This window comes from Artemia franciscana, chromosome 8, assembly GCF_032884065.1.
Source record: "Artemia franciscana chromosome 8, ASM3288406v1, whole genome shotgun sequence".
Lineage (NCBI taxonomy): Eukaryota > Metazoa > Arthropoda > Branchiopoda > Anostraca > Artemiidae > Artemia > Artemia franciscana.
In genome coordinates, this window is record NC_088870.1 from 199,862 (window position 1) to 451,950 (window position 252,089).

Below are 252,089 nucleotides of genomic sequence, written 5' to 3' on the forward strand. Positions count from 1 at the left end.
ACACACACAAGACACACACACACACACACACACACACACACACACACACACACACACACACACACACACACACACACACACACACACACACACACACACACACACACACACACACACACACACACACACACACACACACACACACACACACACACACACACACACACACACACTCCTTACACCCACCCAGGAAGTTCCTATTTTCTTTAAATCTTCATTTATGACATCGTCCCACCCTAGAATCTCGCTTGTAATTAAATGCTCAGCCCAGTTAAGATTTTATCTGTGGATCTTACTTACCTCTTTTTTTCCCCCTACTTCTAACACACACCTAAACACACACACACACACACACACAAGACACACACACACACACACACACACACACACACACACACACACACACACACACACACACACACACACACACACACACACACACACACACACACACACACACACACACACACACACACACACACACACACACACACACACACACACACACACACACACACACACACACACACACACACACACACACACACACACACACACACACACACACACACACACACACACACACACACACACACACACACACACACACACACACACACACACACACACACACACACACACACACACACACACACACACACACACACACACACACACACACACACACACACACACACACACACACACACACACACACACACACACACACACACACACACACACACACACACACACACACACACACACACACACACACACACACACACACACACACACACACACACACACACACACACACACACACACACACACACACACACACACACACACACACACACACACACACACACACACACACACACACACACACACACACACACACACACACACACACACACACACACACACACACACACACACACACACACACACACACACACACACACACACACACACACACACACACACACACACACACACACACACACACACACACACACACACACACACACACACACACACACACACACACACACACACACACACACACACACACACACACACACACACACACACACACACACACACACACACACACACACACACACACACACACACACACACACACACACACACACACACACACACACACACACACACACACACACACACACACACACACACACACACACACACACACACACACACACACACACACACACACACACACACACACACACACACACACACACACACACACACACACACACACACACACACACACACACACACACACACACACACACACACACACACACACACACACACACACACACACACACACACACACACACACACACACACACACACACACACACACACACACACACACACACACACACACACACACACACACACACACACACACACACACACACACACACACACACACACACACACACACACACACACACACACACACACACACACACACACACACACACACACACACACACACACACACACACACACACACACACACACACACACACACACACACACACACACACACACACACACACACACACACACACACACACACACACACACACACACACACACACACACACACACACACACACACACACACACACACACACACACACACACACACACACACACACACACACACACACACACACACACACACACACACACACACACACACACACACACACACACACACACACACACACACACACACACACACACACACACACACACACACACACACACACACACACACACACACACACACACACACACACACACACACACACACACACACACACACACACACACACACACACACACACACACACACACACACACACACACACACACACACACACACACACACACACACACACACACACACACACACACACACACACACACACACACACACACACACACACACACACACACACACACACACACACACACACACACACACACACACACACACACACACACACACACACACACACACACACACACACACACACACACACACACACACACACACACACACACACACACACACACACACACACACACACACACACACACACACACACACACACACACACACACACACACACACACACACACACACACACACACACACACACACACACACACACACACACACACACACACACACACACACACACACACACACACACACACACACACACACACACACACACACACACACACACACACACACACACACACACACACACACACACACACACACACACACACACACACACACACACACACACACACACACACACACACACACACACACACACACACACACACACACACACACACACACACACACACACACACACACACACACACACACACACACACACACACACACACACACACACACACACACACACACACACACACACACACACACACACACACACACACACACACACACACACACACACACACACACACACACACACACACACACACACACACACACACACACACACACACACACACACACACACACACACACACACACACACACACACACACACACACACACACACACACACACACACACACACACACACACACACACACACACACACACACACACACACACACACACACACACACACACACACACACACACACACACACACACACACACACACACACACACACACACACACACACACACACACACACACACACACACACACACACACACACACACACACACACACACACACACACACACACACACACACACACACACACACACACACACACACACACACACACACACACACACACACACACACACACACACACACACACACACACACACACACACACACACACACACACACACACACACACACACACACACACACACACACACACACACACACACACACACACACACACACACACACACACACACACACACACACACACACACACACACACACACACACACACACACACACACACACACACACACACACACACACACACACACACACACACACACACACACACACACACACACACACACACACACACACACACACACACACACACACACACACACACACACACACACACACACACACACACACACACACACACACACACACACACACACACACACACACACACACACACACACACACACACACACACACACACACACACACACACACACACACACACACACACACACACACACACACACACTCCTTACACCCACCCAGGAAGTTCCTATTTTCTTTAAATCTTCATTTATGACATCGTCCCACCCTAGAATCTCGCTTGTAATTAAATGCTCAGCCCAGTTAAGATTTTATCTGTGGATCTTACTTACCTCTTTTTTTCCCCCTACTTCTAACACACACCTAAACACACACACACACACACACACAAGACACACACACACACACACACACACACACACACACACACACACACACACACACACACACACACACACACACACACCCAGGAAGTTCCTATTTTCTTTAAATCTTCATTTATGACATCGTCCCACCCTAGAATCTCGCTTGTAATTAAATGCTCAGCCCAGTTAAGATTTTATCTGTGGATCTTACTTACCTCTTTTTTTCCCCCTACTTCTAACACACACCTAAACACACACACACACACACACACAAGACACACACACACACACACACACACACACACACACACACACACACACACACACACACACACACACACACACACACACACACATAAAAAATTCACAAAAGGTAGGCTCCTGTGACTTCCAGAATACAACAAGTATGACTTAAGGCCTACCCTTTGAACAAAAGGTCGTAGACCATTGACAATAGGTTAGATTTTTCTTTCATGACATTGCGCGCCCACATGTGATACTGCTAAACCAAGAAACCGTCTAAAAAGTTTGGACCGCTTAAAGAGGCTCTTCGCGGAAAACACTTCCGAGCCAATGAAGAAGTTAAAAATCAGGTACAAAAGTAACTTCGAGATCAATCTAAAGAATTTGATCCCGGGGACATATATAAATTAGAACAGTGAGATAAGTGCATAACTGTTGGCAGAGACTGTGTCAAAAAGCAGCCAAAGTTTTGAATTGATTAAATAAATAGTTATGAGCTACGTCGACTTGTCCCGTTATTTATTGAATTATCCTCGTAGTTGGGGATTTTTCATCATATTTATTTTGAATCTTGAATGTTTTGTTAATTACAGAGGAATGTCTATGCATAACAGATAGAACACATTAGAAACTACTCCATGAATTTATCAGCAGGCTTTCATAAATGTTAAGCAACAGTTACTGTAATATGCGGTGTATTACTATCAAAAACCCAAGTAATCTAGAGCATTCGCCTCAAACAAAAATTTTTCAACCAACAACCTCATATTCAACTGTCACGAGTTACCCCTGATCTGACCCAGCTCAATATTTTTCCAAAAAAAATGTATTCTCTTAAATTGTATACCTTGCCTATATGTTTTGAGGAGAAAAAAAAGTTAAATTCAGCAGTCATAAATAAACAATATTTATATAACTTCGAAGACCACACTGCCTTCCCAGGACGAGAGTATAACAGTTCGAAATAGGGATGAAACCTTTTTATTGACAGTAAACAGATATAAATTTTTTAACTGGATATTTAAATATACATAGAACGCTCATCATCAGCAGTAAAACTCTGATGATGTTTTACTGCTGATGATGAACACTGAAATTTTATTTCTGTTCGCTGTCGATTAAAAGGTTTCATCCCTATTTTGAACTGTTATACATTAATATTTATCAAAAAAATCTTTTAATAAATAAGTAGACAAATTCGAGAAACACAGAATAATATTAATGAAATTATTGACTCGGTAAACTCATTTTAAAATTGATTAATTTTCAAGATGACCTTCTTTACTACTACTACTACTAATAATAATAATAATAACTAATGGCAGCACCAAGCTGCCTGAGGCCAACACAGCTACGCAAGCTCCTCCTCCAACCCAATCTACTCAAGGGGTCCCTCCTTACACCCACCCAGGAAGTTCCTATTTTCTTTAAATCTTCATTTATGACATCGTCCCACCCTAGAATCTCGCTTGTAATTAAATGCTCAGCCCAGTTAAGATTTTATCTGTGGATCTTACTTACCTCTTTTTTTCCCCCTACTTCTAACACACACCTAAACACACACACACACACACACACAAGACACACACACACAAGACACACACACACACACACACACACACACACACACACACACACACACACACACACACACACACACACACACACACACACACACACACACACACACACACACACACACACACACACACACACACACACACACACACACTCCTTACACCCACCCAGGAAGTTCCTATTTTCTTTAAATCTTCATTTATGACATCGTCCCACCCTAGAATCTCGCTTGTAATTAAATGCTCAGCCCAGTTAAGATTTTATCTGTGGATCTTACTTACCTCTTTTTTTCCCCCTACTTCTAACACACACCTAAACACACACACACACACACACAAGACACACACACACACACACACACACACACACACACACACACACACACACACACACACACACACACACACACACACACACACACACACACACACACACACACACACACACACACACACACACACACACACACACACACACACACACACACACACACACACACACACACACACACACACACACACACACACACACACACACACACACACACACACACACACACACACACACACACACACACACACACACACACACACACACACACACACACACACACACACACACACACACACACACACACACACACACACACACACACACACACACACACACACACACACACACACACACACACACACACACACACACACACACACACACACACACACACACACACACACACACACACACACACACACACACACACACACACACACACACACACACACACACACACACACACACACACACACACACACACACACACACACACACACACACACACACACACACACACACACACACACACACACACACACACACACACACACACACACACACACACACACACACACACACACACACACACACACACACACACACACACACACACACACACACACACACACACACACACACACACACACACACACACACACACACACACACACACACACACACACACACACACACACACACACACACACACACACACACACACACACACACACACACACACACACACACACACACACACACACACACACACACACACACACACACACACACACACACACACACACACACACACACACACACACACACACACACACACACACACACACACACACACACACACACACACACACACACACACACACACACACACACACACACACACACACACACACACACACACACACACACACACACACACACACACACACACACACACACACACACACACACACACACACACACACACACACACACACACACACACACACACACACACACACACACACACACACACACACACACACACACACACACACACACACACACACACACACACACACACACACACACACACACACACACACACACACACACACACACACACACACACACACACACACACACACACACACACACACACTCCTTACACCCACCCAGGAAGTTCCTATTTTCTTTAAATCTTCATTTATGACATCGTCCCACCCTAGAATCTCGCTTGTAATTAAATGCTCAGCCCAGTTAAGATTTTATCTGTGGATCTTACTTACCTCTTTTTTTCCCCCTACTTCTAACACACACTTAAACACACACACACACACACACACAAGACACACACACACACACACACACACACACACACACACACACACACACACACACACACACACACACACACACACACACACACACACACACACACACACACACACACACACACACACACACACACACACACACACACACACACACACACACACACACACACACACACACACACACACACACACACACACACACACACACACACACACACACACACACACACACACACACACACACACACACACACACACACACACACACACACACACACACACACACACACACACACACACACACACACACACACACACACACACACACACACACACACACACACACACACACACACACACACACACACACACACACACACACACACACACACACACACACACACACACACACACACACACACACACACACACACACACACACACACACACACACACACACACACACACACACACACACACACACACACACACACACACACACACACACACACACACACACACACACACACACACACACACACACACACACACACACACACACACACACACACACACACACACACACACACACACACACACACACACACACACACACACACACACACACACACACACACACACACACACACACACACACACACACACACACACACACACACACACACACACACACACACACACACACACACACACACACACACACACACACACACACACACACACACACACACACACACACACACACACACACACACACACACACACACACACACACACACACACACACACACACACACACACACACACACACACACACACACACACACACACACACACACACACACACACACACACACACACACACACACACACACACACACACACACACACACACACACACACACACACACACACACACACACACACACACACACACACACACACACACACACACACACACACACACACACACACACACACACACACACACACACACACACACACACACACACACACACACACACACACACACACACACACACACACACACACACACACACACACACACACACACACACACACACACACACACACACACACACACACACACACACACACACACACACACACACACACACACACACACACACACACACACACACACACACACACACACACACACACACACACACACACACACACACACACACACACACACACACACACACACACACACACACACACACACACACACACACACACACACACACACACACACACACACACACACACACACACACACACACACACACACACACACACACACACACACACACACACACACACACACACACACACACACACACACACACACACACACACACACACACACACACACACACACACACACACACACACACACACACACACACACACACACACACACACACACACACACACACACACACACACACACACACACACACACACACACACACACACACACACACACACACACACACACACACACACACACACACACACACACACACACACACACACACACACACACACACACACACACACACACACACACACACACACACACACACACACACACACACACACACACACACACACACACACACACACACACACACACACACACACACACACACACACACAGCAATTTTAGCAATTGCTAAACAATTTGCTAAAATAGCAATTTTAGCCCTTGTATTAACAATTTGACGCAAATGACGCAATGGTTTTCGGAAGGTTTAGAGCAGCGGTTCTCTACTGATTTTGGTTTGTGCATTGTTTGAGACAGTTCTAAAATTCTGATGCCCTCTCATGATATTTAAATTTTGTCAGAGATGGACTGGGAACAAAAAGCCAAGGGGGCGTTTGGGTAAGGCGTCCCTGCCTACTACCCTCCTTATAGAAGGAATTTATTGTATTTTTTTGTGTTTAATCAGGAAGGGCGTTGAAAAATGAGTAGAAATTGTACTCTGCGTCATTCACTTCAAAATTTACACTGCCAGGCAAATTAGTACTATCACTAAGAAAGAAGTAGTCTTACAGTAGGAAGAAGACATACAGCTATCTTTTTTTGTCTAGATCTCCCCGATGTTCTGTTGCGGTGTTTCTCAGGGATCACATAAAGGGAAAGCGGAATCGTATTTTCAGCTGCATAAAATTTTAAACTTTCGTCAGACATTTGAAATCCTTTGTCACATCTTAAAACATGTCATTTATATACGCCTTTCCGGATCCACGTGCTATTTGTTTCGCTCCAGATGGTTTTATTTACAGGTGGCCCAACGGATACCCCATACTTACCTTTGTCAATTCCCGTGGGAAAATTAAATCTTTCAAAAACACTCAAATCCTAAAAAAAATCTATATCAGCGTTTTAAGGGGTTCTACTGGGTTTCTTTCGCCCCTCCCTGTAGAAAATTTTTCCTGTGGGAAATACCGGATGGTGGAAGATTTTGTTTCCAATGGGTTTCTGACGAATCCCGCTTAGAAACTTATTTTCAGCGATTTTAAAGGGTAATATTTTTCCTTCTCTATTTCCATACAAGGTTTCTGTACATTCAAACGTATACAATGTATTTAGAGAGCCTCATTGTGTAGGTTGTTATGGTGTCAGATGAGCAGAAGGTCGAAAGTCATTCACAATTCAGTCAATATGGAGATAATAACTCTCTATTTCCATCCTAAGCTTTATACGGTAAATACTATTTATATTTTATTAAACACAGCTAGGATTCATCATAAACTTGACTCAATATCAAAATTTGTCCTAAAGGAGGGTGAAAGCTGAAACAATTGCCGTTGAACTGGAATATAGGAGGGGACTTTTTACTGTTAGCAGGACTCAAACTTCTAAGCTCCGTAATATACAGAAAATTTTTCTCTTGGTTTCAAGTTCTAATGCTGCTCCTCGCTTTCATTTGTAAAAACAACTTTTCTTTTGTACTTTATCGCATGTGATTTATTCCATGTTTTATTTCAGTTTTTTGGTATTTTTCGGGGATGGGAACTCAGAAATCGTACAAGGGTAGTGAAATAGTAAAGGTATTTAACTTAATTTTGCATTGAAATGGGTTATTTGGTTCATCTTAAATTCAAATCTTTTTAAGTATAAGCATATCTGTCAATTTAAAATTTTTAATTTATTTTACTTGGAATGTAAAAAAACCAACATGTAATAAAAAAAAAGAAAAAAATTAAAACCATAGCTTTCGAATGTAGACCTACTTCAGATTGAAAATCCTTCCGATTTATGCTTAGTGGATATTTTCTCTGTTGCAAGAGTTGAAATAGTATCATATAATGAGGTTTCTATAGGGGTTTCCCGTTATGGGCAAGTTGACCCCTACCCCTCTTAAGTGTTTTTATGGAGCCAAATAAAAAAAATGGGAAGATGGAATAACTTCACATAAAAACAACAAGAAAAAAAGATCAGTCTCAGTTGGTGAAATGGAAAATGAACCACTTTCAATAGCTATATCAGCCTAATCAGTTGTTAAAAAAGACCAGCAAGACGGTAAAGTTTGTTGCCTACTCCTCCCCCAAACATTTTTTGTAGTGATTTTTATCGTTGGTGCCAGACCAAGTTTATGAAAAGAAATTACTCATATTTCTTAGTCTCAGCCTGTTATATCCGCGCACTTCTACCTTTGGGCAAGTATTTAGAGTTGCTACTAATTTTTCAATTATGTTTTTAAAATCTTCATTTGCCGTAGGCTGACAGCTCAACGGACAAAAACCTTGATTGAATGCTTGAAATATACAAATTCTGTGGCTGCTTCCTCATTTCATTATTAGACTTTTCTTAAGTTTGAAACAAATTGATTACTTTAATGAAAAGATCAGAAAAATTCCATAATATTAGGACAATCACCATAATTGTGTTTCATTTACCCTAGATACGCTGCCTTAACGTCTGAATGATCCAAAAATAACAGGCACTCCAAAATCAAAGGACCAGGTTTGGAGTAATGTAACTCGTTGACAGGGTTGCCAATGCTTAAAATACTACTTTTTTTTAATACGACTGTGCCGCAACACATTTTGTCTGGTAAAACTTTAGTTTTGTTTTTCAATTTCTTTTTAAAACACAAAAATAATATAGTTAACTAAATTGCTAGTTACTTTATCTTGCTTTTTATAGAATTATTTTTGTGTCATGTTTGCGCTTTATAAAAATTAGATAAAAAAACAAGTTGTTTTAACTGAAAGTAAGGAGCGACATTAAAACTTAAAACGAACAGAAATTACTTCGTATATGAAAGGGGCTGCTTCCTAATCAACGCCCCGCTCTTTACGCTAAAGTTTGACTCTTTCTCTCAACTCTTCTTTTTAAAACAGTAAAAAATTTTAGCGTAAAGAGCGGGGCGTTGATGAGGAAGCAGCACCTTTCATATACGAAGTAATTTCTGTTCGTTTTAAGTTTTAATGTAGCTCATTACTTTCAGTTAAAAAAACTTGTGTTTTTTATTTAATTTCTGAACGTTTTTGAATCAATGCATGTTTTGATTTTCGCTCTCCGCAGAGGAATAATTTAAACGAAATTTGTATATATTTTTTTTTTTTGGCCAAATGGCTTTCTCATAATTTTGATCGAATGATTTTGAGAAAAAAAGAGCGGGGGAGGAAGCGTAGTTGCCTTCCGATTTTCGGTTAATTAAAAAGGCAACTAGAACTTTTAATTTTTTGCGAATCTTTTTATTAGTAAAGATATACGAAACTTATAAATTAGCTTACGTAAAGAACTTTTGTATTCTCATGTTTTAATTACATATATTTAATTTTTTTTCGACTACACTGAATAAAATAACTATCTCAGAATTTTGATTCGTTGACTTTGGGAAAATAAATAGCGTGGGAGGGAGCCTAGGTGCCCTCCAATTTTTTAGGTCACTTAAAAAGGGCTCTTTTCATTTCCGTTAGAATGAGCCCTCTCGCAACATTCTAGGACAACTGAGTCGATACGATCACCCCTGGGAAAAAAACCAAAAAAATAAACACGCATCCGTGATCTGTCTTCTGGCAAAAAATACAAAATTCCACATTTTTGTAGATAGGAGCTTGAAACTTCTACATTAGGGTTCTCTGATACGCTGAATCTGATGATGTGATTTTCGTTAAGATCGTATGACTTTTAGGGGGTATTTCTCTCTATTTTCTAAAATGAGGCAAACTTCTCAGACTTGTAACTTTTGATGGGTAAGACTAATCTTGATGAAACTTATATATTTAAAATCAGCATTAAAATGCGATTCTTTTGATATAGCTATTGGTATCAAAATTTCTTGGAGTTTTGGTTACTATTGAGCCGGGTCGCTCCTTACAACAGTTCGTTACCACGAACTGTTTGATCTGATACCTTTTGCTTGGATCCCTGAAACTTAACATGGAAAATATAGTCGAAATTTTTGAGATATAGTAGCAATTTTTATTGTGCCATCAAATATCGAAATTTACCGTATTATACCTCTAAATTTTATCACAAATCGTGCCATTTCTATGTTTCGGCATCACAAATTACATTTTTTGGTTTCACCAACCGCAACCGAGTCATGCGTGTTGTTTGTGTTGTTAGTTACTGTTGACAAGGAAGTGGGACAGTTTGAGGCGCAGGAGATATTTGGATTGAAGAGGAAGTGCAGTGCCTTTATTAAGACATGCCAATAATGTTTACCTGTTTCCGTTGAATTTGCTACCATTGATTGATTTGCTGCCTTTGCGTAGAATCTGCACTTTTTATTGTCTTTAAGCTGAACCTGATATTTTCATCTGTAATTTCCTACCTTTTTACTGTTAGCAGGACTCAAACATCTCAGCTCTCTTTGGTGTCCAGTAGCTAAGTGTTATTCCCTGATTACCTGTTTCTGGGGCTAATTATCGTCGACTTTGATCTTTTTGACATTATATCTCTTTTATGGTAACTTCAGTTATCTTTTTTGATATTCTTCCTTGTCTGTGACGGTTCCTTGTCTTTGACGATTTTCTCCCTGTACTGGTTCTTACCATCCATAGCTGAATGGTGACATTTTCTTCTCGTAAACGTTTTGAAAGATTTGGAGTGAGTGTGATAAGACGCAAGTTGGTTAAACTCGGATTGGAAGAGTTCTTTGGGACAGGTGTTTTAAAGTCTAGTTTTTAGGAACTTGGGAATTTACCAGATTTTGTAATTTGGTTAAATATATCAGATAAAGGTCCAGCAATTGTGTCTGGAAAGGCTTTATTCAAGTCAGTTTGGGATGTCTAATTGGCAAGCTTTTGGATTTTATTTGTAACATCAGAGGGAGAAATTTAGTGGAAAGAGGTGGAGGGAGGAATAGTTTGATCTGAGCCAGTAAAAGGGCGAGATTTTGAACATTTGAAGCAAAGTTGCGGGTTGAGATTGTTGGCTATCTTATAAGGGGGCTCAGAAAGATGAAAATTAACTTCAACAGTGTTTTTGCCGCAAATCTCTTTAATTTTGTTGTACTATTTCTTGGGCTTGTTTTAAAACAAATCCTTAACTTTACTATTGTAATACTCAGAAGCTGCCTTTCTTAATTTCCTTTTCAGGAACTTTCTTAAATTGTTTAACTCTGTGACATGTCCTTGCTGGAACAAATGGATTTTTTTCTTTACAAGTTTTTTGAAAGTCGCAGTAGTGTAAGGTTTATCGGTAGAGCATGTTTTAATTTTTTTTACCTGGAAATGGGCTTCATAATTACTCCTCAATAAATTTTGGAGGGACAAAGCCTTGTAGTCGACATATTTTGTTCGGTACATGGGAGACAAATTTTCACTTGTGATCCAAGAACCGAAATTGTAGAGTCCTGAGTCCATTAGAGGTCTAAAGACGGTTTCAGTAATAGGAAAGGACTATTTAACTTCCCCCTCCAAACAAACGTGGTATTTCCTCGGAATGTATCTATTAACAAATTTGAGATAGCTACTCTATTCAAAATCATCCAAATATTATACAACAAGGTCTTTGGGGTTAAAACAAACCCCCAGAGCTTGGGGGCAAGAGTTGTATTTGGGTTAAAATTGGAAGTTCTAGTTCCCTTTCAGGATTCAAAAGTGACAGAGGGCAACTGCCCCCTCCCCCCTGACTACCCCTTCTTTTCACCAAACGAATCTGATTGAAATTGTGAGATAGCGATTTTGTTCAAAATAGTTCAAAGAATATATAGCAATGCCTCTAGGGTTGGACACAACCCCCCAGTGACCTGGGGTTAGGGTTGTAAGTCATGCCATGGGGGGTATTTAAGTTTTTTCTATTGAATGGGTGGCTGTATAAACTTCAGATAAGGCTCATTTGATTGGAAATTGGAAGTTATCGTGCTCTATTTAAGAGTAAAGAGTGATTTAAAAGCAACCAGCACTAGTAAGAGCAACCAGTTTTAGTCCCCGTTTTAAGATTCAAAGTGATCAGAGCGACTCCTCTCCCACACGCGTCGTGTTTTCCTAAGATGCATCCAATAGAAATTTTGAGACAATCTTTTATTCAAAATAGTCCAAATATCATATAACAATGCTTTCGGGATTGATGAACCACCGGAGCCTGGGTGCGAGGGTTGTAAGTTATGCTCCTGGGGCGTTTATGGTTCTTATGGATGAGATGATTGCATACATTTTAGTTGTGGCTCATTTGGTTGAAATTGGAAGTTCTAGTTCCCTTTAATGAGTCATAAGTGGTGAATGTCAACTCCCCCCCCCCTACCACCTCTTGTCATCAAAATCATCTGATTTAAATTTGCGATGAGCATTTCGATTAAAATAGTCCAAACAACATATAACAATGTCTAGGGTTGACACAGCCCGCCAGATCCTTGGGACAAGGGCTTTAAGTTATGCCCTGGGGACATTAAAGGTTTTCATGGTATGGATGGTCATGTAAAATTCAGATGGGTCCCATTTGATCTGAACTTAGAAGTTATAGTGCCCTCTTTAAGAGCTAAAGTGATTGAGCAAATTTTGTTCTGGCCTTGGGAAGGTATGGGCGTTTTGAGCCCCAATTGTGTTAAATTCTGCTCGTTTTGAGTTTGACTCGACTATTTATTGTAATTTCTGTTCGTTTTTGGTTCATTTCATTTATCGATGCTGATTTGTGGTAGTTTAAAGGCTTGGTAGATTATTTGATTCAATTTTTGCTCCTTTCTGGTTTGATACGTTTTTTACTTTTTTGTTGTTGTTGAAAAATTATTTTTAATTAGTTGCAAGAAAAAGGGTCTCTGAAAAACAAAAACGATCAATTGTTGATGCCCTCTTGACAAAAGGCCACCGATTGCTTACAGAGAGTGGTGGCTTCAAAGGATTCTGTGGACATCGCTTTTGCCAATTCCCTTCTAGAGAGTACCGTGAAAACGCAAGAAGATGAAAAAAGCCGGCTGCAAAGGACATACCAAAAAGGAAGTCGAACCTGATAAGCAAGTTAACCAATCTCTCAAAGAAGTCGAAGAAGCTAATGAGTTAGCTTCCAAGGTGAAGTCTTGTGGATTGTTGTAGCTTGATTCCAGTCTTGAAGCTCCTTTTCTTATTTTGTTTTAAATAAACATAAATGAAAGTTTTAACAAAAAGAAAGTAGAAAAACAAAGACACTTGACCCGTTTCCATAGAAAATGAGCTCCTCCCGAGGGTTATGAATATGATGATTCTTAGACTGACTTGACCATCGCTTCTGATGTATGAGCAAAGGAGTGTTTTGGCCATGAATGGTAATTAAAATTTCTTCTGACTTGATCCCTGTGAGCCCCTTTTTTCACCCCCCCTTAAAAGTCCCTTGACATGTCGTCAATTCCCTTTTCTAGTGAGCAGGAATCATTCCGAGCCCTTCGTGTAAGATTAATTTTTATATTTAATTTCTTTTTTTTTCCAGGGGGTTGAGTTATCATAGCAGTACAAGATAAGTGTCTGTGGGGTAATTTTTGGGTTGTAGGGGATACGCTTAGCACCCCTTTTTGGGCAACAACAATTCATATACATCAAAATGTATATGTTGGTTAGGTTATTAATATTCAATTTGTCAATCACCAAATATTTATTATAAGTATAGTAATATCATTGGGATGGAATCATCTTTTTTTTCTCATGTCTGAAAAATTTTGTAGATTCTACAAGAAGTGAAAATTTATGGACTCTCTACCAGAGCACCAAAAGCAACAATACACAGTTAGCCAAGTGCCATCAAAATGAACGTTTAAAGTCAGCTAAACTGGCAAATGATATGGTGGTATTGAAAAAACAGCTAATGGACAGTGTGACAGAATGCTCTATTTTGAAGGCACAAATATCAAAATGGGAGCAATTGAAGAAAGCCACGCAGGTATTTCTTTTTTGCAATTGGATTTTATTTAGGCTTTCCTCTACCAAAACCAAGGTTAATATTAAGGTAGATCACCCTCCCAAGACCTTTTTTTCATGTTGTAATAAGACTATCAGAGATGGGGCAATAGCCTATATTAATCCCCAAAAAGATGCTTTCTCCTTACTGTTTTCCCTCGCTTTTCAAATTTTCGTTCAGTTAATCCAAATTGGAGCCTGAAATATTTTTCTGTTTACCCTATTCTTACATAACAAGGATAGATAGTTAGTACGTACTTAGTAGAGAGAGGTTGTGTGAAATTAGATGTTGAATTTCAAAAGATAGCTCTAATTTTGCTTAGAATTCGGCCCACTCTGCAAACCACATTGCCCAGGCCTCTTGTTGTACGTTCTAACTTTCTATGCTGAAGACCTGAAGCTCATTGTACCAGCCTTGTCTTGTGAAGATCTTACCCTTCTACAAAATGATCTTGGATTGCTTGATCAATGGGCTGATGCTTGGCTTCTTAAATTCAATGTTGTCAAGTGACATGTCATTTACCTTGGCAAAATGAACCCTTGTCGATCTTATGGTCTCTCATGTCTCCTATTTTCCTCTGTAAATACTGAACAGGATCTTGGAATCACTATTGATAGTGAGTTAAATTTCAGCATTCATGCTAAAAAGACTGCTGCTGGTGCTAATTCAACCATGGGAATGATTAAGCGTACTCTTTCCATTCGTTCCCCTTAAGTTATTAGTCTTCTGTATAAGGGACTTGTGCATCCTAAGCTTAAATTTGGAATGTCTCTGGCCTCCCTTTATTAAAAAAAAGACATAAAAAGTTTTGGAAGATGTGTAGAGACGTGCCCCTAAAGTGATATCTGGCATAAAAGGAACGTTCCTACCCATCAAGACTAGCAAAGCAGAAACTACCAACTCTTGTATGCAGAAGAAATAGAGGTGATGTTATTTGAACCTATAAGATACTGAGGGCTATTACACCCCCAGCATTATTTCCAACTGTTTGTCCTAACTCAAGAACTAGAGGTCATCAGCTGAAACTCGTTAAGCAGCCTACCCTATTCAGACTCCGCCATCAATTCTTTTCTTCAAAAATCACCAACACTTGGAATAAACTCTTATGCAAAAACTGTTACAGCTGAATCTGTGGATATCATTAAACGAAGACTGGATGCTGAGTGGTCCTCCAGAGAGTGTAAACTCAACTGGGAAGCTTTGGATCAGCACAGTGCACCTGGTCACTAAAGAATCCTGAATTCAACTCAAATCGTCAACTCTGGAGCTCTACAAGTAGAAATCCTTAGATTGCTCCAAGCTACAAGTTGAGGTAATTATATTCACATAATGTTGAAACTGGTTTTTAGTTGTGCATTAAGCATAACTAAAGGGTAGTTTTCGGCTATGTTCTTGTGGAAATTTACCGAAAAGCCCTAACAACGAAATTAGACAATGCGGGATTTTCTTTTATTTTACTCTTGAATTATTTATGATTTTCAATTCATGAAATGACAAGGTAAAAATAATTTTCCAAGTATTGGGTAGCCAGTACCTTCAGAACTGTATTAGAAGCTGTTTTTAGTCTTGAGATCCAAATCTTGCTGTTTCTAGAAGTTGAGCTCTTCCCTTTAATTTTCAAGCTTGTATCTCCTTTCAATGTCACATTCTGAGTGGAGTTAAAACCGTCCAGTTTTCTCTCTGTCTTTTCTCTTTTCAAGCATCTTACCAAGCTTTTTTTCTCTTAAGTTTTTCAACAATTTTGTGTTGATATTAAAAAACAAAATAAAGAACTTGTAAACTTTTTCAGCCATTAAGAAGATTTGGGGAATTAGTTTAGTAACTGAATGTTCGATTTTTTCGTTGTCTTGAGAGGTGAATTAATGTTTAAATTCATTTTTTTGCGAGTTTAGAGACACTCCCTCCAAATCTGTTAGACAGTTTAAAAAAAATTATAACCTTTAAAATCTATTAAAGTCAAGTAAGTTCGGTTGGTAAGTATTCATTAATTTACTCTTAAAATTTATCTATTTAAAACCATGTGGCATCAATTTCACGAAGTGCGTAAGAATTGTTAAAAACTCGAATTTAAACATAAAAATGGAAGTTTTAAGGTAAATTTTCTTAATTCTGCTACAAGGGAAGAAAAAAATTTATAGGGATCACACAAGTCTTCAGAAGTCTTTCTTTGAATTATATTCATTAATGGTGGGTTTCAAAATTGAAAAATCATTAGAATTAGCGGAAAAATTTCCTATAAACGATCCTTATGACATCATTAAGGGAGATATCTCATCGTTTGCCAGAGCTTAGCAATCAATTTTGTGCTTACAATAACCCTATATGTCCAAACCATAACCTTGAACTGTTTCAAATTGATAGTGATTTTTGGGAGAAACAACTATTTTCTTTACGTGTAGTCCATCTGTTAGTCTGTGGTGTACAGTAGAAAATTAAATCCATCAGTTTCAGATGTATCTTCAGTGACTATTCGAAAAAGGCCAACCCTTTGAATGCGCGAAGTATTCAAGATAGCCATAAATGAAACAAAAAACGCAAGGACTCTAAAAGCAAGGAACATGAATTTTTATACTATTTTCTATTTCAATTTTTTATCTTTACTGAAGGTTAATCAAAACAGAGTAGCCATAACCTAGCCAGTTCCTTTAGCAGGAACTTGTGAACAGTTACAGAACTGACTACATTCAAAAATGACACGAATGACTCAGTATCATTACTGTTATTTCCTCTTTTACAATTTTCTTATTTCACTCTAAATTGACAGAACTGGCTGCTTATTCAGTAAGAGCTCCTATGCACATATATTTTTATAATTCGAAAGGTGAGTTAACTGATGCCAATTCGAAGAATTCCGTACCATATACACTAAGAGACATTAATATAGAAGGTATACTGTTAGTTTTGATTATTATTGCCACTAGAAAAATTCATTGGTATTCATGCACATAAGGCCAATTTACATGCGAGTACTGTTTCCTCTATCCCACTCTATTTAGAGCCATCACCTTGGCTACTTCCCCAAAACTATCCAAATATTACCTTCTGTTCGTTTAATGATTTTGATTGTAGGCTAATTTACTAATTATCCAATGGGAAAGGTTTTTTTTTAAAATATTTGCTGATCCTTCAAGCATGAAGGATGTGGACAAATTTATTTTATTGTAGATTTAGCGAATCCGGCCTTTTGCCTGAGGGAGAAGGAACATAGTTGCCTGTACAACATAGATAATATCAATGAAGATACAGGGTGTGTTCACAAGATGTCTTACAATGGTATTGTAATTAAATCGTAATTGTATTAGATTTAATGAAAAATGCTTTTTGTTTAAGGGGGAAGTTATTATCATGTATAGTTGATACTAATCAATATGTAGGATGTGTCCGCAAGAACCACGATGTATTACAAAGGGTTTCACTTCCTTTATCCAAAACACCATCGCATAGGTCATCTGGTTACAGTCTAGGACTTTGTCTGCCTCAACCCCCTGTCTTTTATTTGTTGTACCTTTCTAAATGTTTCAAGATGTATTTCTTTTTTTATTAGAAGAGAACTGACCATATGGAAAACAAGGCAAGAAATTTTTATCAAACAATACAATCAATGTACCTAGATTTAACAGAAGAAATCAAGTCTGTCAAAGACATTTTAGGGGAAGAAATTGTCGCATCTTCTGAAACGAGAAGTCCGAGGAACAGCGGTAATGTTTATTTTTTTTCTTGTTTCTATATAATCATAATACATAATATAATAATATATAATATAATAATATATATAATAATAATATATAATATAATAATATATATAATAATAATATATAATATAATAACATATATAATATAATATATTTATATATAATATAATGTATAATATAATAATAATAATATAATAATAATTGTCTTAATAATTCTTGTTTCCCGAAATTTTTTCCTTGTTTCCATACTACAGCTAAGTCAAATTTTCAGCTTGTGCTTTATTGATATAAATTTGAAAACAAGTCTACTGTGCACACGTGGAGAGTAGAGCATATACGACTATGTATGGAAACTTCGTGTTAGTCTCAGAAAAAGACGAAAAAGAGCCTACCTTATCTAGCGACGCTCAGAAAAACCACAAACCTAATTGAAGCCTAAATTGATTATTATCTGAATTATTTTCTATTATCTATATTGTTCTTTAAATTGGCCAAAATTGAAAAAAATGGTTCTTGCCAAAAGGATACAGTAAATGTGTTTGTATACTTTTCTTTTCTAACTAGCCTGTGCTTGAGATACTAAACTTGTCTTAATTATTTTAATTAAATGAAAAAAGGAAGTTTTTTCGGTTGAAATTAAGGAGCGACATTAAAATTTAAAATGAAGAGAAATTATTATGTACTAGCTGTTGGGGTGCCGCTTCGCGCCACCCCAACACCTAGTTGGTGGGGGCGCTTCGCGCCCCCCCCCCCCCAAGCCCCCCCGCGCGCGTAAGTCGTTACGCGCCATAATAGTTACGCGCCATTGTAGTTGTGTCCTTATGTCCCACCTGTGAATATAGATAGATATATATATATATATATATATATATATATATATATATATATATATATGGTTTTAACTACGTAAAACTTGCGAATATACAACATTCTTTGCTGTCCCATTGTCTTTACATATAAATAGATTGTCAGGTTTACCGACTCTTGAACATGCAACATATAATGGTCCATGGGAAAACAATCTGTATTCAGATCTATACCTCATGATTCTAATGATTGCCCTTGAGCTTTGTTGATGGTAATTGCTAATCGACCATTCCCTGCCCCGGTGTCTCGGTCGTCATTTATATCCCCCTGTTTCCCCCGGTATCCCCGTTGTAGTTGTGTCCCTGTGTCCCGGTCGTCATTTATATTCCCTGTGTCCCGGTCGTCATTTGTATCCCGGTGTCCCGGTCTGTATATACATTCGTTTTTTAGTTTTGTTTTTCTCCTTTATTTTTTTCCTTTTTTTTTCTTTTTTAGTTTATTTAGATTTTTAGATTTTTTAGTTTTTTTTTAGTTTTTATTTTTTTTTTCTTTTTAGTTTTTTGTAGTTTTTACCTTCTTTTTAGTTTTGTTAGTTTTTATGGCACTTGGTATTAACCAAGTGACATATAGCAGTCGCCAATTCTGTCGGTCTGTCGGTCTGTCTGTCGGTCTGTCTGTCGGTCTGTCTGTCGGTCTGTCTGTCGGTCCCGGTTTTGCTACTTTAGGCACTTCCAGGTAAGCTAGGACGATGAAATTTGGCAAGCGTATCAGGGACCGGACCAGATTAAATTAGAAATAGTCGTTTTCCCGATTTGACCATCTGGGGGGGAGTGGGGGCCCGGTTAATTCGCAAAAAATAGAAAAAATGAAGTATTTTTAACTTATCAGCGGGTATTTGGATCTTAATGAAATTTGATGTTTGGAATGATATTGTGTCTTAGAGCTCTTATTTTTAATCCCGACCGGATCTGATGACATTGGGGGGAGTTGGAGGGGGAAAACCTAAAGTCCCGGTTTTGCTACTTTAGGCACTTCCAGGTAAGCTAGGACGATGAAATTTGGCAAGCGTATCAGGGACCGGACCAGATTAAATTAGAAATAGTCGTTTTCCCGATTTGACCATCTGGGGGGGGGAGAAGGGGCCGGTTAATTCGGAAAAATAGAAAAAATGAAGTATTTTTAACTTATGAGCGGGTGATTGGATCTTAATGAAATTTGATGTTTGGAATGATATTGTGTCTCAGAGCTCTTATTTTAAATCCCGACTGGGTCTGATGACATTGGGGGGAGTTGGAGGGGGGAAACCTAAAATCTTGGAAAACACTTAGAGTAGAGGGATCGGGATGAAACTTGATGGGAAAAATAAGCGCAAGTCCCAGATACATGATTGACATAATCGGAACTTATTTGCTCTCTTTGGGGTAGTTGGGAGGGGGGGAGTAAGTCTTAAAAATTAGAAAAATGAGGTATTTTCAACTTACGAACGGGTGATCGGATCTCAATGAAATTTGATGTTTAGAAGGATATCGTGTCTTAGAGCTCTTATTTTAAATCCCGACCGGATCTGGTGATGGGGGCGGGGAGTTGGGAGGGGGAAACCTAAAACTTGGAAAACACTTAGAGTGGAGGGATCGGGATGAAACATGGTGGGAAAAATAAACACAAGTCCTAGATAGATGATTGACATAAACGGAACGGATCCGCTCTCTTTTGGGTAGTTGGGGGGGGGGGTTAATTCTGAAAAATTAGAAAAAATGAGGTATTTTTAACTTACGAATGGGTGATTGGATCTCCATGAAATTTGATTTTTAGAAGGATATCGTGGCTCAAAGCTCTTATTTTAAATCCTGACCGGATCTGGTGACATTGGGGGAAGTTTGGGGTGGGGAGACCTAAAATGATGGGAAACCCTTAGATTGGAAGGATTGGGATGAAACTTGGTTGGAAAAATAAGCAAAAGTCTTGCATACGTAATTTACATAATTGGAACGGATCCGCTCAATTGCGGGGGGGGGGGGGGTAATTCTGAAAAATAAGAAAAATAACGTATTTTTAACTTACGAAGGAGTGATCGGATCTTCATGAAACTTCATATTTAGAAGGACCTCGTAACTCTGATATCTTATTTTAAATCTCAACCGGATCAAACGTAATTGGGGGGGGGACAGTTGGGGGGACCGGAAATCTTAGAAAATACTTAAAGCGGTGAGATCAGGATGAAACTGGATGGGAAGAATAGAAACCTGTCTAAGATACGTGACTGACATAACTGGACCGGATCTGCTCTCTTTGGTGGAATTGGGAGGGGGGAGGTAATTTTGAAAATTGAGGTATTTGTAACTTACGAAAGGGTGACCAGATCTTAATGAAATTTGATATTTAGAAGGATCTTGTGCTATAAAGTTTAACTTTAGGTTCTGACCTTCTCACAAGTGCCAAATGAGCTCTCGGCTCTTCCGACCTCGTCCAAATGAGCTCTTGGCTCTTCCGACCTCGTACCATATGAGCTCTCGGCTCTTCCGACCTCGTCACAAGTGCCATATGAGCTCTTAGCTCTTGTTTTTTTACTTATGTCCTGGTCGTCATTTATACTCCCTGTGTCCCGGTGCTTTGTTGATTGCTAATCGAACATTCCTTTTGTCCTGGTCGCTTTCTCTTTGAGTGTCGTCATTTATTTTTTTCTTTTTTAGTTCTTTTAGTTTTTACCTTTTTTAGTTTTTTTTAGTTTTTTAGATGAAAATTTTTTTTAGTTTTGTCCTTTTTTTCTTTTTAGTTTTTTATTGGTTTTTACCTTTATTTTAGCTTATTTTTCAGTTTTTTCCTTTTTTTTATTTTTTTTTTATTTTTTATTTTTTTTTAGTTTTTTACCTTTTTTTAGTTTTTTTTAGTTTTTTTAGTTTTTTAGCTTTTTTACTTTTTTTATTAGTTTTTAGTTTTTTTGTAGTTTTTGCCTTTTTTTGGTTTTTTCAGTTTTTTTTTTAGTTTTTTATTGGTTTTTACCTTTATTTTAGCTTATTTTTCAGTTTTTTCCTTTTTTTTTAGTTTTTTTTAGTTTTTAGTTTTTTTAGTTTTTTACCTTTTTTTAGTTTTTTTAGTTTTTTTAGTTTTTTAGCTTTTTTATTTTTTTTATTAGTTTTTAGTTTTTTTTTGTAGTTTTTGCCTTTTTTTAGTTTATTTAGTTTTTTAGCTTTTTTATTAGTTTTTAGTTTTTTTTGTAGTTTTTGCCTTTTTTAGTTTTTTTTAGTTTTTTAGCTTTTTTATTTTTTTTATTAGTTTTTAGTTTTTTTTCAGTTAGTTTTTTTAGTTTTTTACCTTTTTTTAGTTTTTTTAGTTTTTTTAGTTTTTTAGCTTTTTTATTTTTTTTATTAGTTTTTAGTTTTTTTTGTAGTTTTTGCCTTTTTTTAGTTTTTTTAGTTTTTTAGCTTTTTTATTAGTTTTTAGTTTTTTTTGTAGTTTCTGCCTTTTTTTAGTTTTTTTAGTTTTTTAGCTTTTTTATTTTTTTTATTAGTTTTTAGTTTTTTTTGTAGTTTTTGCCTTTTTTTAGTTTTTTCAGTTTTTGACGTCACCTGATCCAGTTTTTTCAGGTGACGTCACCTGATCCACAGATCCACACACAGACAACTTATTTTTATATATATAGATATAAAGGAGTTTACCCCCTCCTCAATACCTTGCTCTTTACGCTAAAGTTATTTATTACTTTTAAAAAGCTTCTAATTATTCTAATCAAACGACTTTTGTTTCAGAAGTCGTTCTTAAAGAATTGGGACACAATTCAAACTTTAGCATACAGAGCGAGGTGTTGAGGAGGGGGCAATCCTGTTTATATACATAATAATTTCTGTTCATTTAAGTTTTAATGTTGCTCCTTATTTTCAGTTGAAAAAAATGTGTTTTTTATTTATATTCCGATTGTTTTTAAATAATGCCAGGAAATCTGGCCCACCTCCAAGAAGAAATCCTCTTCCCCACGGAAATATCCTTTAGACACTTCAATCCCGGTCAATTACGCTTAACAACTCCAAGTGTAAAACTGAGACAGAAAAGAGAAAGCATGACATATAAAAAAAAAAATTTAGGAATTCTGGCAAATTCTCTCAATGTGTGACTTCCTCGGACAAGTTCACCCCTGGAAAATTCTTCCCCGTCCCTTACCCAAAATATGCATACTTCCCAATAACAAATACTATGCGTAATCAATGGGCAAGTTTTATAGCTTAAAGATCTTTACCCTGGGGCTGTGAGGGGTTCATGTTATTCCAAAGGCATAGTTATTGGTCCTTTCAATTATTATGAACGAAATGGCTATCTCAAAATTTTAATCAAGCTAATTGGAAAAAAAGGGACTGCGAGGGGGCCTAGTTGCCCTCCAATCTTTTTGGTCGCTTAAAATGGGCACTAGACATTTTAATTTCCGTTCGAATGACCCTCCCACGATATTCTAGGACCACTGGGTTGATACGATCACCCCTGTGAGAAATAAAAACGCTTCTGTGATCTTTCTTCTGGCGAAAAATACAAAATTCCACATTTTCGCAGATAGGAGCTTGAAACTGTTGCAGCTGGGTTTTCTAATTCGTTCGATCTGATGGTATGATTGTCATTAAAATTCTCTGACTTATAGGGGGTGTTTCCCCCCTAAAATTCTCCCCCTTTTTCTATAATCAGGCAAATTTTATCAGGCTCGTAGCCTTGAATGGGTAAGACTAAACCTAATGAAACTTATATATTTGAAATCAAGCAATTCGTGGTAAAAAACTATAGCAAGGAGCGACCAGGTTCAATAGTAACCGAAACTCTAAAGAATGGAATTTTTCTACCAATAGTTATATCAAAAGAATCGTATTTTTATGTTTATTTTAGATATATAAGTTTTATCAAGTTTAGTCATGCCCATCAAAAGTTACGAGCCTTAAAAAATTTGCCTTATTTTAGAAAATAGGGAAAATACCTCCTAAAAGTCATGGAATCTTAACGAAAATCACACCGTCAGATTCAGCGTATCAGAGAACCCTAACGTAGAAGTCTCAAGATCCTGTCTACAAAAATACAGAATTTTTCATTTTTTGCCAGAAGACAGATCACGGATGCGTGTTTTTTTTTCAGGGGTGATTGTATCGACCAAGTAGTCCTAGAACGTCGCAAGAGGGCTCATTCTAACGGAAACTAAAAGTTCTAGTGTCCTTTTTAAGTGACCAAAAAAATGGAGGGCACCTAGGCCCCCTCCCAAACTCATTTTTTCCCAAAGTCACCGGATCAAAATTTTTAGATAGCCATTTCGTTCAGCATAGTCGAAAAACCTAGTACTTATGTCTTTCGGGATGACTTAATCCTCAAAAATTCCCCGGGGGAGGGGCTGAGAGTTACAAATTTTTTACCATTGCTTGTATGTATACTTGGTTATTGGGAATTGTACAGACATTTTCAGGGGGACATTTTCGTTTTGGGGGGGGGGGCGGGAGGAGGTGGTTACATGCGAGGATCTTTCCATGGAGGAATTTATCATGAGGGAAGAGAATTTCCATGAAGTGGATGCAGGATTTCATAGCATTATTAAAAAAAAACATGAGAAAATAAATAAAAAAAAGTTTTTATTCAGCTGGAAGTAAGAAGCAACATTAAAACCTAATGCGAACAGAAATTATTACGTATATAAGGGGTTCGTCTCCTCCACAATACCACGCTCTTTACACTATGGTATTTTTAGTAATTTCAACTATTTATTCGACAGCCTTTGTGATTCAGGGGACATAGAATTGGAAAAAAATTCAAGCTTTAGTGCAAAGAGCAAGCTGTTGACTAGGGGGCAGACCCCCTCATATACACAATAAAAACATACAAATATAGAAGTAATAAAAGTTACGTTTATTTATTACTAATAAAAAGGTTTGTAAAAAAATAAAAAGTTCTAGTTGCCTTTCTAAGTAACCAAAAATTTGAGGGCACTAGGCCTTCTCCCCCACCCCTTTTATTTATCAAAATCGTCCGATCAAAACTATGAGAAAACCATTTAGCCACAAAAACTTAATATGCAAATTTTGTTTTAATTACTCATGTGCGGTGAGCCAAAATCAAAACATGCATTAATTCAAAATCGTTCAGAAATTAAACAAATTTTTTTTTTTTTTTAACTTCAAGTAAGGAGTGACCTTAAAACTTAAAACGAACAAATTATTCCGTATATGAAAAATTTTGTTCCCTCCTCAACGCCTCGCGCTTCATGCTAGTTTTTATTGTTTTAAAAAGTAGAATTGTTATTAAGAGTCAAACTTTAACGTAAAGAGTGAGGCGTTGAGGAGGAAACAATCCCTTTTATATTTGGAATAATTTTTGTTCGTTTTATGTTTTAATGTCGCTCTTTACTTGAAGTTAAGAAAAGTTGTTGGTTTTATTTAATCAGAATAATAAGCTGGGTCGCTCCTTACTTACAGTTCTTTACCACAAACTGTTTGATAGTCAAATGAAAGCCGGTGAAAACAAATCAATATATCTGCTCTCAGAAAGTTTTACGTTATATTCTAGTTAACATAGATCCTTAATTGAAATTAAAATTTTAATCTATTAGGCTGAGGCATATTTTGAATGGTACTTCTGCAGGTAAAGCTGAACTATCAAGTGCGCTATCAATTTATACTTAAAATTACATATTAAAACCGCACAAATTCGTCTCTTATCAGTTTCTTGTGTTCCTTGACGTTTTAGAATACGCGATACCAATGATGGGGGAAACTAATTTATTTACTGACGGATACTAGCCAATGCTCTCTTTCGCCACCTAGCAAATCATCTTGCGCCACTTGAATAAAATACATGCAGTTTTTTTTTGCTTGGTGGGTTTATAGACGCGAATAGACTACTATGCTGGTAACACATGGTGGCCCAATGTGGTTTCCGAGCCATGCATTTTGAAAGTCTTCACATTATTTCCGTTCGAACAATGTGTAACATGCCTTCCACTCTGCTAGAAAAGTAGATGTGGATTGTGGTGTTGGAGGGGCTAATGACTTGTCTTCGTTTCCCAATCATACAGATTCAAAATTCGTTTTAAAGTTCAAACAAGGTACAACACGCCTACATATCTGCTAAAAGCTAATAGGCGTTCGAAGAGCCACGGGCTTATTTTCAAATCATTAATACAGATTGAATATCATTATACGCCTCCCCTCCCCTCTAAGTTTTTCAACCAGTTGGTTAAGTACGTTTTTATAATAATTATTAGGTGGACGGACTGATGGAAGTAACATAAAATGCATGAAAGAATATATCATTGGTAAATGCAACCATTTTCTCAAATCAGTTTTAATTTATGTAGATGAACTAAAGAAAATAAATGACATAACGAAACCAGTAAAAGCTTTTGATCTAAATTCTGGTCTCCTTTGTTTTTTTTTGTTTTTTTTTTCTAATCGAGTAAAGACAATAAATAGGATCAACAAGATAACTTGATCGAAGATTTAAGTACTATCATAGCTTCTAATGAAATTTTGACCTCAGTCCGAAAATGGTTTTATTTTATCGACCCAGTTGTGCATTTGTGGTCCATCTGGGTTCAGACGAAAAGTAGATCGTCCCTAAATGATACGGGAATAGGTCATAAGGAAGTGTTGAAAAGAAATTTGGACTTCATGACAGGAAGAAAATAGCGAAGCTTTGTACAGATTGGAATGGAAGACGAGTGCGCAGCGATGTCGTCCTCAGGGGTTCAGTGCTTCAGTGAGTCGTTTGTAGTAACTGCTCTAAATCAAAACACGTAACGTGTATAATTTGAAAAGGGAATTAAATTTTCACCAATAATTTTATTTGTCGGCTTCTGAGCTTATTGATTACAGATCCAAGGCTAACATTGAAATATGCACTTTTGAAATTTAAAATACATCAATTATTTATTTTAAAAACGAGTACATGTTACAATTTGTTGGATTGTTTTTCATGCTAGGTTTTTAATTTCTGTAATTGAAGCACCCTTGGTCTTCCAACATCCTTCTTCCATCCTTGACTCGGCAAAAATAGACATGTTTTACCTCTTTCGTCTCATGGCTCTTCAGGTATTATTTAAGAAACTCATTAAATGCCTATAATTTAACAAGTTATGGAAGGATTTTCAATCTTTACGATTGGAGGACGCCAAGTGATGGTTTTGGACGCATTTTCTTCCATGAGCCTCATCTCTAAATTTTGTATATTTTATGTGAACTTCGGTCACGCAGATTAAGCTATTTTTTTTCTATATTAAAGCGAACTAAGGGTATATCTGCATACAAGGACTCGATTTTCTCCAAATCTCTTATTTTAGGGTTTCTGAGTTAATTGATTATACACTTAAAGCTACTTTTGCTGCATGGAAGTTCAAAATAGAAGTATTTACGTATTTCAGAAAAAAAAATTAATCAAAATGTGTAGTTAGGAATATCTGCGGTTTTTGATTCCAAATTAGAGCTAATATTGCAACATAAGGTCCCAAACTTGGTATTTTCAGTGGAAAAAATTGCCCCTCCCCGCTTGCGTTTAAAAATACATTTTGCTTCCCTCTCTCATCCACATTTTCGGGAATTAGTGCTGCTTACAGATTTTCGAGGTTTATTCACCCGAGAAGCCTCGTAACGCCTGACAGCTGCCATACCACAAATATTTAACTCCGACTAGAATTCACTAGCTCTAGTTCAAAGAAACTATCAAAAACTCAAAAGTGTGACTACCTGCTGAACCAGGTAGAAGTCCATATTTTCGACAGTCTGATAGTTGAATCTTTCTTGTTTCCCTCTCCCTGTGTGCAGGCATATTCGCTCGTGGTTGAAAAAGTCGAGTATTTCATATAAAAATGTCAGAGTTCCTTGTGAAGCACTCTATTACTCTTTTGAAGCAAATCTATTACTCATTCGATTTTGGATTTTATTAAGGATTGATAAAGAGTAAATCCTCCGTTTGAAAAGGCCAAGAAAACCAAATCACATTTTATCACTAGCGTTTCACGAGGCTGAAATATTAATCTACCTTTTTATTTTAGAGCTATATCCAACAAAACAACAATACCATCAAAAGACTCCAAAAGTACAAAAAATACGCCCGAGTATTGGTGAATTAAGAGATCCTGTGACACAGTTTCAGAGAATAGAAAACGCTCTTTCAACTGCCGAAACTGTTTCTAGTCCATCTGACGGTGAGGAGTCAGGTGACATGATCTTTGAAAAGGCGAGTCTTGTAAAATTTGCCAGAAGAAAAGCAAGGCGAAGGTCGACAATGGTTGGTATTTTAAGAATAATTTTGTCATATTTTTTGGCATTCTTTGATCCAAATATATGTGACTGACTGAGATGAAGATGGGCCTATTGGATGCACGCTTGAGGAAGGCAAGACTTTGCAGCGGCCGAAAAACTTTTTTTTCTATTATTATTATTCAGCATTTCTTATGTGAAATCTGAAAAAAAAGCTTTTTTATAACTCCCCTCCCCTTCGTAAAAAAAAAAAATCATGTGAACTTGCCTGCTGGGTCCTATTTTTAATAACAATTTAATTCAAAACAAGAATAAATAAATAATCAAGTCAGACTTAAAATGACCAGAATTACCACAAATAAGATTGAAGAAGATGCGAGGGGGGGGGGGGCTGTAGATATATAAGTTTCAAACAAATTGCACACATGTTTTGGTTTCATGGGGGGGGGGCATACCCCAATTTAAATTTTTTTTTAGATTAAAGTCCTATTTGCACAAGAAGTTTCAAATTCTTTTTGAACTAATAGCATTTTTCTAGCAGAATTGGGTCCTTTTTTACCCAAGGATCAAAGTATAAAGTTTCAAGTCAATTGAAAGATACCCCTCCCCTTAACTTTTTTGTTCGTTAGAGCATCCCTAAGGAATTGGCCTAAGTAGCTTTCTAACCAATCAGGGATAAGTGTCCTGGCTCATATCCTAGGCACCTAACTCACTTTCATTCTATCCTGTATTCTTCTCTAAAACTCTGTGTCACTTGATTTCTGCAAACCAGAACCTTAGTGTGAACCATTACAGCTGAGCAATCGCTGTAATAGTGCTTTCACTATCCCTAGCTTTTTAAGTCCCTGATAGAATATTGAGTTTCACGAATTCGTAAAAATTATTGTCCCCCCCCCCCTCTCAATAGAAGTTGAACTTCACTCCTAAAAATCTCTTCGAAACTGTGTAATTCAACTCACAAAAAAAATTCCAGATTAGTCCATTGTTTGAAGTTTCCTGATTTGGCCAATCAAATTCGTGTGTAGTAACATTATTATGAAACAGGTCAACAGAATTGTAAGATAATTCTCGCTTGCGCTTGTTATTTGTCGCTTTTTATTAGCCTTCTTACAAAAGTTCAGTCGTAACTTCATGATTTAGTGCTCAGCATATTGTTAAGTTTAACAACATTTTTAAACATCAATCGGTTGGCATAATCCTTGTGCAGTATTCATAATTTGCTTCCTCTTTATAAGCAGCAACTCAGATTTTGCAGTACAATCTTCTTTTTTTCTGAATCGATTTTTTTTATTATGTATCTTTATCATGCTTTCTAAGCAAATAAAAAAAAAAAACGTATGTGCGAGTTTAGGTCTGAGTGTGCTACATTTAAGAGTGAGGCACAGCTTTGAAATTTGGACAATTGAACCAAAAACATAACACGTTGTACTGGAAATTGAGAAACCTCAAGGCTTTAGGGGTTTTTGATCCTTCCTTTTTGTGTGTCCCTGAAAGTGCTGTATCCAGGATTTTTCTCAGAAGGGAGGGGGTCAAAAGGATTGTTTTTCAGGGGGGGGGGTAAAAACTAAAAAAAGCACAATTTTTTAGAATTCATTTTTATTACGTTTTTACAAATCGGAAAACATTTCTCAGGGGGGAGGGGGTCTCAAATCCTCTGGATACAACTTTGCTCCCGGATTTACTATTAATAGGCCATATCTTCAGTGTAAAAATATAAGCCATCTATAAAAGTGAGTATAGTGCCTTTTGTATTTGAAAAAAACATACGCTATGACACACACTGGGAACCTTTGTTTCATTTTATTTGTACTCACGTCATTTTACAAACTCAGAAATTCTCATTTTGTGTTTGGTTATAATTTGTCGTTTATAATGGTAAATAGTTTAATCTTCTGCTTGAACAATGTCTGCTATCTATTAAGCCTGAAAATGGGTTAAGGGTTTCTGACGAGACACATTCTGCTAAATATTTTTTACATTGTTTCCAGTTGTTGTTAAAAATAAAATTTATCAAAGCTTACATGGTAGTTAGGAACTAAGAGAAAGCGTATAAGGTGATGATGCTTTATTAGCCAAAACAGCAAACGCTAGCGTAGGTTATGTCTTGTATACAGTGGACTCAAAACTAAAGCATTCACAGGCAAATATCATACAAGTCCATATAATAAACTCTATCAAACATCAAATAACTTCTAGAGCTTTATCGTTAAAGTGCTGAGTAAAATACGACACAAATGGTTTACAATATCTCTTGGTACTGGAAGCTGGGTAAATAATTAATTGTTGACAATTCTTTTTGATTTGTGGGAGTCTGGTGTTTTCTCCTTAAGTAGAGGGGTTCTCAAGGTCAGGTAATAAACTAGGATTTTTTGGAGAGTTATGAGAATTTGATTCAAATTGATATGTCAACTCGTGTCAAAAGGGGAAAAAATATCAAGTCTCTCCTATGTAGTAGTCAATGAACTTTGATTTCAACAAAATGTTTGAAAATTCAATTTTAGGGCCTCTAAAACCTATTCTGGACCTCAATTTGTACATAGCCTTTTTGTGAAAAGCCAAAGATATGTTGACCCGCTAGTTGTTTCAAATTGTCATTGAAAAAAGATATTAGAAGGATGAAAAATTCAGTCATAGACGAATCACGAGGAGAGCTCCTTACTTTGGATGTAATCTGTCTCTACGCGCTTGTTTTGGCCCAGTTACTTTAATTATTCATTTATTACAGTGTGTACCGCGACGACCATCTAAACTTCGTATTGTGCCTTTATCGCCTGACCAAGAGCTTGAGAAACCGAAACTCCCAAATGGAAAAGACGAATCTCCCATTAAAAAGAATAAAATTGGTGAGTAATTATCAGTTTGGATATCTAGCCCTATTCTTACCCATTTAGGTTTTCCTGTAGAAATGGATGCTTATGTTTTTTTTGCAAGTTTCATGTGTTATGGCGATTCCACCTACTGCCTTGATCTATTTCGAACGGGCGATATCTTCTCTTTTATAGAAAGCGTGAGCCTTTCTAATTCTTTTTTTTTTGGGATATCAGCTCAATCCCAAACTTTTATTAACCATTTCAGTGGTTTACTTTGGTTTTAAGAGATTTGTATTTTGCAGCTTCCTTGCCCTAGTCAACGAATTCTCGTTTTACCCGGTGTTTTAAGAAACCGGAAATGTTAGGAAAATGTCAAAGTTTTCACTCAAACTTAACATTATTGGTTCCTTTGATTGAGTTTTATTATACGCAAATATTCTCTTTATTATTTTCCATCTCCTTATGTTAAATTAAGAAACTTCGACAATTACCAGAAGAGGTATTCAAATCTCAGCTGAAAGTGATAGAGACTTTGATTAATTTTCTTAATTTTTCTTTTGAGAGTTTGGACAGGTCTGGACTTATGTCGAGGGGTTTATGAATACTTGTCATTGGGATGGTTAGCAGAAAGGGTTATCGGATTTTAACAAAATGGTTCAAAATAAAAGCCCCTAATTCCGGTCATCAGGACATCTAGCTGAAGGGGTTATGATATTTCATCTCAACCTGCTGGGAAGTAACATTTAATTTCTAAGTTTCACCTCTCAGTAATACGCAGTGTTGCGACATTAAAATTTTGATTTGTACCAAACAGCTCTTAAAATATACTTTCCCGGAAAAAATGTACCAGACACAAAAAAATTACGCGTATCTTGCTTTGAACAGTACTCTCCATAAAATATGTAATCTCTTTCTTTGCTCTTCTGCTCTCTTTTCCTCTTTTTTCTTTTTTATCACTGTTATTATTGATTTATTGCTTCTAATGAAAAGCTTCTAATTATTCTAATCAAACGACTTTTGTTTCAGAAGTCGTTCTTAAAGAATTGGGACACAATTCAAACTTTAGCATACAGAGCGAGGTGTTGAGGAGGGGGCAATCCTGTTTATATACATAATAATTTCTGTTCATTTAAGTTTTAATGTTGCTCCTTATTTTCAGTTGAAAAAAATGTGTTTTTTATTTATATTCCGATTGTTTTTAAATAATGCCAGGAAATCTGGCCCACCTCCAAGAAGAAATCCTCTTCCCCACGGAAATATCCTTTAGACACTTCAATCCCGGTCAATTACGCTTAACAACTCCAAGTGTAAAACTGAGACAGAAAAGAGAAAGCATGACATATAAAAAAAAAATTGTTTAGGAATTCTGGCAAATTTTCTCAATGTGTGACTTCCTCGGACAAGTTCACCCCTGGAAAATTCTTCCCCGTCCCTTACCCAAAATATGCATACTTCCCAATAACAAATACTATGCGTAATCAATGGGCAAGTTTTATAGCTTAAAGATCTTTACCCTGGGGCTGTGAGGGGTTCATGTTATTCCAAAGGCATAGTTATTGGTCCTTTCAATTATTATGAACGAAATGGCTATCTCAAAATTTTAATCAAGCTAATTGGAAAAAAAGGGACTGCGAGGGGGCCTAGTTGCCCTCCAATCTTTTTGGTCGCTTAAAATGGGCACTAGACATTTTAATTTCCGTTCGAATGACCCTCCCACGATATTCTAGGACCACTGGGTTGATACGATCACCCCTGTGAGAAATAAAAACGCTTCTGTGATCTTTCTTCTGGCGAAAAATACAAAATTCCACATTTTCGCAGATAGGAGCTTGAAACTGTTGCAGCTGGGTTTTCTAATTCGTTCGATATGATGGTATGATTGTCATTAAAATTCTCTGACTTATAGGGGGTGTTTCCCCCCTAAAATTCTCTCCCTTTTTCTATAATCAGGCAAATTTTATCAGGCTCGTAGCCTTGAATGGGTAAGACTAAACCTAATGAAACTTATATATTTGAAATCAAGCAATTCGTGGTAAAAAACTATAGTAAGGAGCGACCAGGTTCAATAGTAACCGAAACTCTAAAGAATGGAATTTTTCTACCAATAGTTATATCAAAAGAATCGTATTTTTATGTTTATTTTAGATATATAAGTTTTATCAAGTTTAGTCATGCCCATCAAAAGTTACGAGCCTTAAAAAATTTGCCTTATTTTAGAAAATAGGGAAAATACCTCCTAAAAGTCATGGAATCTTAACGAAAATCACACCGTCAGATTCAGCGTATCAGAGAACCCTAACGTAGAAGTCTCAAGATCCTGTCTACAAAAATACAGAATTTTTCATTTTTTGCCAGAAGACAGATCACGGATGCGTGTTTTTTTTTCAGGGGTGATTGTATCGACCAAGTAGTCCTAGAACGTCGCAAGAGGGCTCATTCTAACGGAAACTAAAAGTTCTAGTGTCCTTTTTAAGTGACCAAAAAAATGGAGGGCACCTAGGCCCCCTCCCAAACTCATTTTTTCCAAAAGTCACCGGATCAAAATTTTTAGATAGCCATTTCGTTCAGCATAGTCGAAAAACCTAGTACTTATGTCTTTCGGGATGACTTAATCCTCAAAAATTCCCCGGGGGAGGGGCTGAGAGTTACAAATTTTTTACCATTGCTTGTATGTATACTTGGTTATTGGGAATTGTACAGACATTTTCAGGGGGACATTTTCGTTTTGGGGGGGGGGGCGGGAGGAGGTGGTTACATGCGAGGATCTTTCCATGGAGGAATTTATCATGAGGGAAGAGAATTTCCATGAAGTGGATGCAGGATTTCATAGCATTATTAAAAAAAAACATGAGAAAATAAATAAAAAAAAGTTTTTATTCAGCTGGAAGTAAGAAGCAACATTAAAACCTAATGCGAACAGAAATTATTACGTATATAAGGGGTTCGTCTCCTCCACAATACCACGCTCTTTACACTATGGTATTTTTAGTAATTTCAACTATTTATTCGACAGCCTTTGTGATTCAGGGGACATAGAATTGGAAAAAAATTCAAGCTTTAGTGCAAAGAGCAAGCTGTTGACTAGGGGGCAGACCCCCTCATATACACAATAAAAACATACAAATATAGAAGTAATAAAAGTTACGTTTATTTATTACTAATAAAAAGGTTTGTAAAAAAATAAAAAGTTCTAGTTGCCTTTCTAAGTAACCAAAAATTTGAGGGCACTAGGCCTTCTCCCCCACCCCTTTTATTTATCAAAATCGTCCGATCAAAACTATGAGAAAACCATTTAGCCACAAAAACTTAATATGCAAATTTTGTTTTAATTACTCATGTGCGGTGAGCCAAAATCAAAACATGCATTAATTCAAAATCGTTCAGAAATTAAACAAAATTTTTTTTTTTTTTTTTAACTTCAAGTAAGGAGTGACCTTAAAACTTAAAACGAACAAATTATTCCATATATGAAAAATTTTGTTCCCTCCTCAACGCCTCGCGCTTCATGCTAGTTTTTATTGTTTTAAAAAGTAGAATTGTTATTAAGAGTCAAACTTTAACGTAAAGAGTGAGGCGTTGAGGAGGAAACAATCCCTTTTATATTTGGAATAATTTTTGTTCGTTTTATGTTTTAATGTCGCTCTTTACTTGAAGTTAAGAAAAGTTGTTGGTTTTATTTAATCAGAATAATAAGCTGGGTCGCTCCTTACTTACAGTTCTTTACCACAAACTGTTTGATAGTCAAATGAAAGCCGGTGAAAACAAATCAATATATCTGCTCTCAGAAAGTTTTACGTTATATTCTAGTTAACATAGATCCTTAATTGAAATTAAAATTTTAATCTATTAGGCTGAGGCATATTTTGAATGGTACTTCTGAACTTTTGTAAAGCTGAACTATCAAGTGCGCTATCAATTTATACTTAAAATTACATATTAAAACCGCACAAATTCGTCTCTTATCAGTTTCTTGTGTTCCTTGACGTTTTAGAATACGCGATACCAATGATGGGGGAAACTAATTTATTTACTGACGGATACTAGCCAATGCTCTCTTTCGCCACCTAGCAAATCATCTTGCGCCGCTTGAATAAAATACATGCAGTTTTTTTTTGCTTGGTGGGTTTATAGACGCGAATAGACTACTATGCTGGTAACACATGGTGGCCCAATGTGGTTTCCGAGCCATGCATTTTGAAAGTCTTCACATTATTTCCGTTCGAACAATGTGTAACATGCCTTCCACTCTGCTAGAAAAGTAGATGTGGATTGTGGTGTTGGAGGGGCTAATGACTTGTCTTCGTTTCCCAATCATACAGATTCAAAATTCGTTTTAAAGTTCAAACAAGGTACAACACGCCTACATATCTGCTAAAAGCTAATAGGCGTTCGAAGAGCCACGGGCTTATTTTCAAATCATTAATACAGATTGAATATCATTATACGCCTCCCCTCCCCTCTAAGTTTTTCAACCAGTTGGTTAAGTACGTTTTTATAATAATTATTAGGTGGACGGACTGATGGAAGTAACATAAAATGCATGAAAGAATATATCATTGGTAAATGCAACCATTTTCTCAAATCAGTTTTAATTTATGTAGATGAACTAAAGAAAATAAATGACATAACGAAACCAGTAAAAGCTTTTGATCTAAATTCTGGTCTCCTTTGTTTTTTTTTGTTTTTTTTTCTAATCGAGTAAAGACAATAAATAGGATCAACAAGATAACTTGATCGAAGATTTAAGTACTATCATAGCTTCTAATGAAATTTTGACCTCAGTCCGAAAATGGTTTTATTTTATCGACCCAGTTGTGCATTTGTGGTCCATCTGGGTTCAGACGAAAAGTAGATCGTCCCTAAATGATACGGGAATAGGTCATAAGGAAGTGTTGAAAAGAAATTTGGACTTCATGACAGGAAGAAAATAGCGAAGCTTTGTACAGATTGGAATGGAAGACGAGTGCGCAGCGATGTCGTCCTCAGGGGTTCAGTGCTTCAGTGAGTCGTTTGTAGTAACTGCTCTAAATCAAAACACGTAACGTGTATAATTTGAAAAGGGAATTAAATTTTCACCAATAATTTTATTTGTCGGCTTCTGAGCTTATTGATTACAGATTCAAGGCTAACATTGAAATATGCACTTTTGAAATTTAAAATACATCAATTATTTATTTTAAAAACGAGGACATGTTACAATTTGTTGGATTGTTTTTCATGCTAGGTTTTTAATTTCTGTAATTGAAGCACCCTTGGTCTTCCAACATCCTTCTTCCATCCTTGACTCGGCAAAAATAGACATGTTTTACCTCTTTCGTCTCATGGCTCTTCAGGTATTATTTAAGAAACTCATTAAATGCCTATAATTTAACAAGTTATGGAAGGATTTTCAATCTTTACGATTGGAGGACGCCAAGTGATGGTTTTGGACGCATTTTCTTCCATGAGCCCCATCTCTAAATTTTGTATATTTTATGTGAACTTCGGTCACGCAGATTAAGCTATTTTTTTTTCTATATTAAAGCGAACTAAGGGTATATGTGCATACAAGGACTCGATTTTCTCCAAATCTCTTATTTTAGGGTTTCTGAGTTAATTGATTATACACTTAAAGCTACTTTTGCTGCATGGAAGTTCAAAATAGAAGTATTTACGTATTTCAGAAAAAAAAATTAATCAAAATGTGTAGTTAGGAATATCTGCGGTTTTTGATTCCAAATTAGAGCTAATATTGCAACATAAGGTCCCAAACTTGGTATTTTCAGTGGAAAAAATTGCCCCTCCCCGCTTGCGTTTAAAAATACATTTTGCTTCCCTCTCTCATCCACATTTTCGGGAATTAGTGCTGCTTACAGATGTTCGAGGTTTATTCACCTGAGAAGCCTCGTAACGCCTGACAGCTGCCATACCACAAATATTTAACTCCGACTAGAATTCACTAGCTCTAGTTCAAAGAAACTATCAAAAACTCAAAAGTGTGACTACCTGCTGAACCAGGTAGAAGTCCATATTTTCGACAGTCTGATAGTTGAATCTTTCTTGTTTCCCTCTCCCTGTGTGCAGGCATATTCGCTCGTGGTTGAAAAAGTCGAGTATTTCATATAAAAATGTCAGAGTTCCTTGTGAAGCACTCTATTACTCTTTTGAAGCAAATCTATTACTCATTCGATTTTGGATTTTATTAAGGATTGATAAAGAGTAAATCCTCCGTTTGAAAAGGCCAAGAAAACCAAATCACATTTTATCACTAGCGTTTCACGAGGCTGAAATATTAATCTACCTTTTTATTTTAGAGCTATATCCAACAAAACAACAATACCATCAAAAGACTCCAAAAGTACAAAAAATACGCCCGAGTATTGGTGAATTAAGAGATCCTGTGACACAGTTTCAGAGAATAGAAAACGCTCTTTCAACTGCCGAAACTGTTTCTAGTCCATCTGACGGTGAGGAGTCAGGTGACATGATCTTTGAAAAGGCGAGTCTTGTAAAATTTGCCAGAAGAAAAGCAAGGCGACGACAATCTAAAGTTCGTATTGTGCCTTTATCGCCTGACCAAGAGATTGAGAAACCGAAACTCCCAAATGGAAAAGACGAATCTCCCATTAAAAAGAATAAAATTGGTGAGTAATTATCAGTTTGGATATCTAGCCCTATTCTTACCCATTTAGGTTTTCCTGTAGAAATGGATGCTTATGTTTTTTTTGCAAGTTTCATGTGTTATGGCGATTCCACCTACTGCCTTGATCTATTTCGAACGGGCGATATCTTCTCTTTTATAGAAAGCGTGAGCCTTTCTAATTCTTTTTTTTGGGATATCAGCTCAATCCCAAACTTTTATTAAACATTTCAGTGGTTTACTTTGGTTTTAAGAGATTTGTATTTTGCAGCTTCCTTGCCATAGTCAACGAATTCTCGTTTTACCCGGTGTTTTAAGAAACCGGAAATGTTAGGAAAATGTCAAAGTTTTCACTCAAACTTAACATTATTGCTTCCTTTGATTGAGTTTTATTATACGCAAATATTCTCTTTATTATTTTCCATCTCCTTATGTTAAATTAAGAAACTTCGACAATTACCAGAAGAGGTATTCAAATCTCAGCTGAAAGTGATAGAGACTTTGATTAATTTTCTTAATTTTTCTTTTGAGAGTTTGGACTGGTCTGGACTTATGTCGAGGGGTTTATGAATACTTGTCATTGGGATGGTTAGCAGAAAGGGTTATCGGATTTTAACAAAATGGTTCAAAATAAAAGCCCCTAATTCCGGTCATCAGGACATCTAGCTGAAGGGGTTATGATATTTCATCTCAACCTGCTGGGAAGTAACATTTAATTTCTAAGTTTCACCTCTCAGTAATACGCAGTGTTGCGACATTAAAATTTTGACCTCTTTTTTCCTCTTTTCCTCTTTTTTCTTTTTTATCACTGTTATTATTGATTTATTTCCTTTAAAATCGAAGAGCATCTAAAAAGAAAACATTTCATCAATGTAATGCATAATGCCCTAATAATTGTTTTCTTTTCCATCATATAAGTTGTCAGACCGTCTTTATTAATAAGAACATGTTATCTAAAGCTGGGACTTCACCTAGTGGATGTGGGCTTTCTGGTCCAAAAAAAGAGGATGCCCAGATGGTCTTTTTTTTTCAGTTCTACTCTCCAGTACTTTTCAGAGCTTTGACAATCTTTTTGTTTTCACGTTTAATCAAATTAAATTTTTAATTTCTTATTCTGTGTCATCCACCTTTAAAAACATTTTTTCACCCCAAAATCTTCCTGAATCTGGAAGTCTGTTAGCTCAAATTCCCCCTTTCTTCAAATTTGCCCGGGGTACATTTGGTCTGGCTTGACGTTTAAAATCATGTGCGAACAAAAAAGTAAACCCAGAATCTGGAAGCCCGGATGTTAGAAATTCTGGGAGGTGAAGCCCCAACTTAAGTCTTTTTCTGTTGGATCGTCCAACTCCTTGATTATATATTAAAGCGCATTATTTAGGATTATATATTTTGATCAATCCCAGGCTTCATTCCACTTTGGCAATAAGGTATATAAAAGTAACTGCTGCTGTGTTCTAGTTGAAGCGATTGGAAGGAACTGATGAATAAAATATACCCTATTATTTATATATAATAAAATATAACTGATGAATAAAATAATACCCTAGGTTTTCCAAAACATCTGTAAAAATATTGCTTACATTATAATACTATGATTTATCAATCAAAGTGTTTTGAAAAGAACTTAGCATCGAATTAGTGTAGCAGTTGTTTCCAATTCCTCAAGCTAAAAGGCTGCTACAGGTAGTTTTTATATATTTCTTTTTGCTGATCTAGAACAAGCCCCTATAACCAGGAGCTGAAAGACTGAGCTACTAAGCTTAGTTTTGTTGGATAACAGATCAGAATTCCCTTAGAGACACAAAACAGATTAGTTGTTCAGAAACTAAAATTGCAAGAAAAGACTTAGGAGAATCGCATCATCATGATCTCTAAGCAAAGACTCAATTTCTTCCTCTTTAGTATCTTGTATTTTATGAAGTACCTGTTCTTCTTACATTTTCTTTTCTTTTCTGAGGATTCTTGGAGACACAAGTACCGTGGTCGTGGATATGCTCCCTTGTATGAATCATGAGTAAACGGTCTCAACTGCAAGACGGTTTCGAGACTGTTTAAACAGCTGGTACTGCACTAATAATGTGTTTTACACAAACGGATGAGTCTGGAAAGGACATGAAAGAGAACATGAATGTGCAAGGCTTTCAATATCTCGTGGAGCTAAGATTCTTTTCAAGTTCATTGAGTTTCGCCCAAAAAAGCTCAGGACTCTTAAAGTACTGAGGTGGCAAACACTTAGACTCAGCAGAGATTGAGCGCCAATGAGAGTTTAATTCTTCTAAAGATTGTCGATCGACTAAGCTAGGGAGCATGACTATTACTGGTACCAAGTATTCTTTGCCAGAGGCAGCCACAAAGGTTGACATGCAGTAGAAGCGAATATGAAGCTCCTTTACTAACTTCACGCAAAAGTTCAGACACGATTGTAAAGGCATGCACTGGTTGGGCATGAAAATTTCTTTCTATCTCATCATTTTCTACATTTGATCCAACATAGATTATTTTGAGAGGCAAAAAGTAATCAGGCTTGGACGGATCATCCCTCTGGAGATGTCTGTCCAGCAGCGCAAACTCCTCGGTATCACTATCGTGAGTGATCTGAAGTGGGAGGTCCACGGTACTAACATCGAAAAGCAAGCTAATTTGGCACCTACGCTTGAAGTTTTCTAGCCACCTTTTAAGAATTTTAAGTTCCATTCGCCCTGTTCTTGAATGTTCTTGACCAGTTTGGCATTTCGGCTTAACTATTTCCCAACCTTATTCAGTAGAGTCAGTCCTGAAGCGAGCATTAAGAATTATCTATGGTCAAGGTAAACTCCCATATCACTTTATTCTTAAGTATTTCCAGCTCACTACCCTATCAGAGAGAAAAACCCTCCTGTGTACCCGGTTTGGCTATAAAGCCATGACAAACCCTGGTTTTCAAGATTTATTCCCCCTGCCCTTTCTACCTCTAAGATCCCAACCTCAAAGACCCAACTCATAGAAAGTCCCCACCCCCTTCAATATCCCCCACGAATCCATGAAAGATACAGGAAGAGTTTCATTCCTGTATTTGTAAACATCTTTAATCAGTGAATTTGTTGTATTGACTCAATTTTTCAGTTGATCGGTTTTTTAATCTGACAAATGTCTTTCTGACACTGTGTGTCTGTGTCTATTTTTCCCTTTGTTTTGTTTTACAAGTTTTATCTTACTGTAATGCCTCACGTAAAGCGCAAATTTGGCGCCACACGCTGTGAAAGTCATTTTTGAAATAAAGTCTCAATCTCTCATACGTACCTAACGGCTTATTTTCGACTACATCAGTACGTTGGAAATTCCTGCCCACAGCCCCCATGAAAAGGGTAGTAAGTTATACCCTTGGGGCATATTGGGTTTCTACAGAAAGTGTTGTCTTAGAAACTTTTAAAAAGGCTAATTCGATTGAAAATTAAGAGGAATAGTGGCCTTTGTATTTGTCGAAAGTGATTGGAGGGCAGATGATGCCCATCATTTCCTCAACCAATTCCAATTAAAAATTTTTAGATAACCATTTTGTTCAACGTATTTGAAAGGTCCGGAAATTATGTCGTTGATGGTAACAACCCCCCCCCCCTCCAGCGTTCATGGCAAGGGCTGTAAGTTATGCCCTGGGGACATGTAAGGTTTTTAATAGAAAGCGTGGTCATATAAACTTTGGAGGGGGTTAACTGGATTGATAATCAGAAACTCTACTGCTCTTTTTAATAGTCAAAGTGATCAGAGGGCAGCTGCTCCCCCCCCACACACATTTCGTGTTGTCCCAAAATGTCTCTAATATAAATTTTGAGATAGCCATTTTATTCAAAATAGTCTAAATATCATATAAAAAGGCTTTTGGGGTGGAAATAAACCCCAAAGTCAAGGGGCAAGGGTTTAAATATAACCAGGGCATACTTAAGGTTTTTTGAAGGGGTGGTCGTATATGCTTTGGATGAGACTCATTGGATTGGTGATCAGACGTTATAGTGTCCTTTTTGAGAGTAAAAGTGGTCAGAACGCACCTAGCCCCCCCCCCCCCAAACGCACAAGCACGTCCTGTTTTCCCAAGGTCCATTCAATACATGTTTTTAGACAGTCCTTTTATTCGAAATAGTCTAAATATCATATAACAAGGCTTTTGATGTTGATCCAAACCACCAGAGCCTGAGGGTGAGGGAAGAAAGTTATGTCCCTGGGGGATTCAAGGTTCTTATGGATTGGATGTCTGTATAAACTTTATTTGTGGCTCATTTGGTTGAAATTGGTAATTCTAGTTTCTTATTAAGAGTCAATAGTGATTGATGTCAATTAGCCCCCCTCCCCCAAACTACCCCTCTTATCATCATAATCATCTGATTGAAATTGTGCGATGGCAGTTTGTTTAAAATACTCCAAAGAACATATAACAATTCCTCCAGGGAGTTGGCACAACCCCCTGGGCGAAGGGCTTTAAGTAATGCCCTTTGGGCATATTAGTTTTATATGGATGGGTGGTCATATCAAATTCAGATGGGTCTCAGTTGATTTTATATTGGAAGTTATATTGTCATTTTTAAGGGTCAAAGTGGTTTGAGAGAATCACCCCCTACCCCAAGCCCATTTTTTTCCATGACAAACATTCAAATGAAGTTTTGAGATATCAATTTTACTCAGCATTTTTGAAAGGTTCAGTAATTATGCGTGGTATAGTTGTAGTAGGAGAATGCAAATAGCACCTTTTTTTTCAACGTCCTCTGCAACAAACGATGAAATGTTTAACTTAATACTATCAACCGGTCCTAAAGCATTGCTGATACGTCCTCTTGACAACCTGTATCAGCGTACTGTATTCGATTTATTTGGGTAAAATATTGCCCAAAATGTTCGCCTGAATACCCCTAGGTATATTAGTAGTAGTAGTAGCAATATTAGTTATAGTAGTAGCAGTAGGAGTATAGTTGATAATAGTGGTCTTAGCTCTAGTAGTAGTAGTAGTAGCAGTGATAATAATAGTAGTAGCCTAGTTGTAGTAGTTTGGAGGAGTAGAAGCAGTAGAATTATTATACATATTTTGTCTTTTGATTTGTTCAAAACCCCCCGTATAAGGTGTTGTAAGTTTTAGTTTCACACGTGAAACTGTTCCTTCAGGTATTGCTGATATGCCATTTTGAAAATTTCAAATATTTTCTGAAATTTTCACCTCCATGCCTTCATAGGTTGTGGATATTGAACTAGCTAGAAGACACTGTGTGTATGAATTTAACGCTGCTTTTAAGGTTACTGTAACTAACGACAGTAAGAGCATTAAGTTGAGACCTATGGTGGATGTTTAGGGGAGGTTCAATTAAACGAAAAAACTTTATGCATACAGGTATTAAAAGGGCATATAAACAATATAGGGCATATAAGGACATTAGGCAGCGATGCTCTATCATAGCTAGTAGCATCATTGATATTTTAAAGTGGCTAATTTGATTGAAAACTAAACGTTCTTGTGCCCTCTCAAGAGTCAAAAGTGAATGGAGAGTAATTAGCCCTCCTCATTAGCTCATAATTTTCCAGACACTTCCAATCAAAATTTTAAGACAACCATTTTCTTCATCATAAGTGAACGGTCTAGTAACTATGTCTCTAGGGTTATTGGGGTGTTCAACCCCCCACAGTTTATGTAATATGTCTATTATGCTTATAATTAAATGTTGTTTTAAAATTTAATCAAAACGGACTGTGTGTATGGTGGTTGCCAAAAAGACATCTCAGCAATATACCAAGAACGACTGATGGTATTAAGCTCAAACTTTAGGGGCTACTTCTATTACTACTTTTGCTCCTAATATTTTACTAAATCAAAGGAGTGTAAGTATTTCTAGCTGTGAAAGAGCATAGATGTAATTTTTAGGGCATTGTATTAAGTTTTATCTATCAGGTCAACTAGAGGATGTATGTGACTAAATTAAACACTACCATTTGTGTTATGATTTTCAAAAGGGTTTATGTTGTTTTAAATTGCTGAAAAGGTTTTCCAGCATACAATAAGCCAAACTATAAGTTCTTGAAAAAACCAGAAAAATTCTAACTATTATTTTCTTTTTCCCTGAAAAAGACTATGTCAATATAAAACGAACACAAATTAATTAAGAAACACTTTATACCACATAGGTTTTTCAAAAAAAAGTAAAGAACTCTATTAAACCAGAAATGAACAAAAATAGAATCAAATAATCTAACAAGCATAAAACTACCTCAAATCTTCATCAATAAATAAATAAAACCCAAAACAAACAGAAATTGCAATAGATAACCGAGTCAAACTGAAAACGAGCAGAACTTAATATGAAATGGGGTTCAAAACCCTTCTGCTTTCTAAAAGCCAGAATATAATTTGTATTTTACTGAAAAAAATTCAAATGAAGGTGCATTGTCAGTTTAGTATACATATGCTGATATTTATTCCTTAAAATATCAATTAATTTTTAACTTCTTAAAGTATAAAAGTGAAAACATTTAAAAGAATTTTTTTTCAGTTGAAATGCAAATAACATTCTGGCCTTTAGAAAGCAGAAGGGTTTTGAACCCTACTCATTTTGATTTCTGCTGGTTTTGAGTTTGGCTCGGTTATTTTATTGTAAAATCTGTTTGTTTTGGGGTTCATCTATTTATTGATGCTAGTTTATGGTAGTTGTATGCTTGGTAAATTATTTGATTCTATTTATGTCCATTTTGGGTTTAACGAAGCTCTTTACTTTTTTTGAAAAACTCAATTTGGGGGAAAAGTTTTTTTTTAAATAATATACAGTAAAACTATGTTCCCTTATCAGAGATAGCTAATCTGCACCTTTAGTTATCTGCAGTTGCCAATGGGTCAGTTTTAACTATACTTCCACATACCTACCTTAACGATGAAACTAGGTGGTGGTTTTAAATTTGATGCCAATTTTCTGAAAAGAACAGTTTAAAACATACGTTCGCACATAATCCATAATCTCTTCAAAGTCACAAAGAAGAAAGTGACAAGTCGCTAGACATCACTATTTTTATAACATTGAACAGTGAGAGTCCTAATTGCGACTATCGAAAAAAAAAACACGCTGAATTTGTACCAGTTTGGCAAAATTGTGCTGAATTTTCAACTTTAAGAAAAAGTCGTACAGATGTACAGGCCAGAAGAAAATGTACTGAATCTTGTATAATTGCATCACCCATCGCAACACTGAGCACGCATCTATTTCACCCTTTGTGGAGGAAAGGGCCCCTAAATTATTGCCATCGAAACATCTACTTTCCCTTTTGGAAGCTCCCGCTGGATGTAATCTACGCTGGGAAAGATAGTCATCAAATTCTTGGCTTCCTTATATTTACAAGAGTTTTTAATCTTAACTGAGCTTCCTTGAGCAGTTCATCGTAAGGAACTGTAAGTACGGGGCGACTCGGCTCAATAGTAACCTGAACTTCAAAAAAAAAAGGAATTTTGATAATCAAAGATACAATAAAAGAATTAGCTAATTATATTATTTAAATATATATGAATCATCAGTTTAGTGGTATCCATGAAAATTTACGATTTTGAGAAAATTTGCTTGATTTTCAAAAAAAGGAGGAAACACCCAAATGGTCGAAGAATCTTTAGGAAAATCACACCCGCATATTGAGCGTATCCGAGAACCCTACTGTGGAAGTTTCAAGCTCCTATATGCAAAAATGTAGAGTTTTGCATTTTTGCCAGAAGAAAGATCACGGATATGTGTTTTTTTTTATTGATTTATTTAGAAGATCGGAAGAGGCTGTACTCGAATAAAGTTAAAAGTAACCAAAACCTTTTAAGTAACCAAAAAGATAGGAGGGCAAAGTCTGGGGACAGGCACATAAGCTTTGACACTTGCCCATTGATTACACATTGTATTTGTTATTGGGAAGTAGTCAGACTTTTTGGAGTGGGGTATTTTGCACGTTGAGCGAGTTTCCATAAGGAGAATTTTCTGTGAGGAGGGAACTTTTGAGGGAAAATTTTACTCTGGAGTAGGAAAGAATTCCTATTCGAAATTATTTTTATTTGTGTTACTTTTCTCTTTGCAACTCAATTTTGCACGTGGAGATGTTTCGAGGCTATTTTCAGTGTGTTTGGATTTATGAAAAAGAAATTCCACGGAGTTGGGGATTTACGGAGTGATGAGAAAACGATTAGAAGTTAATCTTTCAGATGAAAGTGTGCTAAGGAGATTTCTTAAGAGTAAATCCTCCGCAATAAGCTTACGGGGTGGAGTTTTTAGCGAGGAGGGAACTTCCCGGAGGGAATTCTACGGGGAGATTTTACGCAAGAGGAAATTTACACCGATGGGTTTTCTGTGAGGAGGGAGGGGTCTTATGGAGGATGAGCCATATTTACCTGCATTATTTGAAAAACGATCGTAAATTATAAAAAAATATTTAGCGGGAAGTAAGGACCTCCTCAATACCAATAATCACTATTGAGTCAATACTCAATGCTCCCCCCTCCTCAATACCTTGCTTTTTACGCTACAGTTTGACTGTTTGTCCCAATTCTTTAATATCGGCTCCTGAAATACAAGGGCTGGTTAATTAGAATACCAACCTTTTTTAGGAGTGCTAAAACTTTAGCGTGAAGAACAAGGATTGAGGAGGAAAGTAGCAATATAATTTTTGTTCGTTTTCAATTATGAAATCTCCTCCATATTATAATATACTTTATATAATATAAAGTAGAAGCCTTCCCTATCTCAACCATTATACAAAGCCGAACCGAGATGCAAGTGCTTTGGAGAACGTAGAAATACAAGCGACATTAGATTATTTTTACGTGTAGACAAGTCAGAGTTCTTTCTGGAACGCGAAACTTGGCTTCACTTTTGTAACACTAAATTTTCAAGAATCTAATTTTAATCTAATTTATTCCAATAAATATATTAAAATCGGTAGATAGTAGTGTAATGTTATTATTAGATGTTTTTAGAAATTACAAGTAGGTTTCAAAGTTTCGAATTGGTTTCAAGGACATTTTGAGAAAATTTCTGCCAAAATACATGTTCCACGGCAATATACATCGAATTGTTGATGGATGATGACGGACGAGGATATGGACGCAGCTTTTATACGCGTCAAAACTGTAGAAGCCAAATATTACTGAGTCGTGATTCTACTGTGTATTATTTATATGCAGTGATCGGAAGTAAGAACTCGTGAATTAATTGTACCTTTTTGTCACCAAATCTAGCGCCGGAAATGGGTGTCAGTTCCATGTCTGCTTTTAAGAGTCATACAACTATTCTATCACTAACGGATAGAGGGGGGGGGGTCCTCAGTTCTATCTTTATGGGAACATAAAGGTATTTGTGGAATTAGGAGTCCGTTTTCCTGCCTAATTATTTGGCGTAATGTTAAATTTACAAAGAAACCTGGTCAATAGCTCGAACCAGTATTTTGGGTATAATATGCTCGGTCGGACGTTTGTGAGGGATGATCTACATTCTTGTTTTTTATATCCGGAAGACTGGCCAGTGGTGTTAATTCATAGAAATTTAGGGAGAAGGATCAAGTCATTTTTTTGAATCGATGTATGGGTAGTCTTTTTCTAAATTTTGGCACGAAAAACACAAAAATCGTATTTTTCATTAAACATATTTCCTTAAAATTTGTTCATCAAAATTTAGAGGAAAATCTAAGAGGCGAATACTAGCCAACTCCCTCCCTAATTTGCTACCCCTAAAGAGGTTTTTTTTTAATATTAGTCAAATTTGGTCGGGGTTAGCAGTTGGGACTTTGGTTAAGCATTTTAAGAGCCCAATCAATTGTCTCTGGATTTGCTCCATAACTATGATCCATGTGTCGCAGTTGCTTAATTGGGCCTTAGAACTGAAGGTTTAACTAGATTCCCTGAAAAAGCTATTGAATATATGTGATATAAAAATGAATTTGGGATGTGTGTGGCTTTCCTTTTTGTTGAAGAATTTACATAGTGATTTTTTTTTAATACTCTGTATTGTTAATGAGCTCTCCTTTATAGTAATCAACATCATTTTTACGAATATTTTCTTCAGTTAGCGTTTTCTTTTGTAGGCTATTCATTAAGAAAAGGCATTGATGCAGTGGAAAATATTATAGATATAGAAGTAGTTGAGATGGCTCAACCTACAGACCCGCAATTCGATACAGTGTTAGAGGAAGTCAAGAATATTGCTGAAACCTTGAGTGAACCAATCTCCTCTCTACCAATGCAAGATGAGGGATCTGAGTGCACTTTAATTTTGGAGGATAATATTTCAAATCGGTTAAATTCCACATACACTGTTGATGTTCCTCTTACAGACGAGACAGCAGAGTCTAATAATGTCGATTCTGTTGCAGAAACTAATAATCTGGTAATTGTGTCAGAAGGTGATTGCAAGTCTTGGGGTGATATGGTAGCACGCCCAAATCATCTTCCAGTTACTGATCCCCTCGAGGGAAACAGCTCAATGTATATTGGGAGAAAATCCAGAGGACGTAAAAATCAACCAACTTCGATAAATGATCCTTCTAAAAAATTCTCAAAAATAATTAAGTCGGCTGATGAGAAGAGCAGGTATTCCAAAGATTTGCCCACAAGACTTACCTCATCCTGTCAGAAGAAAATGAAAAAGCGGTTTTTACTAGCTAATGATGAAAGATGTCAAATGTTGTCTCAGGATAATCAGACTGGAAATTTAGCAACTGAAGAGAAAAATAGTTACGTTCAAAAAACTGAGATTACCTCCAATGATATCGCAGAGGTATGTCTTTATGCGTTTATTTTAGTTATTGGGCTTTATTTCACTCATTATTGCATCAAACATTTTTGCACAAATTTCCGAACCGTGGGTAGAGAGAGAGAGGAGATGAACAAGTGAAAAAAGCTCATCGTGAAGCCACCATTTATTAAATATTTGTTTCCTCCTTGTCTTTCTACAGATGTAGCGTATTAAAAACTATTCAAATTTATAACATAAAATATATACTATTATTTATGTAAAAATATGACGTTTTCTTCTAAGTTAGCTTACTGTGTAGTTTTATGCTGGAGGAGGAGGTGGGGGTGGTAAATATTCAAAAAAGTTTCTTCTTTAGATCCCAAAATTCCATATCTTCTTGATGCTGCTTCAAATCTTCATGTGGGATTTCTATTATTCTTGTTTGTACAGACATGCATTATTTATGTTTAGCAAAGTAACATGTTTAAGGGATAAATTGAAACTAAAATAAATCGCTTGGAGAACACCATGGTCATTGATGCTTATTTCTGTGTAAACGGTTCGACTTTTATTTCTGTTTAAACGGTTTTTCCCTTTTCTTCTTTTACACATCTTTTTTTGTTACTCATCTTTCTTTTTTTTTCACATCTTTTGGTTGTTGGTATTTTCAGAATTAGTTGCTTCCAAACAACAATTTCTGTGTTTATGTTAAGCTATATATTGAGTGCTAGAAGGCTGAGCTTCCTTCTGTAGTTTGAAAGTGAGTGGTAAAGAGAAGTGAGTAAGATGTTCGACTCATACTACTCAGTCATACAGATTAGTCAAGGTAAAGTGTGAACGCGAATAATTAAAAGTTGCCAATTTTACAATCTTATTTATGGAAGAATTGGGCCTTACACACCCTAAAAAGAGTTTTGGTAAATCTACTGATATAGTAGTTAGAAAAACAAAGGTTTCCCCACAAGACAGAATTTTCACTCTCTGGTTTCAGTTATTGTCTTTACCATGTTGACAGCTATAGACAGCCCTTGTCTGGTAAAGATGACGGATTAAACTGTTTTGTTGCATATTTCAAGATATTCGCGGAATGAATAGTGTCTTTGAAAGCTTAGAGAATCCTGTGCTTTTGTTAACCATTTCTCGCGGACAGAATTGATTGGAAAAATTTATATTTTTGCAATATCCTTGCCCTAGTCCATGAATTCTCGTTTTAGCAGCTGTTTTGAGAATACAAACATGTTAGACCACAGTCAGAGCTCCACTTAATCTTAACATAGTTTCTGTGTGTTACTTTTTTCTTTATTTTGAATAAGTTTATTTTTTTTTTACTTTGAATGAGTTTTGTTGCATACAAATATCTTGTTCAGGGTTTTCAATCTTCTTGTATTAAAATGAGAATTTTCGACATTTACAAGATGAGTCTGTCAAGTCTTAGCCGAACTTGTGACACCACATTTGTGGTGAAACTTTCAATTCTTATCATTGTTATACTTTACCGAAAGGTTTTTGGATCATGACAAAATTGGTTAAAAATAAAAGCTAAAGTTAATTTCTTTGTGTTTCGATAAGTATTTTCGACATTTTTCGCTGGCCAGACATTTCCTACATTAAACTCAGCAATGCCGTTCTTGTACATATCACTAATTACTTTAACGTATTTATCCGGTATACCATTTAAGATTAGGACCTTCGTTGAAGGTCTTTTGTCGGCTGAATCAAATGTTTGTTTATGGTATGCAAAAATAAGGACTAAGGGGGTCTGATGACTCATGCGTTTCTCAATTATTAACCTAAGAGTGAAAATTCTATCAACGCATCGTCTCAACTTCCTGAAACAAAACTTTTCTTCTATTAAAACTTTGTCCACAGCATCTCTAAGTCTAAAAAGTATCTTCATACTAATGAATTTGCTTTCCAGAATGTAGACACTCAAACCTAGATGACTGGTACTCGTTGCTCTCAAATTCCAAGACAAAGGCAAGACTGATTGGGCTTCTATTCGGTGAGTTTGAAAACTCAGTTCACCTGCTGCAAGCAGGGTTCACTGTGTACCTCTCAGGAGGCTTTCGAGACCGGATGAGAGTGGTGATGCTCAACAGAAGTGGAAATGCTGATACAAACTTTGAAGAGCGTTTGAGCTGTACCCATGAAGAGGCCGATACAAGAGTTGTGTTACACATGTTGGACTGTTTGGAGAGGGGTTTCGATGTCGTTTTGGTCGATGCGAATGACACAGACATAGTTGTCGTCTTGCTATATCACTACAAGTTATTCCTTGGGAACCACCCAAATTGTGAAAAGCGGAAAGTTTATGTCAGGTTCCACAGCTATTTAGTGTCTATACATCGGCTTTGCAGCAATTTACCGAACGATTTTGTTCACTCCATCTGCCTTCTTCATACGCTTTCAGGGTGTGATACCGTGGGTTTCATGTTTTCTAAAGGAAAACGAGTGGTGGCCAAGGCTGTCGAGAAATGGGGATTGGAGAAACCGATTGCTTTGCTTGTCCAAGAGATACAGAAGTCAAAGCTCGACCCTGCGGTTCTAGAAAAATTCAGTGTGATTTGCAAAAAGGTCGTTGTTGCCTCATACGGAAAAGACCCAGACCACTTTACCTCTCTTAATGAATTAAGAGTGCATTTGTACCCTCGAAAGCAGGAGCTTAAGTATTTGCCACCATCTGACGCTGCCTTTGAGTGTCATGCTAAGCGCGTGTACCTGCAGTTGGACATTTTTTTGCAAGCAAATCGAGCAAAGCCACAGTTTCTGGATCCCCTGCAATTTGGCTGGATGTTTCAAGACGGTGGGGTTAGGCCAGTTGTGTCTACCCTTCAGGCATTTCCAGAAGGTGTAGTCCCCCAGTACTGCTTGTGCAAGCGCTGTACAAAAAAATGTTCATGTGCTGGAAATAGACCTTGCGATTTACTTTGTGGCTGTGGTGGGAAGTGTTTTATGGACGAGTTTGATATGCTTGATGGATAATTTGATATGCTGAGCTACTTTTTAACTTTTGTAGTAACAAGTGCCGTTCACGAAATCCGTAGCAGGTGTTAGTATAGTAATTTTTTTTTTGTTTATTCAAGCTTATTGAATAAAAATCTTGTCAAGTTTACTAATAATTCTGATTAGGAATGAAAGAGAGTTGTAATCAAGGTCATTGTTGTGTATAGTGGCAATCTTCCTGTCTGAGATAATAAAACTATCCGCTACCAGCTGAATCTAGGCGTGAAATCTTTTCCAGCGCGAATAAAAAAAAAATTAAAATTGCAAGTTTCAAGGTCATTCGCGATGGTCCCTACTGTACTCGTCACTTCTGGCATCAGTTACGAAAGATTTGGCGATCATTGTGGAAATTTTTCCGAAACGTGATTTAATAGTAAAAAACGCGAAATTTTCAATTTTCGGGGTCAAGCACCCTCCGTCCGAGTATATAACGCCCATTTTCGTGATTAGCGCTATCGATTACCCCATATTCCGTTGTCAAACCTTCTGCTGCTCACTGATCTCCTACCCGACACATTTTTGTTGAGTGGCTGATATTGATCCATTTCTTTTGTACAGCTTATTCTCTCATATATTCTTAGTCTAACGAGTACCTAAAACTATCGTAAGACACCTAATATGAAAAGTATACCTTTCTCAACATTTCGAAGTATCGACGTTTTATAGACACCCGATGACGGTCATTACCGTGGCTTCAAATATGTGCCTAGTCGAACAGTGTCTCAGTTGTTTTAGATCTTAGTAAAAATCCAATGAAGTCTCAGCCACCTCTTCACCTTCCAGATAAGTGGAACCATCCACTTGGTTGATTTTCTCACTGCCAACGTCACATCTTTCTGCTGCCTTCCAAATTTAAATGGCTTAGTCTTCTTAACTTTGATTTTTAGATCTCTTTTCGCACCTTGAATTCCTAATTCCTTCAAATTATTTATTTTGCAAATATTTTTATATAGGATACTCATCATCTGTCTAATCCTAGTGTAGGAGATTTATATCATCCCATTTTTACCATGTTATCCATAGCTTTTTCTTTGTTCCTTAAGACAAAGACCATCAAAATAATTTATATAAAGGGTTAAGACACAACCCTATGCAATTCCTGATTTCAAACCGAATCAACTAATAGTCACCCTTCTTCCCTTAGCTGCAGCAATACTGTTTTATTATAACACTAGTCACTTTAATACACTTATATGGCATGCCATTCAAGGTTAAGAATTTCACAAAAGCTTTTCTATCAGCTGAATGAAATGCCTGTTCATAATCTATAAAATATCATGATTGATATGTCTGATAGTTTGAACTCTTCTAACTTATTAGTCAAAGTGTGAAAATTCGATCAATATATCCTCTTCCATTCTTGACACACTGTTTTCCTCTTAGAATGTTGGTTACTATGGGTCATGGTTTGTTCTTTACTAGGTTGCAGCTGACGCTGCAATTTTGATAAGTATCACCGTCATGCTAGGTAATTCCCCTCATAATTAAATCAAACTAGTGTCTCTGTCATTACTACGCTCACTCACATCACCTTTCACATAAAGGGTTAATTTAGAAATCACCAGGTGAAACAAATGCCTTTGCATGGGTGTATATATATAGTACAGTTTAGTTTCATCTAATGGTGCAGGCTAGTTTAAATTACTTTCTTTAAGTAGACTTCCAGCAATTTTACTTTCCTCAAGGATATCAGTATAATCTAGCTTATCCTAGCTTGCCTCACTCCAGCCTAGTATCACTGCCAAAACACACATGCGATTAAAACGATTTATTTCATTTTGCTCTACCAAGGTGCCAACCAACTATGTTTCTTTTCTATTGAAAATTGAGGGTGGAATTACTTTTGACGATAGTAGATATTGTTCTGCGGTAAAGTTGGATCATGCCTCCCATTCAACCACCACCATAAAATCGTGCATCACTTTTTTCCATATTTACTTGAAACTTTTAGTGCGTGCAGGTCACGTACACAAGTAGGTCATGGACTTCCCAACGGGAAATCCAGTGGTTTTACATTTCTACAAGAATTTCAAATAATTCTCATAGAAATTGCCCTTCCTCGTTACTTTAAAGACATTACCTTCCTCCTCCCTAAAACTTAAAACGACTAATCTCTTCCCTTTCTCTTTTAATTAAAATCCTGAATACTTTCCTTGCTTTGGACGTGTCTAATATTTGTTTTGAACTCAGGGTTCGAATATCATAATTAAATTATTTTTTTCATCTTCGGCGTTATAAATAAAGAAATATAAACGAAGGCGTTAAATAAAAAGTTAAATTGTTTTTTACCAACTAGACCTTACAGAGAAATAAACTGTAAGACATTCTAGATTAGGTAAGGATGAGATTTTAGAAATATTTTAGTATTTTCTATTTTTCTGGGAGGTGGCTAGAGCCGAACGTAAATACGACAAGGCTAGAGAAAGAGCTTCCACTGGTGTATTTGGTGGCTTAATCAAGTATTAGTGTCTTTTTTTTATCCTTATTAAGTCGTCTGGTGTACTCTACTTTTGCCCCGAAATAAGCATCAATTTGATAGGGTGGTCGAGAATTTTATAATTTGTGCGCATCAAACCATAATTTCCCAGCTTTTCTATTCTTATGTTTCTCTCTATTTTCAAGCTGCAACATGCCCTCGTTTATTTTAACGAGATATTTTTTTTTCAATATGCCCTCGTTTAAAGATAACTGATCATTCGAGATTGGTATACAAGGAATGCCCGCTTACGCCTTTTTTAACGTCCTTTAAAAGGCATTTTCCTTGCAAATTTTTAAATAACAGGGAAATATTATTGAAGGATTTTTCCTCAGGTTTAGCCAGTAAAAAGCCTTGGAATTATTTTCATAGTTACTGATTCGTCAAAACGACAAATATGCCGCACCAAGCATATTTGCCTTTTGTAACGTCCTATATTTTTGCAATGCCAGCTTGTATAATAAACAAAAATACTGACAGGATAAATCAACCACGCTCAGGCTAAGCCCGTATCTGAATATTTGGCAACATGGAAATATTTGCGTATTTTAGGTAAATAGCTTTCGCTCTTTCGGCTGGTACTGCCAAAAAACCAATATTTCATAAATGATTGTCCTATAGCGTGCAGAACTCGAATGGTGTCTGCAAAAACACTGAGCTCTTAACTTAAGACGTTTTAGGAGACTTTTTACACGGAAGGGGATTTCATGGCATGGTTTGAAACACGGTCAGAAATTAAACAAAAAGCGAAAAAAAGTTTTTTTCGACCGAAAGTAAGGGACAACATTAAAACTTAAAACTAACGGAAATTATTCCGTATGTGAGGTGGACTACTCTTTCCTCAATCCTCGCTCTTTACGCTAAAGTTTGACTTTTTGTGACAATTTTTTAAGAAAAACTGCTAAAACTTAGGGTCCCTTGACTTTGGGTGAGAAGTATTTTTTAAAGAATACTTTAAGACTTTAGCATACGCCGAGGGGTGAGTAGTCCCTCCATATAAGGAATATTTTTTGTTTAATGTTAAATGTTTCTCCTTTCTTCCAGTGGAAAAACTCATTTTTTCATTTGATTATGGTGTAACCTCCAGGACCTTAGTTACTTAACCATATAATATGAAAAAAACTTCGTTTTCTTAAAGAGTTAAAGAGGCTGCGTCCCAAAATCGAACCTTAAAACGTACAGGAATTAGAAGAGGCAGTTGGGGGGCTGCCGCCCCCCAAACCCCCCGCTTTTAAAGACTCTTTTGTACAGGTTTTTTGTTTTTTTGCTAACCCCCCACTCTTGGCTTCGGAAAGGCCCTCTTTTAATTAAAAAATAATTGAAATGAATGAATAATGGAATAACTTCGAAAAATGTTAAACACAAGAGGACAGGAGAACCATTGCGCCAAAACTAGTAATTAGTAACAATGAAGTCCCCCCACAAAAAAACCTGTTCAAAAGAGTCTTTAAAAGTGGGGGGTTCGGGGGGCGGCAGCCCCCCAACTGCCTCTTCTAATTCCTGTACGTTTTAAGGTTCGACTTTGGGACGCAGCCTCTTTAACTCTTTAAGAAAACGAAGTTTTTTTCATATTATTTCTGTACGTATTTCTACAATCCATGGTGGATGTAATCTAATAATTCCTGTACTCCTCGTAGAGGAATTAGGAGAGGAAGTTGGGTGGCTGCCGCCCCCCAACTCCCCCGCTTTTAAATCATTGTATAAAATAGAAATTAGGACTATAAGAAGACTATTTGGAGAGGCAAACCCCCCGCTTTTAAAGACTCTTTTGTACAGGTTTAATTTTTTTCATATTAATTCTGTACGTTTTTCTACAATCCATGGTGGATGTAATTTAATAATTCCTGTACTCCTCGTACAGGAATTAGGAGAGGAACCCCCCCCCCCCCGCTTTTAAATCATTGTATAAAATAGAAAAAAAAATAGATAGAATGACCGAAATGTGTCTTTTGCTCATAAGAAGCTAATATTCTGTTATCTCTCAAATGATAAGCTGTCCAGGTGTTATCAAAATTTTTTTGATGTTGTGAAAAAAAAACCGCCCGTAAGGGACTTGAACCCTTGACCCGAGGATTAAAAGTCCCACGCTCTACCGACTGAGCTAATCAATTGCATGTGTGTAAATATAACTTCTTAATAATTTTTAAAAATTTCAAATTAACATGGGCTCTTATGGAGAGAAATGCGTTATTTAAGTAGCTAATGCGTGGTTTCTGGAAAACAGGGAAGGAGTTATCGGATCGAGCTGAAATTTCGCGGATAAGCTCCTGGGCCGTAGGGGACCTCAACTTGTGAATTTCAGCCCGATCGGACAACGTTAAAAGGGAGGGGGGGTTGGAGGGTCGAAACTTTCGGGGGGTTAAGATTTTCCTACGAAACTTTCCAGGAAAATTACTCGGAGAATTCCGCATCGAATGAGTCTTCGTACACCCAGATCCGATGTCGGATGTGACCTGTAGGCGTCTAGGAAAAAAAAAGAAAATGAATTTTAAGTGGCTATGCGTGGTTTCTGGAAAACAAGGAAGGAGTTATCGGATCGAGCTGAAGTTTTGCGGATAAGCTCCTGGGCCCTAGGGGACCTTAACTTGTGAATTTCAGCCCAATCGGACAACGTTAAAGGGGACTGGGGTTGACGGGTCGAAACTTTAGGCCAGATTTTCCCCATGAAGGAAAAGTTGGAGGGGGATGAAAGTTTGCAGGTTTCTTAATTGGAGCTCGGGCTACGAAATGCATCCCTCCCCATCCCTCTGCGACCACTGGAACCGAAGATCGCTTAAAATTGTCGTGTGTCGCCTCTTTATAGAGGCACGAGTGTGCCTCCTTGATCTTGCTAGTCTTTGCAGTTGCAAACTCTGCGGTTGCAAATTAGCTTATAATCTGTGTGATTAGCTCAGCTCATATGGCTGGCAAAAGTTTTGAAAATAAAACTGAACAGAGAAGAATTTTTGTCACTGAACGATTTTAAAATTATATTTCTCTTTTATTTCATTTTATTTTTGGTATTACTGCAAACTGTCAAATTTATATTGATAAAATTTGTTGTAAAACCTGCTCTACGCGCGTCAATCTTTTATATTCTCTAGAAAAAAACTTTCATAGAAAGAAAGAAAAATCTAAAAAGGATCGGCATTTCCTTTTATTGGCATTGCAACAAAACTGCTCTTAAGAGACTTTCTTTAAATGAAAATGGTAATGCCTTTCTTGAAATGTGAAAGTTATTAAAGGCAACTGTTTATTGTCAGGGTGAATTTTGTCATAACAATGTTTAATCCACCATTAATAACTTATGGCTGCTGTGAAAATCATGTGGAACATATAGAAAAACAACACAAATTTCAAAGCTTCAAGGGGGTGGGGTGGCTATTTTCTAGAAGCTCCTCCACTCTCACCAGCATACATGCTTGCTGAAAGTACGCCTGCTACCATAACAAAATTATAAAATTGCTAAACAAGCTTGTAATAGGTTTAATTTATCAGAAATGGGGAATCGAGGTGAAGATGAGTTCTTGTTCCCCTTTGAGACAAATGATTCTTTTATTTCCGACTTAACGAATAAACGGCTCAGTGAAAAGAATTAAATAAGTGGTATTTTGTTTGATTTTTTTTTTTTTATTTGCTTTAAGATTTCTATTGGTAGTACTAGATGACGCTGGGTTTTTCTTCGAATAGAGAAACTTTAATTTCCTCTCTTGTTAGTTTCCTGGACTCCATTCAGCCCACCGTAACTCTCCATAAACAAGAGTTCTTTGCAAAATAAGCGCGGATGTAACTAGGGATTTTTTATTAATATGGGCTAACCGTCCAGATCGTCTGGGAGGGGTAGCTTACATGTTCCCTGTTTTATGTCAGAAATTACGCTAGAACTCACTTTTCAGGAATATTCTCTGCGTGCATTATACTCTACCTCTCCCGGATATACCCTACCTCCCCCAGACTACGCCTACGGAGGTAAAAAAGTCAATGACTTTCGACTTACCTCAGCAAATGTGGTTCTAATCTTCCAACGGGTATTGAGCCAGTATTAAGTTGTACATTTCTTTCTTGAGATCGGTAAAAGGCTACTATTGCCGCCTGTGCTGCCTACCAGAGCAGCCACATTGCCATAAAGATGTTTTTATGGTAGTGATTGCTCATATCAGTTCAGAACGATGTTTTTGTCTTATATAGGCTGATTCCTTGATTCTTCGAATGATGTCTTAACTATTCCATAAAACTAGGTATTTTTGATAATTATTTGAATGCAAAAGAAAACTGTTATCGCAGCTGTGAAACACTGCCTAGTATCTTGCATTTGTTGTTTCAGGAGCAATGTTCAAAAGTAGATCCTCCTCCGTATATATCTCCACCAGCACCTACTTTGCCTGCCAGTATTCCACCTCCACCATTGCCCAGCAGTATATGTCATCCTATCCCACCACCTCCTCCACTTGTGTCATTTGGGTCAATTCATGATGGAATAAGCCAACAGCGCCTCACAATACCTTCTCCGCCTCCTCCTGGACCCAACCCCTTACCACCGCCCCCACCCGGTGTTATTGATGGCTGGAATGCGCAAACAGCAGGTACGTTTAGTTCTATATATTTGTATTAATTTGCTGCGAATGCTTGCCTTTGAATTTTTGTTTAAAGCTTAATTGTCTATCTGAAACAGCATTGCTCATTTTGTTGTTTATTTATGGTTTTTCCTACAAATTGTTTTTTCTTTTATATTCTTCTTCACACCTGCGCCAAAGGAGAGATAGGGGGACCTCTTTAGGGCATAGAAATTAACTTTTATGACGTAGCAGACTCTGTCTCCATTCGACCTTAATAATCCTTTGATGTTTAAGTCTCGGAATTGTTTGTATCCACGACCATTCTTTGATTAACTGTTTCATTTTTTGCTTATATTTCTATGTATAGTATTGCCTGAACCCTCTAATCCACCCCTCATTCTTTGAACTTATGGCTTTTTACTTCGTATTTAATTCATTTTGTTTCACTTTTTGCTTTGCCCGTATTATGCATCGTCTTTTGACCATTTTTAAAAAATTTAAACAATACAGGAGACTTCAGAAAATATCCTAGTAATTTAGTTGGTAGTGTGTTCACGAATGTATCGGCGTGTAAACCTCTTTGTTGTTAAACAAGACAAAAAAAAAAAAAGATTATTCGTGTTATTTAGTCTTTTCTGCTTTAACTTACTTAATCACCTTTAGTTGGATGTTGCTTTAAGGCCATGATTAAGTGAACTGATGGAACTCGAAAATCCCATGTTAAAAGTGAAAATTTATATTTAAAAATTACTCATATTATTCATTGGCGGAAGATACTGCTTTTAATATCAGGCCATAGCTTCTTGAAGATGCTACAAAATGTTTGCTGGGATTTTGCTCTGTTTCCTCTAATTGCTTAGAAATCTTAGAAAATGTCTCGCTTTTTTTCAAATGTACTCTGTGAAGGATATTGCTTTTAGAACAAAATTGATACTATCATGAGCAGAAGACAATAACCTGTAAGATGATTGCAACCATTTTTCGGTGTATTTTCCTGTTTTCGAACAGTCTCATAGAATATTTTCAGTTACCTGAAATTTTTACAACTTTTTTGCCAGAAAGAATCGTTTTAGATCGCCCTAGAGACCATATTGACAAGCTGGTATAACTAACCTATTTCCGCCAATGAATAAGTGCTATTTGAAGGATTATTGACAATCAACGGTCTCTAGAGAATTGAGGGACAGGAGGCTTACCCTAACTTCAATTTTGAACCTTGATGTTTTCAAGTTTACTTAATCACGGCCTTAACGAAAGTCCGAGAGGTGAAATAATCTCGGCAAAGGAAACAACGAATGGTACATTTACCAATATCCGGTAGACAACTTTGAATATTACTATTATTCTTTTTATTCAGTAAAACATCAAAAAATAGCACCATAACGACATACAGTACCATATCCATTGTATATTCGAAAAACAAGCCCATATCCGCCAACAATAAGACCTTTCTAACTACCGGAAGCGTAGATCAAGACCGTAATAGCGTCTTAGCTACCAACGTTAATACTACCCACCTACAAAATAAAATCCGCGAATAATTATCAGTATCAGGTTAAAAGCTTGAACCAGGGTTACGGCCTGTAGGTAAAAAATTACTCAACAATTCCTCCTCCTCTACCAGAACCAACCATGATTCGTAAAATATATTACAGGTAATTATTTGGTTAAAAAAAAAGGTTTACCGTAATTTTACAGACCCCTGTAAAATTGTTATTTTGTTTGTTTTACCTATTTGACAGTTTTGCTGGTATTTTATGTATTTTACCCTTATTTTATATATTTTATGACGCCTAGTTGTTATCATGGTGCAAAACTACCCACAGACGGGGAGAAACAGGTTTGGAAATGGTATTGTTATTGTGAGTTTTACTGGAGATACAGCAGGTCGAATAAAAAGTTACATAATTGTTAATTGCGTTCATTAATTTTGTTGGGAAGCGTTTATGATTGAGAGATAAATTGATATATGACTAGCCCTTCTCTTACTACATATCACCTTATTTACATTTGCTTATTCTCTGTCACTGAACAGTAAGTAATATATCCACTGTAAAATTTACAGAAAGCAATATAATTTCGCCTGTGGGTGTGTAGTAATATTACCCAGCTTAAAGCCGAAAACCGACGTAGCTTTTTTGGGCACTGATTTGGTAAATCCGTGTCGATTTGCAAAGATCACGGAGCCAATTTGAGCTTGAAATTTTTTTAGCTTTGGTGCTGACTTGCAAAAAAAACCCAGATTTCATTGTAATTATGAAAAAAAGTAATTCTTAATAGTTTTCGTCTCTTCAGCTTGAAAATCAAATGATATAGTCAAGTATTAAATAATGGAAGAATTCAAAATTTAATCCAAATTTTTCAATGAAATATATATTAGAAAATAACGTTAATTTTTATAATAAAAAATTATCATTTGACAAATAGTGTCCGTGTCCACGATTTTCAGCTTTGAAAACATGGTGCAAAGGATATTTTTTGTACTGCTATCATTTGCCTACTGAGCTGCTCAAAGGATTGCCAGTAAATGCTACGTGCGTTCTAGATTTATGGCCCGAGACAAAATTGGCGTTTTTACCGAGCTTTTTTTAAATGCTAAATATTTTGATTAGAAACGGTCCCAAACTTCAAAGAAGTTTGAGGAGTTAGGGGATTGGACCCCAACTGGCCCCTACCTTCGAGCCCAAGCAAATCAACGCCTATTTATTATAAATAAGAAAATGATTATTAATCAAATTCATGTTCCCCAAACTCAACAGTATATTAAAGTAAAGATAGTCTGATGATTTGAGCAAGAGGCAAATCTGGCATAACCTTTTTCAAAATTGTAAAAAATTGATGTCATTTCACTTGTTGATAGATTGTCTTGTCATGCGTCCATCTTGCACATTCTAGGGCAGAACTAAGGTAGATAGTCATGGAATAAGGGTATTCAAATAGCCTATGAATTTATATTAGCCATTTGAAGGCAATTGGAAATCCCAAGTAAAATGAGGCTTTCAAAGATTAATGACTATGTCCATAGGACTTTGAAGACAATTGGGTAACTAAGATTCTTCTCATTATATGAGCTATGCCTACTGGGAAGGTGTACTGGAATTGCAATACGGACGATCGAGATTTTTGGGTTGACTTATGACGGCTTATGAAAATTTTGTTGAACTCACAGGTAAACAAGTGACCTAAGCCTAAATGGTTTGCGCTCTTATAGTCTCAGGTAGACTATTGTGATTTAGGATTGACAGATGACCGACAAATCTTTTTCTTAGTTAATTAATTACTGTTAATTTACTCTAATCCAGGAGCTTATATTTCAGCGTATTTCCATGAATTTTGCTGAACGTTTCATGTTTTTGTTTGCTTTATAAAAAGTAGATTTTAAAAACGATTGAAAAAAAAATCTGCAAATGTATCCGATTTGATGTGTATTTTCAATATAGGTGTAACTTTTGCGTATTTTTTAAAACATAACTAAAGAAAAAGCAGTTGGGTTTCCAGGTGAAAATGAAAAGCCATTCCACATTCCGAACCAATTTTTGTCTCCGAAATGTGAAGATATTCCTTGTCCCACTATACCCAGAATTTCAGGACCATGTAAATTTGAAAATGAAACCCAGGAATCCGAAACTACATGTCCTGACAATGAAGGTATATCTCAAACATTTGGCTTTGTTAGAATTAAACGTATCGGATAATATTATAATGGACAAAAATAGGACAAAAAGACTTGATCTTAAGATGGAAGTTGTTTTATTTTATTCCAATGTGCAGATATTTGCCAAACCATTTTTTTAGTCTTTTATGAAAGTTTTCAAATTTTCATTTGAAAGTAGCTTTATGAAAATTGTTTTTCAAAATGCTTCACAATAACTTCTACAGCTGTAGATCTCTTTATATCCTAGTCCATAATTTTATGGACTAGCCAAAAATACCTAGTCCATAATTTTATCCATAGAATTATTTGTCTTAAATACACAGCTGGAAGAATATAACGGGTTCCGCAAATCACGAAGAAACTCAAGTTTTAGTCTGGTATAAGATTAAAGGGGGTATTCAGGAGGCATATACCCCCATGTTGTCCAGGCTCATCAAAATAACTTCGATGGAACGTTCGTGTATGAGGGGTTTTAATTAACTTGAAGAGAAGTTACATATACAAAATTCAGGAAGGAGTTAAAAGGTCCGTTTTAGGGGGTTTATGAGTCGTAGTTGCCAAAGACGTTAAAACGGATCTAGTAAAAAATATCGTGAAATTGTAGCCTCTTGAAACTTGTCCTTATTGATTGTATATATCTTGGGTTTGAGTCTCCAACATCATCTATGCCTAATAATGGTTTTGCAAGAATTCTGTTACTGTTACTACTTTTTCAAATCAATTGTGAGACTGTGTGATTTATGGCTTTCTAAATATACACTTTTTGTAACAAACACATTTTCTTAAATTTATTAAATGTGTTTCTATAATTTTTAACACGATTCTGGTCATGGTTGATCTGATCAATTGTAAGAGCTGCATAAGAAACCTTTTATTATATGTAGATTAGAGCTACATTGCCCAACAGCAACTGAACTTCTTCAAATCCTTCCGACTCTAGAAGTACTGCGAGTATTTTTGGACAAATTCTTAAATTTCTCAAAAACAATTTATAATTTTATTGCATAAAGAGCCTAAGCGGTATATTACCCTTGGTATCTCTGAGGAGTTGTGGATAAAGAAAAAAGTCCTGTCTTTCCTGATAGCTATAGCGATTTCCTTAAATGTGGTTTGCTGTAACATTCTCTTTTTAAACTGAAACAGTAAACTGCCATCATATAAGCATTCGACCTTTCTTGGCACCGTTCCCCATAGCCTTTATGTCTTGGCGAAGTCGCTCACCCTGCTATTCACTAATGTCCTTCAATTTTTGGAAAATAGTTCTAATTGCTATTTAAATGTTGAACTTTGCTGTTCTTGAGAATTAATATGATTGTCTTAGCAGAGTTGTCTGAAAGTTTTATTATATGCATCCGAGTTGAAACTCTACTTATCTATTGATCAGGTAACAAAATCAGTTCCTTGACTGTTCTTGCAGGACAAACAAGCAAATTCTCATCGGCAAACATCAGTACTGTCTCTTTTTGTGGACCATGGAACAACTCAAATGAAATGGAACAACTCACTGTAGTTAGGCTTGATGTTTGACATTGTCTTACAAATGTCGACCATTTTAGAGGATAGGACCACCTAAAAAGGACAGGGGAGAGGCTCTTTTCCCTCCAATCTCTCTTCAACATACCTTGAAAGTTACAACCTAATATACAAAGCCGTTACTTAGACTTAGCTGATGTTTCCTTATCATAAACAGCAAACACATAGTATGTTTTGATTGTTCTCGAGATCGTCCTCAGCATTTCCTTTAAATTTCTTCTTAATACTCTAAGTTTGCTGAATACCTAGGATCAAACATGCCCTCTTTTCCTACTAAAATCTTACATGTTGATAAATAGCAACTGCCATAAATTACAGTCCTTGCCCGGAAGCTATGGGAAACGGTGTCAGCTTATGAATTATAGTTATTCGACCTTTGGAAAACTCTGAACAAAGTTTGCCTTAAATTTTGAACGGATGTATTATTAGGTGTTGGGGCAAGGGAGGAGGAAGAGCTGGTTGCCCTCTTAACACTTTTTATCTTAAAAGGTGCTCTTTAACTTCCGATTTCCAGTTCAATGCGTCTCTTCCAAAGTCTGAATGACGCCTCTTCCATATAAAAATTGTATATTAGCAATAGTTAAATAGTATATCTTATAGCCCTTACCATGAGGTAAGAACTCATACCATGAGGTATGAACTTTGAACGAAGTATTTATCTATAAATTTGAATCGGAATAAGTTTTGGAAAACAGGCATGGGGTGGGGTTGATTGCCCCCCACTTGCTGTTGTCCCTTAAACAGGAACTACTTGTGCTTCCAATTTCTAATCGAAAGAGCCCCTTGTTCTCACTTTTTTGGCGGCAATCGTCCATAGCCTTTATGTCTTGGTGATATCCTTCATCTTCCTCATCGCTAATGGCAACTAAAGTTTCTGAGAAACAGTTGAAATGGTGACGTAAATGTACAACTTCACCGCTATTGTTATAAAAAAGGTTTCTAAAACGTATGAACATATTGTTTACCAGGTTGACGTATTGTTGTAAATATACGGCAAAACAAAAACCCGGCCAGTAAGACTGGTGAAAAAAGTTGAAATTGGTAAAAAAAAATTGCCTGTCTTTTTTTCAGATGTTAATGAAAATAGTTAAAGATTTTGGTTTTCCTTGGCTTAATAAGTTAATATCCCTCCTCTATCATAGGCAGCGCAATAATGCTGCCTAAGTAAAGAATGATGTTTCCTAACATCCAATCCTTAATCCAATTCTCACTTGTGTTGGAATTCTGTTCTCCCAATTATTATAATCAGAAAAAGGTAAACTAATTTTACAAAACGTTTTGGCCACTTAAGTAAGAGAATGATAGTTTTAAGTAAGAAAATTGGCTATTTAAGTAATAGAATGATATTAACGTTTGGGAAACGGACGGTAGCCATACTCTTTTTCGTAGTGAAGACATTGTTCATTAGAAGTACATAACCCCTACTCCCTGAAGACTACCTTGGCCTAGTAACCAATCCTTAATCCAATTCTCACTTGTCGTTGAATTCTGTTCTCCCAATTATTATACCTTGTAGCCACTTAAATAAGAGAATGATAATTCTTAGTAAGAGAATTGGTTATTTAAGAAAGAGAATGATACTTTTATCGTTCGGGAAACGGGCGGTAGCCCTGCTCTTGTTTGTAGTGAAGACACCTTTCATTACAAGTACATAACCCTAATTCTTTCGAAAGAATTGGAAAAAAAAACTTTCGGAAAGCTTTTTTTAATTAATTTTTGTTCGTTTTTGATAGCAAAAATGTCCATGCTTTTTAAAAACTCCTTTTAAAAAACTTGTTTCATAACTCAGAGCCATTTCCCCGGGGCCAGGGGGGAGTTAACTCATGAAGCATATTTATTTGGCCTTTGAACTATAGTGAACAAAATTGTTATATTCAGACTTTGACAGTATGCCCTTTGGGAAAGTAGGACTTGGGCTAGTTGGCTATTATCACTTTTCACTCTAAAAAAGAGCTAGAAGTTTCAATTTTCGATCAAATGAGCCCCCTCCAAAGTTAATACGAGCACCTCTTCCTCAGAACCTTATATTCTATTAATGGGCAACTTCCACAAGTTACAATCCTTGCCCCGGCATCTAGGAAAGATTTTTCTACCCCTAAGCTTTATTAATTTTATTTTTTGAAACTATTTAGAACAATATGATTACTTAAAAATTTTGATTGGATGTTTTTGGAGAAAAAAGCACAAGGGGGGAGGCTTGTTACTTTTTGATCATTTTCGATTCTTAAGTTACAACTCTTGTCCGGGTGCTATAGAGGATTTTTTAACCCCTTCTTTAAAGAAATTTGAATTTTGGACTATTTTAAACAACATGGATATCTCAAAAGATTTATTGGATTAATTTGGGAAAAAAGGTGTAGGGGGGATACATACCCTCCGATTACTTTTGTAACTTAAAAACGTAACTAGAAATTTCAACTTCCAATCAAACGAGCCATCTCTGAAGTTTATACGACCACCCTTTTATATAACCTTACATTCCCTTGGGCATAGCTTACAACACTTGCCCTCGGGCTTTGAGGGGAAGAGTCGACCCCTGAGTTTTTGTTATTTGATCTTTAAACTATTATGAACAAAATAGCTGTCTCGAAATTTCGATTGGATGCATTTTGGGAAAAGGGCCTCAGGGGGGGGGCCTAGTTTCCCTCCGATCACTTTTGACTCTTGAGAAGGGTACTAGAAATTTTCATTAACAATCAAATAAGCCACCTAAGAAGTTTATACGACCATCCATTCCATAAAAACAGTATGCGCCCCAAGGGCACATTTTTCAATACTTGCCTCCTGGTTCTTTGGGGCTATTTTATCCCTGGAGCTTTTGTTATATTTTATTAGCTTTTGTTATATATAATGACTACTTAAAAAGTCGATTGGACGCATTTGGGAAAAGAAGTTCGGGAGGAGGGGAGGCTAGTCGCCATCAGATCACATTTGGCTCTCAAAATGTGAATTAGAACTTTCAATTTCTAATCATTTGAGTCCCCTCCAAAGTTTATGCTACCATCTTTTCCGCTAAAACCTTATATGCCCCGCGGGATAAGTTACAACCTTTCTCCTGGCTCTGGTATGGGGGGGGGTATGTTGACAACGAAGTTTTGGTTATCTTATTGTTGGACTATTTCAAACAAAGTGGTTTTCTCAAAATTTTTATTTGATGCATTAGGGGAAAAGAAGGTGTATTTGTCAGGGGGAGGGGGATAGATGCCCTGTGTCAACTCTTGATTCATAGAAAGGATTAGACTATAGAAAGGATTAGATTAGACAATCCTCCTTAAATAAAAAGCTTATACACCTCTGGGGCATAATTTAAAGCATTTGCCCCCGGGCTCCAGGGGGTTGTGTCGACCAAGGAGTTGTTGTTATCTCATGTTTGAGCTATTTAGCTCAGAAAAATGACTGTCAAAATTGGTATAAGATGGATTTGGGGGGGATGGCTAGGGGATTAGGGGGGGGGGGGGGTTGTTTCCGCTCAGATCGCTTTTGACTCTTAAAAAGTGAACTAGAGCTTTCTATTCCCAATCAAATGAGCCCTTTCCAAAGTATGTATGACTTCCGTTCCATAAGAACCGCATATGCCCCCAGAGCATAATTTACAACGCTTGCCCCCCGGGACTTGGGTGGCTGGGTCGACACTGGAGTTTTTGTTATATAACCTTTAAACTATCTTCAACAAAATGACTACCTCAAAATTTTTATCGGATACATATAGGAAAAAGGACGTTGGGGGGTTAGTTGCCCTCCCATCACTTTTGACTGTAAAAAAGGGCACTAGAAGTTTCGATTTCCAATCGAATGAGCCCCGTTAGAATCACGAAAAAATGGCAAAGGGGGACTAGATGCCTTCCGTTCTCTTTTGACTCTTGAAAAGTTAATTAGAACTTTCAGTTTCCAATCAAATGAACCCTCTTTGAAGTTTTTACGAGCATCCCTTTCATAAGACCATATATGCCCCATGGATATAACTTACAACGCCTTCTTGGGGCCCTAAGAGTTGTATAACGCCGGAGTTTCGTTATCCGACCTTTGAATTGTTTAACAAAAAAAATGGCTTTCTCAAAATTTGTATGGGATGGGTTTGGGGGGGACTGGTTGCCCTTCTATCTCTTTTGACTCTTAAAAAGTGAACTAGGACTTTCAATTTCCATTGAAATGAGCCCTCTCCGAAGAATGTTCGAATATTCCTTCCATAAGAACCACATAAAAACTGAACTAGAGCTTTCAATTTCCAGTCAACTGAGCCCTTTCTGGAGTTTATACGAGCACCCTTTCCATAACAACGATATATGCCCCAGGTGCTAAATTTACGCCTGTTCTCGGGCCCTGAGGGATTGTGTTGACCTCAGAGTTTTTGTTATATAATCTCTGAACTATTTTAAAAAAAGGGCTATCTCAAAGTTCTTACCCGATGGGTTTGAGGAAAATAGGGTGTGGAAGGGGGGTCTAGTTGCCCTCTGATCTCTTTTGATCTCTTTTATAAAAAGTTAACTAGGACGCCCTCTCCTGGGCCCTTGGGGGTTGAAGCGACTCAAGAGTTTTTCTTATCTTATTTTTGAACTATTTTTAACAAAATGGCTCTATAAAAATTTTTATTGGATGGGTTTGGGGACAAAGTGCATGGGGGGGGGGGGGGCTAGCTGCCCTCGGATCTCTTAAGACTCTTAAAAAGTCCACTAGAACTTTCAGTTTCCAATCAAATTAGGCCTCTCTGAAGACTAGACGAGCATCCATTTCATAAGAACCATGTACGCCCCCCGGATATAACCTACTGCTCGTGCCCCGGGCCCTGGGTGTTTGTGTCGACACTGGAGTTGTTGTTATCTAATTTTTGAACTATTTTTTTAAAAATGGCTATGACCCCCAGATCATAACTTACAGCGCCTGTCCCCGGGCCCCGGATGTTTTGTTGACGCCAGAGTGGTTTGTTATCTAACCATTGAACTATCTTTAAAGAAAATGCCTGTCTTAAAAATTTTATCTGATGCATTAGGGGGAAAAGGGCGTGAAGGGGGGGGGCACTATTTGCCCTCCGATCTCTTTTGACTCTTAAAAAGTGAACTAGAAACTTTCACTTTACAAACAAATGAGCCCTCTCTAAAGTTTATGCCAGCACTCCTTCCACAAGAACCATATATACCCCAAAGGCATAACTTACCACGCCTGCCGCTGGGCCATGGGGGGTTTTGTTATGACTGGAAATTTTGTTATCTGACCTTTGAACTATTTTTAACAAAATGACTATTTCAAAATTTTATCTAATGTATTTGTGGGAAAAAGGATTTGGGGCGGAGGCTAGGTGCCTTCCGATCATATTTGACTCTTTAATGTGAACTTCAACTTCCAGTTTCTAATTACATGAGCCGTTTTTGAAGTTCATACGAGTATCCCTTCAATAAGAACCATGTATGCCCCCAGGGCATATATAAAACGTCTGCCCCCGGGTTCTGTAGGGTCGTGACGACGCCGAAGTTTTTGTGTTATCTGACTTTTGAGCTATTTTTAACAAAATGGCTATCTCAAAATGTTTATCTGCTGCATTTGGGAAAAAAGGCATGGGAGGGGAGGGGCTAGTTGTCCTCCGATATTTTCTGAATCTGAGAAAAAAACGAAATAGAAATTTTAATTTCCAATCAAATGAGCCCTATCTGAAGTTTATATGAGCATCCCTTCCGCAAAACTCATATTTGCCACCAGGGCTTAACTTACAACGCCCGCCCACCGGTCCGCCCACCGGTGGGTTGTGTCGACATCGGAGTCTTGTTCTCTGACCTTTGAACTATTTAAGAAAAAATGGCTGTCTCAAAATTTGTATCGCTTGGGTTTGGGGTAAAAAGGGTGTTGGGGGACTAGTTGCCCTCCCATCTCTTTTGAATCTTAAAAAGTGAAATAGAATATACAATTTCTATTCAATTGAGCTCTCTGAATTTTATTTTAGGATCCCTTCCATAAGAACTATATATGCTCCCTGGGCATAACTTACAACGCTTGCCCTCGGGCCCGGGGCAATTGTGTCGATACCGGATTATTTTTTTGTCTGGCCAAATGACTATCAATGACTATGTTAACAAAATCACTATCTTAAAATTAATACCGGATCCATTTGGGAAAGAATAGGCATGGGTGGGTCTAGTTACCCTCCGATCTCTTTTTACTCTTAAAAACTGGACGCCTGCCCCTGGGCCCTGAGGGATTGTGTTGATCCCGTATTTTTTGTTATATAATCTTTGAATTATAAGAAATGGCTATCTCAAAGCTCTTAACGGATGGGTTTGTGGTAAATAGGTCGTGGTGGAAGGGGGAGCTAGTTGCCCTCAGATATTTTTTTACTCTTAAAAATTAACTATAACTTTCACTTTACAAACAAGTGAGCCTCTCTGAAGTTTATACCAACATTACTCCCACAAGAACCATCTATACACTCCCAGGGCATAACTTACAACACCTGCCTTACAATAATAAGGTATGTATGTTTGACTACTATTTCCCCAAAATACGAAGGATTCTAGGGTGAGTCTTTCAAGGAATGTTGAATCAAATCCAAACATGTCATGTGTATATGGGTTGTCAAAAAAGTTTAACTCAGGAATGACAGAGTATATTAATTTGGAACTTTCGAGAAATTATAAGGGAGATGATCAAGTGACCAGAAAGGCAATATTTGTGCGCTACTACTACTACTACAACCGCTGCTTCTACTGCTACCACAACTACTACTACCACTAATATAACTGAAACTACTACTTCTGTAGCAGGTACTACTAAGGCTGAGGATATTGAAATAAACAAATGAATAAACGTAGAGAGGAAACGGTGAACTAATAAAAGCATCCTATATGCATACAGATTATGATGTGGGTATATCAACAGCTTTTAGAACGGATTATCGTATCAACAGGTATCATGAGTGGGATATTCACCTGACTAAAAGGAAACATGAACCTGCTGCTACTGCTATTAATACTACTGCTACTACTGCCTTACAACACCTGCCTTACAACACTTTTAAAATCGGGATACAAAATACAAGGTGATGCATTAAAAAAAAATCAACACTCACGCAAATAAAATATAGTAGTTAAAAATTAAAACCGCTAGTATAAATACAATCTAATTACTCGCCCTTATTCGTGTCATAAACAATTCAAACCCCCAAAGAACTCCTCAGAAACAGCAATAAACCGCACAATAATCTTTTGGTTTTCTGTTGTTCTGAAAAAAAAAATCAAGACTAATTAAATTAATAGGTTTTTAATTATTAGTTTTTTTAATTATTCAATTATTAATTAAATTAATTAATAGATTTTTTTTCTACTTATTCGTATGTAAAAAATTCGTGGTAAAAAAACTATAGTAAGGAGCGACCAGGTTCAATAGTAACCGAAACTCTAAAGAATGGAATTTTTCTACCAATAGTTATATCAAAAGAATCGTATTTTTATGTTTATTTTAGATATATAAGTTTTATCAAGTTTAGTCATGCCCATCAAAAGTTACGAGCCTTGAAAAATTTGCCTTATTTTAGAAAATAGGGAAAATACCTCCTAAAAGTCATGGAATCTTAACGAAAATCACACCGTCAGATTCAGCGTATCAGAGAACCCTAACATAGAAGTCTCAAGATCCTGTCTACAAAAATACGGAATTTTTCATTTTTTGCCAGAAGACAGATCACGGATGCGTGTTTTTTTTTCAGGGGTGATTGTATCGACCAAGTAGTCCTAGAACGTCGCAAGAGGGCTCATTCTAACGGAAACTAAAAGTTCTAGTGTCCTTTTTAAGTGACCAAAAAAATGGAGGGCACCTAGGCCCCCTCCCAAACTCATTTTTTCCCAAAGTCACCGGATCAAAATTTTTAGATAGCCATTTCGTTCAGCATAGTCGAAAATCCTAGTACTTATGTCTTTTGGGATGACTTAATCCTCAAAAATTCCCCGGGGGAGGGGCTGAGAGTTACAAATTTTTTACCATTGCTTGTATGTATACTTGGTTATTGGGAATTGTACAGACATTTTCAGGGGGACATTTTCGTTTTAGGGGGGGGCGGGAGGAGGTGGTTACATGCGAGGATCTTTCCATGGAGGAATTTATCATGAGGGAAGAGAATTTCCATGAAGTGGATGCAGGATTTCATAGCACTATTAAAAAAAACAATGAGAAAATAAATAAAAAAAAGTTTATATTCAGCTGGAAGTAAGAAGCAACATTAAAACCTAATGCGAACAGAAATTATTACGTATATAAGGGGTTCGTCTCCTCCACAATACCACGCTCTTTACACTATGGTATTTTTAGTAATTTCAACTATTTATTCGACAGCCTTTGTGATTCAGGGGTCATTCTTATAGAATTGGAAAAAAATTCAAGCTTTAGTGCAAAGAGCAAGCTGTTGACTAGGGGGCAGACCCCCTCATATACATAATAAAAATATACAAATATAGAAGTAATAAAAGTTACGTTTATTTATTACTAATAAAAACGTTTGTAAAAAAATAAAAAGTTCTAGTTGCCTTTCTAAGTAACCAAAAATTTGAGGGCACTAGGTCTTCTCCCCCACCCCTTTTATTTATCAAAATCGTCCGATCAAAACTATGAGAAAACCATTTAGCCACAAAAACTTAATATGCAAATTTTGTTTTAATTACTCATGTGCGGTGAGCCAAAATCAAAACATGCATTAATTCAAAATCGTTCAAAAATTAAAAAAAAAATTTTTTTTTTTTAACTTCAAGTAAGGAGTGACCTTAAAACTTAAAACGAACAAATTATTCCGTATATGAAAAATTTTGTTCCCTCCTCAACGCCTCGCGCTTCATGCTAGTTTTTATTGTTTTAAAAAGTAGAATTGTTATTAAGAGTCAAACTTTAACGTAAAGAGTGAGGCGTTGAGGAGGAAACAATCCCTTTTATATTTGGAATAATTTTTGTTCGTTTTATGTTTTAATGTGGCTCTTTACTTGAAGTTAAGAAAAGTTGTTGGTTTTATTTAATCAGAATAATAAGCTGGGTCGCTCCTTACTTACAGTTCTTTACCACAAACTGTTTAATAGTCAAATGAAAGCCGGTGAAAACAAATCAATATATCTGCTCTCAGAAAGTTTTTACGTTATATTCTAGTTAACATAGATCCTTAATTGAAATTAAAATTTTAATCTATTAGGCTGAGGCATATTTTGAATGGTACTTCTGCAGGTAAAGCTGAACTATCAAGTGCGCTAGTAGTTTATACTTAAAATTACATATTAAAACCGCACAAATTCGTCTCTTATCAGTTTCTTGTGTTCCTTGACGTTTTAGAATACGCGATACCAATGATGGGGGAAACTAATTTATTTACTGACGGATACTAGCCAATGCTCTCTTTCGCCACCTAGCAAATCATCTTGCGCCACTTGAATAAAATACATGCAGTTTATTTTTGCTTGGTGGGTTTATAGACGCGAATAGACTACTATGCTGTTAACACATGGTGGCCCAATGTGGTTTCCGAGCCATGCATTTTGAAAGTCTTCACATTATTTCCGTTCGAACAATGTGTAACATGCCTTCCACTCTGCTAGAAAAGTAGATGTGGATTGGGGTGTTGGAGGGGCTAATGACTTGTCTTCGTTTCCCAATCATACAGATTCAAAATTCGTTTTAAAGTTCAAACAAGGTACAACACGCCTACATATCTGCTAAAAGCTAATAGGCGTTCGAAGAGCCACGGGCTTATTTTCAAATCATTAATACAGATTGAATATCATTATACGCCTCCCCTCCCCTCTAAGTTTTTCAACCAGTTGGTTAAGTACGTTTTTATAATAATTATTAGGTGGACGGACTGATGGAAGTAACATAAAATGCATGAAAGAATATATCATTGGTAAATGCAACCATTTTCTCAAATCAGTTTTAATTTATGTAGATGAACTAAAGAAAATAAATGACATAACGAAACCAGTAAAAGCTTTTGATCTAAATTCTGGTCTCCTTTATTTTTTTTTGTTTTTTTTTTCTAGTCGAGTAAAGACAATAAATAGGATCAACAAGATAACTTGATCGAAGATTTAAGTACTGTCATAGCTTCTAATGAAATTTTGACCTCAGTCCGAAAATGGTTTTATTTTATCGACCCAGTTGTGCATTTGTGGTCCATCTGGGTTCAGACGAAAAGTAGATCGTCCCTAAATGATACGGGAATAGGTCATAAGGAAGTGTTGAAAAGAAATTTGGACTTTATGACAGGAAGAAAATAGCGAAGCTTTGTACAGATTGGAATGGAAGACGAGTGCGCAGCGATGTCGTCCTCAGGGGTTCAGTGCTTCAGTGAGTTGTTTGTAGTAACTGCTCTAAATCAAAACACGTAACGTGTATAATTTGAAAAGGGAATTAAATTTTCACCAATAATTTTATTTGTCGGCTTCTGAGCTTATTGATTACAGATCCAAGGCTAACATTGAAATATGCACTTTTGAAATTTAAAATACATCAATTATTTATTTTAAAAACGAGGACATGTTACAATTTGTTGGATTGTTTTTCATGCTAGGTTTTTAATTTCTGTAATTGAAGCACCCTTGGTCTTCCAACATCCTTCTTCCATCCTTGACTCGGCAAAAATAGACATGTTTTACCTCTTTCGTCTCATGGCTCTTCAGGTATTATTTAAGAAACTCATTAAATGCCTATAATTTAACAAGTTATGGAAGGATTTTCAATCTTTACGATTGGAGGACGCCAAGTGATGGTTTTGGACGCATTTTTTTCCATGAGCCCCATCTCCAAATTTTGTATATTTTATGTGAACTTCGGTCACGCAGATTAAGCTATTTTTTTTTCTATATTAAAGCGAACTAAGGGTATATCTGCATACAAGGACTCGATTTCCTCCAAATCTCTTATTTTAGGGTTTCTGAGTTAATTGATTATACACTTAAAGCTACTTTTGCTGCATGGAAGTTCAAAATAGAAGTATTTACGTATTTCAGAAAAAAAAATTAATCAAAATGTGTAGTTAGGAATATCTGCGGTTTTTGATTCCAAATTAGAGCTAATATTGCAACATAAGGTCCCAAACTTGGTATTTTCAGTGGAAAAAATTGCCCCTCCCCGCTTGCGTTTAAAAATACATTTTGCTTCCCTCTCTCATCCACATTTTCGGGAATTAGTGCTGCTTACAGATGTTCGAAACATAGAGGTTTATTCACCCGAGAAGCCTCGTAACGCCTGACAGCTGCCATACCACAAATATTTAACTCCGACTAGAATTCACTAGCTCTAGTTCAAAGAAACTATCAAAAACTCAAAAGTGCGACTACCTGCTGAACCAGGTAGAAATCCATATTTTCGACAGTCTGATAGTTGAATCTTTCTTGTTTCCCTCTCCCTGTGTGCAGGCATATTCGCTCGTGGTTGAAAAAGTCGAGTATTTCATATAAAAATGTCAGAGTTCCTTGTGAAGCACTCTATTACTCATTCGATTTTGGATTTTATTAAGGATTGATAAAGAGTAAATCCTCCGTTTGAAAAGGCCAAGAAAACCAAATCACATTATATCACTAGCGTTTCACGAGGCTGAAATATTAATCTACCTTTTTATTTTAGAGCTATATCCAACAAAACAACAAAACCATCAAAAGACTCCAAAAGTACAAAAAATACGCCCGAGTATTGGTGAATTAAGAGATCCTGTGACACAGTTTCAGAGAATAGAAAACGCTCCTTCAACTGCCGAAACTGTTTCTAGTCCATCTGACGGTGAGGAGTCAGGTGACATGATCTTTGAAAATGCGAGTCTTGTAAAATTTGCCAGAAGAAAAGCAAGGCGAAGGTCGACAATGGTTGGTATTTTAAGAATAATTTTGTCATATTTTTTGGCATTCTTTGATCCAAATATATGTGACTGACTGAGATGAAGATGGGCCTATTGGATGCACGCTTGAGGAAGGCAAGACTTTGCAGCGGCCGAAAAACTTTTTTTTCTATTATTATTATTCAGCATTTCTTATGTGAAATCTGAAAAAAAGCTTTTTTATAACTCCCCTCCCCTTCGTAAAAAAAAAAAAAATCATGTGAACTTGCCTGCTGGGTCCTATTTTTAATAACAATTTAATTCAAAACAAGAATAAATAAATAATCAAGTCAGACTTAAAATGACCAGAATTACCACAAATACGATTGAAGAAGATGCGAGGGGGGGGGGGGCTGTAGATATATAAGTTTCAAACAAATTGCACACATGTTTTGGTTTCATGGGGGGGGGCATACCCCAATTTAATTTTTTTTTTAGATTAAAGTCCTATTTGCACAAGAAGTTTCAAATTCTTTTTGAACTAATAGCATTTTTCTAGCAGAATTGGGTCCTTTTTTACCCAAGGATCAAAGTATAAAGTTTCAAGTCAATTGGAAGATACCCCTCCCCTTAACTTTTTTGTTCGTTAGAGCATCCCTAAGGAATTGGCCTAAGTAGCTTTCTAATCAATCAGGGATAAGTGTCCTGGCTCATATCCTAGGCACCTAACTCACTTTCATTCTATCCTGTATTCTTCTCTAAAACTCTGTGTCACTTGATTTCTGCAAACCAGAACCTTAGTGTGAACCATTACAGCTGAGCAATCGCTGTAATAGTGCTTTCACTATCCCTAGCTTTTTAAGTCCCTGATAGAATATTGAGTTTCACGAATTCGTAAAAATTATTGCCCCCCCCCCCCTCTCAATAGAAGTTGAACTTCACTCCTAAAAATCTCTTCGAAACTGTGTAATTCAACTCACAAAAAAAATTCCAGATTAGTCCATTGTTTGAAGTTTCCTGATTTGGCCAATCAAATTCGTATGTAGTAACATTATTATGAAACAGGTCAACAGAATTGTAAGATAATTCTCGCTTGCGCTTGTTATTTGTCGCTTTTTATTAGCCTTCTTACAAAAGTTCAGTCGTAACTTCATGATTTAGTGCTCAGCATATTGTTAAGTTTAACAACATTTTTAAACATCAATCGGTTGGCATAATCCTTGTGCAGTATTCATAATTTGCTTCCTCTTTATAAGCAGCAACTCAGATTTTGCAGTACAATCTTCTTTTTTTCTGAATCGATTTTTTTTATTATGTATCTTTATCACGCTTTCTAAGCAAATAAAAAAAAAACGTATGTGCGAGTTTAGGTCTGAGTGTGCTACATTTAAGAGTGAGGCACAGCTTTGAAATTTGGACAATTGAACCAAAAACATAACACGTTGTACTGGAAATTGAGAAACCTCAAGGCTTTAGGGGTTTTTGATCCTTCCCTTTTGTGTGTCCCTGAAAGTGCTGTATCCAGGATGTTTCTCAGAAGGGAGGGGGTCAAAAGGACTGTTTTTCAGGGGGGGGGGGTAAAAACTTAAAAAAAGCACAATTTTTTAGAATTCATTTTTATTACGTTTTTACAAATCGGAAAACATTTCTCAGGGGGGAGGGGGTCTCAAATCCTCTGGATACAACTTTGCTCCCGGATTTACTATTAATAGGCCATATCTTCAGGGTAAAAATATAAGCCATCTATAAAAGTGAGTATAGTGCCTTTTGTATTTGAAAAAAAAAAAAGGCTATGACACACACTGGGAACCTTTGTTTTATTTTATTTGTACTCGCGTCATTTTACAAACTCAGAAATTCTCATTTTGTGTTTGGTTATAATTTGTCGTTTATAATGGTAAATAGTTTAATCTTCTGCTTGAACAATGTCTGCCATCTATTAAGCCTGAAAATGGGTTAAGGGTTTCTGACGAGACACATTCTGCTAAATATTTTTTACATTGTTTCCAGTTGTTGTTAAAAATAAAATTTATCAAAGCTTACATGGTAGTTATAAACTAAGAGAAAGCGTATAAGGTGATGATGCTTTATTAGCCAAAACAGCAAACGCTAGCGTAGGTTATGTCTTGTATACAGTGGACTCAAAACTAAAGCATTCACAGGCAAATATCATACAAGTCCATATAATAAACTCTATCAAACATCAAATAACTTCTAGAGCTTTATCGTTAAAGTGCTGAGTAAAATACGACACAAATGGTTTACAATATCTCTTGGTACTGGAAGCTGGGTAAGCTTCCAATTGTTTCCAATTGTCATTGAAAAAAGATATTAGAAGGATGAAAAATTCAGTCATAGACGAATCACGAGGAGAGCTCCTTACTTTGGATGTAATCTGTCTCTACGCGCTTGTTTTGGCCCAGTTACTTTAATTATTCATTTATTACAGTGTGTACCGCGACGACCATCTAAACTTCGTATTGTGTCTTCATCGCCTGACCAAGAGCTTGAGAAAACGAAACTCCCAAATGGAAAAGACGAATCTCCCATTAAAAAGAATAAAATTGGTGAGTAATTATCAGTTTGGATATCTAGCCCTATTCCATTTCCTGTAGAAATGGATGCTTATGTTTTTTTTTGCAAGTTTCATGTGTTATGGCGATTCCACCTACTGCCTTGATCTATTTCGAACGGGCGATATCTTCTCTTTTATAGAAAGCGTGAGCCTTTCTAATTCTTTTTTTTGGGATATCAGCTCAATCCCAAACTTTTATTAACCATTTCAGTGGTTTACTTTGGTTTTAAGAGATTTGTATTTTGCAGCTTCCTTGCCCTAGTCAACGAATTCTCGTTTTACCTGGTGTTTTAAGAAACTGGAAATGTTAGGAAAATGTCAAAGTTTTCACTCAAACTTAACATTATTGCTTCCTTTGATTGAGTTTTATTATACGCAAATATTCTCTTTATTATTTTCCATCTCCTTATGTTAAATTAAGAAACTTCGACAATTACCAGAAGAGGTATTCAAATCTCAGCTGAAAGTGATAGAGACTTTGATTAATTTTCTTAATTTTGCCTTTTGAGAGTTTGGACAGGTCTGGACTTATGTCGAGGGGTTTATGAATACTTGTCATTGGGATGGTTACCAGAAAGGGTTATCGGATTTTAACAAAATGGTTCAAAATAAAAGCCCCTAATTCCGGTCATCAGGACATCTAGCTGAAGGGGTTATGATATTTCATCTCAACCTGCTGGGAAGTAACATTTAATTTCTAAGTTTCACCTCTCAGTAGTACGCAGTGTTGCGACATTAAAATTTTGATTTGTACCAAACAGCTCTTAAAATATACTTTCCCGGAAAAAATGTACCAGACACAAAAAAATTACGCGTATCTTGCTTTGAACAGTACTCTCCATAAAATATGTAATCTCTTCCTTTGCTCTTCTGCTCTCTTTTCCTCTTTTTTCTTTTTTATCACTGTTATTATTGATTTATTTCCTTTAAAATCGAAGAGCATCTAAAAAGAAAACATTTCGTCAATGTAATGCATAATGCCCTAATAATTGTTTTCTTTTCCATCATATAAGTTGTCAGACCGTCTTAATTAATAAGAACATGTTATCTAAAGCTGGGACTTCACCTAGTGGATGTGGGCTTTCTGGTCCAAAAAAAGAGGATGCCCAGATGGTCTTTTTTTTCAGTTCTACTCTCCAGTACTTTTCAGAGCTTTGACAATCTTTTTGTTTTCACGTTTAATCAAATTAAATTTTTAATTTCTTATTCTGTGTCATCCACCTTTAAAAAAATTTTTTCACCCCAAAATCTTCCTGAATCTGGAAGTCTGTTAGCTCAAATTCCCCCTTTCTTCAAATTTGCCCGGGGTACATTTGGTCTGGCTTGACGTTTAAAATCATGTGCGAACAAAAAAGTAAACCCAGAATCTGGAAGCCCGGATGTTAGAAATTCTGGGAGGTGAAGCCCCAACTTAAGTCTTTTTCTGTTGGATCGTCCAACTCCTTTAGGATTATATATTAAAGCGCATTATTTAGGATTATATATTTTGATCAATCCCAGGCTTCATTCCACTTTGGCAATAAGGTATATAAAAGTAACTGCTGCTGTGTTCTAGTTGAAGCGATTGGAAGGAACTGATGAATAAAATATACCCTATTATTTATATATAATAAAATATAACTGATGAATAAAATAATACCCTAGGTTTTCCAAAACATCTGTAAAAATATTGCTTACATTATAATACTATGATTTATCAATCAAAGTGTTTTGAAAAGAACTTAGCATCGAATTAGTGTAGCAGTTGTTTCCAATTCCTCAAGCTAAAAGGCTGCTACAGGTAGTTTTTATATATTTCTTTTTGCTGATCTAGAACAAGCCCCTATAACCAGGAGCTGAAAAACTGAGCTACTAAGCTTAGTTTTGTTGGATAACAGATCAGAATTCCCTTAGAGACACAAAACAGATTAGTTGTTCAGAAACTAAAATTGCAAGAAAAGACTTAGGAGAATCGCATCATCATGATCTCTAAGCAAAGACTCAATTTCTTCCTCTTTAGTATCTTGTATTTTATGAAGTACCTGTTCTTCTTACATTTTCTTTTCTTTTCTGAGGATTCTTGGAGACACAAGTACCGTGGTCGTGGATATGCTCCCTTGTATGAATCATGAGTAAACGGTCTCAACTGCAAGACGGTTTCGAGACTGTTTAAACAGCTGGTACTGCACTAATAATGTGTTTTACAGAAACGGATGAGTCTGGAAAGGACATGAAAGAGAACATGAATGTGCAAGGCTTTCAATATCTCGTGGAGCTAAGATTATTTTCAAGTTCATTGAGTTTCGCCCAAAAAAGCTCAGGACTCTTAAAGTTCTGAGGTGGCAAACACTTAGACTCAGCAGAGATTGAGCGCCAATGAGAGTTTAATTCTTCTAAAGATTGTCGATCGACTAAGCTAGGGAGCATGACTATTACTGGTACCAAGTATTCTTTGCCAGAGGCAGCCACAAAGGTTGACATGCAGTAGAAGCGAATATGAAGCTCCTTTACTAACTTTACGCAAAAGTTCAGACACGATTGTAAAGGCATGCACTGGTTGGTAATGAAAATTTCTTTCTATCTCATCATTTTCTACATTTGTTCCAACATAGATTATTTTGAGAGGCAAAAAGTAATCAGGCTTGGACGGATCATCCCTCTGGAGATGTCTGTCCAGCAGCGCAAACTCCTCGGTATCACTATCGTGAGTGATCTGAAGTGGGAGGTCCACGGTACTAACATCGAAAAGCAAGCTAATTTGGCACCTACGCTTGAAGTTTTCTAGCCACCTTTTAAGAATTTTAAGTTCCATTCGCCCTGTTCTTGAATGTTCTTGACCAGTTTGGCATTTCGGCTTAACTACTTCCCAACCTTATTCAGTAGAGTCAGTCCTGAAGCGAGCATTAAGAATTATCTATGGTCAAGGTAAACTCCCATATCACTTTATTCTTAAGTATTTCCAGCTCACTACCCTATCAGAGAGAAAAACCCTCCTGTGTACCCGGTTTGGCTATAAAGCCATGACAAACCCTGGTTTTCAAAATTTATTCCCCCTGCCCTTTCTACCTCTAAGATCCCAACCTCAAAGACCCAACTCATAGAAAGTCCTCCCCCCCTTCAACATCCCCCAGGAATCCATGAAAGATACAGGAAGAGTTTCATTCCTGTATTTGTAAACATCTTTAATCAGTGAATTTGTTGTATTGACTCAATTTTTCAGTTGATCGGTTTTTTAATCTGACAAATGTCTTTCTGACACTGTGTGTCTGTGTCTATTTTTCCCTTTGTTTTGTTTTACAAGTTTTATCTTACTGTAATGCCTCACGTAAAGCGCAAATTTGGCGCCACACGCTGTGAAAGTCATTTTTGAAATAAAGTCTCAATCTCTCATACGTACCTAACGGCTTATTTCCGACTACATCAGTACGTTGGAAATTCCTGCCCACAGCCCCCATGAAAAGGGTAGTAAGTTATACCCTTGGGGCATATTGGGTTTCTACAGAAAGTGTTGTCTTAGAAACTTTTAAAAAGGCTGATTCGATTGAAAATTAAGAGGAATAGTGGCCTTTGTATTCGTCGAAAGTGATTGGAGGGCAGATGATGCCCATCATTTCCTCAACCAATTCCAATGAAAAATTTTTAGATAACCATTTTGTTCAACGTATTTGAAAGGTCCGGAAATTATGTCGTTGATGGTAACAACCCCCCCCCCCCCTCCAGCTTTCATGGCAAGGGCTGTAAGTTGTGCCCTGGGGACATGTAAGGTTTTTAATAGAAAGCGTGGTCATATAAACTTTGAAGGGGGTTAACTGGATTGATAATCAGAAACTCTACTGCTCTTTTTAATAGTCAAAGTGATCAGAGGGCAGCTGCTCCCCCCCCCACACACATTTCGTGTTGTCCCAAAATGTCTCTAATATAAATTTTGAGATAGCCATTTTATTCAAAATAGTCTAAATATCATATAAAAAGGCTTTTGGGGTGGAAATAAACCCCAAAGTCAAGGGGCAAGGGTTTAAATATAACCAGGGCATATTTAAGGTTTTTTGAAGGGGTGGTCGTATATGCTTTGGATGAGACTCATTGGATTGGTAATCAGACGTTATAGTGTCCTTTTTGAGAGTAAAAGTGGTCAGAGCGCACCTAGTCCCCCCCCCACACGCACAAGCACGTCCTGTTTTCCCATGGTCCATTCAATACATGTTTTTAGACAGTCCTTTTATTCGAAATAGTCTAAATATCATATAACAAGGCTTTTGATGTTGATCCAAACCACCAGAGCCTGAGGGTGAGGGAAGAAAGTTATGTCCCTGGGGGATTCAAGGTTCTTATGGATTGGATGTCTGTATAAACTTTATTTGTGGCTCATTTGGTTGAAATTGGTAATTCTAGTTTCTTTTTAAGAGTCAATAGTGATTGATGTCAATTAGCCCTCCTCCCCCAAACTACCCCTCTTATCATCATAATCATCTGATTGAAATTGTGCGATGGCAGTTTGTTTAAAATACTTCAAAGAACATATAACAATTCCTCCAGGGAGTTGGCACAACCCCCTGGGCGAAGGACTTTAAGTAATGCCCTTTGGGCTTATTAGTTTTATATGGATGGGTGGTCATATCAAATTCAGATGGGTCTCAGTTGATTTTATATTGGAAGTTATATTGTCATTTTTAAGGGTCAAAGTGGTTTGAGAGAATCACCCCCTACCCCAAGCCCATTTTTTCCCATGACAAACATCCAAATGAAGTTTTGAGATATCAATTTTACTCAGCATTTTTGAAAGGTTCAGTAATTATGCGTGGTATAGTTGTAGTGGGAGAATGCAAATAGCACCTTTTTCTTCAACGTCCTCTGCAACAAACGATGAAATTTTTAACTTAATACTATCAACCGGTCCTAAAGCATTGCTGATACGTCCTCTTGACAACCTGTAACAGCGTACTGTATTCGATTTATTTGGGTAAAATATTGCCCAAAATGTTCGCCTGAATACCCCTAGGTATATTAGTAGTAGTAGTAGCAATATTAGTTATAGTAGTAGCAGTAGGAGTATAGTTGATAATAGTGGTCTTAGCTCTAGTAGTAGTAGTAGTAGCAGTGATAATAATGGTAGTAGTTGTAGTAGTTGTAGGAGTAGAAGCAGTAGAATTATTATACATATTTTGTCTTTTGATTTGTTCAACACCCCCCGTATAAGGTGTTGTAAGTTTTAGTTTCACACGTGAAACTGTTCCTTCAGGTATTGCTGATATGCCATTTTGAAAATTTCAAATATTTTCTGAAATTTTCACCTCCATGCCTTTATAGGTTGTGGATATTGAACTAGCTAGAAGACACTGTGTGTATGAATTTAACGCTGCTTTTAAGGTTACTGTAACTAACGACAGTAAGAGCATTAAATTGAGACCTATGGTGGATGTTTAGGGGAGTTTCAATTAAACGAAAAAACTTTATGCATACAGGTATTAAAAGGGCATATAAACAATATAGGGCATATAAGGACATTAGGCAGCGATGCTCTATCATAGCTAGTAGCATCATTGATATTTTAAAGTGGCTAATTTGATTGAAAACTAAACGTTCTTGTGCCCTCTCAAGAGTCAAAAGTGACTGGAGAGTAATTAGCCCTCCTCATTAGCTCATAATTTTCAGACACTTCCAATCAAAATTTTAAGACAACCATTTTCTTCATCATAAGTGAACGGTCTAGTAACTATGTCTCTAGGGTTATTGGGGTGTTCCAACCCCCACAGTTTATGTAATATGTCTATTATGCTTATAATTAAATGTTGTTTTAAAATTAAATCAAAACGGACTGTGTGTATGGTGGTTGCCAAAAAGACATCTCAGCAATATACCAAGAACGACTGATGGTATTAAGCTCAAACTTTCGGGGCTACTTCTATTACTACTTTTGCTCCTAATATTTTACTAAATCAAAAGAGTGTAAGTATTTCTAGCTGTGAAAGAGCATAGATGTAATTTTTAGGGCATTGTATTAAGTTTTATCTATCAGGTCAACTAGAGGATGTATGTGACTAAATTAAACACTACCATTTGTGTCATGATTTTCAAAAGGGTTTATGTTGTTTTAAATTGCTGAAAAGGTTTTCCAGCATACAATAAGCCAAACTATAAGTTCTTGAAAAAACCAGAAAAATTCTAACTATTATTTTCTTTTTCCCTGAAAAAGACTATGTCAATATAAAACGAACACAAATTAATTAAGAAACACTTTATACCACATAGGTTTTTCAAAAAAAAGTAAAGAACTCTATTAAACCAGAAATGAACAAAAATAGAATCAAATAATCTAACAAGCATAAAACTACCTCAAATCTTCATCAATAAATAAATGAAACCCAAAACAAACAGAAATTGCAATAGATAACCGAGTCAAACTGAAAACGAGCAGAATTTAATATGAAATGGGGTTCAAAACCCTTCTGCTTTCTAAAAGCCAGAATATAATTTGTATTTTACTGAAAAAAATTCAAATGAAGGTGCATTGTCAGTTTAGTATACATATGCTGATATTTATTCCTTAAAATATCAATTAATTTTTAACTTCTTAAAGTATAAAAGTGAAAACATTTAAAAGAATTTTTTTTCAGTTGAAATGCAAATAACATTCTGGCCTTTAGAAAGCAGAAGGGTTTTGAACCCTACTCATTTTGATTTCTGCTGGTTTTGAGTTTGGCTCGGTTATTTTATTGTAAAATCTGTTTGTTTTGGGGTTCATCTATTTATTGATGCTAGTTTATGGTAGTTGTATGCTTGGTAAATTATTTGATTCTATTTATGTCCATTTTGGGTTTAACGAAGCTCTTTACTTTTTTTGAAAAACTCAATTTGGGGGAAAAGTTTTTTTTTAAATAATATACAGTAAAACTATGTTCCCTTATCAGAGATAGCTAATCTGCACCTTTAGTTATATGCAGTTGCCAATGGGTCAGTTTTAACTATACTTCCACATACCTACCTTAACGATGAAACTAGGTGGTGGTTTTAAATTTGATGCCAATTTTCTGAAAAGAACAGTTTAAAACATACGTTCGCACATAATCCATAATCTCTTCAAAGTCACAAAGAAGAAAGTAACAAGTCGGTAGACATCACTATTTTTATAACATTGAACAGTGAGAGTCCTAATTGCGACTATCGAAAAAAAAACACGCTGAATTTGTACCAGTTTGGCAAAATTGTGCTGAATTTTCAACTTTAAGAAAAAGTCGTACAGATGTACAGGCCAGAAGAAAATGTACTGAATCTTGTATAATTGCATCACCCATCGCAACGCTGAGCACGCATCTATTTCACCCTTTGTGGAGGAAAGGGCCCCTAAATTATTGCCATCGAAACATCTACTTTCCCTTTTGGAAGCTCCCGCTGGATGTAATCTACGCTCTTTCTATCTCATCATTTTCTACATTTGTTCCAACATAGATTATTTTGAGAGGCAAAAAGTAATCAGGCTTGGACGGATCATCCCTCTGGAGATGTCTGTCCAGCAGCGCAAACTCCTCGGTATCACTATCGTGAGTGATCTGAAGTGGGAGGTCCACGGTCCTAACATCGAAAAGCAAGCTAATTTGGCACCTACGCTTGAAGTTTTCTATCCACCTTTTAAGAATTTTAAGTTCCATTCGCCCTGTTCTTGAATGTTCTTGACCAGTTTGGCATTTCGGCTTAACTACTTCCCAACCTTATTCAGTAGAGTCAGTCCTGAAGGAGCATTAAGAATTATCTATGGTCAAGGTAAACTCCCATATCACTTTATTCTTAAGTATTTCCAGCTCACTACCCTATCAGAGAGAAAAACCCTCCTGTGTACCCGGTTTGGCTATAAAGCCATGACAAACCCTGGTTTTCAAGATTTATTCCCCCTGCCCTTTCTACCTCTAAGATCGCAACCTCAAAGACCCAACTCATAGAAAGTCCCCCCCCCCTTCAACATCCCCCAGGAATCCATGAAAGATACAGGAAGAGTTTCATCCCCTTATCAGAGATAGCTAATCTGCACCTTTAGTTATCTGCAGTTGCCAATGGGTCAGTTTTAACTATACTTCCACATACCTACCTTAACGATGAAACTAGGTGGTGGTTTTAAATTTGATGCCAATTTTCTGAAAAGAACAGTTTAAAACATACGTTCGCACATAATCCATAATCTCTTCAAAGTCACAAAGAAGAAAGTAACAAGTCGGTAGACATCACTATTTTTATAACATTGAACAGTGAGAGTCCTAATTGCGACTATCGAAAAAAAAAACACGCTGAATTTGTACCAGTTTGGCAAAATTGTGCTGAATTTTCAACTTTAAGAAAAAGTCGTACAGATGTACAGGCCAGAAGAAAATGTACTGAATCTTGTATAATTGCATCACCCATCGCAACGCTGAGCACGCATCTATTTCACCCTTTGTGGAGGAAAGGGCCCCTAAATTATTGCCATCGAAACATCTACTTTCCCTTTTGGAAGCTCCCGCTGGATGTAATCTACGCTGGGAAAGATAGTCATCAAATTCTTGGCTTCCTTATATTTACAAGAGTTTTTAATCCTAACTGAGCTTCCTTGAGCAGTTCATCGTAAGGAACTGTAAGTACGGGGCGACTCGGCTCAATAGTAACCTGAACTTCAAAAAAAAGGAATTTTGATAATCAAAGATACAATAAAAGAATTAGCTAATTATATTATTTAAATATATATGAATCATCAAGTTTAGTGGTATCCATGAAAATTTACGATCTTGAGAAAATTTGCTTGATTTTCAAAAAAAGGAGGAAACACCCAAATGGTCGAAGAATCTTTAGGAAAATCACACCCTCATATTGAACGTATCCGAGAACCCTACTGTGGAAGTTTCAAGCTCCTATATGCAAAAATGTGGAGTTTTGCATTTTTGCCAGAAGAAAGATCACGGATATGTGTTTTTTTTATTGATTTATTTAGAAGATCGGAAGAGGGTGTACTCGAATAAAGTTAAAAGTTCTAATGCCCCTTTTAAGTAACCAAAAAGATAGGAGGGCAAAGTCTGGGGACAGGCACATAAGCTTTGACACTTGCCCATTGATTACACATTGTATTTGTTATTGGGAAGTAGTCAGACTTTTTGGAGTGGGGTATTTTGCACGTTGAGCGAGTTTCCATAAGGAGAATTTTCTGTGGGGAGGGAACTTTTGAGGGGAAATTTTACTCTGGAGGAGGAAAGAATTCCTATTTGAAATTATTTTTATTTGTGTTACTTTTCTCTTTGCAACTCAATTTTGCACGTGGAGATGTTTCGGGGCTATTTTCAGTGTGTTTGGATTTATGAAAAAGAAATTCCACGGAGTTGGGGATTTACGGAGTGATGAGAAAACGATTAGAAGTTAATTTTCAGATGAAAGTGTGCTAAGGAGATTTCTTAAGAGTAAATCCTCCGCAATAAGCTTACGGGGTGGAGTTTTTAGCGAGGAGGGAACTTCCCGGAGGGAATTCTACGGGGAGATTTTACGCAAGAGGAAATTTACACCGATGGGTTTTCTGTGAGGAGGGAGGGGTCTTATGGAGGATGAGCCATATTTACCTGCATTATTTGAAAAACGATCGTAAATTATAAAAAAATATTTAGCGGGAAGTAAGGACCTCCTCAATACCAATACTCACTATTGAGTCAATACTCAATGCTCCCCCCTCCTCAATACCTTGCTTTTTACGCTACAGTTTGACTGTTTGTCCCAATTCTTTAATATCGGCTCCTGAAATACAAGGGCTGGTTAATTAGAATACCAACCTTTTTTAGGAGTGCTAAAAGTTTAGCGTGAAGAACAAGGATTGAGGAGGAAAGTAGCAATATAATTTTTGTTCGTTTTCAATTATGAAATCTCCTCCATATTATAATATACTTTATATAATATAAAGTAGAAGCCTTCCCTATCTCAACCATTATACAAAGCCGAACCGAGATGCAAGTGCTTTGCAGAACGTAGAAATACAAGCGACATTAGATTATTTTTACGTGTAGACAAGTCAGAGTTCTTTCTGGAACGCGAAACTTGGCTTCACTTTTGTAACACTAAATTTTCAAGAATCTAATTTATTCCAATAAATATATTAAAATCGGTAGATAGTAGTGCAATGTTATTATTAGATGTTTTTAGAAATTACAAGTAGGTTTCAAAGTTTCGAATTGGTTTCAAGGACATTTTGAGAAAATTTCTGCCAAAATACATGTTCCACGGCAATATAAATCGAATTGTTGATGGATGATGACGGACAAGGATATGGACACAGCTTTTATACGCGTCAAAACTGTAGAAGCCAAATATTACTGAGTCGTGATTCTACTGTGTATTATTTATATTTAAAAGTAGATCTTTATTGTTTAATTTTTCTATGTCTGTTCAATCTAGATTTTGTATCAGAAATTGATGATACTTTACCAGGTGAAAATGAAAAGCCCTTCCACATTCCGAACCAATTTTTGTCTCCGAAATGTGAAGATATTCCTTGTCCCACTATACCCAGCATTTCAGGACCATGTAAATTTGAATATGAAACCCAGGAATCCGAAACTACATGTCCTGACAATGAAGGTATATCTCAAACATTTGGCTTTGTTAGAATTAAACGTATCGGATAATATTATAAAGGACAAAAATAGGACAAAAGGACTTGAATCGGATTTATATTGAACTTGAAAGGATTTATCTATAAATTTGAATCGGAATAACTTTTGGAAAACACGCATGGGGTGGGGTTGATTGCCCCCCACTTGCTGTTGTCACTTAAACAGGAACTACTTGTGCTTCCAATTTCTAATCGAAAGAGCCCCTTGTTCTCACTTTTTTGGCGGCAATCGTCCATAGCCTTTATGTCTTGGTGATATCCTTCATCTTCCTCATCGCTAATGGCAACTAAAGTTTCTGAGAAACAGTTGAAATGGTGACGTAAATGTACAACTTCACCGCTATTGTTATAAAAAAGGTTTCTGAAACGTATGAACATATTGTTTACCAGGTTGACGTATTGTTGTAAATATACGGCAAAACAAAAACCCGACCAGTAAGACTGGTGAAAAAAGTTGAAATTGGTAAAAAAAAAAAAATTGCCTGTCTTTTTTTCAGATGTTAATGAAAATAGTTAAGTCATACCAAAGAGCTCCCGCAAGGAAATCCTAAAGATTTTGGTTTTCCTTGGCTTAATAAGTTAATATCCCTCCTCTATCATTGGCAGCGCAATAATGCTGCCTAAGTAAAGAATGATGTTTCCTAACATCCAATCCTTAATCCAATTCTCACTTGTGTTGGAATTCTGTTCTCCCAATTATTATAATCAGAAAAAGGTAAACTAATTTTACAAAACGTTGTGGCCACTTAAGTAAGAGAATGATAGTTTTAAGTAAGAAATTTGGCTATTTAAGTAATAGAATGATATTAACGTTTGGGATACGGGCGGTAGCCATACTCTTTTTCGTAGTGAAGACATTGTTCATTAGAAGTACATAACCCCTACTCCCTGAAGACTACCTTGGCCTAGTAACTAATCCTTAATCCAATTCTCACTTGTCGTTGAATTCTGTTCTCCCAATTATTATACCTTGTAGCCACTTAAATAAGAGAATGATAATTCTTAGTAAGAGAATTGGTTATTTAAGAAAGAGAATGATACTTTTATCGTTCGGGAAACGGGCAGTAGCCCTGCTCTTGTTTGTAGTGAAGACACCTTTCATTACAAGTACATAACCCTAATTCTTTCGAAAGAATTGGGAAAAAAAACTTTCGGAAAGTTTTTTCTAATTAATTTTTGTTCGTTTTTGATAGCAAAAATGTCCATGCTTTTTAAAAACTCCTTTTAAAAAACTTGTTTCATAACATATGAGAACAAAGAAAGGGAACAAAAAATGAAAAGAGAAAAAACAAATAGGTGAAAAAACGAAGATTTTATCAGCCAGTAGCTAAATATTGAAAAACAAGCAAATATTTCGACAAGGACCTCCGCCAAGTCGTCCTCAGTGCTCAAAGAAAACAAAGAAAAAAAACAAAACAAAAAAAAACAGCAAAATCTAACCTTTTTCTAAAAGGACCTTGTAAATGAGGGGCACTTTCTTCGTGTCTTTCCATTGAATCCTAGCATTTCTTTGAGCCATTCTGAGACTAATTGAAGAGAGACAAATTAAAGCCATTTGTAAAAGGATAAAATTAGAAAAGATAAAAAGAAAGCTTATTAATGCTTTTGATTTTAAATCGCTATTCGTATATTAAAAAAAACTAACAAAATTTTCAGGTGTTTTCTTCTTGTAGTCCTCGTACTTCACACCTTGTATTTGTAAAAATTTTATTTTTCAAGGGAAGAAAAAAAATGGCGAGCGCTCCACTAGTATTTCCATAGACTTTCTTGAGATGGCAGATACAATCGGTATGAATCTGCGTTATCGACTTAACGAGAAATCATGGTGACCGGCATTACCCACTGGCCGCCATTATCCCAGTCTCCCCTAAAACTGATCTTTATGAAACATATATTTAAAATCAGCGTTAAAATGCGATTCTTTTGATGTAACTATTGGTATCAAAATTCCATTTTTTATAGTTTTGGTTACTATTGAGCCGGGTCGCTTCTTGCTACAGTTCGTTACCACGAACTGTTTAACAAAACCTTTGATGACCTTTAAAAATATGTGTGTTATAAAAGTGAAACCTTGCAAAATAGATCTTCTGTTTTCCTGATAAAAAAAAAAGTTGCCAAACTCTTATATGCTGGAAAGAAGGGATGGGAGCTATCGCCAGGATTTTGTTTTGGGATAGTTCCTGCTCACTTCGGACTGGAGGGGGGGGGGTAACGAATTACTGTGTAGGTCTTTTCTTGGCAAATCTGCAATAATTATTTAAACAGATACCCCAAGGGATATTCCATAATTACCAGCTCAGTTAGTACAAAATAAGAAAAATAATATTACTGCAAGTGGTAACATTGCACAGTGACCGTGCAAATTACTTCTACAGATACCCCAAGGGATAGTCCATAATTACCAGCTCAGTTAGTACAAAATAAGAAAAATAACATTACTGCAAGTGGTAACATTGCACAATGACCGTGCAAATTACTTCTACAGATAGCCCAAGGGATAGTCCATAATTACCAGCTCAGTTAGTACAAAATAAGAAAAATAACATTACTGCAAGTGGTAACATTGCACAGTGACCGTGCAAATTACTTCTACAGATAGCCCAAGGGATATTCCTTGATTACCAGCTTCTACAGATAGCCCAAGGGATATTCCATAATTACCAGCTCAGTTAGTACAAAATAAGAAAAATAACATTACTGCAAGTGGTAACATTGCACCTTGACCGTGCAAATTACTTCTACAGATAGCCCAAGGGATATTCCTTGATTACCAGCTTCTACAGATAGCCCAAGGGATATTCCATAATTACCAGCTCAGATAGTACAAAATAAGAAAAATAACATTACTGCAAGTGGTAACATTGCACAATGACCGTGCAAATTACTTCTACAGATAGCCCAAGGGATAGTCCATAATTACCAGCTCAGTTTGTACAAAATAAGAAAAATAACATTACTGCAAGTGGTAACATTGCAAAGTGACCGTGCAAATTACTTCTACAGATAGCCCAAGGGATATTCCTTGATTACCAGCTTCTACAGATAGCCCAAGGGATATTCCATACTTACCAGCTCAGTTAGTACAAAATAAGAAAAATAACATTACTGCAAGTGGTAACATTGCACAGTGACCGTGCAAATTACTTCTACAGATACCCCAAGGGATATTCCATAATTACCAGCTCAGTTAGTTCAAAATAAGAAAAATAATATTACTGCAAGTGGTAACATTGCACAGTGACCGTGCAAATTACTTCTACAGATAGCCCAAGGGATATTCCTTGATTACCAGCCTCTACAGATAGCCCAAGGGATATTCCATAATTACCAGCTCAGTTAGTTCAAAATAAAAAAAATAATATTACTGCAAGTGGTAACATTGCACAGTGACTGTGCAAATTACTTCAACAGATAGCCCAAGGGATATTCCATAATTACCAGCTCAGTTAGTACAAAATAAGAAAATAACAGTACTGCAAGTGGTAACATTGCACAGTGACCGTGCAAATTACTTCAACAGATAGCCCAAGGGATATTCATTAATTACCAGCTCAGTTAGTACAAAATAAGAAAATAACAGTACTGCAAGTGGTAACATTGCACAGTGACCGTGCAAATTACTTCAACAGATAGCCCAAGGGATATTCCTTAATTACCAGCTTCTACAGATAGCCCAAGGGATATTCCATACTTACCAGCTCAGTTAGTACAAAATAAGAAAAATAACATTACTGCAAGTGGTAACATTGCACAGTGACCGTGCAAATTACTTCTACAGATACCCCAAGGGATATTCCATAATTACCAGCTCAGTTAGTTCAAAATAAGAAAAATAATATTACTGCAAGTGGTAACATTGCACAGTGACCGTGCAAATTACATCTACAGTTAGCCCAAGGGATATTCCATAATTACCAGCTCAGTTAGTACAAAATAAGAAAAATAACATTACTGCAAGTGGTAACATTGCACAGTGACCGTGCAAATTACTTCTACAGATAGCCCAAGGGATAGTCCATAATTACCAGCTCAGTTAGCACAAAATAAGAAAAATAACATTACTGCAAGTGGTAACATTGCACAGTGACCGTGCAAATTACTTCTACAGATAGCCCAAGGGATATTCCTTGATTACCAGCTTCTACAGATAGCCCAAGGGATATTCCATAATTACCAGCTCAGTTAGTACAAAATAAGAAAAATAACATTACTGCAAGTGGTAACATTGCACAGTGACCGTGCAAATTACTTCTACAGATAGCCCAAGGGATATTCCTTGATTACCAGCTTCTACAGATAGCCCAAGGGATATTCCATAATTACCAGCTCAGTTAGTACAAAATAAGAAAAATAACATTACTGCAAGTGGTAACATTGCACATTGACCGTGCAAATTACTTCTACTGATAGCCCAAGGGATATTCCTTGATTACTAGCTTCTACAGATAGCCCAAGGGATATTCCATAATTACCAGCTCAGATAGTACAAAATAAGAAAAATAACATTACTGCAAGTGGTAACATTGCACATTGACCGTGCAAATTACTTCTACAGATAGCCCAAGGGATATTCCATAATTACCAGCTCAGTTAGTTCAAAATAAGAAAAATAATATTACTGCAAGTGGTAACATTGCACAGTGACCGTGCAAATTACTTCTACAGATAGCCCAAGGGATATTCCTTGATTACCAGCTTCTACAGATAGCCCAAGGGATATTCCATAATTACCAGCTCAGTTAGTTCAAAATAAGAAAAATAATATTACTGCAAGTGGTAACATTGCACAGTGACCGTGCAAATTACATCTACAGTTAGCCCAAGGGATATTCCATAATTACCAGCTCAGTTAGTACAAAATAAGAAAAATAACATTACTGCAAGTGGTAACATTGCACAGTGACCGTGCAAATTACTTCTACAGATAGCCCAAGGGATATTCCATAATTACCAGCTCAGTTAGTACAAAATAAGAAAAATAACATTACTGCAAGTGGTAACATTGCAAAGTGACCGTGCAAATTACTTCTACAGATAGCCCAAGGGATATTCCTTGATTACCAGCTTCTACAGATAGCCCAAGGGATATTCCATACTTACCAGCTCAGTTAGTACAAAATAAGAAAAATAACATTACTGCAAGTGGTAACATTGCACAGTGACCGTGCAAATTACTTCTACAGATACCCCAAGGGATATTCCATAATTACCAGCTCAGTTAGTTCAAAATAAGAAAAATAACATTACTGCAAGTGGTAACATTGCACAGTGACCGTGCAAATTACATCTACAGTTAGCCCAAGGGATATTCCATAATTACCAGCTCAGTTAGTACAAAATAAGAAAAATAACATTACTGCAAGTGGTAACATTGCACAGTGACCGTGCAAATTACTTCTACAGATAGCCCAAGGGATAGTCCATAATTACCAGCTCAGTTAGCACAAAATAAGAAAAATAACATTACTGCAAGTGGTAACATTGCACAGTGACCGTGCAAATTACTTCTACAGATAGCCCAAGGGATATTCCTTGATTACCAGCTTCTACAGATAGCCCAAGGGATATTCCATAATTACCAGCTCAGTTAGTACAAAATAAGAAAAATAACATTACTGCAAGTGGTAACATTGCACAGTGACCGTGCAAATTACTTCTACAGATAGCCCAAGGGATATTCCTTGATTACCAGCTTCTACAGATAGCCCAAGGGATATTCCATAATTACCAGCTCAGTTAGTACAAAATAAGAAAAATAACATTACTGCAAGTGGTAACATTGCACATTGACCGTGCAAATTACTTCTACTGATAGCCCAAGGGATATTCCTTGATTACCAGCTTCTACAGATAGCCCAAGGGATTTTCCATAATTACCAGCTCAGATAGTACAAAATAAGAAAAATAACATTACTGCAAGTGGTAACATTGCACATTGACCGTGCAAATTACTTCTACAGATAGCCCAAGGGATATTCCTTGATTACCAGCTTCTACAGATAGCCCAAGGGATATTCCATAATTACCAGCTCAGTTAGTACAACATAAGAAAAATAACATTACTGCAAGTGGTAACATTGCACAGTGACCGTGCAAATTACATCTACAGATAGCCCAAGGGATAGTCCATAATTACCAGCTCAGGTAGTACAAAATAAGAAAAATAACATTGCTGCAAGTGGTATCATTGCACAGTGACCGTGCAAATTACTTCTACAGATAGCCCAAGGGATAGTCCATAATTACCAGCTCAGTTAGTACAAAATAAGAAAAATAACATTGCTGCAAGTGGTATCATTGCACAGTGACCGTGCAAATTACTTCTACAGATAGCCCAAGGGATAGTCCATAATTACCAGCTCAGTTAGTACAAAATAAGAAAAATAACATTGCTGCAAGTGGTATCATTGCACAGTGACCGTGCAAATTACTTCTACAGATAGCCCAAGGGATATTCCATAATTACCAGCTCAGTTAGTACAAAATAAGAAAAATAACATTACTGCAAGTGGTAACATTGCACAGTGACCGTGCAAATTACTTCTACAGATACCCCAAGGGATATTCCATAATTACCAGCTCAGTTAGTACAACATAAGAAAAATAACATTACTGCAAGTGGTAACATTGCACAGTGACCGTGCAAATTACATCTACAGATAGCCCAAGGGATAGTCCATAATTACCAGCTCAGGTAGTACAAAATAAGAAAAATAACATTGCTGCAAGTGGTATCATTGCACAGTGACCGTGCAAATTACTTCTACAGATAGCCCAAGGGATAGTCCATAATTACCAGCTCAGTTAGTACAAAATAAGAAAAATAACATTGCTGCAAGTGGTATCATTGCACAGTGACCGTGCAAATTACTTCTACAGATAGCCCAAGGGATAGTCCATAATTACCAGCTCAGTTAGTACAAAATAAGAAAAATAACATTGCTGCAAGTGGTAACATTGCACAGTGACTGCAAATTACTTCAACAGATTAGCCCAAGGGATAGTCCATTCACAAAGGAGGCACTGAAGAACAAAAATAACAGATATGGAGGTGAAAAAGACAGATGTAAAAAAAAAACATCTGTTTAGAGTCTAATATATCCAATGCTTAGTTAACACAAAAAAATCGTTCATTCTCGAGGAAATTTTGAAGAATCAAAACCTTTTTTCAGGAAAATTTTGAGAAACCAAAAAACTGAGAGATAGTAAAAGTAATAGTTTCTGTTGTTTTTAATTGATTTTTGAATTAAACTGGAATAGTTGTGGGCATCAAGTCATGGGTAACTGTTGAAAAGGCCAAGAAAGATAGTCCAATTGAGTCAGAGGCAATTCTGGCATTAATTCCCCCTTATTAGGATTGTATAAAAATGATGTTGGTTGATTTGTTAATAGATACGCTTATCTATTATCCGTCCATGTCCATGCGTCATTCTTAGGGCAGGCTCCTAGCAATTTCTAGCATTCCTAGCAAACCACAATAATCGTCAGTAAGTAAAATTTCATAAAGATCAAATTTAATTGACTGATCATATCTTTCCACCTACTTAGTTGGAATTTTAGTGAACAACAATAAATTATGTTTTTAACAAACCATTCCCTGAATTATAGTTAATGCTAAAACACTATATTTCATGGCACATACCCTTGTCATCAACTATAGGTGAACCCCGTTGATGAAAATCAAACTCAAATTTAGGCTAAATGAAGTTGGATCAAAAAGATTCTTTAGGTAACTGTGCAAAGGCTTTTCTTTTATAAAGTACAAATGATGATTTGAAGAAATATATATATATATATATATATATATATATATATATATATATATATATATATATATATATATATATATATATATATATATATATATATATATATATATATATATATATATATATATATATATATATATATATATATATATATATATATATATATATATATATATATATATATATATATATATATATATATATATATATATATATATATATCTGCAACAACTTTTTCAATTTTTAGGGTATTTCGATTTAAGCTAAAAGTAAAATCACAACAAAGTAAGGTTTAAATGTTAGGGTTTGAAAGAAGTAATTCTGTGAACCTCATGTTATGATAATCTTTGACTGAGAGACATACATGTTTCTTTATTCGGTATATGTTTATTAAAAAAAGCCTGTAAAATAAAATGGGGGCTATCCCCCCTCAAACTTTCTCAAGGCTATAGTTCATCTTTACTGAAAACTACACCCATTTTGAACATTTTGTTTTAATTTTCTTTTAATATCATCAACAGAAGAATCATAATACTAAATAAACTCACAAAAAAACTCTTCCCTGGAATAAATATTTTCGTGATTTTTAGTTTATTTTTAATGCTAGCAATGATAGCTTTTTTTCAAAAAAATCCTCTTAATTCAATTTTGTTCAAGAAAACAGGAAATTATGACCAGAATAAAACTTTCGAAATTTCGAGCGGGAGTTGACGGAAGCTGTTATGATATATGCAATTCTTTTTCAGAAGTCCAAACTGAGATCTTATGGACTGAAGATTCCCTTTTATCCCATTGTCACCAAGATGGTCATAAAGACCCTCCTTCGTCCAATTTCATTGAATGTGATTATCATCAATCGGACCCAGTCGTGTATGGTGATCAAGGTTGGTGCCTCCTAATGCATATTTGAAAAGCTGTATTCCATTTTAGATAACACCTGACACTATGGACAACAGCTGTTATATGTGACAGCAGCTGAAATGTCAGCTGTTGTCCATGGCATTGTTTTTTACGGATACGGTTTACTGTTGTAAAAAGTGGATCCATAAATGCCTGAGTGTTTTGTACTCTTTTTTTTTACTAAGCTTCTTTAAGTGCACGACCGTTGCTCCTCTGAATCTGACTTTTTGTTTTAGGACAGCTAGGATCAGCAAAGTTGTCCATGTAGAGTTTCATCACCTGTAATACACACAAGAATTTTCTGAGTTGTTTACCAGAATAGGAAGTAGAAAAGAGATTCTTGGAAAACGTGAAAATTGAGGTATATTTATCTTACGAATGGGTGATCGGATTTTAATGAAACTTGATATACAGAAGGATCATATGTCTCTGATGCTCCATTTTCAATTCGAATCGGATCCGGGGACATAGGGGGTTGGAGGGGGATAGAGAAATCTTGGAAAACGCTTAAAGTGGAGAGATCGGGATGAAACTTGATAGGAAGAATAAGCACGAGTTATAGATACGTGATTAACATAATTGGAACGGATCTGTTCACTTTGGAGGAGCTGGGGGGTGTTGATTTGGAAAAAATAAAAAAAAATGAGGAATTTTTAACCCAAGAATGGGTGACCGGATCTTGATGAAATTTGGAAATTTGGACATTCTAGGGAGTTGGAGGGGGAAACCGGAAATCTTGGAAAACGCTTAGAGTAGAGAAATCGGGATGAAACTTGGTGGGTAGAATAAGCAAATGTCGTAGATACGTGGTTGACGTAACCGTACTGGATCCAATCTCTTTGGGGGAGTTTAAAGGTGGGGTTCATTGCTTTGGCGAGTTTGGTGCTTCTGTGCGTGCTTGGACGATGGAAATTGGTAGGAGTGTCTGGGAGCTGCAGAAATTGACTTGATAAAGTTGTTTTCCCCGTTTTGACCATCTGGAGGGCTGAAGGCAGAGGGAAAATTAGGTATTTATAACTTACAAGTGGGTGATCGGATCTTATTGAATTTTAATATTTAGAAGGACCTCGTGACTCAGAGCCTTTATTTTAAATCCCGACCGTTACTCCGCCTCCGATTTTCCTTTTAAATCAATATATTGATTCATAGATATTTGCTAGAGCTCATACCATATGAGCTCTCGGCTCTTCCGGCCTCGTCACAACTGCCATATGGGCTCTTAGCTCTTGTTAATATTTGGTATATGACGACTTTTACTTACTTACGACACGACTGCCTGTCCGTAGATTATTCTTTACGGTTGATTGTGTATGGTTATGCTGTTTGACCTATGTAATTGGATGGATGAGTAGGGATAAGGCCTCATTCAAGTACTGATCTATATTAATTACTAAAGTAGGAAAACAGTTTTCCTTTCTCCTTATGTCTTTCTTTTTTGTTTATATGGATAAAAAAAAAATTTATGGTGTGTGTTTATTTCTGTGTTTGTGCTGTTGCATTGGTGATTTTTTTTGTCATTATATATATATATATATATATATATATATATATATATATATATATATATATATATATATATATATATATATATATATATATATATATATATATATATATATATATATCTGTATTTGTAATTCTACGTATACGTCTTTATGAATGAAAGGTCTAAAGTCAAACTGGCTTGCAATGGCAAAACTAAAGAAGAAAATAGACATTTCTTTCAAGATTTTTTTCTTTGTTTTTATGTGTTTTTAGGGATCGATTCTATCCTTTGCTTTCAATCATTTTTTTTTTCCATTAGATATACGACGCATGAATATTAATAAACTGAGTAAAACCCACTACTAAACGCGTTTTGGATTTCACTAGCATAAAATTTTTTTGGGTTTGTAAAATAATTCAAAAGTTAGTCCTTTTTTTAGTAATTTGAAGAAATTTTACCTGATTATGCCCGAGCGTCATAAGGGTATAAGCCATTTGTATATAATTGCTAGTATTCTTTTAGATGTAGATGACAAGGATCCATTGTCATCTGAGGATGCTGTTGGCCAAAATGTCAAAGATTTCGTTTTGGAGTGTGGACCCAACTCTTCTGCCACAGATCGCATATCTGGTTTCAAAACTGAATTGGATGTTGTAATCCAGCAGCCTGAGGCTATGTCTGAGCAATCTTTAATGATTGGACCAAGTGTTGATGGTAACGATCTTCCTTATCATATTCTTTTTGCTCTCATTTTTAGTTTGAATTAGAAACCCAATATTAACAATAGTCAGGGTCCTAGGGCGGGATTTGTAAGTTATTTCTATTGCTAATAATTTTAAGCCACTTGTATTTATTAGAGAACGATGAAAAATAGGGAATGTATTCTCGTATTCATTCGTTAAAGTACAAGATAATGTTATTCTCTTAGTTATTTTAGTGCATAGGGTATAACGCTAAGACATTATGGTATTAAGTATTTTGAAAGAAATTGGCTATTGACATCTATTTAGGCTAATATCTGTTAAATCTAATAAATGGACAGCGAATCCTCCATGGCATAAAATCAATAAAATCACTTGTCTAGAAGTTGGTTTAACTCGTTTTCAGTTGCTTTTTTCCATATTTTGCATTAACTTGAGAGATGGAAGCTCAATAGGAAGCTTGGAAGCTGTCCTATGTCAACTTCCAAGTTGACATACCAACACCATATACCTCTTTCATAGGGTATTTCATTGAGCCTATGTTTGCCGCGCTTAGAGCACGAATCCTTAAAGCCGTCAATGGTTAGACCATTGCTCAAGTGATAGTAACCATCCGCTTCACACATACCAACAATATACTCATTCTCATTTGGGGTTCCCATCTAGCCCATGTCTAGTCGACGTTTTGTAGTCAATTACAGACAGTTGAAATTTTTGTTTCTCGCCCAAATTCCTTGGCTTATAAATGCAAGTTCACTTGCATAAGAGTCAAGGCAGATTGCAGGAGGCCCTTGTAGGCCTTGAATTGGACTCGTTATTTCCATTTGTCAATATGCTGCTTTCCCCTTTCTGCGATCGTGAATTAACCTGAGAGAGAACCTCCAACAGGTTGGAACCCAACTCACCGTGAATTAGCATGAGAGGGTTGACTCTAGTTCAGCGTTGTCGAGTGATAGCCATGAGAGGGAAAATTTTCAAGTAATTTAACCCGTAGTCAACCTGCGTGTGTTCCCCAGCGAGAACCTCCAACAGGTACAACTCTAGTTTGACATTTGTGAAGGGACACACATGCACGGAAAGGTGTAGCATAAATGGCAGACAGTAACAACGGCAATCAAACGGATAAAATTAACCCTTGACTGGGCTGCCCACTTAATTCAACAATCTGTCTTGGCTTTTTTCTACAATGGGCCATGACTTCCACTTTTCCCACAACTATTCCCTCTTTTGTTAAATTCAAAATTCGTGTTAAATTCGTCTTTTAGAACAGACCAATTTTAGACTTCTTCGAGGTAACTTCTAGCCCAGTCTTCAGGTATTTGTCCTAAAAGACGCCCAAAACTTCACTTTTTTCTACAGCTTACAACTGAGATTCAGGATACCGTCCGCGAAAGACACTGATGACAGATGTGTAGGTTCCAGTATCAAGGAAGAAGGACGTATCGTCAGCCTCTAAAACACAGATGTTCAAAAAATCAGGCAATGAAAAATATACATTGCCGGAACCTTTAAGACTGCCAAGAGGCTTTTCCCCTAAAATGAGTGGAATACATTTTTTTTCTGTTGGAAGTTTCAGGCCGATGAATGGTCATAAATTAGGATCGCTGAGTGTTCGAATGAGGTCCGAGTTCAAGCCTCGTTTGCCACTTTTAAGAAGCATTGCAAAGTTTGTAAGGGAACCAAACGGACATATAACATAATGAAAGAGCATTTGCTACTACACTAAGTGCCTCAATACTGCTAGTTCTTCGTTTGAAGCCAAATTGTCTTTAGGTGTATTGTGGCTGCAGATCATTCAAAAGGATCTCGAAAGGTTTGCTGAGAGGAGTCGGAACGGTTATGGGTCGAAAACCCTTCTAAGGAATCATAAATCGCGCTCAGTTAATCATGGTGTTCAGTTACACGGTGGTTCAGTTGCAATGGAATTGTTTTTTCCTGAGGAATTATCTACGGACTGTTTTGGGTACCCGACTGACTGGCCGTATTTCAAACAGTAAGCTGTACCAAAAAATTGGGTCTATCCACTTTCTAGAGCTACTTTCTAGGAAAAGTTTACTGAGAGGATTCGCAACGATTATGGGTCGAAAACCCTTCTAAGGAACCATTAATCATAAATTGGAGATAATTTTAAAAAAAATACATCGGAAAAATGGGTTTTTCAAAGGCAAGTAAAGAGTCCTATGAAATCCTTTGACGTGGAGAAATAAAATTCAACGATAATTCAAGGGTAAAGTAACAAAAAAAACTCTATGATTTGATGGGACATATATATATATATATATATATATATATATATATATATATATATATATATATATATATATATATATATATATATATATATATATATATATATATATATATTTCTTCAAATCATCATTTGTACTTTATAAAAGAAAAGCCTTTGCACAGTTACCTAAAGAATCTTTTTGATCCAACTTCATTTAGCCTAAATTTGAGTTTGATTTTCATCAACGGGGTTCACCTATAGTTGATGACAAGGGTATGTGCCATGAAATATAGTGTTTTAGCATTAACTATAATTCAGGGAATGGTTTGTTAAAAACATAATTTATTGTTGTTCACTAAAATTCCAACTAAGTAGGTGGAAAGATATGATCAGTCAATTAAATTTGATCTTTATGAAATTTTACTTACTGACGATTATTGTGGTTTGCTAGGAATGCTAGAAATTGCTAGGAGCCTGCCCTAAGAATGACGCATGGACATGGACGGAGACCATTTCATTCGAGTCAAATTTTATAACTTACAACAAAATGGGCTGAAGTGTGTTTTTTATTTTTATTATTGATTTGAGAAGGGTTGAGCTGAATAGGGCTTATTTGAATGGGGGTTGAGTTTTACAGAGTTGGGTTAAATGGAGGTTGAGTTGCATGACAACTGAGCTAAATGAGAGCTGAATTGCGCAAAGACTGAGTTAAACTAGGGCTGAGTTGCACAAGAACCGCCTTTAGAAGGTTTGAGTGGAGAAGGGAGAGGAAACCTGCTCCTGCTGGTAGAAGTTTTCATCGCTTCTAAGTTTAACCTAATAATTCGTCATGTTCTGTACGTCTTTCAGGTTTTACTTATTCAACTTAATCAGTAACTTTTACCCTTACGTTTGATACCGTCAAATATTTTAATTTCTGTTGATTTTGGGTCCCTAGTTTGTCCTCATGTAATTTTTTTTATGTTGCTTGAAAACTAAACTATTCCTCCCCTTCCCCTCTGAAAATCTAGAATATATCCTTTTATCTTATATATTTAGCAATAGCAAAGCTTTTCGGCCCGAACACACTTGAGTCTCATGGCACTTAGTCTACTATAGCGTAGCAATAGTTGCAACTTAGTACAGAGAAAACCACGGTCCATAGTAGTCCAAAGCTTACAAAGACGTCTAAAAGAAAAAAACTTTAAATAGGAATGATAGCTATTATTTAGATTTTTCTTAATAGTAAGAGTTTATTGCGGAAACAAACTTTATGGGAATTTTTAAAAAGAGCTTGAAATGCTGATAAGTCTTCTTTTCCCCCTTTTTTTTTCTCCAGTTATAATGGCGAACTAGAACATCGTAGAGAGCAGTTTTGCGTTATTTCAAAGCTAATATTCATATTTAGGTGTCTTTCATTATTGCGTATTGACAACGTCTTCATAAAATGACTTATGTCACCAGAATGTGATTGTAGTATGATTTGTGGTGTCTAAAGGCTCGAGACTATAAAAGATATACCACTGAAATCTCTACGATCCAAAACATTTTATTTGGTTTGTAAAATCCTTCTCTTGAATATTCCCCTTCCCAATCCCATTGTGAGGAATAAAAAAAGTTTTGAAAAAACTATCGATTGAAAAAATCCTTCAAATAGCAAACCAATTTGTTGGTAGCTCCTATTTATTTCCTTCTGAACAACAAAATTAATTACGTAATAATTTTTCGGGAATTTCGAAAAAGATATCAGGACGTTTCTTTTTTTCTTTCTTTTTTCTCCAGCACCAGCGGATCACTGGAAAATCGTAGGGGCGTTGAAACATTAACAGTAACATTAAATATACTGTTATATATGTTATAACAATAACAAAATAGAAAATATAGTATTTGCTATTGAAAAAGGTGGGACTGTTTGACCTCAAGTGTCCAAAAAGATAAAAGACATTCGGATGAATCTGAGAGAATGTTTAGAGGAATAGTCAATAGTCAATCTGAACTTATCCCAGTTAAAGATGGGAAGGAGCCACAATTAGTGATAAGGCAAAAGTTTGACAGAGATGGGTAGAACATTTTGAGAATGTTCTTAACTGTGATAGTGTGACTGGAAAACATACAGAAAAGAATCGAAAAAGTTTGTGACACTTTGGATGTGAAGGAAAGTTTACTTAGCGATGAAGGATTAGTAACAGTACTAAGGGAATTAAAAAATAATAAGGCCCCAGGTGATGATAGTGTTGTAAATGAGCTTTTTTTTAACATGGTGGTTGTGGGGTTAGACATAAGTTGCTGAAGATTATGAATATGATTTTGGAAAAAGGGGAAATACCTAGCGATTTTACGAACCCCTCCATAAGAATGTTGTTAGGAGTGAGTGTGGAAATTAAAGAGGCATTAACCTGGTTTCTGTGGGTAACAAATTACTTAGTATGATGATACTTTTTAGACTACGAGATGCTGTAGATAGAATTTAAAGTGAAAAACAGTGTGGTCTGGGAAGGGTAGCAGACCCTTCCTAGACCAAAAATAGCGAACAGTATTTTATTTTCATTTGCATCAAATAAAACTCTAGCGAAAATACATTCTTTGACATTTTAACATTTTGGATAGGTCTTTTATTTTTTGACATTTTGGATAGGTCTTTTATTTTAACCGTAAATCGGTTGCAAAATCAAAGAATGTCAATTAAGTAAGAGTAATGTAAAAGAATGTATTTTATTTTGATTTTATTTGACAGTTCTTGTACATGAAAAATAAATGACTTTTTTTTTATTTACTATAGGAGTATAAAACTGATAGAATTCTACATTTATTACCTATAGAATTGTATCAGTTTTCAAACAGTTCGTGTTAACGAACTGTAGTAAGGAGCGACCCTGCTCAATAGTAACCAAAACTCTAAAAAATGGAATTTTGATACCAATAGCTACATCAAAAGAATCGCATTTTAATGCTGATTTTAAATATATAAGTTTCATCAAGTTTAGTCTTACCCATCAAAAGTTACGAGCCTGAGAAAATTTGCGTCATTTTAGAAAATGGGGGGAAACGCCCCCTAAAAGTCATAGAATCTTAACGAAAATCACACCATCAGATTCAGCGTATCAGATAACCCTACTGTAGAAGTTTCGAGCTCCTATCTACAAAAATGTGGAATTTTGCATTTTTTGCCAGAAGGCAGATCACGGATGCGTGTTTATTTGTTTTTTTTTTTTTTTTTTTTTTCCCAGGGGTGATCGTATCGACCCAGTTGTCCTAGAATGTTGCAAGAGGGCTCATTCTAACGGAAATGAAAAGTTCTAGTGCCCTTTTTAAGTGACCAAAAAAATTGGAGGGCACCTAGGCCCCCTCCCACGCTAATTATTTTCCTAAAGTCAACGGATCGAAATTCTGAGATAGCCATTTTATTCAGCGTAGTCGAAAAACCTTATAACTATGTCTTTGGGGACGACTTACTCCCCCACAGTCCCCGTGGGAGGGGCTACAAGTTAAAAACTTTGACCTGTGCTTACATATAGTAATGGTTATTGGGAAGTATACAGGCGTTTTCAGGAGGATTGTTTTGGTTTGGGGGAGGGGTTGAGAAGAGGGGGATATGCTGGGGGAACTTTCCTTCGAGAATTTGTAATGGAAGAAGAAAAATTCCATGAAGGGAGAGCAGGATTTACTAGCATTATTAAAAAAAAAACAATTAAAAAATAAAAGTGAAAAAGCTTTTTCAGCTGGAAGTAAGGAACAGCAATAAAACTGAAAACAAACAGAAATTATTACCCATATGAGGGGCTCACCTCCTTCTAATACCTCGCTCTTTACGCTAAAGTATTTTCGGTAATTTCAACTACTTATTCTACGGCTTTTGTGATTCAGGGGGTCATTCTTAATGAATTGGGATAAAATTTAAGCTTTAGTGTAAAGAGCGAGGTACTGACGATGGGGCGAATCCCCTCATGTATGTAATAAAAACATGAGAATACAAAAGTTCTTTACGTAAGCTAATTTATAAGTTACGTAAATCTTTTACCAATAAAAAGATTCGTAAAAAATTAAAAGTTCTAGTTGCCTTTTTAATTAACCAAAAAATCGGGGGGCAACTAGGCTTCGTCCCCCGCTCTTTTTTTCTCAAAATCATTCGATCAAAATTATGAGAAAGCTATTGAGCCAAAAAAAAAATATGCAAATTTCGTTTTGATCATTCCTCTGCGGAGAGCCAAAATCAAAGCATGCAGTGATTCAAAAACGTTCAGAAATTAAATAAAAAAAACAAGTTTTTTCAACTGAAAGTAAGGAGTGACATCAAAACTTAAAACGCACAGAAATTACTTCGTATATGAAAGAGGCTGCTTCCTCATCAACGCCCCGCTCTTTACGCTAAAGTTTTTTACTGTTTTAGAAAGAAGAATTGAGAGAAAGAGTCAAACTTTAGCGTAAAGAGCGGGGCGTTGATGAGGAAGCAGCCTCTTTCATATACGAAGTAATTTCTGTGCGTTTTAAGTTTTGATGTCACTCCTTACTTTCAGTTGAAAAAACTTGTTTTTTTTATTTAATTACTATTAAGGTCGTATTGAAATTACTATTACTCAGCAGTACCCCTAGGAATCAGGGGGGGGGGGCAGCCTACGTTCCCAGAATGTTGAAACCTTCGAATTTTTTGACAACATTATGCCAGTAAATATACTCTTTGCAGTTATTTTAGCCCCTCCTCCTACTTTATACAATGGTCAGAATCATTTTAGTACAAAATCTCGGCTACATCACTCATATTGTTATTGGTACTGTGGATGTAATAAGGTTTTCATTACTAGACATTTTGAAGCAACCAGTGTTTCTTCTTACCCTTCTTTGCTAAGAATTTTATTTTATAGGTGCTGTGGCACATTTTCAACCTGGTATGGAGCCAAAACGCCAACGAACAGCATACACAAGACATCAAATTTTAGAACTAGAAAAAGAGTTTCACTTTAACAGATACTTGACACGACGGAGACGGATAGAAATTGCGCATAGTTTATGTTTGTCTGAAAGACAGATAAAAATATGGTTTCAAAACAGAAGAATGAAATGGAAGAAAAGATAATAAGCTACCAAACACAAAAAATGTGAGACGAAAAACAAATCCAGCGGGAGTGACCACAATCTTGTCCAGCTCTAATGGAGGAGCCTCAACAACAAATACTGTTTCTAGCACAACACCAAATCAAAGCACAAGGCAGGGAAGAACGATTGAAAAACGTGAATTGGACGACATTGTACCACCTATGATTCCAATAAACGCTATAAAACAAGATTATGGTTTAACCACACTGTGAATTGTTTATAAGATCAGTTTCTAGTGCAGCTATAATGAAATGATTCTCAGGGTGTAATTTATTCCTGAAAGTGCAGGTATGTTGATAATTGAACCGTTAAGTGTTGCTCTACTTTTTTGATGATATCTTAAGAATATTATTGTAGGAAATTTAGGAATTTCTTCCAAAACGTTCAGACTACTAATTATGTCTAAACTGTACAAAACTTATAGACTACAGTACTTCAGCATTGAATCTGTTTCCTCATTGTCTATTTTCTCTTTTCCCAATTATACATTTAAATTCACTAATGTATATTAGAATTGATAAAAAAAACTAATCGATGTCAACGAAAACTATCCGTATTAAAATGTCTAACTGTAGGGGTAGGGCTAATCTTTGAACCAAGAAAAAATAATTTTAATTTTTAACTTTAATTAACTTTATAAACTGAACAGTTTTCAAGGAAATTAAACTCAACTGTTGAACTAAAATGAAATTATTTAAAACCTGCCATAGTTTTGGTTCAAATTGTTCATAGATGATACTAAGCTCCACTGGAACTAAAATTATCTATATGTTCCATTTGTCATAAGCTGTCGATGAGTTACGTTACTCTTTAAATCCAAAAGATGTACCTGCTGTAAAAAGCTGTAATAAAAAAGATATTGTTAGAGCGGATTCATAACACCTTTTATTAGTCCTTTGTTTTAATCAGTTTACCGTAGTGTTCAACAAGAGCATAGGTTTTATTTTGTCGCTTAGTTGTTTGAGTGTAAAAATTAAAAATAAAAATAACCACATCTAACGGAAGATTTATCAACTACTTCACTGTCTGAGTTAATTTGGTTTATTTTATTATGTTTTTCGTCTTTAATATTTACAGCTGAGCTGTGTTTTGGCTGTTTTTATCTTTTTGTTGTTATAGGAATGTGAAAATCAAAAGTAATATTCAGTCATTTAAAAATCAAATTTATGTTGGTCAGTTTTCTTTTAGTTTCGTGTGACACTTTTTGATTTTCCAGTTTAGTAGTGTTATGCAAAACCGTGCAAGTCATGTTTTTGGTGAAGTTCGGCTGTTATCAAATTCTAAAATTCCAAGATAGATTGATTGACGCAGTCCAATTTCATTGTTAGTTACTCCAACAATATGAATCTAGTTCTAAGATTTCTTAGTTCTAAGATTTTCTAAGATAGTTCTTAGTTCTAAGATTTGGTTAAATTAAAGTTCTAAGATTTCTAAGATAGTTCTTAGTTCTAAAATTTGGTTAAATTTGAAGCTTCTGAAATGAAATTCAGTGACTTCCAAAAGAAGTAATGTCACAAAAATTTAATTAAAGATACAAAAGATTTTAAAAAAATGTATAAACAGGTGAAAAGCTACTAATTTCTGAAATCATATTCCTGATTTCTTGCTCAAGGCTAAACGCATCAGTAGTTTCAAGAAAAATTGCCTTTCTGTAAAAAATAAAATAAAAAATAAATAAGATAAAAACATGACTTAAACGGTTTCTGCGTAACGTTACAATAGTAAAATCTGTGTTGTTTTCTGTCGGCTAAATAGTCGTGATGATAATAAAAGATAGTAAATCTTGGGTTATTTACTAAATATTTTATTTTCTTCATTTCTTCAAATATTTTTTCTTTACTAGGTTTTTTTCACACACAAATTTGTATTTCCACTAGTAATGTTCAGTATTTCTTCTAATTTATTTTATTAATTTCTGTGGCTTCTTGTAAAGATAAACGATTTGATGGAAAGAAAATAAACCCTGTAAATAGAAGAGATAAAACAATGTTAAAATAAGTATAAAATTACAAACAAATCATATTTACAATGAGAAGTGCCATGGTTTGTTTATAATTGTTATTTTGATGAAAATAATTATTACCAAGAGGGAGAGCAAAACATTTTGAAACAGCTTATTTCTGGATGGGCAACAGAGCCATGAACCTTAAGAAGGGGAAGGGTTTCCTGATTTTACTTATTTTTAAAGGCATTGTTAGCACATATTGTGTGAATTTTTTTCCCTTAATGAGAGCGCCGAATTTTCGATCTTTTCTTAATTAAGGTATTGCGAAAGGGGCAAATGTATCGAATTATGTTCGATTATACAGATCCAAACCTTAATTATTCTTATTTGTTGTAAAAACATTATTTTCCTTTTTAAATTATTATTTGAATAACAGTTTTTGAATAGAGTCTCTCTTATAGCTTCCATTGCAACAGCAATTTGCAAATCTTGACTGTAGTATTTATTGTGTTTTATTTCTTTCCATTAAATAAAATTTAAATTTTTAACTTCAGTTCTGTTTTCAAATTATGAACTACTTTATTTGACTGTCAATTGTACTATCACAGTTTTCAAATTTTTACTAGTCTCATTCGCGTAGTATTATACCTTTACTTGAGTGTTTTCTATATATTCAGACAGGATACCCTTTCAGTGCTTTATTGAGAGGCATTTATTACTGGGTTAATAAACGGGGTTTTGTGATTCATGAGTCCACAGAGATTTGACAAGGAACGGCATGTCTTTACCATCGTAACCGCAAGGGGATTTTGCAATGCAAAAATTTTTCAGTTAAGCACGGGCGATTTCTTTTTTCATTTTTGTCAGTCGCTGTAAAACGTCCAGAGCATAGGGGGTAAATATATTAGGTGCGTAAAAAAAGTCGTATTTCATTCAATTTTATAATTGGTATCTTTGAACAAGCAGAAAGAAATTACAAAGAATAAAATTAAGTAAGATTTGATTTTTGTGTGCTAATACTAAATAATGAAAATCAGCCGTTTCTCTTATTTTAAACATAATTTTATTTTAAACATTAAAGAATTGAAAGTATAAATTCGGAACTAAAAAGCTCAGGATACTAAATTTTGACTTTTTCTTTTTAATATTTTTTTCAATAACAAAATTCTCTCGGAACAAACACTTACAGAACAAACATTGAACTCCATGAATACTATCCAAAGAGAGTGACTTTCACCTTGTAAGGTAACATTATTATTATTATTTGTCTGTTAAAAGCAAACAGCATTTCCTAAATTTTAGAATACCAAAACGATCACAATATTCACAAAATTTAAACAACAACAAAAAAAGATATTGAATATAACTTAGACTTTAGTGCTCAACCAAGTAAATATCCTCCATATGCAAGAGATAAATGTGTGCTCCAGGTACGTACTCGGAGGAGGAGAGAGGGTGACTTTGGTTATGTATCTAAAGCAAAATTTTTAGATTTTTGGCATGGATCTTAAAATTCTTTTCATTTTATCAATAATTCATTTGTTTTGTTTTTTTTTCATTAAAGTTATTCATCCCGTTAGAAATCCTTCACTCCCCCAAAATAATGCCATCCGCCATGCAGACTTAGATAGCCATATAGTCTACCCCTATGGTTGGCCAGCCTTTGCAAGTCTTTCTATAAATTTGCAAGTCCTTCAAAAATATTTGGCTCATAAATCACACGTGAATATGTATACGAATGTTCATATTTTTTCTGTCGTTGTTGTCATATTTTTATCCTACTTCTGGTTTTTCCTATATTTGTGGTTTTACGTGTCAGAGCAATAAACTATAAAGATTTATGTATACTGAACCATTTTTATGTATATATGATATAGGTAGCAGCAGTTTGTCATATTGCAAATCAAACAGTTCGTGGCAACGAACTGTAGTAAGGAGCGACCCGGCTCAATAGTAACCAAAACTCTAAAAAATTGAATTTTGATATCAATAGCTACATCAAAAGAATCGCATTTTAATGCTGATTTTAAATATATAAGTTTCATCAAGTTTAGTCTTACCCATCAAAAGTTACGAACCTGAGAAAATTTGCCTTATTTAAGAAAATAGAGGAAAACACCCCCTAAAAGTCGTAGAATCTTAACGAAAACTTAGCTAAAGTTTGACACTTTGCCACAATTCTACTTTTTAAAACAATTAGAAGCTTTAGCGTAAAGAGCGAGGGATTGCGGAGGGGACGACCCATTTCATATACGGAGTAATTTCTGTTCGTTTTAAGTTTTAATGTCGCTCCTTACTTTCAGCTAAAAAAATTAGTTTTTTTTTTATTTAATTATTCAACCAAGGCTTATAATCCTGACCTAAATAAGACATTATTAATTATTCATAAACGTAAATCACAATTAAAATCTGGACAGTGCCTGATTCTTGTAAAGTTTGGAACGAATTGTATTACAAACATAAATCATTGATAAATGATTTATTAATTGATTTAATGATTATTAATTAATGATTAATGATTTATTGATTTTAATTAATGATTTATTAATTGTTTATTAATTAATATATATCATTACAATTAATGATTTATTAATTGATAAATCATTAAAAAAAGCCTGTAAAATAAAATGGGGGCTATCCCCCCTCAAACTTTCTCAAGGCTATAGTTCATCTTTACTGAAAACTACACCCATTTTGAACATTTTGTTTTAATTTTCTTTTAATATCATCAACAGAAGAATCATAATACTAAATAAACTCACAAAAAAACTCTTCCCTGGAATAAATATTTTCGTGATTTTTAGTTTATTTTTAATGCTAGCAATGATAGCTTTTTTTCAAAAAAATCCTCTTAATTCAATTTTGTTCAAGAAAACAGGAAATTATGACCAGAATAAAACTTTCGAAATTTCGAGCGGCAGTTGACGGAAGCTGTTATGATATATGCAATTCTTTTTCAGAAGTCCAAACTGAGATCTTATGGACTGAAGATTCCCTTTTATCCCATTGTCACCAAGATGGTCATAAAGACCCTCCTTCGTCCAATTTCATTGAATGTGATTATCATCAATCGGACCCAGTCGTGTATGGTGATCAAGGTTGGTGCCTCCTAATGCATATTTGAAAAGCTGTATTCCATTTTAGATAACACCTGACACTATGGACAACAGCTGTTATATGTGACAGCAGCTGAAATGTCAGCTGTTGTCCATGGCATTGTTTTTTACGGATACGGTTTACTGTTGTAAAAAGTGGATCCATAAATGCCTGAGTGTTTTATACTCTTTTTTTAACTAAGCTTCTTTAAGTGCACGACCGTTGCTCCTCTGAATCTGACTTTTTGCTTTAGGACAGCTAGGGTCAGCAAAGTTGCCCATGTAGAGTTTCATCACCTATAATACACACAAGAATTTTCTGAGTTGTTTACCAGAATAGGAAGTAGAAAAGAGATTCTTGGAAAACGTGAAAATTGAGGTATATTTATCTTACGAATGGGTGATCGGATTTTAATGAAACTTGATATACAGAAGGATCATATGTCTCTGATGCTCCATTTTCAATTCGAATCGGATCCGGAGACATAGGGGGTTGGAGGGGGATAGAGAAATCTTGGAAAACGCTTAAAGTGGAGAGATCGGGATGAAACTTGATAGGAAGAATAAGCACGAGTTATAGATACGTGATTAACATAATTGGAACGGATCTGTTCACTTTGGAGGAGCTGGGGGGTGTTGATTTGGAAAAAATAAAAAAAAATGAGGAATTTTTAACCCAAGAATGGGTGACCGGATCTTGATGAAATTTGGAAATTTGGACATTCTAGGGAGTTGGAGGGGGAAACCGGAAATCTTGGAAAACGCTTAGAGTAGAGAAATCAGGATGAAACTTGGTGGGTAGAATAAGCAAATGTCGTAGATACGTGATTGACGTAACCGTACTGGATCCACTCTCTTTGGGGGAGTTTAAAGGTGGGGTTCATTGCTTTGGCGAGTCTGGTGCTTCTGGGCGTGCTTGGACGATGGAAATTGGTTTGAGTGTCTGGGAGCTGCAGAAATTGACTTGATAAAGTTGTTTTCCCCGTTTTGACCATCTGGAGGGCTGAAGGCAGAGGGAAAATTAGGTATTTATAACTTACAAGTGGGTGATCGGATCTTATTGAATTTTAATATTTAGAAGGACCTCGTGACTCAGAGCCTTTATTTTAAATCCCGACCGTTACTCCGCCTCCGATTTTCCTTTTAAATAAATATATTGATTCATAGATATTTGCTAGAGCTCATACCATATGAGCTCTCGGCTCTTCCGGCCTCGTCACAACTGCCATATGGGCTCTTAGCTCTTGTTAATATTTGGTATATGACGACTTTTACTTACTTACGACACGACTGCCTGTCCGTAGATTATTCTTTACGGTTGATTGTGTATGGTTATGCTGTTTGACCTATGTAATTGGATGGATGAGTAGGGATAAGGCCTCATTCAAGTACTGATCTATATTAATTACTAAAGTAGGAAAACAGTTTTCCTTTCTCCTTATGTCTTTCTTTTTTGTTTATATGGATAAAAAAAAAAATTTATGGTGTGTGTTTATTTCTGTGTTTGTGCTGTTGCATTGGTGATTTTTTTTGTCATTATATATATATATATATATATATATATATATATATATATATATATATATATATATATATATATCTGTATTTGTAATTCTACGTATACGTCTTTATGAATGAAAGGTCTAAAGTCAAACTGGCTTGCAATGGCAAAACTAAAGAAGAAAATAGACATTTCTTTCAAGATTTTTTTTCTTTGTTTTTATGTGTTTTTAGGGATCGATTCTATCCTTTGCTTTCAATCATTTTTTTTTTCCATTAGATATACGACGCATGAATATTAATAAACTGAGTAAAACCCACTACTAAACGCGTTTTGGATTTCACTGGCATAAAATTTGTTTGGGTTTGTAAAATAATTCAAAAGTTAGTCCTTTTTTTAGTAATTTGAAGAAATTTTACCTGATTATGCCCGAGCGTCATAAGGGTATAAGCCATTTGTATATAATTGCTAGTATTCTTTTAGATGTAGATGACAAGGATCCATTGTCATCTGAGGATGCTGTTGGCCAAAATGTCAAAGATTTCGTTTTGGAGTGTGGACCCAACTCTTCTGCCACAGATCGCATATCTGGTTTCAAAACTGAATTGGATGTTGTAATCCAGCAGCCTGAGGCTATGTCTGAGCAATCTTTAATGATTGGACCAAGTGTTGATGGTAACGATCTTCCTTATCATATTCTTTTTGCTCTCATTTTTAGTTTGAATTAGAAACCCAATATTAACAATAGTCAGGGTCCTAGGGCGGGATTTGTAAGTTATTTCTATTGCTAATAATTTTAAGCCACTTGTATTTATTAGAGAACGATGAAAAATAGGGAATGTATTCTCGTATTCATTCGTTAAAGTACAAGATAATGTTATTCTCTTAGTTATTTTAGTGCATAGGGTATAACGCTAAGACATTATGGTATTAAGTATTTTGAAAGAAATTGGCTATTGACATCTATTTAGGCTAATATCTGTTAAATCTAATAAATGGACAGCGAATCCTCCATGGCATAAAATCAATAAAATCACTTGTCTAGAAGTTGGTTTAACTCGTTTTCAGTTGCTTTTTTCCATATTTTGCATTAACTTGAGAGATAGGTTACACAAAGTCTACTATTTAGACTTTTTTAACTATTGATGTTTCTATGCAACGAATGTAGATATCAGTTATTTGTGGGTCAGGTAGTTGCGAAAAGGAGAAACAACGAACAACGAGCAGATTTTTAATTGGTCGATTTTTGTGACGATTTTCTGAAATGAACTGATATGTAAGATACTGCATTGTCAAGGCTGATTGGTAAATGATTACTAAAAGGAAATAGACATGTGATAGGAGAGATACAAGGTTCCAAAAATTGATGGTTAAGATACTCAGTAAGAGGGGACCTCGCCTGTCGTTAGTAGGATCCGATGGAATGGCCCAAATATATTAGGAGATTAGCAAGTTGACCTATTGAGCTTCCAAGTTGACGCCCAAAACTGGGAGGTGTCCTTAAAGCCATCAATGGTTGGACCATTGCTCAAGTGGTAGTAGCCATCCGCTTCACACATACCAACAATAGACTCATTCTCATATGGGGTTCCCATCTAGCCCATCTCTCGCTCTCTCGCTCGCTCTGTCTCTCTTTCGCTAATAAAAACCAGACAGTCAGACAGTCATCCCATCTAGCTAATACCCACCGCTTAAAGTACGACGGCTTAAAGCCGTTGAATGGTTAGACTGTTGTGTTTAGCGGGAATCAATTGCTAAACAGTAGATCAACAATATAGTCCTTTCCTTATGCCCATGTTTTACCGCTTAAAGAACGGATGCCTTCAAGCCGAGGCTAGTTGGACCCGTTGCTCTAGCGGTAACCCATTGCTCTAAGCACATACCAACACTATATTCCTCTTTCATGTGGGATTTCATTGAGCCCATGTTCGCCGCTTAAAGAACGAATCCTTACAGCCGTCAATGGTTTGACCAACCCATATAGTCATTTTCCTTTGGGGTTCCCATCCAGCCCATGTCCACTGTAGAGCATTCAAGCTTCTCTCTCGCTCTCTTTCGCTAATAAATATCAGACAGTCATCCCATCTAGCTTATGCCCACCGCTTATAGTACGGATGCTTAAAGCCGTTGAATGGTTAGACTGTTTCCTTAGCGGCAATCAATTGCTAAACATATACCAACAATGTAGTTCCTTTCTTTTGCCCATGTTCACCGCTTGAGGTACGGATGCCTTCAAGCCTAGGCTAGTTAGACCCGTTGTTCTAGCGCTAGGCCATTGCTATAGGCACATACCAACACCATATACCTCTTTCATAGGGTATTTCATTGAGCCTATGTTTGCCGCGCTTAGAGCACGAATCCTTAAAGCCGTCAATTTGTTAGACCATTGCTCAAGTGGTAGTAACCATCCGCTTCACACATACCAACAATATACTCATTCTCATTTGGGGTTCCCATCTAGCCCATGTCTAGTCGACGTTTTGTAGTCAATTACAGACAGTTGAAATTTTTGTTTCTCGCCCAAATTCCTTGGCTTATAAATGCAAGTTCACTTGCATAAGAGTCGAGGCAGATTGCAGGAGGCCCTTGTAGGCCTTGAATTGGACTCGTTATTTCCATTTGTCAATATGCTGCTTCCCCCTTTCTGCGATCGTGAATTAACCTGAGAGAGAACCTCCAACAGGTTGGAACCCAACTCACCGTGAATTAGCATGAGAGGGTTGACTCTAGTTTCAGCGTTGTCGAGTGATAGCCATTAGAGGGAAAATTTTCAAGTAATTTAACCCGTAGTCAACCTGCGTGTGTTCCCCAGCGAGAACCTCCAACAGGTACAACTCTAGTTTGACATTTGTGAAGGGACACACATGCACGGAAAGGTGTAGCATAAATGGCAGACAGTAACAACGGCAATCAAACGGATAAAATTAACCCTTGACTGGGCTGCCCACTTAATTCAACAATCTGTCTTGGCTTTTTTCTACAATTGGCCATGACTTCCACTTTTCCCACAACTATTCCCTCTTTTGTTAAATTCAAATTAACTATTCCTCAAATGGCAGACAGTAACAACGGCAATCAAACGGATAAAATTAACCCTTGACTGGGCTGCCCACTTAATTCAACAATCTGTCTTGGCTTTTTTCTACAATTGGCCATGACTTCCACTTTTCCCACAACTATTCCCTCTTTTGTTAAATTCAACGATATAGGAAGCTGTCCTAAAAGACGCCCAAAACTTCACTTTTTTCTACAGCTTACAACTGAGATTCAGGATACCGTCCGCGAAAGACACTGATGACAGATGTGTAGGTTCCAGTATCAAGGAAGAAGGACGTATCGTCAGCCTCTAAAACACAGATGTTCAAAAAATCAGGCAATGAAAAATATACCTTGCCGGAACCTTTAAGACTGCCATGAGGCTTTTCCCCTAAAATGAGTGGAATACATTTTTTTTCTGTTGGAAGTTTCAGGCCGATGAATGGTCATAAATTAGGATCGCTGAGTGTTCGAATGAGGTCCGAGTTCAAGCCTCGTTTGCCACTTTTAAGAAGCATTGCAAAGTTTGTAAGGGAACCAAACGGACATATAACATAATGAAAGAGCATTTGCTACTACACTAAGTGCCTCAATACTGCTAGTTCTTCGTTTGAAGCCAAATTGTCTTTAGGTGTATTGTGGCTGCAGATCATTCAAAAGGATCTCGAAAGGTTTGCTGAGAGGAGTCGGAACGGTTATGGGTCGAAAACCCTTCTAAGGAATCATAAATCGCGCTCAGTTAATCATGGTGTTCAGTTACACGGTGGTTCAGTTGCAATGGAATTGTTTTTTCCTGAGGAATTATCTACGGACTGTTTTGGGTACCCGACTGACTGGCCGTATTTCAAACAGTAAGCTGTACCAAAAAATTGGGTCTATCCACTTTCTAGAGCTACTTTCTAGGAAAAGTTTACTGAGAGGATTCGCAACGATTATGGGTCAAAAACCCTTCTAAGGAACCATTAATCATAAATTGGAGATAATTTTAAAAAAAATACATCGGAAAAATGGGTTTTTCAAAGGCAAGTAAAGAGTCCTATGAAATCCTTTGACGTGGAGAAATAAAATTCAACGATAATTCAAGGGTAAAGTAACAAAAAAAAACTCTATGATTTGATGGGACCCAAAATCAACAGAAATTAAAATATTTGACGGTATCAAACGTAAGGGTAAAAGTTACTGATTAAGTTGAATAAGTAAAACCTGAAAGACGTACAGAACATGACGAATTATTAGGTTAAACTTAGAAGCGATGAAAACTTCTACCAGCAGGAGCAGGTTTCCTCTCCCTTCCCCACTCAAACCTTCTAAAGGCGGTTCTTGTGCAACTCAGCCCTAGTTTAACTCAGTCTTTGCGCAATTCAGCTCTCATTTAGCTCAGTTGTCATGCAACTCAACCTCCATTTAACCCAACTCTGTAAAACTCAACCCCCATTCAAATAAGCCCTATTCAGCTCAACCCTTCTCAAATCAATAATAAAAATAAAAAACACACTTCAGCCCATTTTGTTGTAAGTTATAAAATTTGACTCGAATGAAATGGTCTTCATTCAATAGTTTGTCCTCATGTAATTTTTTTTATGTTGCTTGAAAACTAAACTATTCCTCCCCTTCCCCTCTGAAAATCTAGAATATATCCTTTTATCTTATATATTTAGCAATAGCAAAGCTTTTCGGCCCGAACACACTTGAGTCTCATGGCACTTAGTCTACTATAGCGTAGCAATAGTTGCAACTTAGTACAGAGAAAACCACGGTCCATAGTAGTCCAAAGCTTACAAAGACGTCTAAAAGAAAAAAACTTTAAATAGGAATGATAGCTATTATTTAGATTTTTCTTAATAGTAAGAGTTTATTGCGGAAACAAACTTTATGGGAATTTTTAAAAAGAGCTTGAAATGCTGATAAGTCTTCTTTTCCCCCTTTTTTTTTCTCCAGTTATAATGGCGAACTAGAACATCGTAGAGAGCTGTTTTGCGTTATTTCAAAGCTAATATTCATATTTAGGTGTCTTTCATTATTTCGTATTGACAACGTCTTCATAAAATGACTTATGTCACCAAAATGTGATTGTAGTATGATTTGTGGTGTCTAAAGGCTCGAGACTATAAAAGATATACCACTGAAATCTCTACGATCCAAAACATTTTATTTGGTTTGTAAAATCCTTCTCTTGAATATTCCCCTTCCCAATCCCATTGTGAGGAATAAAAAAAGTTTTGAAAAAACTATCGATTGAAAAAATCCTTCAAATAGCAAACCAATTTGTTGGTAGCTCCTATTTATTTCCTTCTGAACAACAAAATTAATTACGTAATAATTTTTCGGGAATTTCGAAAAAGATATCAGGACGTTTCTTTTTTTCTTTCTTTTTTCTCCAGCACCAGCGGATCACTGGAAAATCGTAGGGGCGTTGAAACATTAACAGTAACATTAAATATACTGTTATATATGTTATAACAATAACAAAATAGAAAATATAGTATTTGCTATTGAAAAAGGTGGGACTGTTTGACCTCAAGTGTCCAAAAAGATAAAAGACATTCGGATGAATCTGAGAGAATGTTTAGAGGAGTAGTCAATAGTCAATCTGAACTTATCCCAGTTAAAGATGGGAAGGAGCCACAATTAGTGATAAGGCAAAAGTTTGACAGAGATGGGTAGAACATTTTGAGAATGTTCTTAACTGTGATAGTGTGACTGGAAAACATACAGAAAAGAATCGAAAAAGTTTGTGACGCTTTGGATGTGAAGGAAAGTTTACTTAGCGATGAAGGATTAGTAACAGTACTAAGGGAATTAAAAAATAATAAGACCCCAGGTGATGACAGTGTTGTAAATGAGCTTTTTTAACATGGTGGTTGTGCGGTTAGACATAAGTTGCTGAAGATTATGAATATGATTTTGTAAAAAGGGGAAATACCTAGCGATTTTACGAAACCCTCGGTAAGAATCTTGTTAGGAGTGAGTGTGGTAATTAAAGAGGCATTAACCTGGTTTCTGTGGGTAACAAATTACTTAGTATGATGATACTTTTTAGACTACGAGATGCTGTAGATAGAATTTAAAGTGAAAAACAGTGTGGTCTGGGAAGGGTAGCAGACCCTTCCTAGACCAAAAATAGCGAACAGTATTTTATTTTCATTTGCATCAAATAAAACTCTAGCGAAAATACATTCTTTGACATTTTAACATTTTGGATAGGTCTTTTATTTTTTGACATTTTGGATAGGTCTTTTATTTTAACCGTAAATCGGTTGCAAAATCAAAGAATGTCAATTAAGTAAGAGTAATGTAAAAGAATGTATTTTATTTTGATTTTATTTGACAGTTCTTGTACATGAAAAATAAATGACTTTTTTTTTTATTTACTATAGGAGTATAAAACTGATAGAATTCTACATTTATTACCTATAGAATTGTATCAGTTTTTATTCAACCAAGGCTTATAATCCTGACCTAAATAAGACATTATTAATTATTCATAAACGTAAATCACAATTAAAATCTGGACAGTGCCTGATTCTTGTAAAGTTTGGAACGAATTGTATTACAAACATAAATCATTGATAAATGATTTATTAATTGATTTAATGATTATTAATTAATGATTAATGATTTATTGATTTTAATTAATGATTTATTAATTGTTTATTAATTAATATATATCATTACAATTAATGATTTAATAATTGATAAATCATTGAATTTAATTGCGATGTGAAATTCACTGTTAATAAATCAGAATCTGGAATGTATTTGTAATATTGATTTGTATTTTTAGTTTATTCAAAATAGTTCGTTTCTTGGGTTAAACTTTACCTTTCTAAGGTTTTGTTAACTGTACCGTCAAAACAATTGAAATATGTTATCTTTTTTTTCAGAAATTAATCATTGTCAACCAGTCTGCAATAATGAGGCTCCGCATGAAGACTGCTCTTCCGAAACACACATACCCGATGAACCAAATCTGAAGAGGCATTTCAGTTTTCCCAATAACGAAAAACTGAATGTATGCAAAATATGCCAAAAGAAATTTGCTAACAAGTTTAACTTGACTCGCCATATGAAAGTCCACAATGGTGAATACGAGTGTTGTGTTTGCCACAAGATATGGTTTTCCAAATCTGATTTGAGTCGCCACATGGCGATTCACAATGGGCAAAAACTATACGAATGTGACATATGCGAAAAGAGGTTTTCTCTGCAGCAAAATTTGGCTTATCATATGAGGGCTCATATTGGAAATCAGCCATATGAATGCCAAATATGTAAAAAGAAATATACTTTCAAATGCCATTTGACGCTCCATATGAAATTCCACAATGGGGAAAAACCTTACGAATGCAAAATATGTCACAAGAATTTTACTCAGAGATCTGATTTGAATAAGCATATGAGAATTCACTATCAGGAAAACCAATATCCATGTGGAAGGTGCGTAAAGCGATTTGCTCAGAAATCTAATTTGATCCGACACATGAGACAAGATCATGGTTTTGACAGGGATAACAGAGTATGTCAATGATTTTGTTACCAGATAAATGTACTTTTTTTGTATAAATTCGCCTTCCATTGCTCTTTAAATATGTTTTATCATTTATGTAAGTATCCTTTATCCTATGTAAGTGCGCTATGCAAGTTTTTATTTATGTAATAAATAATGTATTTATATAACGCTGTGCAAGTTTTCCGTCTCTGCTTAAATGTATCGATTTTTCAATTTTCAAATTTGATCCTGAAATACACTGGGTTTGCATTAATAAATTCATGATGCCAGAGCGTGTTATAAAAAGCTAGTGAATTTCTAATGTTGTTGAAGTTGACCCATTTAATTCACCCTTCCCCTGGTTGATTCGTATCACCCTGACCCACAAAAGAGGCTCATTTACCGACACTTCTAATATTTTCTTTTGGTTTTTACGAAGAGCTCTCTACTCGACAAGTTTTGCGACAAAACTCCAGTTGCTCACCAGGTTTCTATTGAATACTTCATGGCTATGGCCAATTCTACATAGGGAGAACCCACCAGAATTTAAAGAAACGCCTACAATAGCATAAGGATGATATAACCAAAGCTCTGAATTCTAATATTACTTCTGTTTCCTTTGATTCTGCTTTAAGTAGCCATATTTTAAATTAGATCTAAAAAGATATTACATAATAGAATTGTATTTGTTAATTAATATTCTCAAAATGAAATATGGTATTAAAGCTCAGGGTAATCAGAGGAGACACTGTAAAATTCTGAGAAGAAATTAAAAAAGAAAACAGTTATTTATATCATTCTTATAAGAGCTTCATTTTACTTTGAAACCATACCTCCTTAATGTGCATATATACAACCAAATTTAAGCAGGCCTATTTTGATTGAATTTTTCTATTTCTTCAATTTGTTGATGTTGCATCTACCTCAAAAAAGCCCTAAAATATTTTGTACATCATTACATGATGCTTCATATCAATTTACCCCCTAACCCTCAGTATTGTGCAAATATATAGCCAAACCCAAATGACATGTTTCTTATTCATTTTGTAGTATAAACTCTTGTTTCATCCAATACCCATAAACAACCAGCACATATAGCCTACCCATTTGTTTCAATGAGTATATGTGATGCTTTAAACAACCATTTATTTCAACCATCAACACTGAGAAATTCAACAAACACAAATTGCTTGGGAAATATATATTTTGTGCTACATGTTATCACTTTAAGATTCTGCAAAGATTTCAAATTAGGTATTTTATAAGTTTCATTTTTTTAGGTTTCTAATGTAACTTCAGGTTCATAATAACATATAGTAATTTCCAGTAAAAAAAAAGACCCAAAACCCTACCATTTCATATCACTCATGATGTTAAACCAGCTGTGCACAAAAAAAAAGAAGTATTAGAGCAAATGCAAAAGTAACCCCTCCCATGAGAATTATGAGAAATTTAAAGAAACCTAAAATTAAAGTTAGGTATCTCACAAGAAAACTTGCAATAGGTTATGAAGAGGGATTAGCATTTGATTCACCAAACTCAAGGTATTTTTGAAGCATGCTTCAGGTTGGACACCAGGGAGACACTCAGTTACAGTACTACTTGTGAATGACAATACAGTTAGTACCCCAAAAGATATAGCAGCTGAATTGGGTAGTCAATTTAAATCAGGGTTCATGCCTCCAGACGATGCCCCCTTACCAGAAGCACCAGAATATTCTATTGAGGAACCTATTCAAAAGATAAAAGTGGTTGCCTAAGCTATTTCAACTTGACCAATCTACTAGAACTATGGGGCTTAGTTGGAAGCTCTATCAGAAGAGAGCTGCCACTGGATTACACAATAACTTCTTCATTAACAGAATAGTGAGTTTGTAGAATTCACTTACCAAAGAAGCAGTCATGGTAAATATTCCACAGTTCATATAATTGACTTACCAATAAACTTTATGTTCTTTACAAATATAATAATTGCTTCTATTACAAATTCAAATTTAAGCATTTTTTGAACTCTTAAAAATGACCAAAATATGGGGTATAAAAAAGGCTTAAAACATTGGTCTCAAACTTTGAACATAGCACTTGATGCCTTTTTTCATGTTCTTTACAAATACTAATTGCTTCTATTACAAATTCAAGCACTTTTTGAGCTCTGAAAATTCCTCTTTCTTGATGCCAAATTTTCAATTAAATTATGTATTTTTGGTTGTTTTTGACAGAATAATACTATGTTTCCTCAGTGCCAAAATTATTTATAAGTTAGGATGTCAAAAAGTGCATAAATTTGAATTTGCAATAAAAGCAATTATTATATTTGTAAAGAACATAAGAGAAGACATTGAGTGGTATGTTTACTTTATTGGTAGGCTAAGTCTTGGTGTCTGTTCAAAGTTGGTGCTTGAGAAAAGGTCTTGTCACACACTCATTGGAGCTGATTTGAAAACGTACACTCGAGAAAAGGTCTTGTCACATATGTCACAATTAAATGTTTCTAACCTGTCTTCAATGCCTCTTCAAATGTGCTGCTTGAGAAAAGGTCTTATCACATACATCAGATTTAAATTGTTCCTCACCTGTGTGCAGTCTTTGATGTGTGTTTAAAGCTGCTGCTTGAGAATAGGTCTTGTCACATACATCCAATTTGTACGGTTTCTCAACAGTATGCTCTCTTTGATGTCAGTTCAAAAAATTCACTGGAAAAAAGTCCTGTCATGTAAATCACATTTAATGATTTCACCCTGTATGCAGTTTTCGGTGCCTCTTCAAATGTCCTGCTAGAGAAAAAGTATTTTCTCATAAATCACATTTAAACGGTTTCTCACCTGTATGCAATCTATGATGTGCCTTTAAAGATGCTGCTTGAGAATAGGTTTTGTCACAAACATTACACTTAAACAGTCCCTCACCAGTATGTAGTCTTTGGTGTGTGTTTAAAGCTGCTGCTTGAGAAAAGTTCTTGTCGCATATATGACATTTAAATGGTTTCTCACCCGTATGCACTCTTTGGTGCAGGTTCAAAACGTCCGCTAGAGAAAAGGATTTGTTACATACGTCACATTTAAATGGTTTCTCACCGGTATGTACTCTTTGATGTGTATCTAAGGCTACTGCTTGAGAAAATGTCTTGTCACATACATCGCACTTAAACGGTTTCTTACCTGTATGCACTCGTCGATGCGTGTTCAAACTTGCTGCGTAAGAAAAGGTTTTTTAACATATTTCACATTTATACGGTTTCTCACCTGTATGCACTCTTTGGTGCTGGTTCAAAACGTACGATCGAGAGAAGCTCTTGTCACATACATCACATTTAAACGGTTTTTCACCTGTATGCACTTCTTGGTGGCGGTTCAAAACATGCGGTAGAGAAAACATCTTGTGGCATATCTCACATTTAAATGCATTTTTCCCTGTATGCGTTCTTTGATTTCCTTCCAATTTTCTAATTTGCAGCCTACTGTTCAAACATGTTTCTTGATTTTCTAAGCCTGTTGCTTCACATTCCAATGCAGATGATTTCGTGGAGCAGCTCGTAGATGGATCCTTTGAAACAACTGGTGACGTATTCCCCTGTAAGTGCAGTCCAGACAAGTGTGGTGAAAAGTGACCTACAATTTTAAAAGTCTATAGAGTTAAATCTATCTTTCACTAGGTTATAACAACTAATTTTATTCTCGATCCCTCTTCTCTCGCTCTTGGTGATATTTATATTAGCTTTTCAAATTAGTTATTCAGATGTAAGTAAACCTCGGACAATGGTAAAAAATACATCGTGGAGTCAAAACATATGTCGAAGAGAGGCAATATAACAACAAATATGAGGAGTTTTTTTCAATTAAATTAGGAAGAAGTAAAAGAATAGACATCACTTACTGAGGTTAAAAAGTTGGTGGGAAACCGCAGACCTGCAAACTATATAACACTGGTAGACGATATTCTTGTACGTTTCAGAAATACTGGAAGTAACAATGCAAGAAGTAACATTCGAGTTCACTTATTTATCCTGCATGGCCATTTGTGTCGTGGAGTCATCGTCATCGTAATTTGTCATCATGGAGTCAAAACATACGTCGAAGAGAGGCAATATCACAACAAATATGAGGATTTTTTTTAATTAAATGAGGAAGAGGTAAAAGAATAGACATCACTTGTTGAGGTTAAAAAGTTTGTGGGAACCGCAGACCTGCAAACTATATAACACTGGTCGGCGATATTCTTGTACTTTCAGAAATCCTGGAAGTAACAATGCAAGAAGTAACATTCAAATTCCTTATTTAGCCTGCACGGCCATTTGTGTCGTGGAGTCATCGTCATCGTAATTTGTCATCATGGAGTCAAAACATATGTCGAAGAGAGGCAATATCACAACAAATATGAGGAGTTTTTTTTAATTAAATGAGGAAGAGGTAAAAGAATAGACATCACTTGTTGAGGTTAAAAAGTTTGTGGGAAACCGCAGACCTGCAAACTATACAACATTGGTCGGCGATATTCTTGTACGTTTCAGAAATCCTGGAAGTAACAATGTAAGAAGTAACATTCAAGTTCACTATTTAGCCTGCACGGCCATTTGTGTCGTGGAGTCATCGTCATTAACATTTGTCATCATGGAGTCAAAACATGTGTCGAAGAGAGGCAATATCACAACAAACATGAGGAGTTTTTTTTAATTAAATGAGGAAGAGGTAAAAGAATAGCCATCACTTGTTGAGGTTAAAAAGTTTTCGAGAAACCGCAGACCTGCAAACTATCTAACACTGGTAGGCGATATTCTTGTAAGTTTCAGAAATCCTGGAAGCAACAATGCAAGAAGTAACATTCAAGTTCATTATTTAGCCTGTATGGCCATTTGAACCATTTCCCAGAACGTTCAATTGCCTCCAGGGAAGACAAGAGGATTGCCACCAAGAAAGTTGAGACCAAACGGAAGCTCTTTCGATTCGAAAACAGAAGTTTTAGTATTTCATCACAGAAGTGTGCTGAAAACCAACCTAAATTTTTTAAGAGTCTACAGTTAAATCTGTCTTTCAATAGGCTTTAATGAATAATTTTATTTTCAATACCTCTTCTCTCACTTTTGGTTATGCTTATATTAGCTTTTAAAATTAGTTATTCTGAAGGAAAGTAAAACCTCAAATGATCAAGTAGTACACCATGGTGTAAAACCATAAGTCGAGCAGAGGCAGTATTTCAACAAATAGTGCGAGGTTTCTTAACTAAATTAAGAAGAGGTAAAGAATGAACATCATTGGTTGAAGTTAAAAAGTTTTTGGGAAACGGTAAACCTGAGTACTATATCACCCAGGTAGGCAAGATTTTTGTGCGCTTCTGAAATCCTGGTTGTAACATGAGCATTCAAGTTTACTATTTGGCCTAATTGGCCATTTAAATTATTTCTCAGAACCCTTTTTTGGGAATAAATATTGATGGAAAGGCAACCAGCACCACCACGTCCTTTTCCCCCAAACAAACTAAGTAAAAAATCTGAGATAGCAAATCTTCCCATAACCCCTCCGGGGAAACGCTCTAAGCTATGCAAGTCGCCTTCTGTTAATATCTATGGTTATAATAAAAACAAGCGGTGTATTAAATTTAAGATGGGGCTCATTGGATTGGAAATCAAAAGTTCTAGCCCCCTTTTAAGAGTAAAAAGGCAACCAATTGGAGGGCAACCATCCCACTCCACACCTTTTCCCCCAATGAATCTGACATAAACTTTGAAAGAGACATTTTGTTCAAAATAGCTCAAATATCAAATAACAAAAGCTCTGGGGTCCACCCCCTCTCCCTAAAGCACCCGGGCAAGGGATGTTAGTTATGCAATTTGCCCACTGTACATATATAAGGTTTTTTTTTTTTTTTATTAAACAAGAGCTAAGAGCTCATATTGTATGAGCTCTAACAAAATTCTAAGAATGAATCGATTGATTTAAAAGGAAAATCAGAGGTTTAATGCCGGTCGGGATCTAAAACAAGAGCTCTGATTCAAGATGTCCTTCTAAATATCAAAATTCATTAAGATCCGATCACCCACTCGTAAGTTATAAATACCTCATTTTTTCTAATTTTCCCTCTCCCTTTAGCCCCCCAGAGGGTCGAATCTGGGAAAACGACTTTATCAAGTCAATTTGTGCAGCTCCCTGACACGTCTACCAATTTTCATCGTCCTAGCACGTCCAGAATCACCAAACTAGCCAAATCACTGAACCCCTCCCCCCCCCCAACTCCCCCAAAGAGAGCGGATTCAATACGGTTACGTCAACCACGTATCAAGGACATTTGCTTATTCTATCCATCAAGCTTCATCCCGATTCCTCCACTCCAAGCGTTTCCCAACATCTCCCCCTCCAACTCCCCCCAATGTCAATAGATCTGGCCGGGATTTGAAAAGCCACTCCTGAGACATTGCACACTCCATTTTGGCAAATTTGATGCATATAATATCTTAAGATTTTCTTCAACGTGCTTCTCAATATTTCCTGAAAGTTTAAATTTAATCCACCTAGCTGTTCCAATATTGTTGTCTTAATACTCTTAGCCACTCCTGAGACATTGCACACTCCATTTGGCAAATTTGATGCATATAATATCTTAAGATTTTCTTCAACGTGCTTCTCAATATTTCCTGAAAGTTTAAATTTAATCCACCTAGCTGTTCCAATATTGTTTTGTCTTAATACTCTTAGCAACTCCTGAGACATTGCACACTCCATTTTTGCAAATTTGATGCATATAATATTTTAAGATTTTCTTCAACGTGCTTCTCAATATTTCCTGAAAGTTTAAATTTAATCCACCTAGCTGTTCCAATATTGTTTTGTCTTAATACTCTTAGCCACTCCTGAGACATTGCACACTCCATTTGGCAAATTTGATGCATATAATATCTTAAGATTTTCTTCAACGTGCTTTTCAATATTTCCTGAAAGTTTAAATTTAATCCCCCTAGCTGTTCCAATATTGTTGTTTTAATACTCTTAGCCACTCCTGAGACATTGCACACTCCATTTTGGCAAATTTGATGCATATAATATCTTAAGATTTTCTTCAACGTGCTTCTCAATATTTCCTGAAAGTTTAAATTTAATCCACCTAGCTGTCCCAATATTGTTTTGTCTTAATACTCTTAGCCACTCCTGAGACATTGCACACTCCATTTTTGCAAATTTGATGCATATAATATTTTAAGATTTTCTTCAACGTGCTTCTCAATATTTCTTGAAAGTTTAAATTTAATCCACCTAGCTGTTCCAATATTGTTTTGTCTTAATACTCTTAGCCACTCCTGAGACATTGCACACTCCATTTGGCAAATTTGATGCATATAATATCTTAAGATTTTCTTCAACGTGCTTTTCAATATTTCCTGAAAGTTTAAATTTAATCCCCCTAGCTGTTCCAATATTGTTGTTTTAATACTCTTAGCCACTCCTGAGACATTGCACACTCCATTTTGGCAAATTTGATGCATATAATATCTTAAGATTTTCTTCAACGTGCTTCTCAATATTTCCTGAAAGTTTAAATTTAATCCACCTAGCTGTTCCAATATTGTTTTGTCTTAATACTCTTAGCCACTCCTGAGACATTGCACACTCCATTTTTGCAAATTTGATGCATATAATATTTTAAGATTTTCTTCAACGTGCTTCTCAATATTTCTTGAAAGTTTAAATTTAATCCACCTAGCTGTTCCAATATTGTTTTGTCTTAATACTCTTAGCCACTCCTGAGACATTGCACACTCCATTTGGCAAATTTGATGCATATAATATCTTAAGATTTTCTTCAACGTGCTTTTCAATATTTCCTGAAAGTTTAAATTTAATCCCCCTAGCTGTTCCAATATTGTTGTTTTAATACTCTTAGCCACTCCTGAGACATTGCACACTCCATTTTGGCAAATTTGATGCATATAATATCTTAAGATTTTCTTCAACGTGCTTCTCAATATTTCCTGAAAGTTTAAATTTAATCCACCTAGCTGTTCCAATATTGTTTTGTCTTAATACTCTTAGCCACTCCTGAGACATTGCACACTCCATTTTTGCAAATTTGATGCATATAATATTTTAAGATTTTCTTCAACGTGCTTCTCAATATTTCTTGAAAGTTTAAATTTAATCCACCTAGCTGTTCCAATATTGTTTTGTCTTAATACTCTTAGCCACTCCTGAGACATTGCACACTCCATTTTGGCAAATTTGATGCATATAATATTAAGATTAGAAATTAATCTTAAAGAAGAAATTAAGATTTTCTTCAACGTGCTTCTCAATATTTCCTGAAAGTTTAATTTTAATCCACTTAGCTGTTCCAATATTGTTTTGTCTTAATACTCTTAGCCACTCCTGAGACATTGCACACTCCATTTTGGCAAATTTGATGCATATAATATCTTAAGATTTTCTTCAACGTGTTAATACTCTTAGCCACTCCTGCGACATTGTACACTCCATTTTGGCAAATTTTATGCATATAATATCTTAAGATTTTCTTCAACGTGCTTCTCAATATTTCCTGAAAGTTTAAATTTAATCCACCTAGCTGTTCCAATATTGTTTTGTCTTAATGCTCTTAGCCACTCCTGAGACATTGCACACTCCATTTTGGCAAATTTGATGCATATAATATCTTAAGATTTCCATTTTGGCAAATTTGATGCATATAATATCTTAAGATTTTTTTCAACGTGCTTTTCAATATTTCCTGAAAGTTTAAATTTAATCCACCTAGCTGTTCCAATATTGTTTTGTCTTAATACTCTTAGCCACTCCTGAGACATTGCACACTCCATTTTGGCAAATTTGATGCATATAATATTAAGATTAGAAATTAATCTTAAAGAAGAAATTAAGATTTTCTTCAACGTGCTTCTCAATATTTCCTGAAAGTTTAATTTTAATCCACTTAGCTGTTCCAATATTGTTTTGTCTTAATACTCTTAGCCACTCCTGAGACATTGCACACTCCATTTTGGCAAATTTGATGCATATAATATCTTAAGATTTTCTTCAACGTGCTTCTCAATATTTCCTGAAAGCTTAAATTTAATCCACCTAGCTGTTCCAATATAGTTTTGTCTTAATACTCTTAGCCACTCCTGAGACATTGCACACTCCATTTTGGCAAATTTGATGCATATAATATCTTAAGATTTTCTTCAACGTGCTTCTTAATATTTCCTGAAAGTTTAAATTTAATCCACCTGGCTGCTCCAATATTGTTTTGTCTTAATACTCTTAGCCACTCCTGAGACATTGCACACTCCATTTTGGCAAATTTGATGCATATAATATTTTAAGATTTTCTTCAACGTGCTTCTCAATATTTCCTGAAAGTTTAAATTTAATCCACCTAGTTGTTCCAATATTGTTTTGTCTTAATACTCTTAGCCACTCCCGAGACATTGCACGCTCCATTTTGGCAAATTTGATGCATATAATATCTTAAGATTTTCTTCAACGTGCTTCTTAATATTTGGTTGAGGATGACGTGACCCAGCCTCTGAGGATGACGTGACCCCTAATAGCCCCTAGGGGTTTACACATTATTAAGTATTCTATTGTTTACAAAAAGTATTGGTTACGGGGGAGGAGGGGGGAAATTTCCATAGGGAGAATTTTCAGTCGGGAGGAAATATTCTGGGAAGAATTTTCCAGGATCAAATTATAGAATTATTTTCATTCTACAAAAATAGAATATGTCACCACAATCACGATCTCTGTCTCTCTGTGGTCACCCAGTGTATTTTATTTGTTATACGTAATATGTTAATAAATTAAATTGAATCGAATTGAATTTACCTTTCTTCCTATTTGGACGCCCAATTTTACTAGTAGAGAGTGTTTTAAGAGAATTGCCGGGGTGAAGGATATTTTCAGCGGGCCGGAATTTTCCTGGTTAATTTTTCTGCGAGGGGAATTTTTCAGGGAGTAATTTTATGCAGGGGGGTCCGTCAGTAGATATTACCAGGCAGATTTTTGGGTCGGGGGATTTTCTGAGGGAATTTTACAGGGACGGAATACGAAGAGAAATTTTCCGAGGAAAATGACTAGCTCCCTCTCTTTCCGTCTCTTATGATCACGTCTTAATAGCGCCAGAAGTACCAGATGGTAACCACTCAGAATGGAAAAGCTGAGAAGCACAACAAGGGTACCAATACAATATGCATGGTCAAGTATCATTTGTCGAGGGAACACAATCATCCCTCTTGAAGACTCCCCCTTTCAGCTCCTTAGTAAGTGAAAACTGAAAAATGCGTTTTAAAAAAACAAATGCCTCATGAAAAAACAAATTTTTCATTCATTTTCATGAAAACACTTTTGTTTTTATGTGGAAATTCTCTAGGACATACGTGATAAAATATATTTAGACTCTTTAGCTATTTGGCAACATTGCACCAGATCTTTTGGGAAAGCTTTAAAAGGTAGGACGTAAAATCCTATATTTATTGTGGTACTTAATGATAAATCTTATTGACTTCTCTAGTTTCATCGTCTAAATCAAAATGGAAAAATTATTGTAAGGTTTATCGTGTATCTTAAAAAAAATGAGCAAAAATTATTTGATACATCAAAGTTTTCTTACGAAAGCTTATCCCACGCCCCTTCCCACGCCCCTTTTTCCAAACTAATCTAATAAAAAAATTATGAAATAGCCTTTTTGTTCAGCATAGTCAAAAGATCTAATAGCTGTGTCTTAGAGGACGACTTCATCCCACAGCCCCCAGGGGAAGGGCAGCAAGCTATGAAATTCGCCCATTGTTTTCATCCCACAGCCCAGATCCCACAGCCTGAAAGACATTCTACTGATTAACTAAATGAAGAGATGAGCACTGGAGGGCTTAACAGCATGGTGTCGTCATAGTTAAACAGGGCATAACATTCGTTCGAATGTATGATATTGCATCGACTTCATGTCGTGTTTAAGTTTTCTGCGTTTCGAAAAAAAAGCGACCAGTTAAAGTTATTTTAAAGAGACAAAAAGCTATACAAAAATGATTAAATCAACTAAAATGAATAAACTGCTGGTGACATTGGTGACCTCGTATACTAAAATTGTTTTGATACATCAAAGTTTTTTTACGAAAGTAAAGAGTAAAATTAAAACTTAACGAACAATGACTCTTGCTTCACATATTCCGCAAGATATATTACATTCCAAAAGATATATCTTCATAGCTGGCTTATAGAACTGACTTGTCATATTTATTAATATCTGCTTAATTCCAAAGAGTAGCCCTTTACTTGATACAGAGCTTAGATGAAGGTTTCTAAAGAAATTTAGTTATATACCAGAATTTATCAAGATCATAACTGGCTAAGGTCTATTAAGAGCCTTCATAATTTGAATTTCTAATTTCTGTAGAACACTTCTTGAATTTTCAACTCCTCAGAGAAAATATTTTTTCTTTTTTTTCGGTTTTTATTGTAAGTTAGGAGCTAGTTATTAGAATACTGGTAAATATCCCGAGTCAGTTTTTAAGATATTTTTTTTTTTTTATGAGTTTTACGTTACTTGAAATAATCTCATGTAAAACAATAATTTTGTTTGCATCTAGTTTCAATTTCCGCAAATGAAAATAGATATTTAGTTTTATTACCATAGGTAGAAACTCTAGCCCTCAATAAGCGTGAATGAAATGTCAATTCGAAACCCTCTGTGCCAGCAATTTCTGTAGGACCTCTTTTTTTCTTATCCCTCATTAGCAAAAAGTTTCAATTAGAAATGTTCAAAAGATTCATTTTTATGGAGTTTCAATGAATTACGATCCACTCCAGTTGAATCCCACTAAGAAGTTTTTGATTTTTATCCCCTATCTGACTGTAGGGTTAAGATGATTAGTTTTGAAAAAAAGTACTTTTCCTAATTTTGATTTTTGTTAATTAATCATAACTCTTGTAGAAAATTGACGCCAAGGCTATTGAAGTTATACCTAAAATTGACCCTTCATTTAATTAATTTCATTACTTAAGAAAATAAGACAGTTTTTGATCATGATCTCAAGTGTGATCTAATTAACTGCGTGTCATGTTTAAGTGCTTCTCTGTTTAAGTGGCACATTCTCCGCATTAAGAGACTAGACAACCAACTTTTAAGACACCAATTTTTAAAGCATCCATACCACATTTAATTTCCACTCTAAGGGCCTGGGCAGATATTTTCCGGTCTTTTAAAAGTCTCTGTTTGCAAACGATATTGGCAGGAAAAAGCATTTTCTAGGCAACAGTTGGAATTTATGGACCCTAAAAGAATTCTTAAATAATTAATTATTAATCATTACAAAGAGTTAAGTTTTTTGAACAGTGATTTAACTTTTGAAAACGTCGAAGAAGATATAAAAATTGAATAAAATCACTATAATAATCAAGATAATTGGTGTTAGCTAGCAAAAATCAACTGAACATATAGGGTTAGGGGGTTTGAACCTCCTCCCCCCCCCCCGAACTGTTTTTCAAACTCGTAAAAATATAACAAAAATGAGTATAGTTACTTTTTATGAGTTTTGAAAGTTTTGTCTAGCCCCCCCCCTTCAACAAAATCCTGGATAAGACCCTGCATGTTGAAGTATTAGTTGCTTGTAATCTCAGTAGTTTAAGGTTAAAAATTTTATTTGACGGATTTCATTTTTTTTTATATTTCTATTTTATAATTTTAGAAAAAATGTGCTCGATTTTTAGTAAAGTAAAAATGGCGTAATACTTTTTAAGGGGTTTTCAGGTGAGAAGGATCGCGATAGTCAAGATCATGTTTATAGTAAATTCTGTCCGTTTCAAGTCTAACTTTGGTTTTCATTTTAATTTCAAAGGTTAAAGCAAACTAAATCAAAGATGATTGATGCCCCCCATAAATTCCATCAAGAAAACTCCCTACGAAAATCCCCCTTCCACAGAAAGTGCCCTTCCAGATATTTCCTCTATAGTAGTATCCTCCTCTGCTTTCCACGCGACACGTAAGGGGTAAACTATTTGAGCTACTAGTTCCTCAAGAATTTATTACGCACACCTGGGTCTGACACAAAAGCGCACCTGTATAGTACAATTACGTCATAGGGAATGTTCTTGGATGTCTGTTGCATCATAGGGAAATGTTTTCTAAACAAACCACATTTAAAGAGCCTAAAGGTGTAGGAGAAAGCCTTCAAGTCCCCTATCATATCATGTTTTTATTTGGTTGTTACGGCATTGAGCTCGGGGTGTTACTTAATAGGGAATAGTAAAGTAAACTAGTCAAGATGAAAACGTTACATAATAGTTTCTTTTTTAAGAACCTACGCGATTTCCTCTAAAAAACTTTCTGTGTCCTCCCTCCCGTAACGACATGTTCCTGACATAACCGCAATATTTTCATACTTTTGCGCCATTTCGTGTCAGCAAATATCCTATTTGGAGAACCGTTAGTGAGAGGATTGATTTTACTTATGAACAAAGGCTTCCTAGTGTCCGAAAATGTCCAAGTAAACAGAATCGTTATCCACTTTTGATTTGGCCTTGAAGTGAAAAGTCAGGATCTCATACTCTACAATACAGATTGAGTCCATTCTTATTGTTTCTCTCCATATGGTCAACGAGAATTTTTCTCATCCATATTATGAACCTCCACATGGCCTTCATCCCTTGATGGCCTTGATATCCAAGTAATTTACCACCGCTAGCTGATTTATTTGCAAAATCTATTAATAAAGCTGACAGCACTTTTGTGGATACAGAACATCTATTAATAAACAAATTTAATAATATTTTTATTATTTCACTTTATTCTTTGGACACTGAAATCGTTATTATTACAGCAGCTTTTCTACCATGAAAGTTTTCTATTATTCAAGAGAGGGAAGACCGGGTAATTGCTGAGAAATCCTTTGCAGATATAGCCACGACTTCAGAATGCAAGATGCAATAGTGCATGGAATCTGCAGCTTTTTGTCGACAAATCTTGCGCTCTCTTGTGGTTTTGAACAATAAACATTTCTTTGCTTTCAATAATGGTCTTGATATGGTGGCTGTAAAATGTTGGAGTAGGACAAGAGTATCTTAAAATTCTACACATTTTTTAGTTTGAATGATTCAGGATTAGTGTTCAAGGATTTGTGTTTTGAGAATACGGATCCCTACTAAAGATATTGATTATTATATTGACATTCATAGTCCAAATCCTGAAGAACACTGTCGTCTAGGTTGATTTACCAGTATGTTTGAAATTGACTTAATGAGATTAGCGTACTGCTGTTTGTCAACGGCTTGCAAAAGAAGGACTCTAAACTTATGGCGCCTGCTCGTACAGTATCTCGATTGCTCGGAAAGTCCAATGCACCCGTTTAATGAGTTTTTAAAACATTGAATCGGTTGTACTGTTTTCGAATAGCTGCGAATCTCGATCCAGGGATTGCATGGATAATTCGCAGAGAGCTTTGTAGGATTCTACGAAGAATAGATTGTATGGTGAGATTCAATTCGCTTTACAAAAATAATTAAAAAGTGCGAATAATTGAAATTTGTATAGGGACGCTGTTCATGATCCTGCAGCACTGGCACTTTTTTTACAAAGGAAAATATAAGCCTTGAAGGGATTTCACTAATTATAAATAAGGAATCGGTGTCGCATGAACCTGTGGAAATGTGTTTGGTTAACTGTCGTATGAAGGATAACTTGAAACTTCATGGACAATCTCATTTTATTGAGTTGGGCTCTGTTCCGAGTCAAAGGTAAACGGCCTGTCTATTTGCTCTCCTATCATTTTCAATATATGAAAGCTTTCGCGCTCCCATCGATCAGTGACACCAACAGTCATGGGAACCAGTGAAATGAAATTTCCTTACTAGAACTGTCTTCCCCTCCGTTAGCTCTATTTTGTAAAACCGTAAATCTCCTGGAAGAGCTTTTGTTTCATGCACTGACCCATATGAGACAAGGATTGCAAAGTTTTATTTAATGCGAACAATAAAAATGGCATGCTTCATAGCGACCAGCGCTGACTCGTATCCCACACTGAAATATTGACGGATCTCAATATAGCAATCGCAAATTCTGTGTGGTCTGTCTGTCTGTCTGTCTGTCAGTCCCGGTTTACTTTAGGCACTTCCAGGTAAGCTAGGACGATGAAATTTGGCGGGCGTATCAGGGACCAGACCACATTAAATTAGAAATAGTCTTTTTTCCGATTTGACCATCTGGGGAGGAGTGGGGGCCGGTTAATTCGGAAGCAATAGAAAAAATGAAGTGTTTTTAACTTACGAACGGTTGATCGGATCTTAATGAAATTTAATGTTTGTAAGGATATCGTGTCTCAAAGCTCTTATTTTTAATCCCGACAGGATCTGGTGACATTGGGGGAGGAGTTGGGAGGGGGAAACCTAAAATCTTGGAAAACACTTAGAGTGGAGGGATAGGGATGAAACTTGGTGGAAAAATAAGCAAAAGTCCTAGATACATGATTGACATAACCGGAACAGATCTACTCTCTTTGGGGTAGTTGGGGGGAGGGCTAATTCTGAAAAATTAGAAAAATGACGTATTTTTAGCTTACGAACAGGTGATCGGATCTCAATGAAATTTGATATTTAGAAGGATATCGTGTCTCAAAGCTCTTATTTTAAATCCCGACCGGATCTGATGACATTGGGCGGAGTTTGGGGGGGAGCCTAAAATCACGAAAGACGCTTAGAGGGGAGGGATCGGGATGAAACTTGGTGGGAAAAATAAGCAGAAGTCTTAGATGCGTGGTTGACATAATTGGAACGGTTCCGCTCTATTTGGGGGAATTTGGGGGGGGGGTTAATTCTGAAAATTTAGAAAAAATGACATATCCATCAAAAGTTCACAAAAAGAGCTGTATATAGGGCTTTTAACTGTGAATCTTTTTAAAAGACATTTTTGAGACTAATATATTCTTAGACATTTTAAGACTTTCTGTGTAATTTTTCTAAGGCTTCTATAATACATGGCAAGCCTCGTATTTACTGAAAGGCACATGATATATTCCTGTCCTTACCCTCCCATTACCTTCCTTGGCCTTTTTGGCACCAGTGACCCCTTGGATCCCATGCCCTCCCGATTCCCCTCTGGCTCTCCATAACCCTGTATCCCCTTTGATCCTAGAGCCCTCTCAAGTTCGTTATCTCTTTGAATTTTATTCAGTTGGACTTCCTAGACTCAGCTATTGATGAATTATAGCGTAATTAAGACAATAAATCAGTTAGAACGATATTAAGTCTATTCAAGACCCATTTACCTGTTATTATAAGTATAAAGAATGTGAAATCTTACTTGATTTCGAATGTAGACAATTAGATCTCCTGAAATTCATGGAACAAATATTTGAAAAGATGTTATTTGTAACCCTGTCATTTCTGAATCTAGTTACTATAGGTAATAAACATAGAATTTATTCAAGACTGGACAAGAACATGAATTTTTGAAGGTGACGAGGCAAAAGTGTACTTGTGTGTATTTATCGCTATTGTATATCGATATTACTCTTTAATTTCTTTCGTTTGCCAACTTTTTCATTTTTCTAGAACATACTTACCCTATTTTATTTTAAATTTAGAAAAACAACATTTTTCAACTGAAAGTAAGGAGCAACATTAAAACTTAAAACAAACAGAAATTAATGCTTGTAAAATTCCTCCTTGGGAAGTTAGAATTGCGTGATATCCCCCCCTATCCCCCTCTCTGAAAACCTCTCTGATAAGTTCTTGCGGTAAGTTTTGTCTGAAAACTTCTTACTTTCAAGGAGGCACACTCGTGCCTCTATAAAGAGGCGACACACGACAATGTTAAGCGATCTTCGGTTCCAGTGGTCGCAGACGGATGGGGAGGGATGCATTTCGTAGCCCAAGCTCCAACTAAGAAACCTGCAAAATTTCATCCCCCTCCAACTTTTTCTTCATGGGGAAAATCTGGCCGAAAGTTTCGACCTGTCAACCCAAGCCCCCCTTTAACGTTGGCCGATCGGGCTGAAATTCACAAGTTAAGGTCCCCTAGGGCCCAGGAGCTTATCCGCAAAATTTCAGCTTGATCCGATAACTCCTTCCCTGTTTTCCAGAAACCACGCATAGCCACTTAAAATTCATTTACTTTTTTTTCCTAGACGCCTACAGGTCACATCCGACATCGGATCTGGGTGTACGAAGACTCATTCGATGCGGAATTCTCCGAGTAAGTGCCCATGAAAGTTTCGTAGGAAAATCTTAACCCCCCGAAAGTTTCGACCCTCCGACCCCCCCCCCCTTTTAACGTTGTCCGATCGGGCTGAAATTCACAAGTTAAGGTCCCCTACGGCCCAGGAGCTTATCCGCGAAATTTCAGCTTGATCCGATAACTCCTTCCCTGTTTTCCAGAAACCACCCATTAGCTATTTAATTAACGGATTTCTCTCCATAAGAGCCCATGTTAATTTGAAATTTTTAAAAGCTACTGAGAAGTTATATTTACACACATGCAAGTTATTAGCTCCGTTGGTAGAGCGTGAGACTTTTAATCCTCGGGTCAAGGGCTCAAGTCCCTTACGGGCGGTTTTTTTTCACAACATCAAAAAAATTTTGATAACACCTGGACAGCTTATCATTTGAGAGATAACAGAATATTAGCTTCTTATGAGCAAAAGAAACATTTCGGTCATTCTATCTATTTTTTTTTCTATTTTATACAATGATTTAAAAGCGGGGGGGGGGTTCCTCTCCTAATTCCTGTACGAGGAGTACAGGAATTATTAAATTACATCCACCATGGATTGTAGAAAAACGTACAGAATTAATATGAAAAAAATTAAACCTGTACAAAAGAGTCTTTAAAAGCGGGGGGTTTGCCTCTCCTAATAGTCTTCTTATAGTCCTAATAGTCTAATAGTCCCATGTTAATTTTTGAAATTCTTAAAAGTTACGAATATCAACATTCAAGTACATCAAAATAATCAGCTAGGCACGGCGAGAACGACTGCAAGCATCATAAAAATCCAGCTCCATTCCAGAAAAAATTTTGATAACACCTGGACAGCTTATCATTTGAGAGATAACAGAATATTAGCTTCTTATGAGCAAAAGAAACATTTCGGTCATTCTATCTATTTTTTTTCTATTTTATACAATGATTTAAAAGCGGGGGGGGCGGCAGCCACCCAAGTTCCTCTCCTAATTCCTGTACGAGGAGTACAGGAATTATTAAATTACATCCACCATGGATTGTAGAAAAACGTACAGAAATAATATGAAAAAAACTTCGTTTTCTTAAAGAGTTAAAGAGGCTGCGTCCCAAAGTCGAACCTTAAAACGTACAGGAATTAGAAAAAGCAGTTGGGGGGCTGTCACCCCCCAAACCCCCAGCTTTTAAAGACTCTTTTGTACAGGTTTTTTGTTTTTTTGCTAACCCCCCGCTCTTGGCTTCGGAAAGGCCCTCTTTTAATTAAAAAATAATTGAAATGAATGAATAATGGAATAACTTCGAAAAATGTTAAACACAAGAGGACAGGAGAACCATTGCGCCGAAACTAGTAATTAGTAACAATGAAGTCCCCCCACAAAAAAAAGTCCCCCCACAAAAAATTTTGAGGTAAAACCGGGTGTAGAAGGGAAGCTAGTAGCCTCTAGTCTTTTTGGTCACATAAATACGGCCCTAAAACATTTATTATCCGTTTGAATGAAACCTCTTCCGATTTTCTAGAATCGATCAATGCTTCGATACGACGGTTTCTTCCGATCAATATTCAATACGATCACCCTTGGGCGGGGGGGGGACAAATAAACACCGTGATCTTAACTCCTGGCAAAAAAATCAGCTTTTTACAGGTAGTAGCTAGAAACGCTTTTGGGAGTAAATCCCTCTTTTTCAAAAATCAGGGAAATTTTCTTAGGCCCATAGCTTCTGATGGGTAACACTAGACTAAATAAATCTTGTATATTTGGAATCAGTATAAAAATTCTGTTGTTTTATGAAATCAAATCATGTTTATTGATAACAAAACTATGGTTTAGTTATGATATCAGAAATATTTATATTGATGTAAAAAATCCTGTTTTTGGAGTTTTTGTTACTGTTGGGCCGAGTGGCTCCATTCTTATAGTTTGTTATTACAAACTGTTTGACTTCTAAGGGGACTGTCATAATATGTACCAGCAAATTCCATTTTTAGCCAAAAAAGGCCAAATCTTCCAAACCCTCATTTTAATGCAAATTGAAATTTTTCTTTTGTGACGGTTTTGCTCAAAATTTCCTCCAAATTTACTTTATTTTATATTTAGCTCCATAAAAAGGGAAAAAAACCTTGAAATTCTCTCTCCAAAAAAGGAGCCAAGTCTCCAAAACGCTCATTCTAATATAATAGGAAATTCTTATTTTTTTTCTTTTTAAATCATTTTTTAATTAGCCTACCTCCATATACAAGCTTAATTCTATATTTAGCACCATAAGCAGGACAAAACCTTGGAATTCTAACTTTCTAGCCAAAATAGGGGGAAATCCCCCCCCGGCCCTCATTTTAACGTAATATAAAATTCTTATTATCCTCTTTTTTATAGCATTGTAAGGGATTTAGTTTTATAAAGGCGACCGTAATCTCTTGTCGTCAAAACATATTTCAGAGGAGGTCACTGGATCTAAATCAACATTTTGGAGAAGTACAAATCTATGTCTGTGTGCTTTTTGGGAGCCATGGCCCTTTCCAGAATCCACTGGGGGTCGAGAATTTTTACGTTTAGTGAAGAAAACTTGTCACTGTTATGTTTAATTCAGAAGAGGAGATACATCATACAGCTACAAAATAAGATATGAATTTTGAGACAAAAAAAAAGACAATAGGAAGTAGGAAGAAACATAGCAATAAGTTATTACCGTATATAGGACGATTCCTACGATTATGTCTATATTCTACCTTAACTTACGGGAAGCTTAACATTTTGATGACTTTTCCTGTAGGACGATTCCTACGATTATGTCTATATTCTACCTTAACTTACGGGAAGCTTAACATTTTGATGACTTTTCCTGTATTTTGTTTTATTTTGAATGAGGAATATCTTTCCCATCTGTTTTTTTTTTTTTTACCCACGCTACTGATGAAGGACATCTTTGAAAACAAAGTTGAAATATTGATCATTCTCCTAAATCGTTATCCTTCGTTGATAGTAAAGATACTCGTATATTATCATCCTATTCAAGGATGTCTAATCAGCTCGGTCTTAGAAATGATCTTATCTCAGTGCTGTTAGTTTTGTTTTTGCTTTTGCTTGAATTTCTATGCTTCTGACCAACAAACGTATATAATCTTTTTTGTTCTTCCGGTGAGTTACCGTAGGATGGTGGTAATAGGTTTCTCCTTCACTAATGGGAGATGCAAGTTCAGGACTGTCCTCGGTAACGAACCCTCGTACAATGTTCTGTTTCTGTTTCATGTTCTTTCAATTTTTGTCCTGTGGTGGTGCAGTGGATTTGACCATAGCTTGGTAACACGGTACCCAGAGATCGAACCCGGCTGTAGCAACATACTACTGGGCGGACGTAAGGACCTTAGTAGTCAAGAAGCGTCGCTAATTCGATTTGTTACTCTGCAGGTGATTTTGAAGAATGTTCTGAACCTCCTGTTACATACATTGAAGATGATGATTCCGAGCTAGAATTTGAATCGGAGGATGAAGACCGAGAAAAAATACAAAATGTTTTTGAAATCGAAGAAAAGACAATTCAACAAATGTCGAAATGGAATAATCTTTATGTGCCGATGCCAATTATCAAGTCTTTAGCTGAGCAAAAGTTTTTTACGCCAACACCGATTCAGGTGTTGCTTTTTCCTTTTGGCTCATTTTTAACATTGTTGTACATTGTAGGCTATTAATAATGAGGTATTTATGCAAAATAAAATGGCCTTCTCAGGTATACCCGAAGGTAACCAGTCAATCCAAAGTGTAGTAGAAAGCAAGATGAACTTAGGTTTGTGGACTACTACTACTACTAATAAATCACTGCAGCACCAAGCCGCCTGAGGCCAACACAGCTACGCACGCTCCTCTTCCAACCTTATCTTTTCAAGGCCTCCCTCTTTACACCCTCCCAGGAAGTTCCCATTTCCTTTAAATCTTTATTTATGACATCCTCCCACCCCAGACGACCTGCTTTCCGTTTAGCCCCAGGTGGTTGGCCAAAAAGGACAATCTACGGCAATCTGTCATCCTTCATCCGCTGAACGTGGCCTAGCCATCTCAATCTTTCTTTCATTGTAGCCCAAGAAAGCGGGATTGAACCATATTTTTCGCACAACCTACTCTTTGAAATACGGTCAGTCAGCCGGGTACCCAAAATAATCCTTAGGCAATTTCTCTGGAAAACATGTAGTAAATTTTCATCCTCTTTTCGGAGCGCCCATGCTTCAGGTTTGTGGACGGTTTAAAATATTATCAGTGCTCTTTTTTATTCTTAAGTACGTGCCAGTTCCACTCATCCATGTTTGGGTCGCAGTTTTACCAGTTGATTGGGTCACACGAAATAAGGAGAAAATAAAAACGTTCACATACTCAAATCTGTATCAGTGGGGGAAGGGATTTTCGTCCGACCCACAAAAACGTTATAAAATGCATGTAAACAAATTTTTCATGCGTTTATTAGGTTTTCTCTAATCCCCCTCCCTTGAGCCGAAATCTTGGATCTGGCATTGGGCACACTACTTAGGTGACTTAATAAGGTGTAAATATTTCTTTTTCAATTAATTTTTCTGCTAGATACTTTTAATGTCTTAGTCTTTATCTGTCATTTGAAGTACATACCTTATGCAGATAAAATGCGACTTTCAAATTTTAGATATAAAAATAAAAAAGATCAGGGATGTAAAAATAGTTATATATTGCCTCTAACTTTCCAATTATCCTTTGATTCGACTTTTATTGAGCAAAGAATTTAAAGTACTCTTTGCTCAAAAATGCTCACGAAACTGTTGTGAGGTGTATAAAAAAAATGTACATAAAAATATGAGATATGATAATGAAGGAAGGCTTTTAGCTATCATCGAATGGTTTTTGTCTCATTTATGCAAAAGTTATTTCATACACCATTCTAGGCTTGAGATTTTATTTGTTTAATCTGGTAACCAATTGAGAATGAAGTATTTTACTTGTATGTTATATTGTTTCTTTCCTTCTTTTTTGCTTTTTTACAGTCTCTTGTTCTTCCTGCTGCAATTCGAGGTCGGAGAGACATTGTCGGTGCAGCTGAAACGGGAAGTGGAATGACGCTTGCTTTTGGCATTCCAATGCTAAGCGGAATTTTGGATGACAAAAAGTGCGACAAAGTTATAGAGGATGCTGGTGAGTTAAGTTAAGGAGAATGAAAGACTGGGAATCGCTCAGATTTCGGAAATTTTATTCTGAAAATAAGTAAAGATCTAGTGTAGGGAAGCAAACTTGCCCCACTTCCTTGTGTTTGCTTCACTTTTGAAGGGTTTTACTAGCCAAATTTTTGAAAATTTTATTTTGGAAAATGTGGTTTTGCACGTAGTTGTTTATTGACTATTAGGTAAAAAGAACAAGTTGTTTTCCTTGGAGAGTTTCATTTTGCAGATGATTTTCGTCTCCTTTTCAAATATTCAGTGTCATTGTAGATGTAGTACCATTAACCTGTGAAGAATCATGGGTGTTCCATCTTGTTTGTCGGCTTTATCATGTTGACTATATCAACATTGAAAAGAGAGGAAAGACTCATTCAATCCCATGTATAAAAAGAAGTTACGTTGCCATTCTTAGACTGACACCGATCTTCTGATCATATCCTTTACGGGTATATCTCTTACGAGGGGCATGCCAGCCCCTCTACCCTCCAGGTATTTTGGGGTGCGAAACCCCCGCCCAGATGGAATGAGTTCAAAATTTTATATATATATAGGGCGAAACCCTATATAGGCCAGTGTATTCTCCTGATGAGCCCTTATGTTGGGTGTTGCCTCTGAATTATTTGTCTATATTATTTTTTCTATTGTTCGGTAAATGACGACTTATACTTATTGACGACATGACTGCCTGTCCATGGATTATTCTTTATGGTTGATTGTGTGTGGCTATGCTGTTTGACCTATGTGATTGTATGGATGAGTAGGGTTAAGGCCTCATTCAAGTGCTGGTCTATATTAATGACTAATTTAGGAAAACAGTCTTCCTTTTCTCCTTCTGTCTCTTTTTTTTTTTTTTTTTTTTTTTTTTTTTGTGCTGTAGCATTGGTGATTTCTCTTTTCATGATATATATATATATATATATATATATATATATATATATATATATATATATATATATATATATATATATATATATATATATATATATATATATATATATATATATATATAGAAGGAATTCATGTCTAAGAGCTCTTGTTTCAAATCCCGACCAGATCTTTTGACATTGGGGGGAGTCGGAGGGGGAAATCTTGGAAAACACTTGGAGTAGAGGAATCGGGATGAAGCTTTGTGGATAGAATAATCAAATGTCCTTGAAAAGGGAGTGTGCAATGTCTCAGGAGTGGCTAAGAATATTAAGACAAAACAATATTGGAACAGCTAGGTGGATTAAATTTAAACTTTCAGGAAATACTGAGAAGCACGTTGAAGAAAATCTTAAGATATTATATGCATCAAATTTGCCAAAATGGAGTGTGCAATGTCTCCACCTAGCTGTTCCAATATTGTTTTGTCTTAATACTCTTAGCCACTCCTGAGACATTGCACACTCCATTTTGGCAAATTTGATGCATATAATATCTTAAGATTTTCTTCAACGTGCTTCTCAATATTTCCTGAAAGTTTAAATTTAATCCACCTAGCTGTTCCAATATTGTTTTGTCTTAATACTCTTAGCCACTCCTGAGACATTGCACACTCCATTTTGGCAAATTTGATGCATATAATATCTTAAGATTTTCTTCAACGTGCTTCTCAATATTTCCTGAAAGCTTAAATTTAATCCACCTAGCTGTTCCAATATAGTTTTGTCTTAATACTCTTAGCCACTCCTGAAACATTGCACACTCCATTTTGGCAAATTTGATGCATATAATATCTTAAGATTTTCTTCAACGTGCTTCTTAATATTTCCTGAAAGTTTAAATTTAATCCACCTAGCTGTTCCAATATTGTTTTGTCTTAATACTCTTAGCCACTCCTGAGACATTGCACACTCCATTTTGGCAAATTTGATGCATATAATATCTTAAGATTTTCTTCAACGTGCTTCTCAATATTTCCTGACCTACTGGTTACCGCAAGATCAAAGAGATATGTTCAATGACTCATTTAAAGCCAAGAACCTATCTCTACCGAGTGCCAGGGTTCCCCCTGGACATATTTCCCTGCCGAAAATTCCCCAAGTAAAATATATCTCCCCCAGATAACCCCCACATGGAAAATTCCCCACTTGCAAAATTGAGCAGTGACAGAGAAAGTACAAAATAATAACGCAAAGTGTAGATCAACTAACGGGTAACACAAGATGTGTCATCCTAACGGGTAACACAAGAAGTATAAATTTTCTCTAAATGTCCAATTCAATGACCATATTTCAAGCTTTTTACTATCACGAAGGAGCTGGGCACGCGAAGGGAACAGCTCTTCTTTGCGAAATATATTCTGCTCTTTTTTGGGGCTTAATGTTATTCTTTACTTTCATTATAACGAGATATGCTTGGCATGTTCCCCGAAATCAAGAGGGATTATATACCAATTTCTACCTTTATCCCCCTTCATGAAAAAATTTGGAATTTTGTAATTCATGCTAAAAAACATATTCATATTCCACATTCATATAGACGTATTTCCATAAATCAAGAGGAGTCATATACCCTTTATCACCTCTTCATCTACAAAATTTGGGATTTTGTAATTCAAGCTTAAAACATATTCATACTCAATATTCATATAGACATAGTCCAAGAAATCAAGAGGGATCATACACCACTTTCTACTTTTATCCCCCCTTCATCTGCGAAAATTTGAAATTTTGTAATTCATACTAAAAACACATTCATATAGACATATTCCCAGAGATCAAGAGGGATCATATACCAATTTCAACCTTTATCTCCCTTCATCTGCAAAAACTTTGAATCTTTCAATCTATGCGAAAACATGTTCATATTCTACATTCATACAGACATATTCCCGGAAACCAAGAGGGATCATATACCAATTTCTACCTTAATCCTCCTCCTTCATCTACAAAAATTAGGAATTTTGTAATTCATGCTAAAAAGGATCACGGATGTGTGTTGTTTTTCCCCCCTCATTTCTGATCAAGCCAAGAGTCCCAGAAGCCCAAAAAAGGGCTCCTTCAAACAAACATTGAAAGTTTTAGGGACGTTCTAAGTGACCAAACAGATTGGAGGACCTCTAGCAATCTTCCAATACCCATTCTACCCTAACACATCTTATTGAAATTTTGAGATAATCATTTGGTTGAGGATGACGTGACCCGGCCTCTGAGGATGACGTGACCCCTAATAGCCCCTAGGGGTTTACACATTATTAAGTATTCTATTGTTTACAAAAAGTATTGGTTACGGGGGAGGAGGGGGGAAATTTCCATAGGGAGAATTTTCAGTCGGGAGGAAATATTCTGGGAAGAATTTTCCAGGATCAAATTATAGAATTATTTTCATTCTACAAAAATAGAATATGTCACCACAATCACGATCTCTGTCTCTCTGTGGTCACCCAGTGTATTTTATTTGTTATACGTAATATGTTAATAAATTAAATTGAATCGAATTGAATTTACCTTTCTTCCTATTTGGACGCACAATTTTACTAGTAGAGAGTGTTTTAAGAGAATTGCCGGGGTGAAGGATATTTTCAGCGGGACGGAATTTTCCTGGTTAATTTTTCTGCGAGGGGAATTTTTCAGGGAGTAATTTTATGCAGGGGGGTCCGTCAGTAGAATTTACCAGGCAGATTTTTGGGTCGGGGGATTTTCTGAGGGAATTTTCCAGGGACGGAATACGAAGAGAAATTTTCGAGGAAAATGACTAGCTCCCTCTCTTTCCGTCTCTTATGATCACGTCTTAATAGCGCCAGAAGTGCCAGATGGTAACCACTCAGAATGGAAAAGCTGAGAAGCACAACAAGGGTACCAATACAATATGCATGGTCAAGTATCATTTGTCGAGGGAACACAATCATCCCTCTTGAAGACTCCCCCTTTCAGCTCCTTAGTAAGTGAAAACTGAAAAATGCGTTTTAAAAAAACAAATGCCTCATGAAAAAACAAATTTTTCATTCATTTTCATGAAAACACTTTTGTTTTTATGTGGAAATTCTCTAGGACATACGTGATAAAATATATTTAGACTCTTTAGCTATTTGGCAACATTGCACCAGATCTTTTGGGAAAGCTTTAAAAGGTAGGACGTAAAATCCTATATTTATTGTGGTACTTAATGATAAATCTTATTGACTTCTCTAGTTTCATCGTCTAAATCAAAATGGAAAAATTATTGCAAGGTTTATCGTGTATCTTAAAAAAAATGAGCAAAAATTATTTGATACATCAAAGTTTTCTTACGAAAGCTTATCCCACGCCCCTTCCCACGCCCCTTTTTCCAAACTAATCTAATAAAAAAATTATGAAATAGCCTTTTTGTTCAGCATAGTCAAAAGATCTAATAGCTGTGTCTTAGAGGACGACTTCATCCCACAGCCCCCAGGGGAAGGGCAGCAAGCTATGAAATTCGCCCATTGTTTTCATCCCACAGCCCACATCCCACAGCCTGAAAGACATTCTACTGATTAACTAAATGAAGAGATGAGCACTGGAGGGCTTAACAGCATGGTGTCGTCATAGTTAAACAGGGCATAACATTCGTTCGAATGTATGATATTGCATCGACTTCATGTCGTGTTTAAGTTTTCTGCGTTTCGAAAAAAAAGCGACCAGTTAAAGTTATTTTAAAGAGACAAAAAACTATACAAAAATGATTAAATCAACTAAAATGAATAAACTGCTGGTGACATTGGTGACCTCGTATACTAAAATTGTTTTGATACATCAAAGTTTTTTTACGAAAGTAAAGAGTAAAATTAAAACTTAACGAACAATGACTCTTGCTTCACATATTCCGCAAGATATATTACATTCCAAAAGATATATCTTCATAGCTGGCTTATAGAACTGACTTGTTGTATTTATTAATATCTGCTTAATTCCAAAGAGTAGCCCTTTACTTGATACAGAGCTTAGTTGAAGGTTTCTAAAGAAATTTAGTTATATACCAGAATTTATCAAGATCATAACTGGCAAAGGTCTATTAAGAGCCTTCATAATTTGAATTTCTAATTTCTGTAGAACACTTCTTGAATTTTCAACTCCTCAGAGAAAATATTTTTTCTTTTTTTTCGGTTTTTATTGTAAGTTAGGAGCTAGTTATTAGAATACTGGTAAATATCCCGAGTCAGTTTTTAAGATATTTTTTTTTTGATGAGTTTTACGTTACTTGAAATAATCTCATGTAAAACAATAATTTTGTTTGCATCTAGTTTCAATTTCCGCAAATGAAAATAGATATTTAGTTTTATTACCATAGGTAGAAACTCTAGCCCTCAATAAGCGTGAATGAAATGTCAATTCGAAACCCTCTGTGCCAGCAATTTCTGTAGGACCTCTTTTTTTCTTATCCCTCATTAGTAAAAAGTTTCAATTAGAAATGTTCAAAAGATTCATTTTTATGGAGTTTCAATGAATTACGATCCACTCCAGTTGAATCCCACTAAGAAGTTTTTGACTTTTATCCCCTATCTGACTGTAGGGTTAAGATGATTAGTTTTGAAAAAAAAGTACTTTTCCTAATTTTGATTTTTGTTAATTAATCATAACTCTTGTAGAAAATTGACGCCAAGGCTATTGAAGTTATACCTAAATTTGACCCTTCATTTAATTAATTTCATTACTTAAGAAAATAAGACAGTTTTTGATCATGATCTCAAGTGTGATCTAATTAACTGCGTGTCATGTTTAAGTGCTTCTCTGTTTAAGTGGCACATTCTCCGCATTAAGAGACTAGACAACCAACTTTTAAGACACCAATTTTTAAAGCATCCATACCACATTTAATTTCCACTCTAAGGGCCTGGGCAGATATTTTCCGGTCTTTTAAAAGTCTCTGTTTGCAAACGATATTGGCAGGAAAAAGCATTTTCTAGGCAACAGTTGGAATTTATGGACCCTAAAAGAATTCTTAAATAATTAATTATTAATCATTACAAAGAGTTAAGTTTTTTGAACAGTGATTTAACTTTTGAAAACGTCGAAGAAGATATAAAAATTGAATAAAATCACTATAATAATCAAGATAATTGGTGTTAGCTAGCAAAAATCAACTGAACATAAAGGGTTAGGGGGTTTGAACCTCCTCCCCCCCCCGAACTGTTTTTCAAACTCGTAAAAATATAACAAAAATGAGTATAGTTACTTTTTATGAGTTTTGAAAGTTTTGTCTAGCCCCCCCCCCCTTCAACAAAATCCTGGATAAGACCCTGCATGTTGAAGTATTAGTTGCTTGTAATCTCAGTAGTTTAAGGTTAAAAATTTTATTTGACGGATTTCATTTTTTTTTATATTTCTATTTTATAATTTTAGAAAAAATGTGCTCGATTTTTAGTAAAGTAAAAATGGCGTAATACTCTTTAAGGGGTTTTCAGGTGGGAAGGATCGCGATAGTCAAGATCATGTTTATAGTAAATTCTGTCCGTTTCAAGTCTAACTTTGGTTTTCATTTTAATTTCAAAGGTTAAAGCAAACTAAATCAAAGATGATTGATGCCCCCCATAAATTCCCTCAAGAAAACTCCCTACGAAAATCCCCCTTCCACAGAAAGTGCCCTTCCAGATATTTCCTCTATAGTAGTATCCTCCTCTGCTTTCCACGCGACACGTAAGGGGTAAACTATTTGAGCTACTAGTTCCTCAAGAAGTTATTACGCACACCTGGGTCTGACACAAAAGCGCACCTGTATAGTACAATTACGTCATAGGGAATGTTCTTGGATGTCTGTTGCATCATAGGGAAATGTTTTCTAAACAAACCACATTTAAAGAGCCTAAAGGTGTAGGAGAAAGCCTTCAAGTGCCCCTATCATATCATGTTTTTATTTGGTTGTTACGGCATTGAGCTCGGGGTGTTACTTAATAGGGAATATTAAAGTAAACTAGTCAAGATGAAAACGTTACATAATAGTTTCTTTTTTAAGAACCTACGCGATTTCCTCTAAAAAACTTTCTGTGTCCTCCCTCCCGTAACGACATGTTCCTGACATAACCGCAATATTTTCATACTTTTGCGCCATTTCGTGTCAGCAAATATCCTATTTGGAGAACCGTTAGTGAGAGGATTGATTTTACTTATGAACAAAGGCTTCCTAGTGTCCGAAAATGTCCAAGTAAACAGAATCGTTATCCACTTTTGAACATAACACACTTCATCCTTAAGAAATGAACAGGTAAGCCTCTGTTTCTATACCCCTCCTCCCCCGCCAGATGTTGTGCATACCCAAATTTAGCCTACTATAATTACTTATAATGGACAAGTACCTAAAATTCTCCACCATTCTGTTATTGCATGGTTCTCATAGTGATAGAATAATCTTATTTTGTCGCCAAATTCACACTATAAAGTGAATATATTACTTGTTGCCTTTTTTATGCTCTTTGTAAATATAATAATTGCTTCTACTTTAAATTGTGATTTAAGCACTTTTTTAGCTCTTAAAAATGACAAATTCTCAAAAAATTATGATAGTTCATATAACTGACTTACCAATAAAGCAAACATACCACTTGATACATTTTTTAATGTTCTTTATGAATATAATAATTGCTTCTACTACAAATTCAAATTTAAGCACTGTTTAAGTTCTTAAAAATGACAAATCTTCAATTAAAGTACATCTACTATATCAATGGTACAAACCATAGTTTTTCAGGCCGCGAGGACAAAAGGAGCTTTTTTTTTAAGGAAAATTGAAGAACTAAACTAGTTAAAAATATAATCAAATAATGTACCTAAGTATTGTTTTATTCCTGAATTAAATTTTCTGCTTTTAAACTCTATAATATAGTAAAAGGAAAGCATTTGAGTTATACAAATTTTATACAACGTCATTTTAATGTAACAGGAAAATATTCTGAAAAAAATGCCCTGGTGCTTACCTACTTTTCCCCCTTCTTTATAATTGCCAGAGACCCTCCCTCTCCATCTTCAATTGTCAACTTTATATGCATTTATTTAAGTTTAGAATAAGTTGTCACGCGAAACCTTTTCAAAGAGAAACTTTAAAAACTTAAATTCTGAGAATTTAAGTGCTTCAATTCCGGTTTAAGGGGGGAGGGGATCTCTAAAAATAATTCAATATTATTGTCAGAAAGACAAATTGTTTGCTTCTTTGTTATTACTATAATAAAAGAATATTATCTACATCTTTCATTAAATGCCTAGATAAGTTACATTTTTCCGAGAATTTTATAATAGAATCAAGGATTGTGTTTAACCATAGCACTCCCATTTGCTACTCGCATGTTATAACATAATGCTCAAACTCACCGACTAATACGAAATCTTTCATGTTCGTCTACCTGGGCAGTATCCTCACAGCGGACAATTGTCATACCTCCGACATCAAACGCCGCCTAGCTCTTGCTAGCTCCAGTTCTAAAAGGCTCACAAATATCTGGAAATGCCGAAACCTGTGGAACCAGCTGAAAGTTCAACTTTTCAACAGCCTGATTGTGCCAATTGCTATATATGGGTGTGAGACCTGGACCCTGAAGATCGAAAATGAGCACAACCTACTTGCTTTCGAGATTAGATGTCTCCGTCGCATCGCAAGAATCACCTACACTGAACATGTGACCAATGAGGAGGTGCGAAGACGGCTGAAGTTCCCTGACGCAATCCTAAATAAAATCAAACGACAACAACTGCGATGGCTCGGGCATGTCAAGAGAATGGACCACGACCGTCTACCAAAAATCTCCCTCGAAGGAACCATAGACGGATCTCGACCACGAGGAAGACCTCGCAAGAGGTGGATTGAAAACTTTGACCGAAAGCGCATCGTAGAGTTGACTCGAACTGCACACGCAAGAACAACGTACCGAGCCCTAGTTCATGCCCTGTCAAAAGAAGTAGCCCCAAAACGTCCCACGAGGATGGACGGGACTTAAGTAAGTAAGTAAGTTAAAATAACTCTTGTTTGTATGGTTTATTGGGTGTAGTTACCAAATATTAAAATAAGGAAAAATTAATTGAGAAACAAGTTTTTCTTTTGGAAGTAAAGAACTAAGTTAAACCTAAACCGAAACAATATTATTCCTTCGCAGACTGTGTAACATATATCTACAACCTTTGGTCAAATAAACTTAGTTATGATATTTTCCAATATTTATAGAATTGTAAACAATATTTGGCTAACAATGAGCTTGGCTTATATTTCTTAGAGGATTACAATTTTATGCTTAAAGAAATGGGTAGCATGGCTGATGAAAGAATAATGAAAGATTTTTAACTTAACCTTTTTTTTTGTAGGCTAGCTATGGAATTTTCAGCTCCCAAGAGATTTTCAACTCCATCTACTTTTAGGGAAGTCAGTTCTGTGTTTTCTGTAAAGTGTTAAGAATCCCATAGATATTGGCGGATGTCATGAGTCAATTTCGTTAGGATAGTTGTCTAGATACGCTTTGGGTATTCTTCGAAGCAATAGTTTTTGTGCGGTTAAACTTTCATCTTTACCCTTTAATTATGTTAGAAACGTTTTTTTCCATTGATAATATTTCCTTTTTTCATTAATCATAAATATAAAAGTGGATACCAGGTTAAATAAATATACCAGGATACATAAAGATAGTGGAGATAAAGTGGATTCCAGCATACATAAATATACCAGATTATAAAGTGGAGAAAATATATAGTGGATAAATTATAATGGACAAAATAAAGTGGAGACCAGGATACATAAATATACCAGATTAAAAGTAGATCTACAAAGATTTCTTTTTTTACTGTTACAACAATTCCAAGGAGGCGACCTGCTTATCAAAACTTAGTCTCATACACAGGCCTAACATGGCGTTCAAGGTAGAGTTGAACAATGCTAAGATCTCATCTGAAAAGAAGAAAATCACTCTTTTTGAATATTCTTAAGGCCATGGTTTCCGATGATCCTACCTCGAACTATTTAGTCTATTTTTGTAACCAGAAATGTCAATTTGCTGGTTAAAAAAAAAAAAAAAAAACTATGTTGGCGATTTCGAGGCCTGGGACTGGTGCGGCCACATGGCAGGCTTGTATATATTGATTTTGTTGTGACCACATACAATATGAGCCTTCTTCTTGATGCTGTGGCATCGCTATAGGTGTGATGCAACTACTCTGACCAAAACACATATTCTTCCTTAAAACCGTGACATATTTATATCGTTTTTGGCCAGAAATGCTTATAAGCCAGTTTGAAGAAAAAAAGGACGTGGTTGATTTTGAGCCTGGGACATGGCACAGCTACGCGGAGGGCTTGTATATATTGATTCTCATTGTAATTCGTCTTTTAGCCACAGGCAACATGAACCTCTTCTTGTTGTCATGGGCCGGGTCCAGGCACGGCAAAACGGTAGACTTGTATTTATTGATTCTCACTGTCGCTTGTCTTCTAACCGCAGACAATGTTAACCTCTTTTTCATACCATGGCGTCACTATAGGTTGGATGCAACCATACTGGAATGAATACAGATGCTTCCTTAAGGATGTGAGCAAAGTTAAAACTTGAAATGAACGAAAATAATTTTTTTCATCCGGTTTAGTAAATATCTGCAAAATTGGTATAAAAATCTTTGACTGCTGCAAAGATTTTTCTACGAACATGGAACTTTTCCCTACTTCACAAAAATAGAAACACCTGTTGAAGATAAAACTGGTATCTTCAACACGTTTCATAAACATGGTAACACAGTTATAGCTACTTGTCTGTTCACAATGACAAATTGAAAATTAAGCCTTGTAGCTAAAAGTTCAAAATGGATTTAAAAAAAATATGGACACGAACATAGAATGGATAAAAGACGAAGACTGATGGTTGAATGTGCAAGGGGATCGAAGGATATTTCCTGATATTTTGATTCAATATCCGAAAATACCCGGAAATCGAAAGGTAGGTTTTGACTAATAATAGAGCCCCTCCATCCTCAAAAATCCTTAATTTTCGATTTGTGACTCATTTTTAAAATAAACTTTTTAATTTGGTGCCCACCTCGAGTCATATCGGCGCCCTTGGTTCAGCAGCCCCCTTACCCAAGATTTTCCCCTTGAAAAAGAGAAATTAGACGATTCAGATATTAGTGATTCAGACATGAAACTACTCGTACGATTAGTTTAAGAATCATTTCGTCATAAAATTATAAGATAAACCTCGTTTTCATGAAAAATTAATCATATAATTGAACTTGCTTGCTAGATCTTTATCTTCAGAATGTGTTTTCTTTTCTTTTTTTGGCAGATTTGTTTTATTCTCTTTCTTTTGAGCCTGTCGGTTTAGGTTATGGTGTCTGGGCCTCAATGATGGGGATATGGTAAGGCAACTTACAAGATTAATTTATGTTGAGGAGTAATTTTTTTGAACTGCCCCTGTCTACTCCCCACTCAATAAAATTCTTAATTTTAGCATTGGGACTAATTTTGTGACATATTCAGATTGTGTTTTCTTTTCTTCTTTTCTGGGCAGATTTGTTTTATTCTCTTTCTTAAGAGCCCATCGATTTAGGGTACGGTTTCTGGCAGTCATTGATAGGGGTATGATAAGGATGGGTCACAGGAGGGGAGACACATTATAAAGGGGGTTTGAGAAATGTTTTGGACATTTGATTTTGTCGGGTGGGATTTGAGATAGCTAATTCACATGCCCTATCTTATTCAGCTTCCTGACTGTAGTAAGATGCAGGGTAAAATACTATATTCCAAGGACGAAATCCTTGTGGAATGTCGTCTATGTTATCCGAACATAATGCAGAAGTTAGAAACTACCCAGATTGATAAGGTCGACGTATGCTGGCTGATTCACAAGTATCAATTATCTCAAGCTCTATGGTCCCTTCAAGACAACTTGAAAGACAACTGAATTTTTTTTATTGCCTTTGTCTCCCTCCCTTTCGTCATTGACTACCCCAATATTATCCCCATATATTGTTTATTATTACCCCGAAATTATGGGGTATAAATAGATAATGACCATATCAAAAGGCACTGTAAGTATGGGTGCCAATAAGAACCTCAGGAATGTATCGAGAACGACAGGGAGATTTAATTTGAAGCTTTTTTGGCTACTATTACTTCATCTGCTCTTACAATTTAAATAAATGAAAGAGTGTAAGCGTCTCCTGGTTGTCAGTGTCAAATATTCCAGTTTGTCAAAAATTCTTTGGCAATGATAACAAAGTTTATTTTCCCCATTAATTGATTTTTTTTATCCAACTCTAAAGAGAAAAAAAATTAGTCTGTCTACTCATTCAAAAAGTCTCAATGAAGCCATAGTAATTTATTCATCAAAGAATCTGCCGGCGTCTGTTAACTGCTATAGGAAAGTATTCTACTGCTATAGGAAAATATTATTGGCTTTCAAAGAGGTTTCTTTGTCATTTTACATCAGCACCAACCAGATTCACACAAAAGAACTGGTCTGACGAAAGCGTTATCTACAACCCCACCCCCTATCATTACGCTCGAATCAGATTGGCGCCGTTGGTCCAGTACCCCCCCCCCCCCCCAAATTTTTCTCTAGATCCACCCTGAGAAACTGTGAGGTGTTTGGTTCAACATATTGGTCGCAAGACTTAAACTCTTGAGGAGTGGTAACCCTGTCACAAGTTGTAGTAGTATTACGACACATAATTAAGTTGTTATTTTTTGCGCTAATAACCAAATCTTGGACGTGGTTTGATAACTGGTTCTTCAAACAGTTTGGTCTTCAGCACACATATCCTTACCAACATCGAGGGAAGCTAAACTCACATTTCTTAGAAGACCTAACGTGGAGTGATGTCTTTAATTATGCACAGGCTCATTATAATGTATATTTTGGCATGGTAGTAGGCTGATGGCCGAACTGATTGCTAATTACTGATTACTGAATTGTGACTATGAAACTTCATTCCCCACGCATGGCTATCTTCAGAAAATCTCTAAGAGTCCCAAAGGGGATTCAAATATGGCATTCTCAAAAACTTGAGATATTCTGCTCAAGATCAGAATTTACTATGTGAAAGTCAGACATGTGCTAATTAATGCCTTGGTTTTACCTGTTTCTTCTTTTTATGAAAATAAAAAAGGAAATTAACCAAAGAATGGGCTTTTCAAAGAAAAGTAAAGAGATAAAGTATTCTTACGATGAGTAGAAATAAACACTTAAAATGACTTTAATGAAAAAGCTTAAAACGACCAGAAATTACCATAAAATGAAACCCAAAACGAATAGAAATTAAAACAAATAATCATATAAACATAAAAATAACAGAGACCGATTTAGATGAATAAGGAAATCCTAAAATGAGTAAAAATCAAATTGATTGCTCCAGTCAAACTTATCATTAGAAAAATCAATATAAACATAAGTTTGGCTACCGCCCCTCCCTTAACTTGTGTTTTATTAAAAACTGCATGTGTTTTTCAAAATAACTTTCATTTTTAAACTTTAATCTTTCGATATATCAACGAAAAATAAAATAATTCACTGTATTAATCAAGATAACTGTAAAGAACTAGTGAAAGTAACTGAATATTCAATATATAATTATATTTATTCCTGGAAATATCAACAGTTCAATATTTATTTAACTATATATTTTTTTCCAAAGTAAAAACATAAAAGATGTTCATGAACTTTTTCATTTAACTTTAAATGACATAATTGGCTTTAAAATTGTTTAACTTGTATTAGTGACATACTAGTCCAGGACTTTTAGGGTTTGACCCGGACAAAATTGCAATATAAACGAAAATGGTACCAAAATGATCAGAAAAAAATTCTGTACAACATACCAAAAGTCCCCATAAATCCGAGTGGGGCGAGTACCCGAAAAACAGGGGAAATGCGGGGGGAAATGGGAAAAATGCCGAACATGCCCAGAAAATAGTTTAAAGTGAGTTTTCTGGGGTTTTCACATACGCTGATTACGAAATTGACATCTAAAATTCAGTATAGAAAAAAATAGTACTACGGAAAACGGGGGAACAGGGGAAAGAGGGGAGAAAAGAGAAGAATACAGGGTAGGGGTAGAAAGCGGTTTGAAAGATATTTTCTGGGGTATTCCTATCTGGTGATTACGAAATTGAGAAATAAAATGATATAAAAAAATCGATTAACATAAAATGGGGGGGGGGAAGGGAAATATACAGGGTAGGGGTAGAAAGCATGTGGAAATGTGTTTTCTGGGGTTTTTCTATCTGCTGATCACGAAACTGACCCCTAAAATGAAGGAAAGAAAACGAGAACCATGAAAACCGAACAAAACTGGAGGAAACAACGGAAAAGGGGAAGGGAGGCCTGACTCCTGAGCCAGCTGCTAATGGCTAATAAGTAGGCCTATGGACAAAATAACTCGCTTAAGTATCAAACTTGTACTTTCTTGAATCACAGACATTTCTTACAACCATTTGAATTACTAAACATAAAGAAAACAACCGCTTGGCAGTTATATATAAAATGGCTGTTATATGTAAAATTTGCACTTTTGAAGGCAGTATAGTTGACTTGAAAAACACAGCATTGATATCACTAGTCGAGCTCCTCGTCTTCGACAATCTCGTTGTCCCTGTTCAAACAGTTGATACCCTGACATTCTCCGCACGCGAACGTACACGCTAATCCATTTTTCTTGCAGCTGCATCGCGAGTTCTCGCAGCCTGTCTTACAGTTACATCTCACGACACTCAAAAGAGTCTGAGGTGCGGGCAATAAATGGGTCATCACAGGTGAGTATTTATGGTCTCTGAGGACCCAACCCCAGTCAGCCGGGTCAAGGTCAGCTGGTTCCCCTTTCCAACGGGATACCTGGAGGCGCACTCGCTGGGAGTGGAATGAAGCGGCAGCTTCGGTTGGCGGAAGCCTTTCAGGCTTAACAAACGCCGTAGTATTAGACGAAGAAACTTTTTCCAAGAAAATTCGATGTCGCAGCTTAGTGAGATCTTCGTTTGGTCGTGCTTTATACAAGCTGAGGAGAAGATATTCACCCGCTTTCACAATTTCATCTTTGGACGATGATTCATCCAGAAACACTTTGCATTTTTTTCTGAACACTTCGCTCTTCTTCAAAAGAGGTAGCACAGCTTGCTTTCCAAGTCCGAAAACTCGTGAGGTCGTGTCAATTTTTTTTTTTATCTATTTGTCTATTTGATTTGGCCCGATTTTTTTTTTATTATTTTTTTTTATTATAAGTAGCAGAGCAAGTGGCAATTTTCTGAAACTGTCAAGACCTCCTGCTAGTTAGTACCTAAATGTTGTGATTATAATACCAAACATATCTTTTCACTATCATTAGTGCTCCGACAGTAACAAAATGAAAAGCACTAACACAAGGCTCTAGCGACCAGAGCCTCAGTTAACAGTTTTTTGAGCAGGACATCAATGGTTTTAATTCCCTTCGCAAAATAGAGAGATGTTTATCCGCTATTGCATTATTGCAAGCAAGTATTAGGAAAGCTGAGAAACTCAGTGGATTTCCTTTCTTTCGGGAAGGGGTTCCGGAAACTCTCAAAGGTAAAGTTGTTAGGACCCCAACTCTTGTGAGTTGTTCTCCCTATCAATATGGAGTTAGAATTTAACTTCTTGTCTATCTTCAGCTGGAGGAATATATATTGGACTATTCATGTGAGTAGGCTGTAAAATGAAATTTTATTCTTCAATTATTGTAAAGTATTTAATTGAAGTAAAAGATTATGCCTACATTATACTAACAGTAGGCTTTTAGTAAATCTGTTTATTTGATAAGATCGAATTTAGTTACTATTTATTGTTTTTGTTTTCTTACCCTGGTCCAGTAGGTCCCGGCACTTTATGATACGGGGTAAATGCCATAAATAATACTTTTCTAGTAAATTATCCTCTAAAATTTAAACTAAATAACCTGAGACTGAAGAGAAGGATTTAATCTCTGGTACTGTCAGTGGATTACCCCAATCAGTCGTGTGAATGTGACTTTCCTCAAAGGAACAGCAATTCTAAATATCCTCATAATTAATGATCATGCTTCAAAGAAAAAAGGAGGCTGCTTGATCAGATTATGTCAGGGCAGTGAGGACACAGATGAGGACAAAAAGGATGATGTTGGCATTTAAGGCTCCCTATTCAAAACTATTAAAAGGATAGTTTTTTTCAGGCTTTTTCTGTCACTTTTGAAGCTTTGTTAATGCAAAAGTTAACCTTTGGCTAGAAGCTAAGGGTGGATTAAGATGAAACCCAAATTGTGAAAATGAACTGAGGTGAAATGTAAAACAAAAATATGCAAAAGTAGAGAACAACATACGAACTTAATAATCGGCAATCAATTAACATAATAATGGGGTTGATACTTCCAACATTTTACTCTCTACGCTACTGTGATGTTGTTTCTCATTGCTTTACGATTGAATCCTCTAACTTAGGAGTAATGTAATCGAACAATTCGTAGTAACGAAATGTAGTAAGGAGTGACCCGGCTAAAAAAACAGAAAAAACGGAATTTTGATAACAATAGATACATAAAAAAAGTCGATTTCCTATTTTCATTTTAAATAAATAAATTTTATCAAGTTTAATATTACGCATCAAAAGTTACGAACCTGAGGAAATTTGCCTCATTTTGGAAAATGGGGAAAACAACCCCCAAAACTCATAGAATCTTGAAAAAAACGCACCGTCAGATTCAGCGTATCAGAGAACCTTACAATAGAAGTTTCAAGTCCTATCTACAAAAATTTGGAATTTTTTGTATTTTTGCCGAAGACAGATCACACATGCGTGTTTTTTTGGGTTTTTTCCCAGGCCTGATCTTATCATCCCACTGGTCCTAGAATATTGTGAGAGGGCTCCTTCTAACGGAAATTAAAGGTTCTAGCTCCCTTTTAAGTGACCAAGAAATTGGAGGGTACCTCGGCCCCCTCCCACGCTCATTTGTTTCCCAAAGTCACCAGATCAAAACTTTGAGATAGCCATTTTGTTCAGTATAGTCGAAAAACTTGATAACTATCTCTCTGGGGACGACTTAATTCCCCACAGTTCCCGGGGAAGGGGCTACAAGTTACAATCTTTGATCATTGTTTACATATAATAATGGTTATTGGGAAGTCTACACACGTTTTCAGGAGGACTTTTTCGTGTTGGGGAGGGGGGATTGGGCATGGAGTTAAGTGGGATGATATTTAAATGGAGTAAATTATCTTATGGGAAGGTAATATCCTTCAAGGGGCCGTTGGATTTTCTAACACTATTTAAATAAGCCATTGAGAAAATAAATAAAAAATAATTTTTTCCTACAAGGCCCAGGGCTATGCCTCTTGTGGATCATCCTTTTACTTGTCACCCAACTGGGTAATGGTAACTGAGCTCCTTCAAAGTAAGAAGCAGCATTAAAAACTTAAAACGAACAGAAATTATTACGTATAGGAGGTGGTTCGTCTCCTCCTCAATACCTCGTTCTTCACGCTAGAGTATTTTTAATAATTTAACTATTTATTTTTAGGCCTTTGTGATTCAGGGGTCATTCTTGCAGAAGTGGGACAAAATTCAAGCTTTACCGTAAAGACGAGGTATTGATGAGGGGCAAACCTCATATTTGTAACAAAAACATATAAATATAGAAGTTCGTTACGTAAGTTAATTCCTAAATTACGTATATTCATTACTAATAAACACGTTCGTAAAAAAATTAAAAGTTCTAGTTGCCTTTATAAGTAACCAAAAATTGGAGGGCAACTAGGCCTCCTCCCCCACCCCTTTTTTCAAAATCGTCCGATCAAAATTATGAGAAAGCCATTTAGCCAAAACAATTAATATGCAAATTTCTTTTTAATTATTCATGTGCAATGGGTCAAAGTCAAAACACGCCTTAATTCAAAAACGTTCGGAAATTAAATAAAAAAAATTAACTGAAAGTGAGGATTGACATTAAAACTTAAAACGAACATAAATTACTCTGTACCTCCTCACACCTAGCTCTTTACGCTAAAGTTTGACTCTTTCTCACAGCTTTAATTTTGAAATAATAAAAAACATTAACGTAAAGACCGGGGCGTTGAGTAGGGAACAGCCCCTTTTATATACAGAATAATTTCTGTTCGTATTAAGTTTTAATGTTGCTCCTTACTTTCAGTGGATTTTTTTTTGTTTATTTTAATAAAATTTTTGAAATGGAGTACATCTTAGCCCGTTAGCCAATGTTAGTTATAGTGTGGGCCGGCTCATGCTCGACAAGTTGACCTTAGAAGTTTGGTGAAGATTTTAAATGTATTTGTTCGACCAAAAGAAGAAAACATATATAAGGAAGGTTTCGAGGAATATCAGGGCTTCTCGAAACTCAATTTAAATAGGAATTAGAAGATTGTAGTGAAGAGGACATAAATAAGCGAAAGATAATCTGAAGTCTATACCGTAGCAGACAAATAAATTCAAAAATTTTTGAGGGAAATCTAAAATTCTTGCATGTGTCATTGAATAGAAGATTTCATCTAGTATTTGCCTCTCAGTAATATCTGCGTAAGACCATGTTATGAAGGCTTCGGTGCGCCTAAAGATTTTTGGCGGCGCGCCACCGGTTTTCCGTGTGGCTTCGGGACCTACTTATAGAATAAGGCACGAGAATCTGCTTCCTTTCAAATTAATCATCCTTTTCCCCTTCAAGGGGAACTGAAGAAATTTTGCTGTATTAAATTTAAACTTTCAGTTTTGTTTATAAAGCTAAAAGGTATATAAACAGTAAATATTACAGGAGTAGAAACGAATTTAATTGAAAAAAAGCAAAACAATGCTCAATTGATTTTAAGAACTTTAGGATTTACTTCCAACAATATTAAAAATATTGCAAGAATTGGGGGAATTTGCAAGAATTCCTGTACGATTTTGTTTTATTTGTCTTATTTTCTTTGTCTTATTATATTGGGGGAATTTGCAAGAATTCCTGTACGATTTTGTTTTATTTGTCTTATTTTCTCTTTTCCGATTCAATTTTACATGTGAAGATGTTGAGGATAATTTTTCGGCGTGAATTTTCACCGGGATTGAATTGCCTAGAGGATCTTTCTGTGGTGACTATTTTTCCGTAAAGGTGGAGCCAGATTTCCTGGCGTTATTGAAAAAATGATCAGAGATAAAAAAAAAAATTGACTGATAGTAAGAAGCAACATTAAAGCTTAAAACGGACAGAAATTTGTACATATTTGAGGGTGTCACACCTCCCTCAATACCTCACTATTTACGCAGAATTTTGAATTTTGTCAGACTTCTTTAAGAACGACTCCTGAGACACAAGGATCTTTTAGTTAGAACAATACGAAGCTTTCTTTAAAACTCCTTAAAGACTGAAGCGTGAAGACATATATATATATATATATATATATATATATATATATATATATATATATATATATATATATATATATATATATATATACTGTGCTCTTTTTTATTTTTAATATTTGTCCTTAATTTAAGTTGAAAAACTTGTTTTTTCTATTAAGTCAAGATGAACGCCACATCAATAACTTTATTATATTTATAATTTGGGAATTTAAATAATTACCAGCTGTGAACAGATATTTAGTTGATATAAAAGACCAGGTCTCTCAAAAGACATTGAAACACAAGAGTCGATTATCTAGAGCAATAATAAGTGTTTTTTTTTTAATCAATAAAAATCTTTAGATTGAAGACCGAGGCACTGAGGAGGCGGCAACCCCCGATATATGTAATAATTTGTGTTGGTTTTTAATTTTAATGTTGCTCCTTACTTTCAGTTGAAAAAAGTTACTCTTCTATATAATTTAAGATTAAAGCCACGCCAATAACTGGATTATATTCATAATCTTGGTAACTAAATAATTGACAGCTATGAACAGATATTTAATTGAGATAAAACACCAGGTCTCTTTAAAGACAACACTATTTGCAATATAAAGAACGGCCAATGACCGCTATTGGCTACGCTTCACGAAACATGTTGATTTTTACCACAACCGCAGGTATTTGGTTGATGTCATTCCAAAGCAGGATCATGATTAAGTGGATAGGCCTACCTTGTGTAAAAATAATTGTTCCGCCAAAGAGAAAACTAGAGAATATCTAATAAAACTTCAGCATTAAGATGGTCAATTTAATCTGATTGATTATAAATTGTGACTTTTTTTTCACAACCGAATTACGTTATTTTGTTTTTCCTTAGGGAAAAAAAAGGTAGCATCCTAGATTAGGGGCTTCACAGAAGGAAGCATCTTAATAGAATGAAACTAGTCCCATTATATTCCTTATTTTACGCTCTTTACAAATATCATATTCACCTTTTTGATATAGATCCAGATATAGACAGAAACAATGTGTTTCTTTGTTGTTTATCATCTCGTGATAACTCATGATCCCTTTGTTAAAATGGATTTGTTGTACTCCTGACCCGTGAAAGCCTACTATCTAAAGCCTACTACTGATCCCTTTGTTAATTAAATAAAAAAAAAACAATTTTTTTTAATGAAAGTAAGGAGCAACATTGAAACTTAAAACGAGCAGAAATTACTCCGTATATGAAAGGGACTTTTCCTCCTCAACGCCCCGCTCTTTACGCTAAAGTCTGACTGTTTCTCTTAACTCTATTTTTAAAACAGTAAGAAACTTTAGCGTAAAGAGCGGGGCGTTGAGGAGGAAAAGCCCCTTTCATATACGGAGTATTTCTGTTCGTTTTAAGTTTAAATGTTGCCGTATCCTTTACCTTTACCTTTACCTTACTTTCATTAAAAAAAACTTGTTTTTTTTATTTAATTTCTGGACGTTTTTGAATTAATGCATGTTTTGATCTTGGCTCTCCGCACATAAATAATTAAAACGAAATTTGCATATTAATTGCAATAAATCCGAAGATTTTGAGCAAAAATGAGCGAGGGAGGAGGCCTAGTTGCCCTCCAATTTTTTGATTACTTAAAAAAGCAACTAGAACTTTTAATTTTTTACAAACGTTTTCACTGGTAAAAAATATACGTAACTTACGAATTAACTTACGTAACGAACTTCTATATTCGTATGTTTTTATTACGTATATGAGGGGGCTCAACCCTCGTCGATACCTCGTTCTTTACATTAAAGCTTAAATTTTATCCCAATTCCTTAAGAATGACCTCTGAATCACAAAGGCCGTAGAATAAATAGTTGAAATTACTAAAAATACTTTAGCGTATAGAGTGAGGTATAATGAGGAGGTAAACCCCTCATATGCGTAATAATTTTCGTTCGTTTTAAGTTTTGATGGTGCTCCTTACTTTCTGTAGAAAAAAACTTTTCATATTTATTTTTTCATTGTCTTTTCAAATAATCCTAGAAAATCCTGCGCCCCCTTCATTGAAATTCTCTTTCCCCATGAGGAGTTTCTCCATGGAAATATTATCCCACGTAACCCCCCCTCAAATCTCCACCGAAACCAAAAACACCCCCCTGAAAACGTCTGTGCATTTCCCAGTAAGCATTACTATGTGTAAACACAGGTCAAAGTTGTAACTTGCAGCCCCTCCCACGGGGACTGCGAGGGAGTAAGTCGTCCCTAAAGACATAGTTATTAGGTTTTTCGACTATGGTGAATACAATGACTATCACAGAATTTTGATCCAGTGACCTTGGGGAAAAAACGAGCGTGGGAGGGGGCCTAGGGGCCCTCCAATTTTTTTGGTCACTTACAAAGGGCACTAGAACTTTTAATTTCCGCTAGAATGAGCTCTTTCGCGACATTCTAGGACCACTAAGTCGATACGATCACCCCTGGAAAAAAAACAACAAACAAACAAAAAAACAAATAAACGCGCATCCGTGATCTGTCTTCTGGCAAAAAATACGAAATTCCACATTTTTGTAGATATGAGCTTGAAACTTCTACAATAAGGTTCTTTGATACACTGAATCTGATGGCGTGATTTTCCTTAGGATTGTATGACTTTTAGGGGGTGTTTCCCCCTATTTTCTAAAATGAGGCAAATTTTCTCATAACTTTTGATGGGTATAACTGATCTTGATGAAACTTATATATTTAAAATCAGCATTAAAATGCGATTCTTTTGATGTAACTATTGGTACAAAAATTCCATTTTTAAGAGTTTCGGTTACTATTGAGCCGGGTCGCTCCTTACTACAGTTTGTTACCACGAACTGTTTGAAAAGGATTTGTTGTACTCCTGACCCGTGAAAGCGTAAGTGATTTCAATGGTAGCCGGCGTTTACCCGCTGCCTCCACGAACCCCCTCCCCCGGTAAATAACCTAGTACTTGTCGGTAATATAATATACACTCGAGAAGTTAAGTTATTTAATACTAAGAAAAAAAAAATATGATGAAAATATAACAGTTTAGGAACAAATTTGGGCTGTATATTTGTACATTAGGGGGTGGGATGGGGTAAAGCATAGCATATATTAAATATGTAACCTACCCAAAATATCAACTAAATAGTTAAATACAATATAGCTACATTTTTTTCCGACCAAGCCAAAGCTATTTATAAAAAAAGTTACTTGACCAGTTTAGTGTCATGTTTGCATCATTATCAACAAAAACTTTCTAGCGTGTATTATACAATCAACAAGTACAAATAACTGCTGAAAATGCCCCCCCCCCCGGTAAAAAACCTCCCAGAGAAAAAAACCTCCCAGAGAAAATACCCCCCGTGGAAAATAAGGATTTCCAAATTTGAGAATTTTATTTGAGTTTTGCTTCTTTTTTTTTTATTTTCCGTAGTGGGAAGGAATTTTGGTACTTGCATATTATACGCCACTCACTCAAGTCTACGCTGTGTAAAACTCGAGGAAAAACCAGCTTCTTCGTTCGTTTCTTTCAGTTTAGCACGAGACAAGACAAAGAAAAGTGACAAAATATATGGAAAATACGTAATTTGGGCTATATATTTGCACATAAGGGGGGGGGGAATAAAGCATTTGGACCGTTGGAAGTCAGAAAACTATTCTCACTTCATAATATGCAAAATAATTGTACTTAAACCACTTTCCATACAAATCCGCTATACTTAATCCCCTCACCCTAATGTGCAAATATATAAACAAAATTTGTTTCTAAAGTAAAGAAGAAACTAACGAAGAAACCGTTTTGTTCTCGAGCTTTACGCACCGTAAACTTGAATGAGTTCACAAGTACCGGAATTTTTCATGGAGAGGGGACCGGATTTCCCATTATTATTTAAAAACGATCAGAAGTTAAATGAAAAAACAAGTTTTTTCAACTGAAAGTAAAGAACAACATAAAAACTTAAAACAAACAGAAATTATTAAGTATATGAAAGGAATTGGCCTTTCCACAAGACCTTGCTCTTTACGCTAAGGTTTTGACTTTCTATCCTAATTCTTTAAGAACAATTCCTGAAACACAATGGGCGTTTAATTAGAACAATAAGCTCTGTTTCAAAATTCTATAAAAAAAATTAGCGTAAAGAGTGAGGTCTTGAGGAGAAGGCAACCCCTTTCATTTGCGTATTAATGGGAAACATACGGAACAAGTTTTTTAAAGAAAAGTAAAGAGCCTCATTAAACCAAAAATGAGCAAAAATAAAGTCAAATAATCTTCAAAATAAAAACTGTGGATTCTAATGGAAAAACAAACAAAAAGATATGAAATATTTTCTCTATGAAAAAGATTGTCAATAAAAAAATGAACAGAAATAATGAAAAAATTCCACAAAACAAGTTTGTCAAAGAATAGTAAAGAGCCTCATTAAACCAAAAACGAGTAGAAATAAATTCAAGTAATTTTCAAAGCGTAAAATTACCATTATTCACCATCAATAAATGAACTAAACCCGAAATGAACAAAAATTACAATAAATATTCAAGAAATAGAAATATTCAATATTCAATATTCAGAAATTCAAACTCAAAACGAGCAAAAATTAGCATGAAAGTTCTGTACAGAAAAATAATTAGCGTAAAGAGCGCGGTCTTGAGGAGGAGGTAACCCCTTTCATATGCGTAGCAAATTCTGTTCTTTTTAATTTATTGATATCTATTTTCACTCTGGCTAAGCACGCTGCATCTATTTTTCTGTAAATTCAAAGCTATAAAAAGAGCTGACACTTTTTTAGTAGCAAACATCAACAACAAGAAGAACAATAGGGAATTATTTTCGCAAGACAATGGAATTCCAATCTGAGTGAATATTTTGGCCCTGTCTCCAAGGACCGTCCTCAGCAAAGCATAAATATATAAAAGAATATAGACTTACAACAACATACGACCAATAACTAAAATAAAATTTCTTTAAAACAGTCCCAACATCCTTATTTTAGCGAAGTTCAACCAGAAAACTGCTGCTGAAGTAAGGATTCTGCGAAACGGAAATTAAAAACGGAAATTAAACGGAAATTAAAAGCTCTAGTGCCCTACCACAAATCACCATTAATAAATAAATGAAGCCCAAAACTAACAGAAATTAAAATAGATAACCTAGTCAAACTCAAAACGAGCAAAAATTAAAGGAGTATGGTTGACAACACCCATGTCATCTACAGAGTAGAATATAATTTGCACTTTACAAAACAAAAAACAAATAACCATGTATTGTCAGTTTGATATACATATTCTGATATTTATTCCACTTCTTTATTTGTTTAAGTCAAAAAAGTGAAAAAAAATTAAAATGTGTTTTGTTTTCAATGAGGTGTATGTTCTAATCTTGAGGAGGTACAGGGGTTGTCAGCCCTACTCATGCTAATGTTTGCTTGTTTTGAGTTTTAATCGGTTATTTATTGTAATTTCTATTCGTTTTGGGTTTCAGTCATTTATTGATGGTGATTAGTGGTAGTCTTACGCTTGGAAAATTATTTTAATTTATTTTTATTCATTTTTGGCTTTACGAGGCTCTTTACTATTCTTTGACAAACTTGTTTTGTAGAATTCTTTTTTAAATTAATTTCTGTCCATTTTACTGACACAGTCTTTATCATAGCAAAAATATTTCATATTATTTTTTTCTTCAAGACACCATAGTTTTTACTTTGAAAATTATTTGATTTTAATTCTGCTCATTTTGGTTTAATGAGGCTCTTTACTTTTCTTTGAAAAACTTGTTCCGTATGTCTCAAGTTAACAAATATTATCTGCAAGTAACTAAATAGATAAAAAAAAAAAAAAAAAAAGTTTGTCAACTGAAAGCAGGGAGGAACCTCAAACCTTAAACAAACAAAAATTATTATGTACATGAAAGGGGTTGCTTCCTCTTCAAGATTTCACTCTTAGCGCTATAGTTATTTTTTTTAAATAGAACTTTAGAACAAAGTTTATTGTTATAATTAAACGGCCATTGTGTTTCAGGAATCGTTCTTAGAGAATTAGGACAAAAATATGGCTTGTGGAAGGGGCAACTCCTACCATATATGCAATAATTTCTTTCCATCAAAAATTCCTCTTTCTCCATGAAAAATTCCAATACTTGTGTATTACACGCCACTCATTGAAGTTTACAATGCGTAAAACTCGAGAATAAACCGGTTTCTTCATTAGTTTCTTCGTTACTTTAGAAACAAATTTGGGCTATATAATTGCGCACTAGGGGTGGGGGAGGTAAAGTATAGCGGGTCTACATGCAAAATGTGTTAGGTATAATTATTCTGCATATTATGAAGTGAGAATTGTTTTCTGACTTCAAACTGTCCAAATAATTTACCCCTCTCCCCTTACGTGCAAATATATAGCCCATATTATATATTTCCCATCTATTCTGTCACTTGTCTTTGTCTTGTCTCGCACTAAGCTGAAAGAATCAAACGAAGAGACCGCTTTGTTCTCGAGTTTTACACACCGTAAACTTTAGTGATTTGCGTTTCACCTTTCTGCTCATTTTAGATTAACTCATTGTCTTTTTTTTTCTCTTCTATTTTTTGTTCTTTTTTGTTAGTAACACACCCTCGCAAGCAACGTTTTTGGTGTGCTACCGATTAATTTTGTCTGTGTAATTTCCTTTGGTTAATAAATTAATACTACTAAAAAATTTTACTACTTTAGTGAGTTGCGTTTCAACTTCAACTATATTAAAACCAAATTATCAACACATGAATCTGTTTTAATATCCCCACAAAAGAGTCCATGGTCTATGAACGTAGGGAAAAACATTACAACCATATCTATCAGTATTCATAATACAAGATAAGGGAAATAAGCACGGAGAGGAAAAAATACCAAAAAATAAAAACAGAAAATGCAAAAAGTTATATCAAACCTTTTTTTTTTCATTATTTCTACTCAATTGAACTGGCAAATATATATTACTATTATTACTTATATAAAAAAAGAAAAAAAGGAAAAAGGAGAATAAGAAGAAAAGTTAATCCAAATGAGTTTTCATTAATCTTTTGAAGACTCCAATGGAGTGGCAATCTCTGATATTCTTCGGCAGGGAGTTCCAAACCCTACTACATGCATATATAGGGCTAAAATCTGACCTCACGGTTGGAGTTCTAACGACCAGTAAAACTTCAGAGCTACGAGTTCCATGAAGATTTACTCTAACTCGGGGTAGTAACAATTTCGAAAAACAAGAGGGAAGTTGACCATGAAGTTATTCATGAATAAAAATAGCACAAGATAGGAAATACTGTGGAAATACTAAGGAAACAATTTGTAGACGTACTATTCGTATCTGAAATTAACCGACGGGTCTTTTCAGAATGAAGACAAAGTGGTTCTAATAGGGATGTGAAAGAATTCATCCGAACGACAGAACAATAATTTATGTAGGGCTGTATGAGAGAATTATAAAGAAGCTTTAAAATACATCCAGGAAAAATATACCTTAGCTTACGTATCATACCTAAGTTTCTTGACACTTTTAATCGGAGAAGATTAATACGGTTCCTAAATGAAAGATTCCCATCGACAAGGACTCCTAGAAACCTAACAAACCTATTTTGTGATCTAGAAATAATAGCTTTAGAGCTTGGAATAATATTCAAACTAGGAAACTGAAAACCAATTCTGGAAAAAAACAAAAATTGAGACTTGGATACATTTAGAGCGAGACAATTTGCTTCAAACCGCTCACAATCTCTGTTCATTAATATTTGAAGCTTTATTACCAAATTATTTTGACCCGCTCAACACAAAAAAAGGTGCTATTATCAACAAATATAAATAAATCAACATTTTGTTCAATATATATTGAAATAGGATACTGCAACTCATTTGGGTGACATTTATTGCAATAAATGGACCTTGCAGCATCTCTTATAGCCCAATATAAGTCATTGGCATATACAATGTAAACCGAAGGACCAAGGATAGACCCTTGTAGAATTCCAAAGTCTACTTCGGCCTTAATATCAAACCCTGGATAGAAAAATAAACCGGCCATGAAAATAAGATTACAGCCATTCTAATGCTTCTCTCCTATCAACAGAACGCGACATGGGACAAACTGTCAAAAGCTTTTCTCACATCCAAAAAAAATTGCCGCTGGCGTTTTCTTCAAGTCTGAAGCATTAAACAGTTCGTGGTAACGAACTGTAGTAGGGAGCAACCCGGCTCAATAGTAACCAAAACTCTAAAAAATGGAATTTTTATGCCAATAGTTACATCACAAGAATCATATTTTAATGTTGATTTTAAATACATAAGTTTCATCAAGATTAGTCTAACCCGTCAAAAGTTACGAGCCTGAGAACATTTGCCTCATTTTAGAAAATAGGGGGAAATACCCCCTAAAAGTCATACGATCTTAACGAAAATCACTCCATTAGATTCAGCGTATCACAGAACCTTACTGTAGAAGTTTCAAGCGCCTATCTACAAAAATGTGGAATTTAGCATTTTTTTGCCAGAAGACAAATCACGGATGCGTGTTTATTTGTTTTTTTTTCCCCAGGGGTGATCGTATCGACTCAGTGGTCCTAGAATGTCGCAAAAGGGCTCAGAAAAAAAATGTCTGCAAATTATAATGACAAATTTTCCACTATTTCTTTTATTTTATCAATTTAATAACAATAATTGACAACAAACTTAACATAAATACATACCCACCAAATTCCACATCATGATATGAAGGAGGGATAACCAAACAAAAAAAGGCAAAAAAAGAAACAAAACAAAACAAATAACTTAACAGAAGCCTCAGAACTGGTTTAAAAACAAAACACAACTATAACATCATATACCCTGCGACCACTCGCTTAATACCCCCACTCGACTCCTTCCTTAATACGCCTCAATAAAATTAAAACACTACATTTAAAGATTTAATGCGAATTTAATCTATCAACTATGCATCCTAGGATGCATACCGGTCGGATTGACGGTGATTTGGCCCAATCGAGGCCAACATTTGAAAGGGCCTCGCTTTACCATCAATATGAACAAAAAAAAAAGATTTTGAAATTCAAAGCAAATTGTTTTTGACAATGAGGGATAAGTTATAAGTTATTCAAATAATCAAAAAAATATCTATTTCAAGTTTGCATTGCTGGATGAGATTTATGAATATACTTATTATTGCATAATATATTGTTTATAATGTAGAAAACTGATAACCGTAAAAGTTAATGTCATATTTATTGAATTTAATCGGGATAGTCCTATATTAGAGAGATTTTGCACTACGTATATGAACTACTTTACGTACGTAACTTACTATGTAGGTATGTTTTATTTAAATATTTAATATATATATATATATATATATATATATATATATATATATATATATATATATATATATATATATATATATATATATATATATATATATCAATCGGGCAAGAATATAAACAGATTTTGGATCGGTTTTTTTAAGTTTTTTTTTGTAAAATTCCTCGAAAAAATTTCTTTTGTAATTCCCCCCCCCCTCACAAAAAGATTCTGGATATGACCCAGAAGGATTGTAATGAGATGCTAATTTTGGTTCTCAAAGGTGTCGATTCAAAATTAATCTCTCAAGTAAATGGAAGCTGCAGGGTATATGACCCCATTGTATTGATTAAAAGAGCCTCTTAGAAAACTTGTTAAATTTACGACTTTAATGCTTTAACCCTCCTCACAAACATCACTGCGACCACATAGCTTTCGTTAATTCTTATCATTTTACATTTCTGGCTTTTTGGGGAGAGGAGAAACAGTAAATAAACATAGAATGACCCCAATTTTTCATCTGTGTGCCCTATGTTGATTTTTCTTCGAATGAAAATTAATAAATAACAATTCCTTGGATTATTTACCTGGTAAATCTACATCACCTTATTAATTTTTCTGTGGACTAGAATTTAACAGACACCATCCCCGATTCTAGATTTCCAAGCAGGAGAGGGGCAGTTCCCCGTCGCAAGCGTCAACACTGATGACCAAACAATATTTATTTCCATATGTGAAAATTGTCAATTTCTTACGAATTATTTGAACAAAATTTGGCTTTACTTCAGTGGCATTGGAATATAATTATAAAGGTATACCGTGTCCCGCAATTCCCGTCCCACTGGGCCACCTTTCCAACGGTGTTTGTCACTTCTATCGTAGGCCTGCCAATATTCAAGAAAAGTGCTTGTTATTTTGTGTACGGAAGATAATAATGGAAGACTAATACTGTTCATTCTTCGCAGATTATAGCTGAAATTTTACAATGTCCGTAGTCACCCATTCGTCCTTTGAGCAATTCAAGAAGCTTATCAACGAGAAGTTGGACAAAATCCTAACGGCGCAAGCTCAAGTTTCTACAAAGCTAGAATCAATTTCGGTAGAAATTAAAATTCTAAAGGATGAGGCTGTGCTGCGAGACCATACAATTTCTGAGCTTGAATTAGCCTTAGATGACCAAAAGACCCAATCAGACTCGTTGGATAAGCGGCTGCTAGCCTTTGAAGTAAAAGAGAGAAAGCTTAATCTACTCATTCACGGCTTCCCAATTAAATGAAAAAAAAAAGAAGATTATAAACCTACTCTTCTTTATAAGCCAATAAGCTAATATAATCAAGGAGATCAAAACTATAATTTATTTAACTGGCTTAGAATACCGGCCAAGAAAACTTGACACTAAAAACTGAAACTAGAAATACGCTGAAAAGTTCGGCCATAAAACTTTTTATAGCGCCATGTTAGCAATTAAAATATGAATCAGGTAAACCAGAGAGTTTCATAAAACTCTCATGGCGCTATAAAACTTTATAGCGCCATGGGTTGCAATTAGCAGCCCAGAGAGTTTCGGATTTCTAGCAGCGGAAATGCAGCAATACCGTTCTAAAAAGCTCAGTTCCATTTGTGACCTAGGCTGCCAAATTGACACATTTTGTGTCAAAATGACACAATTTGATGTTACGTGACACAATGACACATTCAGTCGAAATGATGACACAATCGACGCAAATGACACATTTTTCGATAAAAAATGACACAATTGACGAACATGACACATTTTTCAAAAAAAAATGACACAGTTTTGTCATCCAAGTCTTGTTTTTTAAATGGTAATAAAAGAAAAGTAAAATTTCAGTTTTCTACCTCCAGAAAAGCTACAAATTAACGGAGGGGAATAGCACTACCTAACAGTGACAGTAGTATACAAACAGTGCGAAATACAGGACAGATGCCATCATCATATTTAAAATTTAAACCACTAGAAGAAAACAGCCATAGGTGGAAATTTCAAATCAAAATGCACGTTGAATATCTGAACTTAATTGGCTGCTTGATTGAGTATGTGATGTAGCCAACTGGTACGTACTTAATAGTAAAAAGTAAACAGCGTGCAGTTTACCAAAGCTGTATACATAAGCAGCAACTCACATTTTTAAGAGTACAGGAGGGGTATTCCACCTCGGACAAGATTAAAAATTTCCAGAGAAGTCTTTCCTTCAGAATAATCCATCTGGCTTAACAAGGCACCAACAAATATGACATAAATACTAGATTGAAGCTAGTTGAATGGCTTACACATTGAGTAAATAAATATATCTTCAAAATTTCTAACTGAACATACTTCTATTTTCAAACAAGATTACTTCATTCTATCCTTATCTTGTTTCACTTAAAAAGGATGAAAAAGGTCAACAAGATCAATTGCTTGAATTTGGAGTTCCAGAGTAGCGACACTCGCATTCACAGACTCCTTTCCAGCTCAAGGGCAACCATGAAGTCTATCATGAAGTCTTTTGTCAAAACTGACATCTTAGAGAATAATGATGCTTTTGTCATACCCATGATCTCAGGCTGTTTCAAGGAAATCTCCGAGATTTCTCTTGCTCCAAATACCGAAATATACGTGCTGAAATATAAGGATATGATACCCTCGAATAATCTCAAACAGTTTAGGTTGAACTGCCTGAACCTCCTTGTAGAAATTATCAAACAAATGAGGAAATGAATTGATCATTCTGATCCCACTTTAAAAGCTCTGGCTTGTTTAGTCCCAGTGACTGCTTTAAGTGGAAAAGTTGACACTCTAGTGGGACTGACTGGTCGGTTCAGCAGCTTACTTGGGAAACATGAAGGTGAAGTAGAAAGGTCAAGGGATGTAATAGAGACTCAGTAGATCTTGATGAGTGAGCAGGGATGAGATTATCAGAACCATGGGAACTGAAATGTCCTTTTGGAACACGTTATTGAATACGAAAGATGCTCAAGGCAAGTAACAGTTCGAAGAGCTGTCCCTTTTCATGCTAAATCTGTGTGCTGTTCCGTATTCCAGTGCACCTGCAGAACGTCAATTTTCAGTTCTATCAAATATAAAGACAAAACTCAGGAACAGTCTACTTTTCGACACGATAGACTCACTGACGCATGAAAAGCAGCCGGTCTCTCATACCACAGGAACCGTGCACGACTGGGAAATTCCGTCCGATACGCGGAAGAACTTTATGGCCTGGTACAAGGAGAAAGAAGAAGAGACCAATGAGCCCTAGATATAGCCAGGGTTGAAAATACTTGAAGTTCTGGGGAGAGGGGTTTGTGTGTGAGAGGTTACCAAGTTGTTCAGTGCTTATATATCTGGTATTCATCTGTATTTTGTAGTACAAATATGCGACTGATTTTGGCTTACATTTTTCCTCGGCCTCTAGGTCAATTAGAAGTACGATTGTAACCATTAAGACAGGAAGACGGCTTAGTAGTATTGTTGGTTCAAGTTAAGCTTCAATGAGGGCACAATGAACCACAGACAAGTTGATAAACAGATAGTTGGAGCTATTTTTTCTGGGAACTAAGTTCCGATTGCCGAGTCAAAGTGACATGCTGTACAAGAGAAGAAAAGTAGGCACAAAGCATGTTAAAACAAAAAGAAGCGTGTTCAGGCGTTATACTTCATTTTTACGAATTTCTTCTCGATTGAATCCAGGTCTCGGACAAGTTTTGCTCGCAAACTAAAAAACTCAAACGCACCTACTGTGGTCTTGTATTTTTCCATTTTCAAAGGTGTCAACTAAAGCTTAGCCGATTACGATTTCGACGTCATGCGAAAAGTCTTTAATTTACTCTCGGAATTGATTGTCACTAAAACTTTAATAAATGTAAACTTGCCTCGTTGGCCACCCAGACACAAATTCATAGTGTTTAACATTAATCTAATCGAATGTTCCTATTACTTTCATGACGCCATAAAAACGTCTCGGTCCCAAGATAATAGTTTAAGGATAAGTTTACTCCTTTTTGAACTGATTTGGAAAAGATTATGTATTCAAAACTCTAAATAAAGATTTGACACTTAAATATGATACCACTTGTAGCAAAAAAATGACACATTTTGTGACACATTATGAAATCTGAGATGACACAAAAAGCACATTTTCGGAAAAATATGACACACTCCTTAGAAAAAATTTGGCAGCCCTGTTTGTGACACCCAACTGTTTTGGCTCTAACAAAATGTAAGTTAAATTTAATTTTTGGAATTTTGTGGGATTCTAGTAATTTTCAGCTACATAGGGCTAAATTTCACAATTTAGTGAAATTTCTAAGAACTCAGTCCGGTTTTAGGTTATAGTTAAGGCAGCCCTGTTCTTACCTCTTATAAATTTGAGTCAAGTTTCAATCTTTGTAATTTCTTAGAGCTCTAGCAGCCAAATGGTAATTTATATTGTTGTTGGCGATTTTCTTTTTTCTAACTTGACGATAAAAAAAAAACAATTTTGATATCAATGCTCCAGATTCAAACAATTTTTTCTTTTCAGGAAAGCAGCTATTGCATAATTAAAAAAAAGAAACAAAAAAACATGTAATCAACTAAAAAATAGAAACATACTGAAATAATTGTTCAAATTTTTTTAGAATTACGATTGTTATCAATGAACAGTTATTTTTTCGAATTTAAATATTGTGAAAAAAGCTTTGGTATAAGATTCGCTTTTATTAGAAATACTCTTCATATCAGAAAGCACTAATAATTTATTTTTTGGAGAAAAGGTATTATACCCCCTTTTAGAGAAAAAACAAAACACAGACCTCCGTTCATCTTGGGAACATGTTAAAATATAACAAATTTGATGGAAAAAACTGATTGAAGATACTATTAACTGATTGAACAGTAGATGTGTGACGTAATACCTTTTAAATAACCCAATCAAGTTGGTTACTCAAATTTACAATATTTGGCGTCAAGTTTTGCGAAGTTGAAGGACAGGTTCTTTATTACTTAATTTTAATCTAAGTGCTAATTAAAACTTAACTTTATTGTTTTAAAACCTGTAAGAGATACAGAGAAAAGACGAACAATTAACTTAAACACTATACTCGAATATTTTAAGCATATATTTTTATCTTGAACAATGTTGTGTTTAGAATCGTGAACGGAGGAGTGAGTTTTGAGTTCGGAGGAAATCAGTTTCTATAAGTTCTGTGGCGACCTTAAAATTAGATCTTGTCCAGAATTTTGTTTTTTTTTGGGGGGGAAAGGGTATTTTTTCTTGGTTATGGATACTCATAAGCTGAAAGAAACACATAAAAAAATGTATGCTTTTTTTGCGTTTTTACGAGTGAGACAATAATTTCAGGGGAGGGAGTCAAACCCTTCCACCCTCCCTGGGTGCAGCCTGATCTTGATTTTTTTTTACTGGAAGAAAACCAGGCACAACTTACATTTGCCCTTGTCTTAGAATATGTTTGAGAGGGTTGGTTATGTAATGTGTGAGTATAAAGACATTCGTGAGTTGCAGACGGAAGTACATAGAGATTTTAGTTAAAATGAAAGGCAGCTAGCAAGTATAGCGAGCGACGGGTGTTTTGTAAGTGTTGAAAGATTAGGACGAATTCTTAGGCTTGCAATGGAACACAAGAAATAGGTTTTGTAATTTATATAGAGTCTCCATTTATACTATGCAAATTAATTAGAATGGAATTTTTCACTTTGTATTCCAACGGCACTAGAGCTGACAGAGCAATAAAAATATTGTTATTATTTTATTATATTATATATTATACTATATTGTATTAAATAATATTATACTATACATTATTTTATTAATGTTGTTATTATATATGTATCTTAATATATTTCCCCGGAATTTGCAGTTCATTAGTCCTAAAATCGGTAGAAGCAAAAGTGAAGCAATTTATTTAACGCATTGTTTCTTTTTCTCTATGCTGTGAATTGTCGATAAAGTATACTCATATTCAACCGCCAACATCGATAATCTACAATATTCAACCAACAAAATCAATTCAATCGATAGATTATTCCTTTCTTTGCAAAAGTATAGTCGATATGCCGTATTCTAAGAGAAATTTGAAAGTCTTAAGAGCAATTGAAATAATATTCGGACTGAAATTGAAATGTATTCAAAAAAGCCAGTGAATAGCTTTGCTTCTATGATCATGATATTTGGCATATTTATATGCCAAATATCTCTTAACCAAATAGTTTCTTAACCGTTCTAATAAATTGTAATTCGGTTCAGGCTCACGAAACTGATGGATTTTTTCAATATTTTTTTTTTAGTAAGGTTGAAAAAAATATAGGTGACATGAGGTGTTATGATGAAAAAAGCAATCGAACTGTGTCTTAAAACTAAATGTTTAACACGGTTACTGTAAGTGGCCATAATCAAAACTGTTTGGGGGATAGGTTGATTATACAATTCTTAAAGTGAATAGTTTGCTTATGATACATAAAAATTTAATTTTTCAAAGTGATTTTAAAAAAATCCTCCCGAGGGCGCGAGTTAATAATATAACTTAAATCCTCTTCATCATACAACACATTGGGTATAATAACGTTAACCCATTCACTCTCATGTTTTTGCAATGTATTCAAACGCAATGTTTTTAAATTGATCAAAATCACTATACCATGAGCACCATAGTACAAATTGAGCTAAAGCTATTTCATAATCAGTGTTTCAATCTAACAGATTGATCACGTTACTTGTACCTGATCAGGTATAGGGTATTGATCAGGTTACTTGTATAAGAGTGTTTGATTTCACTTTTGTTACCACTAACAAGAATCAAAACCATTTATTAGAAAAGTATTTTTTTTCATAATATTCTAATTCTGAGATGATTGTGTAAATAGTATTATAGTAATTTTTCTTATTAATTTCATTTTTGAATAATAAATCGACCAGTTAATAGCTTCATATCTCACTTCATCAAATGTATTTCCAGCTGCTCTGCTACCTGCCAAACTACATAGTTTGTTTGTTAAAGTTATCTTTAATAACTTTTAACCTTCTTCTGTAGATTTTTACGAACTGAGACTTTTTTCTAATTCACTAGATTTCACACATTTCATCTTTCTGCCTTATCTTTGATTAAATGTTCCTGATTCATCTATAGCCTTTGATAAATTAATTAATTTTTTTTAACTTCAAGTAAGGAGCGACACTAAAACTTAAAATGAACAGAAATTATTCCGTATATGAAAGGGATTTTCCCCTCCTCAGAGCCTGGCTCTTTACGCTAAAGTTTGACTCTTTCTCACAACTCTACTATTAAAAACAATAAAAAAACTTTAGTGCAAAGAGGGAGGCGTTGAGGAGGGGACAACCTTTTTCATATAAGGAATAATATTTGTTCATTTTAAGTTTTAAAGTCGCTCCTTACTTGCAATTAAAACAAATTGTCTTTTTTAATCTAATCTCTGAACGTTTTTGAATTAATGCATGTTTTGATTTTGGCTCACCGCACATGTATAAATAAAGCGAAATTTTCGTATTAATTTTTTTTGGCTAAATTGCTTTCTCATAGTTTTGATGGGACAATTTTGATAAGAAAAGGGGTGGGGGAGGAGGCCTAGTCGACCTCCAATTTTTGGTTGTTTAAAAATGAACTAGATTTGTTTTTTTACGAGTGTTTTTATTGGTAGTAAACTTACGTAACTTACGAATTAACTTATGTAACGAACTTATATATTTGTGTATTTTATTAAATATATTAGGGGGTTCACTCCCATGTCTATGGCCCGCTCTTCACAGTAAAGCTTGAATTTTGTCCCTGGTCTTTAAGAATGACCCCTGAATTACAAAAGTCATAGGATAAATAGTTGAAATACTAAAAGTACTTTAGTTTAAAGAGCGAGGTATTTAGGAAGAGGTAAACCTCTCATGTGTGTAATAATTGGTGTCCGTTTTTAGTTTTAATGCTGTTCCTTACTTTTAGTTAAAAAACTTTTTCAAATTTATGTTTTCATTGTTTTGTTTTTTTAATAATACTAGAAAATCCTGCACCCCCTTCATGGAATTTCTCTTCCCCCATGACAAATTCTTCCAAGGAAATGTCCTTCCATGTAGCTCCCTCCCTTAAGCCCCCGAACCAAAAAAATCCCCCTTAAAACGTCTGTACACTTCCAAATAACCACTACTGTATGTAAACACTAGTCAAAGTTTGTAACTTACAGCCCCTCCCCTGTGGACTCTGGGGGATTTAGTCGTCCCCTAAGACATAGTTATTAGGTTTTCGACTAAGCTTAACAGAAAGCCTATCTCCAAATATGGATCCAGTGTCTTTGGATGAAAGTTGTGCGCGGGAGGGACCTAGAGGCTCTCCAATATTTTTGATCACTTAAAAATGTCACTAAAACTTTTAATTTCCGTTAGAATAAATCCTTTTTTTGACATTTCAGGATCACTGGATTGATACGATCACCCCTGGAAAAAAACAACAAAAACAAATAAACACACATCCGTGATCTGTCTTCTGGCAAAAAATACAAAATTCCACATTGTTGTAGATAGGATCTTGAAACTTCTACTGTAGGATTCTAAGATATGCAAAATCTGATGTTGTTATTTCACATAAGATTATATGACTTTTAGGGAGTGTTTACCCCTATTTTCTAAAATAAGACAAATTTTTTCAGGCTTGTAGCTTTTGATGGGCTAGACTAAACTTGATGAAACTTATATATTTAAAATCAGCATTAAAATGCAATTCTTTTGATGAAGCTATTGGTATGAAAATTCTGTTTTTTAGAGTTTCGGTTACTATTGAGTCGCTCTTTACTACAGTTCGTTACCACAAACTGTTTGATATCGATAATCTTCTAAATAAAAACTAGGCATTTCGAAATAGAATTCCTTAGGGTCATAGTCCTAATTGATTTCTCTCAAAAGGTCTTCTTCTTTCCCAGAATCGGTATTAGCAATGAAATTCGGTTTATTCGGGGGAGGGGGAGAGATGCCTCGAAGAATACATTTCAGTTCCCAGAAATCCTAATTATCATTGAATCCTTAAAGAAATATAGCATGAGTCTTTGGGACAGGAGGGGGGAGGGTATGAATTGATATCTAACCACTCTCTACTCTTAGTCTATATATTTATTATGGACATTGGGGGGGGGGGTATCTGTGCTTTAATAGCGCCACTACCATTGTGACAATATTTTTCTATTTAGCATGAAATGTTACATTCACATGCCTAGCGGCACAGAAGTGGAGCATCATGAACGTTGCCAGGATATTTATTGAGGGGGGGGGGGTAAGTGCTGTTTTCAGCGACTTATATTGGTCATATTTCTCTTTTCCTATTTATATACAATGTTTCTAAACACAAGTATATAAATATTGTACGGATCGCAATGGCTTCTGCCACGTAGAAATTCAAAAGTCACATAGAATTTTTAATCCATGGGAACGATAATAGCCCTCTCTGTCCACCCGAAATTAGGTAGTAGACATATTATTAAGACTTTCTTAACAAAACTATTCATTGAAAATTTTGACAAAGTTTTAATCGTAATGCAACGTTATAGTTCTTAAGGAGAACAAGAGCTCATATGGTATGAGCTCTAACAAAATTTCAAGAATCAATACATTGATTTAAAAGGAAAATCAGAGACTTAATGCCGGTCAGGACTTAAGATAAGAGCTCTGAGTCACGATTTCCTTCTAAATATCAAAATTCATTAAGATCTGATCACCCACTCGTAAGTTATAAATACCTAATTGTTTCTAATTTTTCCTCTCCCCTTAGCCCCCCAGAGGGTCGAATCCGGGAAAACGACTTTATCAAGTCAATTTGTGCAGCTCCCTGACACACTTACCAATTTTCATCGTCCTAGCACTTCCAGAAGCACCAAACTCGCCAAATTACTGAGCCCGATTCTCTTCCAAACTAAGCGTTTTCCATGATTTTAGGTTCCCCCAATTTCACCAGATCCGGTCGGAATTTAAAATAAGAGCTTTGAGACACGGTATCCTACTAAATATCAAATTTTATTAAGATCCGATCACCCGTTCGTAATTTAAAAGTACCTCATTTTTCTAATTTTTCAGAATTAACCCCCCTCCAACTACCCAAAGAGAGCGGATCCGTTCGGGTTATGTCAATCATGTATCTAGGACTTGTGCTTATTTTCCCCACCAAGTTTCATCCCGATCCCTCCACTCGAAGTGTTTTCCAAGATTTTATGTTCGTAAGTAAGTTAAAAACACCTTATTTTTTCTGATTTTTCAGAATTAACCCCCCCCCATCTAGCCCAAAGAGAGCAGATCCGTTCCGGTTTTGTCAATCATGTATCTAGGACTTGTTTTATTTTTCCCACCAAGTTTCATCCCGATCCATCCACTCTAAGTGTTTTCCAAGATTTTAGGTTTCCCCCTCCCAAATACCCCCTCCAATGCTATCAGATCCTGTTGGGATTTAAAACAACAGCTCTGAGACACGATATCCTTCCAAATATCAAATTTCATTAAAATCTGATCAACCGTTCGTAAGTTAAAAATACTTCAATTTTTCTATTTTTTCCGAATTAATGGGCCCCTCAATCCCCCCTCCCAGATGGTCAAATCGGGAAAAAGACTAGTTCTAATTTAATCTGGTCTGGTCCCTGATACGTCTGCCAAATTTCATCGTCCTAGCTTACCTGGAAGTGCCTAAAGTAGCAAAACCGCGACCGACAGACCGACAGAATTTGCGATTGCTATATGTCACTTAGTTAATACCAAGTGCCATAAAAACTAAAGAAAGTGGGAAGCTATAAATTAATTTACAATTCCTAATTGGTTATATACAATTTAAAAGCAGGAAACAGGTAACAAGAATTACATCTTGATTAGGCCTGGGCACAACTTGAAAAAAATAAGAAGTTTTTCCAACTTAACGTAAGGAGCAACGTTAAAACTTATAACAAACATAAATTATTCTGTATGCAAGGCTGACTGCCTCTTCCTCAACCCCTCAGCTTTTACGCTAAGTTTCACTTTGTGTCCCAATTCTTTAAGAGTCCCAAAAAGTCATAGAATCTTACCGAAAATCACACCTTCGCATTCAGCGTACAAGAGAACCCCTTGTATCAGAGAAGTTTTAAGCTCCTATCTACAAAAATAGGGAACTTCATCTTTTTTGCCAGAAGACCGATCACGGGTGCGTAGTTTTTTTCCCAGGGATAATCGTATCGACCCAGTGGTCCTAGAATATCGCAAGAGGGCTCATTCTAACGGAAATAAAAAGTTCTTGTGCTCTCCAAAAAAATTAAGGTACCTAGGCCCCCTCCCGCGCTTATTTTTTCCCAAAGTCAACAGATCAAAATTTTGAGATAACCATTTTCCTCAGCATAGTCGAAAAACATAATAACTATGTCTTTGGGGAAGACTTACTCCCCTACAGTCCCCAGGGGAGGGGCTGCAAGTTACAAACTTTGACCAGTGTTCTCATATAATAACAGTTATTGGGAAGTGTATAGACGTTTTCAGAGGGATTTTTTGGTTGGGGGAGGGGTTTCAGGGGAAGTGGCTACGTGGGAGGATCTTTCCATGGAAGGATTTGCCATGGGGGAAGATAAATTCAATGAAAGGGGCGCTGGATTTTCTAGCATTATTATTAAAAAAAAACAATGAAAAAATAAATATGAAAAAGTTTTTTCAACTGAAAGTAAGGGGCAGCATTAAAACTTAAAACGAACAGAGATTAATACGCATATGAGGGGTTCTTCTCCTCCTAAATACCTCGCTCTTTACGCTAAAGTATTTTTAGTAATTTGAACTATTTATTCTACGGCCTTTCTGATTCAGGGGTCATTCTTAAAGAATTGGGACAAAATTTAAGCTTTTGTGTGAAGAGTGTATTAACGAGGGGACAAACCCCCTCATATACATAATAAGAATATACAAATATAGAAGTTCGTTACGTAAGTTAAATCTTAAGCTACGTATATTTTTTTACAAATAAGAACGTTCGTTAAAAACTGAAGTGCTAGTTGCCTTTTTAAGTAACCGAAATATTGTAGGGCAACTAAGCTTCCTCCTACACCCCTTTTTATCAAAATCGTCTAATCAAACCTAAGAGAAAGCCATTTAGCCAAAAAAAAAAATTAATGTGCAAATTTCATTTTAATAATTTATGTACAGAGAGCCAAAATCAAACATGCATTAAATCAAAAACATTCAGAAACTAAATAAAAAAAATGTTTTTTTTTTAACTGAAAGTAAGGAGCGACATTAAAACTTAATACGAACAGAAATTACTCCGTGTATAAAAGAGGCTGTTCCCTTATCAACGCCCCGCTCTTTACGCTAATGTTTTTTACTGTTTGATAAAGTAGAATTTTGAGAAAGAGAGATCACGGAGTAATTTCTGTTCGTTTTAAGTTTTAATGTCGCTCCTTACTTTTAGTCAAAAAAACTAATTTTTTTTTATTTAATCTAGGAGAGGACGAATCTCTTTGTTACATTTTCAACGAAAATATCTAAAGACGGCGTTTTTCAGTGAAAATGCTAAAAAAAAATTGTCTATTCTGGAATATTCTTTGATTCTCCGCAGAAATTGATAAAGGTACAAAAACTATTCTCCATTCTGCACATGATTAAGGGGGCAAGGACTCCCTGCCTGCTTTTGCTGTTATCCTAAAAATTAATTGTTCTATTTGCCCTACTTAGAGACAGTGGCAAATAGCATTTAGTAAAAAGTTTAAGCAATATAGGTTAATGATAATTAGGATGCAAAATCAAAAGAAAAACTCTCATTTCTTTCTGTACTCTTTCTTAAATTTTGGGTAGTCATTTTCCCCCTTGATTTGGGACATCAAGAACCCTATCTATATCACATACTGCCATTAGATCTTGGCTCCGAATGTTGCTCATTCAATACTTTAAAAATTAAAAGCCTATTTTGGTGAAAGGTCAACGCTTGTTGCATCTATACATGTTATGTCACATACTATAAGGTCACCTACTAAAATGTCATCTATATCACCTACTGCCATTAGATCTCGGTTTCGAATGTTGCTAATTCAATGCTTTAGAAATTAAAAGCATATTTTGGTGAAAGATAGTCTCTTGAATTTATTATTTTGTGATTGCTTGGATGTGATCTTTCCCCCCCCCCCCTGCCCAGACTAGCCCGATAATTGGTATTACTAAGCTAGTATTGTCTCAAATGGACGTCTGTGGTGGTAGGTTGGAGTGGCAAGTCAATTTTATATCTTTGATAACACAGGCAAGAATAGCTGTGTTTGTTTTAGTAATATGGTGTATCGTTTTTTGTTTTTTCTCGTTGGTATACGAGCTCTGCATCCCGCCAAGGGAAAAAATGTGTAAAATTGTGCAATTTATTGCTATAACATTAAAGAACCTTTAACTTAATAGATGAAACTATTCCAAGCAGATCAAACACAAGTTGTTTATTCAAATAAAAATATGAAAATTGAAACATACTATGAAATTCAACCAAGAAATTAAACTAAATAAACAGTGTTGCAACCCCTAATAATTAAGGTAAATACTAAGTAGAAAATACGACAAAAAAAAACACTAAAAAATTCAGTTACGAAACATGTTATAAATATTATGAGTGAAAAAGAGAGGGATAAAATCGAAACTCATAAATTTTATACCCTTATAAATCTAATACGCCCTTAGTTACTTCACAGCCGTTAGTTGTCAACTTTAACGTCTGTAGTTAATGTAAATTTACTATGATTTACTACTTTAAACAGGGATGGATACATAAATAGTGTTGAGGAAGGTGCACCAACACAACTTGAGCCCTTTTGCTAGTGTTTTTCACCCCTAGACCCCTGTCGTGAGTTAAAACTTTCGAACTTGGGATGGAAAGAAATGTGCCCCTAAAATAACCTCTTGAATCCTCCCCTAGAATGTATTTTCAATCACTTTACATGTTATATTCGTCAATTGCTTATGTCTAGATTTGGCTTAGTTCTACCCTCTTTAGTGTTTTTACTAATTTCACCCGCTTTAAAAGAAGGCAAATTTACAGGAAAAAAAATATAGTTTCAGTAATTTAATACGTAGAAAAAACTTTGAAAAGTATTTATGACTGAATCCCCTCCCCTGTAAGGAAATCCAGAGTACGGTCCTGATATTCACAAATACTTAAACAGAGAAAAAAGGCACTATATCTATCTATATATATATAAATAAGTTGTCTGTCTGTGGATCAGGTGACGTCATGTTTCTGTGTTGACTGACGTCATGAAATTAGTTGTCGTCATTTTTGCTTTGACGGTGACGTCATTCAAGATATTTAAGACATATGTTCACGTAGAAATCTATTAATGTTTAAGTTTACAATGACTGATGAACTTACCATGGCAAAAGCCGATGAAGATGCTCAAAGAGTCTATGCCAAAAAACTTGCTGCTGATAGAGAAAGTCAGAAAAGAAAGCGTGCCGAGGAACTACCAGAGCAACGCGAAAGCAGACTTGCTGCTAAAAGAGAAAGTGAAAAAAGAAGGCGTGCCGAGGAATCAAAAGAACAGCAAGGAAACAGGCTTGAGGCTGATAGAGAAAGAAAGAACAGAAAGCGTGCCGAGGAATCAAAAGAACAGCAAGGAAACAGGCTTGAGGCTGATAGAGAAAGAAAGAACAGAAAGCGTGCCGAGGAATCAGAGCAACCTGAAAGTTATCGCCTGGCATTCAGGTACAACCCAGTCGATGATTATAGCTTGAGTAGATGTGTTCAAATCGGGACAATGTCTAAAATTTGTCCCTATTGCAAGGCCTTGAAATTCAATGGTGAAACAATGGGAATGTGTTGCGCCTCAGGAAAAGTTAAACTTCCTCTATTGGCTGCACCACCAGAGCCATTGAAGACTTTCCTTACTGGAACTACGTCAGAATCTAAGCGTTTTTTGTCAAAAATCAGAAAATACAACTCATATGTCCAAATGACGTCGTTTGGAGCCCAAATCGAAAATCCAGATCAATTTATGTCTACTTTCAAAGTAAAAGGGCAAATTTATCATAGAGCAGGGTCCCTTCTACCATTCTCAGGCGAGAATCATAAATTTTTACAATTGTACTTCATCAGTGATAGAAATTCTGAATTGAATGCACGTTCCGAAATTTCTCCCAACGTTGAAAGGACAATCGTTTCCCAATTGCAACATCTTTTCCACGAAAATAATAATTTAGTGCGTCTGTTCAAAACAGCCATCGATTTGATGCCTACTGATACGCATAAAATTGTTATTTCCGCTGACAAAACGCCTCCTGGCCAACATGTGCGTAGATACAATGCTCCAACTATCGACGAAGTGGCAATCGTTATGGTCGATGATCAGTTTTTACCTCGAGATATTATTCTTCATAAGCGAAACGCTCAGTTGTTAAGAATTGCTGAAACTCATCGATGCTACGATGCCCTACAATATCCTATCATTTTTTGGGATGGAGCCGACGGCTATCACTTTCATATTAAATTGATGAATCCAGCCACTAACAAAAAAATGAATAAGAAATGCAGTGCAATGCATTATTATTCCTATAGACTAATGATTCGGCAGGATGAAGAAAATTATATTTTAAAATGCCGTGAATTGTTTCACCAATTCGTCGTTGATATGTATGCTAAAATTGAATCAGAACGTTTGCTATATATCCGCCTGAATCAGACCAAGCTGCGCTCTGAACAATACATTCATTTGCGAGATGCAGTTATAAATGACGGTAATACCACAAACGTTGGAAGATTTATTTTACCTTCGTCAAATGCTGGCAGTCCCCGTCATATGCATGATTATGCTCAAGATGCTATTGCGTATGTTCGTCTCTATGGTCGTCCAGATTTACTTATTACATTTACATGTAATCAATCTTGGGACGAGATACTGCAGCTTTTACTTCAAGGACCATCGGCGGTTCATAGGCATGACATTACGGCCCGTGTCTTCCGGCAAAAGTTGAAATCACTGATAAACTACATTGTAAAACTTGAAGTGTTTGGGTCAGTGCGATGCTGGATGTACTCAGTGGAATGGCAAAAACGAGGTTTGCCACACGCACATATACTAATCTGGCTACATAAAAAAATTACTTCGAACAAAATTGATGATGTGATTTCCGCTGAAATACCTGATAAAAATGTCGATAAGGGGTTACATGATATTATTGTAAAAAATATGATACATGGACCTTGCGATGCACTGAACGAAAATTCACCATGGATGGCCAAAGGAAGGTGCACAAAGCAATATCCTCGACTTTTAGTATCAAACACTTACTGGCAATGATGGTTACCCACAATATAGAAGAAGATCTACTGAAGATGGCAGTAAAATAGCAATAATAAAGAAGCGTAACGGTACCACCATCGAAGTAGATAACCAGTGGGTTGTTCCATATTCCCCATTATTATCAAAAACATTTAATGCACACATAAACGTTGAATACTGTAACTCCGTAAAGGCAATCAAATACATATGTAAATACGTCAACAAAGGCAGTGACATGACAGTTTTTGGCTTGCAGCCCGAAATCAAAGATTTCGATGAAATCGTAAAATATCAGGCTGGAAGATAGATAAGCAGTAATGAAGCTGTTTGGCGAATTCTTTCATTTCCGATACATGAACGTAGTCCAGCTGTTGTTCACTTAGCGGTACATTTACAGAATGGTCAACGTGTTTATTTCACGGAAACCAACGTGCAACAAAGAGTCCTGAATCCACCGGATACAGCATTAACAGCTTTTTTTCGCTTTGCAAAAATGATTCTTTTGCAAAAAAACTGCTGTATACTGAAGTGCCTTCGTATTACACGTGGAATACTAAAAATAAAGTATTTGAACGTCGAAAACAGGGTAAGTCAGTCGACGGCCAACCTACCATCTTCAAAGATACCACGATAGGAAGACTCTACACCGTTCACCCCAATCAACATGAATGCTTCTTTCTACGCCTGCTTTTGGTGAATGTACCCGGTCTGACATCCTTTCAGTATTTGAGGACTGTAAATGGTACTATACATGACACTTACCGTAGTGCATGCCAAGCTCTGAATTTATTGGAGAATGACCAACACTGGGATAACTGCATCAATGACGCGTCCGAAACGTCAACCCCAAGTCAAATTCGTGCATTGTTTGGCATCATTTTAACAACTTGCTCTCCATCAGCTCCTACAGAGTTATGGGAAAAATATAAGTCAAAAATGTCCGAAGATATACTCCATCGAAAACAGTAAGAGACGTCAGATATGACTTTTGATTTTACATCAGAAATTTATAACTACACTTTAGTTGTTATAGAAGATTTGTGCGTACGTTTGGCAAACAAACCTCTTCAGGATTTGGGAATGCCTTCACCTAACCGTATCGCTGCTGTTTCGACATGTGTAGAATTGGATCGTGAACAAAGTTACAGTACGAGTGATCTATTGTCGTATGTACAAAATAACATTTCCAAGTTAATGTCGGAACAAAAAGACATTTATGATACGATAATGCATTGTGTCGATAACACCGTTGGAGAAATTTTCTTTTTGGATGCGCCAGGAGGTACTGGTAAAACGTTTGTGATAAAACTGATTCTGGCATCAATTCGATCAAAAAATGATATAGCGTTGGCAATTGCGTCGTCCGGAATAGCCGCAACATTGCTGCCTGGTGGAAGAACTGCTCATTCCGCTTTGAAATTGCCTCTGAACTTGCATTCTACAGAAACTCCCACGTGCAATATTTCCAAATCATCTGGAATGGGTAAAGTATTGCAGCAATGCAAACTTATTATTTGGGATGAGTGCACAATGGCACACAAAAAATCGCTCGAGGCTCTGGATCAATGCTTGAAACATTTGCGAGGGAAGTCGAAACCCTTTGGCAGCACATTAATATTGCTTGCGGGAGATTTCAGGCAAACATTACCTATAATACCTAGATCAACTCCTGCAGACGAAATGAATGCTTGCCTGAAAAATTTTAATTTATAGGCACACGTAAAAACATTAAAATTAACTACAAATATGCGTGTCCGATTGCAAAACGATGACTCTGGTCAAACATTTTCAGATCAATTGCTGGCAATGGGAAACGGAAAGCTCCCAGTAGACTCAATTTCAGGACGTATACAACTACCTGCTGATTTCTGTTATTTAGTGACGTCCAAAAATGAATTGATTGAAAAAGTATTTCCGAATATTCTAAAAAATTATAAAAATAATAAATGGCTAAGTGAAAGAGCGATTCTCGCACCCAAAAATATAGACGTCCACGAAATCAACAATATTGTTTTGACCAAGATTCGAGACCAGGCAGTCCTTTACAAGTCAGTCGACACAGTTTTGGAACCAAATGAAGCGGTTAATTATCCATCTGAATTTTTAAATTCCATAGATCTTTCAGGGTTCCCACCACACGTGCTACAACTAAAAATAGGCGTACCAATAATACTTTTAAGAAATATAAACCCACCAAAGCTTTGCAATGGCACTCGACTTGCCGTAAAAAAAAAACAATTGAAAACCTAATAGAGGCCACAATCTTATCAGGGCCTTTTGAGGGTGAGGCTGTTCTTATTCCTCGCATTCCCATGATTCCAACGGATCTGCCTTTTCAATTTAAAAGATTGCAATTCCCAATTCGATTAGCATTTGCAATCACCATTAACAAAGCTCAAGGTCAATCATTAGAAAAATGTGGTATAGATCTTAATACTGATTGTTTTTCCCATGGACACTTGTACGTTGCATTTTCGAGGGTCGGTAAACCTGACAATCTATTTATATGCAGCGACAATTGGACAGCGAAGAATGTTGTATATTCGCAAGTTTTACGCAGTTAATTTGTATTTTGGAACCAAATGAAGCGGTTAATTATCCATCTGAATTTTTAAATTCCATAGATCCTTCAGGGTTTCCACCACACGTGCTACAACTAAAAATAGGCGTACCAATAATACTTTTAAGAAATATCAACCCACCAAAGCTTTGCAATGGCACGCAACTTGCCGTAAAAAAAACAATGGAAAACCTAATAGAGGCCACAATCTTGACAGGGCCTTATGAGGGTGAGGATGTTCTTATTCCTCGCATTCCCATGATTCCAACGGATCTGCTTTTTCAATTTAAAAGATTGCAATTCCCAATTCGATTAGCATTTGCAACCACCATCAACAAAGCTCAAGGGCAATCACTAGAAAAATGCGGGATAGATCTTAATACAGATTGCTTTACCAATGTACAATTGTATGTTGCATCTTTGAGGGTCGGTAAACCTGACAATCTATTTATACGCACAGACAATGGGACAGCGAAGACTGTTGTATATTCACAAGTTTTACGTAGTTAATTTGTATTGTATCTATCTATCTATCTATCTATATAAAAACGAGTTGTGTGTATGCATTTTTGTTTGTTTGTAAAAAGAGCGTTTGCATATGACGTCATTATTAGTACATACGGCTTTGTATATGGACAGACAATGGGAAAGCCAAGAATGTTGTATATTCGCAATTTTTACGTAGTTTGACACACATATATAAATCTATCTATATTCACAGGTGGGACACAGGGACACAACTACAATGGCGCGTAACTAATATGGCGCGTAACGACTTGGGCGCGCGGGGGGGGGGCTTGGGGGGGGCGCGAAGCGCCCCACCAACTAGGTGTTGGGGTGTATATTTTATAAATTACAGAGAACTTTATTGAGCAACTGTAGCAGACCCTTAATGATACCTTGTTTGATGGGACATTTCTAAGTTTTTTTTTTTTTTTAATAGAATAACAATCAGAAGACTTGAGAAAAAAATTAGAATTAAAAGCTATACAAGTAATCACAGACTCCATTTCTAGTTAAATAAGTAACTAGGTAACATTTCCAGGTAGATGAAATAGAAAATACATTCAATATCTAAACTTCAATCTCGCCCCTTATGTTCTAGCACGCACTAGTACGTTGGCCTAACTAAGGCAGGGAAGTCAGGAGGGTGTTAAACCCCTTCAACCTGTTTCAACCCACCACTAAATTTCCTTCTCAATGGGGAAATATATAAAATGAGAAGGTTAGTCCATTAAGAGGGGAATTACAGCCCAATCTAAGATTTCTCTTTACACCATCGCACACGTGGTATTCAAATTATTAAAACGTAAATAAACATATACAACATAAATAAACTCTACAATGAACAGCTTTAGGGCTACAAGATAAAAAAAACTCCTGGGCTACAAAACTTAGGGAAACAACATAAATACACTCTACAATCAAAAGTAGTTTTTCTGTTTTAGGGTTATAAGAAGAGTACAACATATCCTGACCTCTCTTTAAGAACCTTCAAGCGTACTTTAAAAATTTGTCATGCTATCTTTAATGGTATATGCTAACACTATCCGGCACTTTACTCCACAAAATGGAGTATTTCACCAGGAATTTAAAATATCTACTTTGCATATTTTACTCTTCTTCTAAAGGTTGCTGAAAGATACTTGAATATACAGTAAGTTAAGAGAAACATGTCTTTTTTCTTTAAAAAAAAGTTATTTTTTTGTTTGTTTGAAAGTTTGTTTGTTTGAAAGTATGGAAAAGTTTCATGAGATGGAAACTAAATGGACAAGGAGTGGAGAAGGAGTGTCGATTTTGAACATATTGGAAGTATTAATACGGCTACCTTCTGTTATTTTTTTTATAATGAAAAATACCAATGGAACCATTATACATAAACCTAAAATCAGTAGTAATATCCGGTTTTACTCTTCCTTTCTTGAAGGTTGTTGCTGAAAACTTTTTAGTGAAATGAAAATCATAAAAACGGAGAGATAGAACAATCTTAAAACGAAGATGATAAATTAAATTATGAAAACAAAATATGGTATGAGACGGGCCCAAGAAATGTCACATGCAGTCAAAGCCGTATCCAGGGGTGGGGTCCCGGGGTTGAACCACTACCACTCCTGAAATTTTCTTCTAACATGTATATAACTAAGAGAAATGCATATGAACAAGTATAAATGCACTCTGATTTTTTTTGCCCGCGCGAAAAAAAGATTGAACAAAATCTTGGATACGCCTTTGCGTGTAGTTGTAGAGGCGAGCAGCTACTGCTCCATATAAAAAAAAGTCAAGGCTTCAGCTACCACCCGAAGAAAAAGATGAAGGTGTGGAAGATTCTCAACAAGATTCTAAATTCGATCAAAAATAGATTTGCAGTGTGATAAGCAGTGTGGCCTTATAACCCGAGTTATCTAAAATAGTCATTTAAAGTAATTGCTGTATTTATTTTGACCATCATACCACCCATGACCTGTTAATTGAATCAATTAGGCATTCTGATTGGTTATGCATAATAGTAAATACAGCGGAAGTATGTATATCTCTTACTCGTCTTACTGCACACTATACGCCTTAGTGCCCCTTACTACACGAATGTGAACAATCCATAGATTTCGTTTTTACTTTCCAACTTTTTGTGCTCCTCAAAGTACATTTCAAGCAGCTTTCTATTCCTAGGATTCAAATTTTCAGCCAAACTTTGATAGGTTGGATAACAAATAACTTGTCCATATTTTGGAATTTAGTGTCGGAATTTGTCATTCAAGACCGAATTTAACTTGTCGACAATTCAAAAGCATTATTTAAAACGTCAGACAGATACACTACGAGTAATTTACAGAAAAAAGCCCTCTTTTATAAGTATTGTTAAAAGTTTGTGTTACGAGGCTTTAATAGGAATTTTGAACAAATTGGGAAATGCAGAGCCCATGGGGATTTAGCCATTGAAGAAGGGGATTTCTAGGGATTTTGGAAACTGGGAGGTGGAAACCCTAAAAGGGTGTAATTTTCTCAGTTAAGCTGCTGTTTCGCAAGTGTTTATGTCTTTTGATCAACCAGTGATATTTATGGTATTTTGTATCAAGGAAACAAAACCTGTGCCTTTGGAGAAACTTTTGAAGCAATTTTATGCAGAGATAAATATATTTTGTAGCCCTTTTATTTGTTACTCTGAATTTTAAAAAGCGTGAGAGGGACCACAAACAAAACGTTATTGTCAAACATTATCATGACCGGTATAAACTTTCAAAAATTTGATCAGTGAGGTTAAACAGTAAGCTTTTTAAACTCGATTTTTTCAAAATAAAACATAGATTTTTCAACAATTATTAAAACAATCTGAATCCAGAGGAGAGTTTTTTCTTCTATCGAGGCGAAATTCCTCTCCTAACCTTGCTTAACTGCATAGAAAGTTTTTGCAAAATAACGCCAAGATACTCTGTCTTGGCCATTCAGATATACTATCTTCCTCCATCGAGAAAATTCTGGGTTTTATAGGAAATCAAAGAAGCAATGACTTCTATCTAAAAAAATCATTTATTTTTTGTTATTGTCGGATTCCTTTCTTGTTAGTGTTTATTTTACCAGTGCAAGTTTTCATATACTATTTTCTGCTTTTCTACGCTTTTAACGCATCAATGGAATTCAACAATTTCCATTATTTAATAGCTGAGATACAGCTCTATCTATCTACTGAAAAAAAAAATTCAGAATCTGGTGTGCATGGTTTTTCAGATAAAAATACATTGAAGATCGATTGAAAATCATTGGAAAACAAATAGTTTTCCTAATTTTATATTAGATCCTTCTTAAAGAAATATTTAAAGTAACATCAACATTTTAATGAGACTAATCATTCAATTATACAAGTATCTTGTCCTTCTGATGCAAGTCATAGCTATGGGGTTGTTGCAAATTTGCATATTTCAGAGGGGACATATACCGTAAGATACCTTATATTTGTATTTAATTTTTACCCTCTTTCATCTCGGTCATCCAGGGATCATTTTATTTCGGAATAAGTCTAAAATTTTGGGGTGCAAAATTTCTACTGAATAATCTAACGGTTGTACTCATTTTGTAATTTTTAAAATTTTACTTGTGTTAAAATAAAGTAGAGGATATAGTAAATACATGAAAATAATTAATAAATTATTAACTTAATTAATAAAATAGAAACAAACTAAAAAGAATTAAATAGATTAAAGAAAGTTTAGTAACACTTAAACAATTTTGTTAATTAATGAGAATTTTGTTAAAATATAGCCTGAAATTTTATTAGTGACAGGGTGGGGGGATGGCAATTGATATTTTTCTCTAGGCTCAAGAGAGGCCAGAGCCGTCACTGGTGGCTTTTCCTGTTCTGGAGAGAAATCTTTCAAATCTTGAACGGGAATATACATATTTTGTAGTATAATGATAATAAATAATTTGTATCTCTGTATAAATAAGCGAAAATGGAGTAAGAAAACACAATAAAACAAAAAAGAAACAAAAATGAAAGAAAAAATACAATTAACTGGAGATGTAAAGATAATAAAAGACTATGAAATAATTCAAGCGTCGAAACACGAAACTCCAAAGATTTGTTCTAAAAAAACACAGACTAACGAGGGTTGTATTGCAGGAAGGATCAACAATTAATATGACAGAGGATGAAGATCCAAATACTGGTGTAGTCGAAAGCCCAGTTGAAGTTGTAGAAGTTGAAGTGGATAATTTGGATAAAATGCCACCGCTGATTCCTCTAATCTGTCATTTTGATAAGGATGCAACAACTAATTCTTGTACCATATCTACATTCACCTTGTGTTCTACCAGTATCCCTCCCCTTCCGCCTCCTGTGATTCCCATTAGTTCGAAATCAGTTGATGTAGCTGCTGAATCGCAGTTCACTGTCCCCGAAGGAGAAAATAGTTCTTTTCAGTCATGTATATCTGAAGATCATGAATCTGACTTATTTCAATCTGCAGAAAGAAGCTCAGTCTCTGCTTCTTTGCTAAATAATGGAATTGACCAAATTAAGGTAAAAGCTGAGCCTGGAATAAGTAACTTTACTTATCAACGTCGATCAGACCAGTTAAAACAAAAGTCGTTTTCTGAAGTCGAAGTCATCACCATTTATGATTCTGACGGAGAACTACCTACTCCTTCTTCTCTAGAAGAAGAATCTGAAAGTATTGTGTCTGTCCTACATAACTCGCTCAGTGATGTTAGTCATCAGTCTGATGAAGAACTTCAACGCTGTGAAAATGACAATTCTGATGATGAAGGTAATAAGGTTCATTATTCCACCCTTTTCTTCTTTTTGTTTAAGTTTCTCTATGAGAAAAATATATTAAGCGTCTCAAAAAATTCAAAGTCTATGTTTACCGCTTACAATTTATATGACAGCAAAACTGTTAGTGTAAATACTCACTTCAATAAGCCAATAACCACGCAATAAAATGATGATCATGCTAAGTTTTATTTTTTCAACAATTATTTATATTGGTAACTCCATATGGTAACATGTGGAATTGAGTTCAAGAGCTAAAATAGGTGATTTAAAAAAAGCAAAGCGACACCGAACATGTGAGCTGGAAAATGAGAATCATAACTTGTCAAAATTAAAAATGATAGTGATGGTGATTGAGTTTGGGATTTTGACATGGTTAAGGTCATCAATGCCTGCCATACCTTTGTTAAAAAAGAAAACAAAGGCTCGGCAGTATGTATTTCATAAATACGAAAGACAAGCCGAAGTAAATAAACCAAACAAAATGAAAATGATATCGTTGATGATTGGGTTTTGGATTTTGACATGGGTAGTCATCAATGCCTACCATGCCTTTGAAAATTAAAACCTGGACTAGATAAATCGTTGGAAGAATAAGTTAACCCGTTTTTGTCCCATCACCCGATTAATTAAAAGAAACAAACGTGGTCATCAATGTCTACCATACCTTCGAAAATCAAAACCTTGACTAGATATATTATTACAAGAAAAAGAAGTTGTATATTCATATATATATATATATATATATATATATATATATATATATATATATATATCTATATATATAAAAATAAGTTGTCTGTCTGTGTGTCTGTCTGTCTGTCAGGTGACGTCATGTTTCTGTGTTGGCTGACGTCATCAAGTTAGTTGTCGTCATTTTCGCTACGACGGTGACGTCATTCAAGATATTTAAGACATATGTTCACGTAGAAATCTATTAATGTTTATGTTTAAAATGACTGATGAACTTACAATGGCAAAAGCCGATGAAGATGCTCAAAGAGTCTATGCCAAAAAACTTGCTGCTGATAGAGAAAGTCAGAAAAGAAAGCGTGCCGAGGAATCAAAAGAACAGCAAGGAAACAGGCTTGAGGCTGATAGAGAAAGAAAGAACAGAAAGCGGGCCGAGGAATCAAAAGAACAGCAAGGAAACAGGCTTGAGGCTGATAGAGAAAGAAAGAACAGAAAGCGTGCCGAGGAATCAAAAGAACAGCAAGGAAACAGGCTTGAGGCTGATAGAGAAAGAAAGAACAGAAAGCGTGCCGAGGAACCACCAGAGCAACGCGGAAGCAGACTTGCTGCTAAAAAAGAAAGTGAAAAAAGAAGGCGTGCCAAGGAATTGATGAATCCAGCCACTAACAAAGAAATGAATAAGAAATGCAGTGCAATGCATTATTATTCCTATAGACTAATGATTCGGCAGGATGAAGAAAATTATATTTTAAAATGCCGTGAATTGTTTCACCAATTTGTCGTTGATATGTATGCTAAAATTGAATCAGAACCTTTGCTATATATCCGCCTGAATCAGACCAAGCTCCGCTCTGAACAATACATTCATTTGCGAGATGCAGTTATAAATGACGGTAATACCACAAACGTTGGAAGATTAACAATTTTACCTTCGTCATATGCTGGCAGTCCCCGTCATATGCATGAATATGCTCAAGATGCTATTGCGTATGTTCGTCTCTATGGTCGTCCAGATTTATTTATTACATTTACATGTAATCAATCTTTGGACGAGATACTGCAGCTTTTACTTCAAGGACAATCGGCGGTTCATAGGCATGACATTACGGCCCGTGTCTTCCGGCAAAAGTTGAAATCACTGATAAACTACATAGTAAAACTTGAAGTGTTTGGGTCAGTACGATGCTGGATGTACTCAGTGGAATGGCAAAAACGAGGTTTGCCACACGCACATATACTAATCTGGCTACATAAAAAAATTACTTCGAACGAAATTGATGATGTGATTTCCGCTGAAATACCTGATAAAAATGTCGATAAGGGGTTACATGATATTATTGTAAAAAATATGATACATGGACCTTGCGGTGCACTGAACGAAAATTCACCATGCATGCCCAAAGGAAGGTGCACAAAGCAATATCCTCGACTTTTAGTATCAAACATAATTACTGGCAATGATGGTTACCCACAATATAGAAGAAGATCTACTGAAGATGGCGGTAAAACAACAATAATAAAGAAGCGTAACGGTACCACCATCGAAGTAGATAACCAGTGGGTTGTTCCATATTCCCCATTATTATCAAAAACATTTAATGCACACATAAACGTTGAATACTGTAACTCCGTAAAGGCAATCAGATACATATGTAAATACGTCAACAAAGGCAGTGACATGGCAGTTTTTGGCTTGCAGCCCGAAATCAAAGGTTTCGACGAAATCGTACAATATCAGGCTAGAAGATACATAAGCAGCAATGAAGCTGTTTGACGAATTCTTTCATTTCCGATACATGAACGTAGTCCAGCTGTTGTTCACTTAGCGGTACATTTACAGAATGGTCAACGTGTTTATTTCACGGAAACCAACGTGCAACAAAGAGTCCTGAATCCACCGGATACAACATTAACAGCTTTTTTTTCGCTTTGCAAAAATGATTCTTTTGCAAAAAAACTGCTGTATACTGAAGTGCCTTCGTATTACACGTGGAATACTAAAAATAAAGTATTTGAACGTCGAAAACAGGGTAAGTCAGTCGACGGCCAACCTACCATCTTCAAAGATACCACGATAGGAAGACTCTACACCGTTCACCCCAATCAACATGAATGCTTCTTTCTACGCCTGCTTTTGGTGAATGTACCCGGTCCGACATCCTTTGAGTATTTGAGAACTGTAAACGGTACTTTACATGACACTTACCGTAGTGCATGCCAAGCTCTGAATTTATTGGAGAATGACCAACACTGGGATAACTGCATCAATGACGCGTGCAAAACGTCAACCCCAAGTCAAATTCGTGCATTGTTTGGCATCATTTTAACAACTTGCTCTCCATCAGCTCCTACAGAGTTATGGGAAAAATATAAGTCAAAAATGTCCGAAGATATACTCCATCGAAAACAGTTAGAGACGTCAGATATGACTTTTGATTTTACATCAGAAATTTATAACTACACTTTAGTTATTATAGAAGATTTGTGCGTACGTATGGCAAACAAACCTCTTCAGGATTTGGGAATGCCTTCACCTAACCGTATCGCTGCTGTTTCGACATGTGTAGAATTGGATCGTGAACAAAGTTACAGTACGAGGGATCTATTGTCGTATGTACAAAATAACATTTCCAAGTTAACGTCGGAACAAAAAGACATTTATGATACGATAATGCATTGTGTCGATAAAAACCTTGGAGAAATTTTCTTTTTGGATGCGCCAGGAGGTACTGATAAAACATTTGTGATAAAACTGATTCTGGCATCAATTCGATCAAAAAATGATATAGCGTTGGCAATTGCGTCGTCCGGAATAGCCGCAACATTGCTGCCTGGTGGAAGAACTGCTCATTCCGCTTTGAAATTGCCTCTGAATTTGCATTCTACAGAAACTCCCACGTGCAATATTTCCAAATCATCTGGGATGGGTAAAGTATTGCAGCAATGCAAACTTATTATTTGGGATGAGTGCACAATGGCACACAAAAAATCGCTCGAGGCTCTGGATCAATGCTTGAAAGATTTGAGAGGGAAGTCGAAACCCTTTGGCAGCACATTAATATTGCTTACGGGAGATTTCAGGCAAACATTACCTATAATACCTAGATCAACTCCTGCAGACGAAATGAATGCTTGCCTGAAAAATTCTAATTTATGGGCACACGTAAAAATATTAAAATTAACTACAAATATGCGTGTCCGATTGCAAAACGATGACTCTGGTCAAACATTTTCAGATCAATTGCTGGCAATTGGAAACGGAAAGCTCCCAGAGGACTCAATTTCAGGACGTATACAACTACCTGCTGATTTCTGTAATTTAGTGACGTCCAAAAATGAATTGATTGAAAAAGTATTTCCGAATATTCTAAAAAATTATAAAAATAATAAATGGCTAAGTGAAAGAGCGATTCTCGCACCCAAAAATATAGACGTCCACGAAATCAACAATATTGTTTTGACCAAGATTCGAGACCAGGCAGTCCTTTACAAGTCAGTCGACACAGTTTTGGAACCAAATGAAGCGGTTAATTATCCATCTGAATTTTTAAATTCCATAGATCTTTCAGGGTTTTCACCACACGTGCTACAACTAAAAATAGGCGTACCAATAATACTTTTAAGAAATATAAACCCACCAAAGCTTTGCAATGGCACTCGACTTGCCGTAAAAAAAAAACAATGGAAAACCTAATAGAGGCCACAATCTTGACAGGGCCTTTTGAGGGTGAGGCTGTTCTTATTCCTCGCATTCCCATGATTCCAACGGATCTCCCTTTTCAATTTAAAAGATTGCAATTCCCAATTCGATTAGCATTTGCAATCACCATTAACAAAGCTCAAGGTCAATCATTAGAAAAATGTGGTATAGATCTTAATACTGATTGTTTTTCCCATGGACAATTGTACGTTGCATGTTCGAGGGTCGGCAAACCTGACAATCTATTTATATGCAGCGACAATTGGACAGCGAAGAATGTTGTATATGTAAATCATCCAACTCGTTTGAAGCATGGTAGCCACCAGAGAGGGGCAATGACTCCCTTGGGAAACAAGAGCATATTTTCCAAAATTATCAAAAGAGAAAAATAAAAAAAATATTCTTAAATAAATCCTGGTAAGGACAAAATTTCAGTTAGTATTTGTCTGTTCCTAACAAGTTGAAAAATCCTGGGGGGGTTTGATTTAAAGGGAGAACTGCATCAAATGTTTACCGAATTTTTTCCTTTCCTTTTTTTAGAGGCATTATTGTTTGGAAAATTACCTCCTCCAATTGTGACTTATAATCCTAAATACAATGAAAAATTCATTGCCCCCTGTTATTCTCCTTTTTTGGCGTAATTAATGCAGTTTCTATAGGTCACATGTCAGAAAATGCTTCTTTTAAAATATGAATAAAAACCAAACAAAGCTATAAATTAAAAATCAATAAAAATTGTTGTTGAGAATGTGCTCCAAATTCACCTGGAAGACTAAAAAAAAGCAAGTAATGTGTAATTGGAGAAAATTGCCTTGGTCCTAAGTTTCTACTCCAATTACGGTTTATTAACCCAAATGCAATATTAAACTAATGCTCTCTATTTAAATTTTACATTTTTATGTAGAATTTATATTTTTGGTATTATTCAGTTGAAGTTTAAACATCAACACGTTTTTTGAACATTCTATTTAACAATTTTTTTAATGCTTTGCATCTGATCCACTTTTATGATTACATACATGCCAACAAACAACTTTTGCCTAGATTTAGAATAAACAGGTGTTTGGGTCCTTGTGTGGCTGACTATTTGTTTTAAAGAGGGTCAACGTTTCGACTGTAAGCTCAGTCAAAGTCGACCCAGCCAAAAATAGATACCTAAGGGAAAAAGCAAGGGAAGTTTCGAATGGTCCTAATCACGTATAGACCTCCTGGCCCAAAGCAGAGAGTCAATAAGCCAGATCCTGCGTTACTTAGACCATTGTTTATATTGCAAAAACAGTGGACCTTTTAAAAAAAAGAAAACATCACTGTGTGCAGCACTTTGTCACTGCAATTTGTGTAATAGTTTATGCTGTGATTAGTGGTTAGTCTTTAACCAAAGAGACTGTCCAATAGATTCGAAGAAAAGTGTCCTGATTTCATTAGTTCATGTTAGTGACGTATTTTCATAAGCCAATTAAATTATGATCTCAAAGCATGTCAGAAAAGGAGGTCAAATAATCCCGCATTATTAAAAACTGATCAATCGGCCCGGAAAAGGAACAAAAAGTTAAATTCTACTGGATTTGCTCTTTTTTGTGAGATTTTAAACCAATAAAAAGAACGAAGTTTTAGTCAGTAAAATAGTCTCTCTAATTATTTGTTATTCAAAAGGAAGAAGAAAAAGGCTACTTTTTCGACGCATTTTCACAAGATTATCACATGTTAAAAAGGGAAGTCAAATCCCCGTCTCTTTTTACCCGTTGTTGCTTTGTTAATTTTTGGCCAGTAAAAAGGACGAAAATTTGACGAGTTCCACATTGTTTTTACAAGTAACCAGTCCATTTCTCTTTGGTAATACTTCCTAACAAAACAAGAACTAAGAGTAAATGGGGGGTGGTGCTGAAAATATAATGTAAAAGGGGCAAAAACAGAACGAATCCTTAACTTGTTCAAAGTGTAAATTACAAGAGCAGAAACTGGTGAGGGTACTTTGTGTATTATTAAGACGAAATTGGCATACAGAGTTGAGACCAATAACGGTATAGTGGCTATGAAGTGGTTCGACAACAAGAGCGTCTGCATTGCTTAGTCATTTGTCGGTGCTGAGCCTTCAGGCAACTGCAAACACTGGGACAGTAAGTTGAAGAAGCAAATTGACGTTGTCCGTCTTCTGTACATTGCTGAGTGCAACAAGTTCATGGGTGGCGTTGACCTCAGTGACATGCTCATTGGGCTGTACAGGATAGATACCCGCAGGAAGAAATGGTATATGCGTCTCTTTTACTATTTCTTGGATGTTTCAGTCGTCAATGCATTGTTCCCTTATCAGCGTCATATGTGTCACCATGGCCGAACCCACAAAAAGTGCTTTTAGACTTCAAGAGTGAAATCGCCATCTACCTTTCCTCTATAAGTGATGCAACTCCCAAGGCCCCGTGGAAGACCCCTCAAAGACCAAGACTGTTGCACTTCAAAAAGACCAACGCTTGCCAAACCTAAGCCATATGATAGTATTCACTATGACAGCATCCAGCATTGGCCGGAGGCAGTGACTGATAAGACGCAATGCCGGCTCTGCTCCGCTTATGCTCGAATCCAGTGTTCAAAGTGCCAGATTTCATTGTGTCTGGTGCAGAAGAGAAACTGTTTCAAAATCATTCATACCCAATGACTATTTTATATTTCTTCTTCTTTGTAGTGTCAACAAAAATAAATTTCCATGTTAGATCAGCATATAGATTTTGCAGCTTGTGACAGCGGATGATACTAATTCATCATATGTGAGCATATTTAAGGTAAAAATCTGAAAATGGATTTTTTTTTTTTAGCTTTAATATAACTCAGCCCAGAAAGGGTTTATAGCTTCAAAAAAGGTGGTGGTTTAAGCGTAGTTTTCACACCTTGTAGCATCGAAGCGTTCCCTGAGAAAACCGTAAAGGTTGTAACGAAGTGTTAAAACGAACCTCTCTGGCTTTTAAACACTCCAAGCTGCTTCAGATCTTGGCCACGACTGAAACTCCTCGGATTTTTTTTTATTAATGATTTTCTTTTAGACTTTTTTTTTAATGATTTTTTTTAGACTTCATTCAATTTTTACAACTGTGTATTGTAAATATCTTCTTAGGAAACGGCATGGGTATTACTGAATTGGATTTGTAAACTTACACATTGGCTTCTCCAACGTCACAAGGAGCTGCGAGGCCATTCCTTGTAAGTTCGTTTTTTAAAAGCCAATTTGGCTGAGCCCAGCTACTCCTCTCTTTTGCAGGGTTTAAATAATGGATTTGTGCCTAAATTTGAATTTCATTAACCATTTCTGTATAAATTAGAGGGATGCGAAAGCAAATATTGTGGTTATCGCATTCGATTACTTTTTCAAGACGTCTATTTTTCTGTGTTTTTACTTACACGCAGAGGGCAAGGATGGTGTTCCCCTCCCAAAGATTCTTTCGAAAAGAAAATTCTTGCAAAAGTTGAGAAATTTCCTTCCTCGAGTCAGACTCCGTACCTGTGCTTTTGCCCAAACTAAACTGTAACGCAATTTTATCTCAGCAAAAAAAAAAGGTTAAAAGTCTAGTATTTCTCCAGAAAACGTTACACCTAACTTAAGAAATATAATTTTAATGTTTAAGGAGTTTTACCACAAATTTAAACGTTTCTTACGCAATGCAGCAGCGCTGCCTAGATAAAAAGTGAACTGGGCTTTATGTATTGTTATTTATTTTTTATTTTTTTAAGTTTTTTGTTTACCAGGCCACTTCGTACGGAAAGAGTTATCGTGGCAGCTTCAGAGCGGGGCTTATTCGATTGGAAATTCAAAGCTCTAATGCATGTTTAAAAGTCAAAGATGATTAATTCCCTCTTTTGTCGTTTTTAGATACTCTCTTCCCTGACCTTTTTAGATATCCCCTGTCCTCTACTCTGATCACAATTCTGAGATTCCCATTCTGTTCAAAATAGTCAAAATGTTCAATAATTATGTTTTGACTTGATTGTTTTGGCATATTTCGACCCATTTTAATTGATTATCCATTTTAATTTCTGCTCGTTTTGGGTTTCACTTATTTATTGTTATTGATTTCTGTTTGTTTAATAATATTCATTTACGACTTAATTTCTGCTCGTCTTTGGTCTAATGTAACCCTTTACTTTTTTATGAAAAATGTCTTATTATAGGGAAGCCTGATTTAGATTCATCTTAAGAAAATAATGCTTTTAACTTAAGAAAAATACATATCATCCAAAAAAACTTTACAGAATTTCAATGTTTCTTAATAAAAAGTTGTCTAACTTTAGAAACCGCAATATTTTCTAAGAAATTTTCATGAAAATGCCAATATCTCCCTAGAAAATTTTGTGTTCAAGATCGAAAATATGAATTTTATTGAAGAAATTTTACTAAAAATGCTAATGTGCAGAAGTACAACACACATACTCGGCTAGATGCAAGAACGTCACTAAGAAATTTTTCATTGACTAGGTTTGATGGTAATAAATGAAATAGCTTAGAACGTTTTTCAAATTTCAAATTTCAAATTGATATTTTCACTGAAATAAAAATATTACAGTTTTAAATGGATCCAGGGACAAGAAAAAGCAACTGCAATGGGCCCTTGGTATCAGAATGACATATTATATTGATTATATTACCTTATTTTCACAAAGAGGAGCCGTTGCCCCTGTTGACGCCCATACTTCCATACCTCGGCTTGGAAGTCTGTCCAGGCGTATTTAGGGATGGGAACACCCTTTTTACATTTGTAAAGCGGTGTCAATTCACAAAAATGTTGGGGGATGGGGGGCAATGCCTTTTTAGAATCAAGGGGAGTAATTATGTATTGACTTTTTTAAAAACAAAAAAAAAATAACCAAAATAACTAAAATCTATCTTATATTATAACTATAACTAAGTCTCGGTCGATGGAGTCGAATGCTTTTTCGAAGTCCACGAAAATCAGGTACATTTTTTGTCTCCGTTCATTGGACTCCTCGATCATCATTCGTAGCACATAGATGAGGTCAGTGCAGGAACGGGACGGCCGGAAGCCATGCTGTTCGTCACGCAAGTGACTATCGAGGGCTGTCTGAATGCGCCGGAGAATAATCTGTGCGAAGAGTTTACCCGGAGTCGAAATGAGACTAATGCCCCTCCAGTTGTCACATTTTGTAGCGTCAACTTTCTTAAAAAGTTTGATGAGCGTACTTTTTGTCCAATCATCAGGTACTTTCTCAGACTTCCAAATGCTAGCAAAGAGTGTCAGCCACACAGTCATACAGACGCTAAGTGATGCTTCTATCATCTCAGCTGATATCCTGTCTGTACCTGCAGCTCTACCATTTTTCAGCCTGCAGGCTGCTTGACTGATTTCTACATCGGACGGTTCTTCGGTGCTGATTTGGAGGTTCAAACAGGGGGTTACGGGGATGTCAGGCGGATCCAGAGGGCGGGGTCTGTTCAAAACCTTTTCGAAATGCAAGGCCCATAATTCGGCGATTTCCGATGGGTTTGTGACAGTTTTGCCACTTGCATCCTTGACTGGTCCGTTTACGTTTCGGCTATTCCCCACGATTTCGTTAGTAATCTTGTATACGGCTCTGGAGTCACCTCGTTTTGCCACTTCCTCCGCCATGGCAGCTTTTTCCTCCAGAAGGTTGCGCTTGTTCCCCCTTGTAATTCTTTTGACTAGTTTATCCAGATCTCTGTACAGTTGGTTCTTTAGGACTGTGTCGTTGTATTCACCACCATTAAGAAGCTGCTGTTTTAGGTTGCGTCGGTCACCATTCAGGTTCCATGTCCTCTCGGATAGCCATTGGTCTTTGGGCCTCTTGGCATACCCAACCGTAGCAGCAGCCGTTTGGCTGTAAACCTCCTTGATGTTTACATCAAAATTTTGCTTTTCAGCAAAATTGCTGAAAACTGAGTTACTAGCAGTATTTGCTATCCCAAAGAAGTTTCCTGGCGGAGCTGATGATGACCTGCCTTGCCTTTTCCACCTCTTTGCTGGTAGATATGGGAATGTAACATTTAACTGAAATTTCATCAAGACTAAGCAGTTTGTCCATTAAAATGCTCTTTTTAGAAATCTAACGCACCCTTAACCTAAGCAATTACTCGCCCCCTCTCATTATAGCTGATACACAGTTACAATCACCAACCATAGCCTAGTTTCATTTCAAATAAAGCGAATCAACTTTGTTGAATCCTATACTGCCACCGTGTGGCATTACTTCTAGTTCGGTACCCTAAAATGGCAGAAAACAAGACTTTCCCCTGACCTAATCTGTATGGTCACTCATAAGAGAGTTTTAAACTTACGTTTAAATGAGCCCCCTCCCAATTATCTTGGACCTTCGCTTCGATACAGTCACCCCTTGGAAAAAAAACAAAAAAAAAACAAATAAACATGCATCGATAATGTTTCTTCTGAAAAAAGGCGAAAATCCACACTTTGAAGATTGGAGCTTGGAACCTCTATGGTAAGGTGCTCTGATATGATTAAATTAATAAAACAAGTTTTTAACTGCAAGTTAGGAGCGACATTACAGCTTAAAACGAACAAAAATTATTCAGTATATTAAAAGGGTTGTCACCTCCTCAACGCATCGCTCTTTACGCTAAAGTTTTTAAGGTTTTAAAGAGTAGAGTTGTAAGGAAGAGCTTATCCTTACCGTACTAAAAAAAGAAAAAAAAACTAAAAAAAAACTTTAAAAAAGGAAAAAACTGAAAAAAAGAAAAACCTAAAAAAAAGAAAAAACTAAAAAAGAAAAAAAAGAAAAAAAAAACTAAAAAATAAACAAACTAAAATATGACGTCAAAAAGCATAAGAAATTAAAAAAATAAAAAAATAAAAAAAGGAAAAAACTAATAAAAGATAAAAGTCTACAAATGACGTCATATTCGCAACAAGAAGCCAGGCTTGCGGCTATTAGGGATATTAAAAAAGAAGGCATGTCGCTGTACTATAAAAGCGATGCGTGTATAAATATCCTACAGTGTCACCAAAAAGGGAACTCCTGGAAGAAACACCTGAGCAACGCAAAACCAAGCTTGCGGCTCAAAGAGAAAGGGCCAGATTAGAAATGTCCAATTTACGTCATCAATTTGATCCATAAATGGTATAGCGTTGCCAGGACCAGGAATACAAGGGAAAATGAGAATCCTTATATAAAAGCCTGCCGCGTGTTATGCTGGGACCCAACACTGCCTGCTGGGTCAATCAAGCACTGCCTGCGGTTAGAAACACAAGGGATAATGAAAATCTATATATAGAAGCCTGCCAAGTGCCATGCTGGGGCCCAGTGGCGAAGCCGCCGGGTCCCAGCTAGTATATATATATATTACATAATAAGGAAAACCTAAAAAAAAAAAACTAAAAAAAAGACAACTAAGAAAGACAAAAACTAAAGAAAAAGAACAAACGAAAAAAGCTAAAAAAAAACAAAAAGAAAAAACTAAAAAAGAAATATAAATAAAAAAAGAATAACTAAAATAAAAGACAGACAAAAACCAAAGAAAGAGAAAAAAAGAAAAAAAAAGGAAAAAACTAAGAAAAAACTAAATGAAAAGAAAGAAATATTTAAAAAACCTAAATTAGGTAAAAAACTAAACGAACTAAAACAAAAAAAAGGAAAAAACTAAAAAACTAAAAAAAAACATAAAAGAAAAAAAAAAGAAGAAACCAAAAAAAAAAGGAAAAAGAAAAAACTAAAAAAAAACAAACTAAAATATGACGTCAAAAAATTAAAAAAAAAACTAAGAAAAAGGAAAAACACTAATAAAAGATAAAAATCTATAAATGACATCTTGTTTTAACGCGAAGCCAGGCTTGTGGCTAATAGAGATATTAAAAAAGTAAGGCGTGTCGCTGAATACAAAAGCGATGCGTGTTTAATTATCCTACAATGTCACCAAAAAGGGAACACCAGAGCAACGCAAAACCAGGCTTGCGGCTCAAAGAGAAAGGGCCAGATTAGAAATGTCCAATTTACGTCATCAATTTGATCCAAAAATGATATAGCGTTGCCAGGACCCCGAACACAAGGGAAAATGAGAATCCATATATAGAAATCAAGCTGGGGCCCGACAGTGAAGCCGCCGGGGCCCAGTACTGTCTGTGGTTAGAGCACTAGGGACAAAGAGAATCCATATATAGAAACCTGCTGCGTGTCATGCTGGGGCCTGGTGGCGAAGGCGCCGGGACCCAGCTAGTATATCTATATTTTACATAATCATCAATATTTGACTCTTTGATATGTTCATTGTTATTAAGACTCTGTTTCTGTTAGTTACGGTCACTTATGAGGTTTCTGGTTATTTCTTATCTTATAAATGTTTGGCTACAATTTTAGAATTTTCAAAGGAGAAATCACTCAATTCTTGCACGGGTACGTTCCTAACAATATCGTATGATTGTTACTTAAAATTGCCCTTTTTAAGTTTAAGAAAGTTTGTTGCAAAAAAAAAAATGATTTTACATATAGTACAAGAAAGTTCCTCGCGATAGCAGGGCTCGAACCTGACCGCCTTCATACTATCGGCAGAGACGTATCCACTGCACTATTCTGAGGAACATAAATATAGGATTAATTGGAATAGTGATTTGTGTAATCAATTATAACAGCTGATGTCATTTGAAATAACAATTTATTGACAGCAGTGTATTTTACAATCAAGATAGTAGGTTTATCATTAAGTTTTTACCAAAATAAAGAAGTTTTAGCAAATAATTAATTAAAGGTAAGCCAATTAGAAAAATTTCAATAAACCTTTGTTATTATCGTAAGCTTGTATTGACTGAAGTCCTTCAATAAGGAGTTTTCTGAGAATTGACGTTTACCCCTGCCCCCCACGCCCTTGGAAAATATCCCTGTGGAAAATATTTGGTTCTTGTCTGTTAAAAAGAACATATTCAAGAATTACACTAAGGTCTGACAAAAACCGTTTTGACTCTGAAATTGGTTGTGATTTGCTTATTTTGAGAGCGAAAAACAATGATCTAAACAAATTTTAATTAAATATTTAATGTTTAGGGATGATTAGGGGCTAGGTAAAATTGGGTTAGGTATTTAATATAATAAGTGCCAGTTTTCCATTTTTTTTTTGTTGTAGTTTCCATATTTTTGTTTCTAAAGCACTATATTATCATAATATTTTGGCGATTATGATTATCAAAATATTTAAGCCATTAGGATTAACTTAATTTCACATCTTCAGTGTTTTCTATCTTACGAACAAGTACCAAATATCCCATGGAAAATCTCCCCTTCCCTGTGGAACAATACATTCCATAAGTGGCCCTCTCTTTACGCTGAAGTTCTTTACTGTTTTAAAAAGTAGAGTGCAGAAAAAAGTCAAACTTTAGCGTAAGGAGCGGGGCGTTGACGAGGGAAGACCTGCTGAGGGAACACCGTTGAGGATAAAAGATACCTTTATGGTGAACTACATAAGTGGTGAAACAGAAAGCATATAACATTTTTCAATTTTGCCATTAATTAAGTATATATATATATATATATATATATATATATATATATATATATATACAGAATATTATATATTCTGTATTAACATAAGTGCTGAAACAGAAAGCATAGAACATTTTCCAATTTTGCCATTAATTAGGTTCACATTTTTACTTGATGATATGATTTTAAAGGCATTAGCAGTGGAATAATATCAATGCAGAACTTGTTATCAAGTGTAATGTATCCAAGTTTTTCTCTTTTTCCTATGTTAAAAACGAGCGTGGATTAAATTTAAAAAGGTATCTGCACAAATTAAAGAGGAAAAATTTTACACTTAAGAAGAGCAACATTTTTAAAGCACTTTCTAAATTATACTTTTTTCCGAATTCTTAGGGGGGGGGGCAAGTGTCCCATTTCACCACAGCTGGAAGCATACATCTAGAATTCTGGATTAACAAAGTAAATAAACAAATTTTTAGTGAGCATGAATGACTAAATTACGATTGCTGAGTGTAGAGATTTTTTATTTTTGAACCTAACTAACTACTTTTATATTCGCTAAGAAATTATTACTTCCCTGTTGAATGTACAGGAATTTTGGTACTTGAATATTTTTTCTGAACTTTTAATAATAACGAAATAGAAATGGAAAGTATGTTTTCTATACCTTTCTTAGGTAGAAACAGATACAGCAATCGGGATGTGGGGTATCTTCCGCCTAGAATTTTGATGATACGTTTTTCGTATCTCTGTTTTAAAAACATAACAAATTATCCTTCTCGATTTTGGAAATGCTCTTATTTTGTATCTACATTAAAAAAATTAAAAATCTTTGTCCCTTCTGTTTCGTGTTTTGGTGCCATTGTTCTGCTTAAAATGGGATTTCTTTTTTCCAAGGAGACGCCCCGCTCTTTACGCTAAAGTTTGACTCTTTCTCTTAACTCTACATTTTAAAACAGTAAAAAACTTTAACGTAAAGAGCGGGGCGTTGAGGAGGAAAAGCCCCTTTCATATACGGAGTAATTTTTGTTTGTTTTAAGTTTTAATGTTGCTCCTTAATTTAATTTAAAAAACTCGTTTTTTTGTTTAATTTCTGGAGATTTTTAATTATTGCTTTTTTTTATCTTGGCTCTCCACGCATAAATAATTAAAATGAAATTTGCATATTAATTTTTTGGGGGGCTAAATAGCTTTTTCATAGTTTTAATCCGAAGATTTTGAAAAAAAAGGAGCGAGAGAGGAGGCTTAGTTGCCCTCTAATTTTTTGATTACTTAAAAAGGCAACTATAACTTTCAATTTTTTACGAACGTTTTCATAAGTACAAAATATACGTAACTTACGAATTAACTTACGTAGCGAACTTCTATATTCGTATGTTTTTATTGCGTATATGAGGGGGTTCACCCCTCGTCGATGCCTCGCTCTTTACACTAATGCTTAAATTTTGTCCCAATTCCTTAAGAATGACCCCTGAATCACAAAGGCCGTAGAATAAATAGTTGAAATTATTCAAAATACCTTAGCGTAAAGAGCGAGGTATTACGATGAGGTAAACCCCTCATATGCGTAATAATTTCTGTTCGTTTTAAGTTTTAATGCTGCTCCTCACTTTCAGTAGAACAAACTTTTCATATTTATTTTTTCATTGTTTTTTTTCAAATAATGCTAGAAAATCCTGTGCCCCCTCCATTGAAATTCTTTTCACAATAAAATGTTCCTCCATTGAAAGATTCTCCCACGTAACCCCCCTTCAAATCTCCCCCCAAACCAAAAAAATCCCCCTGAAAACGTCGGTACACTTCCCAGTAACCATTACTATATGAAAACACAGGTCAAAGTTTGCAACTTGCAGCCCCTCCCACGGCGACTGCGGGGGAGTAAGTCGTCCTTAAAGACATTGTTATTAAGTTATTCGACTATGGTAAATAAAATGGCTATCTCAGAATTTTGATCCGGTGACTCTGGGGAAAAAATTAGCGTGGGAGGGGGCCTAGGTGCCCTCCAATTTTTTGGTCACTTAAAGAGGCACTAGAACTTTTAATTTACGTTAGAATGAGCCCTTTTGCGACATTCTAGGACCACTGAGTCGATACGATCACCCCTGGAGCAAAAAAAAAAAAAAACAAATAAACACGCATCCGTGATTTGTCTTCTGGCAAAAATGCTAAATTCCACATTTTTGTAGATAGGGGCTTGAAACTTCTACAGTGAGGTTCTCTGATACGCTGAATCGGATCGTGTGATTTTCGTTAAGATCGTATGACTTTTAGGGGGTATTTCCCGCTATTTTCTAAAATGAGGCAAATATTCTCAGGCTCGTAACTTTTGACGGGTAAAACTAATCTTGATGAAACTTATATATTTAAAATCAGCATTAAAATGCGATTCTTTTGATTGAACTATTGGCATAAAAATTCCATTTTTTTGAGTTTTGGTTACTATTGAGCCGGGTCGCTCCTTACTACAGTTTGTTACCACGAACTGTTTGATAAGTATTGTTTCATTCAGAAAAAAAGATGCATAAAATAAGTTAACATTGATAGCAAAGTTGTTCGTGCATGACAAATATGGATTTTTCCTTTTTTATTGAATGAAGGAAGTAAAACTAAATGAAAATTTTTCTAGTTATTCTTAGGGGTAAAATCTTTGTAGAGTAAATTTTGCTTGTTGCAACAGACATTCAGCTGGAACTAACATATCAAAGTGTCGAACATCATAAAGACAGGAAAGTCTATTATCAGGAATTACTATTACATGCTAAGTGGCAGAGGCTTGTAACTTACATATAGGACTGACATTGCATACGCTTTAGCTGATGAAAAGAATCTTGAGAGCCATCGTGAGAAAACTCAAAAATAAAAAGGATTTACAAGGATGGTATTTCAATTATATGATGTAAATAAAACTGCATCAAAATGCCTTATTTCTACCCTCGGTTGAAAAATAAGAAGCAAGTCTATTTATTGATACGTGGTAATTCAAATAACGTGGACATTTGTTCCATGCCTGATACAACCAGATCGAACGATTAACAAATACAAAACTACCAATGATTAAATAGATTATGAATAAAATTTTAAAGGAAAATGTTTCACCAAAATTAAATCATGAATCGAAAATTCAAAATGAGAAGAAATTAACTAACATAAGATGTCTTACGAAAAACAAGCAGAAATTACTATTGAAGAAGATATGAGATGGAATATTGGCAGAAACTGCACTATAAAATGAACAAACATAGAAAACTGAAATTAAAAGCCAAACCAAACTTAAAAATAGAAGTTACAATCGAAAACTAAGCTTTTTGATGAAAAGTAAAGAGCTTGATTATTGAACAAAAACTATCCGCAGATTTTGAGTGATACAACCCCCACCCCCCAATAAATTTTCGTAAATTGGCATTTTTCCAAATTTGATGTGCCACAATTTAGCTCTGGCTCCGTTTGGCGTTGTCGACTGTTTTTATTTATTTATTAGATTAGTATAAAGTATTTTTTGTCTCTTTCGACTTCTGTCATCCAAAATGAGGGTTTGTCTTAAACCAAACCTGAAATGTCACAGTGGCAGATAGAGGTAGAGGGTCCGGCAGAAGCCGAACAAACTAGAATAAATTGTAAAAGACCATTTTTCATTATATTACTATTTTAGGATTAAAAAATATTGTGAGTTGCAAATCAATCGAGAAAAATGAAAAATTGTGCCAATAACAAAACTCCAATGTTTTCCCGATTTGATTTTCCAATCTTTTTCCCGATTTGACCATCTGAGGGGGAGTGGGGGGCCCGTTAATTCGGGAAAATTGAAGTATTTTTAAATTTTGAACGGGTGATCAGATCTCAATGAAATTTGATATTTAGAAGGATATCGTGTCTCAGAGCTCTTATTTCAAATCCCGAACAGATCTGGTGACATGGGGGCGGGAGAGTTGGGAGGGGGAAACCTAAAACTTGGAAAACACTTAGAGTGGAGGAATCGGGATGATACTTGGTGGGAAAAATAACCCCAAGTCTTAGATACATGATTGAAATAACCAGAACGGATCCACTCTCTTTGGTTTAGTTGGGGGGGGGGGGGTTAATTCTGAAAAATTAGAAAAAATGAGATATTTTTAACTTAAGAACGGGTGATCGGATCTCAATGAAATTCGATATATAGAAGGATTTCGTGTCTCAAAGCTCTTACTTTAAATCCAGAACAGATCTGGTGACATTGGGGGGGGGGAGTTGGGAGGGGGAAACCTAAAACTCGGAAAACACTTAGAGTGGAGGGATCGGGATGAAACTTGGTGGGGAAAATAAGCAAAAGTCCTAGATACATGATTGACATAGCCGGAACGGATCCGCTCTCTTTGGGGTAGCTGGGGGGGGGGATTAATTCTGAATAATTAGAAAAAATGAGGTATTTAAAACTTACGAACGGGTGATCGGATCTCAATGAAATTTGATATTTAGTAGGATATCGTGTCTCAAAGCTCTTATTTTAAGTCCTGACCGGATCTTGTGACATTGGGGAGAGTTTGGAGTGGGGGAACCTAAAATCATGGAAAACGCTTAGATTGGAGGGATCGGGATGAAACTTGGTGGGAAAAATAAGCAGAAGTCTTAGATACGTGATTTGCATAATTGGAACGGATCCGCTCTATTGGGGGGGGGGGGTTAATTCTGAAAAATTAGAAAAAAATGACGTATTTTTAACTTACGAAGGAGTGATCGGATCTTCATGAAACTTCATATTTAGAAGAAACTCAGATCTCTTATTTTAAATCTCAACCAGATCCAGCTTAATTGCGGGGGGCAGTTGAGGAGAACCGAAAATCTTAGAAAACACTTAAAGAGGTGATATCAGGATGAAACTGGATGGGAAGAATAAAAACCTGTCAAAGACACGTGACTGACATAATCGGACCGGATCTGCTGTCTTTGGTGGGGTTGGAGGGGGGGTAATTTTGAAAATTGAGGTATTTGTAACTTACGAAAGGCTGACCAGATCTTAATGAAATTTGATATTTAGAAGGGTATTGCGCTTTAAAACTCTAATTTTAAATTCCGACCAGATCCTGTTACTTTGGGGGGAGCTGGAGGGGGAAACCGGAATTCTGGGAAAACGTAGAAATTGGGGTATTTTTATTTTACGAATAGGTGATCGGATCTTAATGAAATTTTATATTTAGAAGGAATCCATGTCTCAAAGCTCTTATTTCAAATCCCGACCAGATCTTTTGACATTGGGGGGAGTTGGAGGGGCAATCTTGGAAAACACTTGGAGTGGAGGAATCGGGATGAAGCTTGGTGGATAAAATAAGCAAATATCCTTGATACGTGATTGACAGAAAAAAAAAAAAGGTAAAGGATACGGCATTAGACTTTACAGTCCGTACCGGCGGTGCTGATCTCCGTTTCTTGGCCCTTCAGCCAGGAAATGCAATGGGGGGTTGGGGGCCAGCCATCCTGTGCTTTCGCACACCCTTCCTTGATACGTGATTGACAGAACCGTACTGGATTCACTCTCTTTGGTTGAGTTGGGGGGAGGTGTTCAGTGATTTGGCGAGTTTGGCGCTTCTGGACGTGCTAGGACGATAAAAATGGGTAGGCGTGTCAGGGAGCTGCACAAATTGACTTGATAAAATCGTTTTCCCAGATTCGACCATCTGGGGGGCTAAAGGGAGAGGAAAAATTAGAAAAAATTTGGTATTTATAACATACGAGTGGGTGATCGGATCTTAATGAATTTAACAACTGGGGAGTCTGAAAAAAGCCAAAAAACGGCAAAGGTCAAATAATGTTGGTGTTCTTTTTTTCACAATCGTACAAACTCCCAGTCTTATAGATTGCCTGTTCTGTAAGTTGTTTCCGTCAATCCACCAGAATGTACATAGGAAGAAGGGTTGGCTTGACACAGATTGATACCCTAGATTCCAGTCGAGATCCAGACCCCAGTCTAAGTATAGTTATACTTAGCCATGCATGCGAACGCTGCTAAAGCTAACATTTTTTTCTCATCAGTCTATCTTTTTCCTTAATCATTTGCATTTTAAATTTTAAGGTTAAAATAATTTGGCTTTTGAACACCTCAAATTTCGTCCCAAACTCATATATAATTTACTTCCTGTATTCTCTTCATTTTGGTCCTTTCTAGGGATTCGATCTTTGGGTACACCCAAAGGACTTACATTGTGCCCTTCCAAGAGGTACTTCGTATTGTACCCTGTTGCGTCCATTGCGTATTTTAAACACTGATTGGAAACTTATCTACATGCATTAAAAGCGAAAATGTAGATGTAACGTACACCATGTCTCTAAATCTTTTAAATATTTAATAAAGCATTCTGGTATTATGAAGAAGATACCCGATCTCTTGACATAGTTTAAAGCAGTTAAAAGAAGGTGCAAGGGTCATCTCAGATACCAAAAAACTTCCTTTTTATTTTTTTCTGGAAAATATTTGTTGCCGTAGATAACTTTGAAGACCACACTGCCTCTCCATGACGAAACTAAAACAGTTCAAATTAGGGATGAAACCTTTTTATTGACAGTGAACAGATATAAAATTTAACTGGATATTTCGAACACATATACAGTGTTCGAAATATCCAGTTAAATTTTATATCTGTTTACTGTCAATAAAAAGGTCTCATCCCTATTTTGAACTGTTTTACTTTCGATATTTGTTGCCTTTTTGTACAATCTTTTATTGCCGAAAACACAAGATAAAAAAGAATTTTCTATAGTTCATTTAGTGGCATTCTTGACCAGAAAGGTGATGCGTAGGTAAAATCTGGCAATGGTATCTATTTTCTTCGCAAAATCTGTATATTCTTGTAAATCATCCAACTCGTTTTAAGCATAGGAGCCACCAGAGAGGGGCAATGACTCCCTTGGGAAACAAGAGCATATTTTCCCAAATTATCAAAAGAGAAAAATAAAAAAATAATCCTAAATAAATCCTGGTAGGGACAAAATTTCAGATAATATTTGTCTGTTCCTCACAAGTGGAAAAATCCCACGGGGGGGGGGGTTGATTTAAAGGGAAAACTGTATCAAATGTTTATGTTGTACTGATTTTTTTTCCTCCTTATGCACTGATGAAGTTCATTAGTCGTCTGAAATTTATTTTTTCTAGGAGTGCCGAATACTTGCAAATACCGAATTTTTTCCTTTCTTTTTTTAGAGGCATTATTGTTTGGAAAATTACCTCCTCCAATTGCGACTTATAATCCTAAATATAATGAAAAATTCATGGCCCCCTGTTATTCTCCTTTTTTGGCGTAATTAATGCAGTTTCTATAGGTCACATGTCAGAAAATGCTTCTTTTAAAATATGAATAAAAACCAAACAAAGCTATAAATTAAAAATCAATAAAAATTATTGTTGAGAATGTGCTCCAAATTCACCTGGAAGACTAAAAAAAGCAAGTAATGTGTAATTGGAGAAAATTGCCTTGGTCCTAAGTTTTTACTCCAAATACGGTTTATTAACCCATATGCAATATTAAACTAATGCTCCCTATTTAAGTTTTACATTTTTATGTAGAATTTATATTTTTGGTATTATTAAGTTGAAGTTTAAACATCAACACGTTTTTTGAACATTTTATTAAACAAATTTTTTAATGCCTTGCATCTGATCTACTTTCATGATTACATACATGCCAACAAACAACTTTTGCCTAGATTCAGAATAAACAGGTGTTTGGGTCCTTGTGTGGCTGACTATTTGTTTTGAAGAGGGTCAGCGTTTCGACTGTAAGCTCAGTCAAAGTCGACCCAGCCAAAAAAAGATACCTAAGGGAAAAAGCAAGGGAAGTTTCGAACGGTCCTAATCACGCATAGACCTCCTGGCCCAAAGCAGAGAGTCAATAAGCCAGATCCTGCGTTACTTAGACCATTATTTATATTGCCAAAAAAGTCAACCTTTTAAGAGAAAGAAAACATCACTGTGTGCAGCACTTTGTCACTGCAATTTCTGTAATAGTTTATACTGTGATTAGTGATTAGTCTTTAACCAAAAAGACTATCCAATAGTTTCTTAGAAAAGTGTCCTGATTTCATTGGTTCATGTCAGTGACGTATTTCCACAAGCCAAATCAATTATGATCTTAAAGCATGTCAGAAAAGGAGGTCAAATAATCCCCCATTATTAAAAACTGATCAATCGGCCCAGAAAAGAAACAACAAGTTAAATTCTACTCGATTTGCTCTTCTTTGTGAGATTTTAAACCAGTAAAAAGAATGAGGTTTTAGTCAGTAAAATAGTCTCTAATTATTTGTGATTTAAAAGGAAGAAGAAAAAAGCTAGTTTTTCGACGTATTTTCACAAGATTATCACATGTTAAAATGGGAAGTCAAATACCCCGTCTCCTTTTACCCGTTGTTGCTTTGTTAATTTTTGGCCAGTAAAAAGGACGACAATTTGACGAGTTCCAAATTGTTTTTACAAGTAACCACTCTATTTCTCTTTGGTTATACTTCCTAACAAGAACTAAGAGAAAATGGGGGGGGGGCTGAAAATATTATGTAAAAGGGGCAAAAACAGAACGAATCCTTAACTTGTTCAAAGTGTAAATTACAAGAGCAGAAACTGGTGAGGGTACTTAGTGTAATATTAAGACAAAATTGGCATACAGAGTTGAGACCAATAGCGGTATAGTGGCTACAAAGTGGTTCGACAACAAAAGCGTCTGCATTGCTTCGTCATTTGTCGGCGCTGAACCTTCAGGCAACTGCAAACATTGGGACAGTAAGTTGAAGAAGCACATTGATGTTGTCCGTCTTCTGTGCATTGCTGAGTGCAACAAGTTCACGGGTGGCGTTGACCTCAGTGGCATGCTCATTGAGCTGTACAGGATGGATACCCACGGGAAGAAATGGTATATGCCATATACCTTTAACTATTTCTTGGATGTTTCAGTCGTCAACGCATTGTTCTTTTATCAGCGTCATATGGGTCAGCATGGCCGAACCCACAAAAAGAGCTTTTAGACTTCAAGAGCGAAATTGCCAACTACCTTACCTCTACAAGTGATGCAACTCCAAGGTCTCGTGGAAGACCCCTCAGAGACCAAGACAGTTGCACTCCAATAAGACCAAAGCCATATGATGGTGTTCACTATGACGGCATCCAGCACTGGCTGGAGGCAGTGGCTGATAAGAAGCAATGCCGGCTCTGCTCTGCTTGTGCTCGAATCCAGTGTTCAAAGTGCCTGATTTCATTGTGTCTGGTGCAGAAGAGAAACCGTTTCAAAATATTTTATACCCAATGACTATTTTAAATTTCTTCTTCTTTGTAGTGTCAACAAAAATAAATTTCCGTGTTAGATCAGCATATGGATTTTGCAGCTTGTGACAGCGGATGATACTAATTCATCATATGTGAGCTTATTTAAGGTTAAAATCTGGAAATGGATTTTTTTTTTTAGCTCTATCATAAATCAGCCCTGGAAGGGTTTATAGCTTCAAATGAAGGTTGTGGTTGAAGCGTATTTTTCACATCTTGTAGCATCGAAGCGTTCCTTGAGAAAACGATAAAGGCAGTAACAAAGTATTAAAACGAACCTCTTCGGCTTTTAAACTCTCCAAGCTGCTTCAGATTTAGGCCACGGCTGAAACTAGTCGGGCTTGTAACCTATTTCTTCAATACTATATCCTCGGATTTTTTTTATTAATGATTTTTTTTTTAGACTTTATTAAATTTTTACAACGGTGTGTTGTAAATTTTTTCTTAGGAAACGGCATGGAAATTACTGAATTGGATTTGTAAACTTACATATTGGCTCCTCCGAGGTCACAAAGAGCTATAAGGCAATTTCGTACAAGTACGTCTTTTAAAAGCCAATTTGACTGAGCCCAGTTATTCCTCTCTTTTGTAGGGTTTAAATAATAGATTTGTGCCTAAATATGAATTTCATTACCCATTTCTTTAAAAATTGGAAGGATGCAAAAGCAAATATTGTGGTTATTGCATTCTATTACTTTTTCAAGGCGTCTATTTTTATACGTTCATGTTTTTACTTACACGCCGAGGGCAGGGATGGTGTTCCCAAGCGAAATATTCTTTTGAACAATTATTTCTTGCAAAAGTCGAGAAATTTAGTTCTTCAAGTCAGACTACGTACTTGTGTTTTTGCCCACACTAAACATTAACGCAATTTTATCTGAGCAAAAAACCGTTTAAAGTCTAGCGTTTGTCAAGGAAATTTTGCATCTAACTTTAGAAATATAGATTTTGCTATTTAACGAATTTTACTACAAATTTAAACATTTCTTATGTATTGCAGCGGCGCTGCCTAAATAAAAAGTGAGCTGGGCTCTGTATTTTTATCATTTTCTTTTTTTGAACTTCTTTTTTCCAGGCCACTCCGCATGGAGTTGTCGGAAGCTTCAGGGCGGGGCTTATTTGATCGGAAATTCAAAGCTCTAGAGCATGTTTAAAAGTCAAAGGTGATTAATTCCCTCTATTGCCGTTTTTAGATACCTCCTCCCCTGACCTTTTTAGATATCCCCTGTCTTCAATTCTAATCACAACTCTTAGATTACCATTCTGTACAAAATAGTCAAAGATTCAATAATCATATTTTGACTAGGTTATTTTGACATGTTTCAACCAAGTTTGATTTATATCTATTTTAATTTGTGCTCGTTTTGGGTTTCACTTATTGTTATTGATTTCTGTTTGTTTAATAATACTCATTTACGATTTAATTTCAGCTAGTCTTTGGTCTAATATAACCATTAACTTTTTATGAAAAACTTCTTATAATAGGGAAGCCTAATTTAAATTTATCTTAAGAAAAGATTGCTTTTTCTTAAGAAAAATACATATCATCCAAAAACTTTACAAAAATTTCAATGTTTCTCAATAAAGGGTTGTCTAACTTTAGAAAAAGCAATATTTTCTAAGAAATTTTAACGAAAATACCGATATCTCCCTAGAAAGTTTTCTGTTCAACATCGAAAATATGAATTTTATTGAAGAAATTTTACTAAAAATGCTAATGCGCAGAAGCACAGCATACATAGTCGGATAGTTGCAAGGTCGTCACAAAGAAGTTTTTATTGACTAGGTTTTATGGTAACAAATGAAATAGCTTTGAATGTGATAACAGGTGTTAATATTTTCATTGAAATAAAAATATTTCAGTTTTAAATGGATCCAAGGACAAAAAAGGGCAACTGCAATGGGCCCTTGGTCTCAGAATGACATATTATGCCCATTATATTGCCTTAGTTTTACAATGAAGAACTATTGCCCCTGTTGACACCCATTCTCCCATACCTCGGTTTGGAAGTCTGTCCAGGCGTATTTAGGGATGGGAACACCCTTTTTACGCGTGCACAGCGATGTCAATTCACAAAAATGTGGGGGGGGGTGTAATGTCTTTTTAGAATCAAAGGGAGCAATTATGTATCGACCTAAAAAAATAATCAAAATAACTAAAAGGTATTATGTAAAACCTAAGGAGAGGGGTGTATGAAATTTTAAGAGGAGGACAAATGCTCTCCTTTCACCTTGAAAATGTGGTATTACTGCTACTACTATTAACAACTCACAGCAGGACCACACCGCCTGATGCCAACACGGCTAACCATGCTCCTCCTCCATGCAACTTTATTCAAAACCTCCCTCTTTACACCTTCTCTAGAAGTTTCCGATTCCCTGAAATCTTTCCATACGTCATCCTCCCACTTCCCTAGGGGACGACCTGCTGCTTGTTTGGGCCCAAACCGTTGACCGACAAAGACTATCTTTTAAAATCTACTATCCTTCATCGACAAAAACCGACATAGCCATCTTCTTCTTTCTTTCATTATAACCATAGAAATCAAGACTGAACCACAGTTTTCGTAAACTTCCTATTTGAGATGCGATCAGTCAGTCGCGTACGCAAAACTCCGTAGGCAAATTCTCTGGAAAATATCTAGCCATTTCTTTTTATCTTTCAAAACGCCACGTTTCAGAACCACGCTTGACCACAGTCATTACTAAAGTTTCCAATATTTTAATCATAAGCTGCAGACTTATATACCTATTTTGCCAAACTTTTTGACTGTTAAAAAAGCATCCTGCGCCAAGACTATTCTACTTTTAATATATTCACTGAACCCACATGTCTTTACTAATGACTAGGTAAGTAAAGTTGTCCACTTGATCGACCTTCTTTTTACTCGATTTTTTCCCGAAGGGACTACCACAAGCCAAATTAGGTCGGAGCCTTCTAAAAACAGGGTTCTGTCTACTCAACTGTCTTTGAGTTCATCAATTTTAGTGATGTCGTCACGAAAAACCATTAAGATTATGATAAAACATGCGTTAAATGTAAACAAGACGGGCATATAACAGTAATAAACATAAATCCAGATTCAGAAGTGGGCAGACCTTGAAAAATTCCCCAAATTTTGCTTCATCTAAGGATAAGTTCATTCACAAAACTTCAAGACGGTTCAGAAGAATTAATAAATCCTTCTTTTTATTATGTTTGCCACTAATAAAACTCAAAATGAACCTCGATCCCCTAAGAAAATTGTTAATTCGTCACCAAGGGTAATATCAGAAATGAAAGCTATTGGATTTGTTACATTTATTTTTTTTATCCTGATAAGTATTCTTTCATTCAGAAGAAAAATTCTACCTGATCCACAGATTCGGAACTCGTTGCTGACAACTTGAGATTTTCAAAGAACTTTTTTGTCTTCTCTCAAACTTCTTCAGCTAGCTGAGCCACAGTTCTTGATCTTACATTTACATTTATTTCTTTTATTCTGATAAGTATTCTTTCATTCAAAAAAACAAAAATTGTTAATATTGATAGCAAAGTTGTTTGTGCAAGACAAATATGGATTTTCTTTTTTCATTGAATGAAAAAAATACAGCTAAACGAAAATTTTTCTAGTTATTTTTAACAGTAAAATCCTTGTAGAATCAATTTTTTTTTGTTATAACACTCAACTGGAATTAACGTATCGGAGTGTTGGCGTAAATCTTTTCTTTTCCATTAGAAAGACAGGAAAGTCTATTAGCAGGAATTGTTATTACATGCTAAGTGACAGTCTTTTAATTTCAATATAGGACTGGCTTTGTATACACTTTAGCTGATGAAAACAATTTTGACAATCATCGCAAGAAAATTCCAGAAATGACAATGGTTTATAGGGATGGTATTTCAATCATATAATGTAAATAAAACTGCGTCAAAATTCCTTATTTCTACCCACGGTTGAAAAAGGAGAAGCAAATATATTTACCATTGATATGTGGTAATTCAAATAGCTTGGACCTTTGATCCATGTTTGATCCAATCAGACCAAACGATTAACAAATATAAAACTACCAATGAATAAACGGAGTATGAATAAAATTTTAAAGGAAAATATTTAACGAAAATTAAATAATGATTCAAAAGTTCAAAACGAGAAGAAATTAATTAACATTAGATGTCTTACGAAAAACATACAGAAATTACTATTGAAGAAGATATGAGACGGAATGTCAGCAAAAACTACACTGGAAAATGAAGCCGAACACACAAAACCGAAATTAAAAGCCAAACAACTAATACTAATAATAATTCACCACAGCTAAGCAAGCTCCTCCTCCAACCTAATATATTCAAGGCCTCCCTCTTTACACCCTCCCAAGAAGTTCCCATTTCATTCAAATCTTTATTTAAGACATCCTCCCACCCCAGACGAGGACCAAAGCCAAAAGCCAAATCAAACTTAAAGATAGAAGTTACAATAAAAAATGAAGCTTTGTGATGAAAAGTAAAGAGCATGTTTATTGACCAAAAACTACCCCCAGATTTTGAGTAATACACTGCCCCCCCCCCCACTAAATTTTCGTAAATTGGCATTTTTATATATGAAATGTCCAATTTTGATGGGCACCACAGTTTAGCTTTGGTGCCGTTTGGCGTTGCCGATTGTTTTATTTTATTTATTAGATGAGTATAAAATTATTTTTGTCTCTTTCGACTTCTTTCATCAAAAATGAGGATCTGTCTTAAGCCAAACCTGAAATGTCACATTGACGGACAGAGATAGAGGGTCCGCCGAAATGCGATTATAGATTCTGCCAGAACAGAAAAGGTCGAAAGAATGAGTCTATATGTAAAAGATTGGAAAGGTTTAAAGAAAATCGTATTTACTTAGTTTCAATAGACTTGGATATGATTAAATTGAAGATGGCCACAGCCCCCTCCCCCCTCCTTATTTTAGAGGAATGAAAAGTTAATACTATTGGTAATGGCCAGAATGAAAAACATACCCTATATTTACTTCATCACTCTTTCTCACATATAATATTTTATTAATCAAAAAGATACAAAAAAGGCCACTGGAAACGAAGTTGTTCGACTATGATAAAAATGAGTATGATTTCGCTTAATAGGGAAGAACCTCTAAGCTCAAAAAGATCCATTTAGATAGTTATTGCTCTGGAAAATCTTCATAAAAATCAAGTCTTCTTTTAATTTTACTTGTAACAACATCTAGATTTTCAGCTGGATCTACCGCATCAGAAGGGTTTACAGAATAGTATTTTGCAATCTCTACATTATATCTGCTGATTAAATACTGTCGATATTCTGATATGGGTTGAGTTCTATCAGGTTGAAGCCAAGTATTAAACTTCTTAGAAAAATCGGCATATCTACATTCTTCATCATTGTCTAGTGTGAATGTTTGATCTGGAGGACTTGTATTACAGGCATTATGACTCAATTTTTGGATTCCTGTGTAATGCCAACCTGTTAGGCCATCTGGCTGATGAAAACAATCATGGCAGCCATCATGAAATAACTCAAGAAAGCAAAAGCTTCTACAAAGAGGACATTTTTCCTGGCACGACGTACAAAATGCAGCGTCAAAAAGACAATTGTCCTGGAGTTGTAAGTAAACTGAATCTATAATCTTGTTTTTATCCATGGATGAAAATGAAGCAGCAAATTTATCTACAATGGCATTGATGTGTCTTAATTCGAATTGTATTGACATTTCTTCTAATTCTGTCCAGCCAAGTGCATGCATTTCTCTCCTTAATTCATCAGCAACGTAAGTGCTTTTAAAAATTTGGAAAGATTTGAAAAGATGAAAAAGATAAAAAGATTTTGATTTGGTTTCAACATCCACAGAAGCACTATCATATGTGTTCTTTAAACTTTTTTCCAGGAGAGACATGAATTTTTTCCATGTAAAATGCTTAAGTACTATGTCAACTTCCAAGCGGATCAATCTGCTAGTAGTTAGTTTTTTCAGCTCAACAGGATTGTCAATTAGCTGCAATATTTCAGCAATACCTTTTGATTCTACTTCTTCTATCAGATATAAATCCATATGGCCTTGCACATATTTTGGCGATTGAACCCAACGTTTTGTCCTTATGTTGGCCATAACAAGTGCTTCAACTTCGCTTTCAAAAGCCTTATAAGCGTGTCTCAAGAAAAAGTATTCGAATCGTGATGCCATCAGGTCTACATCCTCCAAACCCTTAGCAACGTCAAGAAAAAACCGTTTCATAGCCTCCTTCATAGACCCAAAACGCATGTAAACGGAATTCTCTTGCTCCCAATTAAGCTGAATATCTACAAAGATACTGACTACAAGATCATATGCCACTCTATGTATTCGTTTTCTTTCACATTTGCTCATGTTTTTATTTTGCCTCCTTATAAAGATTTCGATATCATTTATCACATTATGAACAACTGCATCACAGTAGAATTTTCTTCCATTCGCCACCCTAACAACCATGGGAATAACCATTTTTTCGATGGGATTTTTATCGGTCTAACCATGTGTGAACCATTCCAAAACAAGATCGATTAGATTCTTGGCCTTATTTTTGGATCCATTCCACAGTTTTCCCCATAAGGAGTTTTTTTCATTGTCACACAAGAGATCAATTCCAAGTCTTGCAATCGTTGAATTAGTTCTGTAGGCCTTCAAAACTGCATTTTGAACATCCATAGGAGGATTTTCCTCTTTAGCCCTTTTAACAATGTTACCAAAGATTCTATTAAACATTTCGATTAACTGTTCCTCAGCTTTTTCTTTCATATTCCCTGCTCTAAATTCTTCAGCAATTTCATCTCTCATTTCTCTTTCGTACTGTTTCACTTTTGCACCAAAAGTAAATTGATTTCGCAAAAACACTTCCAGTTTATGACACCATTGATTTGTTGCTGAGGAAATTGTGTCTTGAGCTTTCCTTGAAAATTCTGTTTTCCACTTTTGGTTTTGTTTTTCTTCAAACATAAGGTTAACATCTTCCTCAAATTTTTCACTTTGCGGCTTCATTTTCACCTCAAGTTCTTCAACATTTGCATGAATTTCTGTGAAGTTCATTGGTCATCCCTCTTGTAAGGAATAATCTTCCTTATATTTGTTTTTGAGAAGATTAAACTGCTCCTCGTACTCTTCATAATATTTTTTTCTGAAATTCTGATACTTATTTTCAAGTTCAGTGTAAGCATGTCTCTCAATGACAGTCTCAAAAGAAAGATCGAAGTCCGAATTATTCAAGCAGACCCAAACTAAAGATAAATATTGTTCAAGGTTTCCAAATTCACGGGCATTCCATCCCGACTGACTGACAACCTGTTTCTGAATATACTCCCGGAATTCAACCATTTTCTGGCTAAAATCTGTATTTGGAACATCAAGTGGTGAGTCTCCTTTAGAATTGCATCCAAAAACCCATATATCATGCTCGTTGGTTAACAACTGAGGAAATTTAATTGATGTATGCACATCTAAATCTCTAAGGGAATTCGTTTTTGTAAAAGATTCAACAAGGGTAGTCGATAGCTGGGAAAATGTGTTCTCAAGCTTTTTCTGGTTCTCCCCATCAGCCTTAACTTGATTGTAAGCTGCAAAAAATTTACAGCTAAGTATGCCCTCTCTTTCTTCTGCTAGCTTAGATCCTTTATAGGCTAATGCAACAATTGGCAGAATATCTTTCAATGCGTTGTCATTTTCGCCTTTTATTACAAGGATTGTTGCATCCGACGGCAGAACAGAGAGGGTAGCAATTTTGTTATCCCGTTTAATGCTGCCACAAAGACCTTTATGTTCTGGTGACCGGAGACCTTCTGAGTCAAAAATCAAAACATAATCATACTCTTGTCGCTCAATTGTTTCAACAAGGGTTATTGTAAGACCTCTTGTACATTGTCCAACACTAGCTGGAAGTCGAATACCAAACATAGTATTCAGCAATGTCGATTTTCCACTGCTTTGCTCTCCAAGAACAGACAATACAAAGATTTGTTTTTGGGGTAGCAAGGATTCCAGGTTTTTGAAAATAGCGGCAATCCATTCAACATTTAGCATATTTGCATCTCCATCATAAAGCTCTAAGGTTTCACCTCCTATTAAGTAAAACGCTGCCCTTTGGGGTAAATCTTCAAATTCTCCACTATTTCCTGACGAATAGAACAAAGAAATTTCCCTCCATAAGTGACGAAGGGAAAGAACAGCATTATTCCGATTCTCTTTTGCAACAGTCAGCTCTTTTCTGCTTAATTCTACCTGCTTCACATACTCAGAATCTGTTACAGACAGTTGTAGTCTTTGTGAAAACTTTGTTGTCTTGTCTCGCACCTCTTCAGCTAGTTGAGCCACAATTTTTGATTTCTTAATGTTATTTGCGATTGCATCATCAAGAACTTGAAGATGAAGCACCATTTCATCAATATTATTCTTACGAAGACCTTCCAAGAAATACATAATAAGAGGATCAGTTTTAGAACGTCGACTGAAGCGAAACTCGTGTTCTTCAATTATTTTCCGTTGTATGTCATTACGTTCATTGTTCTCCCCAATAGATTTCACCTCATTCAGTTGTTCCAGAAATGCACCTTCTTTTGCATAACTCTTCTGCAACAGAAGAATTTTTGTTCTGTATTCTTCCAAGCCATTCATCTGAGAAACTCTTAAGTACATTTCCCGTAAAATGTCCATTTCCATCCTTAAATATCCATTAGAAGAAAAGAGCGAATGCAATGGTGTTTCATGATATGTTGTTTCACGAAATATGGATAATAATTGACGACTCTGCTGAATTTCAACGAAATAGGTTAAGGAGCCTTCAATAAGGCAAAACGGACGAACACTTGAAATATTCTTCATATTTGAAAGGTTTGGAATCCAAACTGTGATGAACTTTGGAAGGGATGTTTCACCAGAATATTTACGAATAAAAGGAGATAATTTACTAAACTGAGAAGACATTTCATTCCCAACAAGTTCGTAGTCAACAAGGTCAGATTCAGATTTATATTCATCCTCGACAATGAGGTAGTCAACAAAATCAGTCAAGGAAGTCCAATACTGTTCAAAATTCCCCCAAATATGTATGACAATACAAGCTTCCTTTTTCTTGTTTCCTAGACAAACTAGGCCTTGACCAATCTCGATATTTGATGCATCGCCGGTGTTAAAAGAAGTTCTCAAATTAAAAAGACCTTCCATTATTTTTCCTGTATGACTATCGAAGTTCTTAACTTGGCTGATAAGTGCAATGCGTGGAAGCTTTAGATCTTCCCCAAGGAACACATCATCCTCTATTCTTTGCGTGATCCTAAGCAACTCTACGATTTCTAAGTTACATATCGGAATAGCATATCGTGATTCAAGCAAAAGTCTTAAAATATTTATATTATCTCGAAGTGAATAGCCGCTAAAAAGTTGACAAATATTAATGTTTTTAGACTTGTTTGTCTCTTTCATTACAGAAAAGAAGTCTTCCTCTTCAGTATCACAAGGATAACTAAAATCCAAATCTAGACGATGAAGAAGTCTATAGGGGACACTAGCTGTTGCAGGAGGACAGTCAAAGGTGAACAAACTGACTAGGTTCTCTTCCTTGAATGTCTGCTGAAGATCAATCCCTCCGTTTTCCCCATCACATTTACCCAAATGAAGAAATCGCTCTGATTTATGCACAGAGTTCCCATTGGTAGGATCTGTGCTTGTAATTCCGCTTGTATCTTTAAAATCTTCTCCATCCATTTTTGTTTGAAGACCTGCAAAAGAAAGGGCAATATTTTATTTTAACATCATAACATCTTTTTTTTACACTACGAAATAATGTCAATTTAAGACACGAAGCAAACCTTGTTATCACGCGGCCTCATATTGTTACGTGGTCTTTATACAAAAGCTGCTTTTACTAGTCTATATTTGAGCAAGACTTAACTTATGGGCAAAAATTATGACAATAGAATTACTTTGATAATTTCAGTTCAAATTAAAACTTAACTTTTTAGAAATTTAACGTTTTGAATTGTTTCATTGTTGTTATGCGAAACCTGACTGCACATCTAACTTCTCTAATCACAAGGAAAACCATGCCTTGGCTATTTTATGCCCTCAAAAAATTAACTTTTCATAGAGGAATGTTCCCAGGGAGACGAGTCGACGGTATCAGACCCCAAAAATCTGAAGTTTACCCAAATTTCTAAGTAATTTGTATTCAAGTTATTAAATAAAAAGTACTATTTTCATTATTCTCCCTCCCCAGAAAAAAATTCCTGGGTACTTGACCGATTGCATAATTGTTGAAATATTATCAATAAAACAATCGTTCTTAAAATGTCTCACAAACAGAAGCTTTTTTTATTTAGATATTTAAATACACCTCGCTGAAAAATTAAAAGCTTAGGATTGAAAAAATAAGAAAGTTGGTATGTATAGAGTTGCGTTTTACGCCAAAAATTTGATGTAATTTTAGCTGGTAAAATTTACGATATTTTTACAGTCCCTTGTCACTTGATTAAACGTTCAGTATAAGCACATTTTGCTTTAACTAATCAACAACGCCTTAACACCTACAAGCAAGTTTTTATGCGTGTAGTCAGCCAAGAAAAATTTATTTTTAGAAACTGGTTACGAGGTTTTTCTGAATATACAAAACCTTCCTGGAAGCTTAACTTCTCAGGCCCACTAAATTAAGTATCTCTTAAATTATCTACATACAAAGGATTAAATACATTGTTAAAATCGCACTGGTATTACAAACGTTACTCTGTACTCAAACACTTCTGAGTAATAGCAAAACAAAACATAAGAAGTCATGAACTCTTCATGATTACTACACTATAAAACCAACATTTTTTCTCTTTTCAGTTGCTTTTTGTGTGACAGAATTTTTGAATATTTCATTACACAGTAATACTTTTTATTGCCAAGTATCATCTACATCAAAACCCATACATAAAGCAATCTTGATCGATTGAATACCCATTTTTTCGTATTTTCTCTTTTGTATATCCCCCTCCCACATCTCGCCCATCAGAATAAAAAATATCATTATCCATTTAAAAAACTAAAAATTAATTTTAGTGCTCCTTTAGTTTCTTATATTTTCTATGGTGTGTGTATAACTGAACCCTCGTGTAACTGAGGCCCGTACTACTGGAACCACGTTTAATTCACGTAACTGAACTCTCGTGTAACTGGATCCCTGTTTAATAAATCCCCGCTTAACTTAATCCCATTTGACTGAACCCCCTTACAACTCAGCCACATTTAACTGAATCCTCGTTCAACTGAACCCCCGAATTAGCTCAAACATTGTGCAACTCAATCTCCATTTGAATCGAGCCCTGTTTGACTCAGCTCAACCCAAGGTCTAAGATTAAGTTTGAACTAGTGTTGATTAGAAGCTCAAAATTTGCTTCTCACTGCGTTCGCAGTTTCTAACTTATATTGCCCATCTTGCTATCCCCAGAACTTTTCCAAATTCAAAAAAAAACTTTTAGGAGTAGGTCTATTGCCAAAATCATTGCCCGATAAAATATTACTTGAGCCTTATTGCAAACTAGCAGCGTTCACGGTAGATCAATAAATTTCTTTATTTTTGATTAGATTCATCGGCAATTTTTTATGATGTTCATTTGAACTCTTAATCAACTTTCGATATTATCGTGGGCTTTCAAGTTTTGAGCCTTGTTATAGAATCCCAAGCAAAACATATCAAGTAATTTTCAACCCTCCTGCATAAAAATGGGTATGGTAGTGGGTGAGTCACATACTTTAAAGTGAAGTTTTTGGTTTGCTTCCGAGCTCAAACCTTCAGGATGCGTTGCCGAGAGGATAAGGCACCAAGGGAAACAAGTTTTAACGACTTCCAGACACAAGAGGTAAGAGAGTTGTTACCGATCCCACTTTCCTTTATAGAATATTACTATTTTGCAAGGACTGATGTGTGGATGTGCGTTTTACACAAATCAAACCATTGCTTTCTTTAAAACCAAGTCATTTTTATTCTATTAAATATTAATCTTACCAAGAGCTAAGAGCTCATATGGCACTTGATCCGATCCATGATCCGATCACCCACTCGTAAGTTAAAATATCCCTCATTTTTTCTACTTTTTCCGCTCTCTTAGGCCCCCCAGATGGTCGACTCGGGGATAACGACTTTATCAACTGAATTTGTGCAAGCCCTTGACACGCTTACCAATTTTCATTGTCCTAGCACGTCAACAAGCACCGAATTCGCCAAAGATCCCCCTAACTCCACCAAAGACAGCAGATCCAGTCCGGTTACGTCAATCACGTATCTTGGACATTTGCTCATTCTTCCCACCCTATTCATCCAGATCTCTCCGCTCTAAGCGTTTTCCAAGATTTCCGGTTTCCCCCTCAAACTCCCCCCAATGTCACCAGATCTGGTCGGGAATTAAAATAAAAGCTCTAAGACAAGAGTTACTTCTAAATATCGGATTTCATTAAAATCCGGCCACCCCTTCCTAAGTTAAAAATACATCAATTTTTTTAATTTTTCCAAATTAACTCCCTCCCCCCCCCCCCAACTCTCCCAAAGAGACCACATTCAGTCCGGTTATGTCAATCACGGATTTAGGACTTGTGGTTATTCTTCCCACCAAGTTTCATCCCGGTCTCTTCATTCGAAGCAGTTTTGCAAGATTTCTCGTTTCCCCCTCCAACTCCCCCGATATCCCCGGATATGGTCGAGATTTAAAATAAGAGTACTGAGACACAAAGTCCCAGAAAATATCGAATCTCATTAAGATCCGATCACCCATTCGTAAGTTAAAAATACCTCATTTTTTTCAGTTTTTCCTCTCCCTCCAGCTCCCCAGATGGTCGAATTGGAGAAACGACTATTGTCAAGTCAATTTTTGCAGGTTCCTGACACACCTACCAATGTTCGCCATCTTAGCACGTCCAGAAGCACCGAACTGCCCAAAGCACTGAAAATCCCCCCAGCTCCCCCAAAGAGTGCAGATCCATTCGAATTATGTCAATCACATATCTAGAGCTTGTGCTTATTCTTCCCATCAAGTTTCATCCAGATCTCTCCACTCTAAGCATTTTCCAAGAATTCCGGTTTCCAAAATTTATGTTTCCTCCTCCAGCTCCCAATGTCCCCAGATCCAATTCAAATTGAAAATAGAGCATCTGAGGCATAAGATCTTTTTATATATCAAGTTTCATTAAGATCCGATCACCCACTCGTAAAATAAAGATACCTTTATTTTCATGTCTTCCAAGATTTCCGATTTCCCCCTCCACCTCCCTCCGTTGTCACCAGATCTGGTCGGGATACTAATATAAGAGCTCTGAAGCACAAGATCCTTCTAAATATCAAATTTCATTAGGATCTGATTGCCCGTTCGTAAGTTAAAATACCTCATTTTTTCTAGTTTTTCCAAATTACCCCCCCCCCCCCCAACTCTCCCAAAGACAGCAGATCTGGTCCGGTTATGTCAGTCACGTATCTTGGACTTGTGCTTATTCTTCCCACCAAGTTTCATCCTGATCTCTCCACTCAGCGTTTTCCCAGATTTCCAGTTCCTTCCCCCCTAACTCCCCCGAATGACACTGGATCCGGTCAGGATTTGAAAGAAGAGATCTAATTTACGAGGTCCTTCTAATATGAAACTTCAATAAGATTCGATCACTCCTTCGTAAGTTAAAAATACCAATTTTTTTCTAATTATTCAGAATTATCCCCCCCCCCCGACTCCCCCAAAGAGAGCAGATCCGTTCCGCTTATATCTGCTTATCTAGGACTTATGTTTATTTTTCCCGCCAAGTTTCATCCCGATCCCTCCACTCTAAGCGTTTTCCAAGATTTTAGGTTTCCCCCTCCAACTTTCCTCAGTGTCACCGGAAACGGTCGGGATTTAAGATAAGAGCCCTCTTCAACCCCCCTCCCCCAGATGTTAGAATCAGGGAAGCAACTAAATTCTAATTGAATCTGGTCTGGTCCCTGATACGCCTGCCAACTTTCATCGTCCTAGCTTATCTGGAAGTGCCCGAACTAGTAAAACCGGGACAGACAATCAGGTACACTCCCCCCTGATTGTCTGTCCCGTATCTGGTCCGGATACGGGACAGAAGGGTATCTGGTCCGGTTATGTCAGTCACGTATCTTGGACTTGTGCTTATTCTTCCGAAGAAGTTTCATCCTGATCTCTCCACTCTAATTGTTTTCCAAGATTTCTGGTCCTCGCCCACTCCCCCCAATGACAATGGATCCGGTCGGGATTTAACATGAGAGATATGAGTTACGAGGTTCTTCTAAATATGAAATTTCATAAAGATCCGATCACTCCTTCGTAAGTTAAAAATACCTCATTTTTTCTAATTTTTTAGAATCAACCCCCCCCCCCCCAAACTCCCCCAAAGAGAGCGGATTCGTTTCTTTTATGTCAATCACGTATCTAGGACTTGTGCTTACTTTTTCCAGCAAGTTCCATCCCGATCCCTCGATTCTAAGCGCTTTCCAAGATTTTAGGTTTCCCCCTCCGACTCCCCTCAATGTCACCGAATTCGGTCGGGATTTAAAATAAGAGCTCTGAGACACGAGGTCCTTCTAAATATTAAAAAATTTCATTTAGATTCGATCACCCGTTCGAAATTTAAAAATACATCATTTTTTCTAATTTTTCCGAATTAACCATCCTTCCACTCCCCCCCCCCAGATGGTCAAATCGGGGAAGCAACTGTTGCTAATTTAACCTGGTCTGGTCCCTGATACGGCTGCCAACTTTCATCGTCCTAGCTTATCTGGAAGTGCCTGAACTAGCAAAACCGAGACAATTAGGTGCCCCCCAAACTCCCCCAAATAGAGCGGATTCGGTCCGGTTATGTCAGTCACGTATCTTGGACTTGTGCATATTCTTCCCACCAGGTTTTATCCCAATCCCCCCACTCTAAGCGTTTTCCTAGATTGTTATGTTTCCCCCTCCAACTCCCCCCAATGACACCGGATCCAGTCGAGATTTAAAATAAGAGCTTTGAGACACGATATCCTTCTAAATATTAATGTTCATTAAGATCCGATCACCCGTTCGTAGGCTAAAAATATCTTATTTTTTCTAATTTTTTCGAAATAACCGTAAATACCAAGTGCCATAAAAAGTAAGTTCCAAATTAGAGACCAGAATGAGTGTTGAGCTGCACGAGCGTTCGGTTAGACAGGAACTGAGCTGCGCGACGGTTCAGTTTCACAGGGCTGAGTTGCACGGGGGATGAGTAGCATGAAAGCTCTGTTGAATTGGTTAGAGTTCTGTTGCATGAGGGTTGAGTTACAGGGAGTTAAAGCTGCACGAGGGTCCAATTACATGGGTTCAGTTACAATGGAAAAATAATCCATGTAATTTGACTAGATTTGGTTCTGTTTTTGGATTAGTCCATGGAGTGAAGTCGTATCTAACCTAAAGTCTACCCTAACCGTCTAAAAATGGTTTGGTGGGTGAAGGTTCATTCTAGCTTACATGTTTATCCTTATGTTCTTTTTACCTCTTGGAAGAGATTACGCAGTACAAGAGCCGTCAATTGTTTTAGACAAAAAATGACTATTTTAGCTAAACAAGGAGACATTTGCACGGCCAAACTTGTCTGTGGCAAACATATCTTCCAGCAATGAAAAATATTATAAATTATTTTTCGATATTTTATTACTTTCGCCGATTCTTGGCCAAATTGATCTATAACCGTCCATGAATAAATTAGCAACATAAAAAACAAATGAGCAGACATTACAATGAAGAATTTATATCATTTCATTTTTCTCTACCATGCTAGAATTAATATGACTAAATGACCTTTTATTTTGTTGGGTTCAGCTGAACGGGGGTTGAGTTACTCGAGTCTTGTCCATATTTCCTGGCCGACATTACCACTTTTGAGAAGAATGGACCTGGGTGGTTTTTCGGAACGGATGGAGAAATTTTTATAGAACACAATAAATCAGGGAAATACATAGTTTTCCCAAATACAATAAGCCCTTTCCCCTTGAATTTTGTAGCTCCTATAATCGCTCATTGGTGGATCGAGAGATGCACAGGATAACATCAAACAAAATCAAATGGTAGACCTTCTACCAAAATGGAACGTTCTTGTACATCATTTTCTGTCGAAACGGATAGTGGCAAATGGACATGAAATTACAGAAATCCACAAAACGCTCTAATTCGATCAAAAACAGCACATGAAAACATTTAAACCCCGTTGTAAAAAAAAAGTCGAAAGCTGAATCAAAACTTGAAAACCACATTTTTAAACTGATTTTCAATTTACCTTTAGGAAAATGTGCAAATCTTATCACAGATTTTGTACCAGATTCAGACAAATATGCAGAAATCGTTGCCGATCCAAATTTCAAGTCGTTTAGTCATAGGTTCAGACATGGTAGTTTAGCACCAGGAAACAAGAACCAAGAGCTCGTACGGCACTTGTGACGAGGTCAAAAGAGCCAAGAGCTTCTTCACACCAAGTTTCAGTACGATCTCTCCACTCTAAGCGTTTTCCAAGATTTCTGGTTTCCCCCTCCAACTCCCCCCCCCAATGTCATTGGATCCGGTTGGAATTTAAAGTATAAACTCTGAGACAAGATGTTCTTCTAAATATCAAATTTCATTAAGTTCCGATAACCCATTCGTAAGTTAAAAATACCCATTTTTTCTACTTTTTTCGAATTAACTGTCCTTCCACTCCCCCGAGATGGTCAAATCGGGGAAGTGACTATTTCTAATTTAATCTGGTCGGGTCACTGATACGCCAGCCGACTTTCAGCGATCGCTATATTGATCACGTATCTAGTTTCAAATCTTCTTCATGTAAAAATTAGGGTGGTCCGTGATTTGAACTTGAGACCTCTCGCACCCTAAGCGAGAATCATACCAATATACCACAAGCATACTTAGAAGAACAATCATTTGTTTTATAGGCAAATAAAATTCTTCTCAACTATCTTGTTCAATCCCTCCCCCCAGATAGTCAAATAGGTTAAGAGGCTATTTCTAATTTAATCTAGTCTGGTCCCTGATACGCCTGCCAACTTTTATCTTCCTATCTTATCTGGAAGAGCCCAAAATAGCAAATGCCTCTAACTCCCCCAAAGAGAGCGGATCCAGTCCAGTTATGTCCATAGGACATATCTAGGACATGTTCTTATTCTTCCCACCAAGTTTCATCCCGATCTCTACACTCGAGGGTTTTCCAAGATTTCCGGTTTTTTCCTCAAACTCCCCCCAACATCAACAGATCCAGTCGGGATTTGAAATTAAGAGCTCCAAGACACAAGATTCTTCTAAATATAAAATTTCATCAAGATCTAATCACCCTTTCGTAAATTAAAGATACGTCATTTTTCTAGTGTTTCAGAATTACCCTCCCCCAAACACCCCCAAAGAGAACCAATCCAGTCTGGTTATGTCAATCTTGTATCTAGAACCACCAAGTATCATCACGATCTCTCCACTCTAAGTGTTTTCCAAGATTTCCGGTTTCCTCCTCCAACTCCCCCCAATGTCAACGGATCTGTTCAGGATTTTAAATAAGAGCCCTGAGACAAAAGGTCCTTCTAAATATTAAATTTCATTAAGATTCAATCACCCGTGCGTAAGTTAAGAATACCTCATTTTTTCTAATTTTCCCGAATTACCGAATCAGGTCCCCCCCCCCAACTCTCCCAAAGAGAGTGGATCTGGTCTGGTTATGTCAATCACGTAACTAGTACTTAATGTTTATTCTTCCCAGCAAGTTTCATCCCAATCTCTCCACTCTAGCCGTTTTCCAAGATTTCTGGTCCCCCCCCCAACGACACTGGATCCAGTCAGGATTTAAAATAACAGGTCTGAGTTACGAGGTCCTTCTAAATATCAAATTTCATTAATATCTGGTCACTCGTTCATAAGTTAAAAATACCTCATTTTTCTAATTTTTCAGAACCTCCCCCCCCCCCAAACTCCCCCAAACAGAACGAATCCGTTCCGGTTATGTTAATCCCGTATCTTGAACTTGTGCTTATTTTTCCACCAGGTTTCATCTCGATCTTTTCGCTCAAAGCGTTTTCCAAGATTTCAGTTTTCCCCCTCCAACTCCCCCAATGTCACCAGATCCAGTCCGGATTTAAAATAAGAGTTCCGAAGCACGATATACATCTAATTGTCAAATTTCATTAACATCCAATCACCCATTCTTGAGTAAAAAATACCCAATTTTTTCCGAATTAATGATCCCCCCACTCCCCCAAGATGTTTGAATCGAAAAAAGGACTATTTTCAAATTAATCTTGTCTGGTCCCTTATACGCCTGCCGAATTTCATCGTCCTAGATAATCTGGGAGTGGCCAAACTAGCAATACCGGGACAGACAAACCAACTGACCGACAGAAATTGCAATCGCTTACATGTCACTTGGTAAATACCAAGTACCATAAAAACGTCGTGCTAAGAGAAAGGTAGATCATTGTGCTTAAGCCTCAGTGTCAGCTAACCGTCAACAACACAAAGGATCAATGAGCGAATTCTCTCAGGGGACTAGCTGACTAGAGGACATCATCAGTGGTTTGACTATGAAATTTGATTGAAAATGCTATACACATAAATTATGCTATACACAAGAATGTTCACGCTCCTGATGCGTTGTTGTTTTTCATTCCTTTTTCCCCTTTTCACAAAAATTAATTAAAGAATTAAAAATCAAAATATAAAATTGCTTTCAAATCGTATACAACTTTAAGATCTTTAGCAAAAATAAAAAAAAAAGAACTAAGAGCTCATGTGGCACTGGTGACGAGGTCAGAAGAGCCAAGAGCTCATATGGCATGAGCTCTAGCCAAATTCTAAGAATCAATAGATTGATTTAAAAGGAAAATGAGAGGCTTAATGCCGGTCGGGATTTAAAATAAAAGCTCTGAGACACGAGGTCCTTCTAAATGTCAAAATTCATTAAGATTCGATCACCCATTTGTAAGTTAAAAGTACTCCATTTTTTCTAATCTTTCGTCTCCTTTCGGAACCCCATATAGTCGAATCTGGGAAAACCACTGGTATCAAGTCAATTTGTGCAGGTTCCTGACACACCTACTAATTTTCATCGTCCTAGCACATTCAGAAGCACCGAACTCGCCAAAGCACTGGCCCCCCTAACTCCCACAAAGAGAGAGGATCCAGTCAAGTTACAACAATCACGTATTGATGAAACGTGGTTATTCTTCCCACCAAGTTTCATCCCGATTTCTCCACTCTAAGCGTTTTCCAAGATTTCTGGTTTCCCCCTCCAACTCCCCCCAATGTCACCAGATCTGGTCTGAATTTAAAATAAGAGCTTTGAGACATGAGTTCCAGGTAAATATCGAATTTCATTAAGATCCGGTCACCCGTTCGTAAGTTAAAAATACCTCAATTTTTCTAATTTTTCCGAATTAACACCCACTCCCCCAACGAGAGCGGATTCAGTCCGGTTATATCAATCACGTATCTTGGACTTGTGCTTATTCTTCCCACCAAGTTTCATCCCGAACTCTCCATTCTATGCGTTTTCCAAGATTTCCCGTTTCCCCCTCCAGCTACCGCCAATATCACCAGACACGGTCGGGATTCAAATAAGAGCTCTGAGACACGAGATCCTTCTAAATATCAAATTTCATCTAGATCCAATCACCCATTCGCAAGTTCATTTTTTCAATTTTTGCTCTCCCTCCATTACCCCAGAGGGTTGGGGAAACAACTGTTATCGAGTCAATTTGTGCAGGTCCCTGACATGCCTACCAATTTTTATCGTCCTAGTATGGTAAGAAACACGAACTCTCCAAAGCACTGAGCCCCCCCCCCACTCCCCCAAAGAGAGTGGATCCAGTCCGGTTATTTCAATCACGTATCTAGGACTTGTGCTTATTCTTCTCACCAAGTTTCATCCCGATCTCTCCACTCTAAGCGTTTTCCAAGATTTCCGGTTTGCCCCTCCCACTCCCCCCAATGTCACCGGATCCGGTCAGGATTTAAAATAAGAACTCTGAAGCACGAGACTCTTTTAAATATTAAATTTCATTACGATGAGATCACCCGTTCGTAAGTTAAAAATGCCTCGTTTTTTCAAATTTTTTCGAATTAACCGTCCCTCCACTCCCTCCCGCCAGATGGTTGAATCGGGGAAGATACTATTTTTAATTTAATCTGGTTTGGTCCCTGATACGCCTGCCAACTTTCATCGTCCTGGCTTATCTGGAAGTGCTGGAACTAGCAAAACCGGGACCGATAGACCGACAGAAATTGCTATCGCTATATGTCACTTGGTAAATACCAAGTGTTATAGAACAAGTTTTTCTACTAAAAGTAAGGAGTAATATCAAAACTTAAGACCATTATAAATTACACCGTATGTGAGGGGTGCTGCCCCTTCATCACTATCCCTCTCTTCATGCTAAAGTTTTTTCAGTAGTTTTAGAAAAGTTTCTGATTCTAATTACATCACGATTGTGATTCAAGTATTGATCTCGAAGAGCTGGAACAAAAGGTCGAACTTTAAGCGTAAAGATCGGAGTATTGAGGAGTGGGCGACTCCCTCATATACAGAATAATATCTGTTCGATTGAAACTTTAATGTTGCTCCTTTGTTTCAGTAGAAAAAAGCTTCTTTTTTAAAATTTAATTTCTGATCGTTTTTCAAATAATGGCAGGAAATTCCTCTCCCCCTCCTTGAAAAATCCCCCCACAGAAATTTCTCCGTAGAAAGTTTCCTGGCCTCCAACCGCCACCCCTCCTCCTTCACACACACACATACCCAAAAAACATTTAATCTTTTTGAGCCAGAAAACGATCAATGTAAGATTAAAACCAATAATATACCCAACATCAAATCAGCCCCCTTCACCATTATACTAACAATTATGGTCAAAGCATAGGCAATTTTGATCATTTACAGTACTTGCCTCAGGGGTTGTGAAGGTTATATTATGCCTGAAAAAATATTTTGAACCTTTCGACAATTTTGAACAAAAAGACGATCGTAAAATTACATCCGATGTTTCTTGAGTTACGGAGCAAGAAGACAGCAAAAAAGGCTTTAGAATGGGGCTGGGTCCCCTTCGACCACTTTCAATTCTTAAAAGGTACTAAAACTTTCAATTTCCTATATAACCAGCCCACTCTCAAACTTCTACAACTACTTCTTTAATAAGGTGTCCAGGTGAAAAAAAAAATAAAACAACAAAACAACAAAACAAATAAAATAATACACCGCTGGAATATGGCTCTTCAATACAGACAGTTCCCGAGCGCTACCTATGATTCAAGAGGTTAGAAAATCATTAGGCAAAAAACAACAAAAACCAGTTGGGTTGGCTAACTCTTAAGTATCCAAACATCCAAACCACCATAGTTGTAATACTCGAAATACTTCCAAAGAAGAACTTCAAACTTGTTGTAAACGATTGTATGAATTTTTGAAAAGTTAAACTAAGCCGTCCGTGATCTTATAATGAAAAAAAAACACTTTTCATGCTGATTCCAAATAAAAGTAATTCACTAAGATCAATGTTACACATCAAAAGCAGTGAGGCTGAGAAATCTAGTTAGATTTTCAAAAAGGGGAGAAAACAACCCCAAAAGGTCAAGCAGTATTAATTAAAATCAAACCATCAAATTCAGCATATCAGATAATCCTACTTTGAGGTTTCAAGCTCCTACCTACAGAATTTTGTTATTTTTTGCCAGAACAAAGATCACGGATGTTTGTTTACTTCTCTGTTCTTTCCCAGGGGTGATGTGATCGTATCAAATTAACAGTCTTAAAAGATCAAGAGAAGGCTCATTTGAAATTAAAAGTTCTAGTGCCCTTTCCAAGCGACCAAAGAGTTTGGAGGGCAATTAGCTCCATTTCCACGCACCCTTTCGCTTAATGACATCTGTTCTTAATTTTGAGATAGCTCCAATAAGTATTCCTCCGGGGATGACTGACCCCCACCTCCCGCAGACCCTGGGGAAAGGCATATAAATTATGCCATTTGCCAATTGCATCCTCATAGAAGGCCATATGCTATTGAGAAAGAGCCTATGCAACAAATTTTCTGAGGGGGAAATTTCTACAATGGAAGGGGGAATTTTCAGCGATGGAAGGGAGATTCCACAAGGGGAAAGATTTTCCTCAATGAGGAAAGTTTCCGAGTGGACATTTTACACGAGGGGAAGGGCTGTAAGTCATTCTATTTATTCACTGTTTACATATAGTTTTGTTATTGGGAAATATACGGAAATTTTTATAGAGCTTTCTTTAAAAAAAAAGAAACAAAAATCACACCATCAGATTCAGCATATCAGAAAATGCTAGCAAGGAGGTTTCAATCTCCTATCTACAAAAACAATTATTTTTTCTTTTTCTTTTTTTTTCAGAAGGATTGTCACGGATGCTTGTTTACTTGTTTTTTCGCCTAAGAGTGATCGTACCAAAATAGCACTAAAAGATCAGTAGAAGGCTCATTCGGACGTAAATTCAAAGTTCTAGTGCCCTTTCCAAGAGACCAAAAAGACAGGAGGGTAACTGGCTCCCTTCCACGCCCCCCTTTTCCCCAATGACATTCATACAAATTTTAAGATAGCCATTTAGTGCAGTAGAGAGAAAGATCCAATATATATGCCTCTAGGGATGACATGACCCCCCCCCCCCCATAGCCCCTGGGGAAATGGCTATAAACTATGCAATTTGCCCATTGCTTGTACAGAGAAGACCGTCTGATAATGGGAAATAGTCTATACAAAAAAGTTTTCGGAGAGAATTTTCTTCTAGGAAAGAGGAATTGCACACGGAGAAAAATTTCCGGGAGGAAGAAAGTTTCCGAAGGAAATTTTTACACGGGGGGAAAGGGATTTTATTCGATTTGCTCATTGTTTACATACAGTTTTTGTGATAAGGAAATATACTGTAACTTTTCTGTTTTAACTTTTTACGGGGAAGGAGGTATTTTCCGGATAAATTTTCCACAGAGTGTGGGATTATCCAGCGAATATATTTTCCACATAGTGTTGGGGAAACTTCCAGCATGATTTGCAAGAAGTCAAAAAATCAAATAAAAAGTTGGTAGTTAAGTGTTATAACGACCACACCAAAGAAGTCAAGTTCGGTTAATCACAATAAAAGACATAAAAATATGATGAAAATATAATACTTTAGTAACAAAATTATGGAAACTACAACTGAAAATTATGCAAAGCAGGCCGCCAGGAACGCATTATATTAAATACCCAATATAACCACCTCTATATATGATTAAATAAAAAAAACTAGTTTTTTTAACTGAAAGTGAGGAGCGACAGTAAAACTTAAAACGAACAAAAATTACTCCGTGTATGAAGGGGCTATTCCCTTCTCAACGTCCCACTCTTTACGCTAAAGTTTGACTCTTTCTCTGAATTCTACTTTATTAAACAGTAAAAAATTTTAGCGTGAAGAGCGGGGTGTTGAGAAGGGAACAGCCCCTTTTATACACAGAGTAATTTCTGTTCATTTTAAGTTTTAATGTCGTTTCTTACTTTCAGTTAAAAATTTGAATTAATGCATGTTTGATTTTGGCTCTCCGCACATAAATTATTAAAATGAAATTTGCATTTTAATTCTTTTTTTGGGTAAATGGCTTTCTCTTAGTTTTGATCAGACGCTTTTGAGAAATAAGGGGTGGGGAAGGAGACCTAGTTACCCTCCAATTTTTCGGTTACTTAAAAAGCAACTAAAACTTTTAATTTTTAACGAACGTTTTTATTAGTAAAAAATATACGTAACCTAAGAATTAACTTACGTAACAAACTTTTATATTACTATATTTTTATTATGTATATGAGGGGGTTTGTACCCTCGTTAATACCTCGCTCTTTACACTAAATCTTAAGCTTTGTCCCAATTCTTTAAGAATAACCCCTGAATCAGAAACGCCATAGAATAAATAGTTAAAATTATTAAAAATGCTTTAGCATAAAGAGCGAGGTATTTATCTCCTGCTAAATACCTCGCTCTTTATGCTAAAGTATTTTTAGAACCCCTCATATGCGTAATAATCTCTGTTCGCTTTATTTTTTAATGCTACTCCTTCCTTTCAATTGGAAACACTTTTTCATGTTTATTTTTATAATAATGCTAGAAAATCCTGCGCCCTTTTCATTGAATTTCTCTTACCCCATGACATATTCCTCCAAGGAAAGATCCTCCCACATAGCCCCCTCCCCTCGACCCCATCCCCCTCCCAAACCAGAAAAATCCCCCTGAAAACGTCTGTACACTTCCCAATAACCATTACTGTATGTAAACACTGGTAAAAATTTGTAACTTGCTGCCCCTCCCCCAAGGACTATGGGGGGGGGGGTAAGTCATCTCCAAAGACATAGTTATTATGGTTTTCAACTATGCGGAAAAAATGGCTCATTTTGGGGATATGCATCCTAGATATGGAGGAACAAAATCTCAAAATTTTGATCCGTTGACTTTGGGGGAAAATGAGCGTTGGAGGGGGCCTAGGTTCTCTCTAATTTTTTAGGTCACTTGAAAAGGGCACTAGAACTTTTCATTTCCATTAGAATGCTCTTGCTACACTATATATATATATATATATATATATATATATATATATATATATATATATATATATATATATATATATATATATATATATATATATATATATATATATATATATATATATATATATATATATATATATATATATATATAAATACGTTGTCTGTGTGTCTGTCGAGTGACGTAAGGTTTGTGTGTCGACTGATGTCATGTTTGTCGACTGATGAAATTACAGACCGGGACATCGGGACACAAATGACGACCGGGACACCGGGAATATAAATGACGACCGGGACATTCAAAGAGAAAGCGACCGGGACACAAGGAATGTTCGATTAGCAATCACCATCAACAAAGCACCGGGACACAAATGACGACCGGGACACAGGGAATATGAATGACGACCAGGACACTCAAAGAGAAATTACAGACCGGGACACCGGAACACAAATGACGACCGGGAATGTAAATGACGACCGCGACACTCAAAGAGAAATTACAGACTGGGACAACGAGACACAAATGACGACCGGGACACAAGGAAACAACTACAACGGGGACACCAGGGGGCATAGGGGGATATATAAATGACGATGGGGACACAGGGAATGTTCGATTAGCAATCACCATCAACAAAGCTCAAGGGCAATCATTAGAATAATGAGGTATAGATCTGAATACAGATTGTTTTTCCCATCGACAATTATTTGTTGCATGTTCAAGAGTCGGTAAACCTGACAATCTATTTATATGCACAGACAATGGGAGAGCCAAGAATGTTGTATATTCGCAAGTTTTGCGTAGTTAAAAATATATATATATCTATCTATATTCACAGGTGGGACACAGGGACACAACTACAATGGGACGTAACGACTTACGCGCTCGGGGGGGGGGCCGAAGCGCCACCCCAACATAACAATATTTTGTTATGACGATGACGTCATTAAAAGTATTTAAGAAAATCGTGCAAAGACAAATTTTTAATTGTAAGAAGATCGTGGACGGAAAAATGTTTAATTGTAAAATTACTGAAGAACCTACAATGGCAACAGCCGAGGAAGCTGCTCAAAGAGTCTATGCCAAAAAACTTTCGGCTGATAGAGAAAGTAAGAAAAGAAAGCGTGCCGAGGAATCACAAGAACAGCAAAAAAACAGGCTTGCGGCTAAAGAACGCAAAACCGCGCAGTTAGATGAAAATCCACCTGGACAGCGAGAGTCAAAACATATCACAAATGAAAATGATAGCGATGATGATTGGGTTTGGGATTTTGACTTGGATAAGGTCATCAATGCCTACCAGATTTTAGTTTAAAAAAAAAAAACAAAGGTTCGGCGATATGTATTTCATAGTGACGCTGAAAAATAAAGAAGAAAAAGAAAACTGAAAAAAGAAAAATGGTAAAAATCTAAAAAAAAAACTAAAAAGAAAAAACACTCAAAGAGAAATTACAGACCGGGACACAAATGACTACCGGGACAGAGGGAATACAAATGACAACCGGGACACTCAAAGAGAAATTACAGACTGGGATACCGGGACACAAATGATGACCGGGACACAGGGAATATAAATGACGACCAGGACACAGGTATTTAAGAATATCGTTCAAAGACAAATTTTTAATTGTAAGAAGATCGTTGAAAGAGAAATTTCTAATTGTAAAATGACTGAAGAACCTACAATGGCAACACCCGAGGAAGCTGCTCAAAACGAATGTATTCAAACCGAAGTAGCTGAGTTGGTAAAGCGTTATGTTTCAGGTTCTAGGTCCAAGAGGCTATAGGTTTGAACCTTGGCTTTAGCATTAATACAAAAAAAAAACTAAAAAGAAAATACAAAAAAACTAAAAAAGCTAAAAACAAAAAAAAACAAAAAAAGGTAAAAAACTAAAAACTAAAAAAGAAAAAAAAAAACTAAAAAAAGGTAAAAACTACAAAAAAAAAACTAAAAAGAAAAAAACTAAAAACTAATAAAAAAAACTAAAAAAAACTAAAAACTGAAAAAGAAAAAAAACTAAAAAAAGGAAAAAAACTGAAAAATAAAGGAGAAAAAGAAAACTAAAAGCCAGGACAGAGGGAATATAAATGACGACCGGGACACTCAAAGAGAAATTACAGACTGGGACACTGGGACACAAATAACGACCGGGACACAGGGAATGTTCGATTAGCAATCACCATCAACAAAGCTCAAGGGCAATCATTAGAATAATTAGGTATAGATCTGAATACGGATTGTTTTTCTGAATACGGATTTGAATCTTATGGCGTAATTATTGTTAAGGTTCATTGACTTTTAGGGGGTGTTTTTTTCTTTTAAAAAAGATCAAGCAAATTTTCTCAGGCATGTACCTTTTGATGCGTAATGCTAAACTTAATGAATGTTACATATTTAAAATCGAAATATTAAGCTGATTCTTTTGATATTCATGCGCAGTCTATAATTTTTGGACTTTTTTTTAACAAATGGCTATCTGAAAAATTCTATAAGATGTACTTCGGGAAAATACGACGTGTGGGAGGGGTAGCCGTCTTCAATGGTCAAGGGTCAAAGTACTCGTGGTAGGTAATTAGTACAATCAAACTTGCGTATTTTCAAAAACAGCCCCTCCTCCAAAAGCTATCCAATTTATGGGAAAGTTTTTATCAATGCCTGGGTACCCAACTTCCTCTAAACTGTACTTTCAAGCTTCTAACTGCAAAAATACAAATTTCATAATTTTTGCGAGCAAAGGGAGTGTATTTGTTTTTTGTTTGTTTTGTTTTTCCTCACAATCATGATTCCAGGACATTAAAAAAATGAGATAATTGTCGATGTTGGGAAGTCTGAAAATGTACCTTTGTACATTGTACTTTGTACAAACTTATACACCAAAATAGATTATTATATTCAAAGAATAAAAAAAGACACTGTGTGGTATGATCTATGGTTATTTCTAGGTCCCAGGTGATAGTCCCAGGTGATATTTCCACTTTCTTCTGGCTAATTTATGTTGTGACCTACAAATTTACTTCTAGGTTGCATGAAATCAAAAGATCAAAAGATAATAACAACGGTTTTAGATATGATTTATTTTCCAACTCATTTATCTCAACTTTTTTCACTCATAAACGATCATTTTCACTCATAAACGAACAAAATACGCTGCCTTTGCAACACTTCCCATGGCGAGTATGAACCCCCTCCCAACTAGATCCCTAAGAACGTGCCTATACTTAGTAAGACCCCTATAAACTCCTCTTCTGTAAAAACAAATTAACTCACTCAGAGATAAATGTATGTGCTCTGTCCGACACCTCCAATCAGTGTTTCCACTTTCTCATTTTTTAAATCCCTAATACAGAGCTGAAAAATCCCTAGAAATCCCCATCTTCAGTTCAAAAATCCCTAAAAATCTCCCATTTTCTAATTACTCCCTGAACCGCTTCTCCCTATCTCTTTTTACCCGTACCATTAAAAGGTAACATATTTTGGCTTCTTAGATTGAAGTCTAGCTATCACTACCATAATAGAATGTCTTGTCATGCCGTTTAAAGTACTTTTTAATCATCAGCTAAATACAAATAGCTTCAAATATACTTCAAATTATAGAAAAGAAAATGTAATACTGTAATGTAGATTACAGTACAAGATGTTTAATACTGTTCAATCGTAACTTGTAAAACGTAATCAGACCTTATCTTCCCCTGATGTGTCTTCAACATTTTTTGTATGATGGCTGAAGCTTTCACCGTTCTTTTGTGGTGAAGTAACTAATCATCTTCATATTCCTCACTTTCTTGAGCCCTTTTCATTCCATATTTTGTTTTTAGAATCCCCCGCAAAGTTTGTGTTTTCAATTTATTCTGACGGTGAGTTTTTACTACTTTTACAGCACTGAAAAATTTCTCGACATTGACATTTGAAAATGGAACAGTGGAAATAAATAATTCTGCCGGTTTCAGGTTAGGATACAAATTCTGTTCCGGTAGCATTTTTTTTTTTCACCAATACCAAACACCAGCAGGTCACGGCATCCATTATTTCGACGTTTTCAATATCGATGAGGCTCTGCCTCCTCCACTCCTGCTCAGTTTTGGTTCTGTCCCATGGGATCCGCCCATACTTCCTAACAAATGGTAGCAGAGAGGCAGGCTGAAGTGATTGAGCTGACACTGGGTCAACCATTTCAGCTTATTTGTAAATGTCGTCTTCAAAATGGAACCTTTTCTGTATCTGGGCTACTGATTTGATATGGAACGCCTATGCAGCTTTGAGAAATACTTCGATTGAATCAAGGGGGACGACGGTATCTGACCTTGACGTACAGAGGGAATCTGGTCCGTTTGGACCCAAGTACGCGCTTTCAAGGGGAAGTTAAAACTTCCGATTGTTCACATCGATTTCTAAAGCACTAGTTGATTCCACATAGTCCTTCTGCAGGAAGTTTAATGCTGAGACCAATATTTTAAGCTTTGTTTATACCCCAAAACTAGAAATATTTTGGTTTCAAGAGCTCAAATTATGCTTAAATTTGGATTTGCGACAGAAGTGATTGTTATATTTGTAAAGAACATAAAAAAAGACATCGAGTGGTATGTTCAATTTGTTTGTAAGTCAAAAAAATGAACCACAAAAAATTTACCAATTATAGTATGAAGGTTCATGATTTTCCCCTGGGTACGTAGGCTTGCCAAAAACACACAATCCATTTATTCCTACATGTGCCATTGTTTTAAAAAAAAAATGGCTGTCAGTTTGTTTGTCTTTTAAAATCTAGGGCAATGAAACGGTAAGAGAGGTGTTCGAATAGTTATAGCCTACCTCTATTATTCACGTCAGTACTTATAAAGCTGGCTACAAGTTCGAGTTCAAGTTTTTTTTTTATTTTACACAAAAATCGTAAACATCATACAAGTACTGTGGAGAAAAAGAATCGTACATGCAATGCTTGTCAAAAAAATTTACTTTAGTATGAACAACTACGTACCCTATAAAACTAACAAAATATATTATAATTTTATTTATCTGACCTGTAAAAAAATGATATACTGTCTGCCAAATAATCTTATGAAGAAACAACCCAAAAATGACAAACCATATGACTTCATTAATCGAGAACAGTCCAAGCTGAAATTATTGTTTGAAGCCCACATCAGCATGGAACTGTTTGTTGCTAGTTTGTTACTTAGGACTCCTGTACATCTCAAAATCTGTGTGGTGTTAAAATTTTTTAAGCAACTGAAGAAGTTCTTCTCTGTGATTTCAAGTTCAATTCCCAAGGAAACAGATCCTAAATCGAATTATCCTGCTTCTCTGATCAAGAAGATGATGATGATGAACAAATTAAAGGAAAACCCCCAAAAATTTCCCTAAAAGTCCATGGGAGAGGAAAAATCCCTAGAAAATCCCCAAATCCCTAAAAAAAAACTCTCGCCCCTAAAAGACTTAAAAAATTCCCATTTTAGGGGGTAAATCCCCATAGTGGAATCACTGCCTCCAACTCAACTAACAATAATTTTCTCACACCCTGCCGTACTCCATAATAGAATGCAATAATTCTGATGTTCAAACTAAGCAAGTCGTTTATCGAAAGGTCATCAAAACTTGCAATAGGGTGAAATGATATCGTTCATATTACTTGTTCCCTTTGGGTTATACTTTGCTGTAGAACACCGGAAGCGTGGATGTAAAACTTGATTTATCTCCGAATATTCAACAATTTTTAAAACTTTGCTATAAAAGTATAAGTGCTGTGAAAATGGGTAAAGGCCATTTTTTCTATGGTCTTAGCCTTCAATTAGGGTAGTCAATGATACACGGAAATGACAAGTTTTGACAGGAGGCTTAAAAATCCCTTTCAGACTTCCCAACATCGACAATTATCTCATTTTTTTAATGTCCTGGAATCATGATTGGGAGGAAAAACAAAACAAACAAAAAACAAATACACTCCCTTTGCTCGCAAAAATTACGAAATTTGTATTTTTGCAGTTAGAAGCTTGAAAGTACAGTTTAGAGGAAGTTGGGTACCCAGGCATTGATAAAAACTTTCCCATAAATTGGATAGCTTTTGGAGGAGGGGCTGTTTTTGAAATTACGCAAGTTTGATTGTACTAATTACCTACCACGAGTACTTTGACCCTTGACCATTGAAGACGGCTACCCCTACCACACGTCGTATTTTCCCGAAGTACATCTTATAGAATTTTTCAGATAGCCATTTGTTAAAAAAAAGTCCAAAAATTATAGACTGCGCATGAATATCAAAAGAATCAGCTTAATATTTCGATTTTAAATATGTAACATTCATTAAGTTTAGCATTACGCATCAAAAGGTACATGCCTGAGAAAATTAGAAAATGTACAAAGTTTGACTCTTTCTCTGAATTCTACTTTATTAAACAGTAAAAACTGTGGCGTAAAGAGCGGGGCGTTGAGAAGGGAACAGCCCCTTTCATACACAGAGTAATTTCTGTTCGTTTTAAGTTTTAATGTCGCTCCTTACTTTCAGTTTAAAAAAAAACTATTTTTTTTATTAAATTTCTGAACGTTTTTGAATTAATGCATGTTTGATTTTGGCTCTCCGCACATAAATTATTAAAATGAAATTTGCATTTTAATTCGTTTTTGGCCAAATGACTTTCTGATAGTTTTGATCAGATGATTTTGAGAAATAAGAGGTGCGGAAGGAGGCCTAGTTGCCCTCCGATTTTTCGGTTATTTAAAAAGCAACTAGAACTTTTAATTTTTAACGAACGTTTTTATTAGTAAAAAATATACCTAGCTTAAAAATTAACTTACGGAACAAACTTTTAGATAATTATATTTTTATTATGTATATGAGGGGGTTCGTCCCTCGTTACTACCTCGCTCTTTACACTAAATCTTAAGCTTTGTCCCAATTCTTTAAGATTGACCCCTGAATCAGAAAGGCCATAGAATATATAGTTAAAATTACTAAAAATACTTTAGCATGAAGAGAGAGGAAT

At 36.0% G+C, this 252,089-nt stretch overlaps 4 protein-coding genes across 4 annotated transcripts; 2 read left to right on the forward strand and 2 right to left on the reverse strand.

Annotated features, from left to right (window-relative positions):
• Positions 1-16,000: 16,000 nt before the first annotated feature.
• Positions 16,001-112,284, forward strand: LOC136029851 (uncharacterized). Its single transcript, XM_065708306.1, is given in 13 exon segments — positions 16,001-16,345; positions 19,908-20,061; positions 29,867-30,102; positions 32,800-32,917; positions 39,178-39,507; positions 49,554-50,245; positions 59,986-60,244; positions 76,986-77,221; positions 79,622-79,739; positions 98,854-98,991; positions 101,016-101,207; positions 108,263-108,465; positions 108,467-112,284. Coding segments are annotated over 13 exon segments (3,015 nt in total). The 5' UTR covers positions 16,001-16,246; the 3' UTR covers positions 108,707-112,284.
• On the forward strand, positions 111,857-122,745 carry LOC136030582 (zinc finger protein OZF-like). Its single transcript, XM_065709652.1, has 4 exons — positions 111,857-111,869; positions 113,400-113,537; positions 115,519-115,710; positions 121,956-122,745. Exons 1-4 carry the CDS (start codon positions 111,857-111,859, stop codon positions 122,597-122,599), a joined length of 987 nt encoding a protein of 328 aa, XP_065565724.1. The 3' UTR covers positions 122,600-122,745.
• A 1,472-nt stretch (positions 122,746-124,217) lies between these two features.
• On the reverse strand, positions 124,218-142,947 carry LOC136030583 (zinc finger protein 664-like). The gene is made up of 6 exons (XM_065709654.1): positions 142,812-142,947; positions 138,792-138,855; positions 136,086-136,276; positions 125,803-126,168; positions 125,383-125,751; positions 124,218-124,291 (listed from the first exon to the last, which is right to left on the reverse strand). Exons 1-6 carry the CDS (start codon positions 142,945-142,947, stop codon positions 124,218-124,220), a joined length of 1,200 nt encoding a protein of 399 aa, XP_065565726.1.
• Positions 142,948-225,576: 82,629 nt separating this feature from the next.
• On the reverse strand, positions 225,577-248,414 carry LOC136029852 (interferon-induced very large GTPase 1-like). Its single transcript, XM_065708307.1, has 2 exons — positions 248,383-248,414; positions 225,577-230,314 (listed from the first exon to the last, which is right to left on the reverse strand). Exon 2 carries the CDS (start codon positions 230,298-230,300, stop codon positions 227,637-227,639), a length of 2,664 nt encoding a protein of 887 aa, XP_065564379.1. The 5' UTR covers positions 230,301-230,314; positions 248,383-248,414; the 3' UTR covers positions 225,577-227,636.
• Between the last annotated feature and the right edge of the window lie 3,675 nt (positions 248,415-252,089).

What these genes read in the sequence shown, in the direction of transcription:
- LOC136030582 (XM_065709652.1), top strand. An exon ending in AGTCGTGTATGGTGATCAAG is followed by an intron (nt 113,538 to 115,518) that starts GTTGGTGCCTCC and finishes GTATTCTTTTAG; the next exon opens with ATGTAGATGACAAGGATCCA. An exon ending in GATTGGACCAAGTGTTGATG is followed by an intron (nt 115,711 to 121,955) that starts GTAACGATCTTC and finishes CTTTTTTTTCAG; the next exon opens with AAATTAATCATTGTCAACCA.
- LOC136030583 (XM_065709654.1), bottom strand. Translation starts at nt 142,947, where the DNA reads ATGAAACAGAAACAGAACATTGTACGAGGGTTCGTTACCGAGGACAGT. An exon ending in CTTTATACTTATAATAACAG is followed by an intron (nt 136,277 to 138,791) that starts GTAAATGGGTCT and finishes GTTTATTAATAG; the next exon opens with ATGTTCTGTATCCACAAAAG. An exon ending in GAATGGACTCAATCTGTATT is followed by an intron (nt 126,169 to 136,085) that starts GTAGAGTATGAG and finishes TTAAAATTGTAG; the next exon opens with GTCACTTTTCACCACACTTG.
- LOC136029852 (XM_065708307.1), bottom strand. Translation starts at nt 230,300, where the DNA reads ATGGATGGAGAAGATTTTAAAGATACAAGCGGAATTACAAGCACAGAT.